At 39.6% G+C, this 288358-nt stretch overlaps 2 protein-coding genes across 2 annotated transcripts; both read left to right on the forward strand.

Annotated features, from left to right (window-relative positions):
* The first annotated feature begins 19679 nt into the window (after positions 1 to 19679).
* On the forward strand, positions 19680 to 21229 carry LOC311168076 (zinc finger CCCH domain-containing protein 15-like). Its single transcript, XM_084229367.1, is given in 3 exon segments — positions 19680 to 20334; positions 20337 to 20434; positions 20438 to 21229. Coding segments are annotated over 3 exon segments (1275 nt in total). The 5' UTR covers positions 19680 to 19814; the 3' UTR covers positions 21095 to 21229.
* A 27973-nt stretch (positions 21230 to 49202) lies between these two features.
* ZNF704 (zinc finger protein 704) lies at positions 49203 to 234689 on the forward strand (the record flags this gene model as incomplete). Its single annotated transcript, XM_084230414.1, has 9 exons — positions 49203 to 49697; positions 90451 to 90692; positions 201357 to 201460; positions 206823 to 207055; positions 219829 to 219929; positions 223802 to 224069; positions 226237 to 226341; positions 233793 to 233890; positions 234578 to 234689. 9 exons carry the CDS (start codon positions 49203 to 49205, stop codon positions 234687 to 234689), a joined length of 1758 nt encoding a protein of 585 aa, XP_084086540.1.
* Between the last annotated feature and the right edge of the window lie 53669 nt (positions 234690 to 288358).

A 288358-nucleotide genomic window follows, 5' to 3' on the forward strand; every position in this document is an offset into this window, starting at 1 on the left:
TGGGTGAGAGACCCGTGGGGAGGTGACAGTGGAGGTTTTTGTCTTGATTTTGATTTTGCTCTTTTCCTTCCAGACTTGTCTGGTGGTTTCTGATCCTTTTCTGTGGGTCCCCTCTGGAAGATGCTTTAGACTTGTGGCAGGCTTTGAGGCCTTGCTCTGGGCCAATCCCATTTGGATGGACTTTTACCCACGAGGGGATGGGTAACTTCGGGTGCTTGATTTAGAAACTATATTCTTTGACTTTCCTGTATTATTTCCTAATTGTATTAAAGTTCCTTCCCCAAAAAGTCTCATTTGTTTTGTGTTGATGCAGCGGATGGCAGAACCTATTTAGAGCAGGCAGGTTTGCTTGGTCTGGGCTGCTCCCTCCCTGCCCTGTAACAACATGAACTCATTGTCTCATTTTGAAAGACTGAAAGCAGTAATTAGAGGGTTATTTTCTTAGATTAGAAAACATCTATTTTTGAAAACTAACAAACAAAAAACCAGATACTTCAAAATAACCAGAGAGCTTTTGTAACTTGGTCATAGTGAGCGGATTAAATGAAACTTTCACCTAGTGTTTAACAAAAATTTAAATTTCTTTGAAAGTTTATTGGGAAGGCAAGAAGAAACTACCTAGCACTGAAATGTAATTGTCCTGACTCCATTGGCTTTAAGATCTTTGAAGGATTGCCTTAAACTTTACAACTTCCCAGGATATTTCCTGCGGATACATTCCAACTCTGATTGGTGGACAAGGGGGGTTTTCCCTGCAAGAGACATGATTTGCAGAGCTGCAGAGCCACAGCTCCAAGTGATCAAACTGCAGGAAAGAAGGTGCTACCAGGAAGACAGACAAACCCTTTAAGCATCTCAGTCTAAATAGTACACAACAGTTTCCAGTGTCTCATGTGAAAGTATAGCTTCTCACTGTTGGCTTCTCATCAATCTATATTTTAGTCTGTTATCTTTGCAACATTTGGGTTTCTTTCTTGGAACAAAAAGACAATTTATAACAGAGGGTATTCATCTCTGTCTATATTTGTGGAACCCAAATATAAGCTGATCTCCTGTGGTCTCATTTTTATAATCAAAGAGAATCAGCCCAGATGCCAAATAACAGCTTAAGAGAATTTAAATCTCCTTCAGTTCCAATTTAGAGGTCCCTTCTTCCCATCCCACCCCCACCCTCAGGTCTCATATGCAAATTTCCCTCTCCAGCACAGCCCATTAGGTATTTCTCTTACCCTACTCACCCACCTTTTCTCCCCTTTTCTTCATTATGTAGATCATTTCAACACTAAGTAATTTGCCACACGCCAATTCCTTTCCACCAACGCTTTCATTTCTCTGACTAAAACTCTTCCCTTCTCGCAATTTTGCCTTATAAGCTGCTCAGGAATCCAACAGGATTTTTACTTAGTAGGTGGAAAGGGAAGAGCAAAATTCTATGGATGAGGTAAGTGACTATGAGGGAGGAAAGTGGCAACATTCACCCACAGATAACCTGACCCACTGCACTGCAAGGCAGGAGAACAGCTTGCAAACACAATTAATGCCATACTTTCCCAGATCCTGGAGCACCCATCCAGGCCTCTTTAACCTCAGTGTGCTGAAAAAGAACATTTTATTTCCCCACTCCAAGGGAGCCTTCACCAGAAAGAAGCTTCTGGGTACCACAGAGCAAGGAATAAAAAAAACTAATTATAATAAAGTAAAAATCAAAATCAATAGCCAACTATAAACCAGGGACATGCTACGGGGGGGGGGGGGGGGGAGAAGGGAGTAGGATCAAAACAAGGGTGGGAAGAGCACAAGGGACCATGGTGATAGTTCACCGGTGAATGGGTGGTGGGAATTTTACGGGGACTATAACAAAGGTGAAAATGCATACATTGTACAAAAATGAAAAGTGATGTAAAAAATATATTAAAAAAATAAATAAATAGAAAAAAAGATAAAAGTAAGTCCTCTGGGATCTGTAATGGCTATCATATTCCTTTTCCTTTGACCTTCTAAATTTTGACACTAAGAATTAAAGTTTTTTCCCATGTCTGATGTATGCAATTCACACCTAGTCTAACATGGCCAGGATATTGGTGGGTGAGGGAAAGTAAAAGTGATGTCAAAGTGGAAGGTGGGCATCTTTTCATTAAGAATCCATGGAGTTGCTTTGGGTTGCAATTCTGGCCATGGGCTTGTTATTCTTTTCCATTGGAGTCAAACCTTGGAAGGTGCTTATCAAGAACATTCTAGAATGGAGCTGCTGCTTAATGGGATGGGGTCAAATACTATAGCTTCATCTCCTAAAATCTGCTATACTGCCTAACACAGGTGTCCATCATCACCAAGTTACTTCTATTTTTTTTTTCAGGTAATTTTCATTAAATTACATGATTTAACATTTGTTCTGTTCCTTTGTTTTGATTTTCTTATTAAGCATTTCCTAGTATGAATATATTGCATCTTCTAGGCCTGTCTTTGATATTTATTACTTTTTCTAGGTCTTTTTATAGCTATCTTCTTTTGATTTGTTTTATCTTCTGTCCCCTCACTACTCCTTTTTAATTGTTAAAAAGAAAAGGTTAAAAAATAAGGCCCTTTAAGGTTAAGACGCAACCTATGAAGCTATCCGCAGCCACTGCAGACCCAGTTCGATCCTGGCGAGCCAGGGAGCTACCCACATGGCACAGCATGCCTCTCCTGACTCAGCTGCTGCACCCCTTAGCAGTGTATTTTAGTCAATCTGGCTGTTCTGTTCCCCACTGTCTCTGAATCCTCCACCCCCACCCCCCCACATCTCTGGACTGTACCGCAGGTCTTGTATGCATAAATAAATATTTAAAAATAAATAAATAAATAAGACCCTTTATTATGAACTCTCTCCAAAATTTGATTACTTCACAAATTAGAGCTTGCAAAGCTGTGTAGTCGCCAGTGCATGGAAGTTAATAAGCATTCACTTTAGACTGCCTTTAGGTAAACTGTAAATTGCTTAGGATTTTGTGAAAAGGTCACCATAACTCCCTCTCTTTTTTAACATACACATGTATATACCTTTGAAATCCACTCTAACTCTTCCATGTCCTTCTACACAAGTCCTGTGTTCATCTTTTGTCTTCACCACTTAGGCCTTGATGCCTAATATACCTTTTCAAACCTGATTTCTCTGACCCCTATTCTATCTTCTCCATCTTTTATTCTTGCTAATACCATCAGTGACAAACATTATTTTGTGCTTATAATGTAATTTAAGACTTAATCCTATATTACCATGATATGCTTTTTTTATCCACTTAATATAATTCAGTGGTGCTAAGTACATTCACAACAATGTTGTACAACAATCACCACTATCTACTTTCAGAACATTTTTATTAACCTCAAAGAAACCCTGTACCCTTTGAGCGGGCACTGTTCATTCCCTCACCCTTCCAACCATCCCCTAGAAATCACTAATCAGTTTTCCTTCTGTACTGATTTGCTTATTCTGGATAGTTCATGCAATTGAATCATGTAATATGTGGTCTTTGCGTTTGCCTTCTTTCATACGTAACATAATAATTTCAAGATTCCTCCATTTTGTAGCCTTTGTCAGTACTTCACTGCATTTTATGGCTGATTAATATTCTATTGAACAGAGATGCCACATTTTAATTCTCCACTTACCAACTAATGGACATTTGGATTGTTTCTACTTTTTGACTGTTGTTAATCATGTTGCTTTAAACATTCGGGTACACATTTTTATTTGAACACCTTCCTTTAATTCTTGGGAATATTTATCTAAGAGTAGAATTACGGCGTCATATGGTAATTCTATGTTTAACCTTTTGAGAAACCACAAAACTTTTCCAAAGAGGCTGAGCCATCCTATATGCCCACCAGCAATGTACAAAGGGCTCAATTGCTCCATGTGCTGGCCAACAATACTCATTTCCCCTGACAGATGACTACCCTGAACATCTTTTCATGTGCTTCTTTGGGCATTTGTATATTCTTCTTGGAGAAATACCTATTCAAGTCCTTTGTCTATTTATTATTGGATTGTTTGATTTTCTTTATTATCATACTCTACTTTTCAATGAGAGAAACAGGGCTACAGGGAGTGGAGGTCACAGGGAATGGTGGCCAGTTGAGATTTGAACCCAGTCAGGCTCTTGAGCAATTCAACTCCTGTACTTGAGTTCCTTATTATGAAAATCCTTACTTTCTTAAAATGGCCAAAAGGGGGCCTACACTGGTGCTTTTTAAAAATGTCTTTCAGGGCCTCCCTGGTGGCTCAAGGGGTTAAGACGAAACCTGAGGCAATCCGCAGCATGAGTTCGATTCCTGGACAGAGAGCTACCCACATGGTGCAGCAGACCTCTCCTGTCTTGCTCGCTGCTCCCCTCGGCAGTGTATTTCAGTCAGTCTGCCTGTTCTGTCCCCCACTCTATCTCTGGTGAATCCTCTCACCCCCCAAACCTCCAGCCTGTACCCCAGTTCTTGTATGCATAAATAAATAAATCTTTAAAAAAATGAAATAAAAACGTCTTCCATAAGGACTGATACCCAATGTTTTTATTTTTTTATTTTTTGAAAGATTTATTTATTTATTTTACACAAGAACTGGGGCACAGGCCAGATGCGTGGGAGGGTGAGAGGATTTACCAGAGACAGAGCGGGGAACAGAACAGGCAAAATGACGAAACACACTGCTGAGGGGAGCAGTGGGTGCGACAGGAGAGGTCCGCCACGCCATATGGGACCCTCACCAGCCGGCCAGGAACGAACCCGCGCTGCAGAGGCTGTGGACAGCTTCACAGCATGGCCCTCAATCACCAGCATCACCGGGGAGGCCCTGATACCCAATGTTCTAAAAATCATCATTAAAAATTAAAAATTGTTACTATATGTTAGTCTAGGCATCTCCCTGAAGGAAGGAAGAAAACTGAAATTGGCTGAGCCTTCATCACTGCTTTAGGTATTGGCAGAGATGATACAATTTTTAATTTCACTCTTACAACAACCCTGTTATTATAATATTACCAGACAGAAAATGACATTAAGACAGAAAAGTCAACTTTCACACCCATACTAGAAAGCAGGAGCAGTTGAACCAGAACATGGACCTATATGACATGTAGAAGCTCTTTCAAAATGCTAAAAATCCTGGGTGAACTGACTACACATAAAAGCAATTTCAACCACTAATGCCTAATTCCTGCTTTGAAGCTGGAGTTTCTTTTTAGCTGTGTGGTCTGGGCCAAGTTTCTTAACCTGTCTAAAATAGCCTTCTCATTAATGAAACTATTTCAAGTGAATGTTTATTACAGGGCAGGGAGAGGGTCACCCCAGACCCCACAAACCTGCCTGCTCTAAATAGGTTTTGCCATCTACCGCATCAACACAAAACATATGACACTTTAATGAAAAGGAACTTCAATACAATTAGGAAACAATACAGGAAAAGCAAAGAATATAGTTTTTAAATCAAGCACCCAAAGTTACTCATTCCCTCATTGGTAAAAGTCCACCCAAGCAAGATTGGCCCAGAGCAAGGCCCCAAAGCCTCCACAAGTCTAAAGCACCTTCCAGTGGGGACCCACAGAAAAGGATCAAAAACAACCAGACAAGTCTGGAAGGAAAAGAGCAAAATCAAAATCAAGACAGAAACTGCCATTGTCACCTCCCCACGGGTCTGTCACCCACATCTGTGTCACCCAGTCCACAACCAAAAGGCAAGTGTAGTTTCTTCACGAGTCTCTCAGCTCCATGTACCTCCTCCAGGTCTCCTGGCTCTCCATTCTGCTTCCTTTTTCCCTAAGTCTCCTCTGCAGCTTTTTCTCTCCCTGCTCAGCTCCACCTTCCTTTGGGTGGGTCAGGAAACCAGGAATCTCCCCCTTTCCTAGGGACCACCCTGTTACATGTTAACTAAGGTAACTCTGTAAAGACCCTAAAAATGCCCAGCATAAATGCAGGTGATGCAGATAATAGTGATCTCAGGGAGGGCTGAGCTTCTAGTGGAGTCTTCCTCCTGCCCCTCAAAACCACCAGGCAGCCCCGCGCAGCTGACAAGCGCCTCCTCTGTGCACAGCAACAGGAAGAACAGCCCTGCTTATTTTGTTGTTTAATTTCCAAAGAATGGCAGCACTTCCTGAAAATAAAGATCAAAACAGGCAGCCCCATGTCTAGGCTTGAATGCATCCGGGTCTCTCTGACCTCATTGCTAAATTTGGGTGAAACAAAAAATCAGGCTCTGATCCAAGTCAGCAAATTGTATAAGGAAATTCAGCTAATGGGTGTGGGGTTGGAGATTAAGTTAAAGTGCCCTCTATAGAGAAGTTCCAGGCCACTGACCGACTTTACCCTAAATGCTCTTCCCAACGGATGACCGGCCTGATCAGTGCAAGTGTGGAGACCTGCTATTTTGTTTGATTGATTGCTTTGACTGTCACACGTTTCACATTTCCAAGTCAGGGTTTCCCATGTAGCACTGAATTTCAGGTGTGCTGGTGTGTACTGGGAGGAAGGGACTATAGGGGGGAGCTAGGCATTCAGAGACCTGAGTTCATCAAATTGCTTAATGTTTGCAGTTTAATCTATAAAATGGGGAAGTCACATTGAATGACCCACTAGATTCCTTACAGAGCTGCTAATCTGTGATTCTTGTTGGTTAAGTACTACATTGTTGTTTTATGGAAAAATAAACCATCCAACATAATGCAGTGTAAATTGATGGCTCCCCAGTGTGACTATCAAGGGTAGAAATGAGTTAAGTGAAGGCAGAAGGTTTATAGCTGTTTGGCATTTGTAGATGAAGATAAATATATTGAAAATTTTGCCCTCACATAGGAAGCGAATGTTACAAAATGATAATTTATTCATTTACAATAGAGAGCTGGATTAGGACAAATTGGAAATGCTGTTTAGGTTGTGACTATGACTGCTGAGGGGGAAAAAAAAAGCTTTAAAAAGCTTGGGGGGGGATCTAATTTGAAGGAAACAAATGGATTACATTTTCCTAATTTAGCAGTCAGTTAACTGTGACTCATCCTCTCCTTAAGCTCATGTGACTGGGATAGTAAATAAGATATTGACAAGTAAACGTAGCCTGCACATGGGCAGATGCCAAACAGCCCTCCTCAGACTGAAGCTGCAGTGAAAATGTGCTTATTTCCTGTTTTCTTTGCATAACCAGATTGCAGGGACGGTGCCAATGTTTATTATAGTGTCCTACGTGAAAAGGGGCTGATTGCTAATTTCTAACTTATGAACTGCAAATATTGTGGTGAACACTCACTCGTGCCTTCTACGTCCTGCTTTTAGACAAGCCTGATTCTAAATGAATAGAGATAAACAGGTGCTTGTCTGCCTGCAGTTCCTGAAGTGGTCTGCCCACACTCTGGAAAATCTCCTTCTCCTTCAAGATTCCTTTTAGCAGGAAGAACTTTGAGAAAGATGAGCACATCTTCATCCCTCAGTTCTGGCTCTTACTGTCTGGGTGACTGTTGGAAAGTTACAGACACTCGTTTCCCAGCTGCCTCATCGAAATGAAGATAAAAATATATTTCTTTCATGTAATTGTTGGAAATAAAGGATATTTTAAGCCTTTACAAACACTGTGTCTGTTGGGTAAATATTGAAGAAATAGTAACTATTGCCACCACTGGAGTCCAAAGCTGCCATTGACTGGTGTGAGTTGTAAGTAAAATAATAATAGAAATATATCTCCATTGGGCAAGGGACAGAAACACAAAGACATGTACCCACACCAAAACAAAACTGCCCTGCTTTGCATAGGATGGCAAGCAGGGATTTTTGTTAACTCAAGAAGAAAAATGTGGATCCACTTACTGTGTTTTGAACCAGAGGACTCGAAGGGAGTTGGTGTGGCTGCGTTTGAGCAATGATCGATAATGCCACACAAGCACCAGGAAAGCATCTGTCTCTCTGTCTTGTGCTGGGACCAAATTGGAAGCTCACCAAGAGACCCCTCCCCTACCATGTTTCTGTGGCAATAGGCTCTTCGCATTGTTATACTAATGAGAGAAGGCATTAGTGTGGAGTTGCAATTGACAGAAAGCTTGAACAGTAGTGTTTGAAGTACCTCTCCTTGCTTCTCCTTCCTTTCTCTCCTACCCCCAATCCAGCAAGCCAAAATATTTCTCCTTCTGGCCTGTTAGTAAAGTTTGATTTCTGGATAGTAATAATTTATTTGTTTGCAACTCAAGGGTTTGAAATCTTGAAGAGTCTTCTATTAAAATGCAATGCTAATGGTAACACTCAAACCATAGCACTGAAAAGGAACTTAAAGAAAATCTAAAGTAATGCCCTTATTTTTCAAAACCACAGAAGTGAAAACCAAAAAGGGCTCAGTGGCAAGCTGCAAAGTGACATGGTGGCAGAGATGCGAGAAGATCCCACTTTTCCTTATGCCCGGTGAAATAGTCTTTCTGCTGCCCATTCAGACCATTGTTAGCTATGAGTATTCTTGCAGGAAGGACACTTGGAGGAAGGACTGGCTTATAACACTGGTTTTTCAGTGTGGACCAAAGAGGCTGTTCTTTCGTCTATACACATAATTCTTCTATAAGACTGTTTCAATATTCTGTGATTTAAAATATGTGGTTTTATGGTATCCCTTTACAACCATGAAGATGTGCTGAACAATGGTCCTTACTAAAGGAAGCACAGAACACATCGCGATCTGGGTTGTAGTGGAAGTTGGAGCAAGAAATCCAGACCTCTCGGCTCTAAAGAGAGCAGGGTAAGTAAAATTAACAGCATGAGGAGGCCTGTGCAGTGAAGCAGCTCAGACCCCTGAGGGTTTGGGAACAAAGCAGTTAAAAGGGAGGGAGATGACAGAGACAAAAGAGCCACAAAGATGTTCTTTGCTATATTTACATTGTAAATTTATTTGTATTCAGTCTACCTTTTTTTTTTTTAATTCTTCTCTTTTTTTTTTTTTAAAGATTTATTTATTTATTTATACAAGCACTGGGTGACAGTCAGAAGTGCAGGAGGGTGAGAGAATTCACCAGAGTCAGAGTGGAGAGCAGAGCAGGCAGACAGATGAGATACACTGCTGAGGGGAGCAGCGGGCGGCAGGAGAGGTCTGCGCGCCATGGGGGACCCTCGCCGTGGCCGGGGATCAAACCAGCACTGCAGAGGCTGCGGGAAGCTTCGCAGCCCAGCGCTCAACCGCTGCGCCATCAGGGGAGGCCCTAACTTTTTTTTTTAATTCATTTATTTATGTATACAAGAACTAGGGTGTAAGCCAGAGGTTTGGGTGGTGAGAGGATTCACCAGAGAGACTAGGGAGTAGAACAGGCAGAGTGACTGAAATACACTGCTGAGGGGAATAGCGGGGGAGGCAAGAGAGGTCTGCTACGCCATGTGGGTAGCTCCTTGGATGAACAGGGATCAAACTTGTGTTGGCAGTAGCTTGATAGTGCTATCTTTAACCCCTGCTCCATCAGGGAGGGCCCAGTCTAACTTCTTAATAGTGTGCAACAGAAATGCACTCTGGCTACTTAACATTGAACATTAATTATAATCCAGGAGCTCAGAGAATCAGCTAGAAGTTTGGAAACTGCAGATGTTAAGGGCAGTGTGAGGGCCAAGCCTTGGGACTGATAGCAGGAGGTGTTCTGGAACTGGGTAAAATTTCTACTGGGATCACGAACTGCCCCACACTCACTCATAATTCAATGCTCATAGTTCACATGCTCAGCCACTAGTTGCAAGATGCAAGGCTCTAGCCCCTCCATTTCTCTAGTGGACGAAGATCACCCTCCACCAAGGCTGCACAGTTTAAGGACAAGGAATCCTCCCAAAAGGAAAAAAAAAGACTATTCCGTAAAGAGCTTGAATGCTGGACAGACCAAAAAAAAGAAAGACTCGGCCATGATAGGCTCCTCACTAAGGGAACAACGATCTGCCATCTTAAAATAGGTCTTTTTTTGGCAAGAAGTTAACTTCCTGCAAAGGATTTTGAAAGATGGGTAGAAGTTGCTTTTGATATTTACCTGTAAACTTCTCCCTGAAAGGGCCTCTCCCAAGAAGACCTAATCTCCTTAATTTTTTTCCCAAGGAAAATGCAGAACTAAATCTGCATACATTTTGTTTGTTTTACCTTCCTTAGTAAACACCCTAAATGTGTTTCCTCTTTGTCTCCCAACCTCTCTTGTCTTAGCCAAGCTATTTTAGATGGTGTTTAAAGTCTGTGAGCAAGTGATTCATCATGCTGGTTCTCTCCCTTGTAGACAAGAGGTATATATGCCACCATGAAACTTCTTTTGTGATTTTTTTTCTCTCATCAATCTTTTTAATACTTGTTTATTAGCCACACTAGAAGAACCCAGAGAGAAATTGAGAGCAGGTTGCAGATGAAGGGACTTCAGGTACAGGCAAGCAGAAAGTTACCAAGAAAAAAAGATTGCAAAAGTGGAAAAACAGCTCAGCAAAACTAGGTTGGCAAAATAGCTCAGCAAAGACCACCTGTCTGTGGCAGTCTGCACCCCTTCCTGAGCAAGAAGGGGAAGAAGAGGATGTGGGTAGAGGAACAACCACACAACATAGTAGCTTAGCAGAGCCAGCTTCCCTAGCAAGCAGTGTAAGTACCCCAACACCTAGACTTGCAAGCATGCAACACCTTTTCAGGCCACCCTCCCTGTTGCAGGTTGCTGTTTATATCACTAATAAATCCTCCTGAGCTTATTCTCTGTGGTCCTGGCCCTTAATCTTCCTGGGCATAAAAGCAAGAGTCTGGCTGAGATCATGTGTCTCAACCAAGGTGTAGCAGAACAGGATGATTTCCTTTGTGTGCCTAAGTAAGTAGGAACACCAGCCACCAATGTCCAAATTATTATCATAAGTGTGACTACATTAGAATCTGCAGCACGATAAGGGAAAATTTAATGTGTTCTCCTGAGGAAGGACAAAAACAGGGATTAGGGCTAGAGTTCAGGGTCTCTCCTGCTTGCTAGCTAAGAAATCTTGGACTCATTACAGAATGTCTTTGAGATTGGGTTTCCTTGATTATAAAATGGAAACCATAATTCCATGAGTTATTGTGAAAATTAGAGAGTCAATCATTGCCTAACATGCAGTGCTCACTGCATAGACAATAAATACTTAAAAATCACCATAAAATGCTAATAACACTTTGAGAGCTTCCTCTGTGAAGACACAGTGTAGCTCCAGCTTTGCAGCCAGACATCCTGGGTTCAAATTCTACAACCTTTTCTACTTAGTAGTCAGCTGATGACTCAGGCATATCCCTCAGCTTCTCTGAGTTGTCAGAGTCCACGTATGTGCTATTACTACCCTCATATGATAGTTGAGATTAACTGAGATAAAACACATAGAGCAGAAGGAACAATACCTGATATATACTAAGCCCTCTTACATGTGAGATGTTACTGTTGTGGTTTTCCTCACTTCCTACAACACTGATACTGTATACAAAGAAAGGAACTCACTGCCCTTTCTTCAATCCTCTTCTCTCTTTTTTTTTTAAAGATTTATTTACTTTATTTTTATTTATACAAGCACTGCGTACAGTCAGAAGCACGGGAGGGTGAGAGAATTCACCAGAGCCAGAGCAGGGAACAGAGCAGGCAGAAGGACCAAAGTACACTGCTGAGGGGAGCAGCGGGCGGCAGGAGAGGTCTGCGCGCCATGTGGGACCCTCCTCGGTGGCCGGGGAGCAGCTGGGGATCGAACTGGCGCTGCAGAGGCTGCGGGCAGCTTCACAACCCAGCGCTCAACCGCTGCACCACCGGGGAGGCCCCCAACCCTCTTCTCTTAACATTTGGTTCTACTGAATTAAATAAAGCAAACATGAATAACCAAAAATGCTGACGCCATGGAGGAGAGGGGGCAGAAAAAAATAAGAGGAGATGAGGGAAGAGGGGTAAAAGAAGACATTTGCACATGGGTAATGTATCAGGAAAGATGGGCTCCCAAGTCAGTCAGGCACCCAATTTGACTCCAGCATTTCCTGTCAAGCCTCATGGTCAAGAAGAGCTCTCTCAATGTGAGTTCTTCTGTATGGAACTGATACTAGAAGGCAAATATCTAATTAGTACTCTAAATGACTGCTACTTGGGCATTTTATTGGGTGGATATCCAGACAACTTTAAGAGAAGAGAGCCTGAATTTGGGAAAAATGATTTCAATGCAATAATTGTTGAATATATCAGGGATGTATAGTTTCAAAGAAAAACACCTATATATTCAAGATGCCCCAGAATGCCTCGTATCAAGACTACTTACAAAATATTGTAAAACCTTGAGAAATGTATGTATGAGGAAAAGGAAAAAATGAAATATTAAAAAAGAAAGAAGCTTAAAATTTATAAAAAAAAAAAAAAAAAAAAAAAAAAAGAAATTGCATAGGAGAACAAAAAATTTCTATAAAAAGAACTGTGAGGGATTTGGGTATAAGCTTTGAGGAGATCTCTTATCATAGTATATTAAGCCTGAATGGTGGCAGAAGCATCAGTGAACTGGAGTTATTGTATACTAGTTTATAAGAACTGAGTTTTGAGTTCTCAGAAATTTTGAGAACCATCACTAAACACAGTCAATATAAAAAATTAAAGAATAAATTTATTGTATAAACTATTTTGGAAACAAAGAAAATTCCTCATAATTTATAATTTTCAATTGAGTTGACTACATTTTATTATTTTACATGCTCTTGAGTTATTTACATCTCTATACCTGGGTGGTAGAAATACCACATATCGCTGTTGCTCCATGCCCAACTCTCCTCAGTTCCATGTTCGGTGACATCATATGGTAGCTTGAAATTGGCCTTTGTTGGAGAATTTAAACATTAAAAACTGGCAAATGTTATAAAAATGAAAAAAAAAAAAAAAAAAAAAAAAAAAAAGAAAGAAGCTTAAAAATAGCAAGATTGCCAAGCCCAACTGCTTGCATATTTTCAGGCTTTTAAGTAATGAGTGAAGGAGACGTTTAGAATCAGACAATTGAAAAAAGAGAAAAAAGTTCCAGACGATGGTTAAATTACTAAACATATAACAAATTCAAAAGGGAGAACACACAAAAAACATGTCATTTAAGAGTGCTTGGGTGTCTGTTGTCTTGAACATCTTTGAGATCAGCGAAGCAGAGAGATTCAAGAAGACAGCAGGCCTCAAAATCAACTCATCTCCATGAGCAGACTGATTTTGAAAGAGGAATGGAGCAGAAGTCTTTGTTAATCATAATAAAGAATTTGCTGTATTCAAATGAAACAACAGCAAAGTGGAAGTATGCCAGGGCAATACCAGTTTTCCAAGCAGGAATAAAGGGAACGCTAGGAAATTACAGAGCCTTCATCTCAATGTCTGTAATTTGCAAAATAATGGAAACAATAGCAGGGTAAGTTTGCCAAATGCATTTACAAATGAGTATCATTCCCTTTAATCGAGCTAGAGATAACCAACAAGACTGGATAGAGGATTGTGGGTTTATGAATCTCTCTCCTCTTTTTTCTTTCTTTTTTTTTTTTTTTGATGGGGCTATGGCACAATTAATAATTACTTATAACTTATTTTGCTTTTATGTCCAGATTATTTTTATATTGTAGCTACTTCTAATGTGCCCATTCTACCAGACAGGGAGGTAAAAACTAAAACAAAGAAAAACAAAGTACCATGTGTCATCTCCATTCTGTGGCGTGCCCACTGTGTGTTTCTTTCTGCTGAACATCAAACTGTGGTATAGAGCTAAAAGGGAAAGTCAGAAAAACAAATAAACCATCCTCCTAGGATGGAAGAATCAACACCACCTGTGAATCCTCTCACGCCCCCACACTCTGGCCTGTACTCCAGTTGTTGTATACATAAATAAATAATAAATCTTTAAAAAAGAAGATCATATACAAAGTTGCCTATGCCTGGTGACCTGGCCAGCAGGACCATTCACCACCATGTGTTCACACTAGGAGGGGCCTACTGTGTTCTGTTTTGGGTTCTCCCGTCTTCTTTGCTTAAGAGATTTTAATCTCTCCCTTAGTTCTGACAATTAAATTCCAAAAGCTTTCTTATTTACACTCAGTTTGACCTTTTCCTCCTGCTACAGACATGTACAGTCTCCTTTCTTCTGAAAATCTCCATTTAAACCTTCTTTTAACTACTTCCAATTTAAATGATTTCCTATTCTCTCCTGTTTCTCCCATTTCCCCTCTTCCTTCTATATTCTCTCTTGCCAGTAGAATTGTTACAGGGCAGGGAGAGGGGCACCCCAGACCCCGCAAACCTGCCTGCTCTAAATAGGTTCTGCCAACCGCCGCATCAACACAAAACATATGAAACTTTAATGAAAAGGAACTTTAATACAATTAGGAAGCAATACAGGAAAGGCAAAGAATATAGTTTCTAAATCAAGCACCCAAAGTTACCCGTTAACTCCTGGGTAAAAGTCCACCCAGATGGGATTGGCCCAGAGCAAGGCCCCAAAGCCTCCACAAGTCTAAAGCACCTTCCAGTGGGGACCCACAGAAAAGGATGAGAAACAACCAAACAAGTATGGGAGGGAAAAATCAAAATCAAGACAAAAACTGTCTTGATTGTCACCTCCCCGCAAGTCTCACCCACATCTGTGTCACCCAGTCCACGACCAAAAGACAAATGCAGTTTCTTCACGTGTCTCTTGGCTCCATGTGCCTCTGTTACAGGGCAGCCCAGATAGAAAACGGCAGCCCAGATAGAAAACGGTGGCTCCTCATCCATGTGCTTAAAAAGACTTATTAATACTCTACTGCAGGCACACACAAAAGGTTGAAAGGTTTATTTACAAGGGGAAAGGGAAATTAGGAAATGTGTAACTCAGGGAGAAAAGTGGGAGACAAAAGTTTTAAATGCATCATACCCGATCCGCGGATCAGGAATCCCAAATGGCACTCTGAGAGCTGGCCGCGAGCCAGGAGCCGTGAAGCCAAGAGGCGAGAGCGAGAGCCCCCCAAGGCCCATGTGTCTGGTTTTTATACCAAATCTGGCTGCTTAACTCCACCCTCAGGTCCCAGCAACTTTGGTGATTATGAGATTTGTCTTTCCTAATGTCTTGATGGCTTTGGTTTGGAGAGGGGATGGAGTCCACAAAGCCTGTATGGAATTAGCTCAGGACATCCTTTCCCCCTGACACCTCCTGCAGGTCTCCTTCTGGCTCTCCATTCTGCTTCCTTCCTTCCTCAGTCTCCTCTGCAGCTTCTTCTCTTCCTGCTCAGCTCCACTCTCCTTTTGGGTGGGGTAGGAATCCTGGAACCTTCCCCTTTCCTGGGGACCACTGTTACAGAATCACCACCATATCTCTAGTTTTCCTGAGACAGACACCTGAGCTAATTCTGGACTTCTTTCTACGGTGTCTCTTAGTCTTGCAAATACAACCAGCCACTGGTATCCTCAAGTTCTTTCCTGAAACTTCCACATGTCTAGTCTCTCCATTTCATCTCTAATGCCATGGATTTTTCATTAGGTCTTCATTTCTCATCCAGATTCTTGTCACAGCCTGACAACTGGACTCTTCATCTATAGCATGGCCTCCCCTTCATCAGGATTCCGTCTTCCTCCTACAGTGCTTCTACTGTGCATGTGGTCTCTCTCTCTTTTTTTTTTAAAAGAGGCATGTATTTTTATTTTTTAAAATTTATTTGTTTATTTGTTTGTTTGTTTGTTTGTTTATACATGCACTGGGTACAGTCAGAAGCGCAGGAGGGTGAGAGAATTTACCAGAGCCAGAGCGGGGAGCAGAGCAGGCAGAAGGACCGAAGTACTGCTAAGGGGAGCAGCGGGCGGCAGGAAAGGTCTGCGCGCCATGTGGGACCCTCCTCCGGTGGCCGGGGAGCAGCCGGGGATCGAACCAGTGCTGCAGAGGCCGTGGGGAGCTTTGCAACCCAGCGCTCAACTGCTGCGCCACCGGGGAGGCCCTCATGTGGTCTTTTTTAGCTGCCCCAACAACTGCATAACTCCTGATCATGGCATACAAAGCCCTTCACAGTCTCACCATTGCTGCCTTCCCCACCTTCTTATTCACTCTCCTCCACCACTGTCACCTCACCCTCCAGCAATATCATTTTAGGTTTTTGTATCCCAACCCCATTGCCTGAAATGCCTTTCACAGCCCAGAGTATTGTCACCTCTTGCACAAATATTTCTGCAATTATTTTGTCCCAGTGTGGGAGTGGGGTGGGGAAATAATCTTCTCTCTTGTTTGCCTGTAAATCTTTGAAATACATAAAGTTTTGACTTATTACTCTGCACTGGCAATACGTCTGTCTCCCCTTCTGGACTCTGAATTTCTGGGATACAGAATCTAGTCATTTATCTCTATATTCCTTTTCAAAGCACCCATAATATGGTAACTGAAATGAGGAAACGTTCTAGAAAGTGTTCAAAGATGTAGAGGACTGTTGTTCTCTCACATAGGAAATGAGAAATTTGTGGTTTAGAACAATTTTTGTTTCTCCAGCACCCACCACAGCATCCAGTACACAGGTAATATGCTGCCAAGTGGCTGGTAACTTCTGTCTTAGGGTGATAGACTGCCCCCTTGCTATGACTATTTTTTAAAATCAGTGTTAGAGCTCTACATAAGAACATGTAGATGAGGGCCTCCCCGTTGGCGCAGCAGGTTGAGGACCACGCTGTGAAGCTGTCCGCAACCTCCACAGCACAGGTTCAATTCGGGCCGGGCAGGGAGACTCCCACATGGTGTGGCAGACCTCTCCTGTCTCACCCAATGCCCCTCTCAGCAGTGCATTTCGGTCCTTCTGCCTGCTCTGCTCCTTGCTTTGTTTCTGGTGAATTCTCTCATACTCCCATGCCTCTGGCCTGTACCCCAGTGCTTGTATGAATAAATAAATCTTTTCAAAAAAAAAAAAAAAGAACATGTAGATGAATAATTACCTATTAGTAAAAAACACAGGGAGAGTCAGGCCAGCCAGCCCTCTTCCTTGAGAACACTGGTGGTGAATCACTAAAACCACATGTGGTGCCCCATGTGCCTCTTCCCCCACTCCCTAAAATGTGAGTATTTGCCCACTCAGCAAGGAATCAAAAATGTTCTTGGGGAGTAAATAGAGAATCAAATTCAGAAAGCATTTACTCCATGTATCAGTGCCTGGCAAATGGATAAGTGCATACTGTGCACAGAAAATATAGTAACTGAGGAAAGTATTTAAAAAATAAATGTATCAGGTCTCCCTGGTGGTACGGGGGTTAAAGTCTCAGTGCTGTCAAGCCATCAACAACCACTGTGGCATGAGTTCCATCACCGGCCAGGGAACTAACCCACATAGTGCAGCAGACATTTCCTGTCTCACCCACGGCTCCCCTCAGCAGTGTATTTCAGTGGATCTGCCTGTTCTGCTCCCCACTGTGTCTCTGTTGAATCCTCTAACCCCCTGAACTCCTTGCCTACACCCCAGCTCTTGTATGCATAAATGAATAAAAATAAATCTTTAAAAATAAATAAATGTAGGGCCTCCCCGGTGGCGCAGCGGTTGAGCGCTGGGTTGCGAAGCTGCCCGCAGCCTCTGAGGCACCGGTTTGATCCCCGGCTGCAACCCCAGCCACCGGAGGAGGGTCCCATATGGCGAGCAGACCCCTCCTGCCACCCGCTGCTCCCCTCAGCAGTGTACTTTGGTCCTTCTGCCTGTTCTGCTCTCTGCTGTGGCTCTGGTGAATTCTCTCACCCTCCTGCGCTTCTGACTGTACCCAGTGCATGTATAAAAACAAACAAAACAAACAAACAAATAAATAAAAACATGCCTCTATTAAAAAAAATAATAATAAATAAATAAATAAATGTATCACTATCTCTGCCTTGGATACCTAGTTCTTTAGGATATATATGATATTGTTTAGCTTAATTTATACATACAGAAAGCACATGCACCTTTACCAATAATTACAATGAGAGATCATTCAGTCTGCAAAGGAAGTTTGGGGAAATTTTCCAGAGATAACTCTTGAGCTGGGCACAATCAGATGAAAAATTTCCCAAGGAATGGAGGAGAGAACTCATCTTCAGAGAGGGAAGATCTTTACAGAAGGTAGAACGTACAATATAAAAAGATCAGGAAGGATCTTGAGGTTCTGGGAAACAAGGAGGGCCGGTGGGGTCTTGTGTTGAATGGCGCCTTAGAAGGTTTCTCGGTAGATGTAAGAAAGGAGAGAATACGTCTTTTGGCAAAATCTTGGCATCAGTTTTCAGGAAGATTCCAGATAGTGGTTTGTGAAACTAAAGAACATTCAGGTGATTGTCAAGTCTGCATAGACACAATAACAAAAGTGAAGGTAGTGGCAGTGCAAGAAATGGAAATAGAGGGAGGGTCATCTCAAAGGAGGACTGAGGTCCTGTGGGACAGGCAGAGGTTTGTGGATCAGATGACAGCAAGTTGCCGTGGAAAGCACAGCCAAGCGCTTGGTGACAGAACTCCTAACTTGTAGAGCTATAAGGTGTCCCACCCCTAACCTCCAAATAGGGGAGAGAAACTAGAGATTGAGTTCAGTCACCAATAGGCAATTATTTAATCTTTATGGTGAAGCCGCCATAAAACCTCAAAAATATGGGGCTTGGGAATCTTCCAGGTTGGTGAACACCTGGAGATTTGGAAAGATTAGAGTGAGCATAGATGCTCAAAGCCTCTTTCCAAATGGAGCACCCAAGGTTTCTCTCCCATCTGGCTGTGCCTGTGTCATATCCTTTCATAATAAACCTGTAATCTGATAAGTAAAATGTTTCTCTGAGTTCTGTGAACCACTCTAGAAAATTCCATGAATCCAAGGAGGGAGGTTGTTAGACTTTCTAATCTATAGCCACATGGGCAGAAGCACAGGTGACAATCTGGACTTGTGACTGACATTTGGTTCATAGGGAGGTGTACAGGGAGTCCTTAATCTTTGGAATCTCCAGGTAAAAACTGTCAGAGTTGCACTGAATTGCAGAACACACAATTGGTATCTGACGACAGTTGCTTGTTGGTATGGTAACACCCTTCCTTCCCTGCCCCACCCACAATCCCTTCACACACACTTTGACAATAGATCCAGAACACTTAGGGTACACTCAGATTTTGTGAGAGAAGTTTCAACTTTAAGAGCCCTCTAGAGAAGAAAATTCAAAATAAGTAACTACAAAATAGGGATCAAGTCATTTAAAGTAAGAGAAGAAACCACAGAAAATTGCAAATAATAAAAAGCTGAGTAGCACCACAAATATTCAGAAACATGGAATTATAATTTTATTAGAACTAATATCAATTAACTGTCTGAAACACTGCCACACTTTTTTCCCTACATAGCTTTTCTCGGTATACATTTTTCTTTTCTCATTGAGATTTAATACATATAAAGTTCATTGATTCAAAGTGTATACAATTCAGTAGTTTTTAGCATATTCACTGCATCATGCAGCTAGCTCCACCACCTAAATGCAAAACATTTCTATCATACCAAAGGTCCCCTGTCATGACTAACAGTCCCAATTTCCCTACCTCCCTATCCACTGTGAACCCTAATCTATTTTCTTTTTCTGTGGAAGTGCCTATTCTGGTCATTTCATATCAATTATATCAATATGTATCCTTTTATGACTGACTTCTTTCACTTAGCACAGTTTTCAGTCCAGGTTGGAAAAGAAGTGACTATAATTATCCACAGATGAGACAGCGACCTGTCGCAAAGGCCGCATTTCGGCGGCGAGTGAGCGACTGGCTTTCCCGTGGTGCGGCGCACGCCAGCGGCCCGCGCCTTCCTGCACTTCCTGCCAGGGGCCAGCTTCCCCTGACGGTGTCCAGCTGCGCTTAAGCCTGGCCGCTGCCACCTGTCTCCTCGATGCCCCCCAAGAAACAGGCTCAGGCCGGGGGCAGCAAAAAGGCGGAGCAGAAAAAGAAGGAGAAGACTATCGAAGACAAAACCTTTGGCCTCAAGAATAAGAAAGGAGCAAAGCAACAGAAGTTTATCAAGGCTGTTACTCATCAAGTTAAATTTGGTCAACAAAATCCTCGTCAGGTAGCACAAAGTGAAGCTGAAAAGAAATTGAAGAAAGATGATAAGAAGAAAGAATTACAAGAGTTAAACGAGCTATTCAAACCTGTAGTTGCTGCTCAAAAAATAAGTAAAGGTGCAGATCCCAAATCTGTGGTGTGTGCGTTTTTCAAGCAGGGACAGTGTACTAAAGGAGATAAGTGTAAGTTTTCTCATGACTTGACTCTGGAGAGAAAGTGTGAAAAGCGAAGTATTTACATTGATGCAAGAGATGAAGAACTTGAAAAAGATACTATGGATAATTGGGATGAGAAAAAACTGGAACAAGTAGTGAACAAGAAGCACGGTGAGGCGGAAAAGAAAAAACCAAAACTCAAATAGTGTGCAAACATTTTCTTGAAGCTATTGAAAACAATAAATATGGCTGGTTTTGGGTATGCCCTGGAGGGGGTGATATTTGCATGTATTGACATGCACTTCCTCCTGGATTTGTGTTGAAAAAGGATAAAAAGAAAGAAGAGAAAGAAGATGAAATTTCATTAGAAGATCTAATTGAAAGAGAGCGTTCTGCCCTAGGGCCAAATGTAACCAAACTCACCCTAGAATCTTTTCTTGCATGGAAAAAAAGGAAAAGACAAGAAAAGATTGATAAACTTGAGCAAGATATGGAAAGAAGGAAAGCAGACTTCAAAGCAGGGAAAGCTCTAGTGATCAGTGGTCGTGAGGTGTTTGAATTTCGACCTGAACTGGTTGATGATGATGATGAGGAAGAAGATGATACCCGTTACACCCAGGGAACAGGTGGTGATGAAGTTGATGATTCAGTGAGCGTAAATGACATAGATTTAAGCCTGTACATCCCAAGAGCTATAGATGAGACAGGTATTACTGTAGCCAGTCTTGAAAGATTCAGCACATATACTTCAGAAAAGGATGAAAACAAATTAAGTGAAGCTTCTGGTGGTAGGGCTGAAAATGGTGAAAGAAGTGATTTGGAAGAGGACAACAAAGGGGAGGGACAGGAAAATGGAGTCATTGATGCTGTTCCTGTTGATGAAAATCTTTTCACTGGGGAAGATTTGGATGAACTAGAAGAAGAATTAAACACACTTGACTTAGAAGAATGACATCAAACAAGTCAATGAAAAAATTAAGTCAGCTCAGCATGAGTTGAAATTGAGTACATTAATTTCTTTCCACCTAGAATTCTTCAAACAGGATGTTTATTTCCCATGCTGATTCTGGAGGGCTTGCTCTCCTCCAAAAAAGGAATATTCTTCCTACGTCTTGTCTTCTGACTTTGGCTGCATCTCATAGTAAGTTTAGAGTAGTTCATGATAAATTCAAAATATAATGGTCATTACAGAAAATAATTGATTGTTGTAACTGTTCACTCAAGTAGGAAGTGTAACTGCTTTACCAGCTTTTGATTTTCATTGGGCATGTGTTATTTAAGGACAACAAATTTAAAATTAAATACCCTCCATTTAATGCAAAAAAAAATTATCCACAGATGATATGATACTATATATAGAAAATTCTAAAGCCTTTACCAAAAAGCTTTTAGAAACTATGAATACAGCTCAGTGGCAGGTTACTAAATTAACATATAAAAATCTGCTGCATTTTTCATACAAACAATGAAAGAGAAGAAAAAGAAATTAAGAAAACAATTTCATTCACAATTCCTTCAGATGGAATTAACTTAGCCAAGGAAGTAAAGAAATTATTCAATGAAAAACTCAAGTATCAGGGCCTCCCTGGTGGCACCAGGGGTGAAGCACCGCACTATGAAGCAATCCACAGCCTCTGCAGCACGATTTCGATCCCTGGCCAGGGAGCTACAAGAGCTGGGGTTTAGGCCAGAGGTGTGGGGGAAGGTGAGAGGATTCACCAGAGACAGAGTGGGGATCAGAACATGCAGACTGACCGAAACACTGCTAAGGGGAGCAGCGGGAGAGATAGGAGAGGTCTGCTGCGCCATGTGAGTAGCTCCCTGTCCAGGGTAGCTTCATTGTGCTGCAGGTAGCTTCATTGTGCTGAGACTTCACCCCTTGCACCCCCAGGGAGACCTCCTCTTTAGTTTTTAAACATATTTGAAATAGTTCATTTGAAGTCTTTTCTATTAAGTTCAATAGACTTAATAGACAACTTCTACATATTTCTGTTTGTGTTTGGATCATGCATTCTTGTTTCTTTGCATGCTTCATAATTTTTACTGAAAAATTGACATTTTGAATATTATAATGTGACAACTCTGAAAATTAGATTCCTCTCTCCAGTTACTTGTTTTGCTGCTTGTTTTAACTTATTGTTATTTATTTAATGACTTTTTATGAGCAAATTTTATGAAATCTGTATTATTAATGTGTTACCATTTAAGTACCTTTCTGCTGGTATGTGGTCAACTAATCATTGGACAGATATTTCCTTAGATACTGGGAACCAGAAATATTTTAAAGTTTTTGCCAAGGGGCTGTCTGTGTGTTGAGGCATGCCTTCAACACTCAACCAGGCAGTTCACAATTCTGCCTTAGCCTTCTTGTGCACAGCTTTTCTTCTTGGGCAGAGCCTGAAGGTCACTTGAGGTCAATCCTACGATTTTTTTCATGTCATTCGTGAGCATATCCCAGGAATATGTGTGAGCTTTTCAAAGGCTATACGGTCATCCCATTTCCCAGATTTTACTCCCAAGATTTTTGGTTTATGCTGTTATCTGTAGCCCAGACAGCAGTGAAACATTTCCCCATAAATGCTTTGGACAAATTCTCCCTCCTTTCCAGCAGCTTTTGAACTGTTCCAGTTCTAAATCAGGGCAAATAAAGACCATCCTTTTAATTTGATCTTCCATAGGGCTACCAGGTAAAAAGAAAATAATTTTAATTCTTGCAAATGAAGTCCATTCTGTCCCTCTAGTAATGGGAATGCAGGATGCTCTTTTCAAGGCTATTTCTGAGCTGGAGTATAGGCTATGTGCCTGGGCTAAGTTAAAATGCCACAAAGCTCACAGTTCTTACTGTGATTCAGCATTTTCCTTGAATAAGCACTCCCAGGTTGCTGCAAGCCTTTAGTTAATTTCCAGGACTCTGAAAAGGTTGATTCTGACAGTTTGTCAATTTTTTCTTTGCTTGTATGAAGAGACGAATATTTGCAATATTTATGTACCATTTTCATTGACCTAACTCTTCTTTATATATGTATTTTTAAAGATTTATTTATTTATGCATACAAGAGCTGCGGTACAGGCCAGACATGCGGGGGGTGGGAGGCAGGGATGAGAGGATTCACCAGAGAAAGAGTGGGGAGGAGAACAGGCAGACTGACTGAAATACACTGCGGAGGGGAGCAGCAGGTGAGACAGGAGAGGTCTGCCGCGCCATGTGGGTTGCTCCCTGGCCGGCCAAGGATTGAATTTGTGCTGCAGAGGTTGTGGATTGCTTCATAGTGCGGTGCTTAACCCCTTGCACCACCAGGGAGGCCCATAACTCCTTTTTATATTTTCTTATAGCATTTTACATGATGACAATTTTGAAATATAATTTTCCATTGGAAAAATAGAAGGGTAATTCAGTCTTTCCTTTAGCATGTGTGACTAAACTTAAAAAAATGGACAGTTTAGAAAATGTTTTACAGCTATGAGCAATACCACATTTGTAAGTTCCTCCAGTTTCTTGCTCAGGCAGGGCTTCTTGCTAGAACAAGCCTTCAGAGAATACCAGTTCTTTGATCTTAATTGGTGTGGCTCCTTGCAACTAGCACCTTAACAGCTGGGTAGGCTTGGCCAGGTCTTTGCACCTCTTCTTCTCTCCCAACTCCTGCTCATATTATTCTGGCTCTAGGATTAGAGGAAGACTCCTAGAAGGCTGGGTCTTTGTGTGCCCTCAGCAGGGCACAGAGAGGCCTGAAATTGAGATCTTTCTACAGTGATCAAAGATAAGGTCCAAATGCTCCCTGACAACTGCCAGAGGCAAATTGTCACAGGGGCCAGGGAGATGTGAAGTTAGTCTACTAATCCTACCCACAACTCTAGGACCATTGGCACTTACAAAATGGAGTATACAAATGACCTAAAAGTGCACCAGTTGATGACAGGATGAGCAAAGTGTGATACATCTGTTAGTGTGCAGAGCTAAGGAATACCCTGGGACCCCCAAACTTGCATATTCTAAATGGGTTTGCCATTCACCGCATCAAGACAAAGTGAAACTCTAAGTGTGAAAGAATTTTAATAGGATTAATGTGCATAGAAAGAAAAAAAAAAAGACATTTTCCCAGCGAACACCCAAAGTTACCTATCCCCACATGGGTAAGTGCCCAGCCAAACAGGATTGGCCCAAGTGGAGCTGATGAGGCCCAAAATCTTACTGCAAATCTAAGGCATCTTATGGTGGGGAACTATAAGAAAAGGGCAGAAGGAGCCGAGCAAGTCTGGAATGGAAAGTATCAATACAAATCAAGGTAATGGCTGCCATTGTCAGCCTCCCCATGGGTCTCTCACCCATGTCTCGGTGTCTCACTTCATGTGTCTCCTTCCATGGCCCCCAAGTCCTCAGAGCAAGTCCAAAGCTGGAAAGCAAGCAAGACTTCTTCACATGTTTCTCTGCTCCGCGTGCCTCCTCCAAGTCTTTTCCAAGTCTCCTTCTCCCAGTCTCCCTCAGCTTCTCCCAGCTCAGCTCCACCTTTCATTAGGAGGGGCAAGGAACTTGGAACCTCCTTTTTTATGGAGATTACACTGTAACAGAGCCATACCATGGACCATTATTTGACAATAGGAGATTTTTGATATATGCTACAATATGGAAACACAATGCTGATTGAACAAAGTCAATCACAAAAACCCATATGATTTCATTTACATGAAACGTCCAAAATGAACAAATCTGTAGAGACAGAAAGTAGATTAGTGGTTTCCTGGGTTTCAGGAAATGGGAGCATGAATAGAAAGAGATTACTAGTGGGTCCAGAGTTTCTTTTTGGAATGATAGAAATGTCCTAAGACTAGATTATGGTGATGGTTGGACATATATATACTAAAGAACACAGAATGTACAGTTTAAATGAGCTTGTTTTATGTTGTTTTGTATTATATCCCCAATAAATCTGTTGAAAATTGTGAATATACAGGCTAGAGCAACACTCCTAGATGCAGCCACATGCTATAATAGTTGCTGCTTCTCCTTTCTAGGAGATAGCACACAGGTTAGGAATGGGTTCCTGAAAGTCAGGACCCTTGAAACTTAAACTACCTTAGCTCCTAGGAAATCTGCTTTTTTTTTTCTTAAGATTTTTAAAAAAGATTTATTTATTTTATTTATGCAAGAACAGGGGCGCAGGTCAGATGTGCGGGAGGGTGAGAGGATTCACCAGAGACAGAGTGGGGAACAGAACAGCCAGACTGAAGAAATACACTGCTGAGGGGAGCAGCGGGTGCAACAGGAGAGGTCTGCAGCGCCATGTGGGACACTCACTGGCAGCCGGGGATCAAACCAGCACTGCAGAGGCTGCGGACAGCTTCACAGAGCTGCGCTCAACCGCCTGCGCCACCAGGGGAGGCCCTAGGAAATCTGCTTTTGGTTACGCTCTGCAGATTTTTCTTTACCTTCCTTCCCTCTCTCACCCCCTTCCTCCCCATTTCTTTCTTTGTTTCTTTCCCTAACCCCTACCCCCCACCCACTGTCCCCACATTTCTTATTGACTACTTCAGGATGCCAAAACATTAAGTAATGTTGACAGATACGTGCTCATTATGTTAAAGTCCCTATCTCCACTGACTTACTTATGGAGAACAAGCTCACAGGTTAAGTTCTAAGAAGGTGGGTGGAAGGGGCGAGGGAGATGAAAGGAGAAGTGACATTTTAAAAAAATGTATTGATGTATGAACAATAACACTTCAATTTAAAACAAGATCAAGCAGGGGCCTCCCCGGTGGCGCAGCGGTTGAGCGCTGGGTTGCGAAGCTGCCGGCGACCTCTGCGGCGCCGGTTCGATCCCCGGCTGCTCCCCGGCCACCGGAGGAGGGTCCCACATGGTGCGCAGACCTCTCCTGCCGCCCGCTGCTCCCCTCAGCAGCGTGCTTCGGTCTTTCTGCCTGCTCTGCTCCCCGCTCTGGCTCTGGTGAATTCTCTCACCCTCCCGCGCTTCTGACTGTACCCAGTGCTTGTATAAACAAAACAAACAAGCAAATAAATAAAACATGCCTCTATTAAAAAAAAAACATAAAAAAAATAAAACAAGATCAAGCAGACCAATCATTTCTTTATCTATAGACCGTAGGACTGATAGCGACATTGGGGGCAGCAGCTGGAAAAATCAATTGGCCATATAACCATAAGAGATTGGTCAGATAGCGCTGGAATGAGTCTGAGGGATATCTCAGCTCATGGAACTCCACCCTGAGTCCCTCTCTATAGTTCACAAGTTCCCTCTGAACATGCACCGATATCTTTTCCCGATTCTTCTATACTTATTTCCAGAACTATGCGTATGCTTTCTTTAAGCAAGTCTGATCTTGTTAACTTTTGGCTGAATCATGGACATATATAGGACTAGTACATTCTGAAACTTTTGGTGAATCCCAATCTTTCCCGTTCTGTCATCACCATTACTGTTACTTGTGAAGAGATCTTTGTCTGCATGCTTCTGGGGTTTGGCAAGACACGAAAGGACTGTTTTTGACAAGGAGCTTACCACCCAAAAGAATACTATGTTGTAGCAAAGTCTGCCAGCTGATCTCCAAATCTGCTTCTTCTCATCCTGGATATGCAGTTAGACTGTCTCCCAGTCTGATTTACAGTTAGGTGGGATCTGAAAGCTTATGAGTGAAAATGTTTCCCTCTCCAGGTCTCCAGGTCTGTTCCCCTCCAAGATACTCTCCTACAGTATCTACTCTGCAACTTTCCCTTCCAGACAGCTGCAATTAAAATGACTTCCTGGGCAAACTTTTGTTGCGGTAAGTTAAAGATGGTAGAGCCAAAAAGGAAAGGGGCCAAGTTCCTGACTCACCTTGAGAAGAATGTCTACATTGAACTGTTAAAAGAACAGAACTTTTATTGCTTTCAGACATTTGCTGTTTGGAGACTTCTGTAGATCTAGTGATCTCCTAACTTGCTTAAGTGTTTTTAAATAAGTCTAAACATGTAAAAATCTACTGCTTTGTAGGAATTTATGCCCAGACTTAGTGACTTAACACATATTTATTATGCTATATTTTCTGTAGGTCAGGAATTTCGGCAAGCCTTAGTTGGGGATCTCTAGCCCCCAGAATCATCAGGCTACAGTCAAGGAGTCAACCAGAGTGGCATTCATCTCAAGGCTTATCTAGCAGAGGATCCACTTCCAAGCTCACTCCTGTCGTTGTTGGCAACAGGTATTCCTTGAGGGTCATTGGCCTTAGGCCCTCAAATCCTTATTGCCCATGGGCTGGAGATATTACTTCCTTGCCAGAGCAGCCTCCTTACAGAGCAACTTGCAGCAGAGCAGCTGACTTTCCCAATATAAAACTGCATGATGAGTGAGAGAGCCAGAGAGTGTTCAAGACAGAGTTACAGCCTCTTCACAACCTAATCTGGAACAGACATCCCATCACTTTGCCATATTCAGTTGCCAGAAGGAAGACACTAGGTCTAGCCTATGCTCAGTGGCAGGGATCTCACTCAGGATCATGAATACCAGGAAGAGGGTTTGCTGAAGTTGCTTATTCCTGAAGATTTGTGGGTATATTCAATGTTTAACATGACTTAAAAGTTGCACCACCCAATATGGGAGTCATTAGTAACACAGGGCTATTACAATTAAATTAAACATTCGGTTCTCATTTACACAAGTCACATTTCAAGAGCTCAATAACCACATGTGGTTAGTGGCTACATATTGGACAGTACTCCAAATATAGAACATTTCCATCATCACAGAAAAGCCTGCTGGACAGTAATGTAAAAACAACAAAATGAAAAACACTTCTCTTCAAAAAGCTGTCTTTTCCCAGAAATGTGACACAACAAACACCTGTTTCTAAGGCGCCCAGACTCTCTTTTTCTGCATTTATTGCCACCCATATTGTTCTCTTTTCAGAAATTTAGCTGCAACTAGTCTCTATTCTTGAAAACCTGTTCTCTGGAAGTGATTAAACTCATTCATACTGAGGTGTAAATGATTATCTTTTAATCTCATATTTTCCTCAAACAAGACTGAGTCTAAAACTGAAGGAATAAATGTTTAATTGTGTCACTTTAGATATCAGTACCGCTGATTGAAGTGGGTTCCCCACGCCACCAGGAGAAGGGAGGTGGTAAGGTCTGAATGCTTTTGAAAGTTAAAGAATCACTTCCTGAGATGAGAATACCCACCTCTAGTCTATCTGGTTTCTGATTTTCACATATGACTCTCACATATTCTTCTCAAAGCAGGTGACAACCGGATCTGCATGTGCTCTAACTTAGCACCACATTTACCAAATTCGAACAAATCATACAGTAGAAACTGTCTTTATGTATTTACTACCAGAGCCCACAAAATCCAGTGAACTTCATGATGACATTAATACCTAGCTTTTCCTCCTGGAATAAACGAACCCATCATTTAACTTGTTTCAGTTCGGACAGCCTTTCAGTCGCAGAGGGAAAACAAGTTCTTTGACAGAGGAGGCCAAAGCGCTGGAAATGAGTCAGTTGTTACCAACAATGCGCATTTCCACCTGAGCTAACAGGCCGGTTATTAGAACCCGGTGCATGATTTTCACCTGCTTGACTTGAGCAGTGTCGGCAGCTCACTGGTACACACATAATTTGCCACATTGTCTCCATGCGATCGTTTGGAAGCAGAGGGAGCTGTCTCTAATGACAGGTCACAAACATTCACCAGGCGGGCTCCTTTCTGCCTGCCTCGCCAGGCTGGGCGCTGGCAGCCCTGCCATTCAGGCGCTTGTTTTTGTTATGGAACAAAAGCCTCACTCCCAGCTGTGGCGCCAAAATCTAGCTCACACTGTACAAGTAACTGACAGCTCCAAAGCTTGGCGTAGAGGAGGCCAGGCTGGGCTCCTCCAATCGCGGCTGCGGGGTTTCTGAGAGCCCCGTGTGTTTACAGGCAGCCGGCTGCCCGCGGGAGGCAGGCAAGCGGGAAAACCAGGACGTGGAGTCTGCTCGGAGTGGGCGTGCACCCCAAAAGTGAAAGTGTATGAGGCCCACAGCAGAGGAGCGAATCCCATGGTAACCCGAAGCCTGCGGCTAGATGCTATGAATTCATTTGATTAATTCCATCAGCCAACAGGAAATTCCTCCGTCCTTGCAACTCCTGCCTGTGCGATCTCTGATTACAGGGCAGTAAGTATCAGAAGATGTGTCCCCTTAACTGAGGGGACCCAGCAGATAACCATCGAAGTCTGGGATCCCTATGGGGTGCTCTGAAACAAAAGTGAAAGCAACTGAAGGGGTAGACAGATAACTTGTAAGTTAGAGACACTGATTGCTACCTGCAGACCTGCCAAGCAAAATGTCATCGCCATGGTTGAAGAGGGACTCTTAAACACTGAATTGTGCACCTTGTGTGTGGAACCATGTTACTAAAAAGAACTTGTCTGGGCCTTAGGTGGTGATAGAGTAACATAGCAAAGAAAGTTTCCTGAGTTAGCTTTGCAAGATGAATATGCAATATCTATATCTTTATATCTGTTGCACAGCAGACAAAACAAAACAGATTCAATGTCTGGTTGGTGGATAGGAGATTGAAAAGCATCTGGTGTTGGGGAAAATTAAACAATTTTGAGTTTGTGGTTTCTGGGTTGAAGGCAGTAGAGCTCAGAGGTTGAATGATAGCTCCACAGTCAGCCCACCTGAGTGTCTCTATTGCCTGTGTGTGTATTGCTTATGTGACTTTGGAAGCTAAGTTCTCTACACCTCTTTTTTCTTACTAATGAAGTGGAGTCAATATATCTGGAATTGTTCTTTAGATTTATTGTGATTAAGTGAGCTAATTTACACACAATGCCAGACACATCAGAAGCACACACATAAATTTAGTTATGTGATGCCAGTACATGATGAAAACTTTTAAAGAATGATATTGTAGTGGCAGAAATGGCACTGAGCAGGTTTTCTATGATTCCATGCAGACGGGGTAAAGAAGGAGAGAGTCCTAGAGCCCTCAGTCACTTTTGCAGGCTTTTATAGGGATTTACCAGGCACATGGCAGGCAGGCCTCCCAGCCCCCAGCAAGTCTTCACTCTATCTGGGCTCTCCGGCGTTCTCTCTGCTTCTCTCATGGTCCTTTATGCTTCAGCTTCTCTGCTTCTCTCTCGGCTTCCGCCTGTGTCCCCGAGATGCCACCCTTCAAAACCCAGTCTTAGCCCAGGTGAATCCCATCTACATATGCCCACACCCTATTCCAGTGCCCGCCATCAGGCATGCATTCGGGACCACAGGGTTCTGTCATCTATCCTAATGGCAAAAGGGCAGAAAAGCCTGATACTTTTACCTTACCCTACAGATATAGACACGTCTTCCTCATGAAGAGAAAAACATTATAACCATATACGAAGCACCGGGTATTGGTCAGGCTGCTGCTGTTAAAAAATTACCAACTTAGCCAGTTGCCATTTTTGTTTCTTCGTCTTTCTGTTTCTTCATCTGTAAACTGGATAAAGTAACAGAACTTATCTCATAGGACAATTGAGAGAATCAAAGGAGATAACTTATGTATAGTTATGGCACCTGGCAGCATTTAATAAGTGTCAGCTATTATTATTGTTGCTTTCAGCAGCTGCTGGATGATCATCTAGAAATTGTGATTTGGTGAGAGACTATATTCTCCCTGTGATATTATGTAAGGGCAGGAAAAGAATAAGTTTTCCTTAAGATCACTCCCCATATTCTCTTTAATTCTCAGTCCTCTCCTCTTTGGATTCCTGATTTCCCACAGATGTGCAGAATTCTGAATTCTCACCTCAGCCAGATCTGACCTCCCTGATGCGCTTTTTTTTCTTTTTGAGATAAGTATAGATTTATATGTGGTTGTAAGAAATAACAGAGAGATCCTATATGCCTGTCACCCAACACCCCCATGGTAACTTCTTAGGTCATAGTAGCACAATATCATTATCAAGATATTGCCATTGATCCAATACACCTGATTTGGATCTCACCAGTTTTATATGCAGTCATCTGTGTGTGTGTCTTTAGATCTATGGCGTTCTATCACATGTGTAGATTCATATGAGTACCATCACAGACGAGATGCAGAACAATTCCGTCACAAGGGTCCCTTGTCTGCCATATTTTTTACCCAACACCTTCCTCCCCACTTTTTTCCATAAACCTTTCTCCTGAGTTTAAAGAACTGCTAAGAGCGTGCTTAACCTATCACATAACTTCTGGGTAGGGTACTGGTGAAGCATAGCTGTTGAGTGGGTCATACTTCCAAGATGATTGTATTCTCAGGGAGAGCATTAATGATTTTACTCAGGGAATCAGCAGTAGGAGAATATCATGGGACTGAGAATTATCAGTCAACATCCCTTGTAATCAGGGAAATGCAAATCAAAACCACACTTGAGATACCATCTTACACCAGTGAGAATGGCACATATCAAAAAAACTAGCAACAACAACTGTTGGGGAGGATGTGATGAAAAAGGCATTCTCCTACATTGCTGGTGGGAGTGCAAACTGGTCCAACCACTATGGAAAGCAGTCTGGAGGTTCCTCAGTCTACTAAAAATGGAGCTACCATACAGCCTGGCAATTCCACTCCTAGGGATCTACCCAAAGGACACAAAAACAGTGATTCAAAAGAACACCTGTACACCTATGTTTATTGCAGCACTATTTACAATACGTAAAACCTGGAAACAACACAAATGCCCAAAAATAGATGACTGGATCAAGAAGATGTGGCACATATACACAATGGGATATTATTCAGCAATCAAAAAAGATAAAATCATGCCATTCACAGCAACATGGATGGAGCTAGAAGGAATTATGTTCAGTGAAATAAGTCAGAAGGAAAAAGAAAAATATTGGATAGTTTCACTTATAACAGGAATATAGGGGAACTCATTAAGACATCAGTGTAAAAAAAATAGTAACAGTACAAAACACAACCAAGCAAAAACAGACAATTATAAATCAAAGACATACTGCAGGGGAGGAGGTGGGAGAGGGATCAGAGGGAAGGAGGGAGAACAGGAGACTAGTGATGGTGCATGGGTGCCTTGGGGAAGGAAATTCTATGGGGAACACAACCTGAGGGGGTGGGGAGAAGAAAATGTTGTTTAAAAAAAAGATTAATAATAAATAAATAAATAAATAAATAAATAAATAAATAAATAAAGTGTTCCAAGTCGATCCGGCTAAATGGAAGTTTACATACACACACAGACACACAAATACAGTCTGTGTTGGTCTGTTCAGGTTGCTATACAAAAGAACTATAGACTGGGTGGCTTATGAACGACCAACACTTCTCACAATTTCTGGAGGCTGTAAAGTCCTAAATCATGGCACTAGCAGAGTCAGTGTCCGGTGAGGCCCACTGTTGTCTTCTTACTGTAACCTTATGTAGTGGAGGAAGTGAGAGCGTTGTCTCATTCATCTTTTACAAGGACACTAATCCCAATCCTGAGAATTTTGGCCTTGTGACCTAATCACCACCCAAAGGTCCCACCTGCTAATACTATCACCTTAGGGGTTAGGTTTCAACAAAGGAAATTTAGGGAGACTCGAACATTCAGATCATAGCATACACCTTTAAGATGAGATATCTCTCAGGAATTTCTCCTCTTCATGACCCCCTGCCCCCATGACCCACAGGAATACATAAGCACTCTCTTTGCTGCAGCAGAAGAACTGGATCTTGTTCCCGTTCCCTTTGAATACCACAGGGCAGAAATTAAACAGTGAATGCCCAGATTTGTAGTCACTACCATAGGAGCCCTTCCTGTTGTCTGTGGCTGTAGGGTAAAGAAAATATCAGGCTTTTCTGCCCTTCCGCCATCAGGATAGATGATGGATCCTTGTCCTGAATGCATGCCTGATGGCGGGCACCTGGAATAGGGTGTGGGCATAGGTAGATGGGATTCAGCTGAGCTAAGACTGTGCTTTTAAGGGCGGTGTCACGGGGACGCCAGCAGCAGCAGCAGAAGCAGCAGCCGAAGCAGCAGCCGAAGCCGAAGCCGAGAAGCAGCAGAATGAACGCTAGAGAGCCCAGATAGAGTGAAGACTTGCTGGGGGCTGGGAGGCCTACCAGCCTCCCAGCCAGCACCCTTGCCTGCCATATGCCTGGTGAACCCCAAATAAAAAACCTGCAAAACTACTGAGGACTCTGACTCCTCCAAAATGATCGGTCTGCATGGGATCAGAAAACCTGCACTGTGTCCGTCCTGCCTTACAGTGGCTAACCACGTTTTATGCTGATGACCCTGATGTAGTCTGCAAGGCACAGAAAGCCTTGGCTTAAAACTTGATAGGGGGCAATTCCCTTCACATTTTGACAAAATTAGAGTGTAACACTCCACAAACATTCTCCAGACATTTTTCAGAGAGACTGAAAACTATAGCACACACTGCTGGGAGTGCGGAAAAGGAAGCCTTGGTTCTCAGGTGCTTCATGTTATAGTGATATTGTCCTGCAAGTGAGGATTGGAGCCAAGGCAAGCATCCTATTGGCTTTCTTTAATGCAAAAAAAAGGTAACAGGGTCAAGAATAGGAAGGTATGAAGGAGGACACTGCTCAGGGACAAGTTTGTTGCATATGTTTTTTATTTTTAAAAGTGTGGTACATGGGCCTCCATGGTGGTGCAGCAGTTGAGCGCTGGGTTGCGAAGCTGCCCACAGCCTCTGCAGTGCCGGTTCGATCCCCGGCTTTTCCCCGACCACCGGGCGAGGGTCCCACATGGCACGCAGACCTCTCCTGCTGCCCGCTGCTCCCCTCAGCAGCGTACTTTGGTCCTTCTGCCTGCTCTGCTTCCCGCTCTGGCTCTGCTGAATTCTCTCACCCTCCCGCGCTTCTGACTGTACCCAGTGCTTGTATAAATAAATAAATAAATCTTTAAAAAAAATAAAAAATAAATAAGTGTGGTACATGGATCAGCAGCAATCATAGCACCTGGCAACCTGTTGGGGTGCATATTTCATTTGCTGATCTTCATCTCCACACAATGATCACACATGATCTTGCTTTGTAAGATGTGCTGTTGGTGGTGTGTCCTTGCAGGCCAGTTTTCTGCAAGCTTGGATCCTGAGGCTTCCCCACACTAACAAATAATTCTTGACATCAGCAGGGTGACCTAGAATTCAACTCAATTCTGACACAACGTCGAGATAGCATCAAATTCCACAAGCTTAGGGCTCAGTCTTCCAAGACCATCTTTTTCTTCAGATGCTGGCTGCAAGCCCCAGACAAGCCCATGCATCTGCCCAACCAGCTATAGGTCCCCTCAGATTTCATGTGTCTGTCACAAGTCCCAGATAATATCTGTACTTCTCACCAACTAGCTGTAAATAAGAGTTCCCTACCACACCTGCCTCAGTTTCAAGTATCTTGCTAGAATGGCACAAAGAACCTAAGAAACCTGTTTATTACTACATCACTGTTTACAAAGAATACTTAAGGATATGAATCAACAGACAGATGGAAGAGAGATAGGACTGGGGGTGAAGAAAAGGTGCGGAGCTTCTGTGCTTGCTCTTCTCCCCAAAGTCTTCACATGGGGTAGTTCTCCAAAGTCCCTTCTGCTGGGTTTTGAGGAGGTCTCATTAGGTAGACATGAGAGGTTAAGTCACTGGCCATTGGCTATTGAACTTCACCTCTAGCCCCTCTCCACTGTAGGGGCTCTATTTTATTTGTTTCCTTGACCCCACCCTCAGGTATTTTTCAAAAGTTACCTTCATTAACATAGATGCTTTAGAATAACAAGATACCTGTTTAAATTTTATAGCATGAAGTTTTCTCAGGAACTCAGGACAAGAGACCAAATATTATGACAAAAGATATTCTCATTGCTCCAATGGCTCAGGAAATTCTGCAATCTGGGAGCTGTATGACAGGAGGGAGCTGTGGATTAAAAGGGTCTAAAGACTGTTACCAGGTCTGACTCTCTCATGAGTTTTGGGCCCAGCAACCCACCACCGCAAAGGCAAATAAAAGGGCTTTGTTGGGCCTCCCCTGGTGGCACAGCGGTTGAGCTCTGGGCTGCGAAGCTGCCGGCAGCCTCTGCAGCGCCAGTTAGATCCCCGGCCGCTGGCGATGGTCCTACATGGCGCGTAGACCTCTCTTGGCGTGCCCGCTGCTCCCCTTAGCAGTGTATTTCGTCAGTCTGCCTGTTCCGTTCCCCGCTCTGGCTCTGGTAAATTCTCTCACCATCCCACGCTTCTGACTGTACCCAGCACTTGTATAAATAAATAAATCTTTAAAAAAAAAAGGGGGGGGGGCTTTGGTGCAGAAACAGAAAATGATTGATTTTAACCAACAGGGCAGCAGGAGAGGGAGGTCAAGTTACTGACCACTGTTGAGAGGTGGAGCTACAGCTACAGGGGCAGCAAGGTGTGGCAGAACTCTGCTGCTGCTGCTGCTAGCTCCCCCCCCCCACCATCACACTTGTTGCTATCCACAATAGTTCTAAAGAGAGCAAGCCCTCAGGCACTGGTGCCTTTTAAAGATTACCAAAATGGCAACTGTGCTCCACCCCCTTCCACCCCAGAACATCAGGAACTGAGTTCAGAGCAAGATACTGTGCAGATGTGCCCTCCAGCATGGGCAGTGTCAGGTCGTCAGTTAGTAGGTAGAATGAGGAGCATCCTGGTACCCTGAAACTTGCAAGCTCTATATGGATCCTGCCATCTGCTACATAAAGACAAACATAGTATAGTGCATAAGACCTTCAATAGAAAATAACTTTAATAAAATTAATGTGCAGAGAGATGGTGTGAAATATAGAGAAAAGATAAAATGTAGTTACAATAGCTTCCCCATGAAAACCCAAAGTTACTCATCTCCTCTAGGTAAATGACCAGCTAAACAGGATTGGCCCAAAGCAGGTCCACTGAACCCAAAAGCTTGCCACAAGTCTAAGGCATCTTCTGGCAGGGAACCATAGGAAAGTGGCGAGGCATGTCTGGAAATAAAAGAGCAAAATCAAAACACAAGTCAAGACAAAGGCTGCCATTGTCAGCTTCCCTACTAGCCTCTCACTCACATCTCTTCTAAGTACCTCCTTCTGTTACAGGGCAGGGAGAGGGGCAGCCCAGACCCTGCAAACCTGTCTACTCTAAAAGGGTTCTGCCATGCGCCACATCAACACAAAACAAATGAGACTTTAGTGGGAAGGAACTTCAATACAATTAAGAAACAATACAGGAAAGGCAAAGAATATAGTTTCTAAATCAAGTACCCACAGTCACCCATACCCTCGTGGGTAAAAGTCCACCCAAGCAGGATTGGCCCAGAATAAGGCCCCAAAGTCTGCCACAAGTCTAAAGCACCTTCCAGGGGGGACCCACAGAAAACGATCAGAAACCACCAGACAAGTCTGGAAGGAAAAAAGCAAAATCAAAATCAAGACAAAAACCGCCATTGTCACCTCCCCACGGGTCTCTCACCCACATCTGTGTCAACCAGTCCAGAACCAAAAGGCAAGTACAGTTTCTTCATGTGTTTCTCGGCTCCGTGTGCCTCCTCCAGGTCTCCTTCTGGCTCTCCATCCTGCTTCTTTCCTTCTCAGTCTCCTCTACAGCTTCTTCTCCTCCCTGACCAGCTCCACCCTTCTTTTTGGGTGGGGCAGGGTACCTGGAAACTCTCCCTTTCCAGGGGACCACCCTGTTACACTTCCACATCCCTCAAGTCCCTGGTACAAGTCCAAAAGCCAAGAAGAAAGCATAGCTTCTTCTTCACATGTCTCTCTCCACTCTTCAGTGGGTGGGGCAGGGAACCAGGAACCTCCCTTTTCTATGGCTATCATACTGTTACAATCCTGGCAGGAAATGCATTAAGATTTGCATCCAACTTGAGTAGGGGGGATGCTAGCTATTCAGGCCTGGAGGAGTGGATGGCTCAGGCACCCCAGGCTCCTCCAAAAAAGTGGTATCTGAAGTCTTGTTTCTGGCAACATTCAGCACTGATAATCTCAGGAAAAAGAAATCTGAGGTAAATTGCTTTGCCTTCTTTGTTCAAAGTTAAGCTTTTGAGTGAAGATTCTTGTATAATGAGAAATGTTATAAACCCAAATACAAGTCATTTGCCTCTTTCTTGAAGAATGATCTTTGGTGATAAAGTATTATGTGCTGTAGCATGACTGGATAAAGACTAAAGAACACACAGGCTGAATACATCTGGCCTTTGGGCCTCAGAGTAATCTCCTGCAATGGGGAAAGGGCTGAGGCACTTGGGGCAGAATTCTGCAATAGTCAGGGTACATTTAATAAGGTTCAATCTGAGCCCCCAGCCCTTGCCCAGCAGGAAGGTTTAGGAAGCTTAAATAGATAAAGGGAATTGATAAGGTTGTTGTGGGAACCAGGTTATGAGACTGATCACTTTGATCACGAGTACAGAAGCAGGACCAGGACACATTCTCTGTCAAAGGTCAAGGTCCCAAACCAGACATCCCAGCACTAACTGGCCCAAACCTACTCCCTATCATGAAAAGCCTGAGAAAACAGGTTATAAAACAGAGCTCCAAAATCCTTCTTTGCACAAAGAAATCAAACTGTTAAGGAGTGCACACTCTAATGGGATCCAAACATCTGTGTATACAAAGACAAAGAAAGCATGCTCTTACTGTAAAAAAACAAAAACAAAAACAAAAACAAAACTTTAATACAAAAGTAATAGAGAAGGAAGAGAAGAGATTCCTAATAACATTTTCCCAATAAAACCCCCATCCCTCATGGGCAAATGACCAGTCAAATAGGGTCAGCACAAAGTGGGGCCAATGAGGTCCAAAAGCTTGCCCCAAGTCTAAGGCACCTTCTCACAGGGAATACCAAGAAAGTGGTAAGATGTATCCCAAAGTACTGGGATAATAAAGAAATACCACATCGAGATAACAGCAGCCATTGCCAGCTTTCCTACCTTTCTCTTTCCAGTGTTTCTACATGTCTCTCCTCCAAGTCCCCCCCCCTTCAAGTTCCTGGGTACAAATTAATGCCAGAGAAGCAAAAGCCCCAGAGCCCACTTGTCTTCTGTGTTATATAGCTTCATGCACCACTCAACTCCACACACCCCCCCCCGTTCAAGCAGCACCCCAGTTCAGGAAATCTGATTCATAGCACTCTGGGGCCTATAATCCAAGACCATAGCATCTAAGTGGAGGTGGGGAAAATGGGACCCATTCACTGTGCTGTGAAGCGCCTCCCCCTTTTATGGAGACATTCTCTAAAGTTAGGACCCGTGTTTTTCACTTACCATTCTTAATCCCTATTTCTTCCATCTTTTATTTTAGTCATATCCAAGTCTTTCCCCTCTTTAAAATCTCTTTATCCTTTCTCCTTCACTCCTTCCTTCAATAGTAAAATTTCTTGAAGAAAAAAAATCCACCTGAAATGTGCACTAATACTTCCTTTATTCTCAGTCATTTTTCAAGTCTAATGCAAAATGGCTTTCATCCTCATGAGTCCACTGAAAATGCTCTTATCAAGATCACCAGCTTGTTACCACCCCAGTCAGCAATTTTCAGTCCTCATCTAGTTTCTCAAAGCACATTCAATTACTTCAGCAAACATCTACATATACCAATAAGTCCTGCATAAAGCAAAATCCAAACAGGAAAAGAGAAAATACTCTAATTTCTTTAATAATGCAGGGAATTTCATCCCTAGAGCTGAGAAAACAGCGTATTGAGAGAAGCTAGAAATTAGTGACAGGAAGTTGCTCCTCCAAAGGCTGAGGGACAAATGAAGAAGTGGGTATATTATGATCCATGGCTCTGGTTACCTGGTAGTAACTGGAGTCACTGGCCTACATGGGGAACTAGAGCACCTGTAATGCAGAGAGGAGAGTTTTCCTACCTTTTGACTTAGTCTCTCTAATCTCCACCACTGTTTCCCACTGGCCCAAATCAGTCTGAGAGAAATAGCTTGCTGAGGTTGGCAATCTGCCATAAAGAACCCTGTAGGAAAAGAGCAAGGAATGGAAGAATATATTCAATTAGCCAAGGATCAGCACAGCTCCTAAATAAATATGTGCTCCCCACATCGTTATTTTTTTTAATTTTCATTTTTTGAGGTAACTTTGATTTACAACTTTGATTGTATTTTAAATGTTTAGGATCTCCCCTTTCAGGTGTCGTTAACACACCACCTTCACCAACAAAACACCCAGAGCCCTCCTCTGTAGTTCATTGGCCTCCCTTCCCACTTTGTTCTCATCTCTCCCTGCCGGCCTTCATCCATACATGTTGTGGATTTTCCTATAGAGGAGAGTTTAGGGAAAATGCTCTAACTTATGATATATGTGAACAGTGAAGAATTTTTCACTTTACAAAATTCTTTCATTTCCCCCCCATATTGACAGACATAAAAATAACAACAACAAATTTACAAGTAGATTTTAAGAAATTCCAGGGACTTTACATCAACATGTAGCCTCATGTCTCATATTTTATGGTTTTCAACACTCTTATAATGGGTTGCCAGGGATGATTCAGGTACTTCTTCCCCTGGAATAGTGGGGAATAAAATAACAAACATAGGAACTAAAATGGTGTAATCAAAAATAGTCCTGAAGGCAGAGGGAATAAATCAGCAGCTTTTTACATCTTACTATCCCCAAGCCTGAAAATAGCCCAATTGAAATCCTGATGAAACTAATAATTAAAAACATTAGATTTTAAAAATTAGGTAGGTAAATTGGAAACAGTTGTTTTTGTTACTGGGAGTTTTGGACGTGCAGCAAAGCATCAAAGTATGATTGCCATTTCTGTAAACAGTTTAGTCAGGTTCACCTAAAAATGGGTCTGAAAAGTAGAAAATGACCCTTGGAAGGTCTGAGTCTGCACGTCTAATACCATAGCCATTAATTGTATGTGACTATTTAAACTTAATTAAATTTAAACACAATTAAAGATTTATTTGTACTAGTTGATTTTCAATTGCTCCACAGTACATACATAGCTAGTGGCTCCGGTGCATTATAGAGCATACATAGACCATTGCCAGCACCTCAGAGTGCTCAGAGTGCTCACATTGTATTAATGCTAAATGTATAAAATGATAAGTTATAATAGTTTGCAAAAAGTGTGGCTTATTATGATGTGATGATGGCCATTTAAACTTAGAAATAGGGCCTCCCCGGTGGGGCAGCGGTTGAGCGCTGGGTTGCAAAGCTGCCCGCAGCCTCTGCAGGGCCGTTTGATCCCCAGCTGCTCCCTGGTCACCGGAGGAGGGTCCCACATGGAGCGCAGACCTCTCCTGCCGCCCGCTGCTCCCCTCAGCAGTGTACTTTGTCACTCTGCCTGTTCTGCTCTCCGCTCTGGCTCTGGTGAATTCTCTCACCCTCCTGCACCTCTGACTGTACCCCAGTGCATGTATAAATAAATAAAAATAAATCTTTAAAAAAATAAATAAACTTAGAAATATCTCTCCTAGGATGAATAGATTGACCAAAGGTTATTAACTAAAATATGCATAGGAAGGCATGTAATCAGGAGCTAAGTAAATGAGATTCAATCTGAGAATTTAGTTTTAAGAATTCATCTCAGAAATGGCACATCTTGCAATATAGGGAAATTATTATATTAGACAAGCACATAAACAAAATAATGGTGGTTGAAATGAAGTCTTGCTGCAAAAAAAAAAAAAGAAATTAAACAACAAACAAGAATTGAAGAAAATGATAAGGGATGACATATAGCAGAGGTTATCAGTGCAATCTTTGGTGGAAAATTGCGATAAGAATTTGTAGGATAAAATCAGCAAAGAAAGGAGGAAACACTCATAGATAAATCTTAACTTGGGAAGAAAATGTGGAGAAATTTAAAGGCAAACAACAGGGATAGGGAAGTTTTTGCAAAAAATGACAATAGGATTATTAATGTTGAGCATTTCTGTGTAAGTGGAAAGGAAAATCCAGTCTCTGCCAGGCATATGGCCAGAGAATAAGAAAAGAATGGAGAAACACTTTTCATCATTAATGATCAAAGAAAAAAATTAAAGTAAAATAAGATTTGATGAAACATTTATCAAAGTGGCAAAGAGAGGGGAAAATGAAGAGTGAGATAGGATCAAAGCAAGGAAGAGTGCCAGAAACCAGTCACTTTCCCATAGTTCAGAATGTAAATTGAGCAACTCAGCTGTCAGTAAAATGTATGGAAGAAATGTACACAGACTTTGACCAATGATTCCACTTCAGGGCTCATCCTAGGGAAGGAATCCAAAAAATGTGTAATGCTTTCTGCACAAAGGCTGACAACACCCTATTTAAAGTAGCAAGACATGCTGAATTCAGGGCTCCATGGCTTGAGAAGTATTCTAGAGTAAAAATTATACTATGAAGAGTTTTTTACTCTTTATTTTAAAGTTAGCTATGTTATGTTTGAATATTTTCTCTTTAAAAATGCTAAAAATATGGAAAGTGGGAGATGACCTTTGCCTCTTCCTTCAATCCCAAGCACCTCCCCAGAGGCTGCTAGTTTCCTTCTGTCCCATTGCCATCCAGTCCATCTAGCCTTCTTTCTATGTGAAATCTCCCCATGGTCAAGGGGTGTGCTTTGGGTACAAGAGAGATCATGTTTAAATATTATTTTATAATTTGCCCTTTTACTTAAAAATGTGAGCACTTTCCGTTTTACTGTAGTGGAATTTTCACTCTTTTTCACTGCTGCAGAGGGCTTCATACATGCCAAATATTTCTTTTTTAAATCATTCTCCTTTTGATTATTAATCACAGTTTTCACTATTTTGCTCTTTAAACCAGGGCCATAGCAATACACTCTCTGTGCTTCTTTGTGTCCAAACACCAATGTTTCCTTAGAATAAATATCTAGAAGTAGGGTTGCTGCCTTCATCGGGCAAATACATTTAGTTAAAGGTAGACTCTGTCCCAAGGTCGTGAGTACCTGTTTCTTCCATATACTCATGAGCACTTACTGTTATCAATGCTTTAATCTTTCTATACTCTGATAGGTAAATATTGTATCTAATTGTGTTAATAATGCTAAATTATTTTTACTTTGCTGCATATTAATCTTTGGCTTTATACTGAATATATTCTTTAATTACCTTTAACTATTTTGAGCTTTTTAATGGTGCTTTTGTCATAAACTTTAAAGAGTTTTTGTGGTCAAATCTGTAAGCCTTTTGGTATGATTCTGACTTGATATCAAATTTAAAAAGGCTATCATGCCCCAGAGATTATAAAAATATTCGCGCATATTTTCTTATGTTTTTATGAATTTTTTTTCTCGTTAGCTCATACTCTAGCTAGCTCATCAAGTTATATTGTCATGTGTGAGTGGAAAACATACATTATAAAACCAGGTGGAAAACAATATGAGACCAAATAGAAAAGAAGCAGTGATATGTAGTAATGGAATTAAAATAAATATATCACGACAATATCAGTCATTGTCTTTGACAAGGGAGAAAAGGTGATTTTTTTCCTTCAATTTTTTTGTGTGCCTCACATTTAGGTAGTATTTGTTATATTCATAACACATGGTGGCCTTTTATATTCTGCTTCTGCCCAGTACGGTAACCATCTTTTTTCCTTTTAACCATGTGGTTTGGTGAAGGCAGCCAAGCACAGTGCTTCACCCTTGGCTACAGATAAGGTTTCATAATCCAGACTGGGTCAGCCAGAATTCTTAGCTGGGATTTCCTGAAGTGCTGTAGGTTGCAAAGAGCTCCCCTGCCCTACCCCCAAGTCTCGTGGGTTTGTGGCCAGAGCTACTTATGAACCTGGTTCTGGTTGACCAGACAATGAAATGAGAGATACACACACATGCAGAGAGAGAGACAGAAAGACAGGACCATGCAGCTGTTAAATGCCAAATGTAATTTTCCCAAAATTCAGATCTGTGTTTGAGTTACTTTAGATGATAAAATCCCTTTCTTCCCTTTTTTTCCTTTACTATGGATAGGGTTTCAGTAACTTGCACCAGATAGGTCCTGGATGGAAAAAGCTATATGAGAAAATGTTCAGGGATATGAAGCTATCATTAGTAGGATATAAACGCATATCTTAAACCAAGGCTATCCTCACTTTATGGAGAAAGGTATGAATACATATAATCTAAAATAACAACTATGTGGTTCTTACTACCATGAGGGCATTTTACTACCAAAGGGTTTATAGCACATAAAATGTTAGTGGGTATATGCATAGTTTCATGATTTTTGTATCTCCAGCAAAGCAGGGAGGGCTCATGTAACCAAGGGGAATAGTGATAGGAACAGAGATGGCAGACCTAAGATAAGCACGTAAAATTGGCTTAGAAGAGATATCTATAAATAAATATATATGCCTACATTCATAAGCATACTTATTAGACTCCATCTGGGAATTTTAATAATGTGTATTTGGCTTAATCTTTAAACTTACTTTAGATCAATATCTTATACCATGGAACTCAAGAGTTGAAAGACCTTATTAAAGAGTGTAGCTCAGTCATCTTAGAGTTGTGAACCTTGCAGATTAGGGAATTTAACTAGTAAGACGTGGCTAGTAATCCTTGGCACAGTCTAACTCAAGTTTCTGGAACACTTCATTTCATAGTCCAGTTCATTCTGTTTCCTTTCAAGTGCTGATATGGGATGAGTAAAGTGATCAGGGGACAAGCACAGTTTCTCTCTCTTATACACACACACACACACACACACACACACGTCCCCCAGATGAGCACATAAGTGTTACAATAAAAAAGAAAGTTATTCTTTCATTTTTATACTCACTTAAAAAACCCCAAATATCCAATACAAGAACTGTATTGGAAGTACCTTGTGTTGTAAAGAGGGTTTAAGTTAATTGTTCATGGAAGAAACATTCACCTGGGTGGAGGTTCATGTTTGACTCACACAAGCTGTCAGCCCGAAGGTTGTAATAGATGAGTGATTCTCTTAACCTTAATCTATTTTTCATGTGAAATGACAGTCATCATCTGAAATCATTTTTAAGTTTCCCAGAAGTGTGGAAAAACTAACCTAATGTTACTTTTATAACCTGTTTAAAGGGCAACTTTTGCTATTAGTTTTGAAATTATTTTTAAACAAAGTAACCACTCTCAAAGAGTGTTCTTGGTTTCTCTAGGAATAAAAAAGCTATTGCTAGCAGGTAAAATGCTATTGTATTCCTGCTCTGATTATGGTCACAAGTCATAAGTTGGGGAGTGTGATTATTATTTTCCTGAATCTTGAATTAAAAAAAAAAAACTGAATAGAATGTTAACGTAAGTCTGATTTTCTCTGTATAATTTGTCAGATTTTTAAAAAAATGCATTGGGTTTCTTTGGGAGTTGTAACTTGAAGATTTAGGAATTATTTAGCCTCAAAAGAAACCAGCCATGAGAGAGTCAAACTGTTTGTTCTGTGGTTATAGTGATGCTTACTCCAAAGCTCATTCTCAGTCTTCCTCATCAGTGTATTACAGACACACCACTGTGAAGGGGAGTGCCATTCACCTCACCTCCACTTAAATGTAGCCACCTTGGATTGTGACTCCCAGTATACCAGGATTGGACTTCCTGAGCAGGGGAGCTACTGGGAATTATGGTGGAGTTGAGAAGCCAGGTGGACCAATATAACAGAGAAGGCAGGTGGGCCCACTCTCTTGCTTCTCTAGCTTTGACTTGTATCCAGGAACTTGGAGGGGAGACATGGAAGGAGACAGATGGAGGAGAGACATGTAGAGACACTTGAAAGAGACACATGGGTGGAGAGACGTGCAGGGAGGCTGCTCCTTGTCTTTGGCAGAGAAACAATGGCAGCCATTATCTCAACTTCATGTTGGATTTATGCTCTCTGGGAACTGCCTCACCCTTTCCTTCCTAAGGTAGCCACAGACGGTAACTTAGACTAATGGCAAACTTTCAGGCCTCCATGGCCCTACTTCTGGCCAAGATTGTTTGGCCTGGCAATTTGCCCATGAGGGGATGGGTAATGTTTAGAGTTTTATTACAATATCCTTTCTTCTCTTCTCTATCTATGGACACTATACTATGGAAAATCTTTCACACCAAGAATCTGCTTTCTTTGTTTTTGTGCAGACAAATGGCCAAATCCCTTTCAGAGTATGCACCCCTCAAGAGCTTGGAGTCCCTGGGGACCACATGCTAACAAGTACTTCACAAACTGTTCAGCTAAAGTAAGCTAGATACAAAGAAGAACAGATGCTATCCATGGGAAGAAAATGGAGTCCACTGCAACACATCAAAACAACACACTACACAAGCTTTCATTCAGATTTCACATTATATTCCATACTATTCCTGTGCTTGTTTAAATATATTTATTTATATTAAAATAATATAGAATATTAACATATATGTTAAAAATATAGTATATAAAATGATTTTAGACAACTGTAAGTAAAATATAATAATTATAATAAATAATAAATACATTAAACATGTTTACTTCTCTGCTTTACTTTTCTCTACAGCATTTATTGCATCATTTATTTCATCGATGAAATCTATATAACTCACTTATTTTCTTTGGTCATCTCCTCCCTCCCCAGTGAGTGTTATTTTGTTCACTGTTGCACGTCAGTGCTAAGAACAAGTGCTGGCACTTAGCAGGGCTCAATAAACACATATTGAGTGATTGATGGAATGTTTTCAATGATAATAATAAACTGAATTGCCTGGAAGGCACATATTAGAGTCAGACTTTATCCTCAGGGCCAACCTATTCCTGGTTTTGAAATAAAAATGGGTTATGTTTTGAGAACATGGAGGAAGAAAGTACCATGAGTCCTCCCCACTTGCTTGGGTAATAATAAGATATTTCTTGACTTCTCAGCCCATAATCATGAGTCTATGTCATGGCATATCTCTTTAGTCTTGATGAATTAAGTAATTAGATTTCACTTTCCACTAAATGTCTTCTGATTTCCTGAGATTGATCTTCATGGCCCATACTTTCTCCTTTGCATCTAGAGTCTTTTCACCCCTCAAAACCCAACTTGGGTCACATGTCTTTTGTGACATTAGCTTTTACTTAATGGTCCCAATACCAAGGCCTGTCTTTTTCTCCTATTCAGAGGACACTCTCTCATGTCCATTGGAGACAGAGTAGGGGTGTGTATAGGCTCTGTTGAGATGGCCTAAGAGAAAGAACAAGCTGATCTCAAAGCCTATATAGCAATTTGAAAGAAATAAATGGTGAAACTAGTACCTCTTCCACTAAAACACAAATATATTCAATCACTGGCTTCCTTAACTCTGTCTTTTCTCTCTATTCTCAGGAAATCACTTACTTTCTTACATCTATGATAATTTCAGACATAAAAAGCTTTAAACCTGAGCCTGATCACAGCCCCTTGATAAGACAAAGCGAAGCGGGGTTTTAAAAGCTTTCTCATTCGTTATTGACAGTTCTGAGTTTACTTAAAAGAAAGCTACCATGTTATTCTTTGAGAGTATCCAAAGCCACCTTGTTTATATACTGCTATCAATATATTTAATAGAAGTCCTTGTATACACCTTCCTTATGCCAGGCTCTCAATTAAGTTGATTATATCCTAACTCAATAGCCTACCAAACAAGTTTACTAATATCTTCAGTTTACATTGAGAAAACTGAGACAGAGAGGGGACTAAGGACATTTGTCTGGTAATTTGCAGAGCCTGGATTTAGACCCAAGCACTCTGACTCCTGAGACCACGTGCCTAAACTCTTATTACTTGTCTTGCACCATTGTTCTCCTTTACCATGTTGCCTACACCTGCCAGGCAACACCTTGCCTCTGAGTTTCATTCTTTCTGCTCAAAGAAAGACCTTGCTGCATCTTTGGAGTATCATCTCCCAAATTGATCGAGGTAAATTTCTTGCAATTAGGAACCAATTCAGTGACTCTTCTTCATTCTTTGTAAGTACTGAATCTGATTAATTCAATTTTTGGCTGTTACTTACTGTTCTATGCTTTGATCAAACACCCATCTCTTACAGTGCTCAGAGGATTTTCTCACTCTGAATACATGAATGGAATATTTACAGATGAACAGTTCCACTGGAAAATGTGATGATCTGAATAGTCTTTGGGCAACACAAATCTGGTGGTGGTATCTGGAGGAGGTCAGGGGAAGCTGTTCTTGAGGAACTGGGTGTAGAGTGCTTTCACTTTTAGAGTCATAAAATACTGTAGGAGATTTGGAAATGGGAAGGGAAAAGTGGATTCAGGAACAATGAACCAAATTTATGGGCAACTGCAGATAGGGGCAAGGTAGACAAGGGAGTAAAAATGATATTTATTGCTGTTTGGGGCCTGAATGATTCTAATGAGATTGTCATTACCTGAAATAGGTATAACAGGAAGTTAATCTCATTCAGGGAGAACAAAAAGTTTTAGAATCTTTGTCATCATACCAAGTAGAAATATTCAACAGTTGGAAGACACCATAGTGAGCTGTTAATGTGTTCCCTTCAGGTGTCTACCAGGGCACTGATGTTCCCTGAAAGGGAGCTGAGGGCAAGGGACTCTTTTATACTGGCTTCATGGAAGCACCTGCCAGAATAGTTGATGAGTTAGACCCCTCCCTTAACCTCCCCCACAGAAGTGGAACTTTGCACATGGTCTGAATATAGTAGAGTGTGGCTTACTATAAAACCTAACCCCAAGTAAATGACCTCTGTATCACCTAAAAATCCTCAGAAAGTGACAGTGTCATTAGTTACCTGGCAAATTGCTCATGTGCTTGCTTTCTCGACTTGGTCTTATTTAATGTTAATATTTTTAAACAACAAATACAAGCAATCTTGAAGGGGACTCCTGTTTTTTGCAAAGGCTTTGACCAGTAGTCTATGGATTGAATGACAAGAGCAAGCTTCTTGGGAGTTAGCAGTTATAATCAGTAAAAATGTAGGAGTAAAACTGGAAAGACTTACAGACCTAACACAGAGCCAAGAGAGCGCAATAGGCAGGGCCTAGAATGATGTGATCAAAGAGGATGAGGCAGACAATGTCATGAAACAGTATTTCCAAAATCCAAAAGACTCTCATGATTCCTATTAGGAATTGACCCCAAATCTCAGATTGGTATACCTTTCCCTTTTCCACATAAGCTTAAGAGTAGTCCCCTTGCACACAGCAGAGACCATTAAAAAGACTTGTGGCCAGGGTCTCCCTGGTGGCGCAGTCGGTTGAGCGCAGCGCTGTGGAGCTGTCCGCAGCCTCTGCTGCGTGGGTTCGATTCCTGGCCAGCCAGGGAAATACCCACATGGTACGGCAGACCTCTCCTGTCTCGTCCACTGCTCCTCTCAGCGGTGTTTTCGGTCCATCTGCCTGTTCTGCTCCCTGCTCTGCCTCTGGTGAATCCTCTCACCCTTCTGTGCCTCTGGCCTGTACCCCAGCTCTTGTATTAAAAACAAATAAATCTTAAAAAAAAAAAAAAAAAAAAAGACTGGTGGCCAACCTCTTCGTTCAAAGTCTGACTTTGCCTGACAACCTTACTTCCAGCAAAGTCTACCCTCCTCCCTTCGAAGGGAATAATCAGCTACGCGGCAGCGTTTGCCCCAGCATCTGAGCCAATTGCTTGGAAGCACCAGAATTTCGGAGGCTTGGGTAGGGGAACCAAATCCAGTCCGGGTTTTGTCTGAACAGGGGGACCGAAGGGCTGTGAGGAATGGCTCGCGAAGAGGGGGGCGGTGGTGGAAAATACACAACACAAACAGCTCGCGCCCAGGGACAGCAGCTGTAGGCCCGGACCGCGCGGGCGCCTCGGGCCGGGAGAGGCGCGCGCGGGCCCGGCCGCCAGCCGCATGGAGCGCAGCGCGGCCCGCGGCTCCCGGGCGGCGGCGGCGAAGGCGGCAGCGCGCCGCTCGCTCACACCCACCCCCGCCCGCGGCCGCCGCGCCGCCCCGCCGTAACCCCCGGCCGCCGGCGTCCCCGCGGGCCGGTCCAGCGAAGGCGGCGCCCGCGCCTCTGCAGCCAGTGGTCGCGGCCAGCGCGGGGAGGCGGCTCCCGCAGCCCCCCGCAGCCCCCCGCAGCCCGCGCCCCGGGCCCCGGCGACCGCCGCGGCCGCCCCGGGAGGAGGAGGCTGCGGAGGAGGAGGTGACAAACTCCGGCTCGGCGTCGCGGCCGGCGCCCGCGGTCAGGCATGCAGGCGCGGCGTCTCGCCAAGCGCTCCAGCCTGGGCAGCCGCCGGGGGGGTGCAGCGCTGCAGCCGCCCGGACCCGCGCCCGCGCCCGCCCGCGAAGGCGCCCTGCCCGGGCTCCCGCCCCCCGCCCCGGGCCCGGCCGCGCCTCCGGCCGCGGAGAGCTGGAGGCCGCCTTTGCCGCCGCCGCGCAGCGCCGGGACCGGCCCCCCTCGGGCCGCCGGGGCTGCGGCCGCCTCGTCGCCGGTGCTGCTGCTGCTCGGGGAGGAAGACGAGGACGAGGAAGGCGGGAGCAGGCGGCGCAGGGGGCTCGGGCGGGTGGCGGAGAAGCCCCGAGGGGGCGCGGAGGAGGAGGAGGACGACTTGGAAGACGAGGACGAGGAGGTGGTCGTCGAGGTGGTGGACGGCTTTGACGACGAGGAGGACGGAGAGGAGCGCTTCGGGCCCCTCGGCCCTGGCCGCGCGGTCCCCAAGGGCCCGGCCCGGGGCGCGATGAAGGTGCGTGTGGGCGCGGGGGCGCGCGCGGGACCCGCCGGCCCGGGAAGGGGCCGGGCCCCGGGCGGGCGCGGCGCGGCGCGGGCTGAGGTGGGGAGCTGCGGCCGGCGGGGACCGGCCCGGGAGGGGTGTGTCTGGCGGCGCCGGCGACTGCGCGGGGCAGCGCTTGGGAACCGATGAGCTCACGCCCGGGGGCCCCAGCACCTTGCCCGGCTGCAGCGCTCGCTGTCCGGGAAGATGTGCGATCGCGAGCGGGTGCAGAAGGACACTGCGCCCTGGTGAGGTAGAGAACTTGGAGATGGGACGCGGTAGGCGCCGGTTTGCGCCCGATGGGGACGGGCGAGGTAGGAGGGACCGCGATTTTATTCTTCCCGGAGGTAGCACAAGTGTCCCCTTGTCCGTATTTTGAGACAGGCTTATGGCAACTGGCATCACCCAAGATCAGTTGTTGATGAGTTTCCATCACCGGTGCTTGTGAGGGAACCGGTAAGCCCAGTACGGCAAAAACCAAGCCCTTGGTTTCTACATGCATTTTGCTGGCAGCTTTTTGGCAGTGCGGCCCCCACCCCTTCCCTGATTTGAACTCGACATTGTTTTAGCATTTTCCCTCCTTCTCAAAAGTGTAAATAAGGAAAAAGGAGGAAATCGGGAAAAGTGTATGTTGGGGTGGGGGCTGGGGATATTTGGCATTAATTTAAAATGGACATGAGTTTCTGCTGAGAATTCTAAAGAAGTGAAGCACCAAGAGATTTCCCGTTTGCGTATCTTCAGGAGATAAGGGGTTTATTATTACACAACTCACTGGCTGGGCTCTCAGGCATGCGATTGGACAAAGCAAACCACGTTGAGGTTCATGCAGTGTATGTTGCTAAGAAGTTTTGAGGGCAGCAAGTGGTAAGCGATGGAGTGATTTTTCTCAAGAGTGGTTCTTAACATCAACTTAGTAACTACTGGAGTTTTCAAGTGATACTGGTGTATAAACTACACAAATAAACGAGCATAATAGAGAATATTTTTAAAAAAATTTTTGGGACTTGCACAAAAAACAAAAAAACCTCCTTTAAAGCATGAAATTGCATTTCCAAAGAAATGTTAAGCATCAGCATCTAGAATAGCCCTAGAGTAGACAATGACACAAATTTCTTTCCTAGACCACCCTGGAAGTACCAGCTCTGGGAGTGAGAAATTTTCAGTAAGTAGTCGTTTGGGGTGATAGTTTTTGACAGTTGCTTGTTGGAATCTAGACCATGACCACGCTCATTACCATGGTCTGCCAAAAAGCCTGCATTGAATGGCTACAGGATATTACTGGGTATTAAGTCACTTGGCATCGGTGACATTGTATAACAAGAGGTATACATTTGCATTTGCATTTGCCTTTGCATTTCTGTCCAGACCCTGACAATTTCTTGTAGTTGGAACAGTAGTAAAACAATTTGTGATAGAAAAAATATAATTTATAGTCTGTGATCAAAGCAGCCCCAGTGTAGGAAAAGATAAAAATCTGTAAGAACAGAATAACTAGGGTGTGTTAATACACACAATTTTTTTTCCTATCTTCAAAGAAATTTCTGTTAAACTCTTTTAAAGTGGGCATTAGTTTATAATGTTTTGGTTTGGCCACTTTTCAGAAATTCACATATTGAGTGAGTGACTTAAGGTATACTTCTTATGAATTTTTTTTTACTGCTGTAAAGCCTTCTTCATACAGCCTCTAAAGATATTTTCAAATGCAATATTTTATTCTAATGTAAATAAGAATGTCAACATCATATGTATGATACATATGCATTGCCTTACTCAAATATTTATTGAGCACCTACTATGTGCCAAATGCTATTATAAAAACCAGCAACAAGCATCTTCCAGATGCCTAAATCTAATAAGAGGATATACAGCAATGATCTACCAAACCAACAAACAAGTAAGTGTGGCTCTTGAGTTTGTAATGTACTCTATGAGGGAATGAATGAAATCTACTATGGGAAAGACCTAACTGAGGAGGGGACATTTGATCTGTGATCACAAATTTGCAGTTTGGGAAGATATTTCCAGGCAGGGTGATAACAACTGCAAACATGTTGGGGTGGGAAGGAGGAAAGGTAAATGTTACTGTAACTTGGTTGGTAGCAGATATGTTGGAAAGGAAGGTAGAGGCCAGCAACAGAAAACCCAGTGGGTCTTTTAAATGTAGAATCTCTGGAAAGTTTTGAGCAGTAAAGGCATAAAAGGTGATTTGTATTTTTAAAAGGTCATACTATGTGAGTATAGAGAACAGGAGGGAGAAGAAGGAAGACCAGGTAGGTGACAGTCACTATAGTCCAAGAGGGAGGGAAAGGCAGTCTGGACTAGGTTAACAGAAGTAGACTTACGGGAGTAGACTTAAGTAGACTTCAGGATCTGTTGCAAAATTTGATCTGCAGGCAATTGCTGATGAATTAGGTGAGAGTTGTAAGGACGGAGAAGTCCCTATGGGTTAGATGTGGCATGTACTGAGATTGGAAAACTGGAAGATCAATAGATTTTTGTGAGGGTGAAATCAAATACTTTGTTTTGGACATGTTAAGTCTGAGATGATGTCTGGGTATCCAAGTGGAGATGACAATTAGGCAGATGGCTGTAGGGTGTGAAACCGAGGGCAGTGGTCAGGGCTAGAGAGAAAATGTTGAGAGTCATCAACATGTTCATGTCATTTAAAGCTGGGGACTAGAAGAGTAATGTAGTAGACCACGGGAGGAGGGCCTTAGGGGACAAACCCTGTGACCTGGCACTATTTAAGTTGGGGTATAGGAGGAGAGGTTAGTAAGATGAATGAGAAGCAGCAGCTGCATAGGTCAGAGGAAAACTAGAAACTGTTAACTCCAGTAAGCCAAGGGAAGAAATAGGTCTAAATGTGGAGAGTAGTGAACTGTGTTGAATGGGACATTGAATAAGATAAGGATAAAAACATGTTATTGAGAATAGATAATGTAGCCTTGATTTTAGTATTTTTTAAATACTAAATACTTTTTTTCCTATTTTTTAAAAAAGATTTATTTATTTATGCATACAAGAACAGGGGTACAGGCCAGAGGTACGGGCGGTGAGAGGATCCACCAGAGACAGAGTGGGGAACAGAACAGGAAGACTGACTGAAGTACACTGCTGAGGGGAGCAGCGGCCGAGTCAGTAGAGGTCTGCTGCACCATGTGGATTGCTCCTTGGCCAGGGATCGAACTCATGCTCTGGTGGCTGCGGTTAGCTTCATAGGTTGTGTCTTAACCCTTGCGCCATCAGGGAGGCCCGATTTTAGTATCCTTAATAAAAGAATATGAGGTCAGGGATGTTGCTATAGTGGATTGAACAGTGAATGGGAGATAAGGACATAGTGAGACATAGGAAAAAGTCTTTTTAGCAAGTTTTGTTGGAAAGAAGATCAGAAAGAGTGGGGAGTTTTTGAAGAACATATGATCTAGAAGAGCTGGAGTGCAGGTCAGAGGTGCAGGGGTGAGAGGATTCACCAGAAACAGAGTGGGGAGCAGCACACACAGATCCACTTAAATATACTGCTGAGGGGAGCAGTGTGTGAGACAGGAGAGGTCTGCTGCGCCATCTGGGTTAGTTCCCTGGCCAGGGATTGAACTCGTGCTGCAGTGGCTGCGGACAGCTTTATAGTGTTGAGACTCAACCCCCTGCACCATCAAGGAGGCCCTACAAATTTTTTAAAAACATGACACTGTCGAACCTAGTGTGTTGACCGCAGCGTGATGGGAATTACTTGGTAGAGGGGGAGTTTATTCATTTTCTTGTACAAATTATCACAAACATAGTATATGGGTTAGAGGTCAGGCTTAACTTAACTGGGTCTGCTGTTGAGCCTTACAAGGATGCAGTCAGGGTGTTGGTGAGCTATGTTCTCATTAGGAGACTTGATCAGGGAAGAATTCACTTCAGTTATTAGGTGAATTCATTTCGTTGCATCTGTAGGACCGAGGGTGCTTGTGTACTGTCGCCTACTGGCTGCCCTCAGCTCTTAAAGCCCCTCTCCCCTCCCCTCAGTTTCCACTCCCCTCAGTGCTTTGTCATGTGGGCTTCCTCTGTATTTCTTCTTTCTTCCTCATGCCAGCAGGGAGAACCTTAGTGCCTGTCTGCTAGTAAGAGGGAGTCTCATAGAATGCACTGTAATCACAGGGGTGACACTCTGAAACCTTTGCCATGTTCTCTTGGTTAGATGTGAGCCACCCACACTTAAGGGGAGGAGAAATACAAGGGCATGGATACCAGGAAGTGAGGATTATTGGGGTTTGCTTATTGAGGAACTGAAGATCTTGAGAAAAGAGAGAAGAGTGCAGCAGGAAAGTCTTTGGAAAATCCACAGGGGGTAGGGACCACAGCCAGATACTGGGGTTGAACTTGATGGATGCAAAAATCTTCATGCCATTCAATTAGAGAGGTGAAGAAAATGTGGTCAGATGTAGATAGATGTATACTGGATGATGGTCAGAGGAAGTAGTACTTGTCTGATGGCTTCCTTTTTCCTCACACAGCAGGAAGCTGAGGTGAAGGAGATTTGAAGAGCTAAAGGCTTGAAATAGTATGGGAGACTAGGAGAGGGGAATCAAATAGAATTTCCAGACAGTATTGAAGTTCCATATGGTGTTCATGGTTCGCTGTTTGTGGTTCAAGTCGTCTGTCTGGGTATTTGATTTTCCCCAACTTTATTCCATTGGTTTATGCTCAGAAAAATAATAATAAAAATAATCCTGCTAATGTTTATTAAATGCCTATTGTGGCCAGTATCAGTCTAAGTATATAGTTTCATCTAAACTTCATTACATGTCCATGAGTCAGGCATTATTATTACCCTCTTCATCTTGCAGAAACAGTGAGCAACTTACTTAAAGACGCATAGCTATTATGTGGCAAGGCAGCAGTTTGGGCCTGCTAACACTTGAACTAGCACCAGTATGCTCTACACTACGCTGTCTCTTGTAGACTAAATAGAAAGTTGAATTCAGCAGGGATAAGATTTAGCCAGAATGGTGAATGGTGGAGAGCATGAGAGAGGAACTTATTGTTGAAGAAGCTGGCCTGGTTTTGATTATAATGATGGACCGTGAGGACTAAGACAAGAGGGGGTGATTTTTGAAAGTTTAGTAAACCAGTAAAATCAATAGAAGAATGGAATGAAATACAGGACAAATTGGTCTCAGAATAATGCCCATATGAATGAATATTTGCTGAATACTTATAAACCAGGAATTGTACTAAATTCTATATATGAAGGAGGAGCTTGTGAGAAATTATACCTTGGTCATCAATACAATCTCATTCTTAAACTGAGGATACTGATTTAGAAGTGAAATTACATAGAGTCCTGTGGCCTCAGGGGAGCAAAGGTTCATGGCCTGTGCTTTTAATCACTGAACTGGAATCTCCCTAAATTTATTTGAGATTTATATGCCCATTTATTCCTAGGAGGCTTTGGAATGGCTAAAGGAACAGTGGAATGGATGCTTATTATCTTATGGATATCTCAGATGTATTCCTTGAGTACACTAATGGACACTAATTTAAACTTAAATGGGGCAACAAGTAACACTGTATTACATGGTATCAATTCTGATCAAAGGAGGCTTAGTAACTTGTCTGCAGTGATAAGATTCTAACCACCCTCCCAACCAAAAAAAAAAAAAACAAAAACAAAAAAACAACAAACAAACAAACAGAAAACTAACTTAATGGGCTTAGTGTGAGGAACACTGAGTAGCATAGTGAATAATATCTTCCACCAGAGTTTAATTAGGAAAAACAAATACAAGGACACTGTCAATGAGAGGAGCAGTTTAATAACTTGTTACTCTGTGAAGGCAAAACAGTGGGGGCTGAGATACCAAGGCCTGGGACTGTGCTCACTATGCTGTGTTTTAGGGACAAAATTCAGATAATTTGATGGGATTGGTAATCTATTGGTATAAATTTAGGAAAAAATCTGGACATGAAATACTGCTAGCAGTTCTATCAAGATTTCATCTTTTAGTAATGAGCCCTGCCCCCAAGAAAGATTTCATCTTCTGGAAAACTGGGAAGAAAAGCTTTTAAATGAGATAATATATGCCTGAGTTCCCATATTGAGTACTCAATAAATATTAATGGGATGGAATGGGCTTCCTATGTGCCAACTCTTCAGGGATGGTTAACACATCTATTAGACTATCTCTTGAATATCAGATGACTTTAAGAAGCCTTTGGCAGGGACTGTGCAGCAAACACTGAATTCCAATTTGCTAACAAGTATGTGTCTTGCCAATGGTCTGTGTTGGCTCTAGCAAAAGGCATGTGCTTAAGATACCAGACAAAGTTGTCATTCACTGAATTGTAGACTGCTGGAGATGGAAAGGAACAGAGATTGTTTAGTAATTCACTACCCTCATTTGACTCCTGAGGACACTGAGACTATAAAAGGTGAAATGCTTTGTCCAGCTCGGGGTACTTAGCAAGTTAGGTGGGGCCAGGATTAGTGTCCTGGTCTGCTGACCAGCCTGTCACCCTCCTTTGTTTCAGTGCCTTATACCCAGGGAATGATCTGACCTTCACTCCCTTACTGTTGTGGATAGAAAAATCTCACTTTTATGAAGTGATCTACCACTCACTGCTAATCAACTTCTGTTTTTTGGAATGTTTTTCTTTGGCAAAGTATAATACCTCAGGTAGAGGCGGCCTCACACATGGCTGTGGTAGGATGGGTCGGGCCCTCTGTGACTACTGCCTGGGCCAGCCCCACTCCCTGTGAATTTTCCAAGGGACATGTGTACACAGCAGATGACAACAAATGAGAAATTAGCTCATTTCACTGTGAACTTCATGCTTGTAATCCCTGGTGGATGATCCCAGTAAGCTGGTGTCGGAAAGAATGTATTCTTCACCCTTTACTAGGGCCTCTATTCCTTCACCAAAATTTTATTTCTAGGTGACCAGATTGTGTCCCATAACTATGTTAGAAAAAAAGAAGAGGAAAAGTGAAAAGTCAAGCCCTAGCCCAAATCTGCTTCTTAGTGAGGAGCCAGGGAGAGCTGAGCTCTGTGTATACTTGACATCTTTAGCAAATCTGCCCAGTCAGAGTACTCTGTCCTCCTACCTCAAGATGGGCTCAGGGGGGAGAGGAATGGGGTCTTTCCTTGCTACTATACTAAGTAGTATCTGAACTTCTAGCTGCATAGAGTAACCAGTCTTGTCACAATGACTTGGTAAAATGTATGCTAAAATCAAGGGAACTTCATCTTTTAGTTCCTTAAGTGTGTGGTTTCCAGTGGACTTTCTGAAATATTTGAGAGTGCTTAAAGCTCTTGTAACCAACCTTACAGCCTACTCAAATCCTTTGTTGTTGACTGTTTTCAATTAGACTGTTTGCTTTTGGTGAGCTTTGCATGTTCTATTCATTCCCTTGTGGATGTTTGTTGTGGGCCATTGCTTATCATGTTCCTAATACACATGTGGGAAATAACAGTAGAGAAGGTCTAGTTCCACTTTCAAGAGCCCACAGCTTACAAGTTGTCTTGTACGCCAAGTTGTCTGCCAAGAGATTGAAAACCCCACTTCCTCTTTATCACTAACATCAAGGTTAGATCTCTCAAGAGACCTTACTTGGCTAAGACAATTTGGGATGTAATTTTCACGTGGGCCCTAAAAAATTGTGGCCAGACCATCTCTATGAAGAAAGTTATATGATTTGGCTAGGGAGTAATTCCTAAATATTCAAATAGCTCACTGAATTTGGTAAATAACCTTTGATGCTCTTATATACTGAATGAAAGGGAACAGAATATAACTCTGAGATATGTGTAGCAAGATCTAAGTGATTACATTCATACATTTCATTGGAGATACAGTTTTGGAAAACCCCTGTTATATAGGGGGATGTACAGTTTTGGAGGAGGGTCTGTAATTTTAGGGTTACAGCTTTGCAGTGACATACAGGTGGAGTTCATTCATCTGACAGAACATCATGGCGCCTTGAGGTGCAAAGAAACTAAAGCATCTGTCTGCCTGTGCCTTGCTCCATCAAGACTGACTGAGAATGTCCTATCTCCATGCTATGCCTGACAGTTGCCAGGGCCATATTTGCTTTTCTTATGTTCTTGTCATAATGGAAGGTTAAATAAAAGTAAAATCTCCTTGATATGGACTAATTGGGGATAGCCAGTTAAAATAAGTGAATGTCAAAAGTGCTCCAACATTTTATATTAAGTTCAGTTTTTTAAAAGGCCATGTGTCTTGAAATACTATTTGATAAAATCTGCAGACAGGATAATTTTTAGTTCATGAATGTGACCTTAACTGTGCACTCATTGTGGGCTTGTTAGTAAGATGGGTGGAACAGGTTTGGGTCAAAGCAGGTGATTCTACTCTGCCGTTATTTCTCTGTAGAACAGGCAGCTATGTAACAGGCTCTGGGGTCAGGTTCCAGCTTCCCCACTTGCTGGTTACATGGCCTTCTCAAGTAACTTGATGTCTCTATGCTTCAGTGTTCCCCTCTGTACAATTGGGAGAATATTGTTCTGTCGCTACCTATTGTTATTGAATATGACCCAAAGACCTGCAACTATGCATAGAAGGTAATTTATATTCTTTATGGGTTCAGAAAGAAATCTTTTATAAGCCTTTACTCAAGCATCCTAAATTTCATAGTTATTTTGGTGACTACAGCCTCCTCCTCATTTCATGCTACCAAGATATTTCATAGTCTTTTCTAAAGTGACTTTGTTCATCCGAATTCTGCTATTCCATTATATGTGTGGTGAACTCAGAAATCTTCTTTTTCAGCTCAGAAACTGATGAATCTTTTGCCTACTTGTGCAAAGAAGACAGACACATTCTCTCTCTTAAGTTCATCAATCTGCTCAGATCTGGAACTTTTATCTTGACAAAAACCTGGCTGCCATCCAGAGGGGTGGAAAGAGTTTACCGCACACATTAAATATGTTGCTAAAAACTGCAGTGGAAATGCAATATATCACCTATGACTTGCATGTGGCTGAGACTCTGAGGTGTGGGTTTACTCTTCCCGTCCTCCTCTGCATTCATACCCAGGACCTGCTGTCCTTCTGTTTAGTGACAAAGTCATTGTTTTGGGGTAGATGAAGAAGAATAACCCAAAATATAGTTGTCTGTATTATTAGCGAGATATCCAGAACATGTAAAAAAGGACTCTGTGCTTAAACAACTTTAGGACATTCCAGTTAAAAACAGAGGTGCAGATTTTTTTTTTTTAATTTATGAAGTACTTTAAACATAGAGGAAAATGGAAGGGTAGTGAAATACCCATGTACCAAATAAGGAAGTTACTGACCATGGTAACCAAGGACCAATTATATTTTCTAAGGTGAATCTAGATTGTGTCATTTACATGTTTATTGGACTTTAGAGGCCTTTTTTTCCTAGTCTGTCTTTCCCTTGGGACACATTTGGGGCTATATTGGTTTATAATAATTTTTTTAAATGGGTAATCCATGGATAGGTGGCTTGTACTTGGGGCAAAAACCTAAAACTATTTATAAAGAAATAAATTATTGTCTTCACAGAAGAAGGTTAAAATATTGTTAGTGGGTCTGGCAATTTTTGAAATATTTTTCCTCATAAAAACTGATGTTTCTTCAGTATCAAGTTTCTAAAAAAAGAATATTTCATGTGGTAAATTTTCACTTGTGTATCTGTGAATACCATCCTTGTGTGTGAGGTTTAAAAATTTGTAGAGAACGCTGCCTTTCTTCATGATTCAGGCTCAACGATGGGTCTAGTGGGGAAGATAAAAGGTATGACAAGTGCTATCATCACAAAATTAAAAAGTGCCAAGGGAACAGAAAATCACAAGGTGTTTATACCCAGGAAAGTGTATTTGGTAATTTGTTTTCAATGTTCTAAATGAAAAAAGATGGAAAATACCAGAATAGTCTAAATGAAAGGGCATATAAATTTACTAGGATACTTGGAATGGCACCTTTTCTGTCAACATCACTATACTGTTGCAAACAACAAACATTGAAGGCTTTGTAGGGAGTCTTTGTTTGATATTGTTCAATATTTATTTCAATATTACTTAACACTTAACACACTATCATTTATCAAGGGCCCTCATGGCTAACTTCATTTGACCCATTTTATAATCTTGGGAGGTAGATATAGTTATCTCCATTTTGCAGGTATAGAAACTAAACCCCAGAGAAGAATGGGGCAGTTTCTGTCAAAAATATAAAAATATGAGGTGATTTTATACCAAATGACTTAGGTGTTTGCCAAACATTCAGAAAACAGTTGGGATCAACAGATTTAAAAAAATAATTGGAATTGGTACCTAAGCAACAATGGAAATTTAAGGAGAGAGTGGCTTTATTTTGTAGTAAATTATAAATTCAAGCAGTATAAAATATGATTTTCATGGGTTCTCATAAGACTTTCATAAAGGTTGAACGAGTCAGCTCCAGTGCTTACTGAAGACCAAACCTCACTAATTCCTATCAATTTGGCTTAAGGGCCCAAAGTTTAATTTAAATAACTATTTTTTTAATGTAAGGTTTTGAAAATGTTTTCAGTTAACAGGTTCACATATGGCTCAAAAATAGTTTTAGAAAAATATTGGAATTATTAGAAAAAGGTGTGTAGAACTTGCAAAAAAGAATGTGTGAAGATTATCTGGGGAAAAAATTCTTGTTTCATCAAACACTAGTTGCAGTAAAAATTACCTTAGAAAAGGAAAGAAAATAGATACATGAGCCTTTGTAAGCCCTAAACACTATAGCATCTTAAGAGTGGGAAATAGGTGGCTGACTATAAGGAAGGAATCACTTGAAGATTTGAAATGACCCAAGATAGGGTTGAGAGAGAGAGAGCAGGGGCTGCTATTTGCATTTCTTATTACATGAGTGCTTGGTGGGTGTTTAAGAGGTTCTGAAAATGTGTTTTTAGCCATCTGTTGGGTGACGGCAATTTTTTTTAGTTCTTTATTCTTATTCTAAAAGAAATTCCTATTCAAATATGTCTTTCTCTCAACTCCTTGTATTGATTTTTATCACTCGAATGTTTCTTGCAATCTAACACAGAGTTATTAGGGAAAATTATTTTTTACTTTAAAAATTATAATAGAAATGATATCATTTTCAAAGTTTATAGACCATGCCCATTTTTTAAAAAGATTTATTTATGCATACAAGAACTGGGGTGTAGGCCCGAGGTGTGGGGGGGGGTGAGAGGATTCACCAGAGACAAAGTGGGGAACAGAACAGGCAGATTGACTGAAGTACGTTGCTGAGGGGAGCAGCGGGTGAGTCAGGAGAGGTCTGCTGCGCCATGTGAGATGCTTCCTGGCCGGCCAGGGATCGAACTCGTGCTGCAGAGGCTGCGGACAGCCCCATAAGTTGAGTCTTAACCCCTTGTACCACCAGGGAGGCCCAACCATGCCCATTTTTGTGTGTTAAAATTGAGATACTTCAAAGATCATTCTTAAATTCAGTGACAGTTGATGGTTTGATTATTTAATTTTCAGGGATATTTCATTTAATCTCATGGTTATTTCATTCAACAAATATTCACTGAGTTCAACTCTTTGCCAACTCCAAGTGCACAGGAAAGAACAAGACTTGGAAACATTCCTGCTCATATCCTAGTTAGAAAGTAAACTTTGCAGGTAATAGTGCATTGCTGAGACAAGAATGTAGGCAGAGGAAAAGATATGAGTTGGAAAGAGACATCAAGAGCCATCACTATATTAAATTTGAGGTGCCTTTTAGACCCTCAGATGCAGCTGTCTAGCATGCTGGAGGTCAGTGGAGAATATAGAGCTAGAGATAGAATCAAAGGGACAATATTTTAAAGCTTATGTTAATACTTATTTCTTTCTTGCTCTTTCAACAGTTTATTTTTTATTGTCTTTTTTAAAATAAATTTTTATTGATTTAGCCTTGATTTTCAATATTGTGTAAGTTTTGGAAATATAGTTTCCCATCTCAATATGTGTATATATACCTCACCACACCCACCTCCAAAGTTCAATAGGGATTTATAGACCTGTAAATTGCTTTCCCTAAGATGGCTATTTTAACAATGTTTAGTCTTCTAATCCATGAACATGGACTATCTCTCCATTTCTTTGTATCTTCTGTATGTTTTGGCGGTGTCTTATATAGTTCTCAGTATAGGTTTTTCACATCTTTTTCAACCGTCTTTTAGATGATATAATTCATCTACCATATAAATTTCCCTTTTAAAGTGTACAAGTCAGTGTTTTCTAATATAGTCACAGATTTGTGCAATCATCATATCACCTCATTCTAATTTTGGAGTATTTTTTGATATCCCCTAAAGAAAGTCCCTTGCCATTAACAATCACTGCTTCATATGCCCTTGCATGCAGCTGTGTTAGTGTTTTACTTTGTTTTTCGGTGTCTCTAAGTCTTCATTCATTGTTTTGTTTTGTCTTCAGAGGAAGAAAAGAGTAAGGGTAGAGAGGGTTAACATGTAGTAGAAAATACTAAAGGGAGGAAAAGGAAAAATTAAATGTAGCAGAACCAACTATCCAATGCATATACTCCATTGATGGGATCACAACATTGCAAGGGAGTTCCATCTCTTACTGTTTAGGAATAAGGAGAAAAAAATCAGAGAAAGGACACAGACAGGTCAATGTTTTCTTCACTACTCTTTTCTTCCTTGTTAACTCAAGATACAGTTTTTGGTTTCTAGCAGTAAATATGAAGTTAAATTGCATTAATCTACATTCTAGGTTAAAGGTAGGTTAAAGTTGTTTGAAGTAAAATTATTCCTGCTGTGGAGACCTGGAGCTGCTGCTGACTTACCTCTGAGCAACACCTGACACAAGGTATGGGAGTGAGAGCCTCTCATATTAATATATTATAAAATATAAAATAAAAATATTTCTATTAAGAAAAATAAAGAAAATATTTTAATTATCAATTATCATTCATACCTACCTAGAGAATGTTTCAATTCTGGGAGAAACCATGATCCAAGTTAGAGCTATTCAGGGGAATTAATAATATAAATAGCCCAGAATATAATGGAAGTGAATACTAAGGACAGCACTCCTGCATCTGTTATCCCTTTATCCTTTATCCTCTTGTTACTTTTGTAACCTGTGGCTTTGGATAGTTGAATACACCCTATACTACTACTGGGTGATGGAGGACACAAGACAGGGAGAAATCCTAACCTATCCCTAAAAGATTCCCTTATACACAAAGTGGTGGCTTTTGAATCTATGAATTTGGTCTCATGATTATATTTTCACCTTAGGCTGGGAAATATGTCCCTCTTCAAAAGGAAAACATTAAAAGAGTCAATATATCAAGAAAACACAATAATATTTAATATTTGTGCACCTAATAGCAACTTCAAAATGTATTATTAAACAGAAGTCTACAGAACCATAAGGAAAAATAGACAATCCCATAATTACTGCTGAATATTTTAATTACTCTCTCAATTACTGATGGCTAGTAGCAAAAAAATGTAAGAATATAAGAATATTTGAACAGCACTGTCAACCAACTAAGTCTGATTAACATTTATAAAATATTACACTGAATAAATGAAAAATTTTACAATAGATAATTTACAAAGATACATTATATTGGGAGTGGGTGGGTGGGAGAAGCAAGTCTCAGTAAATTTTAAAGGATTGAAATCATACAGAGTATATTTGTTTGCCACAGTGGAATTAAATTAGAAATCACTAACAGGGTTTAAGTAAAAATCCCCAAATACCTGAAAATCAAGTCTTCTAAATTACCTTTTAGATAAAGAAGAAATCACAAGACTAATTAGAATATAACTCAACTGACTGAAAGTGAAAATGCATTTGTGGAAGTTAACTCACTACTGAGAGGGAAATATATAGCTTTAAATCGATGACCTAAACTTCCATCTCAAGAAGCTAGAAAAAGGAGAGGAAGGACATAAATCTAGTATGATGGATATCAATAAAAAAAGGATAAAGCAATAGAGAAAACTCTATGAAACCAAAACTGACTCTTTGAAAAGATCAATAAAAATTGATAAACCCTAGGTATACTAATTTTAAAAAGAGAAACATTGTCAATATAAAGAATGAAAGAGAATGTCACTACAGATTCTACCAATTTTATTTTTTTTTTGATTCTACCAATTTTAAAAGAATATTCAGTACAGATTGTTTTATGTTGGTAGAGCACTTTATAGTAGTACACTTGACAGCCTGAATGAAATAGGTGAATTCCTTAAGAAAACATAAATTAACAAAACTGACCAGAAGAAGTAACAGGATATTTTAATAACCACCATCTGTTAAAGAAATGGGATTTATAATTAAGAACTATTACACATGGAAAACTACAGGCTCTTATGACTTCACCAGTGAAAGTTATCAAATCCTTAAGGAAGAAAAAATACCAATCTTACAAAAACTTCTACCAGTAATGAGGGAGATGGAATCTTCCCAATAAATTTTATGAGGCCAGCAGAATCCTGATACTAAAAACATACAATGACATTACAAAAAAACGTAGGTTATAGACTTTATAGATATACACAAAAATACTAAATCAAGTATGAGCACATCATATCTAACCATGTAAAAACTATAATGCATTATGATAAAAGTATCTTTTTTTCCCTCCAGGAATGTAATTTTGATTAAATATTTAAAAATCAATTGGTGTAATCAGATTGAAAGGTAAGAGCCATGTGATCACCTCAGTAGACATGGGAAAAAAAAAAAACTTAGTTCAACAACAACCATATATGGTTTTAAAAATCCAAAACCTCAAATTATAAATAAGATCTTGATGTCTCAGCCCACTAAAGATCATATGTAGGAAACCAATAACTGACACCAAACCTATTACCAAAAGAGTGCGATCTCTGTCAATGTCAGGAACCAGGCAATGATGTATGCTCTAAATTCTTTATTCAGAATCATACTGGAGGTTTAGCCAGTGTAATAAGGCAAGAAAAATAAATGAAAGATAAAAAGATAAAATAGAAAGTAAAATTGTATGGTATGTCATCCAAAGATTCAATCTATTAAAATTAGTCAAATTATCAAGGTCGCAGTATACAAGTTCAGTTTATAAAACCCATTGTATAACTGTATTTAGAAAATGAAATTGAAAAAATTACAATGGCATATAAAACTGAACACTTGTGGATAATGCAAAAAGTATACAAATATTCAAAAGAAAATATGAAACATAGAAGGTAAAGAAGATATAGACAGGACCACCCCCTCCCCCATGCCAAGTGAATCCTCTGTCCATTCCTTTGAGTAGCAAGGCTCTAGGGATCTAGTAGCAAGGTTAACATGGGAATTAGGACCTGGCGATGAGAGAACGACAACAAAAACCTTTAAGGTAGCAAAGTGAAAAAAATCGCAAAAATGCAAGGGAGTTTGGGACTCCCTGGTGGCGCAAGGGGTTAAGCACCACACCATGAAGCAGTCCACAGCCTCTGCAGCACAAGTTCTCGATGCCCAGCTGGCCAGGGAGCAACCCACATGGCGAGGCAGACCTCTCCTCCTGTCTTGCCCCCTGCTCCCCCCACCCCCTCCTCCAACAGCAGTGTGTTTCAGTCCGTCTGCCTGTTCTGCTCCCCACTCTGTCTCCAGTGAATCCTCTCACCTTCCCCTCCGCCCCCCATCTCTGGCCCGTACCCCAGCTCTTGTATGCATAAATCAATCAATGAATCAATAAATCTTAAAAAAAAATCCAAAAAAAAAAAAAGAAGATATAAATAAATGAAATGATATACCATGTTTGAAGAGAAAATCCAATATGGCTGCAATATTCGGTCTCTAAAATTGATTAATAGATACAACATAATCCCAATCAAAAGCTCAACAGGACTTTTGTAAAAATTCACAAGCTTATAAAAAATATCTTTGAAAATGAAAAATAACTATAGTAATCAAGCAATAAGAAAAAAAACAAAATTGCAGGGTTTACTTTACTTGATTTCAGGACTTACTATAAAATGGGAGTAATACAGTAGCTGGTGCTACTGTAGCATTCATGCAACAGAGTAGAGAGCCCAAAAATCAGACACAGAGTGAAATATTTCAACAAAGGCACCAAAGAAGTTCAATGGAAAAATCTTTTTAACTAATGGTCCTGGAAAGACTATTCATGTGGAAAGAAAAAAATGAAAACAAACAAACCCAAAATACCCTCTACTCCTGCCTGTACCACACACAAAGAAGAATTCAAAAGAATTAATAAATAAAAATGTATAAGTTAAAACTTATAAAACTTCTTGAAGAAAACAGAATATGTTTGCAACCTTAGGGAAGGCAAAGACTTTATACAAGAGCCAGAAAACACAAATTATAAGTTTAAAAAATTAACTGGACTTTATCAAAATTGAAGAAACATGTTTAACAAGTGATAATTAAGAAAATAGATTAATAATTAAATAAATTTCCTCTGCTGTCACTTAACTAGTGATAGCCAAACATTTATTGCCTATGCTATACCAACTGCTTTGTTGGATGCAGAGAATATACTATGAACAAAACAAAACAGACATGGTCCTAATGGAACATTCAATTTAGTGGAAGAAATGATTGAACAAATAAGCAATTACAATATGAAATGACAACAGCAAGGCTATTGAAATACAGTACTCCTATCATTTTGCAAATATATAAAGTTGGCAGTGGATAGTAATTTGTTAAGTTTCAAAGCCAATCTAAGCTCATATTTGCTGACTCCTGCCTCTCCCCCACCCCCTTTTTTTGGTTTCTTCTTCTAAGCAAAGGGAATTGAATTTTTTTAATTTTTAATTTTTTAAATTTTTTTTTATTAAGTTTTAGTTTTCTTACAGAGTTGTCCATTTTTGTACAGTATTTGATTTCTCCCCTTAGGTGTAGTCCCCATAAATATCCCACCACCACATCACCTGTGAACCATCACCATGGTCCCTTGTGCTATTCCCCACCCGTTTTGATCCCTTTTTTGATTGCCATGTAGTATTCCATTGTGTATATATTCCACATTTTTTTTTTAAAGATTTGCTTATTTATTTATACAAGCACTGGGTACAGTCAGAAGCGCGGGAGGGTGAGAGAATTCACCAGAGCCAGAGTGGGGAGCAGAGCAGGCAGAAGGACCGAAGTACACTGCTGAGGGGAGCAGCGGGTGGCAGGAGAGGTCTGCGCGCCATGTGGGACCCCCACCCGGTACCCGCCATGTGGGACCCCCACCCGGTACCCGCCATGTGGGACCCCTGCCCGCTAGCCGGGGCTCAAACCAGCGCTGCAGAGGCTGCGGGCAGCTTCGCAACCCAGTGCTCAACCTCTGCGCCACCGCGGAGGCCCGAGAAGACTTTACTTTTTAAAGTAAATGTGTAATGGGAAGTGAATGCGTTTATTCTTCTTTTTACCCTTGGATTTGCGACAGCAAAACATGGCATCTTAGGTTCTGCAGTGCTCTGCACTCTTTGGAATCATTTCACATTTATTATCTCTTTTTCTTCTTATGATATTTCTGTCAGTCATTATTATTTCAGTTGAATCATGAGGCAACCATGGTCAGAGGGTTAAATGGCTCTTTCAAGATGGCTTAATAAATTGGAATCCTTTCTGTCTGACTTCCCCATTTTTCTCTCTTCTGCCATGTATTTGTTCATTTTCAGGTTAATACCTTCCATTATGACTCACTTTTGCTTTAGTCTTCTGTTTTACCATGTCAAATTAGTGACACACATCATGTTTCCCAGTGACTTCCAGGTCACCATTATCTCTGCTTCCCCCCAAAAAATACAACCACTGACTTTCATTTCCTCCATTATTCGTGGTACCAAATAAAAATACTTTTGTAGAAATGGATGCTTAATAAATGTTTAAATTAATAGAAAATTAAATCACAAGTGTGTCATTGAACATTCTGATGATTTTCCTCAATTACCTTTCTTCTCCGTGTCTCCTCTCTTACCACGTCCTGTTTATTTTTTCCATTTTTTCTTCCTCAGTAATTACTCTCTTCATTCCAAATGTATCCACATTACTTACTTTTTGTTACCATAATCCCCTCATTTAAGTTTGTTTTCCTCTGAATTATTAAAATTATTAATCTTAGGATTGATTCATTTATATTATAGAGTGTTTATAGAACACTTTAAAATTATGATAATCTTGATAAGAATTTGGTTGTTGAGTTGTATAAGTTATTTCTATATTTTGGTTATTAACCCCTTGTCAAATATATGATTTGCAAATATTTTCTGTTCAGTAGGTTATGTTTTCATTTTGATGATAGTGTCTTTCATGGTATAGAAACTTTTTAGTTTTACTAGATTATTTCTGCTTTTGTTTGCCTTGCTGTTGAAATTGCATCCCCAAATATGTCTCTAAAGCTAATGTCAGGGAGCATATGACCTCTGTTTTCTTCAATGTATTTTATACTTACAATCAAGTCTTTGATTTACTTTGAATTTAATTTTGTACATCATGTTTTAGTTGAATCCTTTAGCTTGTGGCTGCCCAGTTCCTCCCTTCTCCCCTCCAAAAAAAAGCCCAAAAACTTATTTATGAGAGGCTTTCCTTGCCTCATTGTATGGTCTTAACTCCCTTGTTGTAATTTATTTTTTCATATGTGTGTAGGTTTTTTTTAATCTCTCAGTCCTGTTCCCTTGATCTATATGTCTGATTTTATTTCAATAACATGTTTTGATAATCATAACTTTGTAGTATAGTTGATACCCCTATTTTAGTTCTTTTTTTCCCTTAGAATTGCTTTGGCTATTCAAGGTCTCTTGTGATTACAAATAAATTTTATGATTTGTTTGTTCTATTTTCATGAAGGATGCCATTGGGATTTTGATAAGGATTGCTTTGATTCTGTATATTGTTTTACATATATGGCTATTTTAATATTTATTTTTCCAATCCATGAGCATGGAATATCTTTCATGTCTGTGTGTTTTCTATTTCTTTCAATATGCAGGCTTTTCAACTCCCTTAGTTAAATTTATTTCTAGCTAGTGTATTCTTTCTTGATATGATTGTAAATGGGGTTGTTTTCTTAACTTATTTTTCTCCTAATTTTCTTCTAATTTGTTTGTAGATAGAAATGCCACAGATTTTTGTGTTTTCATATTGTAGCATGTCACATCTTGTTTATCCTTACTCAACACTCATTCTCAACAAATACGGTTATGTGGTTCCATGGCTAACAACAAATTAAAAGTTGGGACTATCAGAATCAGAAAGAAGGTACATTTCTCTACTAACAGTCAATGTCATAAGAGCAGCAAACATGAAAAACATACTGATGGTAGATATGGAATTTATATTTAAAACACTGTAAGGAGGATTAATACTCAGGGTGCATTTAATGTGGGAAGAAGCTCTCAGGGTATACCACTCTATGATATTGTGTAATAACATTTCCATGACCTTATACCATCCAAAAGTGATTCATCATGCTTCACATAGAGGCAATAAAGCAACTAAATTTGTGACAAAAATTATTTAAGTTTATCAATTAAAGAGGTAGAAGCTTCTTTTGTTAAAAAATGATTTATGTGGTATATGTGCACCAACATTGATGCACAACTATTTTTACATGAGTACAATATGAAGATACTCCCTATTCATTAGAATCAGTAGTTGTCTAAGCTTTTCTGTCAGGAAAGCCCCACTTACTTTCCTGCCCTTCCTTTCTAAATGCAATTCTTAAAGGTCCAAGAGATGATTTCCTACCTCATTGTCCAGAATACATCGGGCATTTAACTTTGTGTGTTTTTCAAGGGGTCCCTAATGGCACTGGAGTCCTTTCTTAGCTATTGCTTTCTAAGTGGAATTGTCCTCTAAATTCACCTATGGGGAAAGTAAGTCCTGCCCCTCATGTGGCCCTTAACATGTAGGAAACTGAACAAGCATGGGTTTTCTCTCTCAGTCCTGGTGATCTAAATGGGAGGTCCCTGCCAGGATCAACTGGGAAAAAGATGACATTCCAGCTGGTGTAGTTGCTTCATACTTTTTCTTAGATCAGGAGACTATACTTACTCTCTTTGCCAAAAACTAAACAGTAGCCCCATCCAGCAGACTGATGGCTAGGGACTCCCAGGAAGCCAGCCTGCTCAAATCATCACCTGCTTTGTTAGCTGCTTTGCTAGGGTCCCCACCTGAGGTGTTCCTGTCAAATAGGGGAAATGAGTATTTGTAGATATTTATAGTGCAGGCTTTTGAGTTCTATAGGAACAAGACCAAAGTGTTCTGGGAACATAGTAAAGGGAAAGTTAACTACTTAGGGGAGTCCATGAAGGCTTTGGAGTAAATGATGTTAGAACTAAGTCTACAGATTGAAAAAGAGATTGTAAAGTGGAGAATAAGGTGAATGGCACTCTACGTAAAACGTAATAGAAAACAATAGCAAAAAGCACATTGCAAGTGCAGAGACCAGGGGACAGGCAGGAAGGAGCCTTGTGTGAGCCCAGGGTGATGGCAGCTGTGGAGATGGCTTTAGTGCTAGGACCACATCAGCTTTTCTAACTTTACCATGACATGATGTCATAGAAGATGCACTTCAATTTTATAAGAGGTTTTACTTGGTATGGGGAAACTGTCAAATACTTCTGATCTGATGCGTGTATTATGCATAATTGTCACTCATGTGTATAAATACAGAAATAATAACTGCAAAGATCATGATAGTCTACCCACTCTGAAAAAAAAAGTAATGTGCAGACAACTCATTTCTATGCTAGATAATATTAACAACAAAAGAAAAAAAAAAAGACTGGTTTCTGGTGAATGTTATCCCTTACCATACTTGTGATATAAAGCAAATAAAGAGGTTGTAATTAAAAAATAAAAACAGGCCCTCCCTGGTGGCACAGCCTCTGAAGTGCAGCCTTTGAAGCGCGGGTTCGATCCCGGCTGGCCAGGGAGAAACCCACATGGCACAGCAGACCTGTCCTGTCTCTGCCCGCTGCTCCCCTCAGCAGTATATTTCAGTGGATCTGCCTATTCTGTTCCCGCTCTGTCTCTGGTGAATCCTCTCACTCTCCCGCGCATCTGGCCTGTACCCTGGTTCTTATATAAATAAATAAATCTTTAAAAAAAAATAATAATAATAAAAATAATGTATCTGTGGCTCTTTGTAAAAACAAACAAACAAACAAACAAACAGAAAAACAGGTCACAGCATTAGCCACTATTGGGAATGAATTTCTATCGAGTACATGATTGAAAAGCAAATATAAACAAAATCAGAAAAATCACAATAAATTTGAGTAAAATTCTAAAAAGTTACTGTTAAATAGTAATGTAAAAAGTATTTCAGGGGGCCTCCCCGGTGGCGCAGTGGTTGAGTGCTGGGCTGCGAAGCTGCCGCAGCCTCTGCAGCACTGGTTTGATCCCCGGCCACCGGCGAGGGTCCCACATGGTGCGCAGACCTCTCCTGCCACCCGCTGCTCCCCTCAGCAGTGTATTTCATCAGTCTGCCTGTTCTGTTCCCTGCTCTGGCTCTGGTGAATTCTCTCACCCTCCCACGCTTCTGACTGTACCCAGTGCTTGTATAAATAAATAAATCTTTAAAAAAAAAAAAGTATTTCAGGGAAAATAGATATGAAACATAACAAAACTTAATGGAATCCCTTGTTTATACTCATTGCAGTAAAAACAAGTGTTTTATTGGGCACAAGAAAAATTGAATTTAAAAAAGAAAATTTCAGTGAATACTTACTTAACAAATTCCCCAAATATGCAAAACTGTCATAAAACTTTTAATCTGCATCCTCAGACCTTAAAAATTCATCCTTTTCAGAGCCAGGTAAACCCATATCATTACCAGAACCAAATGATGTTCTTCATTATTGGAACTCACCACAATGCCAAATGATCAGCCCATATGCAGAAAGAGCATGGCTTTCCAGCCCATACACAGTATTTTGTTGCAAAGATTGTGCTACTAAGCTGCAACTGAGTGACATTGCAAGGCCTTTGTCACCTTTGAGCCAAATTATAACAGTAATAAATTTAAATATAGAGTACAGGAGTAATAACGAATTCTACTTCAACTGAGCTAGATGTTTTTGTTTTGTGTGTTGTAATAGTGACTTATTTTGGTGAACTAAAGGACCTGTATTTTTCCTGGGATGTTTTGTGTTGCTGTTTGCCTCGCTCTAGGGTAGTAGTTCTGGTAACTTTATGAGCCATACATCTGTGGTGGTCCATCTTCTGCCCATAACAGGGTACCCTAAGCATGCAATGTGTTTTGGGGTAAGTCTGTGATCTGGTTATTCTGTATAAACGAGGTTATTTGCTTTGCGTTTGTTCAGATTTGTAGTAGAATTGTGTAATACACATAACTCCATACCTATTATATCTGAGTTTTCACTATTATCTATTAGAATTTAATACATAAATTTAGTATTTATTCCTTTAAAATTATTCCATGTCCCCTCAATGAGATTTTTAGCTATTTGAAGGTATCTTTACTACTTTAATCCCTCTGTATATCATGAAACAATAATGAGTGCTTATTTTATTATTTGTGTTAAGGATTATGGCATAATGGAAAATTCAGAGGCCCAAGTCTTATTTTTGATCTAGTTTTTAGTTAATGGTATAATATCCAGTAAATTTCCTTTGGTGTTTGTTCCTTTATTAACCTGTAAAGTGGGTTTAAATTGTATACATCATTTCCTTTTTACCAATTTTTTTCAGCTTTCAGAAAAGATAACTAAATTCACCGACAATTGTAAGAAATAATAGAGACATTCCTCATATCCTTCTCCTAGTTTCCTTCATTGATAACGTCTTGTGTAACTACAGTATAATATCACCAACAGGAAATGCACAATGATACAACTCATTGACCTTTTTCAAATTTCACCAGTTTTCTATGCACCTGTGTGTGTGTGTGTGCAATTTTATTACATGCAGATTCATATGACCAGTACCACAGGGAAGATACAGAACAGTGCCATCACAAGGATCCTTTGTGTTGTCCTTTTATAACATGGCTACCTCCTTCTCACTTGTATCTCCATAACCCCTGGCAACTACTGATCTGTTTGTCATTTCAAGAATATTACATAAATGAAATCAACATAGTGTGTGTTTTGAAATTGGCTTTTTTTCACCAACTTAATTTCCTTGAGATCCAAATTGTTGTGTGTATCAACCATTGTTCCTTTTTATTACTGAGTAGTATTCCATGATATGAATATACCACAATTTTAACCACCCACTGAAAGGAATTTGGGTTCTTCCTTATTTTGGACTATTATACATAAAACAACTTTGAACATTCACATATATGTATATGTATATACATGTATATGTAATTGAACATATATTTTTGTGAACTTTTATGTTTTCATAAATGCCTAAGTATACAATTTCTGGATCAATTATGATAAATGCATGTTCAATTTTACAGAGAACTGTCACAGATTTTTCTGTAGTGACTGTAATTTTTACATTCATGTCTGCAATGTATTTTGAATCAATTTTTGCAAAGCATGTGAGCATTAGGTTGATGTTCATGTTTTTGCCTATGGATGGCCATTGCTTCACCATTTCTTAAAAAACTTACCTTTTCTTCATTGAGTTGCATGTCCATCATTGACAGAAAACTGTTAGACATATTTGCATGAGTCTTTTTTTTGTTGTTGTCCTCACATGATCATCCCTCTTTCTGAATGTTACCTGTGTATTAATCTCCTTTTCTTAAAAGGATACCTGTCATATTAGATTAGGACCTACCCATATTACCCCCATTTACCTCTTTAAAGGTGCTGTTTCCAAATGCAGGTAATATCCTGAGGTCCTAGGGGTTTGGATTTTAACATGTGAGTTTGGGGGCAACACAATTTAGCCTCTAACATATGATCTGGTTCCCTCTGTCTCTTTAGCCTCATGCCATGCCCTCTGCCATCTCTACTTCCATTCTCCAGCGGTGGTGGTGTTTAAGTTCATAAACTTGCTCTGCCTTCTGGCTACGACCACCTTTCACCTAGATATCTCCACCTCTCATTAGATCTCTGATTTTTACTTCCTGTTGGAGATTAGATGTTTGTGTCTGCCACCTCCCACTCCCCAAATTCATATGTCAATGTCTGATCCCCATTGTGATGATACGGTATTTGGAGTCAGGGCCTTTAGGAGGTAATTAGATCTGGATGGGGTCATGAGGGTGGATCTCATGATGGAATTGATGGCCTTGTAAGGCATGAAGAATTCAGAGCTCGAACTCTTATGTGAGGACACAGCTGTCCATGATCTAAGAAGCTGGTCCTCCCCAGACACCAAAGTTGCCAGCACCTTGATGTTGGCCTTTCCAACCCCCAGAACTGTGAGTAATAAATGTGTGTTGTGTAAGCCACCCAGCTTATGGTATTTTTAATCATAGCAGCCCAATTTACAAAGACCTTCCTCAGAGTTGCCTTCCAAGACAGCTCTTGCATTTTCTCCTCTATTATGCTCTTAGTTTCTCCACGCGCTTGTCTATCAGAGCACTTATCGCTTTTGTAATACCTATGTTTGTATGACTCTTTGATTTATAGCTAGCCTTCCAATTGATCTGCAAACTTCATTAATGTAGGGACCCTTATACCTTTAGGTATATGTCACTTATCCCTTGTGCCTGTAACTCCTAATAAAAATATTTGTTGAATGAGTGACTGCTTTTCAAGCAAATATTCTTTTCAAAGGTCTACTAAAATATCTTTATTTCTTATTATCATGGGTAAAAAGGAGACTGCTGTATGTGTGGGTTGGAGTAAATATTCAAGCTTTAGAATTTTTATCTTCTTTGAAATCTTTTATACAACCTCCTTTGTAAAGAGTTCCATGAAAATGATCTTTAAATAAGAAAATTAAGAGGTGTTTTACTTGGGAATTAATGTATTAACATATACTTAAAAATTGTGTGTTATACAGAGATATACAGAAGGTGTTTATATAGTGTCTATCACTTTTCTGCTGTTTCCTGGAAGAATGTACATGTTTCTCACTGTAAACAACTCATTTGCCTTTTGAAGCTAGAAAATACACTGTGACTTATTCATATTTTACCTTCTTTTGTAGACTATCCTTTAAATAGCTAACAACTGAACAAAAAAATTCAACTTTAAAAAAGCTGAATGTGTGGCCTTTGATATTAATAAATGCATGTTAATCATTTGCTCTGTGTTGGGTCCTGTGATAAGTACTATTTGGCTATTAGCCAAGTTTTATTTCTTAAAATGGGGATGTCAGGGCCCACGTGGGTGTATTTATTAATATAAGAAGTCTGTAAAAAAAAAAACTGTATATAAAAGTCCTACCTCCTATAGATTCTGTTGCTGAAAGTACTATATTAAATGGTACCATTCTAGATTATACAAACTGATACTAAATAAAATTTACACCAGTACAAAGTTCCTGATTCAAAAAAAATATTTTTAATTTAGTTAGTCCATAGGCTGTATATATAAAAATACTGGTGGAAAATAATTTCTTCCACATGATTTTCAGTGGTAAACAGCCATAGGTACATTTCAGCAACAGCCAAATATAGTTGGCTGTGGCTCATTTCTTGAGTTGAAGATTTAGCAGGTGGGAAGGTAGACATCTATTTGGCATGTTATTTAGCTGGCAGACTTGCCCTTTTTCCCTATTAAGGAGACTCAAGTGTAGAATCCCATGGATTTGAGGGAGATTGCTGCTGTTGGTGAACAAGTTCTGGGAAGGAATATAGCAAAGAATGGCGTGCCATCGGTAAGCACATCCTCTACCTGCTGCCTGCACATTTTTCCCTGCTGCTTGTATTTTTTATCCTTGCCTTAGTGAGCTCAGAGCTCAGGAGGTAGGATGATGTGGACAGTGGTCCGAGACATTGATGGCTCCCCATGGGCTCATTCCGGGCAAAAGGTTTTAAGAGGGTGAGATGATTTTCCTTATCTCTTCTTGTTTTTATTGCTATTTCTATTTTTCTTAGGACCTACTTCCCACTCAGGGCTCCTAGAGACCTATCACTGGCTACCCCTGGGGACCCAAACTATTCCCTGAGTAGATCCCTATTCTTACCTACTCGGTCCTCCTATTCTGTGTGTTTGTAGTACCTTTTATACTCACTCTATGTCAAATCGCTGTAACACTTTGCTTTCATTAACTGTCATGCCGGTTATTAATCACTCTCATAACTGAATTCTTAATAAGATATTTCCAGAAAGGATGGAGTACAGTTCATTGCCTGTTTACCATGCATTAGTCATTTTACTAGATATTTCCATTTGATCCTTTCGACAAAACTATCTTGCTATTTTATGGTTTAGGTCCAGACCTTGAAGTGCAGAGATGTTAAGAATCCTTCCCCAGGCCTCCCTGGTGGCACAGCGGTTGAGCATTGGGTTGCGAAGCGCCTCTGCAGCGCCAGTTTGATTCCCGGCCACCAGGCGAGGGTCCCACATGGCACGCAGACCTCTCCTGCTGCCCGCTGCTCCCCTCAGCAGTGTACTTTGTCATTCTGCCTGCTCTGCTCTCCCCTCTGACTGGTGAATTCTCTCACCCTCCGCATTTCTGACTGTACCCAGTGCTTGTATAAATAAATAAATAAAAATCTTTAAAAAAAATTAAAAAGAATCCTTTCCCAGACACACCATCTAAAAAAAGGGCAGGACTGAAATTTGATTCCAGTTTTATATGATTTCATAGCAAACATGAATGCCTTTCCTGAAATACTTATTATTTAACCTGGGATACTGGGTTAATGATATTAATATTATTTAATCCTGTTGATAAGGGTTCTGGCATAATTCCTAGCCATTGGCATATATATCTTGACTCAGATCTCTCTGGCATCTTCAAGTCAGGTCACATAGGTAGCTGCCTATTTAAATATTTTTTTAAGTTTTAAATAGTTATAACTAAGAATAATATTTTATTGAAAATATTTTATTTGGTATATTGAAGTTATGAAATATTCTTTATGATTTCAGTCTCTTAATAGTGTGGATTCTTGGGAGTTAAGAGTGGAGGTGGGTAGATTAAAAAAAGAAGTTATTGTAGTAATCCAAATGAAAAATGATGGGCAATAGAAATAGAGATAAATACATAGCTTGAACTTATATGTTGAGGATAGCAGGCAGAGTAGGCTACAAAAACAAAAAAAAAAAGATAAATCCAGATATTGTGTGGCAGATACTGTAGATCAGCTCCTTGAATGCTTCCACCATTCCCTTCTATGTCATTTTTCCTTGCTGCTGTGACCAGAGTTTCCTCAAATACCTTTAAGATAGACTTTAATATGTGACTTAGGTTCCACCAAAGCAGTGCATCCTCATGAAGCATGTGACAAGAGGCACAAATAAGACAGTGATAAATAGAGGTAGACATGTACAGAAAAATATTCTGGCAAATGTAGTGTCAAAAGTTCCTGGTGCGGGGAGGGGAGGGATTGGCGTCAAAATAAGGGGGTTGCAATTGTATGGGGAATATAAAAATAAAATTTATTTAAAAAATAAATAAATAAAATAATTTCTGCTTTATATAAAAAAAAAAGTTCCTGGTGATATTGGGGCATCTGTCATGGAAGTTGTGGCTTTTGGTCCCAGTTATCATGAGTGTTGAATGGTGGGAGGCGTTGCTGTGACACTTGGCTAGTTCAGAACTGTGATGTGGTTGGACTTTTCTCCTGCATTGTTCTGTTGATCATGCCAATCTGACTCTCAGACTTCCTGGAGATTTAGGAACTACTGATAACCCTTTCATTGTATGCAAATAAGAGAGGATTGGGGTAGCTCTCCTGCCAGTCTGTGACTATGCAGGAGCCTTTCTTTTTCTTTCTCCCTTTCCTAAGAAACTTAACCTTTAAAAATGTAAAAAGAAAAAAATTTTTTTGGATTGGTCCAGTATTCATAATGCCAAGAAAAGTTAATGCTTCAAGGAGGCTAATTGAGAATGGAAATTCAAAAATGTGTTTTTTATTAAATTTAGGATATAGTGTTCACTTGTGACTCCAGCAAAGTCTTTTGTGTGTGTGTGTATGTAAGTAGAAATCAATTACAGTAAGTTGGAGAGTAAATAGGTAGGAATTGAGGACAACATATGTAGATAACTCTATTGACTGACAAAGGAATACAGCAGAGGGGCAGTAATTGAGCAAAATCAGAGGTCAATAAAGGGTTTTGTTGGAAAAAGTGATATTAGAACATTTTGGTTGCTAATGGGAAATACACATTAAAGAGGGAGATATAGGAGAAAGATGAGGGAACAGATCTGTGAGACTGAGTAAGTTATATAATTTCTTTGTGTCTTAATTTCCTTACCTATAAAATTTGAATAATAAAATCTTCTTAGGAATTTTTGGAATTGGAGTAATGATATATTACTCCAATGAAATTTTAATATAGTGTCTTGTACTTACGAACAGCTTAATAAATGTAGCTATTACTACTACTACTACTGTTATTGTCTTATGGATACTTCAGAATATGGAATCATAATCCTGTCTCCTGAATTTGCAAATCTTTCCTTCAGTTCTTAGAGACTAGCCCCCTTGCCATTTTATCATCACTTAATTAAGTAAACATTTTTCAAGCACCCAGTGTATGTCAAGTATGCTTGTATTTGAATTCTAGGATATAAAACAGAAAATTTATTTTCTGTATTCAAGTAGTTTCTGGACCACTAGAGAAAAGAGATGCATAAACATAAGTGCTTTATACAAGTTTTTTTTTTTTTTTTGTATCAGGGTTCTAACAGGAGTAAAACCACTAAGAGGTGTGTGTCTGTGTATGTGATTTCCTTACTCACTTATACACACACGTATACACACACCTCATGTTTGTGTATATACTACAGCTGACTAAACAAAACTCAAAGTCCACAGGCAAGAGGGCAGGGAGAAAGGGTAATAAGCAGGCTAAAACCCTTTGAGCACATCTTTTTATCTTAAGGTCTTCCTGTGCTCTTTTATTATGGATTAGACTTCTTCTGTTGAGCATTTACCTTCTCGTGGAGGTATTTCTCTGTCTTATTCCCATCTCCTCTCTTATACACCAGTTGGATCTTTATCTAATGAATTCAATTTATGATAAGCAGATACACAAATTTATTCTAATATGCACTGCTTAATTTCATGAATACACTTTATCTGCATTTATTAACAGATTTTATTTAGTCATCTGTGCAGCTAGTAAAAGTAATTGGTTGTCTGGGAATGAAGAGAACAACCCAAGCTTAAATATGAATTCATTAGTTTTCAACTTTAGTTTATAATTTTACCTACTGTTTACTAACTGCTTACTACAGAAAGAATTGACAAATTGTATTTTAATGAAATGTGTATTGAATGAAGGAACACGAGCAACCAATACTTTTTTTTACTTAAAATCTGCTTCTTAATCTGCCCTGAAAATTAAACAAGTCATGTTATACTGTCCCAAGTTTGAAAATTTGAAAAGCTATAGTTACAGTTTTCATTGCCAAAGGAATTCAGGTTATTGAGTTAGTCAAACTTTTTTTTTTCAAGAAGTTGAAATCAGCTCAGGTTTTATTAAAAAAAAGTTGAGATGAGGTCAGTGGGGTGGGAATTATTATGAGGAGGAAGGTCAAGGCTTGTCAGCATGGAAGACCTGCAGCCAGTGCTCTGCTGTGCAGACAGGACTGGAAGTCTGGGCAGCGAGGCAGCTCTCAGAGCCCTGGTCTTTTTGAGTATCCTCCAGGCTTTGTTTCTTTTTCTCTGCAGTCTACTCCACCCTCCTCCTACTCTTTCCTGTCTTCATCCACTTTCTCAGGGGCACATGGCCCGGGCTGGTCACCAGCACTCTCACTCTCAGTCAGTACCACTAATTGACATCAGTTTCTGGGTCTCTCAAACCAAATTCCTAAGAGAATGAATGGAATGCCCTTGGTGCCATTTGTGCCCAGAGAAATTGTGCAATATTCTCTTTGAGACCTGATTTGCCCGCTTACTTATAAATGTCAGGAAACTATTCTTCAACTTACCAAAAAGCTGCATTCTAACACTTTAGTGAGATGTTTGGCTTGGTCAGCGAAAGCATATTTTTAAAATCTGGTTTCATTCCAAGGTTAGTGGTAAGTAACTGTTTAACCCATGTAGAAAATGAACCGCTCTGCTTGAGTTCCTACCGATTTCCCCTTTCTCTTGAGTGTGTTTGCCTAAGACGCAGGCCAGGGGGGATCAGGAGCTCAGCAGCTTCTCATAGAGGAAGGCGAGGGAGCTTCAGGAATATGGGGGACTGGCTCCCAACTCCACACCAGGGAGTACGGGCATGAAAAGACTGTATGAAGTTTGTGGTCTCCATAGTAGCCCTTGTGTTTAGTGTACTGGAGAGAGAGTAAGGTTCCAGTGCAAGAGAAATGAGAAGTTGTTGGCAAGAGCTTCAGTGAGGAGGGTCTGTTCTTTGTGCCCAGGGTCCCTGGCTCCTCCCAACAGGATTGTGGCCACTTCAAAGACTCTGGCTTTATTTTATTTTATTTTATTTATGCATGTAAGAACTGGGGTATAGGCCAGAGGTGTGGGGGGTGAGAGGATTCACCAGAGACAGAGTGGGAAGCAGAACAGGCAGATCCACTGAAATATACTGCTGAGGGGAGCAGCGGGAGTGTCAGGAGAGGTCTGTTGCACCATGTGGGTCACCTCCCTGGCGGGAATCAAACTCGTGCTGCAGTGGCTGTGGATTGCTTCATAGGTTGCATCTTAACCCCTTGCACCACCAGGGAGGCCCAAGACTCTGGCTTTAATTTTGAGTGAACTAGGTGGGGATATGGTGGAAACAGATTGAGTGAGGGAGGAGATTTTGTACAAATCAAGGCAAAAGATGATGGTGACCAAAGGTGGTAACTGTGACGATGGTAAGAAGTGATTGGATTCTGGATATATTCTGAAAGTAAAGGTCACAAGATTTTACAGAGATTGGATGTGACTGCTTGAGTTACACTTTGATTTATAGAAAACAAATAGAATGCTTAATTAATGTGGTTAGTTCAGAATTCTGTATATTGGAATTAAATGTATTCAATGTCAGCCCATATTGATATTGGCTTCCCCTCTGTTCTTTCATTTGATTGGAAAAAAATGTACAAGACGTTTATTGTGCATGAATTTATTGTTGTCCTTTATAGAAATGAATATTTCCATTCAGAGATTTTTAGAAAGGATTTAAAAAAAAATACCCAAGTTATGCATTCTCACTTGCATAATGTTAATAGAAGGCTTGAAACCTCAGCCAAGTAGTCTTCCACCAAAAATTTTGCTATAACTTTCCATCTGAAATGTGCAGCTGACTAATCTGCCATCAGGCAAGCCAACTCATGCTTTGTTGAATATCAGATTGTCAAGATATTAAAGTTAAAACTTGCTGTAGTAAACTCAGTATTAACAAAGCTGACTGTTGAGATAGTGAAGGTGTATGGATGGAATTCATGACACCAAAACCTAACGCAGGGTTTCAACTATTTGGTGCTGAGTTTCGCTGCTCTCCTTATCATCACACAACCAAACCAGACTGATTTTGTTCAGCCAAGTCCTCTGTCTTGATATAGAGAAATAATACACTTGAGGACAAGGCAGTCAATAAATACTTCACTAATTCCAGAGGGGTTGGGGGAGAATATAATTAAGGGGCTGCCAATTAGAAGCAATTTGCTTTTAAAGTATTTCTACCCACCTCTTTACTAGAAATGTATAGAATTTGGCTTTCAATTTGATGTTGTTATTTTTTAAATATACCTAACATGAAATTTGAAAGATTCAATCTCAAGTGAGAGGTGTGTTGGCTGATTTTTTTTTCAGTATTCCTCACCAAGTATTTTATTTTATTTTATTTTATTTATTTTCTTACATCATTGTTCATTTTTGTACAGTATTTGATTTCTTCCCTCAGGTTAGTTAGCTGATTTTGGATATAATTTTTATCAGTTGACTCTAGTCTGACTTTTCATTAAGCCTGACCCCTTGTAGTAATATTTTTAATTAATTAAAAAATCCATTGTTCCTATTACTAATACAACCTTTGCTTCTTTTGCAATATATTTTTGATCTGTGGGTCTGATTACATGTTCTACACTGTAATTGATTATGATTGTCTTCAGTGAATTGTGTATTTTTATATGTGTGTGTGTTGAAAAAAAGTTTTAAAAATAAATCCTAATGTGGGGAAACAATCTGAAATAGGAAACATCCTCAAGAAAGTTTGTCCAACCTTGTGGTTTCCTGATGAGTGGACAAGTCACTTGCCTCCCATGACTTGCCCTCCAACAGTGTTTTTTGCTGTGGCCTGAATTTCATTCTCTTACTAGACAGAAAGCCCCAGAAAACAAATGGGTTGGCTTTCTGCAGATTGTTCCTGGAAATCCAGTTAATCTCGAAGCCAACTCCTCAAATCTTACTGGGTTGAGATGAGTAAGTGAGGAGAGTTTCCAAGAGTGAGTGAGTGTTGACACACCCTTTTTGGCATCTTATTGCTATAAATCTATAGAGAAGGTATAGGATTAAGGTGACCTGAAATGCATTTGAGTGCAGAGGAAGGCTTAATCAAGTACGTGGGCTGGTTTGAGAAATCATCCTCTTTTCTGATGTACTGTTATAATCCTCCTGTGGAAACCTGACATTTTTGTATTAAGAGAGGTTGATGAGCTACAATCCCTCTCTTAAGAAGTTGCATTCAATTTATAGCAGACCCCATTTATAGACATTTAATATTTAAATAGATTATGTTAACTTCTTGTTTAAAAATTGCATTTCCCTCATGCATATCATATTTATAGATATGCTATTTGTCTTCTAGGAAAACAAATGCTGTTCTTCACAATAAAAAATTTGAATTTTGTCAGTTAACTAAGTGATTGGTAATAGTTCATATAATTGAACACTGAAACTTTGTCTCTTTGCAAGAAATTATGCTCTCTCATGCATGTGTCTGTGATATACTATATGAAGAGCTTCCGTGTTGGGCAGAAAGAAGAAATTCAGTGGTAATTATTGTAGAACAATTTGACCAATAGGTGATGATAATCAATAAAAGTAGTGGTGCCAGAGAGTATTTTAAGTAATTCATTTCTACCATTTAAAATGTATACTATTAATAATTATTGAAATTATTAATAATTATTAATAATTATTATTGAAAGTTAGAAGAAAAAACATTAGTTATATAAATGCCAAAGGCCAAATTTTTGAGGAATTTAATTATATAAAAATGATGCATATTTTTTGTGATATAGATCCTTTTGTGTGTTTCCATTTTTCACTTAAATTTAGAATTGCTGAAACAAAGGGGTAGACAGTTAAATATGCTACCTTATGCCAGGTTGGCTTCTTATAAATATCTGCTCCTACCACAGTGGTTGAGAGTCCCAGTTCCATCATGTAGTGACCGATACAGGACATTATTCTGTATAATTTTTGTGAACTTCATAAGCAAAAAATTGTTACTTTGTTTTAATTTGTATAACTGAAAACCTTTAAAAAGTAAAAATATCCCATAATCTGTGTTTGCATATCTTTAATAATATAAAAAAAGTGAATAACCCCTCTTGACCTATGCTGTCTTCCATTCCTTAAGGTGTGTGCCTAATGTTAGTCTACAACTTGTGTGTTCCTCTTAATAAATCATGATCAGATGTGTTCCTCTTAGATCATGAGTATATCCATGAATAAATCTGATGTCCTTTTCAGTGACTTCATAATGTGTCCATTATGTGGATATTCCATACTTCAGTGTTCTTCAGTAAAGAAAATTTTGGTTGTTCGATTCAACAATTCCAACTCCCAGGAATTTTTCCTACAAAAATACTTGCACCATTGCTTAAAGGTATATCATACATATATAAGAATGTTCATTATGGGCTTTTTTTAAAAATGAGAAGTTGAAAAGTACTTAATGTCTGTCAAGAAGAGATTGGCTTAAAAGTATGATTTTATGAAATGTTATAGAATTCAAATTTTTTATTTTTTTTTTTATTTTTTTTTTTTTAAACAATCTTTTTTTTTTTTTTTTAAAGATTTATTTATTTATTTATACAAGCACTGGGTACAGTCAGAAGCGCGGGAGGGTGAGAGAATTCACCAGAGCCAGAGGGGGGAGCAGAGCAGGCAGAAGGACCGAAGTACACTGCTGAGGGGAGCAGCGGGCGGCAGGAGAGGTCTGCGCGCCATGTGGGACCCTCCTTTGGTGGCCGGGGAGCAGCCGGGGATCGAACCGGCACTGCAGAGGCTGCGGGCAGCTTCGCAACCCAGCGCTCAACCGCTGCGCCACCTGGGAGGCCCCTAGAATTCAAATTTTTTAGATGTAGATCCACTAGTATGAAAATATGCCCATGATTTACTGTGAAGTAAAAAAACAAGTTGCAGAATAATATTTTTTTCCTTTTATTAATTTTTTTACATTGTTGTTCATATTTTTACAGCATTTGATTTCTTCCCTCAGGTGTAGTCCTCATAACTATCCCCCCACCACATCACCTGTGAACCATCACTATGGTCCCTTGTTTTCTTCCCATCCCTGTCTTGATCCCTCTTCCTCCCCCTCCTCTGCTTTAAGCCTCAGATCTAGAATAGTACATTTAGTATGACTACATTCATGCTTAACCATGCCAAATAGTATATAGGATTTTAAGTAATTTGAAGTTTTTGCAGTAAGTTGTTAAAAGCTCTTCTCTTTAGGGGTTGGGCCTGCGTGGGCAGGGTTGGGAGGAGACAGGAGAGGAATAAAAATCTTTCCTTATTGTATTTACACACATTTTTATTGAAATTTTAATGATTGACTATTTTGTAATTAAGAAAGCATTTTTTAAAAGTGAACAGTGCATTTAAACTACTAAAACAGTGAGGAATAAAATGCTTAAATGAGACTGGGCAGACTTAGTGATTCTGCTTGCTTAAAAGTTTTTGAGTCCATGAAAACACAGTTAAGCAGGAGGTATTATAAATACAAAATATTTCATACACAATAATGTAAAGAGTGAGTAGAAAAGAGGAAGAGAGAATAAACTATAAGGTCAAAGGGAGTTACCAGAAACTGAAGTGGGCAAAATTGATCCTGCTTTTACAGGAACACAGAAGAAATCAAATTCCTTTTCTTCAAGAGATCACTACACATATTTAGGATCAGCTTTGTAGACTCTAAATCTTCTAGACAAAATAATCCCAGTTTTTCCCAATAAGATCCTTTTGTTATAGGACAGGGAGAGGGGCAGCCCAAAACCCCGCAACCCTGCCTATTCTAAATGGGTTCTGCCATCCGCCGCATCAACACAAAACATAGGAGACTTTAATGGGAAGGAACTTTAATAAAACTAGGAAACAATACAGGTAAGGCAAAGAGTCTAGTTTCTAAATGAAGCACCCAAAGTTACCCATCCCCTCGTGGGTAAAACTCCATCCAAATGGGATCGGCCCAGAACAAGGCCCCAAAGCCTGCTACAAGTCTAAAGCATCTTCCAGTGGGGACCCACAGAAAAGGGTCACAAACAACCGGACAAGCCCGGAAGGAAAAGAGCAAAATCAACATCAAGATAAAAGCTGCCATGGTCACCTCCCCACGGGTCTCACCCACATCTGTGTCACCCAGTCCACGACCAAAAGACAAGCACAGTTTCTTCACGTGTCTCTAGGCTCCATGAGCCTCCTCCAGGTCTCCTTCTGGCTCCATCCTGCTTCCTTCCTCAGTCTCTTCTGCAGCTTCTTCTCTTCCTGCTCAGCTCCACCCTCCCTTGGGTGGGGCAGGGCACCTCCCCCTTTCCTGGGGACCACCCTGTTACACTTTGTCCCCCTGATCAACTGTGCCTCTTTCTATTTATCAGTATACCTCTTGAAATGCGACAACCAGAATCAAATATTAATTGGTTTTTACTTTTAGTCTCATCAATGTGATGTATGGTCAGATTAATCCTTCCTTACATAGGAGACAAAATTCAGACTATGATTATTTCTAAGCCCCTGTCTTGTATTTTTTCCTGAAAATTGTCAGTCAGCAGTCTTACTGTAATTTGTCGTGCAGGACTTCTAGCTTGGTGCTTTTATCTGGGTGGTCTCCTTCTCAAATCATGGATTAAAATCATAGATTTAAATATGGCTTTATATTAAAGTAGTATTTTCAGGTTAGCCAATCACCTGACAAAGAAATTCTTGATCTCACAAAATTCATATTGTTTTGCAAAGAGTCCATCATTCTGGTATGGAGAATCAAATCATCATCTTTGACTATTTGCACAGCCAATTATTAGCTTCCAGTGTCTTCCTTTGCCATCTAAAGCTTTGAGTGTTGCAACAAAATCCTACTAGAAATTACAAAATCTTTCACATTACCTGGATGAATCTTTAAGGTTACTGGAATAATTTTTCATTTTGGTTGGTTGTTTTTTCCCTGCAATTCATAATCAATGATTGTAGTGAGTCAGGAAGCTTGGAAATGACCCAGGCTTGAGGAAGATAAGTACACTTTTCAAATAGCCATATCTGTTCTCCCTGACACCTAGGTATAGCACATAGGGGAAGCTGTCTTCTTTTGTGCTGTTGTCTTCCTGGTTCTTATACAGAAGCCTACAGCTGTGGAAAGCCATTTTTTTTTTCCCTTGGCAGATCTAGGTTTACACCAGAGTGGAACGTGCTTACTTGTTACTTAGTTCTGTGCATGTTCCGCTTCTCCTTCATTTTGTACTTAGAACATTGATGCTGCTGTTGATTTCTCTCCATCCAAGCAGACTTTTTGTTGTGGTTCTTTTTGGCTGTCTTCTTCTATTGTTGAACACTTTCCCTCCTTCTGAGATGTAGTACACAGCGATTGCTCAGATTGCCTCAACTTTTCATTAACAAAAATACCCATTTATGTTATGAGTCACGTCATTGTTTGATACCAATTTCAAGGAAGGAAGCTAATGTAGCCCAGTTCCTACAGATCCCCAGAGCAGTTTCCTTTTGTCTCATAACATGGGGCAAATTGGGGATGCTGGGGAGGGCAGGGCGTGGTGGTAAGTGAGTGCCCCTTTTAGGCAGATGAAATACAAAAATTTCCTTTCTAGGTGGATGAATTAGAAAAATGTCTGTTTTCCACAAATGAAAAGTCTGGGACCTGGCTTGAGTGGGGATTGAATTTTAGACCCATTTTACTAGTGTGTAAAATAGAATTACACAATTGCTTTAGCTGCCTGGGTACTAGCCCACCTGGGTTTTAAAAAGAAGGGCTAGACCTATAGGCTTTGTGGCTGCCTCTTTGCAGCAGTTTTCCAATTTCTGATCTAGAGGTTCTTGGAAATACAACTTCCATACTAGTTACACCTGCTTTCGTTAGTTTGTTCTTTGTTTCTTTCTTTACTTAACAATACTTTTGAAATACAATTTACACAAAGCATAATATTCATCCCACTGTAAGAATATAGTTCAGTGATTTTTAAAAAATTTTTATAGCATTGTACAAATACCACAATAATCTAGTTCCAGAACATTTTCATCACCTCAGAAGTTCTTTGGTGTACATTTGCAATCAGTTCCTACTTCCAACTCCAGCCCCAGGCAATCATCAGTCTTTCTCTGTCTTTAAATTTGCCTTTAGTAGACATTTCATATAAATGAGATCCTAACTTTTTTAGCTGCTCTCTTCTGTTAATCTACTAGAGTGCAACAGTTACACTGTGGGCACAACTCCCTACTCATTCCTTTCTTTTCTCTCTCAGCATTCAAACATCTCTATTATTTTCCATCTTAAAACATTCTCCCTTGTCCAACATGCTTTGCAGGTACCACCCTTTTTCTCCGGGCCATTTTTGAACCCAGTCTCTTAAAATTTGACTTTTATACTCTCTCTACTCTCTTCTCTTTTGTAACCTCTCCTTTTAAAATATTTTAAAAAATCTAATATGAATAAAAGAACTGTAAAAAGAGTATGTAATCCATACATGTAAATTTTAAAGCATGGTGGTATAATAAATAACCACATCTGTCACCTTCTCTTTCCACCAGCCTTACAGACAGTGGAACCTATGATTCCAAATGTCTAAAAATCTCTTAGCTTTTCTGTAGTATTTTGTTTTTGTTTTGTTTTTGGTCCCTTTGGTCACTTCTACTTGTTTTAAGTCCATTTTAAAATGAGGAGTCTGGGCTAAATAAATAGTCTTTAGAATCCATTACACTGCTAAATTCCCTGATTAATTTTTTGTTTAGAATGTATTATAGAAGATTTATGGCTTACATTGTTGAATGTTACTGTAATTTATTTTATTATGAAATCTTGGCAAAGCTCATGACATACAATTATAACATCATTTCTTTAGGAAATTTATTCTACTTTGTATTAATTTGTTTTAGATGTTGGGAGTTTTATTCTAAATTTTGAAGCTGAAAGCTGAATTTCTTTTAAGGTCCTCCCCCAACCCCATCTCTCTTGGGATTGAATTCATTTAATCAGTTCACTTGGCTCCTAGGGAGAGATGGATGTCAATTATTGTTACAACTTAATACTAATGACTGCTTAAATATTTAATTAATGTAATACTTGACACTTAGGGAGAAACTATTTATAATTATCAAAACTAGGCCTTTGTTTTCATCCCTTATGCCTGGTGTTTAGAGTGTTCCTGTTGTAACATAGGGTAAGAATGGGCTGCTGTAGAAGTGAAAAAAATTTCTTCCCCTCTCTCCCACCTCCACAGAAAAAGTTACATAAAAAGTGGTCAGTGATGAATATTTAAATTTTTTGTTTTTACATTTGTTGATTTTCCAAACTATTTTTTTTCCATTTTAGAGATTTCATTAGTTTTTATTACTTTCTTATACTCTTGTTCATTTTTGTACAGCAATTGGTTTCTCCCCTCAGGTGTAGTCCTCATAGTTCTCCCACCATCATAGCACCCGTGATCCATCACCATATTCTCATGTGCCCTTCTCTCCCCTGTTTTGACCACCTTCCCACACCATCCCCACCCTTCCCCTGTCCCTTGCTATATGTCTCAGATCTATGATCAGCTTGCTAGTTTGATTTTCCAAACTATTTTCATTGAGCATTCATTGCATTTTTGGAAGTGAAATATTTTCTTATTCCTTTCTGTTGTGTATTGATATCATCAAAACAACATTTCAAAGCAGACAAATTCTTTTATTTCATTAATGCCTTCTAAGAAATATGGTAACTTTTTAATGAGCTATAAGTAAAACAAAAGTGGCTGACAATTTTCCTGAAGAGACACAGCTTAGTTCTGACAGGAAGACCAGGGGAAGAAGACAAATACAAGCTGCAGAGAGAAAAGAGCTCAGTGTAAGCCCTGTGTTCAGATGAAAGGTGTTTTCAGTCAAGTGGATTCCAAAGCACAAGTCACCCTGTGCTCCAGAAATTCTCCTAAGTGGGAAGGTCTCCTTTGGCTGCAAGATGCATAGCTGAGGTTTGCTCTCATCAGAGAATTTCTAGTCGTTAACATCATACTTGACCAATTTCTGTTATTATTGATAAACTTACTTTTGTCTGAAAAAGCCTTATGTTTGTGGATTTATAATTTAGCTTCTGTAAATCTAATCTGTTGGATCAAATTCCTTGTGCTTTTCCTCATATCTGATACTAAAAAGAAAGAAACGAGCATGTTTTCTACTTAAGTGAATGAGGAAAGCGTTACGGACTCCGCAGTAACTCCATGAGAGGTTTGGACTGTCATATAGATAAGACAAATATCTTATATGCAGGTATATTTTGCAACATGCTTCACTGATTAGTGAGGCTCTGGTTACCAGATAGTCTGCCCCGTCTTTGTACACTTAGGACTTTAACAGGTTTGTTCCAAATCATACGTACAATCCCAATCACCATATAAAAACATTTCTTTAACATTTTATATTTTCAGTCACTGCAAAATCGGAAATAATTGGATTCGATACTCAGATGTTTCATTTTTAAATTTATCATAAAACTTAGTAATCACTGAATTTTGTTAAAAATTATAAGAAAAATTAATATAACTTCTTTATCATCATACTAATGAAAGGATTTCATTAAGAACATAACAGCTATAGATAAAGAATAAAAAATATTCTTCATGGGATCATGCTCAGCAAAATAAGCCAGAAAGAAAAAGAAAAATACCGGATGGTCTCACTCATAGCAGGAATCTAGAAAACTTAAATAAGGGACCAGGAAAATGAATAACTATAAGAAAGTGAAAATCAAAATCAACAAAAAACTATGAACCAGAGACACTCTATGGGGGGTAGAGGGCGGGAGGGGAGGGATTGGGGTCAAAATAAAGGGGTTGCAATTGTATGGGGAATATAAAAATAGAATTTATTAAAAAAAATAAAAAATATTCTTCATGAACTAAAGAGTATGGTTAAGATCAGTCTTCATAGTCAAATATAATAAGATTTGTTTTTATGTTTATAGCTCTCTTCTATAAAAGATTTAGCACGAAATATTTAAAAATTGATTTACTATTTAAGGTTTCTGAGTTGTGGAAGCAGAAACCAGGATGTTTTAAATTTTTAGATATTTTTAAAAATCTTATGCTTTCATTTCTTCCAAGCTTCTCTTGTAGTTGTGTTGCTTGGAAGAAATGAAAGCATAAGATTTTTAAAAATATCTAAAAATTTAAAACATCCTGGTTATTATGATATACCAATTGCACATTACTTTGTAATGTCACTTATTTTATTTCTCTGTTACATTTCCCCTATTCAAACTAAAAGTCCTTCATGATGAATAGGGAGGAGCATGTGTACTGTCTCCTCATGACCATTTGCATGTAGTCATGCAAAGCTGATGTTTTGTGAGTGTAAGATTTTTGTATTTCATTTTACAGGTGGGAAGCATTAAGCGGGAAATGACCTTCATATTTCAACCGGAGGACTTAAAACGTGACTCTAGTAAAAAAATGTCTCACCAAAATTTGTTCCCCTTGGCCATGGAGGAAGATGTGAAAACAGCAGACACCAAAAAGATCAGCCGAGTCCTTGACCATGAAAAAGAAAACACTCGCTCCATCTGTCTTCTTGAGCAAAAACGAAAAGTTGTTTCTTCCAATATTGATGTACCTCCAGCAAGGTAAGGTGACACTAGCCCCGTGTGTGTCTGCCCAGGAGGTCATGGAGAGCATGTCCAGTTTTCCCCTTGTCTCTCTGAGGCGTGTAGACTTAGGAGACGTATTCTGCCAAGAAGTTTTTCTGTGGCTTGTGTGAGGTAGAGCAGGCGGCACTGCTCTTCCAGAACTGACTTTGAGGCCGTGGTATTTGGAATACTATAGCTCTAGGAAAGAATGTTTTATTAAATTTTGGCAAATGAGTAATAAATATCAAAAGAATAAATGTGGGGGGGAAAAAGATGTAGTCCTGAGCATAGCCACTTAACAGGAGTATACGGAGTTCCCTTTTTCCGGGGGTGTTGAAGTGCTGTGGCTGCAGACCAGATTCAGCCTCTGGTCTGTTTTTGTGTGGCCTGCAGGTAAGAGTGATTTTGTATTTTAAAAGAGTGAAAAGAAATGAAGAATATGAGATGCAGACCATAACTGGCCTACAATGCTTAAAATAATTGTATGTGACACATCATAGAAAAAATTTGGTGATCCTGGTTTCTGTTAGGGTAATCTTTTTAAGACAGATCATCCTTAGATCTGAGCCAAAAGGGTTTATTTGAAATATCAAAAGGCTTTTATCACATAATTTATGTAAACCATATCCTGTGGCTTGGAACTGAAGGACAATATTATAGCAAAATGACACTGGTACCATAATGGAATATACACATGATACCTTTTACTTCTTTTTTGCTTATAGGTTATTTATCTCACCTGGAAAATAAGTTCCTTTTTGGCCAGGATTTTAGTCCATTTTGTCATGCTGTAGTCCTAGCACTAGAACAATGCTTAATTTTATACTAGGAGTTCTCTAAATATTTGTGGGATGAAGGAAAAGCAGGAAATACTGTGGCATGAAAAGATTGTGTACCATATTTTGCTAAAAATTACTTGTAGTGCAACTTTTTAAGCAGTTTTTCAAGAAGTCCTTCATTGCTTCAGTGGCTTCTGACAGCTAACTTGGAAAATAGTCTCTTTGGAAAAGGAAAAAACATTTCTTTCAGCCAATTCACTTTTTGTAATTAGAATATCATTAATTTCTATGTGAAATCTTCTCTAGGAAATTGTACATTTTTCTATTCTGCTACCAAATTTGTCAGACTTTCTAAAATGATAGGCCTCTTTGTTTTCCTTCATCTTTAATGGAAACTTTTCATATATTCATTACTTCTGTTTAACTACCTGGAATTATTTGCTTTTCTCGTTTTTTTTCATACAGTAGGGTATGTTAAATTCTTTAGGATTAGTTCATTTAACTGGGAATTTATTATTAAATGTTTTATAATGCCTTGAACTTAGTAGGCACCTCAATTCATATCTTTTATTTGGTTGACTCATAGGAAAAATGACATGTTAATTTGAAATATGAATAGCTATGTTTTTATTTTCATCCTAAGCTGTAGGGCAAGATACAGACTTCCCAGTGTGATTCTGTAAGACTTACTCTACTTAATATTTTCATTATATGTTATAATTTTCAGTGATATGTTAAAAAACCTGGAATTAACAGTTTTAAATTGCCATAGGTTGTTTTAGGTATACCTTTATTATTTAGCTTCACCCTTCTAAAAGTAGTTTCTGGGGAAAATAATGAAAAGGGAGTAAGAAAAAATGTTTTCTATTTCTGACACTCATGTGGTATATTTTTCTACTTTCTCACATTCACCAACTGTACTTAAAAGTTGTAAGTCAAGCCAATGTTACTGTGCTTCAACAGTGCAGGGAAAGTTAATTAGGTTTTTACATCCATTAGTGTACAGCAAAAATTCCCCAGTGACAAAATATAATTTAGATGTATTAATCTATTATGGGAAATACTACTTAAAACTTCATTTTTGGGGACTCCATTAATATATTTGTTTTCATTGCTACAAGAATTTGATCATCACAAATATGCCAACAATTGGTAAATTAAATTACTCTTTTTTGTGACAATGAAGGAATCAGAAATTGTGGGCTATAATGATCTAACTCTCAAATCCTTTCTGTTCTATTTCTGCTTACTGTTATGAAGTCATTTTGTAAATTTCAATTTCCATTTTTATTTAAATAGATTGGTATTTTGTTTTAAAAGAAACTCCCATACCTAACATGGAAGAAATACAGGAATTTTCTTTTTATTCATTAAGGAGAAATATAATTATATCTGTTGGCAATGTGTAAGTAATAAGGTTTATGAAAGTCTACAGTAGAGGGAAATTTATGGATTTATCACTCCAAAGAAATCTATATGTCTATAAGTTAATATTAAATCACACTATATATAGCTACATATATTACATGATATTGCAGCTTCTCCCAATTCCAGTTATATATTGGCCAGTTTTTAGAAAGGCAGCATAACCGTTTCAGTGAATAGAGTGTCTCTGGTGTAAAGTTCCTCCACAGTTTAAAATCAATTCTCTACAATCTTTCTCACTTTATATTTTGCAGTGGGAACAATAATCTCTAAATGACTGATCTTTCTCTGTGAAGGTTTCAACACTGATTTTTCAGTAATGTCTGGCAGTAAAAGAGATTGTGAATTGAGAAAAAGGAGTTAAATGTTATCAAATGTTGTTTTACTATGTAGGGGAAAAATGCTAGCTTTCTTAAGTTCTGTAAAGTTTTGATGGAAATGAACTTTTAAAAGTTTAAGTATGAGAATATAAAGAAACAGGGATGTGAGCTTTTGAAGAGTCGAGCCAGCATAAAATGCTAGTACTGTAGTTTGGCTTCATAAATAAGAAGCCGAGTGAAAGTAAGACCAGGGCCTGTCAGATTTCCTGCAATAGAACTCAGTGGTTTATTAGCCAAGATTAGTAATTCCAGCGGATGTGAAAAAGTTGATGAATCTGGGCCCAGATAATAAATGATTCATGCTCAGCTTAGTGGTGGAAATTTGGAGAGAATGAAGGATTTGAAATCCAGAGTCGAATGGCAATGGTAAGATTTGGACTTAACGCAGTGACCTTAACGTGGTATAGACATATGTTGATTCTCAAAGACGAACACCTGAAACTAATGTTACGATGCAGAGTTACTTCAATTTAAAAAAGGTGAGGGAGGGGAGAGAAATGTGGAGTAGACACTTTACAGATTGATCAGGAATATAAAGCATAGAAGTAATGGAAAGAGTTGTTCAGTTCTTGGAATATATGCCAAGCTGACTGAATAATAGCATGAGACTTCTTATGATTGGCCTGATTGAATGTAATTGATAACACCAAATTCTTTGACAGTCCAAGAAATGTTCATTTTGAGTGTTTCAACTGATGGCAGTGGGTAATGAGGTGTGGTAGTAAAACCTGTAACAGAAAAGAGAATCTGGAGTATTTTTGGAGGAGAAATTTTTTCCTTATTTTACTCTGCTTAGACCTAAGTAAATGGTTATGTAAATATTGGCTAGTATGAGTCCTCCAACTTTATTCCTCTTTTTCAAACATAGCTTTGACTATTCTATGTTTGCTCCCTACATATTAAAACTCCCTTATATAAATTTTAAAATAGCTTGTCTATTTCTACCCCTAAGAAAGTCTGTTGGGGTTTAGATGGTTATTACATTGACTCTACGTGTCAACCTGAATTGATATCTGAAAAATACTGAGCTTGTTAGCATGATATTTCTTTCCTTTTCCTCAGGTCCTTTTCTTCTAGTTTCTGGTACTCAGGTCTTGCTCTTATTTTGTTAAATTTGTTCCAAGTATTTTATGTTTTTAGATATCATTCTAAGTGATATTATTTTAAATTTCCATTTCTAGTTACTCATTGCTGAAACATAGAAACACAACTGTCTCTTGTAATTTGACCACATATAACTGAAATCTTGCTAAACTCAGGAATTTGGGTTTTTTTTTTTTTTTTTTTGATTCTGTAGGGTAAGGAAAAAATGTCAGGCTTTTCTGCCCTCCCGCCATCAGGATAGATGATGGCTCCCCACAGTCCTGAATGCATGCCTGACGGCGGGCACCTGGAATAGGGTGTGGGCAGATGTACATGGGATTCACCTGGGCTAAGACTGTGCTTTTAAGGGCGGCATCACAGGGATGCCAGCAGAAGCCAAGAGAGAAGCAGAGAAAGAAGCTGATAAAGAAGCCAAGATCAGAGAAGCAGAGAGAATGCCGAAGAGCCCAGAAAGAGTGAAGACTTGCTGGGGGCTGGGAGGCCTGCCAGCCTCCCGGCCCCCCAGCGCCCCTGCCTGCCGTGTACCTGGTAATCCCAATAAAAGATCTGCAAAAGCCACTGAGGACTCTGAATCCTCCTTTACCCGGTCTGCTGGATCAGAAAACCTGCTCAGTGTCCAGTCCTGCCCCTACAGACTCCTTAAGAGAGTCTATTTTGTTCATCATTCTACTTGCAAATAAAGATAACTCATGACTTCTCCTTTTCTGTCTGTATTCCTTTCATTTATTTTGTGTCTTTTTGCATTGGCTTGCATCTACAGTACAGTATTGAATATAAGTGGTAAGGTGGTGTAGGGTAAGGAAAAATGTCAGGCTTTTCTGCCCTCCCGCCACCAGGATAGATGATGAATGCATGCCTGATGGCAGGCACCTGGAGTAGGGTGTGGGCATAGGTAGGTAGGATTCACCTGGGCTAAGACTGTGCTTTTAAGGGCCAGCAGCAGCGGAAGCCGAAAGAGAAGCCAAGAGAGAAGCAAGAGAAGCAGAAGCAGAGAGAACGATGGAGAGCCCAGATAGAGTGAAGATTTGCTGGGGGCTGGGAGGACTGCCAGCCTCCCGGCCCCCCAGCACTCCTGCCTGCCATGTACCCGCTAAATCCCAATAAAAGACCTGCAAAAAGCCACTGAGGACTCTGACTCCTCCTTTACCTGGTCTGCTGGATCCTAGAAAACCTGCACTGTGTCTATTCCTGACCCTTTACAGGTGGACATCCTCATTGTGATCTTAAAAAGAGGAAAGCATTTAAGTCTTTCAATATTAAGAATGATGATAGCAGCAGGGTTCCTTTTGTGGCTCCGTTGATTTTGTCATTTATTTGCTGAAAGGTTTTTTTTTTTTTTTTTTATCAGTAGCTGTTGAATGTTGTCTTTAAAGAAAATCTATATTTACCTGAGCCTATTTTTAAAAATTATTTAAATAAGTTGAATTACACTGATTGGTTTTTAACCATTGAGTTATCCATTTCTAAGCTAAAACTCCCTTATATATTAATATATTGAAGGATTACATTTTACTAAAATTCTATTAAGGATTCTTTTCACCCATTGACCTGTAATGTTACTTACTCCTGTCTTTTTGTTTTTGATGCAAGTTCAGTGCTGACTCATAAAATGTGTTAGGAAATGTTTCCTACTTTATTTTCTGAGATTGTTCTAGGATTGTCATTACTTCTTCCTTAAAGGCGATAGGTCATCCAGTGAATGCAACTGGATCTGGAGTTTTCCTCTTTTTTTAAAAAAAGATTTATTTATTTATTTATACAAGAGCTGGGGTACAGGCCAGAGGCATGGGAGGGTGAGAGGATTCACCAGAGACAGAGCTGGGAGCAGAACAGGCAGACAGACCGAAGGCATTGCTGAGGGAAGCAGCGGGAGAAGCAGGAGAGGTCTGCCATCCTATGTGGGTATCTCTGTGGCCAGTCGGGAATTGAACTCAAACTGCAGAGGCTGCGGACAGCTTCACAGTGCTGCGCTCAACCAGCTGCGCCACCAGGGAGGCCCTGGACCTGGAGTTTTCTTTATGGAAGTGTTTTATAATTGCCAATTACATATTTTGGCCATTCTAATAAGTATATAGTGGTATCTCATTGTTGCTTTAAGTTGCATTTCCCTAATGACATTTAATATGAAGCATCTTTTTATATGCTTATTTGCCATCTGTATTAATCTCCACTGATTATGTGTCTGTTGAGGTCTTTTACCAATTTATTAATTGGGTTGTTTGGGTTTTTTAATTTTAGTTTTAAGATTATTTTTGTATATTTTGGGTAATAATTTTTTATCAGATGTAGCTTTTGCAAATATTTTCTCACAGTCTGTGGTTTATATTCTAATTCTCTTGGCATTGCCTTTCACAGAGCAGAAGTTTTTTTTAGTTTTAATCAGAAGTATTGTATGGATTAGTTCTTTCGTGGGTTGTTGTTTCTTTGCTATTTTATTTAAGAAACAGTCATCATACCCATGTTCATTTAAGTTTTCGTCTATGTGATCTTCTAGGAGTTTTATAGTTCTCCACTTACTCTATAAACTGTTTCAAGTTAATATGTGTGAAAGGTATAATATCTATTTCTAGATTTATTTTTTTGGTTTGTGAATTTCCAAGTGTTCTAGCACTGTTTGTTGAAAAGACTATCTTTGTTGCATTGTATTGATTTTGCTACTTGTTAAAAATCAGTTGACTATGTTCATGTGTGTCTATTTCTGGGCTCCTTTTCTGTTGCATTGACCTATTTGTTTATTCTTTCACTAGTACCACACTGTTTTGATTATTGCAGCTTTATTGTAAGTCTTAAAGTTGGGTCCTGTCAGCCCTACAGTTTTGTTCTTCTTCAACATTTTATTAACTGTTCTGGCTCTTTTGTCTGTCCATACAAACTTTAGAATTAGTTTACCAATATTCACAAAATGACTTGCTGGGATTTTGATCAGGATCACATTGAATCTATAGATTATATTAACTGTCATTTCAGTAAGATTAAGTTTTCCTATCTATGAAGTTGTGTCATGTGTTCAATTTGTTTACTTCAAAATATTTTCTAATTCTCCTTGTGATCTTTTTTTGCCATGAATTTTTAGAAGTTGTTGCATTTAGGATTTTTTTTAAGATTTCATTCTTTAATAAATTTTTCATTTAATTCTGTTGTATTCAGATAATATTTATATATGTTCTATCTAGTAAGACAGTGCTCAGAATATGCTCTTGTGAGTGCTCTAGATGCCCTTAAAAATATCTATGTAGGGTTTTCCTTCCTCCACCAGAAGTGGTGCCGTCTTTCTTGAGCTGCTTTTGGTTTGGACTCGGGACATTGTCTGGGAACTCAACTTCAATAACCCATCCTTTGTGAAGTCCTCATTATCTGTACTAGACAGAGCCAAACTTCAGTCTGTCTGTGGATCAGACCGCCGGGGCAGACCGGGCACGCAGGGAGTATGTCCCCACATCGCCACTTTAGAACAGGGACATTTCTTCAGTAAAGACTGCTTGAAACCAGCAGAAGGCTCTCAGAGGAGCCAGAGGTGAGCTGGGAAGGTTGCCCATGCCAGGACCCTTCTGGCCTGCAGTCAGAGCCCAGAGGGGGAGTGGGAACCCTCCGCTGGGGCAGACCGGGTGCACAGGGAGTGTGTTCGCATTGCCATTTTAGAACAGGGATATTTCTTCAGTAAAGACTGCTTGAAACTTGCAGAAGGCTCCGGGAGGAGCCAGAGGTGAGCTGGGAAGTTCGCCCATGCCAGGCCCCTTCTGGCCTGCAGTTGGAGCCCAGAGGGGGAGCGGAAACCCACCACTGGAGCAGACTGGGCGCACAGAGGAGTGCAAACCCACATCGCCTTTTTAGAACAGGGACCTTTCTTCAGTAAAGCCTGCTTGCAACTGGCAGATGGCTCCTGGAAGAGCCAGAGGTGAGCTGGGAAGTTCGCCCAAGATGCCGGCCAGTATCAGCAATAGAGTGTCCCAAGGCATATGGCAAATTAGAAAACAGACAGCAGGGGGTAGAAAAACCACATGCAACCCAGCAACTCCTCAGGAAAAAAGCACACCACAAAAAGAAAACCACCCCCAAGATTGCAACGACAGTAACTTGGAAAAACTTCTGAGCCTTCCAGAAAGAAAATTTAAAATTGCCGTGATTAAAAACTGACAGAAGTCATAAAAGAAAACAGTGATAAGGGAAACATAATTAACGATTCGAAGAATGAAATTGAGTCGCTAAAGAGGGAACTAAAAGAAATGCAGGAGATCAAAGAATCAATGGAGGCGCTAAAGAACTCTGGGAAAAGCAATGAAAGCAGAATAGATGAAATGGAAGAATGAATAAGTACTCTTGAAGACGCAGAAATAAAAAGAACCAAAACAGAAAAGGAAAGAGAAGTACGAAGGAAAAATATCGAAGAAAGACTTCGGGAACTATCTGACTCCATGAGAAAAGGAAATGTAAGAGTTATAGGAATCCCAGAAGGAGAGGAGAGAGATGTAGGAACAGAGAAAATATTCAAGGAGATAATTGAAGAGAACTTCCCAAACATGAAGAAGGAGCTGAAAATTGATATACAAGAAGCAAGAAGAACACCAAACTTCAACGACGAAAGGAAAAATACAGCAAGACACATAATAGTAAAGCTCCCAAGAATCCAAGACAAGGAAAAAATAATGAAACTGACAAGAGGGAAGAAACAGATAACATTCAAAGGAAAACCAATCAGACTGACATCAGACTTCTCTGAAGAAACACTATGGGCAAGGAGAGAGCGGAGGGACATAGTCAACAGACTCCAAGAAAACAGATGCCAACCAAGAATACTCGATCCTGCAAAGCTTTCCTTCCTCTATGAAGAAAGAATAAGGACCTTCCCAGACAAACAGAAACTCTGGAATTTCTTTATGACTAAACCCCCACTCCAAAAAATACTACAAGGAGTCCTAAAGCCAGAACTACAGAAGGACGAATAACAACAAAATAAGGCCCAAAAAAAGTTATTAAAAGAATAAATAAAATCAAAGGAAAGACAAACACAATGGCAAATACAGATGCTAACATATCAATTTTAACTCTAAATGTAAATGGACTAAACTCTTCAATAAAAGGACACAGAGTCGCAGGCTGAATTAAGAAACAAAACCCAACCTTTTGCTGTCTCCAGGAAACACATTTAGCTACAAAAGATAAAAATAGACTCAAAGTTAAAGGATGGAAAACAATCCTACGAGCAAATGGACCAAAAAAGAAAGCAGGAACAGCTATACTTATATCAGATAAAACAGATTTCAAACTCAAAAAGATAAAAAGAGACCCCAACGGTCACTACATTATGATCAAGGGGACAATACTTCAAGAAGAAATAACACTCATTAACATATATTCACCCAACGAAGGAGCACCAAAATATATCAGACAACTATTGTCATCTCTGAAAACAGACATCAGAGAAAACTAGTGGGAGACTTCAACACACCACTATCAACAATGGATAGATCAATGAGACAAAAAATAAGTAAAGACACTAAAGCTCTAAATAAGGATCTAGAGCGCTTGGGCTTAACAGACATCTTAGAACACTAAACCCCAAAAAATCTGAGTATACATTTTTCTCAAGTGCACATGGATCATTCTCCAGCTTCGATCACATACTGGGACACAACACAAACATCAACAGATACACCAAGATTGAAATCATAGCAACCATCTTTTCTGACCATGGAGGCATCAAACTAGAAATAAACCATAAAAAGAAGGCAAGGTACTCTCCTACCTCATGGAGATTGAAACCCACACTACTGGAAGACCACTGGACTAACAAGGAGATTAAAGAAGAAATTAAAAAATTCTTTGAATTGAATGACAAGGAGGACACCAATTTCCTAAATGTATGGGATGCAGCAAAACAGTAATAAGAGGAAAATATACAGCAATAGAGGTTTACATCAAGAAACAAGAAAGAACTCAAAGAAACAACCTAATCTCGAAGCTCAAAGATCTAGAAAAAGAACAACAAAAAAACCCCAAAACTAGTAGAAGAAAAGAAATAATAAAAACCAAAGCAAAAATAAATGAAATCGAAACTGAAAAAACAATCCAAAAGATCAATGAAACCAAGAGCTGGTTCTTTGAAAAAATCAATAAAATAGACAAACCCCTAGGCCAGGCTCACAAAGGAAAAAAGGGAGAAAGCACAAATAAACAGGATCATCAATGAAAGAGGAGAAATCACAACGGACACAGCAGAAATCAAAAGAATAATCAGTAACTACTATGAACAGTTATATGGAAACAAGTTCAACAATCTAGAGGAGATGGACAAATTCCTACAACTCTACAATCACCCAAAGCTAGATAAAGAAGAAATAGAACACCGAAACAGACCAATTACAAGCAGCAAAATTGAAATGGTAATCAAAAACCTCCCCAAAAACAAAAGCCCAGGACCTGATGGATTTACAAATGAATTCTACCAAACATCCAGAGACGAATTAGTGCCTATCCTTCACAAACTCTTCCAAAAAATTGAGAAGGAAGGGATAATACCAAACACGTTCTGTGAAGCCAACATTACTCTAATACCAAAACCGAACAAGGACAACACAAAAAAAGAAAACTACAGGTTAATCTCCCTAATGAACACTGATGCAAAAATCCTCAATAAAATTTTAGCTATCAGAATCCAACAATGTATCCATAAGATAATTCACCACGGCTAAGTAGGATTCATTCCAGGGACACAAGGATGGTTCAACATCCTAAAATCAATCAACATTATCTACCACATCAACAAAAAGAAATATAAAAACCATATGATAATATCAATAGATGCCGAGAAAGCTTTCGACAAAGTGCCACACCCATTCATGATAAAAGCCCTTGAAATTCTTGGGATACAAGGAACATACCTCAATATCATAAAGGCCGTATATGACAAACCAACAGCCAGTATCATTCTCAATGGTGAAAAGCTGAAAGCATTTCCATTAATATCTGGAACAAGACAAGGATGTCCACTCTCACCACTGCTTGTCAATATAATACTGGAAGTCCTAGCCAGAGCAATAAGACAAGAGAAAGACATACAAGGAATCCAAATAGGAAAAGAAGTAGTCAGACTATCACTATTTGCAGATGATATGATAATATACACAGAGAACCCCAAAAACTCCACAGAAAAACTAATTCACTCATCAATCAGTTCAGTAAAGTGGCAGGATACAAAATCAACATGCAAAAGTCAGTAGCCTTCCTATACACAAACAATAAATCTGAAGAAGAAGAAATCAAAAAAACCATCCCTTTTATTATTGAAACAAAAAAAATCAAATATTTGGGAATAAATCTAACAAAAGAGGTAAAGGACCTATACAAAGAAAACTATAAAACACTGTTAAAAGAAATAGAAGAAGATACAAAGAAATGGAAAGACATCCCCTGCTCATGGATTGGAAGAATAAACATTATTAAAATGGCCATCCTACCAAAAGCAATACACAGATTCGAAGCTATTCCAATAAAAATTTCAATGTCATTCTTCAAAGAAATTGAACAATTATTGATGAAATTCATATGGAATCACCAAAAACCCCAAATAGCCAAAGCTCTCTTGAAAAAAAAAAGAAGGGAATGGAGGTGTCACACTCCCAGACTTCAAACTATACTACAAAGCCAAAATCATCAAAACTGCATGGTATTGAAACAAGAACAGACACACAGACTAATGAAATTAAATAGAAAATCCAGAAATAAACCCACAGATTTATGGTCAACTAATCTTTGACAAAGGAGCAAAAAATATGCACTGGAGCATAGAAAATTTGTTCGATAAATGGTGCTGGGAAACTGGGTCGCTATATGCAAAAGAATGAAGCTTGACTACTACCTCACACCATACAGAAAAACCATCTCAAAATGGATTAAAGAACTAGACATAAGACCTGAAACCATAAAATACATAGAAGGAAATATAGACGAAACACTACCGGATGGTCTCACTCATACCAGGAATCTAGAATACTTAAATAAGGGACCAGGAAAAAGAATAACTGTAAGAATGTAAAAATCAAAATCAACAAACAACTATGAACCAGAGACACTCTATGGGGGTGGGGTGCGGGGAGGGGAGGGATTGGGGTCAAAATAAGTGGGGCGCAATTGTATGGGGAATATGAAAATAAAAAAAAAGAAAACATAAAAAAATCTATGTAGTACTATATTGTGGGGTAGAATGTTCTCCTTATTTTAGATTTGTACTTCCTTTAAAGTGTACACTATGGATACTTTAAGTTATCACAGTTAAAATGTGATACAAATAATATTATACTATTTAACATCTGATGCAGGAACCATCTACAATATTCTTTCATTACGCCTTCTGGCCTTTGTACTATTTCTGTCATAAATTTCATACCTCTAAATGTTACATTTTCCCAGTTTGCATTTATTAATTTTTTCTATCTCTCTAGTTATCTCTTTTACATGTTTTCTTGAGAAATAATCCACATACAATACAATTCACCTATTCAGTATTTTTAGCATATCTATAGAGCTGTACAACTTCACCATCATTCATTTTAGACAATTATCACTGTCCTCTGTGCCTGCAAAAAACCTTTGTCTATTAGAAGCCATTCTTCATCTTCCTCCAACCTCTGAACCCTAGGGAACTGCTGACCTACTTTTGTAGTCTCTATATATTTGACTATTCTAGACACTTCATATAAATTGGAATCATGTAATCTTTTTTGCCTGACTTCTTTGAAAACTGGAAACTTGAAAACATGTTTTCAGCATTCATCAATTGTCTTGGCTATTTATGATATTACAGAGCTGTTACAGAGCACCGAGAAATGGTAGATCATAAATAATAGAAATTTATTTCTCACAGTTTTGGAGACTATAACCCTGAGGTCATGAGCAGGTTCTACTGAAGATCCTCTTCCACGGTGCAGATGACCAGCTTGTTGTTTACTCATGTGAGGAGACTAGAGCAGCGAAATAAGGCACTGCACTTATGACCTGTTCTATTCTGAATTACTTCCCAAAAGCCCCACTTCCTGATACCATCACATGGGGTTAGGGTTTTGACATAAGAATTTTGAGGGAACATAAGCGTTTAACCTACAATTCGCATTTTAGCATTATCAGCTCTTTGTCCGTTTTTACTGCCAAATAATATACCACTGCATGGAAATCACATTTTATTCATCCTGTCATCAGTTGATGGATATTTGGATTGTTTTCACTTTGGGGCTATTGTGAATAATGTTGTGTAAGTAATCATGTTCTAATTGACATGTGTACAGATGTTTTCAGTTTTCTTTGGTGTATATCTCAGAGTAGAATAGCTGAATTACATGGAAAGTCCATATTTATGTATTTGAGAAACTGCCCTAAACTGTTTTTCAAAGAAATCCTGCCATTTTATATACCTACATACAATGTATGAAGATTTTGCACCTATATTCATAAGCAATATTATTCTGTAAGTTTTTTTTTTTCCTTTTGATGTCTTTAGCTGGTTTTTGTATCAAGACAATACCTTAGAGAATGAATATCACTTCTTTTTTTTAGTTTGTAAATAATTAGTATTAATTATTCTTTAAAGGTTTTGTGATATAGTAAATTAGCTTTTAAAATTTGTGAAACAAAAAATATTTAAATTTATCTCTGCATTGATATCATGAAAACTCTCTTTGTGCCACTCCCTACTGTCTCAGCATTACCATTTCCTAGGAAACAAGAACAGTGGCTTCCAAGTCCCAGATTTTTTTTTTTACCTTAACGCACTTGTCCAAAGGAAGATGTTCACTGTTAGCCTGGAAGCAAGAGGTTTTCTTCCTCAATTTCTTCACCAAGAAAATTTCTGGTTAGTACTCTGCTTAGCCCAGCTTTTGTCAGTGCCACCTGGGCCACCCAGTGTGGCCAAGGGATAGAGTACTGTGACCAGCCTGTGTCATGTGGCTGCACTTTGTTTCCATGAAAAAAAGGAGGAAATCCTTACAATACTTAAAAAAAAATAGCTGTCACCCAGTAGCTTTTGAAAACTAAATTTTAGTAGTTGCTTCTAGGTTCCACAGGGTTATTGAACCAGCATATAATGTATTCACTTTGGACAGAACCTACAAAAATAAGATGAATGATAACCTGTTTCCTTCTCCTTCATGCTTCTAAGGACATCACTAGATGTCTTTAGAACAAGGCTTCTTGCTTAACATTGTTAGAATATTCATAAGTACAGGGTTCTCATTCTAGACTCAACAAAAGTTTTGTCATCTCTTTCCAACTATTATTTGGCTTATGACCAATATAAAGCTAATAATAAACCTTCCAGTGGTTTGTGGATGACATCTATTAACAAGAGCTACATACACACATTTGCTTTTAGAACAATGAGTGCCATGCTGTTCAGTTCCAATAAGAGCAAGAAGATAATATGAATGAGTGACCTGGTAAAATATCTACCAGTGTTCAGTCTCCAGAATATTATTTTTTCATTTAGTCAACATATTTTATTAAGTAAGTGGATTATTTGTGCCTGATGCTGGAATACAAGGTAGAATAAATTATGGCATTTATTGCTCTCATAGGATTAAGAAGAGACATTAAACAAGTAACACACAAATAAATACATAGACATTCTAATCATTTTAATTGATGAATGTAGACAATTAAAGGACCATAAACAGGAAGATTTATTTAGATTGATGCAAAGAAAAAGCCTCTTTAAGCAAAGCAGATTTTAGCTGATATCTGAAATATGAAGAGGAGCTAGCTGGATTGTATTCGGAGGAAAGTGTTCCAGGTTACGGGAGAGCATGTTTGAAAGCCCTGAGATGAAAAGACCAGTGAGGAGAGTGGGGGAGGGTAGCAGGAGATGAGGATGGAGAGATAGGTAATAGCCAAATCATGTTGAGCTATATTGACTAGGTTATAAGGTCAGTGAAAAGAATTTTTTGGAAAAAATGGTATGACCCCTTTTACATTTAGCAATCATCACTTTGGCTGTTTTATGTGAACTGGGTTGCAGGAAGACAATGAATGAAGTGAGACTAGCTGTGAAGCTACTGCATCAGTGCAGAAAGACATCATGGTAGCTTAGACTAGAGCAGTCACATTTAGGATGAAGAGAGATGGAAAGATTTGAGGTACATTTTTGAAGTAGAAATGAGTCTTCGTGGTTTTAAGCAACAGAAAATGGCTGGCTAATTTAATTTAACAAAGGATGGAATTTTTTGGAAGACTCATAGAATTACTGGGAAGGCTGGAGAACCAAGATAGAAAGCAGACAAGAGGGTAGGGAACCCGAAGTTATGTTTGTTCATTTTACAGAATCAGGGCCTGTAATTGAACTTTTGGGCTTCTAAAATTAGACATATTTCTAAACACAGGAAAAAAATTTATCCTTTGGGCATCAAAAAATTCTACAGATCTCTTTTATAAAAAGGTCTCATAATTCCCCACTTTGTAAATGACTCAGAAATATTAACTGATTATCCAAGAATACACATTTAGCAAATGACAGACTTAAGACTAGGGTAAGTTTCTAACCCCAAGTGAATTTTCTTCCTTATTATCAGCATTAGTGTTTACTGAGAACACTAATTTAATTTATTTATTGTCACTTACTACTGTGATACCTTAATATACACTGATAATTACAGTATTGGTTGCTATTCAGTCTCTTTAAAAAAAAAAAAAAACCTCAATAGTTAGACAAACATTATTAGAAAACCTAGATCATTAGAACATGGCATTTGTTATTCTCTTTTTGCCAGACATTGTTTTTGGAAGTACACTGATGCTTAAATTGGTTGGATTTCACCCAAGCAGCAATTACAATTTGATTATATAAAGTAGTAACTGTCTTCTAATTATAACTCTAAAGCTAAAGAAATCTATTAGCAAACCAGTTGTAACAGGAAAAAAGAAAAATTTGGCCAAAAATATTCCTAGACCTAACAGCAGTTTATTAGAATACTCCAGATTGTTAGTTTGGTATTCGAGAAAAAATGAACCATATGGTACTGTTTGTTTTTCAGGGTTTTAAAATATAGTGATACATCATATTTATCACTTGCTGCATAAAATTAAACCATCTTCTTCCTTTAGGATGTGATTCTGGGAATTGTACAGTTTAAAAGAACTTCAGAAACTGATCATTAAGTTCAAAGTTAGGAAATTACCTCAGCTATAAGCAGATTCTGTGTGTACAACAGAGACTTGTGAACTAATTTGGCTGCCATTTTTAATAGTGTTGTCTACAATTTCTCCTTTGTTTTTATCTTCTATATGCCATTTATAGAAAAGTTCATATGCCAAATTTGGAAATAAGTGAGAGATAAGGTAAGATGGGTATAATTATTTTTCAATCTCCAAAAGTTAAGCAGCTCCTGTATAAAAGTTCAATGTTTAATGCATTAAAAACTTTTCATGGCACAAACTACTGTAATCAGTATGAAACTACAAGGAATGGGCAGGGGGCGGGGAGAGGTAACAATATCACTGTAAGCTACTTTATTGAATATTTTCTTTTCAAGAGCTATATCGGAGAAGAATATAAATGTACCCATCAATAATGGAGAAATATTAATACTGTATAATTTATGGACTCATTGATAACTGAAACAACCTCTAAAATCAGCTATAAAGACCAGGAAATATTCTACCCCTTTCCATCATTTTAGTGACTGTCAGGTTAGCAAGTAGCTCTTGTTCCAGTTTTCTTGCTAGAATGTTTGTTATAAAAACTTTTGTTACCACAGTGATCTTTCTAAAGCGTAAGTATTGCTATAATAAGTAAATAGAGGAATGGAGATAGGAAAATGTTAGCAACCAATATTGCTGACATGATGACTTAGTGAAACACAATGTGCCATCAGTACATAATCAAGCCAGAGCCCACTGGGGATTTATGTTCTAAAGCCAACAAATAAGTCAAGATGAAGTAGAGAAGTGACAAAATTATTCTTTATAGTGTCTTCAATCACTTGTGAGACCAGAACCCACCATGAGACATTTAGGTTCTGAAATCAATTGAAATAGAGACAATTCTCTTCCTTCCTTTAACTGTTGAGCAACGTTTCATTGAAAGAAATAGTGGGATTTTTTTGTTTGTTTTTAAGGTAGCTCTTTCTTCTTGCCAAGTGCCTATAGTTGAGTTTCTGTGCTTTAAGTACCCAGATACTTCGCTTTCCTAATATTCTACAGAAATGTGAAGGAAGTTGATATGGTAAGAGAGAGAACCTTCTTAAGCTGGCAGTTCTTTTTCCTGTACTAACACTGATAACGTTAATTGATGTTATCTTTATCTTCTTCATAATAACATAAGAAAGTTTTTGTTTTATGACATAAATTTGGCTCAGATTGTATGTTTCTGTTTTTTTTTTAAACTACTTACTTCTTATTTGTGTTGACCTTAAACATGACACTTAAAATACATTGAGTCCCAATAATTGTTTTATGTCTCTTTTATAAACATATTGGTGCCATTTTAGAATGTGCCACCTCTTTAGAATGGCACTATGAATTTCAAATTAGTTATTAATGGTAATTTTCAGAATAATTAATAATTTATGTCAGTTTGCTGTTAAGATATGTTCTTTGGATCAATTGGATAGTTAGGAAATAAAATATTAAATATGACATTCAGGCATTTGCAGCATCTCTTCCAAAGAGTTCCAGATAATTAATAAAGGCCCTTCTGTGTAAATCATTTCTGAAATCAAAATATAGAAAACTTAGCAACTAAGACCTCAGACAGTCTAATTGCACTGACTTTGTTGCTCAGTTTGGGTTAATGGGAATGGTCTCAAATTCTTGATGCCATGATTTTACTTTTGTAAACCTGTACCACAGATTACCTCTGCAGAATTGGTTTACATTTAGATTTTATGCAACATCTATTTTTTTCCTTCCTAGATCTATCCAAAATTTAAACAATTAGGTAGCAGAAATAATGGGATTACTATTCTCTCCCTCTCTAGACTTACCCTGCTAAGATTGGTTCTTCTGCTTTTAGTATGGAAGGGAACATAATAATTAAAGAATATATTGGTCAGTTACTTTAAATTAAAGAAAATATTGGTCAGATATTTAAATTACTATAATGTTTGAACTGTTCAATAAAAATTTAATGTGACCTACATACATAATTTCAAAATTTCTAATAGTTCCATTAAAATAGGAAAAAGAGACAGGTGAAAATAATTTTAATACTATATGTTATTTAATCTAATATATCCCAAGAATCCTTATTTCATATAGCCAATATAAAAAGTTATTATTGAGATATTGTATATTTTTCTTTTCTTATACTGTCTTTTCTTTTCTTATACTAAGTCTTCAAAGTCCAGTGTATAGTTTACTTACTGCATATGTCAGTTTGGACTGGACACATTTGATCAACAACCAACCACCTGTGGTTAGTGAGGACTGTATTGGACAATACAGTTTAGGAGTAAAACATTGCTTAGTTGTACATGTCAGCCCAGATTATCATGTATCCCTAAGACAGGGCTTTCTCTCTTTTTTCTACCATGACAGACACATGAAGAAAGTTCCTCACTTACATTAATAGTGGTGGAACAGTCACTTCTGTGGAAATGCTTCTTAGAGGCTGGGAGGTGTTAAGAAATAAGTCTGGAGAATTAGGCTTCATATGGAATAGCTCTGGAATATGATTTTTATCTCTCAGGATATAGAGAGAACTATGCAAGTGATTCCTTAAATTGACATTTCAGAAAAGTAACCTGGTGTGCTGTGGGAATGCGAGGTAGGGAGGATTGTATAGTTTTGACATTGAAGAATAGTTAAGAAGCAGATGCAGAAATCTAAGAAGAGTAGTTATGAAACCTTCAGCCAGGACAAAAGCATCAGGGAAGAGGCCTGTCTGTTCAAGAGAGTATACGCTACAGAACTCAGAAGGATATAAGCATATGGGAGCTTAGTGAGGAAGAAAGGGTGCCCCAGATGGTTCCAGAAATTGGATATCTTGATGGAGAAAGTGGCTGTTGATACTATTTTTTTAAAAAAGCAAATAGTTAAGGAGTAATACAAAAGAAAATAGGTGTGGGTGGGGGAAAATAAGGGGTTTGGCTTTAGACATGTTAAATCTAAGTTGCCTTTAGCAAATAAAACTGACAAAGATTTATATACTTTTAACAAAAGTCAAGTGCATAGTAAATATATTTAAAAAGAATTAATTTAAGAATTAATTAAAATAGTCAATTCATAATATCATAAAATATACTTAAAGTGTGGCGCTATTTTAGGGTATTGTCCTAAGGTAAATACCATCTCTTTATATCTTGATTTTCATGTATTGGCTTTTCTGGACTTAAACTTCACGTGTATGGCTCAATTTTTAAATAATGAAAAGATTTTGATTGTTCTCCCCCACTGTGGATTTGTTTTGACTGGATTTGGCAAACAGTAACTTCATCAATGGAGCACATGAATCCAGCTTTACTAAATCAATCCCCCAAATAGTACAGTCACAAAATAGATGTGCCTAATTTTACAGCCCCTTTCTAAACATAACATTTCATAAGGTCGTCTACAGTTTTCTATATCCCATTTGCTGCCATGTAATGAAAAAATATGAAATGTGGCTTTCATTTACAGAATGTGAGATTTCGTCAAATCATAGTAGAAATGCACATTTTTGTTCCTTGGGGTTCATGAGGCCAGTATAACTAATTTTTTTTTTAAATAATAAATTTTATTTTTATATTCCCCCATACAACTGCACATGCCCCATTCTGACCCCAATCCCTCCCCTCCCGGCCCCCACCCCCCAAAAAGTGTCTCTGGTTCATAGTTTTTTGTTGATTTTGATTTTCACTTTCTTATAGTTATTCATTTTCCTGATCCCTTATTTAAGTTTTCTAGATTCCTGCTATGAGTGAGACCATCCGGTATTTTTCTTTTTCTTTTTGGCTTATTTCGCTGAGCATGATCCCTTCCAGCGCCATCCATGTTGCTGCAAATTGCATGTGTTTATCTTTTTTGAATGCTGAGTAATATTCCATGGTATATATGTACCACATCTTCTTGATCCAGTCATCTATTTTTGGGCATTTGGGTTGTTTCCAAAGTTTAGCTATTGTAAACAGTGCTGCTATAAACATAGGGGTGAAGGTGCTCTTTGGAATTGATGTTTCTGTGTCCTTTGGGTAAATACCTAGGAGTGGAATTGCTGGATCATATGGAAGCTCTATGTTTAGTAGGTCCAGAAATCTCCACACAGCTCTCCATAGTGGTTGGACCAGTTTGCATTCCCACCAACAGTGCAGGGGAGTTGCTTTTTCTCCACAACCTCGCCAACATTTGTTGTTGCTAGTTTTTTTAATATGTGCCATTCTCACTGGTGTAAGATGGTATCTCATGGTAGTTTTGATTTGCATTTCCCTAATTACAAGTGATGTTGAACATTTTTTCATATGTCTGTTGGCCATAATTTTTAACATTAATTGGATGTGACCAGATTTTATCACATTCTCCAAAGGCCACTGAATAAAACGAGAAACTGAATCATAAATACTGGTAATTGTGAACTGATTTTGGAGGAATTGTGTTGTATAATTGTAGTTGGTAAATAGATTAACCATGTGTTTTTCAAAATCTCAATTATTTGTACATGCAGGGTAATTTCACAAATACTGAGCAGATAGTGTTAATGCTTGTACCGAGCTCTTTCTGTTAAAGTGCCAGGTAGATGTACTACATTTATAAGGAGTCTGGGCATGGGGAGCTTGGCATTTAGCCTGTGTGGTAGTTCTTTACCTTATTGGGAGCAATTACTCCCATTGACCCATTGAAACCTTTTTTTTTTTTTTTTTAAAGAATTGCGTTTTCCCACATATTATTTTTTTGGACTAACAGGTTTCCCTTTTGATTCATTCCTAACAAACAATGCAGTCATGTTTCCCACATACACACAGATAATGGTATAATTCAAAAAGTATATATCCTATTTGGCTTCAGAGGAAGGGGAATAAAAACCTTCCAAAACCAGAAATTATAAAACACTGAGTTTTTCTGAGCCTATAGGTGAAACTTTATTGTCCAGATATGTTTATTTCTTTATTTCCCAGACTCTAAGTAATTTAATCATATTAATTCTTATAGCCACATAAAGAAAAAACATCCATTTTCCTTTTTTTGCCTACCTGGGCTGGAAGTGAAATAGGATATTTTGTGTAAAATATGTCAGGTGGGGCTGAGTGGGGTGGTGTGTGTGTTATGCCAGAGTCAGGCTGTATATCTCCCAGAGCAAAACGAAGCATTAGCATCTTGAAAATCATCTGGCCCATTCATATTATTTGAAAGATGGGTAAACCGGTTTTTAAAGAAAAGCGAAAAGCTAAAAGTTTGATTTGAATAATGGACTTAAACATTTTGTAAAAGCTGAGTTTTCAGATTTTGCCACATTTTCATTTGTGAGGCAGCACTTAAAATTCATCGAGCAAGACTTTACTTGCTGATGTACCACTAATAGTCCTCCTTCTTGTTTGAGAGGAGGAGACTCTGCTTTCTGCTCCATCCTATGAAATTCACCACCTGCTTCACCAAGCTGGAATGTGGTATTTTTCCACTGAGGAGTGCACTTGTATTTGCAGTTAGAACACAGCAGTGCTGTTTGAAGACAACACTGGTGGTGGCAACGGATCAAAGGTGGGAGGCGATAGCAGGTGGCAGCTTCAGGGGTGTTCCATGCAACCAGGGTGATCATTGCTGTGTGTTGAGTACAGGAGCTGAGTGAGAATCCTAGAGCAAGGCAGGAAATTAAAAGTCAAAGACATAGTCTTATATAAATTCTAGGGGTAGGAAAAGATCACTGTAACTAGAGTCAGAACTGCAGTCCATCTTTTGGAAAATGGCTTGAACACCTATCGTTGTATTCTTATCTGTACCTTTTGGGTGCTGACAATAAATGAGCAGTTTGGTTTGGTTTTGTTTCATTTTTTTTTTCAAAAATCTCCAAGAAAGAAAAAAATCTAATAACTCTACAATGAGAAATATGGTAACTAGTTTTAATGTTCATTCCTTGATGCTCAGGGGCTTTATTTCTCTTAGTTGATTAACATTACTGCCAAGCAACATTCACTGTGTTCTTTAAGGAGATGTTACATCGAAACTGGGTCCCCCATGATTCCACTGAACACCCTCCTATTGTGTAGGTGTTGGTGCCAGATTGTGGATTCACAAATACATTGCAGTATCTTATCAGGGAATGAGGATTTCCTTGTTTTAATTCATTCTCCACGTCGCCCAGAGCTGCAGCATCACAAGGCAAAAGTGTTAGAGAAAACATGGATGACTCCTTAAAAGGCAGTAATTCTATTAAGTGACAGAGTGGGTCCTGGAAACTTCCATAGCAGGCACCGGTCTGTTGATGAAGGGTCAGATTTTACATACTTAGTCTTTGCCTTCTTTAATTGTAAGATATTCAATTTGTACAATTTGGTCATGTTATTTCTAGTTACATCCCAGCAGGCATTTAAAAGGAAGAACCATAAAGCTTAGTAGTAGTCACTGCTGGAATGCCTGCTGTGGTGGTCAGAGTTAAGAATTTTTTTTTTTAAAAATCAAGTGGTATGGTACAACCTCTACACAACCCATGATGTTTTCAGTGCTAATTGACATCTTTTGTGTAGTTTCTACATTTTTGATGTTAGAATGACTTTTATGAAGTCATGGTGATAGATGATAGGTTTTTAATTTTTAATTTGTTGGTAACATAAAAGCTAACAACCTTAGAATTGGTTTCCAATTATTTTTAATATTTGGATGGGTGGTGTTTTAGAATTCCAAAGTCTGGAAACTAGAGGAAAAAATTGTCCCCTAAAAATTAAGAGACTTGTATTATTCTACTCCACCTATGGCATAACTTTGGTAAAGTAAAAAAGTATAATATTATCAACTATTTTTATGGATGTTTTAGGCACATGGACTAGCTAAGCTCTTAAAATCCCTTTCCAGCATGAACCTCCTCAAGAAACATCAAGACTCTTCATTAAATACTGACTTATCTTAGGAAAAGTCAGCATTTACCTCAGGGTTCAAGACTATAATTCATGTCTATAGTAAATCCAATTCAAGTTTAAATTTATTTATGATTTAATTGAATACTTCAGCATAGTACATCATTATAATTATTCCTTCCATAATGTGGGATGTTAATAGTAATTTGCAAGTTTTCTTTCTTTTCTAAATAAGTATCACTTTTTTAAAAAAATGGTTATGCCATTTAATGGACTCCCATTTTATAGAGTCAAAATCATTTCACCACCAAGTCCTACCTACCCCCAGAGGCATTTGGAAATGTCTGGGAGGTAGTTTTGTCTGTGCAAAATAGTCCCGCATAATGAATAATTCTCCTGTTCCAAATGCCAATACAGCTTCATTGAGAAATATTAGTTGATGTCATATTTATCTTAAAATGTAGAATAACTCCTTAATATAATTTAATTATTGCATTAACTGAGCAAATTTTGTTTAACAACATCATTATAAATACTGAAGGTACAGTGTAGTGATCTCAAATGGGCCTCACTATGAATCAGAAGAACACTGTCAGATATACTCTTTTGAGTCACTTTACTTCACTTTTTAGCTCAACATAATGTAAAAGTGTATTTTCCATGTTCCAGCCAATCCTGGATATATTTGGCTGATAGTTTGAAGAAATAAAATCTTCCTGCAGCCTTCAGTTATTAAAATAGACCTAACCACCTACTCATTTTATTACATTCTGTGGAATGTTTTTGAATGACAGTCTAAGTATTTTAATTGGTCTCCAGCTGATTTATAACCCCTTGTTTTATGTTTCACATTTTATATCTCAAAATTACAAGTTATAGTGCCATTTTTATACTGTGCAGTTTAAACAGAGCTAACAGCATTTAAAAAAAGGAAATGGCAAGTTCCATTCAGAAACCCAAGGGTCATTCATTTGCATTGTCTCTACATTTTGGGGTGCTGGTGTTTCTTACCTGCCTCTACTGAGGATTTCTGCTGCTATTCATATGAAGAGTGTGTGTGTGTGTGTGTGTTTTGAGGGGAAAGGCTCCTCCCATATATAGGTCCTCTGTATCCACAAAATAACATATGTCACTCATCTGGTTTTGAATGCACTTTCCCAGTGCCACGTGCACACTCTGCACTTGTATCCCTTGTGATACTTCATGTACTGTGCAGTGGCTCTTTATTTTTCTTTTCATAAACTTACGTGAAGAAGTTCCTTGGGGGACTCCCCGGTGGCGCAGCAGTTGAGCACTGGGTTGCGAAGCTGCCCGCGGCGTCTGGGGCGCCGGTTCGATCCCCAGCTGCTCCCCGGCCACCGGAGGAGGGTCCCGCATGGCTCACAAACCTCTCCTGCCGCCCGCTGCTCCCCTCAGCTGTGTACTTCGGTCCTTCTGCCTTCTCTGCTCCGGGCTCTGGTGAATTCTCTCACCCTCTCGCGCTTCTGACTGTACCCAGTGCTTGTATAAACAAAACAAACAGACAAATAAATAAATAAATAAATACATGCCTCTATTAAAAAAAAAAAGAAGTTCCTTGGAACTATCAGACTAGACAGGGAAATTTATCCTGGAATTTTCCTCCAACCTCAAGTTTATGACAGGTTCATCATTTACACATTTACCACATATGATTCACTTTTTCAAATGGTAATTACATATTCACTTGGTTGTACCATGGCCCAGCTTTGTGTATGTCCAAATTCAAGCAGAATCTGTAATTCAGTCTGCATTTGTTTGCAGAGATCTTGGCATTTTTACCATTTGCCCTCCTTCATCCAGGAAGTTCGTTTCTTATTGCAATGCTTTTTCCCAATGAATAAGTGAGACATGTTGGGAAATTAAAATAATTTTTTTAAAGATAGCAATGTGATATCTTGCTGCCTCAAAGAGGTAATTTGTCACCTGCAGAGTAGTTCTATATTAGGTTGTCTTTTTTATGGACTGTTTCCTGGAAAGATTTTTGAAATGTTGAATTACAAGATGAACTTCAATTTTCATTGATAGGCAATTTGATCTAATATTTTTTATACATAGTTATCATTAAAATCGAACTCTGAATGATTACTATTTGGATATATCTGTTCATATAACAAATAGAATTGAAGAAACTCAAACTCCTGTCCTTAAATTACTTGATTCTAAAGGAACAGATCAGCCAGGCAACAAAGTCAAAACTCATCAAAACAATATTAAGATTTCCTTAGCAGTAATATATTTTCCTTCTGCAGTGTACTTCTGTCTCATCTATTTGTAAGTTCACTGCCTAGACCCTCTCGTTTATTGTAATTGTGTTACCTCTCAGCTTTGTCCAATTTATGTCAACTTTGTTATTATTTATATCAGATATAGATTTCAGATATTGTCTATGTAATGATTCCTACCCATTTCAACACTTATTATGATGCCTTTTGCCATGTTATTTGAAATTCATTTCCTTGTTTATATTGGATGCCACCCAAGGCATTTAACAAGTAGAAACAAATCACTTGCCCTTCTTCCACGAATGAAGAGGTGACATTGCATTGTCTTGGATAATCAGTTGCTTTCTCTGCCAAATCAAATCAAATCACTCTCCTCAGTTTCATCCTGGCACATTGAAAGCAATTGATAAAAACAATGAGTGAAAATGCCTGAATTTATTTTGGCATTCTGATTGTTAACAGTTCCTTTTTTGTTATTTGTACTTTCCCTCTTACCCATGTATTAGTGAGTTCTTTTATTATTATAATGCAGTACACAATCATTTTAAATAACTTGTAAATAGAGGTAAATGGAAGAAGTAGTTCAAGAAGCCCCCATAAACTAGTCATTTGGTGATAACTATTTTTAACACCTCGTGATATTTTATTCTACTCCTCCCTTTATATTTGCTTATATAAAATCATAATTATTTCAAATAATGATTTTATATGCCACATGTATTTGAGCTTTAAATATATGTTGTAAATATATTACTGATATTTTATGAATATTGATTTTCTAGGTCATATTTTTAATGGATGAATTATATTAACATTATATGTATGTCCTATTTTTGTTCAACCAATATCATAGTGGATATTTTGGTGGTTTTTCATTTATTTATTATTACAAATAGTACTATAGTTAACTGAATTAGCTATTCCAATATATCTTCTGTATAACAGATTTTCCCAAAAGCTACAGATTTAAAACAACACTGATGTGTTTCTGTGGGTCTGGAAACTGGGCATGGCTTAGCCTATTCCTCTGCTTTCATATCTGCAATGAAGTTACCAGAGTTGGGTCTCATCTGAAGGCTCAATCACAGACACATCCACGGAAGGGAATTCTACAACTAAGAATTCACGTGAAGAAGTGGTTCTCAGGTCCTTGTTAACTTGCCAGTTTGCTTTAGCAAAGCCATCAAGAGGAATCCTCCTTTACTCCTGAGATGTTACACGTATCTTCTGCATTTACTATGTTGGAAAGAGTATTGCAGCAAGACAGAATCACAACCTGTGTAAACTAATCATCACCTTTTCACATTCTGTTTGTTAGGAACAACTCAGTAGGCCAGCCCACGCACAAGGGATTTTACAGGGATGTGAAAACTAGGAGGAAGAACCATTGGAAGTCATGTTAGAGTAGACCATCTGTCATCTCCCTTTTAGCTAAACTCTGTGCACATTCTTACATATTGTTATTGATAAACCTAGGAAAAAATATTCCTGATAAATTGCAATACATACATTCAGGAGCATTTTAATGCCTGTTGCTTTGGAGAAGTTCAATTTTGCATTTTACCAACAGTTGCACTCCAGAGAACCTGAACATTGATCTTTAAATTCTTGTTATTTTTTCATTTTTTATTTTTTTAAGGTTACATATCATTCTTATTTATAATAAATTTTATTTTCATATTCCCCATACAATTGCAACCCCCTTATTTTGACCCGAATCCCTCCCCTCCCCGCCCCCTACCCCCCATAGAGAGTCTCTGGTTCATAGTTGTTTGTTGATTTTGATTTTCACTTTCTTATAGTTATTCATTTTCCTGGCCCCTTATTTAAGTATTCTAGATTCCTGCTATGAGTGAGACCATCCGGTATTTTCCTTTTTCTTTCTGGCTTATTTTGCTGAGCATGATCCCTTCCTGCGCCATCCATGTTGCTGCAAATTGCATGTGTTTACCTTTTTTGAATGCTGAGTAATATTCCATGGTGTATATGTAGCACATCTTCTTGATCCACTCATCTATTTTTGGGCATTTGGGTTGTTTCCAAAGCTTAGCTATTGTAAACAGTGCTGCTATAAACATAGGGGTGAAGGTGCTCTTTGGAATTGATGTTTCTGTGTCCTTTGGGTAAATACCTAGGAGTGGAATTGCTGGATCATATGGAAGCTCTATGTTTAGTAGATCAAGAAATCTCCACACAGCTGTCCATAGTGGTTGGACCAGTTTGCACTTCCACCAACAGTGCAGGAGAGTTCCTTTTTCTCCACAACCTCGCCAATACTTGTTGTTGCTAGTTTTTTAATATGTGCCATTCTCACTGGTGTAAGATGGTATCTCATGGTAGTTTTGATTTGCATTTCCCTGATGACAGGTGATGTTGAACATTTTTCATATGCCTGTTGGCCATTTGCATTTCCTCTTCAGAGAAGTTTCTTTTTAGCTCTTCTGCCTATTTTTTGACTGAATTATTTTCTTTGTTGTTGTTGAGTCTCATCAGCTCTTTGTAGATTTTTGTGATCAGTCCTTTATCATTAGTGTTGTGTGCAAAAATGTTCTCCCAGTCGGTGGGGTTTCTCTTTGTTTTTATTATTGTCTCTTTTGCTGTGCAGAAGCTCTTTAATTTGATGTAGTCCCAGCTGTTTATCTTTGCCTTCACTATCACTGCTTTGGGTGATGTATCTGTAAAGATGTCTTTGATGTGCATATCACGTAGTGTTTTGCCTATATTTCCTTCTATGTATTTTATAGTTTCAGGTCTTATGTCTAATTCTTTAATCCATTTTGAGTTCATTTTTGTGTATGGTGTGAGGTAGTGGTAAAGCTTCATTCTTTTGCATGTAGTGACCCAGTTTTCCCAGCACCATTTATTGAACAAACTTTCTATGCTCCAGTGCATATTCTTTGCTCCTTTGTCAAAGATTAGTTGACCATAAATCTGTGGGTTTATTTCTGGATTTTCTATTTAATTTCATTAGTCTGTGTGTCTGTTCTTGTTTCAATACCATGCAGTTTTGATGATTTTGGCTTTGTAGTATAGTTTGAAGTCTGGGAGTGTGACACCTCCATTCCCTTCTTTTTTTTTTCAAGAGAGCTTTGCCTATTTGGGGTTTTTGGTGATTCCATATGAATTTCATCAATAATTGTTCTATTTCTTTGAAGAATGTCATTGAAATTTTTATTGGAATAGCATTGAATCTGTATATTGCTTTTGGTAGGATGGCCATTTTAATAATGTTTATTCTTCCAATCCATGAGCAGGGGATGTCTTTCCATTTCTTTGTATCTTCTTCTATTTCTTTTAACAGTGTTTTATAGTTTTCTTTGTATAGGTCCTTTACCTCTTTTGTTAGATTTATTCCCAAATATTTGATTTTTTTGTTTCAATAATAAAAGGGATGGTTTTTTTGATTTCTTCTTCTTCAGATTTATTGTTTGTGTATAGGAAGGCTACTGACTTTTGCATGTTGATTTTGTATCCTGCCACTTTACTGAACTGATTGATGAGTGAATTAGTTTTTCTGTGGAGTTTTTGGGGTTCTCTGTGTATATTATCATATCATCTGCAAATAGTGATAGTCTGACTACTTCTTTTCCTATTTGGATTCCTTGTATGTCTTTCTCTTGTCTTATTGCTCTGGCTAGGACTTCCAGTATTATATTGACAAGCAGTGGTGAGAGTGGACATCCTTGTCTTGTTCCAGATATTAATGGAAATGCTTTCAGCTTTTCACCATTGAGAATGATACTGGCTGTGGTTTGTCATATATGGCCTTTATGATGTTGAGGTATGTTCCTTGTATCCCAAGAATTTCAAGGGCTTTTATCATGAATGGGTGTGGCACTTTGTCGAAAGCTTTCTCGGCATCTATTGATATTATCATATGGTTTTTATATTTCTTTTTGTTGATGTGGTAGATAATGTTGATTGATTTTAGGATGTTGAACCATCCTTGTGTCCCTGGAATGAATCCTACTTAGCCGTGGTGAATTATCTTATGGATACATTGTTGGATTCTGATAGCTAAAATTTTATTGAGGATTTTTGCATCAGTGTTCATTAGGGAGATTAACCTGTAGTTTTCTTTTTTTGTGTTGTCCTTGTTCGGTTTTGGTATTAGAGTAATGTTGGCTTCACAGAACGTGTTTGGTATTATCCCTTCCTTCTCAATTTTTTGGAAGAGTTTGTGAAGGATAGGCACTAATTCGTCTCTGGATGTTTGGTAGAATTCATTTGTAAATCCATCAGGTCCTGGGCTTTTGTTTTTGGGGAGGTTTTTGATTACCATTTCAATTTCGCTGCTTGTAATTGGTCTGTTTCGGTGTTCTATTTCTTCTTTATCTAGCTTTGGGTGACTGTAGAGTTGTAGGAATTTGTCCATCTCCTCTAGATTGTTGAACTTGTTTCCATATAACTGTTCATAGTAGTTATTGATTATTCTTTTGATTTCTGCTGTGTCCGTTGTGATTTCTCCTCTTTCATTTATGATCCTGTTTATTTGTGCTTTCTCCCTTTTTTCCTTTGTGAGCCTGGCTAGGGGTTTGTCTATTTTATTGATTTTTCAAAGAACCAGCTCTTGGTTTCATTGATCTTTTGGATTGTTTTTTCAGTTTTGATTTCATTTATTTTTGCTTTGGTTTTTATTATTTCTTTTCTTCTACTGGCTTTGGGGTTTTTTTGTTGTTCTTTTTCTAGATCTTTGAGCTTCGAGATTAGGTTGTTTCTTTGAGTTCTTTCTTGTTTCTTGATGTAAACCTCTATTGCTGTATATTTTCCTCTTATTACTGTTTTGCTGCATCCCATACATTTAGGAAATTGGTGTCCTCCTTGTCATTCAATTCAAAGAATTTTTTAATTTCTTCTTTAATCTCCTTGTTAGTCCAGTGGTCTTCCAGTAGTGTGGGTTTCAATCTCCATGAGGTAGGAGAGTACCTTGCCTTCTTTTTATGGTTTATTTCTAGTTTGATGCCTCCATGGTCAGAAAAGATGGTTGCTATGATTTCAATCTTGGTGTATCTGTTGATGTTTGTGTTGTGTCCCAGTATGTGATCGAAGCTGGAGAATGATCCATGTGCACTTGAGAAAAATGTATACTCAGATTTTTTGGGGTTTAGTGTTCTAAGATGTCTGTTAAGCCCAAGCGCTCTAGATCCTTATTTAGAGCTTTAGTGTCTTTACTTATTTTTTGTCTCATTGATCTATCCATTGTTGATAGTGGTGTGTTGAAGTCTCCCACTAGTTTTCTCTGATGTCTGTTTTCAGAGATGACAATAGTTGTCTGATATATTTTGGTGCTCCTTCGTTGGGTGAATATATGTTAATGAGTGTTATTTCTTCTTGAAGTATTGTCCCCTTGATCATAATGTAGTGACCGTTGGGGTCTCTTTTTATCTTTTTGAGTTTGAAATCTGTTTTATCTGATATAAGTATAGCTGTTCCTGCTTTCTTTTTTGGTCCATTTGCTCGTAGGATTGTTTTCCATCCTTTAACTTTGAGTCTATTTTTATCTTTTGTAGCTAAATGTGTTTCCTGGAGACAGCAAAAGGTTGGGTTTTGTTTCTTAATTCAGCCTGCGACTCTGTGTCCTTTTATTGAAGAGTTTAGTCCATTTACATTTAGAGTTAAAATTGATATGTTAGCATCTGTATTTGCCATTGTGTTTGTCTTTCCTTTGATTTTATTTATTCTTTTAATAACTTTTTTTTGGGCCTTATTTTGTTGTTATTCGTCCTTCTGTAGTTCTGGCTTTAGTACTCCTTGCAGTATTTTTTGCAGTGAGGGTTTAGTCATAAAGAAATTCCAGAGTTTCTGTTTGTCTGGGAAGGTCCTTATTCTTTCTTCATAGAGGAAGGAAAGCTTTGCGGGAAAGAGTATTCTTGGTTGGCATCTTTTTTTTTTTTTTTGGAGTCTGTTGACTATGTCCCTCCACTCTCTCCTTGCCCATAGTGTTTCTTCAGAGAAGTCTGATGTCAGTCTGATTGGTGTTCCTTTGAATGTTATCTGTTTCTACCCTCTTGTCAGCTTCATTATTTTTTCCTTGTCTTGGATTCTTGGGAGCTTTACTATTATGTGTCTTGCTGTATTTTTCCTTTCATCATGGAAGTTTGTTGTTCTTCTTGCTTCTTGTATATCAATTTTCAGCTCCTTCTTCACTTTTGGGAAGTTCTCTTCAATTATTTCCTTGAATATTTTCTCTGTTCCTATGTCTCTCTCCTCTCCTTCTGGGATTCCTATAACTCTTATATTTCCTTTCCTCATGGAGTCAGATAGTTCCCAAAGTCTTTCTTCGATCTTTTTCCTTCATACTTCTCTTTCCTTTTCTGTTTTAGTTCTTTTTATTTCTGTGTCTTCAAGAGTACTTATTCGTACTTCCATTTCATCTATTCTGCTTTCTTTGCTTTTCCCAGAGTTCTTTAGCGCCTCCATTAATTCTTTGATCTCCTGCATTTCTTTTACTTCCCTCTTTAGGGACTCAATTTCATTCTGTGGATTGTTAATTATTTTCCCCTTATCATTGTTTTCCTTTATGACTTCTGTCAGTTTTTTAATCACGGCAATTTTAAATTCTCTTTCTGGAAGGCTCAGAAGTTCTTCCAAGTTACTGTCGTTGCAATCTGGTAGGTGGTTTTCTTTTTGTGGTGTGCTTTTTTCCTGAGGAGTTGCTGGGTTGCATGTGGTTTTTCTACTCCCTACTGCCTGCTTTCTAATTTGCCATTTTCCTTGGGACACTGCGTTGCTGGTACTGGCCGGCATCTTGGGCAAACTTCCCAGCTCACCTCTGGCTCCTCTGGGAGCCTTCTGCCGGTTTCAAGAAGTCTTTACTGAACTAAGGTCCCTGTTCTAAAATGCAGATGCGGGGACACGCTCCTCTGTACACCCGGTCTGCCCCGGTGGTGGGTGCCGCTCCCCTCTGTACTCAGACTGCAGGCCAAAAGGGGCCTGGCGTGGGCTAACCTCCCAGCTCACCTCTGCCTCCTCTGGGAGCCTTCTGCTGGTTTCAAGCAGTCTCTACTGAAGAAAGGTCCCTGTTCTAAAATGCCGATGCGGGGACGCGCTCCCCTCCATGCCCGGTCTGCCCTGGTGGTCGATCTTTAAATTTTTAATCTAAGTAGTGAAAACAAGACCACCTTGAATCTCTTCTCTTTGACTTTCATGGTGCCCAGCATTTTAATATTCCTATCCATTGACCCCTTTCTTTCAGTCACTTTTCTTACTCTTCTTTCTACCCCCACGTAAACATGCCCCAGAGCTCTGCCTTCTATTGCTTAGCTCTCCTCATTCAGCACGTGTTTGGAGGCTGACATGTACCATATCTTAAGTTAGCTGACCTGCTGTCCAAGGGCAGCCACCTTCTGTGAGCTGATTCCCAAGCAAGAGTCCAGCCTGATCCTTCTCCTGAGCTCTGCTTCTAGCGTTCCAGCCACCTATAAATGTATTTAACATGGATACCCTGGAAACACCTCACACTAAAACTCCCCACCTAAAGATATCACTCCTTTGACCCCTTTCTCCTCCCCACACAGCCTGTTCCGTCCTAGTTGTCCCTTGCTCCAGTGTCAACACCTTCTTTCAGCCAAGATAACAGTACACGGAGAACAGGTTGATCAGCAAGAGCTTCAGCAGATTCTTCCTGCACAGAGTAAGAAGAGTTTCGAGTGTGGATAGGAGTCCACTTAGAATAGGGGAGATCAGTGGGCCATTTTCTACAAAGAATCAGAGTCCTCTCATAAGACTGGTACCCCCAGACTGAGATTTGGCAATCACCTCCTCACTAAGAAGACCCCCTACCAAGCCTTCAAGACTCCAGGCATCTTTTGCACCTACAACATTTTGCTCCTCTGAAAGTTTATAACCTGGGCCCTGCATGGACCACCTGCTCTAACTGCTCTAGCATCTCTTTTCAGGGCAGACTGCTGTGAATTTCTGCTTCCAGAGCGCCAGGGACAGGGATGACTCTATCTACTGAAAGAAACACTTCACCTCTACTAATACTCTCCTCTCGTCATGGGGAGTATAAGCAAAAGTGCCTCATTAATTTTCCTCTTCCATCCAAACATGCTTGTTGGGTTGCACATAGAGAATATTCTTTTACATTCCCTACTTACATTTTAATTCCATTTTACCTGCCTGAGTTGGTCAGAGCAATTGATGAGCTGTAAGATCTCATGCATTTACTAAAGCAACTCCACTTCAACTTGTAATCTTTTTCTATAGTGCCCACATAGCCCTCCCCATCCCCAGCCTCACACTGCAACTCAAAATATTGTGTAGCATTGTTAATATTGTCTCCTTGTTAATTCTCCCCACCTCTGCAACAAGGTCCTTGAAATGCACAAAAGTTTTCTTTTCTCCTTTTCACAGGAGTCTCTCAAATTAGAGTTTCTGAGAAATCCTTTCTTAATTGTCTGCAGCTCCTTCAATGCTTCCTCTTCTCATTTTGCCCCAACCCCTTTTCCTATTGTACCCCACAGTACTCTCCAATAACCTTAGTTTGATATCTTCAGAGGTTTTTATTTTTGCTCCAGATCATCCACTTTTCCTGGTGTGCCTCCACTCAAGTCTGGACCTCATTATTTTACCTGGATTTCTGCACCTGCCTGCTCTCCTGGCTTCTTCTTCTTCTTCTTTTTTAAGATTTATTTATTTATGCACACAAGAACTGGGGTTCAGGCCAGAGGTGTGGGGGTGAGAGCATTCACCAGAGACTGAGTGGGGAACAGAATAGGCAGATCTACTGAAATACACTGCTGAGGGGAGCAGCGGGCAAGTCAGGAGAGGTCTGCTGTGCCATGTGGGTAACCTCCCTGGCCACGGATCGAACTCATGCTGCAGTGGCTGTGGATTGCTTCATAGTGCTTTGTCTTAACTCCTTGTACCACCACGGAGGCCCCACTCCTGGCTTCTGTATCAGCATTGGCCCTCATCCATTAGGACCCCACCACACTGGACTTTGCCTAGGATCATTGTCACCTGCTCACTTCCTTTCCCATAGTTTCCCATTTCTTCCCATTATTTAAAAACTCTATAAACCAAACCCATCTGTGTGTGTTAAATGAATGTGATTTTTATTTCCTGCCACTTCCTAACATACTGATCTACAGCTGATCACTATCTTTTACGCTTTATCATTTCTTCCTCCATCCTTTGTGTATTTTTCCCTTCTAGACTATTTATCTTCCTTCTCATAATTTATCTCCTGCCCAATATCCAGCTCAAAGTTCATTCCTTTTTATTCCAATCCAGGGAATCTCAACCCTAACTGCACATGAGAATCTCCTGAGGAATTTTTGAATAATATTTTACCAGGGTCCAATCCTGGAGCAAATGAAGCCTTTAACTCGTGGGTGGCACTCGGTGTCTTTGTTTTTTCTCAGCTCCCCCCAGGTGATACTGATCCTCTTTGGACAGTGGAAATAGCAGTTTCCAGCTGACGAAACATGCTCTGACAGTGCTGTGGCATTTATAACCAATTCCACACTGATTTTTTCCCATCCAATTTGCCTTTGTTCTGTGACCAGATGCTCAAGTGCATACTCATTAGTAAATCCGTTGACTGACAAGTCACTTGATTTTAACATACAAATAATATATCCATGAAGATTTACCCTTCCTCTGCCTGCTTCTTCTTGACAACAAGGTATTACCATCAAGCAGAGACAAAAGCATAACCTTGGGATAGTGGCAGAAGCTTTGAGGACACTTCATTTCGTTCAGTCTGTGTAATTGTTGAAGGCAAATCATATGAATTTTTTGTTATTATTTGATCTTTGCCATCCATAACAATTTGATTTAGCCCATCACATTACCTTGTCTAAATTTATGGTATAGTCTGTCCCTGCTGATATGGAAGTTAAATATGGTAACTGCAATTGGACATAATAATCAGTGGCTGGCTTCTTCAGCACCAGACCTGAAAACCACATTGAGACACTCTCACAAGTGCACGTTGATGTCACACTATGTAACTCCTCACAATGTTAGACCAGTTCTGAATCATCTCTCCACTTCAAAACTATCGTCAGAAATGCTGTTTTTCTCTTTCAAAGAGTCATTCTCATTTCTACCTAATGAATCCTTTTGGAGTATGTTTCTTTATTGTGTCATTGCATAGGGGACCTCAACAACTGAAAGTAATGGCACACATATATATATTATTATTTCCTTTTACTTGAATGCTTTGTAATGTTATAGATGCATATTATCACTGTAAGTAAAGACATTTTTAATTTTAAACTATTTTTTTAATTAATGAAGTACCATTGTTTTTTATCTTTGTTAATATTTTGACAACATATGATTTCCCCCCTTAGGTGTGGTCATTGTAACTCTCCCACCACCAAAGCAACTCTCCACCATAGTCCATGTGCTTTCCCCACATTCTCATGGATCCCTCTTTCCTCCCTTCTGCCCCTCCCCTATTGCATGCCTCAGGTCTATGGACAGTTTTCAAGGGTTAGTTTTAAAGTTTTTGTCTAACCCTTTGTTTGGTTTCTCTATATTCCAAATGTCAGTGACACCATCCAGTATTTATCTTTCTCTTTCTGGCTTATTTCACTTAGTATAATTCCTTCTAGTTCCTTCCATGTTGAGGTATGAGTTTATCTATATTTAATGAATGAGTTGTTTTCTGTTGTTCATATATACCTCCTCTTCTTGATCTACTCATCTGTTTTAGGGCATTAAGGTTGTTTCCATAGTTTGGCTATTGTAAGTAGTGCTGCAGTAAACACAAGAGTGCAAATTTTCTTTTAAATCATTGTTTTGATGTTCTTTGGGTAAATACCTAGGAATGGAATTGCTAGATTATATGGCAGATCCACTGCAGTCTTTTGAGGAAACTCCACACTGTTTTTCCAGCCAACATCCCCACCAGTAGTGTAAGAGGGTTCTGTTTTCTCCACACCCTCACCCGCACTTGTTGTTTCTGGTTTTTGTTTTTGTTTTTTTTTTTTTTTTTTAACATGGGCCATTCTCACCATATGAGGTGGTATCTCATTGTGGTTTTGATTTGCATTTCCCTGATGATAAGTGATGATGAACATTTTTCTATCATGTAGTCCCAGTTGTTTGTATTCTCATTTGTTATCCTTGCTGTTGGGGATGAATTCTTAAAGTTATTTCTGAAGTTTATGTCATGGAGTGTTTTACCTACATTGTCTTATATGTGTTTTATGATTTCAGATTTTACATCATGTCTTTTCTCCATTTTGAGTTGATTTTTAGTGTATGGTGTGAGACATTGGTCTAGTTTCATTTTTTTACATGTGGCAGTCCAATTTTCCCAGTACCAATTATTGAAGAGGCTTTCCTCATCCAAGTGTATATTCTTTGCTTCTTTGTTGCAGATTAGTTGCCCATATATGTGTGGTTTTATTTCTGGGCTCCCAATTCTATTCCATTGATCTATGTGTTTGTTTTTGTTCCAGTATCAAGCTGTTTTAATTATTATTGCTTTGTAGTATAATTTGAAGTCTGGAAATGTAATACCACTCCTTTCCCCCTTGTTAGTCAGGAAGGCTTTGGTTATTCAGGGTCTTTTGTGTTTCTATATGAATTTCAGTAATATTTGTTCCATTTCTTTGAAGAATGTCATTGAGATTTTTATTGGGATTGCTTTGAATCTGTAAATTGACTTTGGGTAGGATGGTCATTTTAGTAATGTTGATTCTTCCAATTCATGATAAGGGAATGTTTCCATTTCTTGGTTTCTTTTCTATTTCTTTTAGCAATGTCTTATAGTTTTCCTTGTATAGATCCTTCCTTGTCTTGTGCCAGATCTGAATAGAAAGGCTTTCAGTTGTTCACCATTGAGAATGATACTAGTTGTGGGTTTGTCATATATTGCTTTTGATATGTTACATTTACCCCCAGTTTTTCAAGGGTTTTCATCATAAATAGATGCTGAATCTCATTAAATGCTGTCTTGGCATCTATTGATAAGATCATTAGGTTTTTACTTTCCTTTTTTGTTGATGTAGTGAATAATGTTGATTGATTTTCAGATGTTGAAACATCCTTGTGTTCCTGATATCCCATTTAGTCATGATGAATAATCATTTAATGCATTGTTGGATCCAGTTTGCCAAGATTTTAGTGAGGATTTTAGCATCTGTGTTCTTTAGGAAGATTGGTCTGTAGTTTCGGTTTTATGTGTTGTCTTTGTTTGGTTTTGGTGTTAGCATGATGTTGGCCTCATAAAATGTATTTGGAGTATTTTGAAAGAGTTTGAGCAGAGTAAGTATTAGTTTGTATTTCATGGTTTCATAGGACTTGCTTGTGAAGCCATCTGGTCCTGGACTTTTGTTTTTGGGGAAGAGTTTTGATTACTGTTTCAATTTCCTTGCTTGTGATTGGTTTGTTCAGGTTTTATTTCTTCCCTATTCAGTCTTGGATGATTGTATGACTCTAAGAATCTGTCCATCTCATCCAGGTTGTTGAATTTGTTTGCGTGTAAAAGTTCATATTAATCTCTTATTACCTTCTCAATTTCTGTAGTGTCTGTTATAACTTCTCCTCTTCTGTTTCTGATCCTATTTATGTGAGCTTTCCCCCTTATTATTTTAGTGAGCCTGTTAGGGGGAAGTGATGTCCTGAGTTAATCCCATACAGGCTTTGTGGACTCCACCCCCACTCCAGACTAAAACCATCAGGACATTGGGGAAGACAAATCCCATCACCACCAAGGGGAGGGTGGCTGGGACCTGAGGGTGGAGTTGGGCAGCCAGGTTGGATATAAAAAACCAAACACGTGGGCCTAGGGCTCTCTCTGGCTCGCGATCGCTCGCCTCCCGGCTTCACCGCTCCTGGCTGGCGGCCAGCTCTCAGAGCGCCATTTTGGGGTTCCAGATTGGCGGATCGGGTAGGACTCATTTAAAACTTTGTCTCCCGCTTTTCTCCCAGAGCTGTATATTTCCTCATTTCCCCTTCCCTTGTAAATAAACCTTTTATTAACCTTTCACGTGTGCCTGCAGTAGAGCATTGATAAGTCCTTTTAAGCGCGCGGGTGAGGACCCACAGTCAGGCACCCCGTTTTGTATCGGGGTTGCTCTACAACAAGCCTAGCTAAAGGTTTGTGGATTTATTTTTGCAAAAAACCAGTTTTAGGTTTTGTCATCTTTTGGACTGTCTTTTTGATTTCTATTTCATTTACTTGTGCTCTAATTTTTTTTTTTTAATTTCTCTCCTGCCACTGGCTTTTGGATATTTTTGTTCTTTTTCTAGTTCCTGAAATGACTTAAGTTCCTTTCTGTAGCTTCCAGCATTACACTCTTCCCAGGCAGAGATAAGATGAAAGACAAAGAACAAAAGATAAGAGTTGAGTTTGTCCTTCTAAAGAGTTTTTTTCTGAATTCCCCTGCCCTAAAGGCCACCCTATGCCTTCCAATTACACGTCATTGAACAGAATTGTCATTTGGCTTCTTCAGCAGTCTGGAGTATGTAATTTTTTAGCTGGGAACAATGCCATCCCAAATAAACCAAACATTCTGGTATGTAGTACCAGTACATTCTGGTATGTAGGAAGAAAGAAGAGATTAATGATAGAATTGGCAGTTGGTAATGACTGCCATTCTATTCCATGGATCGTTAATTTTTTTCTTTAGATTTGTTGTTAGAAGTTATGAATTTTAAAGTCTTAAAAGATTTATTAACTGAAGTCCAGCATTTGCTAGATTTTTATAAATTTGAAATGAGTTTGGTTCAAATGAGTGAAGTTTTCCTTTCTTATGATTGTATGAAGTATTCCGCCGCTTTAACTGTTCCAACACTTTTTTTTTGTCATATCACTGCATATTGTACAAAATTCTGATTATTGTCATGCATGGAATTTTATTAATAAAAATAAAATGTGTCATAAATTCATGCTGCCTGGTGTTTTGATTTTGAAATTTGCAAATATACTTGAAATACTGCTAATATGGGAAAATAGGAGTCTGCTGAATCATTATGCCTACAATATGGCAAAGAAACAGTTTCTCCCCTACATCTAAGTGGGATTTTTAGAAGGAAAACTCTTGTAGTTAAAATATTACACAAGATAATTTTTTAAAGAAGTTACGTTCCCTTTTAATTCCTTTTCTTTTTTCTTTACAATATATGGATGGTACTCATCCAGTATTTTCAGTCATTAGGTAGCTCCTTTGTGAACTATAGAACCCAGACATCAGGGGGAGGGGAAGTGGAACTGGACTGTGATTATTGTTAGCAGAAAATATACTGGGAAGAAGTAAACATGAGGGGGCCTCCCCGGTGGCACAGTGGTTGGGCGCTGGGTTGCGAAGCTGCCCGTGGCCTCTGCGGCGCCGGTTCAATCCCCGGCTGCTCCCCGGCCACCAGAGGAATGTCCCACATGGCGCGCAGACCTCTCCTGCCTGCTGCTCTCCTCAGCAGTGTACTTTGGTCCTTCTGCCTGCTCTGCTCCTGGCTCTGGCTCTGGTGAATTCTCTCACCCTCCCGCACTTCTGACTGTACCCAGTGCATGTATAAACAAAACAAACAAACAAATAAATAAATAAACATGCCTCTAAAAAAAATTTTTTTTAAAAAAAGAAGTAAACATGAGGTAATAATTTTTTCTTGTTATTTTTTTAAAAAGCCTAAAAATTAGAGAAATCAGCTCTACTCACTGACTCAGTTGAATTTTTTTTTTAATTTAAATTCCTAATACTTTCATTCTGGACCACAAAATACAGGTACATTTTAAAATGCAGTTTCCATCCACATAATGTGGTATCTATGCTTTTAAATGCTTAGCTTAGGAAACTGCTTTATATCCTAACTATTGTGGGGTTTTATATTATTTTTCTGAGTAGGTATATCTGGTGATGTGGTGGTGACATCATTAGATCTCACTTATTTCAGGAGAGGGAAAGAGTGTATGTGTACTTGCACACATGCAGTTGTGCATATACACACGTGCTCCCATATGTGTAATTTTTGAGGAAAAGAAGAAGTAAAGAGAAAAAGAATCTGGCAACATTTCTAAGAAAGGTGTTCAGAGTTGCCTGATTTCCTTGGATGCTGTCCCAGAAGACTCATCAAATGAACTAGCACACAGCATACAGTGGATGTAAAATAGAGCTTGAAATATTTTCTCTGCATGAGGTTATTGCAATGGTTCAAATATTTGCTGTAATTTTAGCAATTAAAGTGTATACTATCCACCTCTACTTCAGTCACACTTATTCAATAAAAACAAGCCTCTTCTGATATTTAGAATATTTTACTTCTATATTTAACAACTAATGAGAACTTATTATAAATGTGTTTTTTGTATAATAATAGTCAGGAGTCTTCTTTATTCATCTCTTGATAATAAATCCTTGTCTTTTGGATTATAAGTACATAGCTTTCGACTATCAGACCATTTGTTTCAAAAGCAGCTCTTACTAAAGGTTAAGACTTTTTACTTTAGGAGGCACATCTGTTTATACAGAATTTATGACATTTTAAATCTGTCCCATTCTTCTTTATAATGAAGTTCTAATTTTTGCATATTTTTTTCTCCGTATTAACTTCAGATCGCCTTCCATATAACTTACATGATTGGCTCTGATCTGCTCTATGGAATGACCCCAAACTTTCTTCTATTTAACTGTTATGCAAATGCTTGAATGCAGCTGTTATATCCTTTTAAATATTTTCTCCCCCAGACTAAATATCCCTCTGAAAGTTTGAAGAAAGGGAGGAATAATGTATGGCATTATGGCAGGACATCTTCCAAGTAGAGACCGGTGGGCACAGGCAGATACACAAGCTCTGTCTATTCTGAGTTGACCAGATAACCTGAGTGCAACTCAACCACCTAGGCAGCTGATACAAGAAGGGGGTTTCACTGCTATATTTATGTGTGTGTGTATGTATGTATGTATGTGTGTGTGTTTATACATGGGTTAGTATTCACACACATATATTTCCTTCTTCTAGGGAGGTCTAGAAGCAAAAATATCCCAGTAAGAATGAGCACATCTTTGTATCCAGATCTTAGTTTTTAATATTGTTCTCCAAGAAAAGGAAAATAGATGACTGGATCAAGATGTGGTACATATACACCATGGAATATTACTCAGCATTCAAAAACAGATAAACACATGCAATTTGCAGCAGCATGGATGGCGCTGGAAGGGATCATGCTCAGCGAAATAAGCCAGAAAGAAAATGAAAAATACTGGATGGTCTCACTCATAGCAGGAATCTAGAAAACCTAAATAAGGGACCAGGAAAAAGAACAACTATAAGAAAGAAAAAATCAAAATCAACAAACAACTATGAACCAGAGACACTCTATGGGGGGTAGAGGGCGGGGAAAGGAGGGGTTGGGGTCAAAATAAGTGGGTTGCAATTGTATGGGGAATATAAAAATAAAATTTAAAAAAAAAAGGAATTGAGAATTGGAAAAAGCTAATTCTAGTATTGAAGCAGAAAATACACAAGGTGAGCCTAGAGAATCTTGTAATGCCAGCAAGTGAGCAAGTTTAAGATAAAACACCAGTATGAGGGGCCTCCCCGGTGGCACAGTGGGTTGAGTGCAGCACTATGAAGCTGTCTGCAGCCTCTGCAGCACTGGTTCGATTCCCGGCCAGCCGGGGAGATTCCCACATGGCGAGGCATACCTCTCCTGTCTCGCCCGTTGCTCCCCTCAGCAGTGTACTTTGGTCCTTCTGCCTGTTCTGTTCCCTGCTCTGTCTCTGGTGAATTCTCTCACTCTCCCGCACCTCTGGCCTGTACCCCAGTGCTTGTATAAATAAATAAATCTTAAAAAAAAAAAAGGTAACAGCCTTTAAAAACAAAACAAAACACCAGTGTGAGGTGCATGCCAAAGAGCACAGGAGCCTATAGAGAGAGGTCCCAAAGTCCAAAGCCAAGACAGTTTAAATAACAAAATCAAATAGTACCAAATGACAACCAAAGTATATAATAAGCACCCATGAGTCCATTAGATATACATTAACAATTTGATAAAGGGAATAAAATAGACAAATGTCCTTTGCAGAATTCCAAATAATTTATGTCAATACTCTCAAGGACATAGAGCATAAGTCACCACTCCTCAGCACAGGCTGCTCATGGTGAGCCTTTTCCAAAAGGGCACAGTAGAGAAGGATGAAAAAAAGGTACCTTTACAGTGGAGAAACTGAGCAAACACCACTTCAGCGAGGTTATCAAGGTAATTATAAGCCATGTTTCTAGTATGTACCTGCAATATGATGTGACGAAAATGGCACTTTATTTCCATGTTTTCCTTTCCCCAAAACCATAAGCCCAATATAATCATGAGTGAAACATGAATCTTAATTGAGAGATTTTCTATAAAATACTTAACCTATACTACTTAAAACTGCAAGAAAAGTCCTGCGCCGAAAACAAGAAAAGTCTAAGAAATTATCATAGTCAAAACGAGTTTAAAGAGCTATAACAATTAAATTCAATGTGGTATCTTAGATAGGATTCCAGGACAGAAAGTAGATTAGGCAATATAAGGAAATCTGAATAAATGATAGACTTTAGTAAATAATATATCTATATTAGTTTATTATTTGTAACAAATGGACCATACTAGTATAAGTTGTAAACAATAGGGGAGATTGGATGAGGAGCTTCATCAGAACTTTCTACCAAATTTTCAGTTTTCTGTAAATCTCAAACTGTACTGAAAAAGAAAGTTTATTTATTAAAGAAGTTTTTAAAGATGCCTAAGAGAAAACCTGGAAGACCTTGAGTATAGCAAAGTCTTTTTAGATTCAATATCAAAGGCACGATGCATCAAAGAAATAATTGATAAGCTTGACTTCATTAAAATTAAAAACTTCTGTTCTGTGAAAGAAAATGCCAAGAGAATTAGAAGACAGGCCACAGACTGGGAGAAAATATTTGCAAAAGATACATCTGATGAAGGATTGTTATGTAAAATATGCAAAGAACTCCTAAAACTCAACAATTAGAAAACAAACAACCCAAGTAAGAAATGGGCAAAAGATCAGAGCAGACACCTCAACAAAGAAGATATACAGATGGCAGGTAAACATATGAAAAGATGATCAGCATTATATGTTTTCAGGGAAACATAAATTAAAGCAATAATGCAACACCACTGCACACCTATTAGAGTGGCACAAATGTGGGACACTGACAACATCTGGTGCAGATGTGCAGCAACAGGAACTCATTTGTTGCTGGTGGGAATGTGAAACGGCACAACCACTTTGTAACACAATTTGGCAATTTCATGCAAAACTAAACATCCACTCACCATACACTCCAGCAATGGTGCTCTTTGGTGTTTATGCAAAGGAGTTGAAAATCTATGTTCACATAAAAATCTGCACTCAGATGTTTGTAGCAGCTTTATTCAGAATGCCAGAAAGTGGAAGCAACCAAGACATCCTTCAGCAGGTGGTTAGATAAATAAATGGTCATATATCCAGACGATGGAATATTCATCAACACTCAAGAGAATGGAACTAGTAAGCCATAAAAAGATATGAATGCATCTTACTAAGCCAATCTGAGAAAGCTACATATTGTTATGATTCCAACTATAGACATTCTGAGAAAGTCAAAACTGTGGAGTAAAAAGATTGATGGTTGCCTGGGATTAGGAGGGAGAAGAATATGTAGAGCATGGAGCATCTTTAGGACAGTGAAACTGTATTAGACTATGGTTGATACATATCGTTATCCATTTGTCAAAACCATACAATTAAACAAAACCAAGAGTGACCCTAGTTTAAAGTGTGGAATTAGGGTGATAATGATGCATCACTGGGGGTTCACTGATTGTAACAACTATGGTACTGTGGTGGGGGATATCAAATCTGGAAGAGTTTTTTGGGGGCAGACAGTAAGTGGGAACTATGTCTACATTGCACTCATTTTCCAATCAATCTAAAACTCAAAAAAATGAAGTTTACTAATTTTTAAAATATCAATAAGAAATATAATACCTTTTATTCCAGTAGGCAAGCTAAATGGAAATCTCTTTTTCCAAAGATTAACCAAGTTGATAGAATGTGGAATCAGAACAAGAAGAGATTTAAGTTTTATGAGTTAAGTGTATTATGACTTTAAACTCCAATAACTGAATGTTCTCATCTTTCTCAGATGAACAGGCCTGTCTGCCTGCACCATGTAGGATGGGCAAGACAGATGTTTGCTTCCTAGTACACATCTCTGGTGACGCACGCATATTTTCTGTCTGGTTTTCTGTAGGTCTGTTACCATGAACCCAACTATATATGTTTTACATATTTATGGCCTTTACCCATTATGCTTTGATCTTATAGTTTAACTTTCAAAATGTGACATTTGTTTCATTTCTAAGTATTTCAAAGTACCTCCTCAAAAGCACTGCTTACATCTCCAGCTGCTTCAAATGTTCTCAGTAGAACATTTTTCAGGCTCTCCTTACTGTGGTCTTCCTCTACTGGGTAACTGCCATTTCTAAATACCTTTTCTATGATTTTATTTTAACCTTCCTCTTAAAATCTAATGCCCAGAGCTGCTGAAGGACTCTACATGCCATCTGATTATTTCAGAGGACTCTTGTATTCATCTGGACATTGTAATTGCATTAATGCAAACCAAAATTACATTAAGTACTTTAGCAGCTCCTTCTCCCTAGCTCTTGTTGAGACTGTAGTTAAAAACATCCCGAGGCCTTTATCCTGTGAACTGGTACATCACGCAGCAGCTCGTGAAAGTCTCTCCTCCAACTTGTGCTTTTATAATCGAATCTCTTTAAATGTAAATGCAGACAATTACATTTGCCCCAGTTAAATTTCATCTTGTTATTTTGAGCCTAGCATTCCAGCTTGTTGAGATTTTATTGAATATTGGTTCTGTTGTGGATTTCTGTTATGTGTACTTGCTTGTGTCTACAGCCCAGGTAGAGGAGGCTTACAAACAAAAATATCTCAGTGGGTTAACTCAAAGTCAGATCTATAGACAGGAGATTGCAGTTATGATTGCTTAGGGGCAAATAAGGCAAGCTGGCTTCTCTAACACCTTGGCAACTCTTTAATATTTTTGCTGGCAGTTCACAATCCAACTTTGTGAGATTTTTTGAAGGGCTTTTGTGGCTTATTGCATTTAACAAATTGAAGTTTATCAAGAACCTTAGACATTAGAGTGTATCTGACACCCTGTCATTCCTCCCACTCCCTTGCATTCTCTGAGACATTTCTTCAATGGGAGGAAAAGGGACAGAATTAAACTAGTAGCAACCAGGCTTTTTCATCTAGGCTACAGTCTATGACTCGATTTGACCATCACTCCTCCAGCGCAATGGCCCTCTGTTTATTTTTAAGTCTACAGCATGCTTGAAGGACCATGTTCCAATAAATGACACCTTTTTGTAAGGTGGTTGCACTTTATAGGCTGCTGCTTCAGAAGAAGCTGCCACCGTGCTGAGATGCATCACATGTTCCATCCTCCTCTCTCTGCTGCTGCTTCATAACACGCCACTGGCTTGAGAAACCTCAGCTCTAATATTTAAAGCCACAGTTTGCAAACTGCAGCATGTTAAAGCTGGGGTTGGCAAACTATGGCCCATGGACCAAATCTGGCTTACTACCTTTGTTTGTACATTGTTAGATAGTTTGGCGGGGGACTGGGGCGGGTTGGGGGGTGGAGAATGAGGAAAAAAAAGAATAATGTTTCATGATACATGAAAATTATATGAAGTTCAAGTTTCAGTAGGCATAATAAAATTTTACTGGAGTACAGCCACTTTCATTTGTTTATATAATGCCACTGGCTGTTTTTATCCCCTGACAACAAATTGAGGTACTTGGGACAGAGACTTTATGGCCCACAAAGCATAAAATATTTACTCTCTGGCCCTTTACAGAAAATGTTTGTGGACCCCTGTGCTTTTTTTCACTTGTATCAGATTCATGTGGGATGCTTTTCAAACTGAATTCTTGAGCCCCACCCATACCAAAGGAATCTGAATCTGGAGATGGGGTCCAAGAATGTGCATTTTAAGCAAGCTCACAGAGTTCACACCTAGATAAACACTAAGATAAAACTGATGATAATGAGCTAAGGATATGGAAAAGGAAAAGATTCTATCCTGCTCTTCTGCCCAATGTATTATCTTTTTTATCCTATGTACCACTTTTCCCAGAAATTGTACAAATTATATTCATCAGTTACTAAATACTATTCTCCAAATCAGCTGTCTTCCAACTTGTTCTGTTTTGCGGGACGAATGCTGTATTCATTTTCTAAAGCTACCGTAACAGATTGGGTCACTTAAAACAACAGAAATTTATTCTCTGTAGTCTGGAGGCCAGAAGTCTCAGATCCAGCAATGCTGTGCTCCCTCCAGGGAGTCTCAGGAAGAGACTATTCTCTGCTCTTGCAGTTCCAGAAACTGATGGTTCCCTGACTTGTGGCCTCATGACTCCTGTCTCTGCATTCAGGGCCCTGTTGCCTCCTCCACCTCTTCTTTATCTGTTTGATACATATCTCTCTCTGCATTTCTCTTGTAAGGGCTCTTGTCATTGTATTTAGGGCCCATACAGATAATCCAAGATTATCTCATCTCAAGTTCCTTAGTTTATTAATTCCTCTGCAAAGAACTTTTTTTCTAAATAAGGTCATGTTTATATGCTCCGGGATTAGGACAAAATGTCTTCTAGGTCACCGTTCAACCCAGTATAGATGCTATTGTTCTCTTTTTGCCCCCAGTAAAATTCAGCCCCCAAGTTTTGAAGATTCTCACCTTCCCTCTTCAGTCCAATTGGTACCAGTCAGATTCTGTTCTAAAAAATACTTACTTGAAATTTATGATGGTTTCTTACTCCCTGAAAAGTTCAGAACTCATTTCTGAGTCTGTAATTAGGATCTGTCTGTAGAAATGTTGCCGGTAGTATTTCCCATGTGCTTTCTCTGTATCCCTACATGACCCTTACCTCCCAGCCATATTGTACTAGTTGCCATTACCTTCCCCATTCTGCCCTCTCCCTGGACTCACCCTTCCTCTTGGAAGACTGGCTCTTCCTTCATCCTCATCACCACAAACCCCACCCTTGTTTCTCATAAGACCTAGGCATCTTTCAGTTCCCATTTGAGGGCCTTTCTCTGCATGAGAGCTTTGCTGTACCTTCCCACTAGATATGAATTTCTGAGCCCTCTGCACCTTTGTGAAGGTATTTACCTTATCCTACCTCATGCCATGATGGCTATGCTTGTGTTCACACAGCTTGGGATGTATTTCCTCAGGCCAGGGACTGTGAGAGACGGTGGCTAAGAACAAGGACTGAATCAGATATCTCAGGACCTTAGTTGTTTACCAGCCTTGTATCCTTGGGCAGGCTATTCAAGATCTCATGATAGTTTTTTCATCTTCAATGGGAATGATAATAATAACAATTTCTTCCTGGGGTTGTTACAAAGATCAAATGAGATAATGCCTGCAAAGTACCTGGCACATAATATGCTTGCAATATTTAATTACTATTGTCTTATCTCTATTTTCTCATGTCTAATAAAAGGATTTCTATAAGTAGGTACTATGTAAGTACTTAATAGAACTTAAATCATCAAATTCAAACCTGACACTGGAAGTACGTGGTCTTGAGTTTTCCTGTTCAAACCCTACTTTTATCAATTCCTGGTATGATACATCTTTAGCAAGAATCAAGGTAAACAACTTTTTCTAGTTGTGAGTATTGTTAGGAATATAATATTCTTTTGAATCTATTCCTTTTTATTATATAGACAGTTGGTAATTAAATATGGTTTTCATTTGTAGTGATTTCTGTCATACAACCTAACTTGTAGTCAAACACTAAATGACCTAAAGAAACCAAAGAGTAGAGCCATTCTTTGTTAGGAAGCCCAATGATAGGAAAAAGTGCCAGGGAAAAGGAAAGGAACCACAGACCCATGATAACTGCCAGTACCAGGTAATTTTCAGACTATAGGGTTGCTCATAAGGAAGACTGACCTTGTGGCAAATCCCACAAAAAATGCAGTCCTAGAAGATTGTACTGGTTCCATGATTCATGACCTAACACTGCTGTGGATATGGATGTCCCACAGATCTTGAGAAAGGAGGGACTTGGATGGTAGATGGCCTTGAAGCTTCTTAGCCCAGTTGGTGAACATGGTTCTAAAGAGAAGTGAAAACATGTTTTTCAAAACATCAGGCCCACGTGTCTTCGTAGGAAGTAGTAAAGGAATGAGCTGAGCTCTACATTAGAAGAAGCAGATTTTGAGCAAACTTCCAAGTTGTTACAAGAATTTGGCCACAATTGCAATATCAGATAAATGTGCCCCAATGCAGAGACTGCAGTTTTATAAAAAAGAGACCTGATTCATCTGATAGTGGATCCTGTTGTCAGACTTTCAGGTCCCATAGGATTTTGCTGTTTTTGAAAGTTCCATGAGATTTTATTAAGAAATCCTATATGCAGGAGACTTGTAGATATTATAAGCTTTCACACATACATAAATTCCCTAATAAATACATTATGCTTATTTATGAGTCATTTAGTCTGGAATTCAATGTACATTTTTGCCTTGGCTAGTAATTAAGTTCATTTTATTCATGAAGTCATATGAATGACTTGTGATAAATCATAAGAATGCGATACATTCTTAGCAATTTAAAAAAAAATCAATTTTGCCTTCCTCTCAAAATGAATATTGAACTAAATTATATTGAATTGAAAGTAAAAAATAATAAATATAAAAAGAAAAAAGAAAGATAAAAATAGAGTGACAGTCTAATAGTAGGATAAGCTGAACAAATCACAAAGAAAATGATCAGCAATTAAGGGGGCAAAAAAATTTATAGCTAGGGGAATAAAATAACTTACTCTCAAGCACAGCCTTCAAAAATATAAGGTAGAAATTTTAACTATATAAGGATTAAATTCTTATTACATTAAAAAATATAAAAAGACTGATTTAGAAAATAATTTTCAGCTTAATATTGTTACTATTATGAAGAATTAATTCAAACAGATTTTCTTTTAAGCCCCAAATTCAAATCCCAGGAGATGAATGGAAAAGAGTCACAGAATTTCACAAAAACAAAAACAAAGCAAAACCTAATAAAAAGGTATTTACCGAATCATTGAAAATTGAATAATATTTCTAAAATCACTTTTTTTAGTAATAGTGACTGAAGGGGCAACTTGCAGACAAACTGATCCTCATACCTTGTTGGTGGCATTGTAACACTAAACAATTCTGTTGAGAAATAATTTAGCAGTTCTTTTTAAATTGAGATATAATTGACTTTGTATTCATTTTATGTATGCAATATAATGATTTAATATATGACTATATTGCAAGATGATTACCATAAAAATTTCATTAACATCTCTCATTAAACAAAGGTACTATTTTTTTTCTTGTGATGAGGAAACCATCTGATTCTGAATTTTTGTTTGTTGGAAGATTTTTGATTAATGATTCAGTCTTTTTACTAGTAATTAGTATGTTCAGATTTTCTGTTTCTTTGTAGTTCAGTCTTTCTAGGTTGAATGTTTCTAAAATATATCCATTTCTTCTAGTTTGCCCAATTGTTGGTGTATAATTGTTCATCATTTCTCTTATGATCCTTTATATTTCTGTGGTATCAGTTGTAATGTCTCTTCATTCATTTCTACTATGTTTGAGTTGCTTCTCTCTTTTTTTTGTTAGTAACAGTGCTTTTCATGAGTCAGAAAAAACATCATATGTTCAATTCAGTAATTCTCTTTCACAGATTCTAGCTTTAGTAAATATTACAAAATAGTGGGTAGAGAGCAAACTATATACAAAAACTTGTCACATTGTTATTTATAAAAGTAAAACATTATAAGTAAGTTAAATGTTTAGAAATAATGCACTATAGTGAATTATAGTATAGTGCCCAAGAGAATATTGTGTGGCTATTAAAAATAATGATTATGGAGATTGCTTAAGGAACTATTTTGAAATGTGAAGTTGAGAAATTACATGCAGAATGCAAATGATATTTTTAAAGCCAACTTTCTGAGTGACCTCTTTATCATTAAAATAAATTTTCATTCATCTTACTAAAGTTTTTTCCATTTATAGTAGAACTTTTTCCCTCTCCAAGGAAGAAAGATAAATCAATGAAGTCATCCTTCTAAGGCAGCATTTATCTATGCATTAGAGCAAATTTTCATCACTTGCCACTTCACTCTAAAATTGCCCAGAAAGATAAGTATTCAAACAAATGTATTTTCTTGTTGTTCTTGCTGTATAATTTTCTCATTTTCCCCACCCTATAATTTTTACCATACTCTGAGTAAATCAAGACGCAGACTAGGGGAAAATTGTCTTGGAGAATGATGTATTTGGGATATTCAACTAAATGATAGTTAGCACTCTAAAATTTTTACCTGCCAAGAATTAGCTCTATCCCAGTGAAAGTTCTAGTTATATAGGTCTACATCCACAGCTGAGTATAACCTAGACCACTTGACTGTGTAAACACTGAAAAACAACTTGTTAAGAATGCATTTATAATTATTTATTTACCTTCAGGCACTTTGCATGTTTTCTAAGATGCCACTATTATAACTATAGAAAAGGCAGACCAGTAGGACAGCCAAATCATTAAATTCCATTCTTTCATTCAACTCTAAGTGGAAAAGTTGATAATCTAATTTAAAAACTATTCTTTCATAGAAATAGATAATGAAACAAAGGTCACCAAACCCATAGCTTCTGTTTAATCAGTAAATTCTTTACAGTTGATGTAAGAAATATCATGTTTCTATAAGCAAGATATTTGATTTTCTAATTACAGCAAGAATATGTACTGATTTGTTGGGATCGAGTGGTGTATTTTAATCCATAAGTGAAAAAATAGTTAAAAATAATAGCTGAGTGGGAGACATCTGCTTTCCAGATCAGATAGACATACTTTTCTAATTCCATCCCCTAAGTACAACTAAAACCTATGGACATTTTGTATGAATAAACAAAGTTAAAAGCAGAGAGGAGGCAGACAGGCTGGAGACCTTGGCATCGGGGGAAAGACAGGGTTATGAGTTCCCTGGGTTTACTTTTTGCACAGCTGGAGAAACTGGCAAACCAGAAACATGAACACCACCACCACCAACAACAACAACAAAAAAAGCCTGCTCTTTCTTAGCCAAGCGATAGGAAAGCAGCAGCCTAGAATTACACAAACTTTTTAGACAGTAACCTCTCTGCTTCTGCCAGACACTGCCCCAACACACACGCATCTACTTTCATTAGCAAAGGTGCAATGAGGAACCTAGACTTACACCCTTCTGAAGCTATGAGGAGGGCCCAACTTTCCAACTGGCTGGCTGGCTTTCAGAGAAGTGCAGTAAGGGACCTAGCTTTTTATCCCCACCCTATCCAGCAGGAGCAATAAAAAAAGAATTGCCAGTGAATTATGCTGAATGAAAAAAAAGCCAATCCTCCAATGTTATATGCTGTGTGAGTTCATTTGTTTAACATTTTTTGAGACAGCGAAGTTATAGAAATGGAAAACACATTAGTGGTTGCTAGAGGTGAAGGAGATAATGGGAGGTGAGTATGACTGATACAGACCGTGAGGTTTCCTTGTGATGGCAGCATTCTCTTGCTTCACTGTGTCCAAGGCAGTGTTCTGGTTGTGTTGTAGTTTGGAGGACAGTGAGTAAAGGACCCATGGGATCTCTTTGTGAAATTTCTTAGGACTTCGTATGAATCTGTAATTATCTCAAAATAAAAAGTTTAACTTAAAAAAAAATAACTGAGTGGGCTTCTGAAGAATCACCAAATCAAATATTTCAATAATAAGTTTCTTAAGGGCAGTTTTCTTAAGTTCCAACAACTTGGGCCTTTTTTGGGTTACTGCCTAATCCTTTCCACATGTGTTGTTAAAGATGTTATATTGGCTTAAGAGATCCAATGAGAACCAGTAAGTGGTTGGCTCAAAGCAAATCCGTCACCTCCACCTAGAAAAGAAAATTGTAAAAGGACATGGCTTATTGTTGGGAATACAAACCTTTTTATGATAGATAAGACATTCTTGTGCAGAACTGAGAAAAATGTGAATTATAATAACTTAATGGTGTCCAACTCATGTAGAAGCTTTTTTTGCTGATTAGCTTTTAAAATTTTTCTTGGAAGTGATTACTTACTTATGGTAGATGTACTTAAAAAGATACATGATTTAAAGAATTTTTTTTTCAAGGATTCTGAAAAGAGAAATCTCCAGTTGGCTTTGTGCTATGGGCTTTTTTCTTAGTATTAAAACACCATTTCTAACATCTGAATAATCGTACTTACCCTCTGCTTATTCTCAATCTTGTTGAATGTTTCTGGAAACTGTCTCAAAGATGATATTTTCTCCTCACTCTATCCTGCAGCTGCTACATAATCTATATTCAAAGATTGTGTGGCAACACATATGCCCTTGAGCCACAATCTCTCTTTGCTTGGTTTATTTATCCAAAGATATCTGTGTATTTGCATTGCTATAGAGATTTCAAGTTAGCTAGCCTGTCCAATGAAAGCTCAGAGAAGCCAGGTCAGTAACTTTTGAAGCTCCAGATAGTTATTAGACCAGATAGTCTTAAAATATGTGTTATAAGAAAAGAAACCCCTAGGAAGAATGATTTGATAACTTTTGAAAGTATCAGAAAAGCCGAAGTGGGAAATGGTAGAATTTCTTTGTAAATATGGTAATGAGAGAACATCTAGGGCAGTGATTAACATATTAAGGTCTATTTCCTGGGGACTTTGGATTTTTAGCTACTCAGTATTTATAAGTTTACAAAACTAGCCTCATAATTACACAATGCAAGGTCATTTTTTTAATACTACCAATTTCAAATGTAAGATATGAGTGGTTGTTTTCTTTTTGCTTTTCCGTATTTCTATATTTCATTAAATGCTTAAAATTATACATGATTAGAAAATGAAACAGTCCTAGGTTCATATAATACATATATATTATTCTTATTATTTGTGTAGCAAAAATCACACAGTCTAGAAATGAAGTAGTTAAACCAAACCAGGGTGTCAAATAGTAATAGTTCCTTTTATTTAATTTTGAACACTGTGGGCTATATATTTCTCAATGTGGTGAGAATCAGTAATGAATACTTTATGGGTGGAGTTAAACTGTTCTTAATTTTTATTAAGTTACTTATTAATCAGTTAATTAAAAGTCTGAAAGGCTTGTGAAGGATCTTCTTGACAAAGATCATCTTCCTTAAGCCTTATAAATTCCTCAGTATAGCACCAGGATGGACACCAATCACTGTGTGTAGACAGTGACTCATACTCCCTGGGTGTAAAAAGTCAAATTTGGGGAAATTCTGGCTTGGACTAAGTTTTATGTTAGAAAATAGTTTAACCTCCTTGCAATGTAGTCCCCTCCTTTATAAACAAGAGCCAGACGGAATAACCCCTAAAGTTAAAATATTAATTTTAACTTTCTGTTGGCAGCAAATAATTGGGTGTGGCATTTAGTAACAGAACAATCATATTTAAATAAGTATGAGGAATCCAAATATTTTAAAACATCAAGAACATAGATCAGGAAAGGATAATCTGAGATAGTGAAAAATCTTCATTGATACATTCATTTCTCTTGATGGAGATGACCGAATCTTAAGTTTATGCTGGCTTGGATGTCAAAAGGCGTTTACAGTAAGCCTTCTGTGATCTGGAGGAAGTGCAGGGGTGCTGCTGGTCTTGCTGGTCTTTAGGAGCTACAGGAGCAGGGACTGAGAGAGGCCAGAGTCTCTCTGACCCTGCTTCTTGCTAAACATTCATGTCATTCTCTGTGTACATTGTTTTCCTGAATATAGCAGAGAACATGACCATTGAGGCTTCATGTTTGCCTCTCATAGCTATAGAAGTCAAGAGGGGCTCTGTATTACTCTTCCCTGCTTGAAATTAAAACAAAATCCAAGAGAAAGGTGCTTGTTGACTCAACTTGAATGAGATACCTAATCTCAGATCAGTCACTGTGAGTGGGGAAATGAGTCATACGAGATGAAGGACACACTAGGATAATGTGACTGGGGTTAAGGGAAGTAGCATTTTCTAGAAGAAAAGTTTCCATTTACATAAAGAAGGAAAAGTTAAGGGCCCTCCCTGGTGGCACAGGGGTTTAAGTCTCAGTGCTATCAAGCTATCCCAGCCACTGCAGCTTGAGTTCGATCCCCCGCCAAGGAGCTAACCTACATGGTGCAGCAGACCTCTCCTGTCTCACCCTCTGCTCCCATCAGCAGTGCATTTCAGCATATCTTCCTGTTCTGCTCGCCACTCTGTCTCTGGTAAATCCTCTCACTCCCTGCACCTCTGGCCTGTACCCCAGTTCTTGTATGCATAAAAAAATAAAATGAATCTTAAAAAAAAAAGAAGGAAAGGTTAAGTAATTGCCCGGTAAAGTGGTAAGGCTCAACTAACCTTTTTCAAAAAAAATTAAATAAAATGCACATTTAATATTTGTATATATGAAATAATTACACTAATAAACTGTTGTTTGGTAGATGTGACCATAGTTTAGTACTATGCTAGTAGTGACCTGACCCATAGTGGTGCTCAATAAATGGTAGGTATTATTCTTATGATCTAACCAAGAGATTAAAGTCACAGTTGGATGTTGGTATGGAATTATTTGAGAACACCATAAAGTAATCTTTTCTAAAAAGTAGTATTTATCTATTACTGCACAGCAAATCAAACTTGGAGCATAAAACAAAAGACATGTATTATCTCATAACTTAAGTGGGTCAGGAACCTAGACACAGCTTAGCAGGTTGACTACTCAGGGTCTCTCTCATGAGGCTGCATTGAGGTGGCTGCCAGAGCTGGGGTCTCATCTGGAAGCACAATTGGGGAGGTCCCCTCACAAGTTCATTTATGTGGCTGCTGGCAGGATTCACTTACTTTTAGTTTGTTGGACTGAAGGCCCAGTTCCCAGCCGACTGTTGTCCAGAAGCAACCCTTAATTTTTTTGCCATGTTTGCCTCCCTAACACAGCAGCTTATTTCATCAAAGGTTGTAAGATAGTCTGTTAGCAAGATGGAAGTCATAAAGTTATGTAACCTAATCATGAAAATAACATCCCATCATCTTTGCCGTATTTGTTGGTTACAAGCAAGTCACAGAATAGTAGAAAGAGAAGAACAATGGTGGTGATCTTAGAGTCTGTTATACTAGTGTTGACTTGAATAGTACTCACCCAGTAACAGTGGCTTGGATTGAAATATTTAGCTACTGAAAAAACAGCTCTGTGAAAAATATGGTACCGAAAGGAAACCCCAATCTGAGATCTGGTGTTCCCTCTAGAATCTGTCAATAGTGAGTGAGGCTAACATAATTAACTGCTCATATACTCAGAGTCCCTAATTTAAAAAGTTGTCCTACTTATCTATTTACCCAACAGTAGTTGGTAGCTAACGCATAATGAAGGCTTAGTGCTGAATAAATGAATGGATGTTTTTTAAACCTTTTGTTTCCATGTGTTGGGAAGTGACCATGTGATGCTATAGCAGTTCAGAGCATGAACTTTGGAGCCAGCATAATCTGGGTTCATATCCTTGCTGCCATTTACTTGTTATATGACCTTGGAGAAGTTACTTAAATTCTCTACACCTCAGTTTCTTCATTTGTGAAATAGGGATAATAAAATCTATTTCTCGTTGCATCATGAATTTTAAGGATACAGCATTAATTTGTGTGTAACTCATAAAGAGACATTGCTACCAGTTAAACTACGGTATAACTTGATTATCAGCTGTATCTTGATTTCAAACATTAGGATGTGACAAATATGCTTAGGAATTAATGCATTGGAATAGTGCCTAACATAAGATTTTTATAAACTTTAAGTTAGATAGCATGCACAGAACACTTAGCAAAGAGTACCTTTCATGTGGTAACAGTCTAATAAGTATTAGTTCTTTCTTTATCATTAATAATGATAGTCATCTTGCAAATCCTAAGCAAGTCATTGTACTTGTTTTCTTTTTTAATATCTGAAATCAAGTTGAAGAACAAATCTACAAAGCCAGTGTTGATTTTTGCAAATGAGAGGTGGGATTATTAGCTGTCACTCGCCTCCAGTTCTGTCCAAAAATTAAATAAGTGTGACACTTAACAAAGGTCTTTTGGTGGAAAATGTGCTTCCCTCATTTCATCTTTTAAATGAACGCAGAATAAAGGCCCAAATTATGCTTAGTAATTCAACAGGTTGAAAGCCAGCTTTTAATGCAGTTCTTCTCTGCTTGCCTGCTCCTATGATAACTGATAACTTGGTGACTAGCTGAGCAATTGCTCTACAGTGCACTGAAGGAAGGCCTTTATGCACGAAGCTGGCAATACTTCAAATGACCATGAAGATCTATTGAAGTGATGTGATATTGATACCCATTGCTCTAAAGGCACATACAGCTATAGTACAAACCCAGAGAAAGACAAATCTAGTCAGAGAGGGTATCTGTTAAATTGGTTGCAGCTAGAAAAGCAAAGCCCAATACGTTTCAAGTATATGGAATGACAGCTGGTTACTCTTTATCTCCCCAACACCTTGAAAGACTGCATAATACTTGTCCCATCATGTGCCTAGCACACTATTCTTGCTGTTTAATAGCCTGTGAACCTAGCTGGGCTGTAAACTCTGAGAGGGCAGTGATTGTGCCTTTCCTGTTCCCCATTATATGTACAGTACTCACACTCGGAATTTTCTACAACCTTCACTGTTTAACATTAGAGATGTAAATTATTTATAATGGTTCAAAACTTTGTCAGGGGCCTCCCCGGTGGCGCAGTGGTTGGGCGCTGGGCTGCGAGGGTGCCTGCAGTCTCTGGGTGCCGGTTCGATCCCAGGCCACCATAGGAGGGTCCCACATGGCGCGCAGACCTTTCCTGCCGCACGCTGTTCCCCTCAGCAGTGTAATTTGGTCCTTCTGCCTGTTCTGCTCTCCGCTCTGGCTCTGGTGGGTTCTTTCACCCTCCCATGCTTCTGACTGTGCCCAGTGCTTGTAGAAATAAATAAATAAAAATCTTTAAAAAAAAAAAAAAAACTTTGTCAGAATTTAAATTTAAAAATTTGAATTTGGGGCCTCCCTGGTGACCTAGGGATTAAATCTCAGTGTTATCAAGGCTATAGCCTGAATTTGATCCCTAGCCAGGGAGCTAACCCACATGGCGCAACAGACCTCTCCTGTCTTGCCCACTGCTCCCCTCAGCAATGTATTTCAGCAGATCCACCTGTTCTGCTCCCCACTCTGTCTCTGATGAATCCTCTCACCCCTCCGTACCTCTGGCCTACACCCCAGTTCTTCTATGAAAAATAAATAAAAGTAAAATTTTTTAAAAATGAAAAATAAAAAATTTTAATAGAACTGATTATTCAATAAATTTTGTCAATACTTGTTGAAATTACCTACCACTAATAAAGCATGTTCTTTTGATTAAACCAAGTTCCTGGGAACCTGATGTTAAGACAACTGGAAGAGCAATAGAGAAATCATGGTAAACCACCTATCCACAATTTCACTCCACATCATGGGGCAGTGTGTGAACTTCTTTATTCTCAAACACCTTCAGCTATGTTCATAGTTGTGACAGTGGACAGGTCACTGAGTTTGTACTTTCAATGGCCTTGTATATAAAATAGTAGTGATGATAATACTGCCCTTAGGGTTGATGTGAGGATAAGAAGAAGCCATCTTAATATACCTAACACTATTCCTAGTGCATTGTAAGCAACGAATGAATGGTAAATAACATCATCATCATGGAAATCCATGTGTTCGTATAACTAATTGCAAAGAAATTAATTATTAGTATCCAAAGGATGATGCAGCAAAATGTGTTCTCTCCTGGCGGACTCCTTATGTCTGTAATGTTAGGCCTTGCCGACTTTGTGCTTTGATCTTGAGCTCACACTGATAGGAATTCAGCCATCAGTGAGACCTATAGGAGACCTAACTGACTCTGGGTAGTCAGCCCCTACAGTGCTGGCCTTCCTGCTGTTGCCTCTAGTTACTAATAGGGTAGAGTAAAAATGGGATTGTCTACACACCATGAATTAGGAGCATGCTCTACTGATGGGCCTTGGGGAAACTGGCATCCCAAGTCTAAGGATGCTTGTTTCATGATACATGAACGTGCTCTTTTGGGGTACTGTTGTTTGTGCATTTCCTTTTTCCTATATTTTATGTCCTGCAACTGACTTTTGGTAATGATAGAGCCCGGCCTGCTGAAACTGTGATTCTCAGATCTGACTGGACTCCTCGATCACTGGTGGGGGAGAGGGAAAGGAGCCTGGAAAGCGATATGGTGCCTGGATTATACTTGGAACCAAGTAAATCTGAATCTCTAGGGTTGGGCCACATGAAAACCATGTATTTAGCGATTGGACCACTGCTTTTCTTTAGTCCTGATAGCTGCTTTCCTCAGCTGGACCCATTCTGTTCTGTTTTTTTTTTTTTTTTTTTCTCAAGTGTTTTCTTTGGGTTCATTTGACCTGCTAGGAAATATCCTGGAAATCAACTGGTTAGAAATCTTAGGCTGTGGTTGGATGGGGAACCTTGTAAGGATAGACTTGAGTGCCTTCTTGGCACCAGAACCTGTGATGGAATTTTACACAACTTCTGATAATTATTACTAATTTCTTACTAATTAGCTATGTTGCTCAGATTAAGCTCAGTTTGATTAGGTGATCATCAACCCCACAATCTCACTACATTTAAACAATAAAGGTTTAGCTCGGCCAGCCGTATGCTTTGGGTCTATCTAGCACTCAGGAAAATGTGGCAAGAAAGAGCGCACAGAAGACAGAGCATCAACATCAGATAGGTGACGGGTGTCACTTCCACCCACATTCAACTCACCCTAGCAAATAGCACAACTGTGCGTAACATTAGAGAAGAGGGGGGTTTGCACTCCCACCTAAGGCCTGGAAGGAGGAGGAGGTCCTGCCCACCCCAAAGACCTGAACACTGAGAGTGTGTTTCAGTTTGGCAGCAAGTCAGTTTCCTGTGCAGTTATCCGTTTATGAAATCCCAAACTAGAGCAGGTATCCTACAAAACTAGCCTGCAACTTTCAGAAGTATTCTGATTTCATGTCAAGTGAAGGTACTTTGCATCTGTATCATGTGGTATTTCCCCCTGATTTAATATTTATTTTGATACTTTTGCTATAATATTAACTTAGCTTGGGAGAATGACTGCAAAATTGCTGATTTTTTTCATTTTTTTCTTTTATGTATTTGTTAAACTAGTTACAGTTGATGATGTGTGCCAGTGTGGAGGAACTACTTATCCAGACCCCTAAATGGCTTGTTCTGCTAGCTGTTTCATTCATGGAAGTCTCTAGCTGTCCTGTTACTACTGAAATTCTAAGTAGGGTATTGAGCTGAAGGAAATGTTGAAATTACCTGAGAAAATATGATGGTAAGGACAAAGTATGGAAGCTGTAGGTTTGGGAGTGGACAGGAAGCACGTTTGTTTTGCTCAGTTCTGACGTGCTGCAGCATTCCAAGGCTGGGAATCCATGTAAGACTTGCAGCTACTTGCCCCAGGGTGTCTGTATCTAGGTCTCTGCCTGTGCCACTTGCCCTTGCGCAAAACTCTGCTATTCTGGGGTCCCAGCTATACTTGTGGCAAAACAACTAAATTTTGGAGAACTGTTTCTCTCTGGGTCTGCATTTGAGGGTTGGAGAGGCCTGGTGATTTAGCATTACATGTTCTTTTTCCATCCACTCTGCAGCAAGCTTTGGGATGTAACTTTTCTCCAGGGCTGCCACATGTTTGGGGAAGTCACCAGTGCCAGCCTGGAGAATATTACTTATAAAATTTCAAAACATTCTGTCCTTTTCATAGAAGTTTGTTTCATTGCTTCCTTCTTTGCAAAATAGCCCCGTAGAGAATGGGACATATTTTACTCATTAGAACTAGGAGAAAAAAGCATTCTTCAGAGCCACATCCAGTACTCACTGCTTTTGAAGAAGGAGTGATGTTTAACACAGAAATTCATCAATGGGGAAAGGCACATTTAACGCTTATTGTTTGGGTTCAGCATTGGAACCAAACCAGTTTTTCTTGTCCCTTTGTGTGTGTTAGTGTGTGTGTGCTTGTGCACGCACTTGTGTGCGAGCATGTTTGTCTGAGTGGCAGAAAGCCCAGAAATATAAGTTTCCATGCCAAGAGATGACTCTAAATATAGTGCTGGGTGGGCAGGAAGATTGTTTCCTGATGAATGCCACTGGTGTGTACTGACTACTCCTTGCCACCTCCAGTGGAAAGGGGCGAGCTGGCTCTGCCACACCTCCAGCCGCAGGCTCTCCTGACTGGAAGAGGATAGAAAATGGAGCCTGGATAGGTTTGCTTTGCACTCATATCTTCAGCCAATTTGTGTAGATCAAAAAGCAATCACTACCTAGCTGGCTATTTTTACTCTTTAGGATTTAGGAGTATAATTAAGCACATAACAATGGCCAGCATTTAGAGGCTTGGAAGAAGACATTGTGTGTGCATTGTTTAAACACAGATTGTTTATAAGAGGTAGAAAAAAAGTGCTGCTTTCTCTGTGTTTGCTGGAAAATATAGGAGGATTTTGCTGGCTACTGTCTACCAGCCAGAGCTAAAACTTGACTACTTTCCACTTGCTCACCTGGGCAGCTTTTTTTCCTCTTTCTTACCTGTTTACTCTCATTGTGACTAAAAGGGAATAGATCTGGCAGGATTAGTAGACCAGCTTGAAAATGCTAACTTTAAAAGACTGTTTTTCAGTCTTCCACAAAAGCAGAGCAGGCCAGCACCCTAAAGAGCTCAGCTTAAAAACAACAACAACAACAACAACAAAGAATGCCTACTGTTCTCTTGCCCTCAGCAATTAAATAAAATATACAGTATTTTGAAACCTCAGCTTGCAAATCAGATTGCCGCAAGGGGGTGGAGAGAGCTGGTTTGATTTGTTTGGGTCCAATTCCTTGATAAAGGTTTACTTTATCTCGCTTTGTTTTTGTTTTGTTGTTTTTTTCCCTTGGCAGTGGACATAAAATGACAGCTTTGCAGATTAACATTGATTTGGTTTTTAATGGTAAAAGCTTATTATGCCTAAGGAAATACTGCAAAGTAGCCAGTGCATGTTATGTAATGAAATTTATGTTGAATGAATTAGTAGTGAACATTTAATCTCAGCATGCAGTTGTTTCTAAATCCCAATGTTTCTTAACCAGAAATCATTAACATGGTAACAAAAAGCAGAGGGAGGAGCCCCTCTCTGGAAGACCCAGGCTAACAGTGGGCAATACCATTCAAATGAGAGCAAAAACAGTGGATGTATTGGTGACTCCAAAAGACCACACTTGAGCATCAGGCAAATTCGTGAGTCCTTCTATGTACTTTTATTTAAATATTTATTTATTTATTTATACAAGAACCAGGGTACAGGCCAGATGTGTGGGAGGGTGAAAGGATTCACCAGAGACAGAGCAGGGAACAGAACAGGCAGACTGACGAAATACACTGCTGAGGGGAGCAGCGGGTGAGACAGGAGAGGTCTGCTGTGCCATGTGGGACCCTCGCCGGCCGGCCGGGATCAAACCGGTGCTGCAGAGGCTGCGGGCAGCTTCACAGCGCTGCACTCAACCGCCTGTGCCACCAAGGGAGGCCCCTTCCATGTACTTTTAGATTCCACTGACTAAGAATAATGGAAAGAACAGAGAGCTACTAGTAATCATTACTGTTTTTAATATTAATTTTTATTGCATTCATTTTATATACTTGGATAATAGTACAAATAAAGTGGGGTAGACAACTTGTAGCTCCTGCAACAGTGCCAGCCTCATAATTTGAAGTCAGTATGCAGTTTCAATTGAAAATTAAACATTATTCAGTCAATGGACAATTGTTAGTGTCTATGCAGACTGACAGAAACATCACAGCCTCCAGGCTGGAAACCAAGATGCAGTCTATTTCTGTGCCTCTCCATAGGGCCCTTGTCCTGCCACTGGAAACAAGGGCCAAAGAAGCAGCAGCCTTAGCCAGGGAGTCCGTCTTCTGTCAGGGCAAGGGCCCAGCAGCCATCATGAACCTCCTGCTGCCCCCTCCACTTTTCCATGTGATCCTTAAACATGATTGCCAGTGAAAGTTAAAAACTTCCTCATCTTTGCCACTTCTCAATTGTCTCCAGATATTAAGATTTTAGTGGCTACAAAGGAGCAAGAGTTTTCTCATTTACATGCTTTCTTAAAGCAAAGTTAGTAATCTTGTCCCAAGAATAAGCATTTTCCCTGGCAAAATGGATTAGCGCTATTAGTTCATAAATATCTTTTTATTTTTTCTAAGTTGATCTTTATGCAAACAGATTTGTCTTGGAGCATCCACCCTACCATGTCCTCAGAGAGTTCACTAAGCTCCTTAGAGCTGGTGCTGTCCAGAATCGCCACCAGCCTTATGTGGCTGCTGAGCGCTGGAATGTGGTTGGTCAGAATTGACATGTGCTCTCAGTTTAAAATGCGTAGTGGATTTTTGGATGGCAAGAAGAATATAAAATGCCTTGTTACTAATCTTTATATTGATTACATATGAGAATGGTAATATTGTCCACATGTGCTGAATAAAAAACATTATGAAAATTAATTTCTCCTTTCCTTTTTTATTTAATGTGGCTACTAGAAAATTCAAAATGACATATGTGACTTACGTATCAAAAAAACATACATATTTCTATTGCACGGTGTTGTCTTAGAATATGAAGAGATCCCAGCCCCTGAATCAGTGAAAGTGAGAAAAAATACTTTCAATTTCACACCACTTCACACTAATTACCTCTTCTTAGGAGTTGATTGGATTGATCTGAGTGACCCTGAGGAGTCATTTCCCGTGCCAACCCTTGAACAGGGATGCCACTATGTGAGGGGGATTGTTGAGAAGGAAAATCATACTTTAGCTGAGCAGGAATGAGTGCCTCAGGCTCCTGGCCTGAACTCACTTGTTAATAGTTCTTGATCTGAGTAGAAGCTCCAGAGCACTGGACTAATTCAAGTCAAAATTAAAGTGATTCTGTTACAGTGAACACTCTCATAGTGTTGATACAGCACAGGTGAGCAGAGATCTGCACACTTGAAACAATCCAGATTGTCTAAGGTCAACTCGGAAAAATTACTTCTGGTAAAAAAGGAAGGAAGGAGAGCAAAAGGAGGGCCTCTTTGCTGGGTCAGTTACTAACACCTCAAAGTTCATAGGTGTTCTCCTATGTATTCTCTCCATAGTGGCAGTTGTCCTCAGAAGATATTTTCTGAATGTTAACTGTACATTTATTAAATACTAACTGTGGGCCAGGCACTTGTTTTCTTTCTGCATGTTAAACAATTAAATAAGAAAAACATATAAATTCCTTAAGTTAAAAGTCTATATAAGGGTCTCCCCGGTGGCGCAGCGGTTGAGCGCTGGGTTGCGAAGCTGCACGCAGCCTCTGCGGCGCCGGTTCGATCCCCGGCTGCTCCCCGGCCACCGGAGGAGGGTCCCACATGGCGCGCAGACCTCTCCTGCCGCCCGCTGCTCCCCTCAGCAGTGTACTTCGGTCCTTCTGCCTGCTCTGCTCCCTGCTCTGGCTCTGGTGAATTCTCTCACCCTCCCGCGCTTCTGACTGTACCCAGTGCATGTATAAACAAAACAAACAAACAAACAAAATAAATAAATAAAACATGCCTCTATAAAAAAAAGTCTATATAAAATTTAAATCTAATTTTTAAAAAATGGTAAAAACATTACATTATAAAAATACAATTAGAGGTTTTTGACTTCAAAGGGATTGTAATCTACTGTGGGTGTATGTCATTTGAAGAGGGTTAAAATTGTGTAGTCCTTAGGAAGTAGATGGGAACATTCTTTCATGGACAAGGGACTTTATCCCATACCTCACATGCTGGGAGATGAGCCTAGAAAGCACTGCCTTAGCCTTCCCACAGGTTGAATCTAGGTTCTGTAACTGTGGGGATTTTGTTTCTGTGGGTTCACTGCTGAATCCCCAGCACTAAAAACAATGATTGGAATAGTTAGGTGTTAAACAAATATTTGTTAAATGGAGCTTGGCAGGGGGGTGGGATTTGTATGGGGTAAGGAGAATATAACCAAGATGAAAATGCATACATACATTGTGCAAAAATGAAAAATGATATTAAAAATATATAAAATAAAATAAAAAATACATGAAGCTAAAGATTGCACGCAAAAAATAAGTAAATAAATAAGCAAATAAATAATGGAGTGTGGCTTAGAAGAATTTCTGTACTCTCCCATTCCTCTCCACAAAACAGGCTTCACAGCACTCCTGGAGGCCTAGAAGTAGGAGAAAACATTTTCAAACTAGTCATCTTCCTTCCTATGTTCCCTTCTTTTCCTTCCTTCCTTAAATTCCTGCCTCAGTTTGGTGACTTTCCTGACTCTAAGCATGGCCCCCTGCCTCAGTCAATCTTTCTCTCTCCAGAACTTTTTCCTTCTATTCTTCTCTTCCCACCCAAGAACAAATTGCCTCTTCCATTTCCTATAGTCATTGCCTGTTCCTATATCCTTTCCTTTAATCTAAGATAAGGATTTTGTATAGTAGTTTTAAAAGGAAAGGATGCTGCTAATACTTTGGTTCAGGTTCAAGAATGTGAGGGATCCTGGGAGATCCTTCCAGAGCAGAGTTAGAATTCCAGGTCAGAAGTCTGGTTGCCTGTAAGTATAAGGCACTGATGCCGAGGCTACAAGGACTAGATGAAGCCCTTAATACAAATGCCGTAGGCAACTAATATTATACGTCAGCTTGCCCTTTCCAAGGAAAAGAAACTTCTTATTATTGAATCAGCACACATACTATCCCTGTTCACATGAGAGGATACTTGAGTATATCCAGGTTGGGGAGAGGGCTCCATTGTATTTGCATGGGGCCAACTTTCACTGGATATGCCCACACTTTTGCTTCTAAGCCTGTACCGTTACTTTTGAAAGGGACATCTCTATCACAATCCCTCTTTTCTGACAAATCATGCAACATCTCTAACATCTGATTTTTCTAAAGATGGAATATAACATTTACAGAAATCCTTGCCTTTACAGAGGGTGTTGCTCTATTTAACAGCTGTTGCAACCTCCCAAAAAGAAAAATAGGTACTTTTAACATTTTTCCCAAATCTACTTAAATGGTTCAAGGTTCGTGTGTTTGGAGTGACTTTCATCATAACTGCTGAGGTGATGGATAGGAAGGTCTTCAGTCAGCCTGGATGGACACCATAGAATGAAGATGAGCTGAAAGAGTCTGTATATCTCTAATGACACCCTTGATCCAAGTTCAGTTTTATGCCACAGTATTTGGAAAGAATAATTTTCAAAGCTCTTGTGCCCAGTCCCACTTCCTATTTGCATATTTTCCTGACATTTGTGTAGCCTATAAAACAAAGCAAATGCAGATCAAGAGTTTTCCAGCAGAGCTAGTATTTTTTGTACCACTTTGTAGTTCTGGTTATTTATGGTCTAAACTGTAGTTAAGTCCCATAAATAGAGACTTCCAATTAAATTGAAAAAAATAAAATGTGTTCCAGAATAACAAGAATTTAGATTGTTTCAAAAGCCCATTTCATGTTTTAGAAGCCAGTGTGGCCTACAAAGGAGCTACCCCAAAGACTGAATTTAGTAAATCCCAGAAACTTGACTGGAAGATAGAATTGGCTTCATGCAGTTAAAAAACAATTTATTCAGTTACCCAGTTCCTTCAGGCAGAAAACTAGAAGTGTTGGGATCTAGGGAGGAGATGTGGAAAACCCAGATTAAGCACATATATTAGAAAGACAGCATATTGTTATAGAGTATAAGCAGGATTCAGGATTACCTAATGGTTTTCTATTTTAATTCTATTGCCCTTAAAGTAGAAATAGTATTGCTTTACATTATAATGGATTTTATGGACTTATTAGTGCTTTCACATCTATATTTCATTTCGTCTTCCTAGTAACATAGTGAATTTCTGAGTACATTTTGCCTGGCATGCTCTGCATTTACATTTAAATATTCCTTTTCCAGGAAGCCTTCTCTGACCCACTCCTGCAACCAATTTCCTTACCTCCATGGACTGGGTTGAGTGTCCCTTGTAGCACTAAGTTGTTACCTCTCTCACAGCACCAACTGCTCTCCAAAAAATCTGCCCGCGCTGTCTGGTGCCACCATTGCACCTGTAAAGTACTTGAAAGCACTCTGCTCTGGGAGGATCTCACAAGTTTCCTCATAGACCTAACCCAGTGTATAAACAACATCCTTTCCCTCAGTATCTAGAAGGGTACTTGACAGAGTAGATGTTGAAAACAGTTGAATGAGTGAATATAACAGGTGACTAGTAGAGCCTGGACATAAATCCAAGTCTGCGCTATCAAAATCCAATATTCTTTCTATTCTATCCAAAAACATGAAAGGAGATAAAATATTATTTAATAAATTCCTCCCACATGTATGGTATTTGTAAACTATTTTCACATACATGATCTCATTTAATCCTTTGCAACAATCCTGGGAACATTCTTGTGTGAGGGTATATTTCTCTTGAGTAAATACTAGAAGTATAGTGTAGACACTTGTTTAATTTTATAAGAAACTATCAAACAGTTCTCTAAAGCACTGTACCATTTTGCAATCCTTACAATAGTCCCGAGAAACTCTGAGCTGTGCTAGGAAATTAAATTTACTTTCCCTTGATAGAAATATATTTAATCAGCTAAGAGTTTTTCAGATGAGTTTGATGATTTTCTTATCTTTCAAAAGGACCTGCTTGTTTCTATTCTGTGCACTCTGTCTTTAGGATCTGCTTGGTTTTGCACTTGTATTGAACTTCATTTTGAAGTACAACATTTTTCAACTAAAATCTAATGTATGGAATTTGGCCTTGCTCATGTGCATTTACTGGTTTTTTAGGACCTGAAAGTACTTCCAAAATTATAAAAAGAGGAATTGCAAAGTAATTTTTTTAACGGATACGCATATATAAGAATCCCTCCTATTGTGATATACTTTTCTAACAAAATTGAATGCAGATTTTCTAGAGTAGTCTATCGATTGTAAGTTTAGGGTATCTCCCTTATTTAAACCTTTGAGGTAGTTAGTCTATTAAGTCTGTTAAGACATCAGACATTATCAACATGTATAATGTTATTTCTCCAAGAAGCTGTTGTTTTTACCTGTAACTTAATTTCCCTTTAGAGCATTTTTCCAGGGCTAGACTTTGCCGCATAATTGCCACAGCCCTAACAACCAAAACTAAAGAATGCTGTGCTTGGGAGAGTCCTTGAATTAAAATTTCTCTTTTTAACCTTGACTATCTTTAAAACTTGAGCGCTGGGTTGCGAAGCTGCCTGCAGCCTCTGCAGCACCGGTTCGATTCCCGGACACCAGCAAGGGTCCCACATGGCATGCAGACCTCTCCTGCCTCCTGCTGCTCCCCTCAGCAGTGTATTTCATCAGTCTGCCTATTCTATTCCCCTCTCTGGCTCTGGTGAATTCTCTCACCCTCCCGCACTTCTGACTGTACCCAGTGCTTGTATAAATAAATAAATAAATAAATAAATCTTTAAAAAAAAAAAAAACAAAACTTAATACACTAGATATTTCAATAGCATTGTATAAGTAGGGACGATGATCAATAATAAAGTGTAACACTGCTTTAAAAATCTACAGGGACTTAAAAAAATTAAAAATTATGTAATTCCTTAATTATGTAAAAATTATGTAATTCCTTAATTATGAATTTGGGAATTTCAGAATTTTTATATCAAGTATATTGATATTGATACTTGATATACTTGTATGGAGTACTACATGATATAGGAGCAGAAGAAATAGATCATCTTTTTTTAAAAAAAAAAAAAACAGACTTCTTTCAGCCTAAGCTTACACATTTAAAAAGTTAATCATTCCAATTGAAATAATTTTTCTAAATAAGTGACCATAAATTTCATTAAAATAGAGTTTACCAACACATATAAGTGTTGTTTCTTTTTATTTTATATCATTTTGAATTCTTTTTAAAGCACTATACTACTACAAGGGAATAAGTTAAAAATTTAGCCACTACTGAGCTTTGAGAAACATTCAAAAATGAAGACACATCCGTTTATCCTCTCGTTTAAATAAACCATGTAATTAGCTAGTTGAATATTTAATGTTAGTTAGTTCATGTGTGTCTTCCCATTACCTCCAGTTCTCCCAGTGGTAAAAGGAATTGCCCATTAGTTAAGCACATTATTTTAAGCAAAGATCACCCTTTCCCTAGCTCTCTGTATAAATAAGTGTATTTGTGCCAGTTGAATGCATTTGTAGATGTGATAAAAATGTCATGCACTAAATTGCAGCCAGATTAGATCATAACAAATGTAGCAGGGATGACAAGAAGATTTCTTGAATGGATATTTGAATTTTTGCATGATTCAAAGTCCCCAAGCTTTACATGATTATATTTTGCAACAGGGGAGACTATATTTAATGATGTGATTAGGTATTTGTGACATATTTGGCTTCATGTTCCTTTGTGATTAAGTTACTTTCAAGCAGTACCTTGGGGAGTCACATTAATTCTTTCATGGCCATAGGATGTAATCAATGAAGTACTTCTCTCAGTGCTACTTCAGTGTTCTAGAATAACACAGTCAAAAAGATATTTATTGTGAGACACAAATGTAACTTGAAGTAACCACACTTTAAAAAGTATAGAGAAGCAGGTGAAATTAACTTTTATATTTTATCTAACCCAACATGTCCAAAATATTATCATTTCAATGTGTCATTAACATTAAAATTATTGAGATATCTTAGAATCCTTTTTTCAAAATAAGTCTTTAAAATCTGACATTTATTTTTACCTACAACACATCCCATTCAGGCTAGCCACATTTCAAGAATAGAAAGAGTTCCCTCTCACATCCTGAAAGCTGGTTTTGTCATCAAAATCTCTTACTTTTTCTTAGTTTAGAGCCACATTTCACTATCCTCATGTTTTAAGATCATTAGGAAGCTAAGTTTTTGTAATTATAAAAGCCATCTCTCACTGAATCATCCATGAACTAATAAGCATGTTATACTAATTCATCATCTCCTTTAATTCTCATTGTGACTCTGTACAGTTGGGCATCAGTATCTCCATGTTACACACGAGAAGACCAGGATACAAAGTCACCTGTAAGATCACGTGTGTAGTAGGTGGTGTAGTCAAGATTGGAATCCCAGTTTGCTGACCCCCCTCCCCCCCACTTCATTGTGCCTCAGAGCTAGACGGGAGATTCCTGGCTGACTTGAGCTACCAGGAACCCTCACAGATCAGGAGAATGGAGGGTGTGCAGCGTGGTAGCCAGCAGCTAGGAGAGCTGCTAGGTTGGCTTTGAAATTTTCCTGCTTTTCTGAACATCCCAGGCATGTGCTTCTCTCTTCCCAGATCACATTTGGTTCATATTTTTTTAGCGGGATTTTTATTGATGACATTTACTCACTAACATCATAGAGACACATCCTTAATGCATATTTAGAAATTCTCCTAAGTCCTTATGCCCCATATTGTTTGATGGGAAGGAAGCTTTTTCCTTTTCCCTGGAGTCTGTGAGTAAGGATCTGGGCCCAGGAGTCTCTTAACTATAGATGCAGGACAGGACATAGACCACATTAACTAAGTAAAAAAATTCTGAATGGGGATCAAGCATCAGTATTCTTTATTTTTTTAAACTTTTTTAATTTTAAAAAAGATTTATTTTTATTTATTTATGCATACAAGAACTGGGGTGTAGGCCAAAAGTGCAGGGGGTGAGAGGATTAACTAGAGATAGAGTGGGAAGCAGAACAGGGGTGGCTCTACTGAAATACACTGCTGAGGGGAGTAGCAGGTAAGACAGGAGAGGTCTGCTCAGCCATGTGGGTTAGTTCCCTGGCTAGGGATCAAAATCATGCCACAGTGGCTGGCCATAGCTTGATAGTGCTGAGACTTTAGCCCCTGTGCCACCAGGGAGGCCCAGTGTTTGTTTTTAATTCCCCTAATAATTTTCATGGACAGCATAGTAAAGGACCATTACTAGGGAAACTGTAACATTTAAATAAGGGCTACCAAATTGCTAAGACCTCTGAACTGCAGAGTAGAAATTTGTATTTTTTGCTATTTCATTGAAATCGATTTTATGCATTGGAGAAAATGTATTGGAAAGAAAAAAGATTAAAAACTGTCCATTGGAATAGCTTGTGATTATACAGTCTCTTTGAAAGGAAAGAAGCAATCTTTGACTAAAGGAGTTTATCAACTAGGCAGGAAACCACAGGATAATTCTGTTGACCTTATGGCAGCAAAATAGACTTTGTGGACTGTATTCCAAAGGACAGTTAATGTTTTCCTTGCTTAATGTACTGAACTAGAATTCCTTCTTTCTTGTTTATGTTTTCTTTCTCCTTGTCAAGCTTAAATACTAAAGCAACACTTGTGCATGTGAGTCTAAAGGAATTATCTGCTTAAGGCATTTAGGAAAAAATTACCAATTTGTTCAAATATTTTTTTACACACACGCACAATCTGTATATTTTATCCTAAAAGCATGAAGCCATAAAATAAGGAACCTATAATTAACATAAAAGAGTGTGTCATTTTATTTCCTTATATAACCCAAGGAAGGAAATAATCCACCAGGAGCCAGTCACTACCAAAATGAGTTTTGACCTTTCTCTTTTATCATCTGGGCAGCTCATTGGTAAAGAGTGAAGCAAATGGTAAACCCTGGACTGAGAAGGCTCCTCACAGTTCAGTGAAACTTCTTTATTTAGTTTTTAACATTAGATTGATTGTATTTAAAATATCAGTGTAGTGAATGGAATGTGTGTCCCTGGTTTGCCACACCATTGATAAAATCAAAGATTGTATAGGATGTGCTTTGAATGTTTGCATTCTAAACCATGAATAAAATTTAACTTCACAGAAAATGATAGGAAGTATAGATCAGGTTTGATAGAGAAGATATATGGAAGAAGTTAGTGTTAGAGCATTATAAATAAGGGTGCTATTTGATGATCAAATCATGGGTATAGCTTGGTTAAATAATGAGAAAAGAGAGCATCTAAGCTCAAAGGGAATCACAAAAAACAAACTATGCATCATGTAGGGAGTAGTAAAGTGCTTGACTTATATAAAATGAAAGTTTATTTGAAAAGTAAAGGGGAGTGATTTAAACAAATAGGCTATGATCAGATGACATGGAAGCCTTAAAGACCAGGCTAAGCATCTAGAAACCATTGAAGGTTCTTGATCAGATTGAAATTAGGGGGATGTGTATAGAGAAGATGGTAGGAAGAGTAAGCAATTTGCAAGACAGTTAGAAAAGAGTAGGAAATTAGAAGGCTAAACAAATGTGAAGCAATAAATTAAGAAATTTGAACTCAATGATGGTTAATTGGATACTTTGTCTCCCTTTAGTGGATGGATCTTCAACTGAGGACCAGCTTCAACTAGCAGAGTGTTGGTGGTAAAAATACAATCAACAAGTAACCTACCTTGAACATTTGAATCCCAATCTGTAACTCTGAAGTATAATTCTATAATCCTGTAATTCCTATAAAAAACATGCCAGTCAACTAGCATATAAGTACATGGTAAAACTTGTGAAGGCGTTGTGATAAAATGTTTTTTTTCTACCTTCTAGACAAACTTAAACTGTATTTCAGGAGGAAAATAAGGTTTTGTCTGCAAGATATACTTAAAAATATCATTTTTAAAATGTCATTGTTACATTTAGGAATTTGTTTCTTCCACTTGTAATCAAAAGGGCCAGACAGGGCCTCCTCAATGGTGCAGCGGGTTGAGCACAGCGCTGTGAAGCTGTCCACAGCCTCTGTAGCGCGGGTTTGATTCTCGGTTCCCCGCTGGCCAGGGAGATTCCCACATGGCGCAGCAGACCTCTCCTGTCGCGCCTGCTGCTCCCCTCAGCAGTGCTTTCAGTCTGTCTGCCTGTTCTGCTCCCCACTCCGTCTCTGGTGAATCCTCTCACCCTCCTGTGCCTTTGGCCTGTACCCCAGCATACCCCAGCTATTGTATAAATAAAAAATAAATATTAAAAAAAAAAAAGGACCAAACATTTTAAGCTCTAGACTAGCTTGTTTGAGCTTATACTAGACATTTAATTCTGGTCAGTGTCATGCTACTTAAAAAATAAGATTTCCTTTGTGTTTGAAACATTTCCCACGTGGCGCGCAGACCTCTCCTGCTGCCCGCTGCTCCCCTCAGCAGTGTACTTCGGTCCTCCTGCCTGGTCTGCTCCCAGCTCTGGCTCTGGTGAATTCTCTCACCCTCCCGCGCTTCTGACTGTACCCAGTGCTTGTATAAATAAATAAATAAATCTTAAAAAAAAAACAAACATTTCTTTCTGTTGTTTAGGAACTAACCTGTAGGTGGACTTTCCAAGATAATGACAATGTATCAAACAATCCAGAAAAGAGTGGGGAATATTCCCAGTGACCTATAAGCACCACCATAGATTGAGTGTCCCTGCAACATGTCTGCGGGTTCTCTGAAGAGCTAGAAGCCCTTTTCTGAGGGCTAAATGTGAAGATTAATGAACAATCTGGCCAGGAAGACTTGGAGGAAAATTTGCTTGACATTTTCTAGAAACTATTTCTAATAGGTGTTGTGTGGTTTTTTGTTTTTTTCCCCTCAACATTCTCCTCTGACTAGCGGCTTTTTCTTGAAGAAGTAGATTGGCAGTTCTTCACAACTTCATTTCAAGTATTCTGGTTCCTAGAATATGAGGGAGTTTTGAAGAAGTGATGTTATCAGACTCAGTTTTTTAAAATATGTGTTTGGTTTTTGTTTTATGAGCTGACTGCAATTTGAGATTAGCTAATGAAACAATACAAGAACTTCCACTTCTTGTAAGGATTAAAATTTGAAACCAACTCTGCCACTGAAAACAATAAAAGCCGGACACAATATGCTACAAGGAATTGTTGGGAGGGATTGGAGACTTTACAAGTCAGAATTATGGAAACAATATGAAAAATGAAGAAAATCTAAAAAGGTCAGCCGCAATGAGAGGCCACTCAGATGTCTGCTGATCCTGGAAGATATAAATGAGAAAATGAACAGGATTTTTGACAGCCATGTAGAATCCAATAAATCTTGGATTCCAGAACCCACCAAAGCTGGGGAGGTAAGGGAGAAGAAGATTTTTAGATTCAGATACTGAATGACTTCCCCGTAGGAGTAAGAATGGGATATAAGTAGATTGCCCTTTCAGAGCCTGACGCTCAACTACAAGTCATTTTTAATCCTTGAAATTGGATCAAGGTGATCTCAGATTGCTGGTTTCTAAACCTGCCAATAGCATGGTAAAACATTTTTCAAAATAAAGAATGTCATCAAGACCTCAAGTTATGTTTACATGTTTTCACATACTATATCCATTACTCATCTAACAAGAATCAGCCTTATGGGGAGATAAAACAGTATGAATTAAAAAAAAGAAAAGAAAAGAAAAATAAGAGATAATGGAAACATGGGTGGGTCTCCACATAATAAATTTAGCAGATATAGGCTTTTTGAAAATACTCTTTTTTTAATTATTTAAATTTCATTTTTATATTCCCCTTACAGTTACAACCCCCTAATTTTGACCCCAAGCCCTCCTTTCCCTGCCCCTCATCCCCCATAGAGTGTCTCTGCTTCATAGTTGTTCGTTGATTTTGATATTTTCTTTCTTATAGTTATTCTTTTTCCTGGTGCCTTATTTAAGTTTTCTATAAGCCAGAAAGAAAAAGAAAAATACCGGATGGTCTCACTCATAACAGGAATCTTTAAAATACTCTTAACATACTCCAGAAGATTCTTTAAAAAGGCTGGTAATTAGGAGAACTGGGCACTATAAAAATGAACCCGCCGAGGGCCTCCCCTGGTGGCGCAGCGGTTGAGTGCTGGGTTACAAAGCTGCCCGCAGCCTTTGCAGCGCCAGTTCGATCCCTGGCCCCCGGCGAGGGTCCCACATGGCCCACAGCCCTCTCCTGCCGCCCGCTGCTCCCCTCAGCAGTGTACTTCATCAGTCTGCCTGCTTTGCTCTCCACTCTGACTCTGGTGAATTCTCTCATGCTCCTGCGCTTCTGACTGTACCCAGCGCTTGTATAAATAAATAAATAAATCTTTAAAAAAAAAAAATTGAACCCGCTGAAAAAATCCAAGAACTGAAATTAAACATTTTATGGTGGATTAGCTATGTGTTACTGTGTAACAAATTACCCCAAGGGCCTCCCCTGGTGGCGCATCAGTTGAGCGCTGGGCTGCGAAGCTGTCCGCAGCCTCTGCAGTGCCAGTTCGATCCCTGACCACCGGCGAGGGTCCCACATGGCGCACAGACCTCTCCTGCCGTGCCCGCTGCTCCCCTCAGCAGTGTATTTCGTCGGTCTACCTGTTCTGTTCCCCGCTATGGCTCTGGTGAATTCTTTCACCCTCCCACGCTTCTGACTGTACCGAGTGCTTATATAAATAAATAAATAAATCTTAAAAAAAAAAATTACCCCAAGACTTAGTGACTTAAAAACAGTAATAATCATTTAATATATGCCTTCATTTCTGTGAATCAGGAATTCAGAAGTGACTAAGTTGACTGGCTTTTGCTCAAGGTCTGTCATGAGGTTGCCATCAAACAGTGACTGGGAAACAGCCATGTGAAGACTTACCTAGGCTAGAGCGGTCATAAGGGGACTCAAATGGATGGCAGTTAGTGCCTTTCAGTATGGACTTCTGGGGTGTGGGGGCTGCTTGAGTATCTTGATGGCTGGTTTTCCTCAGAGCTGTGAATCCAAGAGAGCAAGGCAGAAGCTGCAATGCCTTTGATGACCTATCCTTTAAAAGTCACACATTACCACATCTACCATATTCTATTGGTCATACAGATGAGCTCTGATAATGTGAGAGGAAACCACTCAGGGTGTGAATACTTGATAATGAGTGATGTTGGGGGGTACTTGATAGCTGGTTATCATGTTCGTTTTAGCTAAAGCATAGACACAGCAGAATAGCTAATCATGAAAAGGGATTTAGGAAACAGATGGACATGAAGAGCCAAAAGGATATTAAAAATCCAGAAGAGGGGATATGGATATAAGAGTATATAAATAAATTTTCAGAGGGAAGAAAGAGCAGTATTTGAAGAGATTACAACTGTGTATCTTCTAAAATTGATGAAAGATACCAAGCACAAATTACAGAAATGCTATGAATTCTAAGCAGGACAAATATGCAAAGCTATATTCTCTCCCACACTTTTATGTACATATAGGTGGTTGTATAATTTTTAGTCTCTATTTGAAGATATTATTTCTGGTTTGAATGCAGCTACTCATTTTTATAATTTTGAAAAAGTCCTACCTTAATGTGACATGAGATTTTGGTATTGTTTGTGTTTCATTCGTAATTGTCCCTAATCCCTAGTAATTAAGCTTTGAGTCAATCTGAAGCACCGTACATTAGTATAGAGAATAAAACTTTCATTACCTTAATGTTATCTAACATTCAACTACTAACTGGTGCTTTCATAATACAGAAAGCAGTGATGAGTTTATAAAAATGAATTTGAAATGTGGAAATCCCATAACATTCTTTCTTTTAATGATTTGAGGTATTCATTATACTTGGGAGTTAAATACACCATCAAGTAATGCAGTTCTTTAAAAATTGATGGTATATGTAGAGCAGTGGTAATTGAATACCTGAATAAGCACACATCTTCCTTTGGCCTTGCTATTTCAGCAGGAGTTCACTTGAGATAGATAGAAAGAGAGTGAGAGAGAGAGAGAGAGAGAGAGAGACCTGACCTGACTCCTTTGTTTAGAAAAACTACAAATTTTGCTTGTAGTTGCCTTTTAAATGGAAAATACATCAACGAATGGCAAGAATTTAGCAATAGAAATTCTAACATCAAGCCCCCAAAATGTAAGTATGGACTTTAAAACAGTGGTTGCCATCGATTAGAGATGGAATCTGACCTTGTTTGTGACAGGTGGGGGCAATGGCCCTTTCGGCTTCAAAACATATTTGGTGGCATTCATGAGGAAGCAACGACCTTAAAGCAGATTGGATTTAAGTCATTATCTTCTAGATTGGACTCTTTCAGTTAAAAAAAAAAAATTCTCAGATAAACTTGTTATGTCTCCAAATATGACAGCATTTAAAATAAGTGTCTTAAGTCAGTTCCAGTAAGCAAATTATGTTTTTCACAGTTTCATCAAAACTTGAACATATGAGGCATCCATGTCATACTTTTCCTTTCCCAAGGGATGATGCATTAAACTCCTGATGTTCAAGTGGGTTTCTGTTTCCATTCAGGGATAACATTCTCCCTGATGTAAACTACAGCTTTACTATGCCAGGCAGGGCAAGGTTCAGGAGCAGTGTCATTTGCAGACTTCCGGTTTTCAAAAGTTGAAATCCTTTTGTAAGAGAGGAGATACTTCTGCAGTTGGAGACAAAAATTGAATTACTTTCTTCAAAATTAAAATATAAATTTACTGTGGGAGATTATTATATGTTATCATCTGGAACCCTAGTTAGTTAAATCTACAACTGTTATGAAGAATTTTTAAAACAATACAGAATGATATCAGATGCAGTCATTGGGTATACACACAATATTTTCTGGACATTTATGTATTTCTCCTCTTACCTTTAAGAGAAGAAATGTTTTCATAGGAATGACATTTTAAAAATCTACTTCCTTGACATATGACTGAAGGTTAAATTTCCTAAGTTAGTGTACAATTTACTATAGGGTCTCCCAAGCATATTGTTTCAGTATCCTATAGCACTATCAGATTTCATTAATATCAACCCAAATTTGCTTAATAGATTTTAAAAGTGGCATGTAATTTTATGGACAAAGATTCCAGATAGATAAGAAGCCAGTCAGTCATCCAGGTGATTTCCTGCAATTAGGCTATCAGGAACTTGATCCTGGCTCAGGGGCATCCAGTAGTAATCAAAAGCTAGTCTCCATGGGTGTGATTTCATTATATCCAATCAGCCCAGATTTAATGACGTCTTACACATAGAGAATAGATTTCATCTCTGGTTGGAATCCTCCAGAGCCATGTTTGCGTTTCTGATCCAAGATCAGCACTACAGCTGAGTTGAAATGCTCAGTTACCTGCCAACAACACAGTACTTCCCCAGGCCACAACAGTGTTGGACCTAAAATACTTGAAAAAGGGAGGATGAGGAGTGAAACAGATTCTGGCAGAAAATCTTCCTAAAGATTCACAGAATAGTGATCAGCTCCCACTGTATCCAATGAAACAGCAGTATTCTCTGAGACCCAAGAGGATGCCAAGCTATGGGCAGGGTAGAGGGCAGTCTTGGCCCTATCCTTAGTCATCATACCTCTACCTTTTTTTTTTTTTAATATATTTTTTACATCATTTTTCATTTTTGCACAATGTGTGCATTTTCATCTTGGTTATATTCCTCATACAATTCCCTGCCCCCCTTATTTTGACCCTAGTCCCTCTTCCTTTCCCTCTCCCCACCATAGTGTGTCTCTGGTTTATAGTTGCTTGTTGATTTTGATTTTTACTTTATTATAATAAGTCTTTCTCCTGGTCCCTTATTTAGGTCTTCTAGATTCCTGCTATGAGTGAGACCATCCGATATTTTTCTTTTTCTTTCTGGCTTATTTCGCTGAGCATGATCCCTTCCAGCTCCATCCATGTTGCTGCAAATTGCATGAGTTTATCTTTTTGGATTGCTGAGTAGTATTCTATTGTGTATATGTACCACATCTTCTTGATCCAGTCATCTATTTTTGGGCATTTGCATACCCCTACCTTTTATTGAGCTCAAAACGCACACCAGACACTAGGTGCAGAACTTTACATTATCTTATTTGAGACTTCGAAGAGCACTGAGGAGTGAATTATCATGCCACTGGGGAGAAGACTGAGGTTCAACACTTTTTTTTTAATCTATTGCCTGAGGCCTCCCAGCTCTAGTGGTAGATCAAATAAATCTAAATCTTTTAGACCTGAGAGCCACCACCCGCTATGCCACATTTCATCCCCTTGGTGATTTTCATCTCATCTTCCACCTGCCCTTTCTTCTCCCCTATCTGTCCTTTATTCTCTTCTGTGGTCATTGTTTCTTCATCCTTCTTACTTCCCACTCCTGTCATCCACTTTTGTTTCCCCCAAATCCCTGTTTCGATTAAACAGAGACTATTTGAGAGCTTTGGAGAGGGAATGATGAAAACTGCAGGCATATTCCATTTGTCCCCTCATGTTATTTTAAATATTTTCACAAAGGTGCTTGCTGTTCAAGAGAAGATTAAATAGGAGTCACCATTTCTGACTGCCTCTTATGGCTAAGCCCTGTGATGGCTATCTTATTTGTATTTTCTCATTTACTTTACTCCTCATTACTTTCCATTGAAATGTCGCTTCCATTTCATAGAAGAGGAAGCTGGGACTCAGGAGATGTAATAACTCGTCCAAGGTTACAAAATAAGTGTTGGAGGCATAATTCAAACCCAGAGCTATTGACTCCAAAATTTTTGCATGTTTTACCAGATGCTGCTTTAAAAATAAACAGGCCTGGGACCACCCCAATGCAGCGGGTTGAGCGCAACACTGTGAGACTATCTGCAGCCTCTGCAGCGCAGGTTTGATTCCCGGCTGGTCAGGGAGATATCCACATGGCGCAGCAGACCTCTCCTGTCTCGCCCGCTGCTCCCCTCAACAGTGCTTTCAGTCAGTCTGCCTGTTCTGCTTCCCTGCTCTATCTCTGGTGAATCCTCTCATCCCCCACACCTCTGGTCTGTACCCCAGTTCTTGTATGCATAATTACATAAAAAATAAAATCTTAAAAAATAAAAAAACAAATCTGGAAACTCTGAACCCCATATTTTTTTGTAATTGTTATGGAGACTTCATCAGAAAGGCATGGAAAATTGTTAATTCCATTTGTACTCCCTCTCCCCTCTGCACACTGGTGGGAGGGAGCTGAAAATCTGATCTTCTACTCCTGGCTCTGTCTCTCTGGTGACCAGCCCACTTTCAAGAGATAGCTCATTGAAACAAAGGACACTCCTGTCTCCCAGGAAGTTTCAGGGAATTAGGAGTTCAGTGTTAGGAGCCAGAGTCAGTGACCAAATATTAGAACAAATGTGTTGCTAGTGCTCTTAATCACTTGGAAATCAAGTGTTTTAGGAGTTCTGTGCCAGGAATTGGGAACAGAGACCAATATCTATGTATGTACACACATATGTATATGTGTGTGTGATCTATTATTTCATAGTAGGTTTTTAATAATTCTACTTCTCCCCCTTTATGAGATAATGTGTCTAATAAGGTGAGAAATGCCCAGCCTGGAAGATGTCCCAACTTCGGTTGTCTGTGATTTCTTGGTCAAAGCAATCCTCTCTTCCATGTTTTATTGAGTTGTTTTTTAAACATTGCCAGGCATCCAGCATAGGCTTTGGGCCAGTTGCTAAAGTCTGACCTAGCAAATTAACTACCTCTTTGGGCCTCAGTTTGCTCATCTGTAAAGTTTGTGTGTGTGTGTGTGTGTGTGTGTGTGTCCGTGTGTGTGTGTGTGTCCTTGTGTGGTTGGGGATGTAGGTTATGCCTACATTGTAAGGTTGTAATTGAGACAAAATTAGATAATATATGTAAAACATTTAGCATAGTTCCCAGCATACGAGATAATGATTATTGCTATTATTTAACATTATTGCTGTGGTTATTTTTTTATAGTTGGGCTAAAAAACTTTGAAGAAACACAGAAACTGCGTCTCTTGCCATTATAATTGGACCCTGTTTTTGAAGAATGCTAGTTACCTTCAAAGTCTTGTAAGGGCAGCAATCAGTGACTTATTTACTGATAAGCTCTGTTTTCCTTTGGTGCAGGAGCTGATACTAATGTAGGCAATGTGTTATGTTTCCCACGACACCCTTGAATAAAATGCCATTTCCTCAGGAACAGCTAGAAATACCGATGCTAATTTTTCCTGAGCTCAGGAAAAACAAGAGCGCTCCCTCTGCAGTGGGCTGGAAGGAGCTCTCCAGAAACATTATGTCATCCTAATTTGCACTGCCAGGGGATGAGCTCATGGGGCGGGGTCTCGCCGGGCTGCAGCTGTGCCAGCTCCTCACTCGTGTGATATGCCTCCTCGAAGCTCGCCTCTCCCTGCTACCCCTCCACACCCCCTGCGCCAAACGAGTGGCTCTGCGTGATGCATGATTTTTAAACCCAAGCTAAGTCCAGCAAATTATAACCAGGCATCAGAAGGACCAAGAAAAGCAAACTGTGAATTTTAGTTATTTTGTATTTAAAAAAAAAACAAAAACAGTTACAGAACTGCTGTTGTCAATGAGAGGAGACTTCTGTTGGTTCTCTGTGCTTCTGCTCCTTTGTCTGAGAGCAGCATCTTTCCTCTTTTCTGCTTCCAACAGCAGCTTGATCTAAGACTGAACCCATGATGGATCTGAGCTGATCACAAGTCTGGCCCTGGGTCACATGGCTGTGGCAAGGGAGAAATATGTGAGCGATTTTCCACATTCTTTTCATATAATATGTATTGTTGAGTATTTTTGTACTCCTAGATTACCTGGCAATATCAGTCGTTGCTTAATAGATATGTACTTTAGAATAAAGTAGCCTTGGTTTGGATCCCAAAGCCGACACACCTGTGATCTTTATGATACGAGAGATTTGTGTCACCTCTCCAGCCCTCAGTTTCTCCCTCTATAAAATGGGGATAATGAACCCTAGATCAAAAGATTGCTGCAGACAGTAAATGAATATTGCATGGTAATGGCTAAGCACAGTGCCTAATTTGTGGCATGTACTCCGTAAATGTGAGTGATCTTTATTTAATATGATAGATATGCTCGGTTACTGTATTAACCTGTCATAGGAAGAAAATATATATATGTATCATAATAATATATACATGTTTTAAATTTTAATTGGAAGGAAGATGTAAAGGTATTATATGATATAGTTTCAAGGAAAAGACCTATGTTGGCTTTTTACCTTTTATTATGCAAATTTTCAGACATACACAAAAATAGAATCATATACTGAACCCCCCATACTCACGTCATCTCTCTTAAACATTTTGGCAGCTTTGTCTCATCTGCTCCCCACCATTTTTAAGGTAGAGTGTTTTAAGTGCAAATCTCAGGCATTATTATACCATTGCACCCATAATAACTGACTGTGTACCTCTAACAAAAAAGGATTTTATATTATTTTTAATTTAACCACAGTTATTATGACACCCTGCAACATTAAAATAAGCCTTTGTTGTCATCTAATGTCCATTCTATCTTGAAATTTTTCAAATTGTTAAAAAAAATGTCCTTTTATACCTCAAAAAACTCACAGAAAATCCTCAGTTCTTAGATTTTTTAAAGGGATTTCTAACTATGGCTTATAAATCTTTGCCTTTTCAGAGGTAATCTTCATACTGATTAAAAACCACAAACATTGATGTTTATGCAACAGGGAAAAATTATTAATTTGTTTTTATCAGTTTTAATCTGAATGGATTATTTTTAGAGAGGTCTTGCCCTAGAAATATAACTGCATTATAATTGAGGCTACTAGAGGCAAAGAGTGAGGGTGGGCAAAGGTGGAGGGGGCCCAGTGGTCTATGTGTGCTTTGGTGGGTGTAGTGTGATAACATACCTGTGAAGAGGTGTGGCCATATGCCCCTAAATCATATACAGTGTTATAAACCACTGTGGCCTCAAAAAAAAATTATAAAACAATGAAGAGGTTTTTGTACTGGTTAGCACTAACAAATGATAAATGTTAATTTTTATCATTAATTTTATATCTGCAATTCAGATGGACAATATGTTGATGTCATCTACACATATGACTTAATGTGCAAGCAAGATCATAATTTATTCTTTTCCTGTTGCAGATATTATTAGCTTGCTTCATCTTAATTTAGCATCTATAGATCACTTTCTATTTTGGAAATTTGTTTAGGAAAAATGTTAATGTCCTGCATTGCCAATAGCTGTTCTTGGTTAAATGTAAAAACATTTAATTTAGAAAGAAGCACATCTCTTTCCATTCAAAGGCAAGTTCTGTATGAATCCTAATATGATTGGAATTCATATAATCATTGTTAACAAACAGTAAGTCCCTAGGAAGGCATGAGTTATGTCCATAAAAATTTGTGTGTTTAGTTTATTTTTCATGAAGGGTATAGTCTGTGTTTCACTGCTGAACATCAGTTCCCAGGATGACATCATATTCTTCTCTGACAAATGAAGGTCATTCAAAGCCTTTGTGATCACCCTGATTACTTCCCTAGCAATATCCTCCATCACTTCTTCTACTCCCTGGGCCCATATACCTGACATCCCAACTGTGCTGGACAACTGTCTGTACCTTTGTGCTTTTCCATCCTTGTTCTTCTTGTTCTCAAGCTATTCCATATACATAGGTAGAGTTGCCAAATTTAGTAAATAAAAATACAGGGAAAAATACAGGAAACTCAATTAAATCGAAACACAAACTCTCATAAACAATGGACAGGTTTTTATTTTTTTTTTAAATGATTTACTTATTTATTTATACAAGCACTGGGTACAGTCAGAAGCGCGGGGAGGGTGAGAGAATTCACCAGAGCCAGAGCGGGGAGCAGAACAGGCAGAGGGACCCAAGTACACTGCTGAGGGGAGCAGCGGGCGGCAGGAGAGGTCTGCGGGCCATGCGGGACTCTCCTCCGGTGACCGGGAGCAACTGGGGATCGAACCGGCACTGCAAAGGCTGCAGGAAGCTTCGCAACCCAGCGCTCAACCGCTGCGCCACCGGGGAGGCCCAACAATGGACAGGTTTTTAGTCTACATGTATCATGGTTCATACCTATACAAAAACGTTTTTCGATTTTTTACCTGAAATTCAAATTTAACTGAGTTTTTATCTGACTTGCTAACCTAAGGAAACCTTCAAGGACTGGCTTGTCTTCCAGGAGGCTTTCCTGGGTGCTTTCTGGAACCACATCCTGCTACTACAGCACTTTATTGAAACCTCTTCTTAAATATCTAAGCACCCTGACATTTTTTAATTAGCTGTATATATATGTATCTCCCCACCATGTTTTTTTTTAAAGATTTATTTATTTATTTATTTATTTATTTATTTATTTATTTATTTATTTCTACGAGCACTGGGTACAGTCAGAAGCGCCGGAGGGTGAGAGAATTCACCAGAGCCAGAGTAGGGAGCAGAGCAGGCAGAAGGACCGAAGTACACTGCTGAGGGGAGCTGAGGGGAGCAGCGGGCGGCAGGAGAGGTCTGAGTGCCATGTGGGACCCTCCTCCGGTGGCCCGAGAGCAGCCGGGGACGAACCCGCGCTGCAGAGGCTGCGGGCAGCTTCGCAACCCAGCGCTCAACCGCTGCGCCACTGGGGAGGCCCTCCCCACCATCTTGTAATACAAACACCATGTCTTATTCCTGGTTCTGTGATTGAGCACTTATACCCCTTCCAATTCCAGGGGTTGGGTATCACGACACTTTCCCCGGGGACTTACTTTTTTCGCTTTCTTCTTGTAAATCTGTGTCCACCATTTTTGGTGTATGATGATGTACCAGGCACCAGCAGTGGAGGTAAAGAGGTGCATTGGATTAGTGTCTAACCATTAAGAACTCACAGCTTATGATCTCAAGGTAGAAACACACAACTTGGTAGGTATTTGGGTAAATATGGTTTATTTGGGTAAATATGTATTGAAAGTCCACTGTATGCCAGAACTGTTGTGGGTACCAAGCATCTAGCACTGCCAAGAAAAAGCCCAGTTACCTCCCGGAGTTCATTTCTTGAAGAGGACTATCCAGTTGGTAGGCATGACGGAGAGGTACAAGTTACCTTCCAAGATTTATAATAAATACTGTCATGAAGTAGAGCAGGAACTTTCTAGACAGATGAAGGGTGGGAAATGAAGGAAGAAAACCATGCAAGTGGGAAGATATGCACCTTGAAAAGGCTCAGAATATAACCTCTATCAGGACAGAGACTTGGTTGTATGTGCTGCTAGAAATCCTATACACTGACTTATGCAGGGCACAGAGGAGGCACTTGTTAAATGGCTGAATTGTAACAGGGTGGTCCCCAGGAAAGGGGGAGGTTCCAGGTTTCCTGCCCCACCCAAGGGAGGGTGGAGCTGAGCAGGGAGAGAAGAAGCTGTAGAGGAGACTGAGGAAGGAAGCAGGATGGAGCCAGAAGGAGACCTGGAGGAGGCACATGGAGCCTAGAGACACGTGAAGAAACTGCGCTTGTCCTTTGGTCATGGACTGGGTGACACAGATGTGGGTGAGACCCGTGGGGAGGTGACAATGGCAGCTTTTATCTTGATTTTCATTTTGTTCTTTTCCTTCCGGGCTTGTCTGGTTGTTTCTGACCTTTTCTGTGGGTCCCCATTGGAAGATGCTTTGGACTTGTGGCAGGCTTTGGGGCCTTGCTCTGGGCCAGTCCCATTTGGATGGAGTTTTACCCACGAGGGGATGGGTAACTTCGGGTGTTTGATTTAGAAACTATATTCTTTGCCTTTCCTGTATTCTTTCCTAATTGTATTAAAGTTCCTTCCCATTGAAGTCTCATATGTTTTGTGTTGATGTGGTGGATGGCAGAACCCATTTAGAACAGGCAGGTTTTGGGGGGATCTGGGGTGCACCTCTCCCTGCCCTGTAACAGAATGAGTGAATGAAGGCAAGCATGGTATACTCAGAAAGGCAAGAGGATTGGAAAGGCCAAGGTAAAAGAATGAGATCATAAAGGACCTTATAAACCACACTTGGAAATGTGGGTTGAAATTATATACAATAGAAAGCAATTGGAAAAATTTTCAGACCTGGAATGGCATAATTTCATTTAATTTCTGAAGAGATTGCCTGGCTAGTGTTATGAAAAATGGATTAAATGGAATATAGACTAGGGGAGGGAGATGCATTAAGTGGCTATTAGATGGACTCTGCAGAGAGGACATTCGTGCAAGGCAGTGGTGTTCAGTTATGAGGCAACCATGGCTGCCTAACTCTGCCCCTAGTTTCCAGCAGCCCGCCCCTTCCCAGTTCAGGAAGTGTGGCTCGTGGCATGCTGAGACTTCTAGTCCAAGCTGACTACGTGTAAGTGTGGGCAGGGAATATGGTGCAGCCCCACTTTCATGGAGGTGTATTTGTAACAGTTCCAAAGTAAAATCAGATTTCTCAAGATTTAATGCTTAATTTGTAAATCTTTACTCAAGCGTTACCTACAACCCAGAGTGTGTGTTAGGTTCTGGAGATAGAGCAGTGAGCAAAAAAGGAAGTGTTTCTTCCCTCATGGAGCTTATAGTTTAAGAGAGGGTGTAAGCACCTGAATCACAAGCACAAGCCAGTGTGATAAACAGTACTGGAGAGTAGTAGATTTACTCTGTCACTGCGCCTGGGGATACTAGTTGATGAGCCATTGAAAATCAGCCTTTGTGTTGTAAATTCCTGACCTCCGCCTGGCCCTGGAGGCTGCCTCCTGAATGACTGATAGCTTCACTGAGACCCTAGTCGACTGGCTGGATGACTTAGATGGATGAGGCTGATCAAAGAGCAGTTGCTGATTAACCTTCAGAATGGCTAACTACAGGGCTTTGGTCCCAGCTTTTAAGCTTCCCTTTCTAGATAAGCAATAAGAGGACATGGAAACATAGTCCTGCCTAGCGTTTTCTTCATCATTGAGGGGAATGAGAGGCACTTTCTGTTGGCTCCCTCTCCTCCCCCATGGCTGTGGCTACTCTTTCCACAGGCTGCTGCATGCAACTAGTAAAAAAGAAAGCTCACAACGAGCAGGACAACGACTCTCTTCCATACCCAAGTGTGTAGTATCCTCCATGCTGAGTTACTGAAGTGGAACATTCTGGATTAATACAGGAAGAAGTTCAAATAGGAAGTTCCTGTGCCTGCCACAAAGAAATTGCTCCATAAACTAGTCTTGAAAATTCACCTCATACTTTAGCATTTCCTACATGCAAACATTTATAAAAAGGGGTTTTATTTTTTTTTAAATGTTTATTTATTTATGGATATAAGAACTGGGGTGCAGGCGAGAGGTGCCGGGGGTAAGAGGGTTCACCAGAGGCAGAGTGGGGAGCAGAACAGGAGGATCTACTGAAATACACTGCTGGGGGGAGCAGCGGGCGAGACAGGAGAGGTCTGCTGTGCTATGTGGGTAGCTCCCTGGCCGGGTATCAAACTGGTGCTGAAGAGGCTGTGGATAGCTTCATGGTGCTATGCTTAACCCTTTGCACCACCAGGGAGGCCCAAAAGGGGTTTTAGAAGTCATAACCTACATGACCTTGACTTTGAAACTTTGAGAGCAGGCAGAGAAAAAAGAAGGAAAGTGAGTGTGGCTGGGAATAGAAGCCCTGAGGCTAACTTCCAAGGGAGGTCGGGCACAGAAATATAAATCTTGTATGGGGAACTTTGTCACCTTAGCCTTTTGGCTAAGATCAAGTGCAGACTCAACCTGGGCTAAGGCCACAGGAATCACCAATGGGAGGCAAACGGTGTCCTGGGAACAGAATGAATTTTAAAGGCAGACAGACAGACTTCAATTCCAACCCTGGCTTTGCCATTTAATAGCTGTGTGACATGGACAAATTAACAATCAAAGTGTTACAGGGCAGCCCTGATATAAAATGGGTTGCTTGCCCCCTAACAAAAGCTCTTTACTTTTCTCATGGTATTGCTATGAGGATGAAATAAAACAAGTACAGACTATTAGACCAGTGACTATTCCATTAGTATTAATTCCTCCCATGTCAGGTGATTTCCTGAGGTCACACAGTTATGTAGAAGTCAATCTGGGACCGGAAGGCAGACCTAGTTTTGAATTGGGAATCTGTTCTTTTCTCATGTACGCAGTAACCTATTTCTGCCAGCTGCAACAGTGACCTGCTTTCTTCCAGTCCTCAGTTCCTAACACATTTCCTAAAAACAGAGCAGTAAACAAACCTCTTTTAAGTTAAACATTCATGATCTAGCCAAAATCCTTGGTGAAAAGAAAAGGTCCCCAAAGAAAATTTGTGGAAGCAAGAAGCCCTTTGGAGTGCATGTTAAAATCCCCCCAATCTATTATTTACAAAGCAAGTGGTAGCTCCTTTGTCTTAGCTCCTTCAAGCTTTGTGATAATTGACCTATGTCACATTTTGAAAAGAATAACCCTGCCATTATTGGCCTAGCAACAAATAGTTATTTGTATCCTAATCAGCAGTTATTATTACTTTGATCTGTCCTGGAAACATTCCATGGAAGCTTGTCAAATTGTTTTGGTACCTCCACAGGACCACACTTCGTACTCTTTGATGATAATCAAGACATCACTAACTCTAGATGTTGATTTTAAACCTTACTAAATTGTTTGTAATCCGATTGACACCAACAAAAATGCATCGTGTGCCCATCTGTGCAACACATGGACTATGTCATCGAAGATCACAAAGATGAAGAGTATGGCTCTTGCCTACCAAAAGGAACAGGCTTGTGTACATGCAACTTTAAAATACTGAAACAAAAATGCTGAGTAGCAAGCCACCCCAAAGTCAGTGGCTTAAAACTACAGTTATGTATTTTTACTTATTCAAATGCAGGCTGTGGGTCAGTTGCTCTAGACCCCAAATGCAAATTGGGTTTAGATTTGCCTGACATGAGTCTCACTTGCATTGGGTCAGCAACCTGGCCAGAGTGTGTTCTTCTCATTCTGATGGCAGAAGAGGGATACATAGAAAGCTGCAATTACCCTTGAAACCTGGATTCAGAACTAGTACACTATGATGTCTGCCTCATCCCACGGGTCCAATCAGTCCCAAAACAGTGAAGTGAGGAAGAATACCTCTAGAGGAAGGAACTACAGTGTCAACTCAAAAAGGGCAGGGAGACAACAGGAGTAAAGTACTGTGAAAAATGATGCAAAGTACCATAGTAATATAATAAAAGTTCAAACTTTTAGGAACAGCATAATATAACTAGTAATTTACTATAGCTGGAAAATCAGTTGTCACTTTATGGAGAACATAGAATTTGAGATAACCTGGAAAAGTGTGTAAAATTTACATTTGTCAAGTGTTGGTTTTGGGAATTCCAGATAGAATGAACTCTATGAATAAAATCATAGCCAATACTGACTTATTAAGGGGATAAAATATCTTCCAGGGCAGTTAAAGCCTTAAAGCAAGGGATCATTGGAAAGTGGAAACAAAGACCAAACAGGCACAATTAGTAGTTCATAAACATTTTCAGGTTCATTTGAGAATTAGTTGAATGCTTTGAAGATTTATTTAAAAAAAATTCACATGCGCACAAATACTTACATGCAATTCATCCCTATAAATACGTGCAATAGAAGGCAATTCTAGATTAGAATTAGCTCATGAGCTGAATGCCATGAACACCATGGGGTGGGGAGGGGGGTGGTTAGGCAGGGGTGGGGAGCATGTCTCTTCAGTCAGCCAGTAAGGTGAAGTTACCAAAGGCTTTTGATTTGGAAAATTGTAACTGTCATGAAGAGTAAATTTCAGCAAGAACACTTAAAAGACAGTTTTAAGAATTGATTATGATAGTGGCCAGAAGGGGAGGAAAAAAAAACTACAAGCAGCCAAGCCACTAGTCAATAGCCACCACTCCCAATAAAGGGACAGTAACCAGAAATGGGAATATGAGAAGAAAGGAATTGCCGGAAAAGAAATTGCAGAAACAGAATCAAAGGAACCGAGAGTTCAGGTTGGCAAAGAGGAAAAGGTGGCGGAAGTTTTTCGGAGGTTTTTGTGTACAGTGTCTCTCAAATCTCACCATGCCTTAAAAGTAGGTGTTACTATTTCCATTTATTGCTGAGAAGATTGAGATACACAGTAAGTAGCAAAACAAAAACTTTAACCCAGTTATGCAGGCTGCAGAGCTTGCTTGTTCCACTTCATCCTCCCGTTAAATGAGAAGCTTCATGTTGTGGCCTTCTGGATTCCCATTTCGTCCTTGGTGCCTGGCATAAACTTCCACATAGTAGGAACCAATAACTATTTACCCAAAGAAAGAATTGAAAGAATTAAATGAATAAGTGTGTGTGTGCATGAATAGTATTGTGACAGAACCATGGGGTATCTTAATGTCTTCTCTCACAGTGAGAGTAATAGCATTGTTAGCATAGTAACAGGCCTGCTGTTAGTGCAGGAATCATGGTGCACCGGGTGGGTATAGTTGGACTTAAGACATTTCACATGTATATTTTCTACTAAACCTTTCCCTGGCAAGGAGGTTTTATGTTAGCAAAAAGTGTTCAGAGAGGCTTTAACTACTAGAGTTATTTAAAGAGTGTGGGATGCCTTTGCAACTCAAAAATGGAAGTGTGATGAAGTTTAAGCTGTGTTTTAATTGGCCTTTCTTAGTTTTCCCTGAGGCCATAAACCAAACGGCAGAGGAAGCTGACAGTGAATAACAGCAAGTAACAAATCCTGCTGATGTGGCACTTAGGCATGGACTCTGACAGCGCCTGCCTTCCATGTAGAATTTAATATAAAGCTCCTTCAGTTGATAAGACTAATGAATATTGTAATCCCAGTTTGAATAGACTCTTGAGTTCTTGTTTTCAGATTTTAGAAGCAGACAGTGCAATCTAAAGGATACAGCATAGAGACTAGTGCCAAAAATGTAACTATTTTGCTTGAAGTTGCTAAATTATGAACAAAAACAGTTTAAATGACTCAAAATGGATTAGTTGACGTTTTCTGGACATGCAATTAGACATCTGTCCTGAAACTCCTCCTGTGGATCAAATCCTAACATAATAAGTATCCTGTGAGTAATCAGTATCCATCCGTTACAGTGTTTAAGAATGGTAAATGTGTTGACTACTTTGACTCCAGATGCTAGAAGACTAAGGGAAGAAGCCTTTGGGTGTTCCAAGGATAGAGGTTCTCCAATGAACTAAGATTCCTTCCGTGAGTTGTTGATTTCTTTTTAAGTGATTGTATTTCCTTTGACTCTATCAAGGGAAGTATTTTAGAAGGCATGCTGGGCAGAAGGTTGTGGATCTTCGTAAATGTTGAGAGAATCTTAAAATTTCTTGACCTATAAGCACCAAAGTCTATAAGATTCACTCTCATAATTTCAGTATGTCATGTGACTTGGTTTAATGCTTCTGCCCTTATTGTTTATGATGAATGTTTATGATGAAAGATGAAAGAAATTAGATGATATGAAAAGAGATCCTCTGAAAAGGAAAAGGTAGAAGTCCCCAGTCTATTACCATGAAGGTTTTCTCATCTGTTCAACTCTAAATCAGTCTCCGTAGTTTTTAACCTGGGCTGCTCTCAAGTCACCTGGGGAGATTTTAAAATATCAGTGCCCCAAACCAACCCCAGAGAAACTCTGATGGGTATGGAGAACATCTTCAGTATTTGTTAAAGTTCTTCAAAGGAGCCAAATGTGCCAAAGATTTGAGAAATGCAGAATTTGACCAAACTTAAAGCAAGTCTCTCAAATATAGGACTGGAAAAATCTCTGGCCTCACCCTCTCCTTTGGGCCTCATGCACCCCTATAACCCCACATGCCCAAAGTAGAAATCAGAAGCCACAGTACAAAGGGACCAGGAGTGGGCCCCTTTAATCCAAATAGCAAAATCACTGCCAAAATGAGTGGTGCAAGGGATACTGTCCCAAAGTGCTGTATGTTCTAGAACCTGTTATGAGGCTCTAGAGTCCTCCATTGGTTCTCAGTGCTTGTCTCATGAGAAAAAAATATAGCATTTCTTATTTGGGTAAGTACAAAAACACCCATTTCAGACAGTCTTATTGAAAACAAAGGACAAGGGTAATTTAATTGACAGCTTGTGTGGGCTTAATAAATTAATAGGGATTGTAGAAATGCATATGGTATTGCTGACTATGAGAACAAGGGAGTGAATTGATTCTTTTGCAATATTATCTCATTCCCTGTCCCAGCTGATAGACATCAGTAAATAAATGTGGAGTCTACTTACTTGGCCAGTATTCTAATGAGTGATCTAATTTGATGAGTCAGAATTTTGGTTTTTTCAGCCAAGAAGTATGACTAGTATGGTATGCATCCATCATTCTTTCTCATCTTAGAAATCACTATTGTTTCCATGGAATCAATTGAATTGATAAATATTAAATCTGACTTCTCCTTGTACGCATGGAGGCAAAAGGGCAGAAAAGAAAAATTAGTGGCAATACAGAAATTTTGTGCTAGACAAAATATTTTTTACAAAACTATCACAGTCCTGGCTCTGTCCGCCTCCTACCAACACCCTATACGGGATCTATATGTTATTCACAATTGCACTTATGGGATGACTTAATCAAGTGTAAACAAACAGTTGCTAAGAGAAACTCAATTTTGCAGCCCTCTTTTCTTGATGAAAACTGCTGATGTCAATATGTGAATACAGGAAAAAATCAAAGCATGCAAAGGAGATTGGTCAGCGAAGATCGATAATGGCTAGTAATCTCGTAGAATAATTTTTGCCTTGTCTAGAGGACAAAAGCTTCCAGGCAGTCACTAAAACCATCTGGGAGCTTTGGGAGTAGCCAATCATTCATTGATCAAGAAGGAATTAAAAAACAAAATTGATCAACAGCAAAAAAAAAAAAATGATATTTGTTGGATGTTACATATCAGGTGCTGTTTTTGTTTAGGGAATAAGGCTGTTTACATCAGTATTGGTAGACTTTAATCTCAGAGATGATAGAGGTTCAGGAGAAGATTTCTCTCTAGTACATTTCATTTTCATTAGTTTCAGTGGAACTTCCTCCTAATTCAAATATTCTCTTTTGACTTTACAAACTTACCACACAATGGTACAGAGAGGAAGAACGTGCATATCATGTTGTGGTACTGTGAGAGAATCTGGACTGAACTGGAAATGACTGGTGTTATTTATCCATTAAAAAAAAAAAATGGCAAGAGTGTTGTCAGGCATCACCAGTATAACAAGATGAAGTAATCATTTTAGGATTTCAATGTATTATTCTAGCCTGCAAAGCAAGACTCTCTTGGGTGAAGCTCACAGCCCTACCATTCCTGAGTTATGCCCCTCTGACTGGTAGCAAAGATGATGTGTCCTTGATAGCAACATCAGATACCAGGAAGGCATTTCCCAAAGTACAACACTCACTGAAATGAATCGTAAGTAATGGCATTTAGACATGATAGCTTCTAAGATGATAGTGAAGGCATAATTTCTATTAAAAGAAATCAGAGGTTGAAGAGATTTTTCTTTTTTTTTTTTTAAAGATTTATTTGTTTATTTATTTATACATGCACTGGGTACAGTCAGAAGCACCGGAGGGTGAGAGAATTCACCAGAGCCAGAGCGGGGAGCAGAGCAGGCAGAGGGACCGAAGTACACTGCTGAGGGGAGCAGCGGGCGGCAGGAGAGGTCTGTGTGCCATGTGGGACCCTCCGCCAGTGGCCGGGGAGCAGCCGGGGATCGAACCGGCGCTGCAGAGGCTGCGGGCAGTTTCACAGCCCAGCGCTCAACCGCTGCGCCACCAGGGAGGCCATGAAGAGATTTTTCTAAATAATCTGTTACTGAAATGTTCACTATTTGAAATCATCTGTTTGTTAGTTTAATTCTGTGTTACCTGTCTTCTCTGTGCCTCCTCCATAAAGGCAGGTGTCTTGTCTCGTTAATCAATGCCTAGACCAGTTAACTGAGCTGAAGTTTATTAAATATTCCATGACTAATATGAATAAGTATAATGAATAATGATGAATAATGATGTAGATGATATGAACCTGGGAGGGACATTTGACTGCACATCCCAAAGCTCTTGATTTAGTGGAATGACCAGATGAACAGAAAAGGTAATGTTTAAGATTAATACTGATAAAATCTATTGTCTGGGCCCAGTTACCATCCACACAGAACAGGGAGACCCTAATTTAACACCACCACCTATGAACCCCTTAGAGAATTTAGTTGATAATAAACTTAATACTAGTCAACAGCATGAAAAGAAAATGTCTATTATCATTATTAAAATTAATCTACCATTATAGTCAAATGATTTTTCAACAAAGAGGGTGAGAACTGCCTTTTCAGCAAATGGTGATGAGACATTTGGATATCCACATGCAAAGGAATATAGACCCCCCCACCTCAATCATATACTATAGTAACTCAAAATGGACCAAAGACCTAAATGTAGGAGATAAAGTTGTAAAGCTCTTAGAATAAAACATAGGAGTAAATTTCCTGATGTAGAGTTAAATCATGTTTTCTTAGCTATGATACCAAAAATGCAAGTGACAAAGAAAATATAAATCAGGCTGCATCAAACTTAAACTTTAATGTTGTATATAATACTATCCAGAAAGTGAAGGCATAAGAAGCCCACAGAACGGGAGAAAATAATTCCAAATCAAATATCTGATAAGGGTCTAGTATTCAAGATATATAAAAACTTGTATAACTCAATGATAAAAAAGACAACCCATTCAAAAGGACAAAGAACTTTAATAGAAATTTTTCTAAAGAAGATATACAAATGGAAAATAAGCACATGTAAAGATGCTCAACATCATTAGTCATTAGGGTAATGTGAATCAAAGTGATTTCACACTCACTCTGTGGCTATTATCAAAAAAAAATGGACAATAAGAAGTACTAGAGAGGATTTTAAGGAACTGGAATTTCCTACATAGCTACTGGACTTGTAAAATGGTGCAGCCACTGTGGGAAATAGTTTGTCAGCTTCTCAAAAGGTAAAGGTAGTTACCATATGACCTAGCAATTCCACTCCTAACATATAGACCCAAGAAAATGAAGGCACATGGCTGTACAAAGCCTTGTATGTGAATATTCATGAAAGCATTATTGATAAGAGCCAAAAAAAGTAGAAACCACACAAATGTCTATCAGCTAATAAATAAAATGTGATATCTCCCCATAATAGAATATTATTCAGCAATAAAGAGAAATGAAGTTTAATAATGCTACATTATGGATGAACCTTGAAGATATTATGCTAAATAAAAGAAGCCCATTGCAATAGATCACATATTGTACAAGCCCATTTATGTGAAATGTCCACAAAAGGGAAATTCATGGAGACAAAAAGGAGGGTGGGGAATAGGAAGGACTTGCTAATGGGTACAGGGTTTCTTGGAGGGATGATAAAAATATTCTCGAAGTGATAATGGTTACACAGCTCTATAAATATACTAGAAACCACTGAATTGTACTCCTTTTAAAAGCATGAATTATGTATATATAAATTATTTTGAAATAAAGCTGTTATTTAAAAAAAAAAGTCTCTGAGAACAAGGTCCCCCTTCCCAGAACACTGGTTATATCATGTCTTAAATACTGAATTCAGTCCTGAGTGAAGGGCAGAATCAAATTAGAGCTTAGTTCACCAATGGGAAAGCAGTTTAGATAATTAGGACATTTAGACTGTTCCCAGCAAAACACTGAAGATGTGTGGGAGGCTTAACCTGTTTAAAAAAGAAAAAGACTTACAGAGAGCATTCTGGTTCTTCAAATTGGAGTGACATTTACGTAGAAGAGGGATCAGCATTGCCCTCTGTGCTCCTGGAACATTACTACATAAGGAGACAGCTGGTATTGCCTCAACACAAAGAACTTGCTAAGCCTTGAATTGTCTGAAAAAAAGAAGGGGCTTCCTCTGGGATGCTGACTTCTTCTGGGATGTAAAAGCAAAAAGCTCAGTGTTCGTGTGGTAAAGATGCAATGGAAAGAGGCAGTGGCTTCAGGTAACAGGCTGGACTAACTGACCCCTAGGTAGCTTTCCTATTAATGGATTCTATCACTTAATCCCAGAAAACTCTTCCTGGTTGTAACTGATCACTCATGTTATATGCCTGGGTGTTTGTGATACTTTTTTCCTTAATGCATTTATTACCTTGCATTTTCTCATCAATTAAAATACAGCAGTGTTGACATCTATTTAATATACTCTGAAATCCATCCTTATGATCCTAGAAATTGGGATCATGAGAAAATTCAGAAATTTTTCTGTACACAGATCCCCATCATTTATAAAATGGTCCCAAGCAGCAGCCCCACAGGAACCTGGTTGTTGACATGCCTCTAAAATTTAAAAATTTCTCAACCTATTCTTTATTCATGAAAAGTCTCCCACAATTCATTGGTAACTTTTTGTTTGGTTATTTTTTTAAGACAGAAGATGGTATCTTATTAATGCCTTTTTTGAAAACTAAAGGGATCACCTTCAGTGTTTTTCAGCCACAATTAGAATTGGCTTGAGAGCCATGCATCGTCCACCCAGCTAGATACTATATATAAGTTCACATTAATAAAAAGGTGGGGGGGTGGGAGGAGCTGTGAGCCATCACTGTTTTTCCTTTACCTACATGCATATTTATCTCCAAAGAAGTATAATAGATGAATGCAGCATAATTTGCTTTTGCAAAAGTCATATCATTCACTTAGTGTTCTATAGTCTTACCCTATTAATTTCTCCATCATGAAAGTGAAAAAAAAAAAAACTCTGAACTTCAGTATTTGATGGCTTCCACTATCTCCTGAGAATCCTTTTTTTATAAGAAAATAATTATTACTGTTGTTCTGCTATTACTGTTGTTCTGCTCTTTAGCACAGGGCCATTTAAAGATCGGTTATATATTTTGAGCTTCACTAGCTCTCTCTTAAGTTAATTTAAAACAGTGAGTTTTTAATCTACTGGAGGCTATGGATCAATTTCAAATAATCTACAAAATCTTGTCTATATATATATATATATATATATATATATATATATATATATATACACATTTTTCTTTCCTGACACAGAATTTGACCTGCTAGTCATAGTTGGTCTCTCTGTTCTTGCTGTAAGTGATCAAAACCTCACTAGTCCCAACATCCATGAGACCATTGCTGTCAGCTGCTTACTTCCATTGCTTGCCACTGCTGCTGCCATCAGACCTGTCACTTCCATCAGGACTACTGTCACTCTCTGTATTCTCAGTTACTGCTTGTTACAGTTTCTGACATCTCTCTTTCTTAGGCTAGAACATGCACAGTTCTCAAAGAATTCAGATTGTGGCCAGAGTACCTTAGGAAACTGGGTGGTCACAGGAAGAGTTTTGTTAGCTTGAGATTCTGGGTGCCTGCCTGCCTTGTAGTGTAGTAGCAGAGAGTAGTACACAGCACACTCCATGCTAACCAAGGTGAACCCTGTCTTTTCCTGCTGCCAAACGGCTGAGCTTATAAAGTAGGTGTCACTAGTTCCCAGCTTGTGGTAAATTCACATGTCTGCGACCCTATGCACTTGCCTAATTCTTGTCAGTCTCTTTTCCTAGCATACTTGGTGAAAACACTGTCAGCATGGGCTAGCTTGGATAACTTATACAACAGGCATTTATTTCTCATAATTCTGGAAGCTAGGAAGTCCAAGATCAAGATGCCAGTTGACTTGGTTCTTGGTGATGTACCTCTTCCTGGCTTGGAGAAAGCTGCCTTCTTCCTCAGGTGGCTCTTTCTCTTATTATAAGGACATGAATCCCATCATGGGGACTGTACTGTCATGTCTTCAACTAAACTGAATTCCCTCCCAAAGGATGTATCTCCTAATGCTGTTACATTGGGGATTAGGGCTTCAGCATATGAATTTGGGGACACAAGCATTCAGCCCATTACAAACACATTCTGTAGTATCCAATTGCCTAAATAGGAATTAAAGTTCCAGTGCTTACTTGATTTGCCTCTCTGTGCTTCAGTTACCTCAGGCCTACAAGCAGGAATAGGCATATTTTAAGGATGAATCAATCTCATGAGTTGATATGTAGTAAATACTATATAAATGTTAACTACTATGATTTATTTAAGAAGGGAGTTTATACCCCTGGATTTCACCCAGGCCATTAAACCAAAGGAATTATATAATAAAGGAAACTCTCCAGCAAATATTGGAGTGGTCTTTGAACAGTTCCTTCCAGATTTAACTTGCCTGTCATAGTCCTCTGTAACATGACAGCAAATCTAAGCCATACCTGGTCAGGAAAATAGGAAGGCATACAGCTGTTCCTCAAGGAATGTATCTCAGGGAAAATGGTCACACTCTCTGGTCAGAGAATTTTTGAGCTTTATCTGAAAGAAACAAAATCCCCATGTAAAACTGGAGGACACCAAAAAGAAGTAGCACTTGGGGTGGACATGGAAGTATAACACTCAGATCTGCTATGGGGAGCACAACTGGTATGCAGGTACTGCTGCCACTCTTTTGGATCCTATTGCCACCAAGAACATACTCCCCTTGAACTGTTTCTCCCCCACAAGCACCTAGCACAGCTGGGCTACTGGAGCCAGACAATTCTGCCCAACATGGGACTCCTCAAATACACAACCTTTGCTCAGGACTCCCCATCAGCTTGAACTGAGACGTTTTCAGCACTACTTCAAAGTATTCTACTTCCTGCCCAATCCATGTTACTGATCTCCTTTCTCACAAGTGTCAGACCTCTTGGTGGCTGGCCCCCTCCCTAGTCTTCAGAGGCATCTTCCCCAATAAGTCACTCATAGGGCTGACCCCATCTTAGCAACTGCTTCTTGAAGGACTCAAACTGACATAGAAGTTGTTACGACCTCTCTGAACTCCTAGAGGTTTTACCTGCTTACAAATGAAAGCAGGTGCTTATTCCTTTCTGTTCTGGATGAACCTTTGTAGAAATAGCATACCGATTGAAAAAAGAAGTGTTAGTGGAATTAGTGAAAAGGCTTTTCTCTCCATATTTTTGAAATTATTTTTAATTGGCTCATTTTCTCATCAAATTTCAAGTAAATCTAGCTTCTGTAACCTCTATGTTTGTTAATTCCTTATCATAAGCTCATGGGTTCATTTCAAATATGTAGAAAAGCAAAAATAACAGCTTTTCCAATGATTCAAAAAAAGAAAAGAAGATAGGTAACCACCAAGCTGTTGCCTAATAGACGGCTATTTGCATTTGAAATATTTAGAACTTTCTAATAGCACAGAATTGAGAGATATATTGAATAGGTAATTCCACCACCATTTAATCAGCATGCTCTTACAGTAAGTGCACCTATAACCCGCTGCGACAATAGTACGACATCCTAAATGAGTAAAAAATTACCAGTGGGGGTGGAAATTATTATTTTATACCTGATAGCTGTACACTTGTTTTTAGTGATGCTTTTTACATTAAATATTGATTCCAATGTCCTATGTCTGTGAGCTATTTGTATTGTTTTCAGAAGAAATGTGAAACAGTAGCCACAGTGCTTGGCTTTCCCTGGACTGTAGACTTCACTTGACTTTAGCCTATGCCTCATTGGGCTTTTCTAACCTGCATTCATCTACCTCTTATTGCAGGAAACTAGATATGCCCTGGCCAGTAGCCACTTATCCATGTTACTGATCTGCTGTTGTGCCCAGCGGTAACCTTTGCATTGTGTTCTGACTATATCGCTCTATCACTTTCTCCTACTTATTCCTTTGGGGAAGTCATATTCCTTGTGCACAAAGTGAACACAGCAAAATATGCAACTGTTCAGCCTTTGGATATTTAAGAAATAGTGCCAATTTCATAGTGCTTAGAATTGTGCTGCTATGAATAAATTTAAGAATTATTGAATTATTTTCTAGGGACAAGATACTTACATTGACAATCTGAATTGATCTGTTATCCCATAATGGCTGTAGGAATTGATGAAACATATATTGGTAGCATGGTTAAACATAAATGCCAAAACACGGAACAGAGCCAGCAATGTTGTTATGCATGAAAATTCTCCAGCAGTAATATGCATGGTCCCATTCATTTCCCAGAATCTGGACATTTTCAGGGCTTTCTGTAGAGCACTAACAAGTTGTGGGGCAAGGAATTCTGCCTAAAGCAATACTTTGCATGTAGTAAATATTATTGAATTCAAACTTGCTTAAATTATATTAATAGAACATTATCTTCAATGAAAGCTAAATCCAGAAGTAAAATACCCATAATATACACCTTAGAGAACTATTATCTGTTTCACTGATCTAAAACTGTTAGTTTTTTTTTTTTGTCATCTTTCTTTTTTATTGAGCTAATGTTGGTTTACTGTCTGTAAAGCAGAGGGAGAGGATCATACCTCTTCAGGTGCATGTTCCCAAGCCACACCCACCACCAAGGCACCCACAGTCCATGTTCCTCCTCTCCACTGTGTTCTCCTGTTTCTTCTCTGCACACCCTGCTCTGGAAGCCACAATTTTGCAGTCATATTTCTAGGGTATGTTTTTCGGTTTAGGTTTGTCTGACTCTTTATGAAACCATCAACTTAACTAAATATTTAAAATAAAGATAAGTTGTTTCATTTCTGGTCTGTAAAACTAAAGATAAATATTTGAATAAAAGCGAATATCAGATTGAACCATATGAAATTTCCACCTGAGTAGATAAAAAATGTGATTATCCACAATTTCATATGGTTCAACCTAATAATATAAAACATTGGTGTAGGGGTTAAAATTAGGGCATGTGAATTGAATTAGATGTAACCACTGAAAACATTTTAAGCACATGATAAGAATTCTATTTAAAGAAAATCCATAGAGCATCCTTTTGAAAGCAAAACACTCTTTTAAAATGAGTACTAAGTCTATAATTTAATCTATTTCTTGTCAACTTAAACTTCTACCTACTATGCCCTCATTAATGTGGAATCACCATATATACAAAAGAAATTCTTTTGTTATAAGATCATTGAAAACGTAATACAGGAAAAATGTATGATCTAAAATGAATTGTACTTCATTCACAAATATATTGCTGTTATAGGTTACATGTATGTCTCAAATTTAAAGCAGGGTTATAGAGATGATCATGAAAATATCATTAATTTGTGGTTTGAAGATCCATTGGGTCACTTGAATAAGGCAAGCCTGGTTGACTGGCCAAGTGCCCTTAGAAAGTCACCAAAGTCCTACATATTTTACAAATACATAGGACAATAATAATCAACCCTCAATGACAATTTATAATCATGTGCATAGGGGCCTCCCTGGTGGCGCAAGGGGTTAAGTGTCAGCACTATGAAGCAATCCGCAGCTACTGCAGCACGAGTTCCATCCCAGCCAGGGAGCTACCCACATGGCGCAACAGACCTTTCCTGTCTCACCCACTGCTCCCCTCAGCAGTGTATTTCAGTCCGTCTGCCTGTTCTGTGCCCCACTCTGTCTCTGGTGAATCCTCTCACCCCTTTTCCCCCTCACCTCTGGCCTACACCCCAGCTCTTGTATGCATAAATAAATTTTTAAAATCTAAAAAAAAATTTAAAAAAAATAGTGTGCATAAATGTCAGGTATAGGGATTGTTCAATAAATATTAGCTATTATTAGAAAGAAAATGCAGTTTTTGAAAAAGATTACTTTTTTTTTTCAAATCCAATCTGAAATTAAAGCAATTTTAAGGGGGATTAATTTAGTCTATATCACTTACCAGTTTGTCTCTCCTGTCATAGCATACAATAGTGGAGACATCAGTCCTGCCAGAATTTTCCCAAGAAGTGGCAAAAACCTGCATACAGTTCCCAGGCAGGTTGAACATGATATATATCAAAAATGTTAAATATAATTAAAAGCCCCAATTTGCTTTCTGCCTAGAGCATAACAGCGAATTAGCCCTAACAGCTCTCCTGTGCCAGTGTGAACGGCCACTCTTGGAGGGCAGGGCCTTTCTCCTGGAGCAGTTAGCCTAGTGTCTCTGCGATACCTGGGCAGTGATACCTCCAAAACTGCTTATCTCGTGGAGAGGGAGCTCCCTCTGCCTCTGGCTCTGGGAGGCTGGCTAGGGATGGCTTGGTTGGAAACAAAATGAGTCCTCTCTCTGAAAAAACAAAAAGGTAAAATGACTACAACGGTCATTACTAACCCACACTTAGATCTCTTGACAACATAATAGTGTTACTATTTCAGGTAAGAGAAACAACAGAAATAAGAAAAAGCCCCTTTTAACCTTTTTTTTAATCTAGAGAAAATAAGTCACCTTGTTTTTCTCTAATTGACAGCCAGAAAACACTAGATTTGTTTTCCCCCAGCTGCCCGCCTGAAAAAACTATTATCACAATAAAATGTGACTGTAAATTCTTTAGATTATTGAGGTCTGAAAGGATTTGAGAGCTCCAAATAATAACATAATTAACCCCACCAATAAGTCTGGAATGGCCTGACTTGGACACAAATGTAATAGCGAGAGACACAATTTTGATTACAGTTTTCTTTTGGAGGACGACTCTGACTCTGTAGGCTGTTAACCTGCAGACTGCCTGGATGACTGAGGACACTTCAACCCCATTAGTCCAGGCCCCACTGGCCTTGCACATATGGCCTGTGGTGCTCCCAAGACTCCAGGGCTAACTGGCTCATAGCTGGGACAGACAGCAGCTAGGCTAAAAGCTTCCAGAAACATCCAGGAGCCCTTTACAGATAATTTGGTAGCCTTGTTTTGGCCATTCCTGAGTAGCAGCAGGCTAAGTAGAGACATAAGGGAGAAATAAGCAAAGACTTCGCCATCCCAGGAGCTGGGAAGAAAGAATGTGTCCACCTCTGGGCCTGAGACGGGGCATGGGCACCTCCAACTCATTTCATCTCCTCCTCCATGCTCAGAGCCCACAGAGGTCCACATGGAGATGCTCACACACAGAACCAGACACACACACACAGATACACATAAGACACAGATACATACTCACAGAGACAGACACAGAGAGACCCACACAGACCCACACAAGGCATCAACTCACACAGCCACAGACCCAGAGAGAGACACACACACTCAACCTTCAGAAACCTGACGTGTTCCCTCTGCTTTCCTATCACATAGCACCAAAATGGCAGTCCCAGGAGGGTGCTCCCCTGTGCACAGAGGGCTTTGTGTTCGAAGAGAAACACAATGATTTAAAACCCGCCTTGTGACTCCCAGGAGAACATGTTGGCTGCAATCAAGAATGCCAAACCTACAAAGCAAAAGGACCATCTGGGGATGTTCACGATGCTTCCCTAGCTGCACTTCACAGCCTGCTCACATCAAGAAGTCCAGCTAATCACACAGAATTGTTTTCAGGGGATTTGGAAGTTATTATTTAATAATGTTATTGCTGCCATTCTCGAGTTCACTGATGGGTCTATGAGCCTTTGTGAATGTGGAAAATTATCACAGACACTGGAACAAAATCAATTTTGCATAGCTAAGCCAACATTTTTAGGGCCAGTAAAAAGGTATTCATATGAATGATTTATTTAATAGCTGAATTTTTGAGGAATTGTTTTCCACAAGAGGAACTGAATAAATTACCAGGTCTAATAAAATGAGAGAGAGCAAAGAACCAACTGCAGGAGTTTTTCAGCTATGCTTTCTGTACTACTCCCCGCCATCCCTCGGCGACTGTCAACCATTACTTACTGCTTATGTACCAACAAACTTTTATTAAGGACTTACCTCAAGCAGAGTTTTAGTGCCAGATGTTAGGAATAGAGAGCTTTGAGACTGGGTCCTACTCATGAGGAGACAGGAGGAGCAAGCACAAGACATTGGGAAGATGCAGTATGGTCTTGCGGGCACCTGGCACAGGTTGGCAGATGTAAGCAAAGTTCCCTGGCATGGATGAAGCTGACTATGGAAGGATGAGTAGAATAGGGCAGGTGAAAAGGGGGGACAATGGAAGCATGAGTAGAATAGGGCAGGTGGAAAGGGGGGGCATTGTTCAAGCAGAGAGCATAGCTTGTGCAAAAGTATGAAGAGGAGGATTCATGTGCTTATTGAGAATTGCCACTGGGGGGAGCTGTGTGATAAGATGGGGGGGGGGGACAGGTGGAGAGACAGCCAGGGCCAAGAACTTCCCACACTGGAGTTAGAGTCTTATCCTGAAGTCAGTGGGAACCTCCCCATTTCTCCATGTCCCCATTGCTTTTAGCACAAAATGCCCCTCTACTCTGTGTAAACTTCCTGTGATGTTTAAGTCTCCTCCACCTCCATCTTTCCTCATACCTCAACTTCCCTGACATGCTGGACATGCGTCTTCATTGAAGATTTGAGCCAGCTGGTCTCAGCTTTCCTCTCCTCAATCCTGCCTCATCCTGGTGACCATCTCTTAACTCCACCTCCACCCTTTGACTCCAACAGCCCTACCTTGAGCCCTGCCATCTCCAAGCATTCCTCTCCATATGGAATCTCACTTTTTTTTTTTCATAGACATGCCTTTGGTTTACAATACAAGTTCAGAAGTACAGCTTCACACCTTGTTAAGGTAGATATCACCCTCCACCTACCACCAAAGTTCCCATTACCATTCATTATCATATTGACTCCCTCTACCCATTACTCATTCCTCCCCCTTCCTCTCTGGTAACCACCATTTTGTTGTCAGAGTCTAAGGGTTTGTTTCTGTTTTATTTTAACTTGCTTTCTTTATAGTCCACATGCGAATGATAATCATATGGTATTTGTCTTTATCTGTTTGACTTATTTTGCTTAGCATAATCACCTCAAGATTCACCAGTGTTCCAAATGGATAAAATTTCACCATTTTTATAGTTGAGAACTATCCCATTGTGTATCTGCACCCCATCTTCTTTATGTGGTCGTGTCAGTTAGCTCCAACTGTTGTTGAACTTGAAAGATGCTGCAGTTAAAAAGGCTGAGGTTTAATATTCAGCATTGGATTCACTGAGTGATTTTAGGCAAGTTCAACAACAGTTGGAGCTAGAGGGACAAAAAATTACAGTGTTAAGATATTGAATGCTGGGCCTCCCTGGTGGAACAAGGGGTTAAACACTGCACTATGAAGCAATCCACAGCCTCTACGGCACAAGTCCAATCCTTGGCTAGCCAGGGAGCAACCCACATGGCGTAGCAGACCTCTCCTGTCTCTCCCGCTGCTCCCCTCAGCAGTGTATTTCAGTCAGTCTGCCTGTTCTGTTCCCTATTCTGTCTCTGGTGAATCCTCTCACCCCCTGCATCTCTGGCCTGTATCCCAGCTCTTGTATGCATAAATGAATCTTTAAAAAAAAAAGATATTGAATGCTTTTGAGACATCTCTTAGGATCAGAATTCCAGGCAAGGCAAAAATGGCTATGAATTTATGTGTCCAAATACTTGACTCTCAGAAGAGAGAGGTACTGAAGGAAAGGCTAATTAATGCCTAAAATAAGAAGAGGGAAAGAGCAAGATAATAGCACAGCTAAACCTCAAAGACCCATAGATGAAGAGGGATGGTCTCCTAGGGGAGGCCCCACCTGACTTCAATGGGGGTGACAGAGTAACTCCAGTGGAAAGGGAACCTCATGGGAGAGGGTAAGGGCCTATTTACACTGGGACATGGGTCCAGTGGCCAGAACAATAAGGGCCAGAAGAGAAATCAGTGAGGAGAGGGTCTTTGGGGAGCAGAGCAGCAAGTGGAGAAAAGTGGGACAGGAGTGAATGTTGGCTTTTTAGGAAAGTGAAATAAAGACCAAAGCAGTTGCCTGTCTCCACAGCACTCAACATAGTGCTTGAGGCAGACTGTTTCCAGTCCTCTGTGAGCTGGGTAGACGCTTGAAAGCAAACAGTTTAGAAATTTGATTAGCATTTTTACATTGTCACAGCTTCCCTGGGCCATATATTTTTTCGTATTATACAAATTAGACAGATTAGCAATTTCTTAAAAATGACCTTTCACCACAGGCAGCTTCAGAAGCACTGGCCTATATTGCCCTTATGTATTGTGACATGTTTGTTCTAATTTCCCCCTTTTGTTGATCAAGGGCACTGGATATTACTATAATAGGTAGCTTCCCTCATCTTTCCCATAGTCTTGAAGAGTGGCTAAAGTTGGGGGAGTTAACATTTACCACTTTTTTGAAAAGATTATTCATGCACACAAGAACTGGGGTACAGGCTAGAGGTGCGGGGGTGGGGTTGAGCGGATTCACCAGAGACAGAGTGGGGAACAGAACAGGCGGATTGTTTGAAATACACTGCTGAGGGGAGCAACAGGCAAGACGGGAGAGGTTTGCTGCACCATGCGGATAGCTTTCTGGCCAGCCAGGGATTGAACTTGTGCTGCAGAAGCGGATAGCTTCTTAGTGTTGTGCTTAACCCCTTGCGCCACCAGGGAGGCCCACATTTATCACTTTTGCTGTACGATTTGTTTAAGATGGAAATGAAGTTTTTGTACTTATCTCATATAATAGCTATTGAATCCAGTTTTATATAAACTCTCCTAGAACTCTAAGATTGGGGATGGTTACTGGGGCCTTTCGAGTAGATTTTATTTTCAGACTTTATTCCTTGTTTTAGGATTACCACGTTTTAAAGTAATTGAACTTAGTCTAGACAGGTTTCAGTAGTTGCTAAGGAACTGGATTAGTGCTAATCTAAGGAATATATTATTCACTTTTATTTCCATTTGTTACTACAGCACTTTAATTGCAGATAAATGCCTTTTATGACTCTCTGGGGTGTAAAACATTTCTCTCTTAGCTGGTGAGTTAGCCAGGGGAGACCGTGTTTGTATGTACCCTCTAAGTAGACAGCATTCAGGATCAAGTGGCTCAAAAGGAGAAAAAGGGCTTCTTATGGCACCAACAATAGCTGACCTTGTAAGCGCAGGCCACAGCCGAGCGCTCAGGACCAGACCCGCAGAGCCCACTGGAGCATCAGACCCAGGGCCCGGGGCCGTGACTGCTGTGGCCATGCACACTCCCGATGGTTTCTTTATGTCACATATGATGTCATTCTGCAACCTGCTGCCACAGTCACCAGGCAATCAATCCCTCAGATAAAAGATCAATTGTAAAACCCAGGAAACTCATTTTCTACACGGCAGCCAGTGTGAGCTTTTCGAAAAGCAAATCTGATAGCATCACCCCAACCTGACCTGACCTCTCCCAGCTCCACTCTGCTTGAAACACTTTCTTGCTTTCCAGGTCTTTAAGATAAGAATTTAAAAACCATTACAGAATTTGAAGGCCCTACCAGGATTGTCTCCTCTCCAAATGCACTGCATATGCTATTTGGCCTTTCCATTCCTTCTAAGGACATCTTTGCCCAGCCCTTTCACAGCCCAGTGTGAAGCACTTCTGTGCCCTCAGCTCAGCAATGCCAGTGCTCACGTCCACACTCCCCAAACCAGCAGCTCTCCCTTAGCCAGGAGGACTTAGGTAGAGCTTCGTCAAATCCACACTGCTCCTGCCCTATATTTGTCACATCTTAAGTTTATGTTTAGTTGTACATGTTTGGTAAAGACCTGGTTCTCCAGCAAGCTAGAACTCAGAGAAAGACCCCGCTGGATTTTCTTCAAGATTATATTTCCAGTATCCAGAAGCTACTAGCACATGGCTAGTACCCCGAGCATGAAGATTGAATGCAGATACACTTAAATATAAAGTCCAAATGGCACTCCAGGCTTTGCTATTTATGTACAGACCTCAAGAGCCATGATGTCATGAGCTGTCTCTTTGCCAAAGCACCAATGTGAAACTCCAGTGAGGGCCCCAGCAGCTGTTCATCTGTGTGCCAGTTGCCACCTCTTACAGGGTAGTTCCTATGAAGTTATGACAGCTTTGTTCTTTATGACAAATAACACCACCACCACTAAAAATCAAAGCAAAGCAACAACTGATAATGCTGATGTCAAATAAGAAGAGCAAGTGAAATTATTTAATGCATTCCTCTCTCATGGGAGATATAGGTGATGGGTGGATCATGAATTGGAAGGTTAATAATAGCTAACATCCATGGAATGTTTACTGTGGAGAAGTTCATCCCGGTGCTTGCATATGGTTTCTCATTTGATCCTCTCAACAGATTTATTTTTATCCTCCTTTTACAGATGAAGAAACAAAGATGGAGAGAGGTTAAATAATTTACTCAAGGTCACAAGGCTAGCACTGGCAGAGTGCATTTGAAGCCTCATGATTTGAAGCCTGTACTCTTAACTATTACCTGTGCCATCTCTCCCAGAGAGGTCAGGACACATCCCTAGCAGAGATCCAGGAAGTTCTTTAGTCATAGACTAAATATTGTCTGTCTATAGAGACAGTTGTTTCTCAGTCTAATACTTTGGGTTTGAATTAAACCTTTTTTTAAACAGTTAGATAGACTACTTTTAGTTCCTTTTCCATTACATTTTCCATTTCTAAATTACAGATTGATCATCTGTCTCTTTCCTGGATTCATGAATGTTCAATGGTTTCTCTTTACTTGCAAGAATACAACAAACTATTAGCCTGACATGTGGCCTCCATGATCTGGTCCATGCTCTGTCCTCTCGTATCTGCAACATTACTTCCTTTAAATAGGATTCTTAAGGAGGCTGCAACTCAAGGGCTTGAATGCTTCCTTGCCTGAAATGTGATTGTTCCATCTTGAGCTTAAGCTCGTCCACTGAAGGCAGGTCACCCGGAGGGACAAATAGCATTGAGAATGACAATGAATATTACTTTTATTCAGTAAGGTTTTCAATAGTAGATTCAAATTCAATTTCAGAAAAGAATATTTAATATCACCTCTAGTGTTTTCTTTCCTTTAACAACTAAATCTACCAGGTCTTTAGAGTGGTTTTCTCAAAGTGTAACAAATTCTACTTTGTATATTATCTCTTCATGTTTAATTATAAGGATTTGAATTTGCAGCACCAATTAATCAGTAATTAGATAGTACTTTACCAAAAGAAATTAGACAAAGATAAAAACAAAAACACAACTCTGAACAAGGCCATATCATCTAGTATCATTTCGTTTTGCATGATAAAAATACTCCCTGAGAAATACGGGCTAACCAAGTTATTATTTCTTTGATACTCTTATTGTTGTTAGTGACCCTCCACTGCCAATGGGAAACAAAGATGATTTAAAGACAAAAGCACTCTGATTATACCATTTCCTCTTCTTTTCACTCTTTATGAGAAGTTTACTTCATGACAATAATTATTTTGAAACGTACTCACGGATTTGGCAATGCAAAATAATTTCATATTTTATTATGATAACGTCTTTATTGATCTTCATATAAAAACACATAATTCAAGTAGACCTCTAAAACAAATGTTTATCTAGAATATGAAAAAACAAAGAGGATAAAAAGCAGTATAAAGAAGGAGAAATAAAGATCCCTAAAACCAGGGACTCCCCTGGTGGCGCAGGCGGTTAAGCTCAGTGCTGTGAGGCTGTCCGCAGCCTCTGCAGTGCGGGTTTGATTCCGGCCCACCAGCGAGAATCCCACATGGCATGGCAGACCTCTCCTGACTTGCCCGCTGCTCCCCTCAGCTGTGTATTTCGTCAGTCTGCCTGTTCTGTTCCCCACTCTCTCTCTGGTGAGTCCTCTCACCCTCCTGCACATCTGGCATGTACCCTGGTTCTTGTATGCATGAATAAATAAATCTTTAAAAAAAAAAATCCCTAAAACCAAGACAGAGGAGAGGAAAAGGTGAGACTGGATAGCAATTCCCTTTAGAAATCAGGGCACAGGCAAAGGGACCTTACCCCACAAAGTCATGCCATTTCCCTGTGGCAGACCCCTGGGCCTCTTATCCAGGTTCTTAACCCTTTTGTGAATAAGAGAAATCAAAAAGAGCAGTCAGCAGCTCCTATAATTTGGTCTCAGAAGGGACAGCAGAGCAGCCTGCTCCTGTGTGCCCTGCACTGGGGTGGACTGGTCCTGACGGCTGGGGTCTGGGAGGACAGTAACAGGAGACCCCGTGTCTACATGCAGTCTGTATAACCGGCCTTTCTCCATTGGGGCCCCCAAGTTATTCCTTCCCCCTGTGACCATAACTATATGGGGAGTTTGAGCCAACAAAACACTCAAAATTAATTTAAGGTGCTTGATAGCCTTTCCCTGGTGGTGTTGCAAGAGACTTTATTTCTGTGGGGAACTGACATCACCTTTACTCCCAAGTGCAAGAATTTTATAAATTGTGCATATTGTAGAATCTTGAAATGGTAAGCCAAAGGAGCAAGCAGTTCTTTCCTAAGTGTGGAACGTCGTCTTGCAAACCTCTGGAGAGTGAATGTCACTGAGGTGTACTCTGAGGTGTGCTTTCCTGGAGTATTTTTAATTAACAGTCTTTGAAACAAATCATTTATCTCATGACTGAACATTTTGCTGAAAAAGAGAATAAGGTACTTTGAGAAGAACTATAGAAGAAAATGCCAAAGATTCTCATCTTTTGACACCTTGGGTTGGAAGAGTAGAATTTGATTAGCAATTCAGCATCATGGTGGATATTAAAGAGTCAAGTTGTAATAATATTTGTAACTTTTTGATGAAATTAATTAATCAGCCTTACCCCAAAATAGGGAACCCTTTGATTTTTCTTCATTTTCGGACTCTTTCCCCACTGTATTGTGAAGCGATAGCAAAAGTTTCTATCTCTGAGTTCATTGCTTTTACAAATTATATAGCAAACCTGTGAATGAAAGCCACATTTGTCTAAGTGACAATACATTTGTTGATATGGCTTATTAATCCTCTATTGTGCTTGTTCAACTGTTCCTAATTTGAAAATGTTCATTTCTCAGGAGGTGGTGCAATTTATCTGATGTCAATGTACTACATAAATTTTTGCCTCTCGATATTAATTTCTATATTGAAATAAGCTCATACAAGCTGACTCTGTTCACAATGATCATTATCTTATGAACCTTTATTCAGGGTTAACTGGCCAAAATTAATGAACCAGAGCAACTTCTTCATCTCAATGTATGATCACCAATGTCTCTTCACTCTAACAACTTAGTCACTTACACCTGTGACCCAGCCTGCCTCTAACAGAAAGTAAAGCAGAGCCCTAAAGTTCAAACACCCTAATTGCATTTCTCTTCCACTCTCCCATTGCAGCAAATGTGGTTAATGCTCAAGACAAACACTTGGGAGCCACCCTAGCTAGATCTCCCACACTCAGGGCATCAGCCAGTCCTACCAGATTCTCTGCCACTGTTCCCACCCTAGCACAAGCCACCATTGCCTGTCATCTGCACTCCCAGCTGTATCTCCTTATTGGCCTCCCCGCTTCTGTTCTGCTTTCTCTAAAATCCATTCTCCATATAGTAGCTCAGTTATTTTTAAAATATTAATTATGTTATATCTTTATGCCTACTTAAAGTCTTCCACTGACTACCTGTTCCACTCTGAATAAAATAAAACGCCTTCCATGTCCATAGCACCCCAATCGATCACGCCAAATTGATCTCCCCTTTCTTCAAATATCTCATGCCCATTCCTGCAGCCTGGCCTTTACACAGCTGTCTCTTCTGCTTGGAGTGCATTTCCCACCTCCTCTGGACCGGCTCCTCCCCCCTCATACTTCATCTCAGCTGTCACCTCCTCAAGGAAACCTTCCCTCACCTTAAGTGCAGCCAGTCACTGTGTGTCAGCCTGTTTATGTCCTTCAAAGCACTTGTCACTGTCAGAACTTGTTATGTTCCCTTTTGCTTGTTTACTCATAGTTGTGTTTCTCCCCATTAGCCTTGCCTGTTGTCCACACATCACCTGTGCTTAGAATAGAGTCTACCCATCAGCATACTCTCAATAGACACTTGTTCGATGAATGACCAATGGATGATTGATCTCTTCCTAATATATGATTTTGACAAAATCACTTCCTCTTTGGACCCCAGCTTCCTCTTCTTTACAGTAAAGCTAACAAAATATTGCATTTTCATTGGAATAAGTTCAAGGAGTAAATGTGTGTGGTAGCATGTAGCACATGGTATTGGCCCACTGTAGGTGCTGAGAGAACACAATTAATAGTGCCCCTCCCTATTTTACAGGAAATCTTCAGAGGAACTCGACATGGACAAGGTCACAGCCGCAATGGTACTAACCAGCTTATCTACCAGTCCTTTGGTTCGAAGCCCTCCAGTGCGACCGAATGGTAAGCCTGGGATATACAGGGCATGAGGAAGCACCCCTGGATAGCCAGAGTAGAATCTCTCTTTGAGAGATCGCATTCCAATCAAATACCATGAATAACTAGCCCTTCTCTGCTAGCAAGAAACGAGGAGGAAATGTGGAAGAAATGGTGACCCCAGATCTATCAGCCTTCTTCTTATCTCCCCAGACACCCCACTGATCTCATTCATACCTCTATCCATCGAACTCTCACTTATCAAGCTCTACCACCTTTCCAGAAGACATCTTTGCAGTCCTTGTGTGCTTTTTCTCCAGGAGCATGGAGATTGGTAATGAAGTTATTTCCCCAGCATTATTTCTGTTTGATTGGAGAGGTAGTTGAGTTAAAGAACCCTAAAGATTAAACATTTTTAAAAAGTATTCCCAGACTTCTTAATCAAATATCATTATTTTGTATTCATTTTATATATATTTTCCAGGAACCTGCTAGATGGCTTGAATACAATATTGAAAAATAGTGTCCATACTCCTAAATAGTATAAGTCTCTTTAGGAAGAGAAGAGGAATACTAATCATAGCCATAGGAATAGCTAGCATTTATTGAGCTAATATGTGCCCAGTATTAGGCTTGCTGTATTTCATGTAATTCCCACAACTCTATGAGATATTATCACTATTTTATAGATGAATAAACTGAGGTACATGGGGATTAATTACTTGTAAATAGCAAAGCTGAAATTGTTTGTGATTCCTTATCTCTCTGATTCCAGATCTACTTTTTTTTTTTTTTTTTTTTGTGGGACCCTCGCCGGCGGCCGGGGAATGAACCAGCGCTGCAGAGGCTGCGGGCAGCCTCACAGCCCAACGCTCAACCACTGCGCCATCAGGGGAGGCCCAGATCTACTATCTTAATCATGATATAATATTGACTCATAAAATTCAATATGATACATCAGGAGGACAGCAGGAGATGAAGTTGGAGAGCCTTGCAGGAGATATCTCATAAGGGGATATGTATGCCTGGTGAGGAGTTTGGAATTAATCTGAGGCTACAGAAGAGGTTTCAAGGTGACTTAGGCACTGGAAAAATATAATGGGGAGTATAGAACAAAAAAAAAAATTGTATGGTGTCCTCAACCTTGGTGGTCACAGTGGGGATGAATAGAGTATAATTGAGAAGTGTGAAGAAGGTCAAATCAACAGGACTTCGTGATGAACAGAGAGGATGAAGGAGGGAGAATAACAAAGTGACTTCCAGCCAGATGATATGCATCTGCAAGGAGGTTCACTGCCTGGGACAGGAATCAAAGGCAAATTGATCTAATGGTGAATGTTTGGGGAAAGAGGTAGGGTTGCTGAAAAAAAGATAACTCCAGTTTGAACCATGTTTAGTAGGCAATACCTGAAGATCATAACAATCATATCTGATGGAGATTTGAGTGAAGTCTCAGAGATAAATCCGGGCTGAGGATGAAGAACTGAAAGATAACATTGAAAGATAACATTTTGAAGTCATGAGAGTAGATGACCTCACCCTGAGAGAGCTGTGTAGTCATGGAGACAAAGAGAAGATGGCAGAGGAGGGGGGAGTGGTGAGGCCCCATCATGTAAGGGAAGAGAACCTAGGAAGAACTCAAGGGATGACAGGAGAAATAGAGGAGATCAGAAGTGTTTTTTCCAAGAAACCAAGGGAAAAATTATCTTTTGGGAGAGATAGCTGATGCTTCAGAAGGTCAAGCATGAAAAGCACAGAATTTTGCCCCAAAAAGAAGTTCACGAGTGGTTTGGGGAAGCACATTCACAGTGGGCTAGCCATGAGTAGAAGCCAGATTGCAGGTCACTGAAATGTAATGCACTGAGGCCACTGAAAGAAACATAGCTGCAAGGGAAAACTTGTGTCAAGCCAACCTAGTCAATTATGGATTGTGCTGTGGTTCACACTTAATGTGGATGTAAGAAGAGGTGTTAAAATAAATTTATTGAATGCCTATGAGTCCTCACCAAAATGTATTCCAGTTATAAGTAGGAAAAATGATCAGGATGCTGGGAATTCAAGTTAATACCATAAATCAGTCACTTGCCATCATGATTGACAAGCTAGGATGAGGCCCAGCTAAGGTAAGCATAGCTAAGGTGGCGCAGCAGGTTGAGTACAGCGCCGTGAAGCTGTCCGCAGCCTCTGCAGCATGGGTTCAATTCCCAGCCGGCCAGAGAGATACCCACATGGCGCCGCATACCTCTCCTGTGGTGCCCACTGCTCCCCTCAGCAGTGTCTTCGGTCCGTCTGCCTGTTCTGCTCCCCACTCTGTCTCTGGTAAATCCTCTTACCCTTCCGTGCCTCTGGCCTGTACCCTAGCTGTTGTATAAATTAAAATAAATAAATCTTTAAAAAAAAAAAAAAAAGAATAGCTAAGGTAAACCTGACCACACCTGTTGCTATCCTGGCCTCTTTACTCAAAGCCTCTTGGCAAACAGGTGTCCTGATTTCCCTCTCTCAAGTTGGCAACACTGCTAAGAAGGATTACCACAAAAGCAAAACTGAAGGTCCACCCAAAAAATCCTATTCTAGGAAAAAGGAACTGCAGAAATTCATGGAATTCTCAGAGGAGGAAAATTTATTTTAACATAATCATTATTTTAACATAATTTATGTTAACATTATTTTAACATAATTTATTTTAACATAATCTTTTTAAATTGGGAACATTAAAAATGTTCTTTTCTTGAAAAGTTAGAACCCAAATAAACCTTTTGCTCCTTTAATGCAAACTTTTATTAGCAGAATTCTAAAGAAACAAATTCAGAATTCATCAGCATTTGAAAACTACCCAACTAATAATCCCAAATTGCCTTCTATCTCTGATTTAATTTTAAAAAAGCAATTTATCACCAAAAAGTCTAATTTTTTTAGATGGAAATCATTTTATTTATAGAAATTAGATCTATACAGATATAGAGATTGAACATGTAGAACTAAATCACTTTTTGGGAACTGCAGTGATCCTTTTCTGTGCCCAAAAGGATCATATTGTCAGCATGTGGGTCTACAAAAAGAGTGAGTTTCTAGCAGTGCCTTTTTTGGCATATATTGGTTTCAGAGAAGGAGACATTGCTCTCTAAAAAATATTATGAATTGATTCTGACTTTTTTCTAAAAAACTTATTTTTATATCACATTGTCTTTCTGCTTAAATAGTGTTTCTGCAGAAATGTCATTGCCAAGTAAGCAAATGAACTTTTGGCATTGACATGAAGCAATGTAACCACATTGTAATAATAGTTGGTTCTCAAAATAAATTCAGTCCCACATATTTAACATGATTACACATTTAGCACCATGAACTTATTTTATAAGCGTATGCTGCAGTATATTTATAAGCCTCCTGGGCCTGCCAAGTGAGTTTGTCACACTAGGTAATATTACCTAAGGCCCTACATTAGGCTCCTCTTTGAAGCTGTCTTATATGGGATGAAGCATTCTTATTTGTAATAGGCAACTCAGATCCAGTGAGTGCTTCATTCTCTGTGTAGACTGCAGGGAGTGAGAAGCTGATTTGGTTTTGTTGATGTTGGCAAGGCGTGAGCCTGCATAAATGACATTTGGTTCTGCTAGAATCTTGCTTTAATGAGATGGGTAACTTCTGATGTTACAACTCAAAACTTCACTCCTCTAACTGAACTTTTTACTTCATATACCTGAGGAATATGCTGGAAGTCTATAATTAGGTAAACTAGTCAAGAAGTTTATCCATGAATGTTAGTCTACTGTTTCTCTTCACTTCATTACCAATTATACAAATGTTAACAGTATTTTTTTAATGAGGCAATTTGGGATTTTCCCCCCTTGTAGTTAGAATATAGCTTTAATATATTCCAAATACACATAAATATGGAGAAATTATTCGAAAAGAAAGTAGAATTTATACAAATGTTAATTAAGACTGGGCATCTGGAACAGTAGAGCAAATCTTCAGTGATTAAAAGAACTCCCCTGAAGACATTCTAGCTGAGCAAAGATCTTTCTACCTTAGCAAACATTTCGTCATGTTTTTTCCCACAAGTGGCAGGGTAAAATTCAACACCAGTCTTATCAGTCATTAATACCAATAAACTCTTCTCTGATCTCAGCTTTTCTGGAGATAAAAGAAAAGGCTCACAACACAGGACCCACATGCACTGTCAGAGAGAGAAGGTCAAGAGGTAGACCAAGGTTTCAGCCTGGGGCCCAAATGCAAATCACTAAATTTCTGGTGCTCAAGGTTCTCATCTGTAAAAGATGCATAATAATCCTTATTCTGAGAGACAGTTGTGAGAATTCATGAAGTTGCATGACTAAGCATTGTGAGAATGCAAAACACCAAAAATAAGTCACTACCAGCATGGGAAACGACTTTAGGTAGGAAAACTTTACAGAGAAATTATTATTTCTCTTAGCTTCTTAAATCTGAGATTAACTTTTCCACGAAATGTACTCCAAGGACCACAGTCCTTATGAAAATTTCTTTTAAAAACTTAAAATGAGGGAGAAACACTGTGACCAAATACTGAAAATGATTTCCCTCTTAGAAATACTGCAGTCAATAAATACAGAGCTCCCCAAACTTAGCAAGTTCGTGGTTTCTTGTTTTATTTTTTTCTTATATTCGTCACTATCACCCTAAGGAACTAGCGGTACATGAAACACATCCGAAAACAACTAGAAGAACCTGTGATCATGTGGGTAGATGACTGTTTATAAACATTATGTGGCTTCTTTAAAGAATAAATAGGGTAAAAACTTCCATACCCAGCTGTTGCAAATAACTGAGCGGGCTGAAAGTGCTTTGGCAGTGATAGTGTTATAGGACAGCCCCGATATTAAACGGGTTCCTGGCTGTGGGTCCTCACCCGCACGCTTAAAAGGGACTTATTAATACTCCACTACAGGCACACACAAAAGGTTAATAAAAGGTTTATTTACAAGGGAAAAGGAAATAAGGAAAATGTACAACTCAGGGAGAAAATAGGGAAATAAAGTCTTTAATGCGTCCTACCCTATCCGCCGACCTGGAAACCCAAAAAGCACTCTCCGAGCTGGCCGGACGCTGTGAGCTGGCGGAGAGCCAAAATGGGGGACCCCCACCCAAAGCCCACGTATCTGGCTTTATACCAACCTGGCTGCTTAACCCCACCCTCAGGTCCCAGCCACTTTCCCTTTGGTGGTGATGGGATTTGGAGTTCCCAGTGTCTTTGGCTTTGACCTGAGGTGGGGGTGGAGTCCACAAAGCCTGTATGGAATTAGCTTTAGGACATCCTTTTCCCCCTAACAATAGGATCAAGGGCCCTATCCCCCACCCCGGGGCTCACCTCGGCTGGGTATTGATGCTGTGTTTGTGGCCTGGACAGAGGGGCTCAGCGGATCCTGGAAGGAGGCCGGGGGCGTGCCGTCGAGCACCAGCAGCAGCGGCTACTGGAGCTGGAGCGCCCCCAGCGACCAGTCCAACCCGTCCACGCCGTCCCCGCCGCTGTCGGCCGACAGCTTTAAGCCCTTCCGCAGCCTGGCGCCCGCGGACGATGGCATCGACGAGGCAGAGGCCAGCAACCTCCTCTTTGACGAGCCCATTCCCAGGAAAAGAAAGGTTGGTTTGTTGGCTACGTGGCGCCCTTTCCTTAGTCGCGTGAACGTGCTTTGCATCTGCTCTTAAAGGGATGAATTGAGCTTAGGGGCTGAATCTCACACCCCTCCAGCCCCTTTTGATGAATAGAAGCAGGTATGTGACTAAAACATTGATACATTTCTTCAACGTAATCATGCGCTCCCATTCTGGGTGATAATTGCTGAGCTGGCCAAAGAGTTAGCGTCAGGTAATCTAGGGCTTAACTCTCTTGGCAAGTTATGAAACTGAACTCCAAGTTAGGTTTCTTTTGGTGGGTCTTCTTTTTTTTTCCCTCTGTAAAATATAATTGATATCAGTTTCTCTTTTCTGCTTCAACCTGCCCTGAATGTGTTGTTGGAAAGAGTGTTTTGCATCTTATTTTTATAAAACCGAATGTGAAATTTACATTGTTGTAGAAGTGAATTCTAGCCTTTTACCCAGGCAGAGGAAGAACAAGAGGTACTTCAGGAATGGTGAGGTCAGGAGAAGCTTTATTACTCATGCATGAGGTCGCAGACCTAGGTAGTCCGGTAAGGTCTGAGCACCCGTTTAAAGACCAAGGTTCCTTTTATGCACAACTCTGTCCATATCTGTTACATTGATAGCATCATTTTTCAGCAGGCACAACCATTTGTGGTGAAATCCCCAGACAAGGGAGGCAAGGCAAGGGGGGGAAAGATGCAGGCATTGGGGCATGGCCTTGGAGAGACTGACCAACTAGTTGGATGCCTGACCTTGTAGATAAGGGTGCTGAGGCCCTGGCCATGAATCTTGAAAGGGAAAGAGCTATAAGTAAGCAAACTTATTAATTGTTGTTTGCGATTGCACTGGTCAGAATTGTATTTAAGTGTTACAGACTTCAACTAACTTAGGGGAGAGTCACGTACTAGAGGAAAAAGAAAAAAAAAAAACTTCCTAACAAAAGAACATTGGAGTGTTCATTGCACCTGGGCTGGAAGTTCTGCTGGAATCTTTATTATATTCATTTGCTCAATAATGTATTTTTGCTTCAACATGAAAACTGACCTATGAGTATATGTGATAAATATATGTGCATCCCTACCAAAAATTATATATTTCCTAAATTAAGAATAAAAGGAATTCTAGGGCCTCCCTGGTGGTGCAGTGGTTGAGTGCTGGGTTGCAAAGCTGCCCACAGCCTCTGCAGCGCCAGTTCGATTCCCAGCTGCTCCCCAGCCACTGGCGGAGGGTCCCACATGGCGCACAGACCTCTCCTGCCGCCCGCTGCTCCCCTCAGCAGTGTACTTCGGTCCTTCTGCCTGCTCTGCTCCCCGCTCTGGCTCTGGTGAATTCTTTCACCCTCCCGCGCTGACTGTACCCAGTGCTTGTATAAATAAATAAATAAAAATAAATCTTAAAAAAAAAAGTTTAAAAAAAAAGGAATTCTAATAAGTTGATTTAATAAATGAAATATTATATTTTCATTTACTCCTCATAGCAGACCTGTAACAGTATTATTTTCCCATCTTGAGATGAGGAAATTAAGGATCAGAAAGTCTACATTAAATTCCACCCTCCGCCCCTGTTGTGCAGGTTAGAATAAGCCAAGCTGCCCTTTAACCCCTTTAAACCTGAAACTCATATTCTTTTCATTCTCTTCACATACATTTAAATTATGTTCACTCATAATTTTTTAAAATCATTTCTGTTACATAGAATAAAGCAATATCATTGCTGTACCGAGAAAACATTGTAACACTTCTATATTATTACCATTTAAATATGAAATTCTTGTTTTTTATTTTGGTCTTTTATTTGGTATTGGTAACTTCATTATTAATGATGATTCACAAAGGAAAATTCAAAACCAAACCCTGAGGACTTCAATACAACCTCGTCCCTCCAATTCAGTTCAAAGAAAACAAAGAGATGGCATTGAGCCAACACCATATCTCCGGGCAGCTCTCTTAACATCATTCCCAGGTTATATAGGCAAGCTTTACCCAGAGACCAAGTATTAATGTAGTCTCCTGTCCTTCCTGGAGGCAGTGGTTTGAGGAGCTGCTGTTTCACACAGAGTTCATCCAGCAGGGGGGCTAGAGTTGTTCTGGCATCCTGTGGCTCCCCAGGGATGCAGGGTCTTCGCTTGACTAGTCTGGGAGAGCGAGTGGCACTTGTAGCAGTGGGAACATGCAGGCAGGACAGATGCATAGACCTGAAGTCTTATCCTGTTGCTTCAGGCTGCACAGACTTTCTATCTAGGGTCATCCGAGCATGATCCAGGCTCTCATCAGGCAGGGCCCAGCCCATGACAAAAACTCAGAGCACAGTATGTGTAAAGTTCACTGTTGAAAACTCAGAGCCTTAGATTGCTAAAGTAGCCATGAGACAAAATTCATCCTCTTGCATTGCAATGCGATTGCACTGATCAGAATTGTATTTAAGTGTTACAGACTTCAACTAATTTAGGGGAAGTTAACTTCAACTAACTTTCCTCTAGTAATAGAGGAAAAAGAAAAAAAAAACTTCATAACAAAATGGCATTTATAGAATCTCTTTTGTTTTTTTAAGATCTAGTTAATTCTTTGCTGCCCAGGTTAGACCAGCAACCAAGTCTCTCTTGGCATCCTCAGCTCTGGGTTAAGGAACCTCTAGGAGGATTTCCAGCACTGTGCTGCCCTGTCTTCTCACCCCTTCCCCTACTGACTCCTTCAAACATCTTTCATGTCATCACATGCTTGATGCTAGTTGCAGTCTGATTTTCTACTGAGATGTAAATGGCCATATACAAGTGAGTCTTGTGGTCTCAGAAGCCCGAGTTCTTTCTGTCCCATACTTAGTGTTTAGCTCGCAGACAAAATCAGCAGTTATGTCCTGGTTGGGAACCCTCCACTACTCCTGTCTCCTCTGGCATTTGAGTTCTCTGTTCAAATATCTGATTTACCAATAATCCTTTGGAAGATAGATCCACAGGCCAAAGCAGGAACTCAAAAGTACAAAACCAGCTTCATTGTGACTTTGGGATATGGTTTGGGATTTTGCCACTTTCTGAGTTTATTAGCATTGATTCGTTGGGCTAAAAAATGGCATTTATTTGAAGTGGGCACAGACCCATCCCACAGGATAAACTCAGATAAACTCAGAACTGAGTTTATCTGTCTTTCTCTAGGACTTCATCTGTAAAACAGTCAAACAAATTTTAGCACACGTGTCTCAGGACACTCATGAAGATTAAATGTGAACTTAAGTAGAAAAACTCTTACAACCCCCAAACCCCCATGTACTAAAAATGGGATATATCATGATAGACATTTAGAACCCCAAACAAAAGAGGAGGTGGCATTTCCTATATCTGATAATGAAGCAATAGTCCTTACCTTTCCCCTCATATGGAAGCTCTCTTTCATCTATACGCCCATAAAAGGACTCCTCATTCTCATCTCTTTCTGTCCACTGTCCACTTATATGACAGAGGAAAAGCATGATGTGCATTATTATCTATCAGTAGTGAGGAAAAAATATTTGCTAATAATAGCTGCATTTGCACGCTTAGTTGTAGTTTACAAAATGCTTTTAAATGTAGCAGTTCATTTAAACATCACAAAAATGCTTGGCATATTCTTTTTCCCATTTTGCAGAAGAGAATCTTTGAGATTATGTAAATTGCCCAAAGTCATGTAGCTCATATGTAGCAGGGATAAGATCAGTTTAGCTGAAATAGCAAAAAGGAAATTCTTGGGACAAATTAATTCAAAGAATCCACATTTTCCTCCGCCCACAGAGGAGAATAACGTAGAAAGGAACTAATGAGACACAGCTACAACCAACTTTACATGGCAGGGTGGAAGTGGGGAGTGCCAGAGCATTTGGAAAGAAATCTAGGGCAGCGAGAACTCCAGGCTCTCTGCTGAGAAAAGCACCTTACTGCATGAAGGACCTTCACTCTTAAGAGAACTTGAGCCAACGTAGGAAGGAATGTGAGAAGGGGAATGAAAATCTTTCTTCTGGGTCTAGAGATAAGCCAATCAACTGTGTCAAGCCCAGTTCTAAAAGAATTTTTACTCTGAGATTTCAGACAGTAATTCCACGCTCAGGGAAAACCCTGGTAATGTGAGCCAGGAATCTGGGTCTGTGCGTGCAGTTCCCATCATGACCACAAGGTGACGCAGTGACCTTGGATACCTCTCCTGGAGTTAGAAAAATTCTATGTAAAGATAGCTTTAACCATCAATCCAGAAGACCTCTAGAAAATCAAAACATGCCGATAACTAATTAGAAATGTGCGTTTCTCCATGTCAGACTCCTGATTCCTTTAGGTTCTGTGTTTTTCTACTCCTGCACAAGATAAAATACTTTAGGGTGTGGAATTTACACTCCAGCTCTAATATTTATGAGACCTTAAGCAAAACTCACTTAACCTCTCTAAACCTCAGTTTCCTCATTTGTTGATGATTCCACCACATTGATAGGGTTGTTGTGAGGATTATATGAACAATAAACATGAGCTATGAATATTTTGCTTTCTCTTTTGCCCATTTTCCCATTTTGCCCATTTGACTATATAGGAAATTTGAGAATCATGGGTATGAAGAAAAGGAGGTGCTTGTCTCTTTCCTCCCTTCTGACCCTATATTGACCCGTTAATGCCACAGAATGTCCCTGGGCCCCTCGGACACCTGATACTTAATTAGGGTTAATGGGAGAGGCCAGCCTATGATGAAGAAAAGGGTCAGGGCAGTTATAATGGTGACAGAAATTGGAGGCCATATAAGGAAATCTGACTCAGGACTCTAGATTCCAGATTAACAGCAACTCAAAGGCAATCACTGAATTCCAGTCTTCATCATTTTCATTTCTTTCACAGATGTCTTGACTATGCAGTTTTACCTGTGGAGTAGAGAGAATATCAAGTCAGAGAAACATGCTGAGTTAACAAAAAATGCTTCAGTAATAGTCGTACAGTAGTAAACAATGAATTAATCATTTGCTCCACTCTGCATTTTCAATCTTTCAGAACCAAAAAGTAATGAATCACTTTAAACTGTGAATGACTGCTCTGAAAAGAAAACAAACCCAGAAAGTCCTCACGAATAAGCATGTTGCCAGTCTCTGAGCTGACTTAATTCCTAACCCACTAATTTTGAGCAGAGAGCGCCTTCTGCAAGAACTGCTGCTCCAGAAATAGACCCATCTGCTAGAGCTGCTGGGGAGGGCGGTGCTAAGAAAAGCAGCTCAGGGTCACACTGTACAGATTTCTCAGTGATGACACAGCATCGCCAGCCAGAATGGAGGAGCTGATTGGATGAGGGTAAAGAAGAGTGAGGGCTAGGCAATTTAGCGACAGGATCTTAGAATAACCTGCCACGCAGTACATAGGACCTGGAACATTGGAGCTCAGAGGACTTCAGAAATTGTCCAGCCCATGCTCTACCTCTTCATGTTAGAGGATCACTTACCAAATCTAGAAACCTACAGATATTCCCAAAGATGAGACGCACTTTTACAATCCACGGGTCAAGAAAATATATAGTGACTATGAATCTATATGAAGTCATGAGTGCTTTTGTTTTTATTATAGAAATCCGTTAAAATCAGCTTTACTTAGGTATCATTTCCACATGATAAAATGAACACTGAGTTTGACTGTGTTCACCTGTGTAACCACCATGCCGGTTAATGCCAGCAGGCAGATGCCTCCCCTCGCCACAGGCAACACTGATCTGACTCCCGTGACTATAGATTCATTTTGCTAATTATAGAAACTTAAGGAAGTGGGGACAGTGTGCACTTTTTGCTGTACAAAATACCAGATTTAGGAACAGGAACTCATTTTATTGCTGGTGGGACTGTAAAATGGTACAATCACTTTGTAAAACAGTTTGGCAATGTCTTATAAAGTTAAGTATACCCTTTCCCTGCTACCCAACCATTTTGTTCTTTGATATTTACCTAAGAGATAAGAAAATGTATATCCACAAAAGGACTTGTAAACAATTAGTCGTAAGAGTTTTATTCATTATTAACCTAAAGTGGAAAACCCAAATGTCCATCAATTTGAATAAACAAGTTGAGGTACATTCATACAATGGAAAACTATAGCACCATAGAAGGGAAGAAACTATTAATATATGGAACAGTGGGTGGTCTCAAAAACTTTGTACTGAGGTAAAGAAGCCAGAGACAAAGGAATACATTCTGTATTTTATGACAAAAACTTTTTTTGTTATCCTCACAATCTATCAACAGTGCTTATTAGGTGGGAGGTGTTTAATCCATGCTTGGCATATATTTTAATTCACCCATTGCTTTGTATCACCCTCATATACCTTGTAGATGCCAAACCACTAATCTTGCTCAGTTCTCTTATTTAAAAAATTAAAAAAAAAAAATAAAGCTCTATAGTGGCGAGATGGCGTGTATAAGGCTGCTTTCCCAATAAAGGAAAGAACTGGAATCCCTACAGTTTCGAGACAGTAGCCAGATTTCCAAATATATCTATTCACTTACTAGTCTTTTAGAACCTGCTGAAGGTCTGAGTGGAACTCTTGATCCTAGAGAGCAACTGGCACCTCCACCGAGGGGTGTGGGTTCCCATGAGGCAGGCTGTGAAACGTCGAATGCAGCTGCACAGAAAAATTGGATCCTTTCTTTCCCAGAGACCATGGTCAGAGACTTGGATACATGAACATCGTCCCTACCCCCACCCAGCACACACACACACACACACACACACCAGTCATCATGTAAAACATACCTGAGCACATTCTCAATTCCCTCAGTAAGAAATGATCCATAAACAGGATCAAGGATTGTCACAGGAAGGGTGAGCAGAGAGGTGAGGGAAGCCTCAGCCAAACATAGCAGCCTGTTGCCCAAAGAAGTTGGTGTCAGGCAGTCTGAGAGCTAGTGAAGAATCTCCAGGAAGTTCTCTCCAACCATCAGAGCCCACAGGCTCAACATTAGGTGATTCTAAAGAGCTTGCCTGGAAGCTGCTGCATATCTCACTTTGGGTTCATGTGAGATTCCACGAGTCTGCTTGTGACGGCTGGGAGCTGATCCTCCTGGGAGTGGAAGTGGAGTGTGAGTAAGGCAAATGTGTGAAGACCCTAACACATCGCAGTTCCTGAGCACAGTGGCCTCCCTCTACTTTATGCAGCTTTGTGAATATCTGTGAGAGATGCGCCGAGAAGCCGGGGTTGAAGCACAAATTGTTCAGACTTGGCTCCTGCAACTGCCAGCAGCTTTGCTTGCTTTGGCTTCATTGGGCGAGCTTGTACCCGTGGGCAACCTGGACGTCATTTATTGAGCTATGTTTTCCTGTTCTTCTCTTCCCATAACTTGCTTTCCTTTAATGCAACAGCAAGTAGCCTATTTGTAGACAAAGGACTTGTTTCCATTGAGGGTGTTAGGGACTTTGAAAAGTACTTTATTGCCATTTATGGGGTCTCATAGTTTAATGCAAGAACATCCTTTGCCTGTGTAGATTGAGGCCATTTGATTTCATTAAAGTTGACATAATGATGTTAGTGTACTTGTGCTCTCTATAATTACTTCAGCAGGTATTATAGAGTGACCTCCATTTTTAAAGAAATAACTTTCTCATTAAGGATGGGGTATTTTTTAAATTTGCTATTAATGAATGAAAAGTAAGATAACCCTGCCCCAATATTTCTGCCATGCAATAATGCATTTTTATTTGCATTCTGTACCGCAGCTCCTCCCCACAAAAGATGATGTTTATATTCTTTTGTAACTTCTTTTCCCCTGCATCAGTCAAGGGTCTAGCAAGAGGCAGGTAGTATACCCAAGTGGGGTAATTGAGAAGAGTTCAATAAAGAGGCCACTTGGTGTAGACAGGATTGGAGAAAGTAGATGGATGTGATGCATTACCCGAGCAGCTAACAACAGAGCATGGCCATTTCCACTCCTAAGCCTGAGAAGGCGAGTAAAGAAAGGGGTCTCCAGATCCCAGAGGGCTATCAGAATTCTGGAAGAGCAGAGTAGCATTTTGTCCAGGAGAATTTAGTCACTGTTTGCTGGTAGCCTGGCTAAAGGCCGCTGAGGAATTCATCCTCTCCTGCCTCCCAGGGTCTTCTACCTCCTGAACTCCTATCAGTGCCTCCACTTTGCAAATCAACAGAAATTTTCTCTGCGCATCTAAAGTGTAAAGGCCTTCTAATTGCTAATGCTAATGACCTGAGACATTATAAATTAGAAAATAATTTTCCTGCAGTAGATTTTCCATCCTCTCCTGGTGAACTTAGACCTTTCTCAAGTTGCTGCCAATTGAAGGTGTATAAGGTTGGAGTGAAAAAAGTATAATATGGAGTGAAGAGGAAACCATGTATAATTCAGTGCCCATCATCACCACGGATCTCCCTTGAGAAGGCAATTTACAGCCAGAGAAGGTAATCAAGTGGCAATCATGCTGGGAAATCATCTTGAATTCTACAGAATGATAATCTTTTTGAAAAACATTTTTGAACATAGATTGTTTACTAAGTAAATTCCAAAATGACTAAGTAAAGAGGTCTCAAATATGCCTCATTGCCCCAAAACACATCTTAGCCAAGATTCAACACAACAAATACTTACTGGTATGTTTTGTTAGGCATTGCAGTAGCGTGTTGGGCTAGAAGTCCTGGTTCTTGCTCTCAAAGAGCTTATGTTGCTAAAAACTATTTAGTCTATCCCCCAACATGCCTCTTGAAAATTCAGCAAAATTAAGAAGAAAGGAGGAGGCAAAATTGATCATATTTTTTCATATCCACTGTAAATTTCTTGGGGCAACAGATTTCTTTGGACTCCTCAGCAGAGTTCCAGCCAGACAAGGTGTGGGCGTTACTGAGGAGATAATGCTCAAATAATTTATCCTAATTCTATAGGATTTAGAGGATAGTGATCAACTTTATTGTATTTTGGGGTTTGATGTCTCTTTATCAGCCTCTGGAACTGATGAATGATAACTAAGGAATGGAATTATGCTAATGACATTTATTTTCCTATAATCCATATCAAGTTTGTTACTTACAATTTGAAGACCAACGTGACATTATTACAAGAACTACAAACAGCAAGCTTATAAATAATATGTTATGCCACAAAAATATTACTATAATTGTCATTTACTAAAGCAATCAACATTTTGAGATTTTAAGAAATTCCTAAGATAGAGAAGGAATTTGGCTTGATATCTTGTGTAATACATTATATTAATTAGGAAAGCTTTTATATAATTGAGTAATTGGTAGGAACCACCAAATGAATATAAATAAATCAAATAAATATCATTAAGTCTTTGGATTCGTATTTTGCTCATATATTGGCAAAATTTCCTGAAAAAGTTGGCATTTGCTCTGTCCACTTCTTTAAATCCCACTTTTTCTCTAACCCATGGCAGTCTGACTTCCATCCCACCATGCTAAAAACTGCGTGCCTGGTTCTCTGGCATCTGGCCCTCCTTGCCTCTACCCTTTATCTCAAACAAATGAGTCCCTCTAAACTCAGTCTTTTCTGATCTTCCAGACTTTTGTAGTAACTCTTCCTTCTACCTGGGAAACTCTAGTTCCTAACATGACTGGTTCCTTCTCTGTCCTTCAAGTTCCGGCTCAAAAGTTGCTTTCTAGGGCCTCCCCTGGTGGTGCAGCAGTTGAGCTCTGGGCTGCGAAGCTACCCGCAGCCTCTGCAGCCCCCCGGTTTGATCCCCGGACGCCAGCGAGGGTCCCACATGGCGCGCAGACCTCTCCTGCCTCCCGCTGCTCCCCTCAGCAGTGTATTTCATTAGTCTGCCTGTTCTGTTCCCCACTCTGACTCTGGTGAGTTCTCTCACCCTCCTGCGCTTCTGACTGTACCCAGTGCTTGTATAAATAAATAAATTTTTTTTAAAAGTTGCTTTCTAGACACATCACCTGACCTCAAGTAGCCCCACAACCATCTCCAGTAACCTTGTCATATGGAAAACAATTCCCACTTATTATCATTTCTCTCTCCCCACTATGATGTAAGTTCCTGGAGAGTAGCCTCTTTCTTTCACTCTCTCTCCTTGGCATGTGGAATATTTCTTGCTAAATAAATATTTTGCTTAAAAAATGAGAATACTATCAACAGAAAGATTTGAAATGAATCAAAATGTTTTCATCAATCATGACTTCATTTCTAGACAGATATTTGACTACCAGATATCTATAATTTCAGTTTGAGTCATTAATTCCCTTAAGTGGAAGATTTTTTTATAGTATAAATTCATCATTTGAAAAATGGGCAGAAAGCATGCATAGTGTGAGGATTTGCTCACTAATATTGTTAAGTCAAGTTCTATGCTTTACATAAAAAATAGCCAGCAGCATTCCTTTCTGCAAACCTTGGGGGCAAGGGAGTGGGATCTAAACTCTCCCCTGGCTCATCTTATATCCCCTGTGTTTAGATTAGTGACCCAAGGAGATCATGGACCCTGAAATGTACAAAATACCCTTAGAATACACAGTGTCCATAGGATCATATACTTTCAAAAGCTTCTAGTCATATCTTTGCTTCTCAACCTCCCTTGAATAGCTTCAGCTACAAAGAGTTGGAGCTTCTTTGGAGCTGACACTCCTATAGCCCAGCGCTGCATGATTCTGCGAGCTGCTCATGATGCCCGGGAGCTGCAGCAGTAATGGTCAGGCTGCTGTGGTGTGAATGCCGGCCACTGGGCAGAGCCTCTGCGACACAGTAAGGTCCTGGGCTCATGAAGCTCACAGAACAGTGAGCTCTTTCTGCTGTCACTCTCCTCTGGCGACTGCAACAATGTGCTCATCTCCACTTGCCAGCATCCTGAAAGAGACCACTTCCCAACATACAGGACCTCAGTTCTGGTAGTTTCCAAGTACCTTTTCAGTTGAGAAACTAAGACATAGTCTTCAGTGGAGATGGCTATCTGAATCAGGATATCAGTAATGGCTGGATGAGTCATCTTCTAAATGTGTAAATGATTCATAGAACAGACTAGGATGGGGGGACCACAAGAACTTGATAACAGAAATCTGATTAAACTCGTCAACAAAGCTACCTTAATTCAGTCTTCAGGGAAGATACCATCACGCCTATGTTTATTGGTCAGGATAGGCTTAAGATTGAAATAACCCAATTCCAAACCTCAGTGGCTTTTTTACCTCTCATATCACAATCCAGGTAGGTCGGTGAGGGTGGTAAAGGGGATGTTTCTGGCCCACACAGAGAACCTCCAGGAATCCAGACTCCTTCCTTCTAGTGCAGGTGGTCACTACCTGGAATCCAGAGATCCCCAAAGGGATGGACATAATTCAGGGGGTCTGTGGTCATGACTTAGGGGGAAGGTATGTCACTGTTATCATTAACCTCTTAACTGTAACTTCGCATTTCCTGCAATTATGATTGAAGATATCAACTCACAATAAATAAATTTAATGCCACCTGTAACTTTATTATTGAAATCAGATATTTTCACGTCATATTGCAATTTTAATAGGTATCATGAAATATCATCTGTGCTTGACACCACTTTGAAATTATGGTAATTACTGAACCTACTTGAAGATATTATTGAATATATTAAATTGCCATACCACTAAATATTTTTTATATTTTAATAACTGCTTCAATGCACTCACTTTTCTTTGTAACTCTATGTATTTTATTTAAGACATTATAATTATTCTAAGAAGGGATCTATAGCTTTCTATAACAAGGTATCTATAACAAGACTGCCATATAGGGTTTGTAGCAAACAAAAGAGTAAGAACCCAGAGGCAGTGGTTTTGCCCTGTCCCCTCAGATATCCTCAGCATCTAGTCAGTAGAGCAAGCTGGAGATGGTGTTGGGAAGTAGCATGGGGGTGAGGCTTAGATGGGATGTATATCATTTTTGCCCATATTCCATTGGTCCTAAATCAGTGACAGCTGCAAGGGAGACTGGGAAATGAGACTAGCTATGTGGCCAGAGGGAAGAGGAAATGGAGCTTCGTGAGCACATGGAAGTGGTTGTGAGTATGCCCAAGGAAACAATAAGCAAAGAGATAGTATCTCAGCAAAAAGCGCCCTTCCTGCAGAAAACTCATCCCTTGTCAAATTTACTCCAAGAAATACAGTCATAACAATAGTGGCCATTGGTAGAATAATTATGCCTGTGTTATTCTAAATGATTCATTTTCATAACTCATTTAATCATAATAACCCAATGAGATTATTTTTCCTACTCAATAAATAAAGGAACTGGGGACTTAAGAAAATAAGCCCGAAGCCAGTGTTCTAAATCACTGTGTTGGACTGCTTTGGGAAAATACTGAGCCTCTTATAGAAGAATGTGGAATTGTGTCCTGGTGAAGAAGGTGGTTTCTGTGGCCAGACTCTCCGGATCAGTATTCCAGTTTTGCTAGTAGCTGCTTCATTGTCTGGACATGTTTTACTGTTGCTCTATGAATCTGTAAAATGATTATAATAACAGTATCCATCTTTTAGGATTAAATGAGATGACCTGGTACATGGTAAGTGCTCAATGAATGTTCGCCACTGTCACTCATGCCTAAAGGACACTGTGACCACCTTAATGAATTCAATATTCTATCAGAGTTTAGTATTTCTGAAGGGTGTGGAGAAATATCTAAAGTCACCAAGATTCTCATAAGCTGAAAATGTTCTAGAATGGTGTGCTGTGTTATAGTCAAGATAAGGGAAAATATTCTAATGAAAGACTTTTCTTGTAAATGAAACATGTTGGGATGACAGAAAGAGTGTGTTGATGGGTTACTTTTCATTTTTATGTAACTCTCTCCTTTATAGAACTCTATGAAGGTGATGTTTAAATGCCTCTGGAAAAACTGTGGGAAAGTGTTGAGCACAGCAGCCGGTATCCAGAAACACATCCGGACCATTCACCTTGGGTGAGGCAGCCCTCCCTTCCGAGCTTGATGTCATCTCTGCCAGCCATCTGCACCTGCAGACCTGCATGGTGCCTTGAAACTTCTCAGTGCAGGAATAGAGACTGGACTTGAGTGGCCTTTCCAATCACTAGGGAGATGGGCGCTGCATGTAATAGAATTCAATATAGAACAGTAACAAATGTGGGATTTAAAGGTTGTAAAGCTCTCCCTCATTTACTTACTAGGTGATGTTAGGCAAGTTACTGCTTCCAGCCTCAGTTCTCTCTGGAAATGAGGCCAATAATATCCCCTGTAAGGGTAAAAAATAAAACATATGTGAAAATGATTTGGAAAATATAAAACACTAGGGTAGAGTGTCTTAAGCTGGGATCTGTGGTTGCATTTCAAGGGATTTTGACCCCTGGAAGTTGACTATAAGATTAAATGGGTGCTTTGCGAGTAGAGAGCATTGGTGACTCAAAGTCGTGGAAAAGGAAGAATCACTGTGTCAGTCAGTGCTCTGTTGCTGTTCTTAAAATGCCTGCTGGCTGAGCTCTGTCAATTTTGGTTGTTCTCATAAGCTCTTTATTTATACAGCCTACACTTTAACTTGTTATAAAAATCCTTCCAAGGAAAGATAAAATGAAGCCTGGGAGCTGCAGTGATTAGGAATCACAGCAGAGGGCGATGGTTCAGTAATTTTCATAGTCTTCTTTAGCGTCTAGGTCTTTCTTGTTCAGAAGAGGCCTTGGAAAGCTCTAAGTCATAACCTGCTGTGCATAAGGCAAGTCAAATGCATGATCACACCCCCAAATGGTTGGATATGGAGCAATTCTTCCAACAAGATGAGTGTTGAGAAATAAATCTATGGCTAATTTGCCTTGCAAGTGATAAATTTAGGGACTGCATCATTCATAAAAACATGGTTAAAAAGTAGGGTTCTAAGGTGATTTTGATTTTGCTGATTGTTGTGTACTAACTCCTTCAGTAGGACTATGGAGTAGAGAGAAACAGGGATCTAGCTCCCTAATTCATAATGCTGATATTTGGGGGCACAATCTGACCCCTCTGAGCACCACTTGCAGGTCAGAGAACAGTGTGGGTGTGACCCAGCTGGACTGGATTTCTGTTCCCCAAGCCAGTGGGTTTGCCTTCATCTTCCGAGAAATACCACACTGGAGTAGTATGAGGCAGAACACCCACATTCCTGTTCCTGACGTCATTGAGGAAGGAAATGCTGCAATGTCTCCCCTCAATCCTCATTGTCAGGACTACTCACAACGTAAATGGCTCAGACTTATTTAAAGGTTTAGAAAGACTTCGCAAAGCTATCGTCAGGAGCTAAGGTATTTGTTTTAAAGTCCATCTGCCCAGAAAATTGAATCCTATTCAGCACAGCACAGAGGCACACACCATATATACGTATTTATAGATGGTAAGCGGCATCACATAGTTTTCCTTTGTGCTCCTAGGGTGCTCTCATGGTGAATAAAATTCATAATGCTTCCCCAGGATTTCCTTTTTACTGGGGCTCTTAAAATTGCCTTGATGAATTACTGCCGGCTGCAGCGCGGGACCTGGGTTAGCAGGACTCCAGGCCTATCTGTGTGTGAAGCCCAGGGCATGAGCTCTCTCATGCCTCTGCCTTAATCTAGAAGCTCAGTTACGTGGTGGTAAAATGATAGAACTTTTTTAATGAGTGTTGGCTATGTGTGAGGGCGGGGAGGGGAGCCTATCAAAGCCCAAAGGAAATATATCTTGCATCTGATGTAGCTGCATGCACACCACGCCAGTATAAAAGTACACTGATTTCTCTTAAATCTCACTCCATTCTTGCACTCCCAGAGTTGATCCTGATTTATCCAGTGTAGGACACAATTTCCCCCAGGCCTGTGGGTCTATTAGTAGCACTCAGCAGCCAGTAGCAAGTCAGCCTGCCCTTTACTGGAAAGGAAGTGGGGACAGGAATAGAACAGACGCACATTCTTCGTCCCATTCTCTGGGGTCTTGAATGGTAGGCTTGACAGAAAGCCAAGGCCAGCCAGACCTGATACAGCACCAAGACACCTCCCCAGGCACCTCAGCCTGAGAGCTGATGGGAGGGGGGAGATGCTGGAAGAAGCCCCTGATTTGGCAAGACAAAAAGACCAAAGGGGGGGGGGATTTGTATTTTAAGTTCTATGTAGGGATTTTAAGTGGAAAAAAATTTTATTCTGAGTCAGTGACTACTGCAGGATGTGTCCATGAAATTTGGGAATAATCCTTGGAAGGTGGATAGAGGTCTCTGCTTAGCTGTTCCATAAAACCAGGTCGCTAGATCTGCAAATCTAGCTTATGGCCAGGTATCTTATTTTACCCAGAGTTTTCTGTAGCAAAGTACAGTTTCCCATGACTCAGGGAGAAGAATTTCAAAAGCACCAAGAAGACACTTTTCCTGGTGATGGTAAAAATTGAATCCTTCCAATACTAACCCTATTTTTATTTAATAAACATGTTGTGCTTATTATGTCAGGAAAGCTACTAAGCACTGTATAATTTATTCAGTTAATCCTCCCAACAAACTGACACTATGATAACCTCATTTTATCAATGAAGAACATGAGGCACTTGGCTATGTGAGCACCAAAATTACACACACATCTAGAAGGTGCCAGGATTTGAACCCAGGAAATGTGGCTCCAGAATTTGCCCTGGTAATCATTGTGCTACAATAACATACAATAACTTCATTCAGTCAGTCAATATTTCATACATGCCGACTCCATGCCAGATGTGTGTGGAGTGACATAAGGCTGAACAAGACAGAACCCTGAGAATCACAGTCTTAGGGAGGTGATAGAGGTTTAAAAAACTTACAGATGCATGCCAAGGAATTAAATAAATTGAATTAAATAAAATGAGTACATTTCAAAGGGCGCACAGAGGCTAAGTTATGAGTTAAATCCTAGCTCCTAACCTTCAAAGTACATCCCAAATTTGACTTCTCATCACTTCTACCACCACCCCTTATCCAGCCACTGCCAGCACCCCCCTGGAGGACCATGGCCTCTCTGATCTGCTCCTTTATTTTGCTTTTGCTTTTGCTCTCCTGTCCTTTATTCTCCAGACAATAGCTAGAGTGATCCTTTTAAAAGATGACTTCTTAAACTCCCCAGTGGCGTCCATCACATTCAGAAAATAACCCAAAACCATTTCTGCAGGCTACAAAGCCCTACTGCAACTTGCCTCTGCCATTTGTTCCTTCATGGTTTGTATTTTTCTCCCTGATGCCTTGAGCATTACTGACCTTTCTTCCCTTCTTGGCAGACATCTCCTCGCCCCACTCAAAGAGCCTTGTGCTCCTTCTCACTGTGCATTCTTTGCATGGTTTTGCATGGGTTCCCCCAACACCTCATTCAGGTTTCTGCTCAAATCACCTCCTGAGAAAAACTTCCCTCTGAACACTATTTGAGAATACACCTCCTAGGACTTACTCAACTTAAGTACATTCTTGCACTACTTAATTTCTGAGACATATCACTACCTAATTTATTAAATATCTGTTCCTTTATGGTTTTTTTTGTCTGTCTCGCCCACTAAACTATGATTTCCATCAAGATAGAGTTTATTCTTCCTACTGTATTCTGATATTGGAGAACCCTATAGCAGTGCCTTGGCCTAGTAGATTCTCAGTAAATTGTTGAATAATCAATCGATTGATTTGTTGAGTGGTTGAATAATTGCTTGAAAAAGTCCAGGAAAGCTTTCATAAAAGTGGACAGTTAAATGATAAGTGTTTGCCAGGCAGACAAGAGAGAGGAAAAGCATTTCAGACAGAGGGAGCAGCATGTGTGAGATTTCAAGGCAAGAAAATGGATGGTTTAATACAGTTGTTTGGCTCTCTTTTGCGTTAGGCGTGTTGGGGACTCTGACTACAGCGATGGCGAAGAGGACTTCTACTACACCGAGATCAAGCTCAACACAGACTCGGTAGCAGACGGACTGAGCAACCTGGCCCCAGTTTCCCCCTCTCAGTCCCTGGCTTCGCCTCCTACTTTCCCCATTCCAGATTCAAGCCGAGCAGAAACAACCTGTGCCAAAACCGAGACTAAATTGATGACGCCCTTGAGCCGTTCAGCTCCCACCACCCTCTACCTCGTGCACACCGACCATGCTTACCAGGTGACTTGCAAGGGAGCAGGAGAGCCCTTTGAACCCCTAACCCAAAGTGGTAACATTCTGATCTGTGAGAAAATGAAAAGAAATTAAAAGAAAACTCAGTGGGAAAATAGCGTCACAAACGGTGTCCCCATCACTGAATACTTTTCCTTTCTTTTTTAAAGCCAAGTTCTGACACAGATGGGACCCAATGAATTGTTGGACTCCCCCCTACTCACTAAGTAGCCAGTCCCTTAGAAGTAGTTATAAAAGATAAATTCCCTATACTATTTAAGACCCTCTGAAGGGTGCCTGGCACATGCTGTGAGTGTCCATTAAATAAAAATAAAACAAAAGAAGGTGAGCACTGAGAAGCATATATGTTGATATAATCACACTGGACCTCAAGTCTGGGCGTCATGCCCCATCTTCTGAGTTAGTAACTAACCCTCTCAGGTCAGAGCAGTGTTCCCTATATCAATGTCAGCATCATTGGAAACTTGTTAGAAATGTCAATTCTCAGGACCCTGCCTGACCTCCGGGGTCAGAGGCTAGGGATGGGGCCGAGCGGTGTGTTGTTACAGCTCCTCTAGGCAGTTATGATCTCACCAAAGTCAGACCTTACTGAAAATTCTTGCAAATACAGAACTAAAGCTTCTTGTTCCCCAGCAATTATTAACTCCTTTAAATGTTGATTTGTGTTAATAAAATTTCGACGCATTCAAATCTTATGAAAACATTTTACCCATGATTCTCAACTAACTTATGCAACTTTAAAAAAAAAATCTTTAAAAAAAATTAATTAAAAAAATCTTTTTTGCATATCTATTTGTGTTTTCCCACCCTTGTTTTATAAACACTCTTCCATGTAACTGAGTAATACTCAGTGAAATCAAAACACCAAATCATTTTAATCATTTTCTTTTAGTCTACCCAGTATTTTCACTATCATTATTATGTCTACTATGAACAACTCTGCTATGAACAACAACATAAAAAAAATCCTGTAGCTTTTTTTCCTTTAAATTCCTAGAAGAGTAACTACTGAGTCAGAGGATGTAACGTAAACAACATATGACTCTTGCTGTGTATTGCCAAAATATTTTTCCAGTGGTGCTAGTTACAAAACCACTGCCACTAGCAACTACATTGTAATTTTAAAAACTAAACCTGTAGAGGAAGAATTCAGCCACTTGTTCAGTTGAGTTAAACTTAAGAACAATAGAATAGAGCTGACTACTAATTGATGCAATAAATTTCTTCCTGACTCCTATAATGTTGGTCAAAAAGAATAATTCATTCCTTTGTCCTTGTTTGTCAGTGTTGCATTTAGGTCTGAAATGATGGAGTTGAGCCAACTTAATTTAATTATTTTACTCATCTATATAATGAGAGTTGGAACATACACTAGGTAATCTAAAAGGTCCCTCCCAAACTTATAGTCATAATTTTGGCGGTTTTCTGTTTATAGATATTATAAATATTCAGGATAGAACACACTAAAAACTTAAAGAAAATTCATCCCTAGCTCCCAGGATGAGAACCTCTTGAGTAGTATATTTAGGTCCTTTAAAACTTTATTTTGTGTCTGTATGTGTACTCATTAAAAAAAAAAAAAAAAAAAAGGAATGCTATTGTATTGCTGTTCTTACAATGTTTTGTTTTTTCCACTTAATGGTCATGAACATTTTCCCATGCCAATAAACATTCCTTAACAACATCATTTGTAATTTATTTACTTACTTTCTTGTATGTTTCTGCAGTGAACATCCTTGTAACCATTTCTTTAGAATAAATTCTTAGAAGAGGGATAGCTAATGTACAGAATATTAAGAATTTTGATACATATTGCCAAGTTACCCTCCCAAAATGTCATGCCAATTATATATCTGCCGTCACTGTAAAAAAGTGTTGACTTCCCAGTTTGATCTGGATGATTGGGATCTTACAGGTATTAAAATAGGGGTGTTATAATCAAATTTCTTTTCAAAAATTTACAGTCAAAACCTCTTTAGAAAGATTACTTAGATATATAAAAAGTTTATTTCTAACTATTTTCACTGGTTTAGTGTCCTCCTATTAGATAGATATTTTAGTCTTAGTGATTGACACAACTGCTTTGGTAATAGCAGCTTAAACTTTAAGGAAATGTGTTCTTTCATAACAACTTTCTCTGTTTTCCGTATGACAGGCTACACCCCCAGTGACCATCCCTGGGTCTGCCAAGTTCACCCCCAATGGCAGCAGCTTCAGCATTTCTTGGCAGTCTCCTCCAGTTACCTTCACGGGCATTCCAGTAAGTAGAAAAACAAAAAATCAGAAACCTGGTCAAAACCAAATGTAAGCTTAGAATGCAAACTATAGAAACATGCAAGAAAAAGATGAATATTACAATGCCAGAAACTGTTTCTGAAGTGATATCTGTAAACCCTCAGCCAGGTAGCTTATGGCTTAGGCCAACTTCTATGCAAAAAGGTGTTCTGACTGCTATTTTAGAACACTAGAGAGTTCCAGCTGTCGATAAACAAGTTGTTGGAAATATATTAAGACTTTCTTATGTTGGTGATACATTTGTATGTTTCCAAAAGACTTTAATATCTAAACTCAGACCCAAAACATAAAAGAAAACCCCTATATATGAATCACATTTATCATTTTAAATAAATATTAAATTTATGATTTTGAAATTATTCTTTGTTGGATATGCCATTGTGTAGGTTCAAAAGAAATCATCTTTTTTCTTTCAAATTCTGAGTAATCCACACTGATGGGTAATTTGAAAATAAATGTGTAGAAATACGCACTCAAGTTTAAGTAGTAGATTAGAATTGACTTGAAATATTAAATGATTGCTATCTGATAAGTCACCATGAATTAACTTGATTCCTAACTATCATTTAAATATGTATTGGGTCTTTTATAACATCATAGAATATTCATAGATCTGCACATCGTTGATGCTCACAGTGGTTTAGAACTCCTGATAAGGTTCAGAAAGTAGCTTATGATAATAGATACCAACCTTATTTTCTTCTCTCCACTCTTCTCCCCAAGGACCTTACAAAAGCTTCTTATTGTCAACCCCTGGCAACTCCCAAAGGTTTGCAGCAAAGACTAAGGCCTCCAGCAGAGCTGATAAAATAAAAGTAGCTCAACCAATTATGCTGCGCTGTCTTGATGAATATTTATTAAATTCCCTAGGTGAATAGTCAATAATAAAAAACATCCTGCTGACAGCAATTTAGGAATTTGTGGCTTCCAGAAAATACTCCTGGAATTCAACTTTTGAACATACCAGGGATCTGGAGTAATTAAGAAAGTTGTCTGCTTCACTGAACAGTGATAACTGCTGGTCGCTCTGAAAGAACAAGCATATAGTTAGTGACCTTGCTAGCAAACATTAGAAGAGAACAACTTAGACAGGTAGGTATTAGCTTGCTTCTGGCAGAAACAATAATCCAAGGAAGTGGGTGTCAGAGGTTAACAGTCCTTTCGGCTATTTCTTTTATAAAAACAGCCCAAATGGCTCTCAATATCAATATCAATATTTGAAACAACTCTTCCAGCCCATCAAGGCAGCAACAACTACAATATTACGGAAACCTGTTATTCTGAATCTTGTTAATTCCTGTCTTTGGTTTAAGAATTTTCAGATGCATGTAACATATTGTTCATCTGGTATGAAAACAAGAATAACATGTAGATGGATCATTCCCAGTCCAGACCTTTTTTCAAATGTGACCAACAGAAATGAAATTTTTCCTTTTACTTTATTAAATTATCTCCTGAAGTATAGCAAAATCACTGTAGCTTTTTACTAGTTGTTTGTCCTCAAAAGTTCCTAAAAGTCTTGCACAGTAGGATACCAGCCAAGATACCTTTTATTACCTGTGTTTCAATAAATAGTGATGTTTTAAAATGCTTCTGGGTAGTGGACACTCTACTCTCATCTCAATGCCCTGTATTTTTCACAGAGTCCCTAATTTTACTATCTCTTGGTAACCAGAGACATTCTAGACTAGAATTTTGACAGAACATACATAGTGTGACTGGATTTACTGGCTATCCCACTGAAATCCTAGGTCACCTTCAAAATTGTTCTTTCACTAGAGAATTTCAAATCCCACTGGTTCTATAATCTATTTCAGCCAACATTTAGACTGTTTTAACTAGCAAACTTTCTATTCTATTTAAAAATAAAGACAAAGGGAGAGAGCACTAATTTCATTTTTTTTAGATTTATTTATTTATGTATGCATACGAGAACTAGGGTACAGGCCAGAGGTATGGGGGGTGAGAGGATTCACCAGAGACAGAGTGGGGAACAGAACAGGCAGATCTACTGAAACACACTGCTGAGGGGAGCAGCGGGCAAGTCAGGAGAGGTCTGCTTCACTGTGTGGGTTAGCTCCCTGGCTGGGTATCGAACTCGTGCTGCAGTGGCTGCTGTTTCTTTAACCCCTGTGCCACCAGGGAGGCCCAAGCACACTAGTTTTAAAGAATTTTGTTTTACTTTAGAATTCTACATGATGAGAAGACTACTACTAAAAATGTTCTTTATGTAGTATATGCTATCAATGTTTAAAAAAAAAAAAACAGTGGGTGCTTCCTCCTTCTAGGGGGGCTGTCACAACCCCACTCTCCCTAGGTTCAGGACTGCCATAAACACCCTGAGTGGGTGCTAGCAGCTGTCCCTGAATTCTCCACAAGTGCCTGGTGCACCCCTGAACACGGGGAGCCAGGTGAACCTAAAAATATGTGAATTCCTACCTTCTAGTTTAGTGTAATAGGGTTTTCAGACAGAAGCTCTGAAAGTTTTAAATTATAATGAATTAGTATTTTTGATGATTTCAGCTGTATCCAAACTGAAAAATAGAGCCATTTTCATTTATAAGAATACTTTCTAAAGAATCACATTTGTCTTTGTATCCCAAAACAAATACTCTGAGGTTGTCAACCCCATTTAAGGTTTCTCTTCTCCCGCATCTTTGAGATGTGGTACTGAAAAGGGAATGTTTTTCCTTGCTTCCTAGAGAGTGGAAATAATCTCCTTCTGAGAAATCCCAAGGTTTGCAGGATTTTATTTATTCATTTGCCTATACTAGATTTCCTGAACATTAGCTTTAATAAGTTCCCTGGGTAAGACCTCATCCCAGAGGTCTATAGCGAAGAAGGCGGCTCTGCATATTTGCAAATATAAGTGGAAGTTCAGTCTTTTCTAGCCGAAGGCTGTGGGCACAGGAGCAGGAGAAGGCCCCATTAATTACAACTTTCTTTGACCTGGTTGTCCCAAATGACCCATATTTTCGTCTAATTATCTCCATTCCTTTCTGTCTTTTCATGACAGAAAGTTGAGAGCTCTTGACCTGCGTTAGTCTGCTCAGACTGCCAATGCATGATGTCACAGACCAGATGACTTAAACAATCAAAATTTGTTTTCTCACAGTTCTGGGGCTAAAAGTTCCAGGCTGAGATGCTGGTAGATTCAGTTACTGATGAGGGCTCCCTTCCTGGCTTATAGCGGGAGAGCCACCTTCTCACTAAGTCCTCACTTGGGGGCTCAAAGAGTGGGGGGTTGAAGAGAGAGAGAGAGAGAGAAAGAGGCATCTCTTCTTACAAGAACACTGATCCTTCTAGTCCTGCATTGGGTAAGGTCCCCATCCTCATAACTTCATTTAACTTCAGTTACTTCCTGAAAGCCCCATTCTGGTGTGAGGCTTAGGTGCAGATCTTGCCTGGGGCGTTTAGGAGCTATGAACCCCCAGCCGGTCACGTGACCCCCAACTGTTCATGTTACCTCTCTCAAGCTCTGTGCACAACTCTACTGTGACCTGTGGAACTGTGTTGTTCAGCAGTGTGCTTGCCACGTGGCTAACATTACCGAGCACTAACCAGCATTGCTACCTTTGAAGTGTCTCATAAATAAAAAATAGAGGTCAGAGAAAAGAGATTGTCCACAGTTGGGATTGATTCCTATAATACTAACATATTCAACATATGGAAGAAATAGGCCATGATTTTTGCAGCCTAAGTTCTTTAAACTCTTTTGAGGTCATACTTCATCAGAAGACAAATTATAAGCAGATAGCCTGATACATTTTTACTTAGAAATAATATCATCTCATGCGCTCCAAGTATATAATTTACTTTATAAAATATGCCCCCAAATAGAATTTAAATGGTGAAGATAATGCTTTGTAAGGCTTTATTTTAGGGCACTCTTGACTCGCATCAGTGACATGGCAGGATGGATGAGTGGAAAAAGAGGCTTTGACATCATTCAGAACTGAGTTGCAAGACCAGCAGGTATCAGACGGCATGTATTCCAATCCTGGGTCCACCATTTCCAAACTCTCAAACTTACTTAACTTCTCCATTTCCCCTTTATACAATGAAAATGATGCCAGTTCTTTTATCCTAGGGCTTCTGTGAAGGTTAAACCAGATAACCTGGAGGAAGTATTCAGCTTGCATAGCCAGCTCTCAGACACTATTGCTGTCAGCTCTGAGATACTCTGCAGGCTGCTGCTCTGCATGAAGCCTAAATTATCTATAAGATGCAGATAACATTCTCATTTTGCAAGGTTCTCATGAGGATTAAAAGAGATCACAAATAATGGTCTTGCTATTAAAAAGTGGTCTTGATCACATGATGGTCTTGCTATTAAAAAGTCTCCAGAAAAACTCACAAGTGAGGTAATATTGGTCCTCCCTCAGGACTGAGCCTCATGCTGAGGGGTGAGCTGTCATTGCTGTGTCTTCTGCTTTGTGGATTCAGTAGAAACCCAGGTCTGTCATGGAATGGGGAGGGAGCTGCTATTGGACAGAACTATATACAGAACACAATAACTAATAAAGAACAAAAATAACAAAAAAAAAAACAGAACAAAATAAAGAATGTAGCGCAAGCTTATTCTGCACTAGGTCCATATTCCTTAAACTGTATTCTTGCAATTTCCCAAATCCTCACTGTTCCCCCAAACCTACCACTTAAGCAGTGTTCCTATCTTAGTCCGTTGTTACTACTGTCCAGCCCTCCAGCTGTTCAGGCTAGAACCTAGGATTTATCCTTGACTCCTTTTGATTCATTTCTGATTCATCATTTGTCATCCTTATTTTTATTTATTTATTTATTTATTTTTGGTCCCATGTACCATCTGTCAGCAAGCCCCAGGCACTGCCTCCAATGATTCCAGCCCCTCCTCCCCACCCTTGCCACACCCTAAACTAAAGCAAGTGTGTTTTCCCTGGAATGTTGCAAACAGGGCTTCTCTCCAAACTATCTCCAATCCATTCCCTTAGAAGCCAAAGCAGTTTGGGTTTTTTTTTTTTTAAGCATTTAAAAATTCGCTTTTGTAAAACTCTCCAGTGGCTTCACATTACACTTAGGGTAACAGTCAAACGATACAGCTTCAGGGTATGACCTGAATCTACACCTCCTTCCTCCCACCAAGATCTTAAGACCACTTTGGTACTCTGCTTGCTTGGTGGACTTTGTCATTGCTCTCCCTTTCTTGGGCGTGTCTTCCCCAGAGGCCTCTCAGCACCCTCAATGCATCAATGTGCTTTCCTTCAATCATCCTTTGCTTATTAGCCTAGATCATCTGTGTTGTCCTTGAACATTTGAGGTCTTCATCTTCACACCTTCTGGTTTGCTGTTATACATCCTGCATAAGAATTGGAGGGCAGGGAGGATTCTGCTTCTGGAAGAACCTGCTATTTACCCACATAAAATATGTACACTGAACCCCAAAGTGTTTCTTTGTTCAAAGTCTCTATGTGTCACTCATTCCTGCTAGACCTGACTCTATTAAACTTCAGCAAAAAAAAAAAAAAAAGCAAAGACCAAAAATACAGAATAATTCAGACTCACATGAACAATGGTTTAAAATATTAGGTTTGGGGGCCTCCTTGGTGGCACAGTGGGTTGAGCGCAGCGCTGTGAAGCTGTCCACAGCCTCTGCAGCACAGATTCGATTCCTGGCCGGCTGGGGAGATACCCACATGGCACGGCAGATCTCTCCTATCTCGCCCGCTGCTCCCCTCAGTAGTGTGCTTCGGTCCCTCTGCTTGTTCTGCTCCCCACTTTGTCTCTGGTGAAGTCTGTCATCCTCCCACGCTTCTGGCCTGTACCCCAGTTCTTGTATAAATAAATAAATCTTTAAAATAAAATAAAATATTAGGTTTTGTGTGAAGTTGTACTCCTAAGATTATAGAGTAATGTGAACTAATGCATATCAATACAACTTGAGAAAAATAAAATTTTAATGTAACTTTGGTGTTAAGTTTTTACTGATCTGCTTAATTTTTTTTGAAGTTATTGTCTGGGAAATAACACTGATGTACATTCCTTGATATCAAAAGAAAATAAAAAGTGCTAGTACCTGTATTAGAGAAAACCAACTCTATAATTGGTATATTATAGGGATGTTCCCATTATTGTTCATTGAGAATGGCATTTCCATGTTGGCTTCTAGATAAGTAACTTTTTAGTTTATTAAATGTCTGCTCTTCTGTAAATTGCAAGATCGTATACCTGAGACATCATTTATCTTTTGTTATGAAAATTACTTTTTTTACAGCCTTTGAGAATCCCCGAAGCGGGGGAGATATTTAGTATTATGAGAACAGATGATGCAAAGAAAGTAAGTAAGAAATGGAGGTGAGGAGCCCGCCCATTATGATGGAGAGGCAGCGGGGTGAGGAGGTTAAACATGTGCTCTACCATCCGGCCAAGCAGCGATGCAGCCCTGGCCCTGCCACTACAGTTCTAGGGCCTTAGGCAAGTTATTTAACCTCCCAGTACCTTGGTTTCCTCACCTATGAAGTGGGAACAACAGCACTGATCACATGGGGTCATGGTGAAAATTAAAGCTGTAGTCAACAAACCCAGTACGTAGAGAATGCTCAGCAGGTATTAGACTATGAAAGATGACATCCTTTTCAGTTTGCTTCTGCTCTTTGCTTCTTGTCTTTATTCCTGTTTGGACACCAGAGTTCGTTGTGTAAGTGTCTTAAGCAAGAAGACTTACCATTCACTTACTGACTGTGAACAGTCTCATAGAGCAAACTGAAGGCTATGGCCCACCTTCTGTCACGGCCACTGCCTAAGTCTAATTTAAAGAAACTCTTAATTGCTTTAGGTTATTTTTCTTCTTTAAAAAATTGGTCATGAGTCGAGTTAGGAATGTAAAGTTTAAATTTTTTTTTAAAAGATTTATTTATTTATGCATACACGAACTTGGATACAGGCCTGAGGTGTGGGGGGTGAGAGGATTCACCAGAGACAGACTGGGAAACAGAACAGGCAGACTGCCTGAAATACACTGCTGAGGGGAGCAGCAGGCTAGACAGAAGAGGTCTGCCTGCGCCATGTGGGTAGCTCCCTGGCCAGAGGTCAAACTCTTGTTGCAGAGGCTGTGGAGAGCTTCAAAGTGCTGTGCTTACCACCAGGCAGGCCCTAAAGTTTAAAATTTTATTCAAGTGAAACTGTGTTACTGTGGCAACTTGGAATGCATAGCTGTGAGGAAGTGCAGATTTTCAAGTTTTAATTTCTGTCGGGTCTTTTCTGTTCGGGGATGCATTCAAGTTCTACTGTGAGCACACTTCAGTTAACGTATGTTTCTCTGCGAAGGATGCACGTCATCTCTATGCCTGACGGTCAAGTACAACTACCTATGTGGGCAAAAGCAAAATAAATGCATGGTGAGAAGCTGCCCCATCAACTTTGTTTCCATATACTCCCCAGGTGTCGCCAACACATAATCATGCGGTGGGCACAGGTGAGCAGAGACAGCACACCCACACCGTCTTGTCCTCCCCACCCAGAGGGACAGTCAGCCTAAGGTATGCCAACTGGAAACTGTGTGTGCCTCATTTGAAGGAAATTAACTGAAATAGAAGAATAGCAAGGAAAAGAGAAATCACAGATATGACCTTCCATAGTTTCCCCAGAATGGATGAAGCCCCCTTTCTTTTGTCCCCATGGTCTTCTCTTTCCACTATTAATGGACTTTCATTGTTTTGGGGGGCTAACAGCTTGTGGTGCATTTTCTTACAGAATAGGTAATGGTGATCACTGGGTCTGTTTAAAGCCATGTGCATTAACCTCTCTATTAAATGAACTAAAAATTAGAGTTTTTAACAGGGATCAAGGAGGATCTCTCCCAAAATCCCTTCGCCAAAACACTAAAAATTTGAGAAACACGAGAGCACCTGAAAGTACCTATTTAAAAACTTGGAAGAGTAGTGTTCTCTATTGGGAAGTCTTGTGTTGACTTGTTAAGCTCAATATTATAAAGATGACCAAATGGATGTGTCCACATATAGACATACAGAAGCTTGTGAGTTACGGTAGCAAATCATAACCACTTAGTGTGGTGGCCATGGAAACACACAGCTTGTGTCTGAACCTAGAGAACGCCGACTCTTTCTCCTAACTTTTTTCTGGCTCTTTCAAGGGATTTTTGAACCCTCCATAGAACACCCATGGAATTCCTTCTACTGAATACATTTTCCTTATCTGTCCTGCAGGAAGCCCAGGGGAGAGGGCAAGAAGTGCCGGAAGGTCTACGGCATGGAGAATCGAGACATGTGGTGCACCGCCTGCCGCTGGAAGAAGGCCTGCCAGAGGTTCATCGACTGAGAGGCCCCCAGCGGGCAGAGGGGCCATGTCCCCATCACTCCTGTCTGCACCTTCCACTGTGGATTTTGGAAAGAGCTTTCCCTTCTGAGCAAGATATACTTGAAACCCCAGGAAAAGCACTTCCAGGAACCTTGGTGGAATTACAGCAAAAAGAAAGGCTGCCACCCTCACTGCTCTCACTGAGAATCCAACCTAGAGCAGCTATAACTCATTTTTTTCCTTGAGAAGAAAAGTTGACTTTTTTTGCTGTATGTCTAGATCTGAAAACTGGACTTCTGTAGCAACTGAACCAATAAAGCCCATTTTACTTAGAAAGGAGGCATATTTTGATAACCTTTCTGAAAACTGCCATTTCTGAGATTTTTTTTTGGACATTTCAAAGAAGCTACACATTCTTCAGTAGCATTTGTACAGAGAACAGTACCTGCTTTCATTGTGAATAGTCTCTTCCCTGTTTGCCACTGACTTAGAGCAGTACACATCACGAGGTGTTGCCAGAAAGTGCAGCACCCGGGGTATCTTTTTGAGGTCTTTTTTTTTTTTGTTCGTTTGTTCATTTTGTTTTGTTTGGAAGAACGGCCCCAGCTGAACCACGGTAGAGCTGTTAGCTTACAGGGATGGCCTAAACTCAAAAAAGAGATTGACCATGGAAATCACCAGCAGACTTCAGCCCCCAGCTGAGTTCAGGACATCCAGCTGTCACAGTTGGGAAACGTCTAGGAGTCCTTGGATTTTTATAAGAAGCTCCTTCCCAAGAGGCAGCACAGCTGCTTCCCTACCTGCTCCTTCTCTATCTTCCCTACTGCTGAATGCCCTGCTAGCAGTCCACAATCCAATCAGGAACTGGTGCATGTAGCCACCTAGGTAAGCCTCGCTGCTCCTTTCAGAGATGGGAGGCAAACTGCAGCTTGAATCTGTTTGCTGGTGCTTGTCTGACAAGGTTGTGGTCAGGTTCAGGGCCTTCTGGCCTTCCCACGAAACTCTACCACTGACTGATTCCCAAAGAGGTAGAGAATGGCAAAATGTCCCAGCAGGTTTGCTTTAGACAGCTGAGCACGGCCTACGCGTCTCCATCTGTTGAGAAAGTTGTGTGAGGTCAACAAGCCGACATCCATTCTGAGTGCACTTTTATAGGTTTTATGCTTTAGCATGTCTGGGAGATGGGTTAATGAATAATATGGACATTATATGGGTAAATGGAAGGCCCAAACCTTTATTTTTCTTATAAAAATATTGGAGGTATTCGTTAAGAATTCACTCAGAAGGAAACATGCAGAGCACCAAAAGGAAAATGCATGTTGGTATAGGAATCTCTCAATTTAGTAGGACCAGGGCTTGTACTGTGTTCCTTCTAGCCTGGTATGTTTGTTTATTTGTTTTGTGCGTTTATGGTGGCAGTTGTGTCAGGGGAGGGGAGTAGTTGTCAAGCCCTATAAATAAGCTCATTCTCTATCTACCCTATTCCTGAATGCCCTGCTAAAGAGTTCTTTCTCCTATACCTATGCAAAGAAGTAAGAGCACCTTATAGGATGCACTGTGTTGGGACAGGGGGCCTAGGATCAGCCATAGGAATGTTAAATGAAATTGCACAGAGGAGAGTTTAATATATGTTTAGAGACTGTACATACACATTTTTTAAAAGAGCAGAAAGAAGTCATCTAGTAATAACAGATACCCTTTTTTTTTTTATAAATGAGGGAAATAGGTTCTATAGTGTAACATTCACAATCTGTGCATTCATAGAGTTTGCAACTTTATTTTTTCAACTGTCTCCTGACTTTGTAAACATTATTCCTTGAAAGAGATTCTGTTTGCCTCCTTCATTTATTATTTTCTTTAAAAACACTATTGCAAGAGATGAAAGAGCTTCATTTAATTGCACATCGTGGTTACCAATCAGTACTAGGCATAGTGCCAGCTACTATGTATGTTTTGGTACCAACATGGCCATCCAGGAAAGGGCATTTTTTTTAAATGCAGAAATGTATTTGCCTCCCCCTCCCCAGCATGTCTTTTCTCCTCCCCGCTGTCCTGTTGCGCCATCTACTGCTGTGAGCTGATGCTCTGGCCTTGTCCGGAGACCCTGAGCTAGGGCAGATTGCACAGTGACCCCAGTGAGCCCCAGGCCGGGCAAGCACTTGAGCAGGTTTGCCATATACTGAAATGGTGGCCAGGCTTCAGGCCTGGAGCAGAAAGTTTTCTCTTTGGCAAATAAGTCAGTAATCAAAAAGATTGATGATAAGGGGCTACACGTACCATTCCCTCTCCAAGAACTTTGGGAACAAAGGGGGAAGTGATCCTTGAGTGGAGCAGTGCTGGAGCACAACTCTGTGGCTCTGCTTCCAGAGACCTAGCCCGTGAGTAGGTCTGAGTTCCGGCCTGGCTGAGTCAAGCTCAGCTCACTGGCTGCTGGCCAGTGCATAAGTATAAGCAGAAGCATAGATCTATAAGCTTCCCTGGAATTTCTCATCCTTTCTAAAACCTACTTTGTTCACACTCTTATACCTCTCCGACCCACACAAGGACTCCTTTCTGCCTACCAGCCCCGGGGTGCACCTTCCTATCTGACATTCAGGTGCACAGACCCTCACTACTTTCCTGCAAATGCAGACCCTATTCCCTGTACCAAGACATGTAATAACTGGGGGACCACCTTTGCCTGACTGGCCTTGAAGAAAAGGGATTAAACTTCTTGCAAGCTACCCAGAAAGCAAGAATCACAATATACATCCTTTGGTTGTGAAAACTAAAATTTAAAAAAAAAAAAAAAAGAGTAGAGCTATTTTGTTATATTTTGGAACTAAAGGGAGTGCCAAATTAAGCCAGACATTCAATGTATGCCTTCTGTGTGGTACCACATTCTTTTACATCTTCATTTGAGAGGGTAAGAAAGAGGATGGGTGGAAGGGGGATCCCCATGGCATGCGGAACACAACAGCCGGGCCCCATCCACAGAGTGCTCAGAGGCCTGTCTGTGCAAACAGAGTGGCAAAAAAATCGATTCCGGTCCCAAAGTATTTCTGAGTAAGGCATGCTGTCGCCTTTGGCTTTTTATCCCTTGATATTTCTTCCTTCAGCAAAGGTATCTCATCTCTCTCCAAAGAAAGCATGTTGTATATTGAACAGGTAGCTCTCCTAATAGCTGCAAAAAGTGTTCATCAGACAGTAGTTTTAAGCCTTAGTCCTTCCCTGTGGGTATGTGTGCATCCAATTTGTGGTTGGCAATGTGACAACTTGGAGCAAACACCCAAATAGCAAGTGGATCGGGGACAGACAGAAGATACCAGAGAACAGCTCCTATTTATCATGTTGGGGCTCATAGGCCCGTGGTGACTGTCCCTGGGCCAGGGGTGTGGCCTGTCATACGTATCCCTGGTGGGCACAGACCTCTCCCCACCTCATTTCTGGAAAGTGTCATCCCTGGGTTGGTAAAAGCAAGGTGTGGGGGAGGGGATTCTGAGCAGAAATGTGCTTGCTCAGCTGCAAAGTGCCTGCCAGCAGATTCCTGCACTAACAAGGTGCCACTTACCAGGCTATTCCTGGTCCAGGGGACCCAGGTTGCAAATGAAAACTTTCAGAAGGGAATGATGTGTTACAGTTGGACTTTCATAAAACTTCTTAAAGAAATGGTAACATAATTGTATGGGGAATATAACAATAAAATTTATTAAAAAAAAAAAAAAGAAATGGTAACATGTATGTTACAGAAGATTTCTGAAACTGAAATGCCCCCCTCAGATTTCAAGATCACTTGGGTTTCAGTGGGGTCTCTGGTGTCATGCTCAGCCACACTTCTGAAAGTAGCCCTGGGTTCTAAACTAACTGGCACTACTGAATCCACTCCCCCTTCTTCAGTCTTCATTGGAAAACCAGAGGGCAGCATTTGCTTGAGAGTGTTGCAGAGAACACTTTTCAGAGAATATTCAAAGAACAATTCAGAGAAAAGTGGCAAGAATTGTCCAAATAGGAGAGAATACCTTGAGAATAGTAGCAAAATACTGTAAATAATATTCATTTCCTCAGGGAAAATTAAAGGGTATGTGAAAAATAGATCTGGCGGATCCTGAGACTAGAAAGACTTTTATTATCTTTAGAATCTTTTCTAGTCAGAACATTTGTTTTTGTCAATGAGCATGATACCATTTCAAGACCAACTTGTGTGAACTGGACAGTGCCGATTGTTGAGGTATAGAGGGATGCTCTGTGAAAAAGAGCTATCTTTGTAGCTGACCTGCAGTCTAAGGCTGACATTTGAACCACAGGCGCTGTCCCTCGTGGGTATTCATAGAGTCATGGAAGTCTTTTTTCTGAATGTAATTGTGAATATGAAGCCTCAGTGTTCTTTTTTATAATCACCCGCTTAGATGACTGGTTACTAACTATAAGCAGAATTTTGTAGGCGAAAGCCATTAGAGATGTGTATTCGCTGTAATAGCATATTAAGGAGCAAACTTCCATGGACTTTTGTCGACAAGATGCTGCTTTTTCTCATGACCCTGTAGAAATTCTATCGACCACATCAACTGTAGCATTGACCTGTATGAATGGAGGGAAGAATTTGTGCATACAAATGAGTGGAAACAGAGCAGGATTCATGAATATGGATGAGGATGTGGATCAATTTGGAGAATTCGCTGGGTACATGGGTCAACTGGAAATTTCATTTCTCTACGAAAATTACCCTACCAGCAGCATACACCCACTCCCTGTTCCTCATTCTGTGGGGATTCCTCTGTAACGGGACTGGGGACTGTCTTATTGTATCTTTTTGCTTGTAACTAGTCAAACCAGAAGTCAGTAAATAAAATGAGATTAGCACTTTTAGGTACCAATTGTATCACTAAGTAATGCACACCAAGCAGGCAAGAAAGTATAAAATGTATTTCTGACCTACTGGTTTGCTTTTTGTGACTGACTTTGGAAACGCCCATAGGATATAGTGCTTTAAGAGGTGTATAATCTATCATAGGACCAGAAATCAAAATGGAAATTTTACTTCTGGTTGGGTTTGTAAATAGTTCCCTTTTTTTGAAGACAATCTCATGTTTTATAACTTTTCTCGTGGGTCTGAGGATCACAATGGTAATGTGTTGTGTCAAAATGTAATCTTAAATGCAATGATAATTATAAGTTAATTTTCCAAATAAGACAACTAATATACTGCTTAGGCTTCTATGATTCTAAGAGACATGACACTTTTGTAGTAATAAACATTAGTACTTAACTTCTCAAGTTAGCCGAACTGGAAATATTTTACAAGATACAGTGTTTTGTAATCACGAAGAACATGAACATTTTGTGGGAAATGACCTTGGTTTTATACATTGTAGCTTATTTTTTAAAATACAGTATTTTACCAGACAGGAAGTGTTAATATTATAAGCAATTCCTGCTCTCCAAACAAAGGGCTATGCCTCTTTTAAGCAAAGTGTTTTGATGTATATCTTTTCAATTAACCCTCTGCAACAAAGGTAGAAATGCAGATTTGATAGAAAGCCAATTACAAGAAAATCGAGATGACAGTGGCTATTTCCTCTTATCATTACCTGTGTGTTTTCAAAGTATTATAGAAAAGACACTTTCAGAATCATCCTGTACACCTTAAATCTTTAAATGTCCCTGGATGTGCATATAGGCAATGGGAGAAGTATTCTTATTAATTCTTTAGTATAAAATGGTAGTCTATCACAAAGACAAGTTGACTGTTTGACTTGCTGGAACCAAAAACCTGCCTAACTAGCAAGTATCATTTGGTGGAAATTTCTAAAATCATGGTAGGTAAGCCCAGAGATAGGATTCTTAGGTGATTAGTAGTGTTTACAATAATTTGCCCTCAGCACTACGTAAATAATTTTAATTTCCTTATCAGAACAAGCGCTTGATTTTTCATGCAAAAAATTTACAGACATGCAAGGTAGAGATCAGAAAGTGACCGCTTTCACAAGAGTCAGGAAACAAGATGGGGAGCCATGGACAGTTTATTAACTGCACAAATAATTCTGAACTTTGCCAAATCCATTTCATAGTGCTGTACAATTTTTTTTCCCTAACCCATTCACTGTTAAAACAAAAAAGCATCTATTCTTTCTAAGATTTTAGTCATTCAGGCTAGGTTAATTAGCCAAGTATGCAGACAACATCAAAGGGAAAGCTGGGATAGAATGATCATGCACCCATTGGGCAATCCTATGAGTGGTCAGAGGGTCCTTCAGATCTTTATGTCAAATGGGCTTTAAAGAAAGTATGCACACATGAGGACTGGAAATGCACAAAGTTAGATGAAATATGTGCAGCCGTGGCTCCCGGTCTCAGATGAGGCAGTCTGCAGATCTCTATCTTCATTCCCTTGGAATATCTCCACTGTTAGCATTCAGTTCCCAAGGAGTGTTTATTGCATATGGTCTTGAACCAACTGAGTCTTGTTTCATCTTTAAATAGATTCTTCCTAATGGTGTATAGCAGATGCCTCATGGGCAGGTTCTGTAAATGAGCAGTTCAGATCAGGCAAAAGACAGGACACTAGAGAATGGTGGAGAGCACATATACCCCCTTGAAGGGGACCCCACACTCAGCTCTAGACAATCAGCACCACTCAGAAAGCAGGCTCAGGGCTGCTGGTTTTTCTAAATTGGAAATATGGTATTACATGAAATCTATATGTTGACAACTCACTCAAATTCTTGGCCAACACTGCAGACCAAAGAGAACCCGAATGTGGGCAGATGCAGCCTTTGGCCACTAGTTTCATTTATTGGGGTTTGCAGATTTCACATTCCGTGACCATCACATTCTCCCCTTTGCCCCACAAACTCATGCATTGGCATTATCTGGGCAACTAAAATCTCCAGAAATGATTCTCATGGAAGACTTGACTATAGACATGTCGTATCTTTAAGCCTTTCCTAAGTGTACTGAATTATTATCCAGCTCTTACACTTCTTCCTTCTGTGCCCAGACCATGCCCCAAAGCATTGAATAACTGTAATCCTAACTTTATTGTTTTCACTACCGTGACCACTGTGATGAGGGGCTGGCAAAGAGCAGCCTTGTGCCTTCAGAGAAGGCAGCCAGGAGCCACTAAAGTTTTAAAATAGCACATATTGCCTCCTTGTGCCAAAGCCCTTTGCCACCCCCTCCACACTCCTTCCTGCTCCATCTGCCTCATAAGATTTCATTCCAGTGTAAATTTATTGTTGTTTCACCTCTGATATGGCAAAATGCTTGCTTCGGAACTGGTAGGCACTTAGGTATTCACAGTGTCCACTAACCTCAAAGTGGAGGTTTTTTCCGCATAAAAGCCCATTGCATCTTTAAGAGCAAATACAAATAAACATGTCATAGAAGAAATTAGAAGTTGCTTCCTGTATTTGAATGGACTGAGTTTTTGGGTTTTTTTGTTTTTTTTTAATTATCCTATAGCTGAGTCCTGGTAGTATTGGAATAATCACAAATCCTTTCATATGTGAAACAAAGTATGTCTCTTTTGGCACATTTCATTTGCCCTTATAAGGACCCAGTGGTGAAGGGAATATTGAAGATCACAATCACCACCTCCAAGGCCAACCAGGAGTAGTCTTGAACTTGTGAGTAAGCTCATTACTGCCTGCCAGGGAGGGAGAGGGCTTAACTAGCTGGCTCAGACCTAACCTTCTAGAATGACTAGATCTGAGAAGATGAGGGACCCATCATGTGCTTGACTCACATTTTCAGCTCATATCTTAAGCATAAAAGTGAAGAGCCCACTCGATTTCATTGTCAAATCAAACCTAATCATGCTCAAACAAATCCCTCTACTGTAGTTACCATACCCCTATTCCTTAAGACTCAACTATCTAAGTGGTTAATTATAGGAGTTTATTAGCTAATTCAGTGTTCTAAGTAAAAGCTTTGACTCCTTTGGGAACAAGTTATTTGGCTGCTAACAACCAACCCATTAGTTATCCACACAAACTTAAATAGATGCCAGAAAATTTAAAAACAGTTTAAGTTTACAATCTGTAGTAATGAAGTCAAAAAGTCCTATCAGATTTGAAAACACCTGGTAATAGGGTTCAGTCATGTTAAATTATGAATACAATCTAAACAATTTAAATCTCTGGCCGTGCCTGAGATTTCTGTCATTGTGAGTGATTAAAAGGCAGTCTATTCTATGAATGGATTTCATCTTCCCACCTCCCATCAGTGTACCAGCTTTCACATCTGGACTGTAGGTAAAGCCTCTTTAGGGAGTTTAGGCATGGAGCTGAAGGGAGCCTAAATCATTTTAGTCTGCCACCTGCTTTGTTAACAGGCTTTTTGATAGTGATAATTTTGTTATGTTTCTAAAGAGGTACAGTGATGAGGGAGGAAACAGCTGAATTCTTCCCTCCTTTGCTAGAAAGGAAGCCCATTCTGCAGTGGTAGCAGGACTTAAGGAAGAAAGCTACCATTCCAAAAGAGGGCAGTTAGATTTTGAAAGAAGGTGGAAGTTGGATTAAATTGTAGTCCTTTGCTTTAAAAACTATTCTTCCATATTGGAAACCATCAACATAATTATAAACTACCACCTTCCAAAGAGAAGATTCCCTTTATAATAGGAAAATCCTTAAAAATCAATTTTTGAATCTAATTAATGATTATATCTCCTTACTAGGAATTTAATTCCCTAAGTCTTGAATTCAGAAAACCACAGTAGGAAAGTAGCAACTCCTGGAAAAGATAAGAGCTGCCACTAAAGAAGGAAATTTTCTTAAAAAAAGTTGCTCATCTGTGTGCTTCTGAATTCTCTACACCCCTCACTGGAAAGGGAAACTAGTACCCTGGAGAAGAAATTGAGAAATTAAGAGAGAACAGTCCCCATTGTGGCTATTAGTGTTGCTTCCTTCCCCATCTTGGCTACCACATCACATCTGCTAAGTGAAATGTTATTCTACCATCTCTGACTTCCGCTGCCTAAGCCAGAAACCGGCCTGTCACTATGTGTGTTCGTTGTCAAAGCCCTGATTAAGCATCCTTACTTCTGTGCTGCTGATTTCTCTTAAATCCAGTTCCAATGGAATAAATGTTACCATGAATGGTACCTTAGGTTTCATCAGCAAGGTTACCCCTTTCCTTTAAGGAAAAGTTTCCAACTGCTTGGACAATTTTTGGTGATCATTCAGAGAGCAGGTCGGTGAACCTACAACCTGCCATGCTCATCACAAAAGGTTGGTTCAGGGTCCCTGATAAGGAATAACAAAGCAGGTTTCCAACCCTTTCACCCATTTCCAGCTCCCTCCATGTGAGAAGCAACGGAATAATTACAACCAACACCTCACAGTGTGAGGAACCAGGAAGGACAAAGGAATAGCATCCAGGCCCGGACCTCTCCCCACAATTATAGAACTTGGAAACTGAATTGGCCTCTATTGTGAAAAGAAAGTGGCTCCTGCAGCATATAATGGTTTTATATTTCTGGAAAGAGAAAAGGACAACTCCAATTGACTCACGTTCACTTAAACACTATCCCTTGCCCAGTGGGCGCCCCCCTCCTGTGTTTTGGGCTGAGATGGCTGGCCAGAGAGGAAAGAGAGTGTTTTGGGCTGAGGCTCCAGTTACCCCTCAGGGATCTATGGTGTAGCGTGATCATAAGCCACTACCCCTCAAAAAAAGAGTGCATCACTTTGCAGATTACAAAACCTTGCTTTGCTTTTTATGCCTTTTTTCCTAGACTCTGCTAATTGGACATCAACGACTGTGACTTGACCAAGCCCTGTGATGATAGCAAAGCCCTTTCTTCCAAAGTTTCCCAACTGTTTGGGAAACCTCTGTGATCACTGGTAGAAAGCTTTAGAGTAGATTTAGATTTTTAGGGAAATACCCCCAAAATATACTTGTTCTATGACTTCGAGAACTGAAAATGCCACGGGTGTAAAATCACCCAGGAATGTGGATCATCTATGTTTTTTTTTTTTTTTAGTGCCATTGATCAATATTTTCCTACAACATGCCTAAAATTCCTATTTTTGTAATGAATGGTTGAACAATGGTCGACCATTTAAACATACACTTTCTGGAATAACCAGACTAGTGTAGTTTCCAAAGTATCTCATGTATCAAAATCTATATACTTAGAAGAAGAACTCAGGATAAGAAAAAATTGCTAGGTCCCAAAGGGTTCGTGACTCTCATCAAGTGCAACTACTGGTGGCCTGCAATCTTTTTTTAAATGAGGGGCTGAGGAGTAAGAGAACAAGTTATCACTGAACCTCGGTTGCCCTTATTCCACGACAAGGTTTAAAAAAAAAAAATCTGCTGTAAAAATTAAGCCATCTTTGATTTCCTGTCCACACCAAATCTAAAATATTAAAAAGAAATTAAGACATATATTAAATGGAGTATTTAGTGGAAATGCTGTCAGTAGAAAGTATTGCTTTTTAGTGCCTGCTAAACAAGTAAGGGGAAAATGCTAGAGACAGAAGCAGTCCTTCCTGTAAGATGCTAATGTTAAAATGACAAACATAAACTTGCAATTGGGCAATAATCCAAAAACAATGTGGCAATTCTATCCAACTTTTAAAATACAATCTTACTACCATTTAGAGGTAAATACTTGCTTACAAAAGTCTTTAATATTAGTGAATGAATGTATGAAGTTACAAACTATGCATTTTCAAAGAGTAACACGTATTTTCTATCTAATCCAAGTAAATTTTTTTCATAGAGATTTATCACAACAGCAAATTATTCAAAATAAATGTGAATGAATAATGTTGTGGGGATGTAGAACTCCCTCCTATATTCTTCTAGCTGATGTTTTTAAAGACAGTGCATTGAAACTTCAGGCTCTAAACAAATGTAGTCATTAAGGTGAATAAATGGAAAATCGGAAATATTTTGCTTCTTAATCATAAATGGGAAATGTTATAATATGTACCCAGTTCTTTAAAGGTGGATGTTCTAGTAACCCTGAATTAACAAGTAAATGGAACTGCATAGAGTTAATGAGTATTGTGTTGGATAAAGAGAGCATAGGCGTTGTCTGTTGTGTTTAATCTCAATCTAAGGAACGAAAGTATTCTTCAAAGGGGTTGGGTTATATAATTTCAGAAAACAAGGTATAAAAATATTGTCCAGCAAAGCAAATCCTTGATCCTTTTCAAAATATCATGGAGATGATTACTTATATTTTGGAAAGCCCCTATAGAACATACATACATTTCTTCAGCCTTCTTGTTGATTTTGTATTTCCATAAACTTTTCCCCTAATATTTTATCTTTGCTCTTAATCAGTGCTTTACTGTTCAGCATGAAAAAATATTCTTTTCTTCCTCTGACAATGTGGAATACAGAACTCCATTTCTCTGCCATTCCAGTTCACTTCTAGGTCCATTGAGAAAGTTTCTCAACTGGTTGTATGTAAAATAGGAGGAAACACACCTCTAAACCTGGTACTTATGATTATACTGGATAAGTTTGCTACATATTTAGGAGTTACTGGGAGCGGGAATATGTCTTTTTATATGATTTTTAGCCAAATTCAGATGTTCTGATACATTTCTGAATACCTATTTGACTGTAAATACAGCCTGTGGGGGTTCAGGTTAATAAATCTTTTACATGACTGTTGCTCAGCCATGCTCCTTGCCAGCTTTTGGCACATTGTACATAGATTTGTTGAATGTTTAAATGATGTTGTTTTTCTAAATGCTGTTCTCTACAACTTTTTGAATGTCTTTTGCTTTCCATTGTTTTTGGACTTTGTGTGTTGGTTTAAAAAAAAAAATGTTTCCTAACTATTTAACACCAGAAAAAATATTTAAATTAAACTGGTGCTAATTGAAACAAGAAAACTTTCAGACAGAAGATTTACAATATAAAATGCTCACACCAGTTAAACTAAACTAAACTGCACTTTCCCAAGGGGACACTTGGCATCTACCTGAAATGGGCATCAGGAGGACCACTGAATGTTTACAGTTTCTGTGGCCCATTTACATGTAAAATATAAGTGGTTCTGTCCCCCCAAGAGTTGAGGATTTGCTGCATTGGTTCTATGGAAGCATTTAAGTAGAAGTAAATGCTTATAGTAAGAATCACTTTAGTAATAGTCTTCTGGTCTTTGGACTTTCATGTTCTGTAATGCTTAGCTGTAACAATGAATATGGTGTCGCCGATCTAGTCTGACATCATCGTTGACCTGTACTTACTGTGTGTATGGTTCTACCTTGGGTTGCACTGGCACATGCCACGCCAGAACACTGGACTTGCGATAAGACCATTCTGACTTCTACAGTGTCCACACACATGAATTTAAATGCACTTGTACCTGGTTAATTACCATGGAGTCTAACTTCCACTTAATAAAAGTTTTTGTGTATCTGCTTCTATTTGGGAGCTGTTTGTTGAAGTAAAAGAAAACTAACTTGTATCCAAGAAAGGTTCACAGGGAATGGAGAGTTTGAGCTTTTACCTATATTTTTAAAAATAATTTAAAACCAAAGGGAGATCTTCCCCAAATCAGCTGTTCCCCCAATAATGACATCTCAAACCCAGGCCCTTAACTATGACTACCCAGATATGGTAGCTGGTGCCCCTGAGTAAGTGGTTCAATTGTCCAAGCATGTAGATACAATATGGCAAACAGAGGAAAGACTGTCCATTCTGTTGCCAAAGCCACCTGAAGACCTTCCCAAGGCCCATAGGCCAAGGCTATGTCCACACCCCTTGATATGTTCACCTGTAACTGCCAAGCATACGTATGTGTGAAGCAAAGCAGCAGGCACTGGAGTTCGACAGATTTGGACACAAAGTTGAGTTTTGCCTCTTGCAAAGACAGTTTTCCTGATAAGTGGTTTAAACCTTGTAAACCTCATTCCTATAATGGGAATGCTAATAAAAGAAAGAGAATCTAATGGCCCTGATTAGACAGTATCTTTATTTCTAGTTCAGTCAGCCTTAACCAAGGCAGGGAGGACAGTGGCTCATGGTCTGTTTCCTCATCCAGAGACGTTCCTACACATCACAGGGTTATTGTGAGAGTGCCTGAGATAACACATCACTGTGCACAGAAGATAACACGTGTGCACAGAAGATAACACAGAACATGTGTGCACAGAAGCTAACACATCACTGTGCACACTGTGCACACTGCTCACATGGAAGCCAAAATACTCAAAATCTGGAACCCAAAGCTCTCTAGGATGTGTGCCCCAAAGGCTAGCATTTTATCTTTTCAATTTCTTGAGAAGATGTTCTAAAATGAAAACGCCCTGCCTTAATAAATGGCTTATCCACCACAGCTAAATGTTTTCTTGGCTACGCCTGGCCATCATCATTCACCAATTAGAAGGAGCAGCATAGACAGAGATTTTTCAGGTTGGCCCATAAGAGAACTAGAGGGGTGCAGCCAGCCCCCACACACCTCTTTCTTCCACACCATCTAGGCCCCAGCCAACTCACGGTCATGGAATTTCTATGATTTTCTCATGCCCAGCACAGAGGACACTGAGCTCTTAGACATTTCCCGAGCTGCCATTGGTCATGAGACGGACAGACTTTGCTGAGCGTGACAATGTGATGAACGCTTTTATGTCTTCATCTCATTTAATTCCCACAACAGTTTTGTGTGTGGAAAATATTCCCATTTTGGGGGAGGAGTGCAAAAAAAAATTCCCATTTTATCCAGAAAGAAACACCTTCAGAATAGTTAAGTAACTGGCACAAGTCCACACAGTCCTGACGGATGCGATGTCCCCCACGCCTAGCCCCACCCAAGGGATGTTCTATTTTATTGAGAGGCTATTAGTATATGGTTTCATTGTGAATTATCTCGGGCAGAGCAAATCTCTTTTCCCTGTTAATTGGCATTCCTCCACGTTCCAACCAGGTGTGGGTGCCTCTCCACCCCCTTGCTGACTTCCAGTTCCACCTTGTCCTCCCCACACTTTGCAACTCTTCTGACTTGAGTGTTCTCCCACAGCCTAGAACCACTGCAGGGAAAGCGCGACCCTGACTTCACCTTCCAACAGTGGCCATTCTCCTTAGACTTCCCTCAGGGCGTCTGCCAGACCCACAGCCACACCAGATACCGTTTGTCCTTCAACACAACATGATCACCCTCAGGCGTTCTGAAGCCTGCAGGGCTCCTAGACAGTTAATTGCCTTTTACTGCCCACCTTTTTGCAATATAGAAATTCCATAAATGGGGCCTCCCTGGTGGCATGGAGGTTAAAGGCAGTGCTATCAAGCTATCTGCAGCCACTGCAGCATGAGTTCAATGCTCAGGCAGGGAGGTGACCCACATGGTGCAGCAGACCTCCCCTGTCTTGCTTGCTGCTCCCCTCAGCAGTGTGTTTCAGTAGATCTGCCTGTTCTGCTCTCCACTCTCTTTGGTGGATCCTCTCACCCCCTGCACCTCTGGCTTACATCTCAGTTCTTATATGCATAAATAAATAAACTTTTTTAAAAAAATCCATAAATGGTGCTGAAAGTACCTATACCCGCTTCTCCAGCTCCTTGGTCCCTCCAGAAGAAGTTCTCCTCCTGCAAGAGCTGTTTTGAGAAGCCAGATTGCCTTCAGGGGTGGGGAATGGGAGAAAATATTGAGAATCTGAACTGTAGATGTTGTCCTGCAAAGTGTGTAAATCATATATCTGCAAAACAAATTTTACCAAATGCTTACTATCTAAGGGGACGCTGCAGCAAACAGCCAATGAAGTAATGGATGTTTTTCATGTAAAAATGAAAGCTACCTTTCTCTCAAAATACCCTCTAAGAACTTACATTTCTTAGGGGTACACACTATGTCCTTTCTGCCACCTCCAGTACCCAGTCAGGTATCTAACAGGTGATCAATAAAATTTTTAATGAATGATGGAGCAAATTATACAGACATAACATTTCTTCAGCCTTTACATATATTTCTGCTTTCAGTTTCCCATTGCTTGAACACAGGCAAAAGAAGTGAGCAAACATTTTGAAAACTACCATAGATATTTATTTGTTCTCAGAAGTATCTTTTAAGTTTCTTTGGACTGTGTTCATTCTCGAAATTGCCAACTCCAAATGACTATATTGATTACCTAATAATTACCCAATGCAGGATAAAGTATATAGTAACATACACTACTTTCATGTAGAAATTCCTTGCATATAGCCAGAATTTAATAAACATCTGAGTGAAAAAACTGAATGCTTCTGAATGAAATAAATTGCAACATAGGTCTGTGCCACTGAGAGCATGCAGAGTAAATGGAATGAGACTGCTAGGATTTAAGTTAATAACACAGGAGAGAAAATCTAGGCTGGCACCAAGACATAATGATACTATTTTCTGATGGGGAAATGAGTATTAGAATGATTGTTTATTTGTTTGCATCTAAGTAAATATATAGCTTTTTAAAAATAGGGTAGTAAAAGTTCATACTGAGAGCACGTCCCTACTGCTCTGCCTCTTTCCACAACTTCATCCCTGGGCACCAGAAGCAGCCACTTTGGGTTTTTTTGTCTGTTAGTTTTCATTTTTTGTACGATGTATGCTTTCTCATCTCAGTTATAGTCCCTGTGAAATTCCCACCACCCGTTCACCTGTGTACCATCACCATAGTCCCTTGTGCTCTTCCCACCCCTGTTTTGATCCTTCTTTCTGCCCCCACTGTAGAATGTCTCTGTTTTATAGTTGCTTCTTGATTTTTATTTTCACCTTATTATAATAACTTTTTCCCCTCTGATCCCTTATTTGGATCCTCTACATTCCCCCTATAAGTGAAACTATCAAGTATTTTTCTTTTTCTTTCTGGTTTATTTCACTGAGCATGATCACTTCCAGCTCCATCCATGTTGCTGCAAATTGCATGAGTTTATCTTTTTTTGATTGCTCAGTAATATTCTATTGTGTGTGTGTGTGTTTGTGTGTGTATACACCACATCGTCTTGATCCAGTCATCTATTTGGGGGCATTTGGGTTGTTTCCATACCTCACCTATTGTAAATAGTGAGAAGCTGCTACTTTGAATTCATTTAAATTTCTTTTGATATTTGACTTCATTTTCTCTAAATTATATGCAAATAGTGCAGATGAATAGAAAAACTAGCACAGGTCAGGGCATCAACACCCTCAAGAGCAAGAGAGATAGGGCTGAGCGTGAGGCTGCAGAGTGTGCAGAGACAGCAAAGAGCCTCACCAAAGGTGCCTCTGTCAAGATCTAATGTTCCAAGCAACACAAACTTCTCCCTGGATGTCAAGATGCTGGCCCACTGGCTGAGCTAGGAGACTCTCATGAGTTTGCTGGCTATAAATCAGTTCCATAAAGCATGGTAAACCCTGAGTAACCTGAAAACAATCAAGCATTCTGGGCCTCCCTGGTGGCGTAGCAGGTGGAGCACAGTTCTTTGAAGCTGTCTGCAGCCTCTGCAGCACCAGTTCAATCCCCAGCTGGCCAGGGAGCTACCCACACAGTGCAGCAGACCTCTCCTTGTCTTGCCCCCTCAGCAGTGTATTTCAGTAGATCTGCCTGTTTTGCTCCCCACTCTGTCTCTGGTGAATCCTCTCACCCCCCTGAACCTTTTACCTGTACCCCAGTTCTTGCATGCATAAATAAATAAATCTTAAAAAAAAAAAAAAACAAGAAAGCATCCTCACTCTAATTTACACCTGCAAACTAGCCTCAGACCCCAGACCAATCAACTGGCTCGCAGGCTTCTCACCACCTCTTTTCATATCATCTCTTGATTTTCAATACATCCTTTCATTTTGCAGACTTCGCTGTACTTCCCAGCTCACCACAGGACAATACCATAAGGTAGATTTTACAAAGGGCTCAATGCAAAAGTTGAGACCTATTCACCTGTGACTGAACCAGTTCAACATATTTGTCTGACACGGTCTGTGGAAAGTAATAATCCCACTGAAACCAGATTAAGCAAAATAAGTAGGGGATTTGCTGAATGGATCCAGGGTGAGCCCCATGATCAGATAATGTTGACCATCTTTGTGGAGTCCAAGAACAAAGATGAAGGCAGCTGGGGGCAACAAGGAAGTCATGCTCCCTGCTCTTCCAGTCCCAGCCCCTCATCTGGCCTCCAGGGGGCTGCAGGTTCCGGAGTCCTGTCTTCTCTGTGGGATGCTTCTCTCTACATAGCAGCCTTCTTGGCTTCCCTTGGCATTTACATGGTGAAAAATGGCCACCAGATACTTTTATTGAACTGCCAGCACACGTGGCTAGAATCTTGGCAGGCCAATTCCAAACACAGCAATCTCTGGCATAGCCTGTGCATGGATCCCTGCCCATTCTGAATATGTCTAGAGGCACCTCATTCCCACCTGATGCCCTCCAGCAGCTCTTACACACTCATTCTATCTCCCATCCCAGTGCCTTGGCCCTTGCTCTTCCCCCTGCATTTCATTGTCCTTTCTCCTGATGTCACCTCTGCACTCCATCCTCACCACTTTTTATCAGGCTAGCTCCTTCTCATCACTTCCTCAGGGAAGCCTTCCATCCCTGCCAGCAGTTAGGTCTCTCTGTTACTCTCAGGAGCTATGTAAAAGCAGAAATTATGTTGGTCTTATCTGCTACTTCTCCGGTTTGTAGCACCCCAAAAATGTCAAGAATGAATGAGTGAATGAATGAATGAATACAAAGAATGGCCGCAGGAGATCCAGGTGGGAAACATGAAGTAAGTCTTAAGAATCAACCTGCTTTGATAGATGTTCAGTGTCTATCTACTTCATCTACCAAAGGCAGAAATGGAAAATTAAAATCACACAAACTTGGGGGAAAGGAAGGCAATAAGGCCTAGACTGACACATTCATCAAATGTACTCGAACATTTGTTAAATGAACAAATGGAAAAAAAGAACTGCAAGTCTACTTCAGCCACATGGAATCTGATAGTCCCTGAAAAAAAAGTGGGGTGCTGCAAAAAAGAGAAAACACAAAGAGCAGCATCTCCCCTTTAAGTTATTTTGAGATAGTAGCAATGGAAGAAATACAACTTTCTAAGAAAACGTCAGCAATAGTGACTCTGAACAGGGGTTTATACACTAGAACTTTTACAATCTGTTGGTCACTTGGAAATACCAAATTCCAAACTTACACCCTTGACATTGTCTAGACAAAATGAATCATCTCTCCTCTCAGGTAAATGCTTCCTTCTTCTGCAACATAGCTATCCTCCAGAAACTCTCACAATCCAAAATTGTTATGTAAACTACACACCTTAACATGAAATTATTACTTTTAATAATAGAAAAGTTATTTTCAACGGCAACAAAACCATAAACCTTGTTTTGCTTCAGTTCATTTGTTTGGCCACACAGTTCATTTGTTTGGCCATCTGGCAAGACTAGTCAACACAGAGCGACGAACTCTTCCTCAGCACAAGTCAAATATTTTCTATTTAAAAGTTGATGTTGTGCCTAAGGCTGAACTGTAATTCTTTTTTCATTTTCCTCCCTTTGCTTTTTATAGCCAAATAAACAAAGGATTTGACTTAGAACTTCTTGTACTTCTTTCTTCACCATATGATAATAAAGTAATAAAACTGCTTCCAAATGCCACATTTAAATATCAGTGTTATAACTGTGGAGAAACCTAAATTGACTATAGATACTTCTGCCTTCGAGGAGAAAGGGATCACTCATTTCTAGGTAGACAGGCCTTTGGTTATGAGGAAAATAACTCAGAGAGCTTTAACAGTTCTTTTTAGTGAAAGAAAAAGAGCCCTCAGGGCAAGGGTGAATGGCCAATTTTTCTGCATGATAAGAAAACAAAATTTGGGTAGTCAGGTAGTGTGAGAGAATGTGTGTGTGTGTGTGTGTGTGTGTGTGTGTGTGATAAAAGAACAGGGAAAGCAAGTAGAGAGACATGAAGAGAGTAGATTGTCCAATACACCTTTCCAATGTTCTACCTCTATGTTATACAATAAAGTAGCCATTAACCACACAGGGCTACTATGCATTTGAAAGGTGGTTGATATGAGTGAGAAACTGAACTTTTTGATTTATTGTATTTATTTTTAAATTGCGATATGTAGCTAAGATTTACCCTATTGGACAGTATGGAATAAAAGATCCTTCACATCAATCCCTCGCCATTCCAAACTTGAACCACAAGCATCAGGGAGAAGCCTGAAGAAACCAGAAAATTCCTGAGTATCTATCCTGGTCAGGATGCTGACAGACTTTCAAGAAAGTGATGCGTGAGAGAGTTTTAAGTTGTTGCTTATTCTATTCTTTCCTCCTACTGTCCACAAACCTTCAGTAAATGGCTTCCATGCTAGGGTCAGATTCTCAGCTTGCTCAGACTGCCACTGTCTGAGGCCTGATGTAATTACTAACAGTCCCAGTTTCACTCTCAGGAGTTCCTCTGTTGGATGATACATCATATCGACTCCTTGTGTACACAACCCTGTATTCATGGTGTTGTAAAGACAGGGAGATGACTATAAAGAGAAGCTTGGACTTCCCTGTCACCTCAGTCAGAGCCCAGTGCAAGGGCAGGGGAGAGGCAAGCGGGGTCTGAAGGGGAAGTGAGACCAAATCATCTTTCCTGGTATAAACTACAGGGAGGTGAGAGAGGTGTCAGGGAATGAAAGGGGTGCCCACTACAAGAAAGGAAAGAGAAGCAAAGCTTTCCTGGCATTTGCAAGCATTACCAAGAAAAACTGGACTGATTAAGTTTCTTTCCATTTCCCCATGCTTGATAAAACTCAGTATCAGTATGCAGAAGGCTCTACTGCCGTTAAACCCATAACAACACTTGTAACATTCTTTCGGGCATCATTAAAGCTTAAGGTAAAATTATTGTGATTTCCACAAAGATGGAATAAAGCGAAATAACACATGTAAGGCAAAATAAAACCCAAAAAGTCCTGTAACCTGAACTCTAATTAAAATACAGGAGACATTAATTTCTAATTTTAGAACCTAAGTTTTGTTTGTTCATGTGTGTTTTTACCTTTTCTTGTGTGTGGTAAGAATGCTTAAGATCTACTCTCTTAGCAAATGTCAAATACAATGCAATACAATGCAGTATATCACACCAGCCCCCGGTAACCACCATTCCACTATTGTATTTCTATGAATTCACTTTTTTTTAAAGATTCTACATGTAAGTATGATCACAAGCTACTTAGAGTATTTGTCTTTCTGTTTCTGGTTGATTTCACTTAATATAATGTAATCCACTTCATCCATTGTTGCAAATGGTAAGATTTCCTTCCTTTCTATTGGCTGAATAATATTCCTGTGTGTGTGTGTGTGTGTGTGTAATGCATCTTTATTTGTTCATCCATCCATGACCCAGGTCATTTCCATATCTCAGTATTTGTGAGTAATGCTGCAATAACATAGGAGTGCAGGTATCTTTTCAAGAACTTAATTTCATTCCCTTTGGATATATGCTCCCAAGTGGGATTGCTGAACCATGTTGTAATTCTAGTTTCAATTTTTTTAAAACCCTCCTCCTTATTCTTTCCCAGTGGCTGTACCAATTTATATACCCACCAACAATGTGCATGGGTTCCCTTTTGTCCACATCCTCACCAACACTTGTTTATTCTTGTCTATTGAAGATTAGCCATCCTAACAGGCATGAAATGATTTCTCATTGTGGTTTTGATTTTATATTTTATAAAAAATATATTTATACATATTATATATACTTATGTATAATATATTTATATTATATATTGTTTATATATTATATTTTATATATACCATTTATATATTATATAGAGATACATATGTATACATATTTATACATATTTGTATACATATATGTACACATATTTATCTCTATATAATGTATATATAAATGGTATATATTTTATATATATAAAATATTTTTAAAAGTGAATTCATAGAAATTTCTCTGATGATTAAAGCTGTTGCACACCTTTTATATACCTATTAGCCCAAAATATTTATTTAGGTATTTTGTCCAATTTTAAGTCATATTTTTTGGCTTCATATCAATTTTTAAATTCCTGCATGGAACTTTAACTTTATGTGATTTCTCACATTAGTCCTAAGTCCTCTGTACATTAGCACATTTATTTATTTTTAAAGTTTTTTTTATTTATACATACAAGAACTGGGGTTTAGGCAAGAGGTGCAGGGGGTGAGAGGATTCACCAGAGACAGAGTGGGAAGCAGAAGAGGCAGACTGACTGAAATACACTGCTGAGGGGAGCAGGGGGTGAGACAGGAGAGGTCTGCTGCACCATGTGTGTAGCTCCTGGCCAGGGATTGAACTCATATTGCACTGGCTGGTGACAACTTGATAGTGATGAGATTTAATTCCTGTGTCACCAGGGAGGCCCCTGAACTTTGGCATATTTGAAGAAAAATTTGTCCTAATTAGCTTGCAGACACATAGAAGATATAGCTTTGTCCTTTTTGTGGCCCAAGGACATAAATGTCTTGAATGCCTGACAGAGTCCATCTAAATATCACTGAGGTGATGGCAGTAACAAGTGGGGTGTTGGGGTTATTCAGAAGGCAGGCTCTGGAGTCACACTTCAGGTTTTAAATCCTGGTTCCACCAACCTAGTTTTCTCATATATAAAATTACTTCATGGAGGACCCTCAAATTACAAATTATCAATTTATCCAGCAGTTCTGCTCCTAGGAATCCATCCAAAGGACACAAAAACATTAATTTGAAAGGAAAACTTAATTCTTATGTTTATTGCAGCACTATTTACGATAGCTAAGGTATGAAAAAAACCTAAATGCCCAAAACCAGATGAATGGATCAAGAAGATGTGGTATATCTACACAATGGAATACTACTCAGCAATCAAAAAAGATATGCAATTATGTCATTTGCAGCAACATGGATGAAGCTGGAAGGGATTATGCTCAGTGAAATAAGTCAGAAGGAAAAGGAAAAATATTGGATGGTTTCACTTATAGGAGAGATATAGGGAAACTAAACAAAGGGTCAAAAAAAAAAAAGACAAAGCTTGCAAGCTGACCATAGACCTGAGGCATATAACAGGGGAGAGGAGGGGGAGGGGTGAAAACAGGGGAGGGAAGAGCACAAGGGACTATGGTGATGGTTCCCAGGGTGATGTGGTGGTGGGAGGTTTATGGGGATTACACCTGAGGGAAGAAGTCAAATATTGCACAAAAATGAACAAGGAGCTAAGAAAACAAAAGAGTTAAAAAAATATTTTTTAAATTACCTCAGAACTTTTATAAGGATTCAGTTAGGTAATTATATAAAATACTTAGCACAGGTCCTGACAAATGATATGTGCTGCTGCTACTGCTGCTGCTGACAAAAATTAATGATCAGTTGGTGGTGGGGGGGATTTTTGAGAATTTAAATATAAACTTGAAAAAAGTAATACCCTTTAAAAATAAAGATACAGGCCCTCCCTGGTGATGCAAGGGGTTAAGACACAACCTATGAAGTTATCCACAGCCGCTGCAGCACGAGTTCAATCCCTGGCCAGCCAGGGAGCAACCCACATGGCGCAGCAGACCTCTCCTGACTCACCCACTGCTCCCCTCAGCAGTATATTTCAGTAGATCTGCCTGTTCTGTTCCCTATTCTGTCTCTGGTGAATCCTCTCACCCCCAACACCTCTAACCTGTACCCCATTTCTTGTATAAATAAATAAATCTTAAAAAAAATAAAAAATAAAGATATACTTTAACAATGGATCTTAATGGGGGGTTCACTTTTGCTACTCTAAGATAATAGCAACCCCGCTAGCCATTCTTCACCACTACCTTTGCCACATGCTATGGCAAAATTTGAAGTGTTTTCTGTCTGATAGAATGTGAAGTCCTGGGAAGGGATGTACTGACACTTATCTGTATCCTGGCAAACAACAGGATACTTGGAATATGAAAGATAATCAATAAATATTAGTTATGCAATAATCACTTACTAAGCATCTGCCATGTAACCAGAACTGACTGTGCATTGTTGGGGTTCAGTGGAGGAAAAAACTGATTACACAAAGTCAGGGAAGAAATTTGGGGTTTTGCCTGTTACATATAAATAAATCCAATTTTTACTTCCTGAAATGTCCATTCTTTGTAGTCTTAGGCTCAGCTAGGGGAACACAGAGAAACTAGGAAGCCTCCTCTGCTGGCTTCACTGGGGTAAGAGCAGGAAGCAGTGCCCCACAGAGCTGCTCCCAGCACACCAGGAACTGGTTTTAAGGATCAAGGTCACAGGTCAAAGATGAGAGCCTGAGAACATACAGATGGGTGCAAAATTCCCTGTGGCTCAGAAGTCCCATATTCGAAGAACCATTTACATTTTAATAGTTCCAGAGCCACAGCTCCCAGGTCCTCGAGGACAGTGCCCCGTTATGTCACCACACTCAGGAAGCCCTGAGCTGTGCCTTCTCACCAGGCTGCTACATTCACTCACGGTCCTCCCAGTCCACACACAACTTACCAACCACCGGTCATTCTCACCCTCAGCAGTGTTGCCTGGTAACGCTGCTGACATTCACTTCTGTCAGGTTTCCAGGCAAACACTGCTAGAAGGTTAAGCCAAAGTCATTTTTTTCATAATAAAGCAAAAAATTCTTTGTTAACCTTTTACTCACACATTCCCATGCCTACCACCTGAGCTCCCGAAATCATATTAGAACCACCAACCAGAGGTCTCTGATTCACCCTAAGTTCAATAGGTATAAGACCCATATAATTCTCTTCTCTCTCCTTCTCTGGTCACCTTGTGTTACCTTGCATGGAATTCTTCCATGGTTTTCCATTACAAATTCTTGTGCAGGCCTCCCTGGTGGCGCAAGGGGTTGAGCACAATACTGTGAAGCTGTCCACAGCCTCTGCAGCATAAGTTCAATCCCCAGCCAGCCAAGGAGCAAACCACAGGGCGCAGCAGACCTCTCCTGTCTCTCCTACTGCTCCCCTCAGCAGTGTATTTCTGTCAATCTGCCTGTTCTGTTTCTGTCTCTGGTGAATCCTCTCACCCCCTGCACATCTTGCCTAGACCCCAGTTCTTGTATGCATAAATAAATAAATATTTTTTTAAAAAACAACAACAACAAATTCTTGTGCATAACAGGGACTCTTCAAAATGTAGATGAGGTCTTCCTCTAGCCCCTTCCACATGCACCCTGCGTTTCAGACACAGGCTATTTGCCATTCACCAAATGCCATCGTTAGACATACCAAAAGCCTTTGTTCAGACCTGAAATATTCTTTCACTTTTAATGAATTAACCAAGAACTTCAAACCCTTGAAAGTCAAACCAACTCAATGATCGCTGCTGTGACCCGCAAATGCACCCCCAGTTGCTCCCTCTGTCCTCTCTGGGGCCTCCCTAGCAGCACCGTTTGTAGAGCTGCCACAGGCAAGAAACCGGGCCTTACCCACCTTGGTACCCCAGGCCCATGATGCGTCTTGCACAGAATGCCCTCAAAGTCTCCTGGCTTGGGCCTCCCCTGGTGGCGCAGCGGTTGAACGCTGGGCTGCGAGGCTGCCCGCAGCCTCTGCAGCGCCTGTTCATTCCCTGGCCGCTGACGAGGGTCCCACAAAAAAAAAAAAAAAAAAGGCTCCTGGTTTGAATGCAAATGGCAGCGTTGAATCTGTGCTGTAAGAAACTGGCAATTTCCGAGGGCAAACAAGGAGGAGAAAGACCCAGAGGCACAATGTGGGGGCACCTTTGGGGAGCAGTGCAGTGTGCTAATACATGGGTCCTTGGAAGGAAATAGATATTTCAGTGTCACCTGATCTTATCCTAACATGACAAGTTAGCCTTTATGCAGAAGGAAATAGTCAAAACTCACTGTTAATACTAGGCAACTGTTAAAACATCCCAGTTTGAAATAAAAATAGGAGGTTACACCACAATCATGTCTCCAAGTATGAATTTTTTTAAATGATAAAGTCCATCTATCTTTTGAGAACAAAAAAAAAATTCTCAAATCAAGGCTATCAAAACTTTAGCTTTTAAAGATATGATATAAAATGTACCAAGATTTTTGCATGTGATTTCAACTATGCTAATACACAGTCTTTAGAACAATTAAGGAGTCCAGCAAAGGGTGAGGTGTCGGGGAGATACTGCAGACATCAGGCTCACTTCCTCCAGATATTTATAGCCACATTATATGTAAATAAAGCCAATGACCCCTGGAGCACCCCCAGGGGGTGCTGTATGCATAAAAAGGGATAAATGAGCTGAGAAAGTAGAAAAAACTGAGATTCAATTGTGTTTGGAGCTTTATGGGGCAGCAAAGCCCAGGAGAGAAACTGCACAGGGGCCTCTGTTATTGTCACTGATGTGCTCTGGCCCACACAGGGGACTTCGAATTGGGAGACTGTGCTGGAGTGATGGGTAGGACAGAGGCTTCTACCTCCAGAGGACTAGGAGCAGAGGAGCAGAGACCTGTCAGGGAACAGATCGACACCTGCAAAAGCAGATGTCATATCCCAAACAGCAGCCAGGGCTTAAGCATGAAACATGCCACCTCCGCCAGTAGGAGATCCTGAGCTCTGTGGACAGTCCTGCCCTGTGCAACTGTGTAAGTGGTGACGGCCGGCTGGAGCCAATAGCTCCTGAAAGTAAGCAGCTGGAGCCAGTACTGGTGGGGAAAGGCTAGATTGACCCAGCTATTCCTCCATACAGGGGAGAATCCTCTTGTAGCAAGTCTGTGTTATGCAAAACACCTGAATCAAAACACCTGTGTTATGCAAAACACCTGAATCAGGGCCAAAGGCTAGATAACTATAGACCAGTGCATTCTGTCCCTAACCAAAATTCATAGCACCTGGGCCCTAACAACAGGTGCAAGCACCTCGGGACACACCGTATTTGAAAGGCAGGGAAAGAAACCCTGCCCACCACACAGTCACAAAGATAGCCTCCTCCCGGTCCTAAGATTATTAGAAAGGCTTGAGAGATGTCAGCAGGGCAGGCTGTCTTTTGTGAAAGGCAAATGCAAACCTTGAGCACCACACACATCTAGTTGGCCTGTAATCAACCTGATTGCTCACAGTGTGAGCAAGCAGCTCTTATAACCCTGCTCCTGCACACATCCCTGGGGAGGGAAATCCCACTGTTGTGGAACCTGCAGCCCAAACTGACCCACAGCTGAGCTGCTGATGCTGACATTATTTGGGATGCTTGAAACGAGGAATTTCCCTAAGGAAACTGATCGCTGTGAATTCTTCCATCCCCAACTCAGGCACCCACAACACCTTCAGTGACTTGCACTCTTGGTACTGGCTACCAGCAGCCTTCCTGAACCTACTGCCCTGGCTCCTATCTCCTGCCCAACTAGAGCTCTGGTCCTCTGAACAGGAGCAGAAGCATCAGTCTATGAAGTGACAGATACCCAAGGATTCTGGGTAACAACCCAGGATTATATCCCACAACCTGCAATGTAATAAAAGGCCAATTCATAGACACAAGAAAAGAAAGTTTCTTATCTCAACCTATAAAAACTGAAAATGAGGAACTAGAGAACCATACCACAAATTATGGAACAAGTTCTAGAAGTCTGAATCCAGCAGAACAATGTCACTTGCCTGATGAGGAACTTAATGCAACAGCAATACCCATTTTTGTTAAAATAAGAAAAACAATGAACGAACAAAATCAGGAATGCAACAAGGATAGAGAAAATATGATGTTTCAAATGGAATTAATGAACTTAACAAATACCACAGCTGAACTAAAACAATGTGATAGAGAGTCCACAACAGTAGACAAACACAAATAGTTGCAAGAATCGGAAAACATGAATGAACAGTGGAAAACACAAATAGACCAGCAAAGAGAATAAAGAATCAAAAAAGCGGAAAACAGTGTAAGAGTTCTTTAGGGTAACTTAAACTGTATCATAAGTGGATCTCAGAAGAAAATGAAAGAGAAAAGGGTGTGGAAATTTTATTTGAAGAAAGAATGGCTAAGACTCCCTAATCTGAGAAATGAAACAGAAACCCTGATCCCAAGAGGCCCGAAGAGTACCAAACAAAATAATTCTAAACAGATATACCCCAAAACACATTATAATAAAATCTCTAAAAAAAAAAACAAGTGACAAGGAAAGGTTATTGGAAGCATCCAGAGAAATATACACTACATACAAGGAAACACCTATTAGATGTTGATAACCAGGCAGGTTCCTGAGGTTAAGAAAATAGGGGCAAGAGAAAGGATCAAAGTGGTATTAAATGATGGTGGTGGAAAAATATAAACATGTACTTAGACAACAACAAAAATGTTCTGGGCATTTTAGATCGCATTCACAAAATTTTTTAAAAGATTTATTTATTTATGCATACAAGAAATGGGGTACAGGCCAGAGGTGTGGGGGGTGAGAGGATTCACCAGAGACAGAGTGGGGAACAGAACAGGCAGACTGACGAAATACACTGCTGAGGGGAGCAGCAGGGGAGGCGAGAGAGGTCTGCTGTGCCATGTGGGTTTCTCCCTGGCTGCGAATAGCTTCACAATTCTGTGCTCAACCCCTTGCACCACCAGGGAGGCCCTCTCATTCACATAAATTTCAAAATCATTTCATTAATTTCTAAAAGGACTGCTAAGATTTTGAATGAGATAGCGTTGAATCTCTAGATCAGTTTGAGGATAATGTGCATCTTTAAAATATTGAATCTTCTAGGCTAAGAACATGGACTATCTCTCTATTTAGATCTCCTTTAATTCACTCGGCAATGTTTTCTGTGTCCAGTTCTTATAGATATTTTTTTAAATTTAGCCCTATGTAAAATAAAATGAAGAATTGGAGACCCAAGTCCTGATGAGGTGTGGGGGAAGGGGGACAGAACAAGGACATGATTGGGACTACACAGCATGAATGTCATTCTGGCTCCTGAGGGTTCCTCATGTCCCCTCATCAGAACATTCAGTCGTAATAATGAAACTATGCACACCTGCCAATTTAAAGGCAAAGCTCTGTGTAGAATGTTACATGAGAGGAGATGAGACAACCCACAGACAAAAATCATGCAAGGCTTTTGTGGTCAATTTTAAGTACTAGAAACTAAGAAAACTATTAGACAAGCTGACCCAGTGTACTCTTATTAGTTCGCAGTTTGGGGAAATGAACAGCACGAATTCCTCAGTGTGATTATAATCCTTTCTTTCTGTTCCACCTTGTCAGGAGGAGACTGAAATTCAGCCAATCAACCCCTGATGGCTATTAAATGCCTAGTATGTTGATAGTACTCTCCTTTGACTCTGTGAGGCAAACAGAGAAAGACATATCTGCCATTGAGATATATATCTTGCTGGGCAAAAAAGCAATTTAGCAATCGATATCCAAGATGTGTTTTTGAACAAGAACAAAAAAAAAAAAAGACAAGTGTTTCATAAGCATCTATATAGTGTGCTCCTATTTGCCTATATAGGTAAGTTATAGGTGAGTTATATATATATATATATAATATGCCTGTAATATATATACGTCTATAAAGACAAGTTTTTGCATGGAAATTTTCTGAATAATAAACAAAAAAATATCATTGCTGGTATTCCTCTGAAGAGTGGATCTATTATGTGGAATCAGATAGACGCTGTTTAGCATGCGCGTGTGTGTTTAAATTTTTTAATTGCAAATACAACAAGCAAAAGTTAAGCAATACCATGAGGAGGGGAAAAAAATGCATAGCAAGTGGCTAGAGAGAAACCAATATTTATTGATGACCTTCTAAGTACCAGGCGTATCTCCCTGCCACCTCCCCATCACTACTACCCGTGGGTGTGGCCACCATGGTCCTCGCCTCTGGCAACCAGCCAGCATCCTCTCCTCATTGCTGTTCTGTCACCGCAGTCAAACCCACAATTGGCTCTGGCTCTGAGCTTTTTCTAGCATATGGAATGCAGCCAAATTTGGATGGTTTCCCAGGGAGGGTAAATAGTGTGCTGGAGATTGAGTTAAAACAACCAAACTCCTTTTTAGCAAACCAATGGGATCAATCCAGGCCTTGTAAAGTACTACCTAAATTGTTTTTAGTTCCTTTGATTGCTTTTTTCATCTTAACTATAGAACACGCCCTTTCCAACTTAGGATATGCTGCTTTAACACTTTGCTCCTTGCAGAAATCAAGCATGCATAGCTTCTTTACGTCAGTTGTACTGATGGAAACAGGATAAGTATTTTCTACTATTATCATTGTTAATACAATAAATTAAACTTCCATGGTTTCTATAAATTACTGTTAATGTATATTTCGGTTGAAACTTATCAAATGCTGCCCTCTAGTGGATAATTCAGTAAAGACTTCAGTTAAAAATAGATTTTAATTAAGGCTTAAGGTGCTTTTTAAGAGGCCATTATGAACAGCTGCGCATCTTCTGAAATTAAATATTCACTATCCAACAATAATTTCAATTTCATAAAATGTTAACAGTGTCATAATTTCCTTAAATATTTTAAATATTTACCTTTCTGACAAAATTTTACCTTTACACACAAATTTAGCCTATATATTTTCCTAGGTGGACCTGAGTTGTCTTTACAGACACCCTAACAGAATGCTTAAATGCATCCAGTTTTATAAAATTTACTTCTAAAATGAGCAGATGCGCACAATAATTTTAAAACCACATATCAAACAACCCTGCTCTGAGTTTTGTGTTTTTCTTTTTTTTAAATAATTTGGGGGGGTGCATTTTTTTTTGTTTTTTTTTTTAAAGATTTATTTTATTTATGCAAGAGCTGGGGTACAGGCCAGATGTGCGGGAGGGTAAGAGAACTCATCAGAGACAGAGTGGGGAATAGAACAGGCAGACTGATGAAAAACACTGCTGAGGGGAGCAGCGGGCAAGACAGGAGAGGTCTGCTCACCATGTGGGTAGCTCCGAGGCTGGTGGGGATCGAAATGGCACTGCAGAGGCTGCGGACAGCTTCACAGTGCTGCACTCAACTGCCTGTACCACCAGGGAGGCCCTGAGTTTTAATATTGATAAAGCAGAGCTTTAAAAAGGAGCAACTTTTATAATGAAAGAGCGTTTTAGCAAAAAAGCAGTAGGGAACCCAGTTTTGGTGTCCTAATTCTGAGTGTATTGGCAGTCCTTTGGAAACTTCTCTCTTGCCTTTCTCCCTTACTGCCTGAAAGTCATTCATAGCTTACTTTAATATAACCGAGGGCCCAAACACCAGTTTGCCAAGTTTTATAAGCTTTAGAAATTATTCTTTTCCAGCCAGGTCGTATTTTGTATTTGCAGTACACTTATTTCTCCACCAAGAAATGCAGACTTCTCTCTCCAGATCTCCACAGCGCAGTTGTTAACCCTATTACCTTCGAGCAACAGATGGAGAAAGAGAAATAAGGATGTAAGCCTCCTTCCAGGGCCTGGGGGCAGAATCCTAGCATCTGATTCCAACTGCCATTTCCGTGGCCTCATTCATCACACGACCGGACATGTACCCTTCCTAAAGATAGGAAGAAAATGACCTTTAAAAATCTCCAAGAGGGCCTCCCTGGTGGCGCAGTGGGTTGAGCGCAGCGCTGTGAGGCTGTCCGCAGCCTCTGCAGCACGGGTTCGATTCCTGGCCGGCCAGCGAGAGTCCCACATGGCAAGGCAGATCTCTCCTGCCTCCCCCACTGCTCCCCTCAGCAGTGTGCTTCCGTCCTTCTGCCTGTTCAGCTCCCCGCTCTACCTCTGCTGAATTCTCTCACCCTCCCACGCCTCTGGCCTGTACCCTGGTGCTTGTATAAATAAATAAATCTTTTTTTAAAAAAATAAAAATCTCCAAGAATTTGTGTTTTGCATAGCAGGCCCTTCTCCACCGAACTTTCTAAGTGGCGTTGTCCAACGGCATGATGCTCAGAGCAGGCCTCCATGCCAGGACATGCCAGGACAGAGGGAGATGCCTTGGCTGCATCTGATGAGGACACGGCTCCAGAGGGAACACACTCACCTTCCCGGGCCAGCAGTACCTTCCAAGGCCCATTCGTGGATCTCCTGGAACCTTCCCGGTTTGGAGGCTCTGTCACTGAGGGAACACAGCAGAGCTCAGCTAGTTCCCCAAGGCCACCTCTATAACCTTACACCAGTTTGCACATCCTGGCTTCCACTCCCATTTCAGCCCTACTCACCCTCTCTCAGTCACCATCCCTGTCCTCAGAGCACATTAAAAACGACCAAAAGTACCCCAATAAAAATCCCTTTGTTTGTAAAAGCTTGGTTTTAACATCCCATAGGGAAATTAGAAATTACTTGAAAGATTTAAAATTACCAGCACACAGAACTTTAGGAGAGATTTGTGAATGGACCCTCTCAGCACACCACCCACCCTCCGCAATTTTAACTTTTCCTCAGTTTCACACGAAGTGCCTATTATTATCACCTCTGTTATAAAACTCTCTCTCTCTCTCAACTTTCAATTAGCACTCTTTTTATCTTCACTGAGGCTTTTTCTTTTGATCGGGGGTTATGTGCAGCTTTTCCCAGGGAATGGCAGGAGACACTTAGTGATATTTCTGTCACACTTTCTCAAACTTTTCTACATACATTATTTGTTCCTTCTTCTGCTCACTTTTTCTTGCTGAAAGAAGCAGCTCCAAGGAGAAAATGGTACACTTGAGCCATTAATTTTTTATATATTAGCATTTGTGCTATGACAATGTGGCTTTAATAAACATACTGGATCAGATAGATGATTGATTTACAGATAGATAGATAGATAGATAGATAGATAGATAGATAGATAGATAAAAACATGATGGACAAAGCAGTACTTCACATCATTTTTGCTTGACCAAAAAGAAGAGAGAAAAGAGAGGGAGGAGAAGGGGAGAGAAAGAGGAGGAAAAGATCTTTCTCCATCTTTTTCTCTGTCACACAGAAATAAAAAAGGAAATCCCAGTTTCCTTCCTAAAATTAGTTGCTGATACATTATGTCACAAAGGCATATGACATAACTTGCAGGACCTAGTACAAAATCATTATGAAGGACCTGTTGTTAAAAAAAATTATTACGAGGGCCTCCCTGGTGGTGCGGGAGGTTGAGCGCCGCACTGTGAGGCTGTCCGCAGCCTCTGCAGTGTGGGTTTGATCCCCGACGGCTGGCGAGAATCCCACGTGGCGCGGCAGACCTCTCCTGTCTCGCCCACTGCTCCCCTCAGCAGTGTATTTCATCATTCTGCCTGTTCTGTTCCCTGCTCTGTCTCTGGTGAACCCTCTCACCCTCCCGTGCATCTGGCCTGTACCCCGGTTCTTGTATGAATGAATAAATCTTTTTTAAAAAAATTATTACGACTTTCAAGTGATGATTACACACAGAGCTCCTCTGATCATGGGATGTGTGACGACACTATTACTGGTCACACACCCATGGAGCTCCTGTTTCCTACCATAAATCAAAACAACAATCTTGCTGTTGGAGATGCTTTTTCTGTGTGTGAGTTTTTCCTCAATGGTCAGCCCTTGCTAGAGTGACAAACTTGTCCTGGTTTGCCCTGGACTTTCAGAGGTTTAACATGGGAAGCCTCATCTCCCAGGCACCCGCTTTACTCCTCAAAACTTAATATATTTGAGAACCACCTTGTACTCTGTGGACCCATCTAGTGACAGAACTGTTCTCTGCTTATCAGAACCAGTAGCAAGTCAATGCCCATCTCTGAGCTGGGTGTGAGCCATTCCAAATGCCCCCAATTTAGTGCCTTTTTTCTCAAGTCCTGGAGAGAAGGCGGCTGAACCACGATTCTGGCTGCTCACATGTCAGTAAGCTGAAATAGGCTAATAGGGGGCAACTCCTGTTGGAATAGCTTGCAATTGTACTCTAGAAAAAAAACTGCATTTCAGAATTTGGTGGTTGTACATTTGTTGACTTTTTTTTTAAGGTGTGATGCTGTGATGGTGTGTGAAGACTTCTCTCTCTTAAGACAATCACACATTAAGTAATGTCTGCCTATGAAACAAATTATTTTTTATTCATTGAAAGTACTAAAAAGTATACCCATGTACAAACTAAGAAATTGTCACTCTGTTTGCAGGGGATGGGCTAAACAACAAATTGCGCTTCACATGCTCATTCACTGTTAAATGTGAACTGAATATTCAGTGAGCACTTTGCTGGACCTGCCATCTCCTTCCTAGAATTGCTTAAAGTTTAATATTTATTTTTAGTAATGTAATGAAGATGAGTCACTTAATACCTTAAACAGGTATTCAGCCCTACCTGAGTCTTCCTATATCTCCCTATTATGTACTACACTCCCTTGGGCTATTGGACATGCTGAAAGCATTTCATCATTTCTTCTCACAGAGCTAACATCCCTCTTTCCAGTTAGTGCCCTTGTATATTCTTCACAGAGAAAATAGAAGCCACTGGACAGGAGTTCCCACAACCTCCCAACATCTAATAGTCCAGTCTGCCTTCATGTGTACCTGACCTTGCTGACCTCCTTCCCGCAAGCCAGAATCCAGCCCTCCCTGTAGTCTGTTCCCTCTTGTCGCCGCAAGGACTTTCCTTCCAGAGCTGAACTACTTTTAAATATTCTCTTTCTTAATGATTTACTCCCAACCCCCAACTAAAAGGCACAGCCTAGAGTAATGGTCAAAGTGGAGACCACATCTCAAGGTGGAGAAACTGACACTGTCCCACCAATGTCACGTCACCTGGACTTGCTGGAAATGGAAGTTCATGGACCTCACCCCAGATGTGCTGAATCTAAAGCTCTGGGGATGAGGCCCTGGTGCCTGTCTTTTAACAAGCTCTCTGGATGGTTCTGATGAACACTAAAGCTTGAGACCCACTGATCTATGGGGGTCGCTCCTCAGCTTTCCTCTACAGCACTCCACTCCTGTATCCAAATACAAGGTGGAGAGGTCACAGGCCCCTAACAAAAGGAATCTCTGGAGTAGAGACTGTTATCCTTGACCCTCTCCTGATCCTACTTTTATTAATGACTTGGATGGTGGCACAGATGGCAAATGATCTCACTAATAGATGACAGAGAGCTGGATGGGGTAGAGGTGTTAAATGGTGACTTCAGCACCCAAAAATACAAAGTGGTGGTCCAAATCTATCAAGCTGAAACTTAATGGGATGTTTTCGTTAGGATTAGACAGCTTGATTGACAGAAAATCCAAAATAACATTGGCTAAATATGATAGAAATGTCTTTCTCACTCACATAAATGAACTCTGGAAGTGTCAGGCCAGAATCAACAGGGTTGGTGGCTCTGCTCCCTAGAGTTCCCAGGACTCAAGCCCCCATCTAGCTTGCCACTCCACCATTCCTAAATTGTGACCTCATCCTCAAGTCAAAGATGGTGACATCTGTGTTTCAGGTAGTAAAACGAAGTAAAGGTAGAAAAAAGGGCCAGTTCTTGTCGTCTTTTAAGAATTTTAGATGCTACCACATTAGCTGTCTGCTTGCATCCTGGTGGCCCAAACTTAACCTTTTAGCAATAGCTGCAGTGGAGGCCACGAGTTGTAGTCTGTATTTTTCTAGGCAGCTCATTAGAAATGCTATTACATAAAAGACAGGGAGAACAAATATTAGGACATAAAGAGCAGTCTCTGCCAACCAAAGCAAAAGCAAAGTCCTTTATTAAGACCTAAGATGTGAATACCCCTTGAAAAACCCTTGAAGGTTTTGGTGGAAAAGAGGGAGGCGAGGAGTAATGGAATACAAGCAGCTCTCTGCTATCTCTTTTTACAAAGCAGGAAAAAAAAAAAACACACCATACTTATTGAAGTGAGAGAGAGAGAGAGAGAGAGAAAGAGAGAGAAGATGTATGGATCTAAAAACTAGAATTTTCAGACACAGGGCAAGTTTCAAGAATGTCTCAAATGATGTCATCAAGATTTGACTCCAGATTTTAGTTCCACAATTTTTCACGTTAGGTTTGTGATGTGCTCTCTGTGGTGGCAAGATAGCTGCCCACAGATCCAGGCCCCTGCCCTGCACCTGCTGGTAGACCAGGGAGAAACTCCAGTTCACTCTTCCCCACCCTTGCCTCCTTTTGTTTCAAAGGTCAGCTTCCTCTAGGAAAGTAGTTTTTAACTCTTGCTACTCCCCAGAATCCTCTCAGGAGCTTTTCAAAATTCCTGATACCGAGATCTCTCTTCCTAAATTGTATTGATCAAGATGGGGTTTGGCATTTTAAAATCTCCCCAGGTCATTCTGTGTAGTGCTTAGAACCCCTGATCTCGCATACTGAGGGAAAATGGAAGTTTCTCTGGAGTCATCTCCCCAGACACTATGTATGACTATCATGTGTCTCCGCCCATTGGATGCTGCTTCATCAAGGGCCCCCTCCCTGCATTGCTGGTCACACCTGTGTGCGCTTCATTAGCTTTAGCTTCTCTCTCTGGGGCCTGAGGGAAGGAGGTCGAGAAGCCCCCCTTGACTGCACTGCCTTTCTGTCCTCCCAAGATCTCTCCACCTAACTGTCAAGGCTGACTGTCTTTTGCCAAAGGACTGGGGTGATTTTATTTTATTTTATTTTTTTATATGTTTTGTTTGTTAAAAAAAACTATCTTTTTATTTTTATTTTTATTAATTTTTCCCTACGTTTTTTTAAAATAACTTTTATTTTTATATTCCCCATACAATTGCAACCCCCTTATTTTGACCCCAATCCCTCCCCTCCCCAACTCCCACCCCCCATAGAGTGTCTTTGGTTCATAGTTGTTTGTTGATTTTGATTTTCACTTTCTTATAGTTATTCTTTTTCCTGGTCCCTTATTTAAGTTTTCTAGATTCCTGCTATGAGTGAGACCATCCAGTATTTTTCTTTTTCTTTCTGGCTTATTTCGCTGAGCACGATCCCTTCCAGCGCCATCCATGTTGCTGCAAATTGCATGTGTTTATCTTTTTTGAATGCTGAGTAATATTCCACGGTGTATATGTACCACATCTTCTTGATCCAGTCATCTATTTTTGGGCATTTGGGCTGTTTCCAAAGCCGAGCTATTGTAAACAGTGCTGCTATAAACATAGGGGTGCAGGTGCTCTTTGGAATTGATGTTTCTGTGTCCTTTGGGTAAATACCTAGGAGTGGAATTGCTGGATCATATGGAAGCTCTATGTTTAGTAGGTCCAGAAATCTCCACACAGCTCTCCATAGTGGTTGGACCAGTTTGCACTCCCACCAACAGTGCAGGAGTTCCTTTTTCTCCACAACCTCACCAACATTTGTTGTTGCTAATTTTTTTAATATGTGCCATTCTCACTGGTGTAAGATGGTATCTCATGGTAGTTTTGATTTGCATTTCCCTGATGACAAGTGATGTTGAACATTTTTTCATATGCCTGTTGGCCATTTGCATTTCCTCTTTGGAGAAGTTTCTTTTTAGCTCTTCTGCCCATTTTTTGACTGGATTATTTTCTTTGTTGTTGTTGAGTCTCATCAGCTCTTTGTAGATTTTTGTGATCAGTCCTTTATCATTAGTGTTGTGTACAAAAATGTTCTCCCGGACTGGGGTGATTTTAAAAGGGAAACACTGTAGGAAGAAAAAAATGAATGGTTTGGGAGACATATGCTCATAGACTGTAATTGAAATCTAAGACCAAAACTTGAAGAATGTCAACACTTAAAAGTTTCATAGCAAAGATTAGCTGATCAAAAAGACTGAAGGATTATCCAGAGAGGTCACAGGAAACCCACAAGAACATAGACTCTGGAAGCCAAGAGAACAGAGTCTGGAAGTACCAAGGACTAGATTGTCCATTTTGCAATTCTGTCAGATGAGCTTACTGATTTTAATCTAGTCTTGTGACTTCTTTCAGTGAAATGTGAAACATAACATAACATAACATAACATAACATAACATAACAAAACACGTGGTTCAAATTTTATGAGAAGCTCAAGTAACTAACTTTTGGTATGTTGTGAATATAAATATTCAGATTTCTCTACAGCAAAATGGAAATTCATGAAAGACTTCTCAAAAGATTGGGCTCCTCAAATCCTTATAAATGCTGAGTCAAAGATCTGTAGACTCAAAACTATGCATAATAAAGGACTGTGGATAACCACAGTGAATCAGATGGACCTAAGATAAAATGATATATTTTAATAAAAATTATAATTTTTAATAAAAATTTTATATATTTATAAAATTATATATTTTATTAAAATATATCATTATATATACATTTATAGTATATATAATATATAAATATTATTTATTACATATACATTTATAGTATATATTAATATATTGCAATATATTTTATAATATATATTTTATGTATTTTTTTTGAAGATTTACTTATTTATTTATACAAGAACCAGGGCACAGGCCAGATGCGTGGGAGGGTGAGAGGATTCACCAGAGACAGAGCAGGTTGCAGAACAGGCAGATGACAGAAATACACTGTTGAGGGGAGCAGCGGGAGAAGCAGGAGAGGTCTGCCGCGCCAAGTGGACTCTCGCCAGCCGGCTGGGATCGAACCGGCGCTGCAGAGGCTGTGGACAGCTTCACAGTGCTGTGCTCAACTGTCTGCACCACCAGGGGAGGCCCTATATTTTATGTATTATATATATATATATATATATATATATATATATAAATCTTACACCTGTGAATAACTTACTGAATTGACTGTACAACCATGAACCAAAAAGGTTTGGGAACCTCCAAATAGGTAATTGATTGCAGCAAACCAACAGCTTCTATTTTCCTCATAATTGCCATCGCTGCCACTGTCAACCTAAAAATATGACACCTCTAAGTGTGTAAGTTGTTGGCTTTTTACTATAGCTCTAAGGTAACTGCTCCTGTTCAGAAATTAAAAGCAACCTATAGGTTCAGTGAAATTAGAATTTATGATAGAAAAATCTATATAATATACAAACTACATGTTTTATTTCAAATCCATGACACATCTGGAGAAATCTAATTTATGTTCACTACATTGCCAGGTTTTATGTCCTTTGTTTTCAGCCAAGTACATTAGGATGGGTGTTACAAAAACAAACAAGCAAAGAAAATCATAAGGTTGAGCTCATAGGTTACATCACAGTTTATATTAACTAAAATTATTCAATTCCACAGCCAAAGAGCAAATTTCTAATTCTGGCTTTATATCTGTATTAGTCAGGGTAGTTTTGGCTTTGTTAAAGTAAGTCCTAAAAATGACAGACTCTAAAATATCAGACTTAATCCAAGAAAAGCTTTACTTCTCATTTATCCAAAGTCTGATATGGCTTAGGTGTCTTTCTCCTACTCTGTAGCAATGTCAGCAAAAGTACCTTGCTCCAAGATCTTAAGTCAGAGAAAGAGATGGAGGAAGAACACTAGCTCTTAATTGCCTTATGCCCAGAGTAACACAGGTTACTCCCTTTCAAAGTCCAATGGCCAGAACTTGTCACATGGTTACCATTTCTCTGCAAGGAATGCTGGGACACAGAGGGGTGAATATAGATGTTCTGTAGGCACTGTCTCTGATATTATCTACTTGGTTATGTGATATTAAGTGAGGCTCTGAATTTGCCTATTCATTCATTCATCAAAAAAAGTCTATATTTTCCTAGTGAAGAATAATAAACAATGAACAAGATAACAAGTAAATGAACAAGAATACATAGATTATAGTGTGAATTCAAAGTTCATTCAATTTTCTAAAGAGCTTCTGCACAGCAAAAGAGACAATAACAAAAACAAAGAGAAACCCCACAAATTGGGAGAACATTTTTGCACCCAACACTAATGATAAAGGACTGATCACAAAAATCTGCAAAGAGCAGATGGGACTCAACAACAACAAAGAAAATAACCCAGTCAAAAAATGGGTAGAAGAGCTAAAAAGAAACTTCTCTGAAGAGGAAATGCAAATGGCCAACAGACATATGAAAAAATGTTCAACATCACTTGTAATCAGGGAAATGCAAATCAAAACTACCATGAGATACCATCTTACACCAGTGAGAATGGCACATATTAAAAAAACTAGCAACAACAAATGTTGGCGAGGTTGTGGAGAAAAAGGAACTCTTCTGCACTGTTGGTGGGAATGCAAACTGGTCCAACCACTATGGAGAGCTGTGTGGAGATTTCTGGACCTACTAAACATAGAGCTTCCATATGATCCAGCAATTCCACTCCTAGGTATTTACCCAAAGGACACAGAAACATCAATTCCAAAGAGCACCTGCACCCCTATGTTTATAGCAGCACTGTTTACAATAGCTAAGCTTTGGAAACAGCCCAAATGCCCAAAAATAGATGACTGGATCAAGAAGATGTGGTACATATATACCATGGAATATTACTCAGCATTCAAAAAAGATAAACACATGCAATTTGCAGCAACATGGATGGCGCTGGAAGGGATCATGCTCAGCGAAATAAGGCAAAAAGAAAAAGAAAAATACCGGATGGTCTCACTCATAGCAGGAATCTAGAAAACTTAAATAAGGGATCAGGAAAATGAATAACTATAAGAAAGTGAAAATCAAAATCAACAAAAAACTATGAACCAGAGACACTTTTTGGGGGGTGGGAGTTGGGGAGGGGAGGGATTGGGGTCAGAATGGGGCATGTGCAGTTGTATGGGGGAATATAAAAATAAAATTTATTATTTAAAAAAAAAAAACAAAAACAAAGTTCATTCAATTTTCAATTGAATTCAATTCAAATATGGGTTGAGTGCTGGCTTTGTATTAAACATAGTTCTAGTACCAAGAATATAACAACAAACAAAACCAAATCTCTGCTCTCACAAAGCTTATATTCTGGTGGAAATCACAGAGAATCCACAAACAATATATAAGAAATAGCTAAGTGATGCTATGAGCCACAAAGAGAATTATTAGTGGGGACTAATCTCTGCTATGGTGATTTGTCATTTTTGGGCTCCATGGGAATGCTGATAAACCATTTGTTATTAACTATATCTCTTCTCTCTTCTGTGATTGGAACTTTATGTTGAGATTCCATTAGCTTTCATTTATTGACAAAAAAAAATTTCCAAATACGTTAAATTAAAGTCTTTTAATTCAAGTTAAAAAATGACAAGTGTGAAGTAATTTCATCCCAAGGATTGGACAGTATGACAAAATATGGAAGGCCGCATATTAATGTGCTCATAGAGCAAATCCTGGGTGTTGACATTATATAAAATCTTCTTTTCTTTTTTTATGGAATTCACATATTTTGTAATCATTGGTGATAAACATTGGTTACTAATATAATTCTGAAAAATAAAATATGTGAAGAATCTGGGTTCAAAGGATAGATAATTCATAAATTATATACATTTTCCTGGGAAAACAAGGTATAATTCTTTGAATTGCCCTTGGAAGATTCATGGAGGCAGCCAAATTTGGAACATGTAGGAGTGTTCTTAGAGTAAGGATTTGCTTTTCTTTTGTGGAATGGGAAAGGTTGAGCTTTTTTGGAAGAGGGAACAGTGTTATGATCCATGAAGAGGAAATCTGACCAGTCTTTTGGCACAAATCAGTTTTTCTCCCTCTAAATGTATGCTGTACAAAATCACCAGTTGTAGGAGGCAGTGTCCCATTTCCCTGCATGAAGAGGCAATCCAAATTAAGATCTGCTGAAAATCAGCCTTCTCCTTGAGTTTCCACAAAACTGGGGGAAACTTTGATTCAAGCAAGAAGCATCAGAAAATACAAGATGAGCCCAGAGTCACTTTCGAGGGAAAGGAACATGGGACAACAAGAAGGTTGCCTGGAGATTCTGAGAACAGTAACTAGACCCAAAATTGGGCTTCCCTGGTGGCACAGGGGTTAAAGACAGCGCTGTCAAGCTATTGCCAGCCACTGCTCCATGAGTTTGCTCCTAGTCAGGGAGCTAACCCACATGGTGCAGCAGACCTCTCCTGTCTCACCCGCTGCTCCCCTCAGCAGTATATTTCAGTAGATATGCCTGTTCTGCTCCTCACTCTCTCTTATGAATCCTCTCAACCCCCGCATCTCTGGCTTAAACCCCAATTCTTGTATGCATAAATAAATAAATCTTTTTTAAAAATCATCATTGTTGTCAGCAGCAGCTTTGGGGTTTACGGTGATGGTCTGAATAGAATGCAAGGATATGTGTTACACGTGCTATCTATATTATCTCATTCAATATGTGCAAAAATTCATTCATATCAAAAATGTTATATAATGCATTCTTTTCTTTCACATCATGACATGTTCTGTGCTACAATACTCACAAGGAAGCCATGCAAAGAAGAACGCTTCAGGGCTCAGGCAGGTAACAATTTCCAGGTACAAGGAAGGAGAGGCCTAGAAAGCATTGAGAAGCAGAGACTCCACATGGCAAGCCACATGGAGGTTATATTAATAAAAGATATATAAATGATTTACTATTTCTGGATGGGAAAAAATTCTGGATAGAAAAGAATTCTTTTTTTCACTTGGGAGTTCTCCACTGAACTCTAAATGAAGAGGAAGAAGTAGAACCATAAAGGAGGAATGATCACAAATGTGGCAAGTTATCCTCGTTCTTTTTTGCTCATTTCACTAAGCCCTTGTTCTATTCCCATCCCATCAGGGAAATAATAGAAATACTTGCTTTAAATGAAAATTGAGTGTAGAAAAGAGAAAACATTAAGAAGTATCTTAATTGGCTGTTTCTTAAGGCCCAGGCAATAGAATATATCTGTAAGGAGAGCCAAAAATCTGCCCATAATAGCATTAATATTTCTACAACAGAAAAAAATAATTATACTGAATGGGAAAAATAAAAACAAAAATAGCTTCATGTCAGTTCAGGTCAGATTTTTTGAGCACTTCATAGAATATTCATCTACATCCAAAATGCTCTAATTCTTCATAGTCTGGTTCTTATGTGGTCTCCTTGGCTGCACTGTTAGTCCAACATGCCCCTTCAGAAGTTCCAAATAACCTGTGTGTTTCATGTTAGGATTTCCTTTTTTAAAAAACACTTAGACTGGGCCCAACCTGGAGAACACCATCTGCTTACTCAGTCCACCAATTCAAGGTTTCTTCCAGAAACATCCTCATAGACACACCCAGAATAATTTTTAACCAGCTAAACTGCACATCTGTGACCCATTCAAATTCACACATAAAATCAACTATCACAACCAGATATGTTGAAATAAAAATACCAGTCCAGAAGTCAGGAACCAGGTTGCTTAGCCCCACCTGTGCCTCCCACCACCTCTATGAGCTTGGGTAAGTCACAGATGCCATCTGGCATCTGCTGGGAGGAAGTCTGTCCAGAGCCTCCTCTCAGTGTAGTCCCATGTTCAGCTAAACAGCTATCTTTGAATTTGTCTTCCCAAAGCACAGGGACACTTGCAGCGGAGACTTCAACAGAAATTCCCCACTAAGGTTGAAGGGTGAGAAAAACTCAACTTTCTAACTCAAATAACTTTAGAAATATCAGATAGGTGCCGTAGGAAGGAACAGAACACTTTTTTGAGAGTGAGGTCTGTGCTCTTATGGACAAAAACAAAGGAGATGTATGAGCGATCTGCTTAGATATTGGTTTCCTCAAGAACAAAATAGTTGGTGGGAGGCCATTTACATTGAAAATTATGTCACATTGAAGAGTTCTAGCTTTTCTGTGCTCTTTTTGGGTGCATAGTAGTCTAGCATGCCCCTTTAACAGTTCCAAATGGCTGCTGTACTTCACCCACGCTTTATGATGATTTTCCCTTAAGACAAAAGGCTCCCAAAGCAGTCTTTTCTAAAGCCATTTCTGGTGTTTTCTCCCTTAAAAGAAACCTTCTGTTCATGCAGCAGGACTTCCCAGCAAGTGATGTCAGAGCCTAAGAAGGGTGAAAAGGGCACAGCCCTTGAGGGTGGTAAGGGCAGCTTTTCGAGAGGTTTTAGTGCCCAGACAGGATGGAGAGTGTGTCCACCCAGGAGGGTGGAGGCAACATGGAGGGTTGAAGACTGGCTGGATGAGGAGTTAGCCATGATAGGGAGGAGGCAGCAGAGGTAGTGGGATTACACAAAGGGAGATTGATCAAAGAAGTAGCAATATTAGGGATAATGGAAGCCAGGCCCCATGGTGTTGTAAATTCTGTATGACCTTAGGCTTTTTGACTGACAAAAGAGCAATGATAGATAGATAGATAGATAGATAGATAGATAGATAGATAGATAGATAGATAATATTTAGTTATAGAAACAAATATATATGCATGTGTGTATATATATATACACAAAAGTGTATATTATATATATATTTAACATATATATAGTGTGTGTGTGTTCCCTAGTTCTTTGTACATAAGAACTGGGGAGTGGGCCTCCCTGGTGGTGCAGGCAGTTGAGCACAGCGCTGTGAAGCTGTCCGCAGCCTCTACAGTGTCGGTTCGATCCCCGCTGGCCTCGGAGCAGCCCACATGGCGAGCATGTCTCACCTGCTGCTGTCAGTCTGCCTGTTCTGTTCCCCGCGCTATCTCTGGTAAATCCTCTCACCCTCCCGCGCATCTGGACTGTACCCCAACTCTTGTATAAATAAAAATAAATCTTTAAAAAAAAAAAAGAACTGGGGAGTAATGAGCACAGCACAACAACTATAAACATGCCTAGTACCCATATTCCGTTTTTTTAAAAAACATTCTTTCAAAATAAACCAGAAGTTTTTGAAGAAATGGCTGATTCCAAGGCTGTGGCAGGAAATGTATAAAATGAGCCTCAAACATCTCACTCTTGGACTTGCACCAGGGACTTGAGGAACATGGAAGGAGACAGTGGGAGGAGATGTAGGTGAAAGACCCATGGAAAGGCTAATAATGGTAGTCTTTATCTTGATTTTTATTTTAATTTTGCTCCTTTCATCCCAATCTTGTTTGGCTCCTTCTGCCCCTTTCCTTTGCTTCCCTGATAGAAGATGCCTTAGACCGCTGGCAAGTTTTCAGGCCTCAGTGGCCCAGCCTTGAGCCAACCCTGTTTGACTGGACATTTACCCACAAGGGGATGGATTTTATTGGGAAACTATTACTCTTTCTTCTCTTTCTAGGCACACTTTCTATTAAATGTTTATTCATACTAAGAATATGCTTTGTTTTTGTGTAGCAGATGGCAGAACCCATTTAGAGTGTGCAGGTTTGGGGATCCTGAGGTACCCCTCAGTCTGCACCGCAAAACTTGAAAAATGATAGGACCATGTCAAAAGATCACAGCAGCCAACGCTGGAACAATCAATACACATAGTGATAGCACTGTATTATAACCCATTGAATGATAAGAAACTATGAGTCCATATTGATATAAATTCAAAGTTTGACAAAGAATAGAATGTTTCTATAGTTTCAGAGTACCTACCCCAAGATACCTGTTAACCATAAATGGCAAAGAAATAATTTGAAAGTGAAAAAGCCTGGTAGACACCATCTAAATCTACTGAACAGATAGTAAACTGGATGACTCAAATTCGTATGCTACCTGATAAGATGTAATGAGGAAAACACAGCACCACTTCTGTGATATTAAAATAACTATCCGATACTCTTCAAAAGTATCAGGGGCAGGAGAGTCAAGAAAAGACTGAAAGTCTTTCAGTTGGAGGGAGACAAAAGAGAAGGACAAGGGGCAATGCTTACTTCCAAACTGGATTTTTTTTACTGTAAAGACAATTAGCAAAACTTGAATGGATTTGAAGTTAGATGCAGAAATATCAGTATTTTTTTCCTGCATATGGTTATGTAGGAGAATATCATGGTAGATATGAACACGAAAGTATTCAGTGGTGGTAGGCGTTATGTCGGCAAATTATCCTCAAATTGATAAAGGGGAAACATCTTTTCTGAAGTTGCAACTTTCAGTAGATTTCTTCAAAATAAAATTTATATTAGGAAGAAAAACTTCCAGTAACTGAGATAACTGAAAATGTTTCTGTTTATCAAAATCTGAAGAATGTAACACAGTCAAGGATGTGATCTTTCCCTTGATTGCTACTCGCAAAATATTTAATAATATTGTCCCTTCATCTATTATCTTTAATTATTATTCCACAACTCTTCTCATATTCTTTATGAGACATAATTGACAAAATCAGGGCCTACTATTGCATTGGTCATGAAATCCTGCAGTTTTGTCTGATTAGAGTATACTTTGATTATAACGCAATACTATTATTGACCCATCACAAAGGTAAATAAATCCCAGATGATAAGAGCATATTTCCTCATTTCCCATGTACTGAATATTCTTGGTTAAATACTACTAGCTTTTGTCCCCACTTTTCCTAGAAACAAACCCCATCCCCCATCTGTAAGTACACATGACCCTAGCTTAAGTCATCACAGACTCCTCTCCCTGCCTGTAGAGACTGGTCTAGAATGGGCATGGGCCTCTACTGGGACCAAGTGAAATCCTCTCAAGATTTTTCTTCTGAGATGAAAAGGGAAGGCTGCTCCTTCTTTGACCATTAGCAATGGTCATGTAACACAGCTCACCCCCAACTACAGAGACATCTGAGAGAATTACAAAGGATAAGCCAATCCTAAGTGCCTATAGCTACCCTCAGTCTTGTAGTAAGTCTTCAATTCTGTGATAGCTTCCAACAAAGTCTCCCTTATCCTTAAACCTGGTCAAGTTTCTATCCCAGAGTCCCTCCTGATAACATCATCCACCTGAACATAGGCAGCTCTGGAATGGCAGTCCTGCCCAACAGTGTTTTGCATGACTTTTGTTAGTAAACCCTATGCCAGGGGTGGGCTAAGGTGACTCACATGCACAGCAACTAAAAACAGCCAAAGCAAAGATCCAGGGAGCTATCAGGGACCACACTTTATAACATTTTCTTACAAAATCAGCCCTCTTGTTTTACTTTTGGGGCATACAAAACCACAATATTTTCAGTCTTGCTTAAACAAAAGTACCTCTATCCTGTCATACAAGATCATTTCTTATTTAAAAAATAAAGGAAATGACCTTAGAATTAGTAGATATTAGTTCCCAAGTCTGTTGTCCCCATTGTCTTTGTCTGATCTGAAATCTGACTTTCCTATAACAGAGGCCACAACAAAATGGCCTCCACAGAAGTAGAGGCAGACAAAGCAGTGACAAAGTTAAACTGATAACTTGAAAAGAAAAGCAGTAAGTTCCTTTGACTGATCCAGGCTTTAAAAGATGAATTCAAGCCAAGTTTACTTAAACCTCAAGGGGAAATATGGAAGATAAATGAAAATCCAGTGTGCTTTCAGTTGCCACGGTCAGGAAGTTTTTATTTAATTCATATTTGTCATGAAGAATTATAGCAGGTAATGATAATAGCTACATGTAAAATCACAAGTAGCACCAAGATTTTGTATTTTCTGAACACAAGATTTAATGTTAGGCAGAGGAAGTGGTAGGGGGGACAGAAGAAAAACCCAGAGTTCAATTGCCTTTCAAATGACTAACAATAGACACACCTTATGAATCACTAGCTCTAATTCTAGTCACATTTTATGACTTTTGAGAACTTTCAAAAACTATGTCTCATAAATATGAAAGATTAATTTTATGTGTCAAGTTGGCTGTTGCAACTATGGCACCCAGTGGTTTAGTCAACCCACCAGACTGGATGTTTCTGTATGGACAATTCTCAGCTGTTACTGACATTGAAATCAATAGACTGAATAAAGCAGATTGTCCTCCATAATGTGGGTGGGTCTCATCCAATCAGTTGAAGGCTATAGAGAAAAAAGGACTGACATCCTCTGAGAAGGAAGGAATTCTGCCTCCAGACTGCCTTTGAAGTCAAGACTGAAACAGCAGTTCTGCTGGACTTTCTAGGTAACAGACTTCTTCCATGAGAACTAATTCCTTAGAGTCTCCCCTCCCACCCCACCCCCCACTGTGGCTCTGTTTCTCTGGAAAAACTGAATACATTTGCATGTCTGTTTGTATGTTTAGCATGTGTGTATGGCATTTATATTCCAAAGTTAGGCTCTAGAATAAAATACTTTGACAAACTCTAAACTGAATTATATGTACAGAAAAAGTAACACGGCTGGAAAGAAGTGAGAAGAGGGTTAGAAGATCTTGATATCTAATTTTACTTGAATCTTCTACTTCTGCTTAACTAACAACACAATGCAGGAATGTATATATTATATTAATATAGTTCCAAGTGATCTTCATAGTTTCTGTTTGTCAAAGTTATCTCTACTCTTAAAGGGAGACATACAGGTTTTCTCCACTACCCAAAAGTAAAGCTTTCTGGTGAAATCTTTTGCAAGTCAAAATGGTATAAGGAGAAGCAATTACCATTAATTTGTATGTAACAATTTTTAGCAGTCCTAGACCCAAAAAATAACCAACCAAATAAGGCATAAAACCAAAGAGAAAACTCACTGAGCAAAAGCAGGAATAATTTGAGGCATACACAAACAATTACAAAGTAGTCCAGGGGAAGGGGATTGATTGATGATGCCACTCTAGATGCTAGGGCTGTGGGCTTCCTCTATTACAAGTGCAGCAAAACAAATGCTAAAAAGTATTTTCACTTTACACCTTTGTCATAAAAATGAAAATCTTCTTTGGATATGTCTTATAGGGAAAACCGGTACTAAAAGCAAAGTGGGACAAAGAAAGCTTCTGAAAACCGGAAGATACCTGTATTACTGATTTTAGATTCTGCTTCTCATTAATGGAACTTTACATTTTTCTATCCCCATAGCAATGTGATATTTATCTGGACATAAGTGGAACTTACCAAACTTTAATGGACATACAAAAACCTGGAACTCTTTTGTTTATGTAGATTCTTACTTGTGGGGTCTGGGGTGAAACCTGAGATTCAGCATTTTAACGAGTTCCAGGGCAATGCCAATGCTGTTGATCTGAGTCCCACTCATTGAGAAACAGGAAACTAGAGCAAAGGTTCTCAAGCCTGAACAGGCATCAGAATGATCTGCCAGCCTTGTGAAATAACAGAGACCCAACCCCAGAGTTTCTAATTCAGTAGGTCTGAAGTAGGGCCCCAGAATTTGTATTCCTGCCAAGTTTGTAGCTGATACTGATGCAGGTGGTCTGGGGAAGTACCAACAAATACACCACTGGACACTATCTGACAGTCCATACTCAAAGAAAGTGAAAAAAGTCACCTCCTCCATTTTAAAATAAGACCTAAGTGCATTCATTTACTAATTCATTCAAAATATTTATTATGTTCCTCTTTTGAGCCATGCTAGAAATTGGGCAATCAAATGAGTTGTGTCCTTCCTTTTTTTTTTCCTACTGTCATGGGTAAAAGATTGTGTTATGTATTAACTCCTTGAAAAGGTCACTCTAACTACTGCTAATCTACTAAATCAGAGGATGTTAAAATGTCCTGTAAATCGCATGTGTGGGGCAGTCCTTGGAATTTCACGCTCATGGTATGGGATTGACTCATGGCTACAGTTACGTTGTTCATGATTGTGACGGAGAGATGATGGCTAAAGCACTCAGGCCAGGAATGCTGTGTCCCTACTTTCAGGGAGTTTGTAATCCAGTAGAAGTTTTAAGTAAATAAATGCTACTTTGAGGTACCTTAACATTTCTATTCCTGGGATTAAGGTGATGGGAGGGGGCACTCTAAACTGCCCCTTGGAGTTAGAGAGACATTATGTGACAGGTGCAGTTCTGTTTTCTGCCATTTTTCCATCCATGGAAATGTCCACAGGAGGAGTTTTCAGCCAGAGCACAAACTTCCCTGGTGACCAGTACAGAAAAGCCTGTGATTCACCAAGGGGTCTGACACTTGTCTCCTTGTGGCCACTCTCCCAGACATCTTTCCCTCGTGTAAGTCGGGAAATAACAACAGCGCCTCGCTGGAGCAGGGACAGTGGTGTCTGAACTTGCTAGGGGCAACTGGCCCTTGTAATGAGAACACCGTGTTGTCTCCTGGGGGCCTCCTGACAAGTCATTCATCAGAGTCAGCTGTTTTCATCATTTTTCATGAAAAGTAAATAAAATATTTCCCAGTGCTTCTGGTCATCTCTCTTATTTAGAAAGATTTCCACTGACTGCCCACAGCCAGTCAAATGACGGCAGCCGGTTGTTAACATCTGGAGGGGAGGCTATTGACAAGGAGAATTTTAATTTAGTTAAGCATTTTCTTTAATGAATCTCATTTTGGCAGGAGGAAATCATGACGGGCATCATAACGATATCTAATCTGCCACAACCTTTTTAAAGTTGCTTTTTTTCCCTCTCCTCAATCAATGTTGTTATTCCTTTCCTTTCAATATCCCCAAAGGGTCAAGACCCAGTGGCTAGAAAAATATATATATATATATTAAACGACTAGCTTTTCTTTAAATGAAAAATGTTACACTTTATCTTAATTTACTGGTTTTCCCTTCTAAATTGTACAGGTTTTGCCCAGCTATAAGTAGGACAGTTCTAGCTTAGTTGTAATATTTAATACACACAGACGCAAGGCTTTGCTCCAGAGTAAACTGATTTTCTAGGAAAATTGACAAGATTAACAAGTGACCCTTGAAGTCAGGTTGTAATAAGCAAAATTTAAATTTGTTACATGGGTTTCATGGCTTCTTCAGCTTATTCTGGGTTGGTTGAATTTTTTTTTAATTTGTGGAAAGTCGTTTTTTTTTTTTCTTTGAAATGATGTTTCCTTGGGTTTAAGAGTAAAATCAATGATGTGGTGGTGAATACTGCTCAGTTGTTCTCTTGCTTGCTGCAAAACCTGGAGTAGTCACACAAGTTTTCAGTTCCTTACCAGTAAAATGGGGTTAGAAATGGTACTGACATCATGGGGTTTTTGTGAGCCTCCAATGACAGTAGACAGACCTCAGCCTGAATGTCGTGGCTAACCCCAGGCAGACATTCAGAAAGTGGTTGCTACTAGCAGTTTGTCGTCATCATCACCATCATCACCTTTACAACTTATAAGGAAGGGTTTGGATAGAGTAATGACCAGACCACTATTTACTTCTCTTTTAATAATTTTTAATTCTAAACTGTCAGAGTCCAGATATCTGCTTGTAAATAGACTCCTTAGCAACTAGATTTTTTAATAAATCTGTAGGATGTTTCAGAGACACAGGATTGCTTTGCCAGTGTAAGAAAGAGAACTATTATTCAGAGAAATAGAGCAATTTTTGCATTGGCAGTATGTCATCACACTTTACATTAAAGCAGAAATCAATTTTCTTTTGTCTTTTCTATAGAATCAAAGTAACAGTGTTAAAGTTTAAAATATCATAGACAATGTTACCCTCTAATTATTCAGCAATGGCCCCCAAAATGAGCATGATGGGGAGGGCAATGCTCAGAGATCCCAAAGTCCAGAGTTTGAGTTCCATTTCTGCTACTAACTGGTGATACAGAGTCAGATTCTAGACTTCCCCATTTTGGAGTGAGAGATTATATTACTCTATATGAAAGACTTTGTAAATTTAAGATACATCATTGGAAAGAAATGTGACCTTATAACAAATATAACAATTCACCATTGGCTACCTGCTATTTTCCATGACATTATCCCAGATTTTTACATTATATTTCAAGAGTAAGATGACTCTGCTATGTATAAAACCACATTGCCTAGTTGCCTTAGTCATCCATCCCAGTAGATGGAGGAGAATTTACGGATTCTCAAAGCTGGTGTCACAATTGCAGGTGTCACCAGAAAATTCTGCACTGTTGCCTAAATACAGGGAAACAGACAATAAAATAGAGACAAAGACACAAGTAGTCAATCCTCTCAGATCACCTTCTAGGGTCAGATAATGTAAGATGAATGAATGTAAGCTGTTAATAACATCTCTTAGGTAGTAGGACTGAGTTTGCAAAGGGCGTTAAAATGGGATCCCCTGATCCAATTTAAGTTTAACTATAATAAAAGTCTCTCTATATCTTTATTTCTTTATTTTGTCATTTTTATTGCAAACCCTGGGTGGAGGGCTGTAATTAATACATGGCAGGGAGGAAGCTGCTTGTTCTTTTTTGCATCATTTAGACTTGCACAGACATCTGTGCTTCGAAAGCAGTTTCTTTATTATTTCTTCTCTTGAAAAACTATTCACTCATTATAAAATCTACCTTGCAAGTAAATGCTGGCTTCTTAAAGTCATTTCTTATATAAGGTAAATATAGGTTGGCAAATTACCTGCCAAACACTCCAAAAATGAAAATTATTTAAGGGCCTCCCTGATGGTGTAAGGGGTTAAGCACAGCACTATGAAGCTATCCGCAGCCTCTGCAGCACGAGTTAGATCCCCGTCCAGGGAGCTACCCACGTGGCGCAGCAGACCTCTCCTATCCCACCCACTGTTCCTCTCAGCAGTGTATTTCAGTCAGTCTGCCTGTTCTGTTCCCCACTCTGTCTCTGGTGAATCCTCTCACCACCACCACCCCCACCCCACACCTCTGGCCTGTACCCCAGTTCTTGTATGCATAAATAAATAAATATTTTTAAAAAAACAAAAATTATTTAATAAAAAAAAGAAAAACAAAGCAATGTTGGTCCTATAATGAAGTCTAGAAGCTACAGTGGTTTTAAAATAATATTAAATTATGATATTTTATTTATGTTAGCATATATCAATATTTCCTTATAATTACTATATAATAATGTCAAATCCTCTTTCCTCCAGAATGAATAGTTTCAGACATTCAGTTTGACTGCTAAAGGAAATCATATGCTGATCCTTGCTGCTGATATTCAATGTGTAAAAAGACCAAGTATAAAGCTGATGTTTAATCAGAAAGATCAATAGGTATATATTGTAACTGGTTTGCAGCCATGCCTCAGGCCCAGCTGAACCAGAGCAGCTGACTAATTATCTGACTCAATGTCCCCTCCTTTTTTATACATATGAGGTCACATTAATATTAATTCTTAATGAGAGAAGCTCTTAGCATCAAGTGGGTAACGCCAGGACCTTAGCTGCTCCTCCAGTTATTTTTGAGATCTCCAGAGTGATGTCTCAGGCATGTCCAGTCACAAATCTACCCATGTTTTCTTGCTCCTACTTCAGGACATCATACCTGCCTCTGATGTACCCCCATGTGGAAATAGCAGTGTCTGATTAAGTGGAGTCTCCACCTCAAACCACTGGTCCATGAGCGGCCCTAGCTTTGCTGGGTCTGTGGGGAGAGGTGGACATATAAGCCCCTCCTGATTTCAGGGCCCTAACACTCTCTGATAATCACCCATGAAAAGAGATGCATCCACTCATCTTGTTCTCCAGTGGGGTTTCAAGCTAGACCAAAGGCCTAGACAGAGAAAAGATAGTGTCATCTCCTTCCACTGTCTTTGTCCCTTCTACCTTTCCACTTCCTTCCACGAAAGAAGCAAGGGAAACATACTAACATCCTCTTCTTGAGTTAAAATAAATGCTTAAAGTCTCTAGAATATCCACTTTGTCAGGATAGACCAAGTTATGTGGCAATAACAAACAAAATCGACAGTGACACAGCACAGCAGAAGCCTATTTCCTGTGCCTCCTTTGCATGCAATGCAAATTGTCAGGTGGGTCTCTGCTCTCTGAGTCACCTAGGAAACCAAGCCAAAGGAGGCTCCATCTCCACATGCTTCTGTGGCCTGGCTCCTAAAAGCTGTTTGATGTGACAGAAATCACCTCTAAATGCATGTCATCAGTCCCAAAAAATCCCATGGGCATGACTTACCTCAAGTGGATAGGAGAGTGCAATCTTAGCAAGGGCTTGGAAGGAAGAGAAACAGAATTGTGAACAACCTGATGACATCAAATAAACCCACTCAAATAGATGTTCTCCCACCTGTCAGGTATGCACACAACCAAACTCTGAACCCCTTCAGCCACAACCTTACTAGAATTATGAGTAAATAAAGTCACATGGTGTGGAAGTTCAAGCTATCACCCTAATTGTACAGGTGCCTATTTTGCAGGCCTATATAACTTTTTTGGAGGCCCACATGTATTTGGGAAGAGAAACACTGCCATATTCAAAAACTCATTTTCAATACCCAAAGGGTAAAGAGATAAAAAAATAGAATTTTACCCACAAAAAAAGATGTATTTTGTTTTAACTTCCTACCACATATAATGAGGCACTCACACCCACATTAAGGGGTTATCACTCCATCTTTCATCCTCTATCATCCATCCAAGGCCAGGCTTTACAGAACAGGCTTCAATTATATTGCCCCTTCTCCTCATGACTTTCTCTCTAAGAGAGAGAGCCACATTTTGTGGATGAGAGGTAAGGAAATTAATCATTTGCTCAAAGTGGCCATTTCATGTGATTCTTTGTTTGGCCCCCACTAGCAAACTTTGTCCTTTCATGAGTCCTGTTGTTTCCTTTTCTTTCTCCTTTGGTTGACCAGCTTTGTTGTTACTGTTGCTGGTTTGTGGTCTAGAGAGCAAATTTCCTAGCTAACCCCAAGTTGCTCCTGTTGGGCATTTTCTTCTCAGGCCTCAAGCATCTTATGTTTGACTTTACCACTTCACCCTAACACTGCAGGTGAAAATCACTTTCTGAACACCAGTTGGCTAGTTGCTGCTCTGCCCCAGATGCAGCAGCCCCTCTGTGTGTCACAGAGAATTCCTGCACCCCTGGGTGTCACAGAGAATTCCTTGTGTGTCAATGGAGCTCCTATATGCAAATACTTGCAATGAGCAAACACAGATGTCTGCAGGGGTCAAGCAAGGGGTTAAAAGAAAGATTGACATGTCAGCAGTGAGGATTTGGAGTAAAGGTGCAGGAGCTGTGAACCCACAAGCCCCCAAAAGGTGAGACAGATTGATAGCATTATAGGAGAGCTGGCCTAGTGTTGCCAGATTGGCTTTTCATAATAAGTCATAAATCTAGATTTTTATATATGAAATCCCCAATTGTTAACTCTCAGCTGAAAAA

Source organism: Talpa europaea (assembly GCF_964194135.1).
Source record: "Talpa europaea genome assembly, chromosome: 3".
NCBI lineage: Eukaryota > Metazoa > Chordata > Mammalia > Eulipotyphla > Talpidae > Talpa > Talpa europaea.